Genomic DNA, 288358 nt, shown 5'->3' on the forward strand with positions numbered 1-288358 from the left:
TCCGGTTTGCGTTTAGTTGGACCATCATTTATTTTTCAACAGGACAATTACCCCAAACACACCTCCAGGCTGTGTAAGGGCTATTTGACCAAGAAGGAGAGTGATGGGGGGCTACGCCAGATGACCTGGCCTCCACAGTCACCAGACCTGAACCCAATCGAGATGGTTTGGGGTGAGCTGGACCACAGAGTGAAGGCAAAAGGGCCAAGAAGTGCTAAGCATCTCTGGGAACTACTTCAAGATTGTTGGAAGACCATTTCCGGTGACTACCTCTTGAAGCTCATCAAGAGAATGCCAAGAGTGTGCAAAGCCGTCATCAAAGCAAAAGGTGGCTACTTTCAAGAACCTAGAATATAAGACATATTTTCAGTTGTTTCACACTTTTTTGTTAAGTATATAATTCCACGTGTGTTAATTCATAGTTTTGATGCCTTCAGTGTGAATGTACAATTTTCATAGTCATGAAAATACAGAAAAATCTTTAAATGAGATGGTGTGTCCAAACTTTTGGTCTGTACTGTATATATATATATATATATATATATATATATATATATATATATATATATATTCAATTCTGTTGGAATTGGAGGTGTATATACCATACGCTCACTGTGAGTGCCCTAATAACCGGCCTAGTAGAGGAAGCAGCCGCGGCCTCGTCCATCACTCAACAGTCAATTGCGTAACTGCCCTGACAATTGGAGGCGGCAGAGTTGCGACTCCTGACAAACTAGTGGCAGTGGTGGGATCTGCGTGATCTCTCTGGTGTTCTCCTTGACACTTCTTTTTAGTGTTTGTATTACAATCTATGTTCGGAAAACATGAGGAAAAACATTAGATTTAAGCATTGATCATTCAGTTCGATTGGGCGGCACGGTGGCTCAGTGGTTAGCACTGCAGCCTTGCAGCGCTGGGGTCCTGGGTTCAAATCCCACCAAGGACAACATCTGCAAGGGGTTTGTATGTTCTCCCCATGTTTCGCGGGTTTCCTCCAGGTTCTCCAGTTTCCTCCCACACTCCAAAGACATACTGATAGGGAATCTAGAATGTGAGCCCTGATGGGGACAGTGACAATAATGTATGTAAAGCGCTGTGGAATATGTTAGCACTATATAAAGATTATTATTCTGAGATAGCTGATCATTGTTCCCATGCATCTAAAATATGAAAATTAAGCAAAAAGGTCTTCTTGTCATTTTATATATACAGCACTTATGAATACTTATGTGTCTCGCAGGCTAGTTACAAACCCTGTTTAGCCTGTCCCTGCAGACTGCTTCTCTCATAGAGGATTGTCTAGGCTGAATACAATTTTAACAAACCCTCAGCTGTGAGAAGTATTAGGTAAAGGTGGGTTTTCACCCTCTGGATGTAAACAGCTTAAAATGGTGAGAAGTAAAAAGTAAAATTATTAGAAAGTTGCAGAATTGTTATATGATTTCCGTTTTCCCTGCACAGTCTGCTTTTATTCCACTTTCCACAGATACAGTCTATGTTATTTATCCCCCTAATGTGTGCAATATACGGTACGTGTGTTCTGCCCTCCCTGAAGACTTGGATGCTTTGCCTTTCCCATGTGTGGTCTGCAGCATGGGTGATCTGCCCACCAGTGGCATAATTTTAAGCTTGAGGCCCTTAAGGCAAAATATCCAATCCCAACTATTACAGGTCTTTTTTTATCAAATAGGTCAAAGGGACCCTTTGGGTCCCCAGGCTTCAGGGCGATTATATCCATGACACCCACTATAGTTATGCCTCTGCTCCCCCTGAAGATGAGGAAGCTTTTCCCCTGACGTGCACTTTACAGTCTGTGCAATCTGCCCTCCCTAAAGATGTAGATGCTTTGTCCCTGCCATGTATGTGATGTCGTCATTTTTACTGAACAATGAACGCTGTAAAAAGGCAAAAAAAAACAAAAGAATGTCAGAATTGCATCTTTGTCTCTTTTTTTGCAATTTCCCCACATCTATGTCCTCATTTAACACCAGGGTTATGTCTGTTGGGGAATGTGTGCTCTCCGCTCCTCTCGGGTCACCGTTTTCCCATTTCATCCTTATGACTGTGCAGAACCCTACAGGGACTCTGTATCTTGCCGTTGGCCTGGTTTATGTGGATGTTGTGAGGATGCAGGGTCTTGTCTGAAGTAGATAATGGGTTACACATATAACGCTATAATATGTCAATTTATGCTGCGGATCTTCACTGCGGATTTAACCCTTTGAAAACACATGATAAAATCTACATAAAATCTAAAGCATTTCCATAACGAAATCTGCAACAACAAAAAAAATGCACAATTTAGTTTGCAAAAAATCCGGACGTACCGAACCGCCCTATCATAAATGACCCCAGAATCTAATCAATGGTCCAGCCCAGGGGCGCAGACAGAGGTATAGCACTGGCTCGAGGGAAAAACAGTATTGCACTGCCCCCTAGTGGTTGAGATAGAGTGTGACATACTATTACTTTTCCCCATCAGGAGTGGAAATAGAAAAAAAAAATAACCCATTGGTGATAAGATAGCTCAAAGATTATCAGATCAGCCCTGACAGCAAGCAGAGGTCTTGAAATGTGGAAGCTGCAGATGAACTTTGTTAATTGTAAAGTGGGAAGTTCTGGGACTTTGTAATGTACTTTATGTTTCCAAGATCTCTGCTTCCTGTCAGTGAACATATCCACAGGCCAAAACTGATGTAAAATTCCCAGCTGAGGGTTTGCTACAATTGTATGCAGTCCAGACAATCCTCTGTGAGCCAGAACTCCAGACTGATACATTTAAACTGTAACGATTGTTCCAGAACTTGCAGTAGAATGTTAGTGTCGCCCTCTGGCTCCTCCCATCTCCATAGAACATTATGAGCACCAACTGTCACCTCTTGTGTAAGTCATGTGGTCATCTGTATCCACTGAAGACTGAGAGTGAAAATCCACCCCGGAGGAGAAAGAAGCCACGTTCCCTGATAAGATATATTACAAGTTGCTTATTTTCATGTGCACTATAAATTAAATGACGGTGACATTTTAAGGCACGGTTCACATTTGCACCATAATTTCGTGCCAGATCCACCACATGTCAGAGTCTAAGGGTGCATGACAGACCCAGTTTTCGATAAAGGAGTACATGGGGTGCCCCCTGAGGTGTTTGGGCAAGAGCTGTGCTGCACAGGGGATGGTTGAGGCTGGAAACCATTGTAGCAAACCCTCAGCTGTGAGAAGAATTACATCTGGATGGCTTTTTAGTCTCCGCATTTCAGTTCATTGCCTGACATGGTAAAGGCTAGGCACAAAAAGTGAATAAAAAATGGCAGGACTTTTCATTATCCCAGTACAGGCCTGTTCATTGTAATTTAACCCCTTAATGGCGCAGTCAATTTTTATTTTGGTCCTTTTTTTTTTTGGAGGGGAGAAGTGTGGTGACAGAAAAATGGAAATTCTGGTGTTTTGATTTCTTTTTCTTGACGGTGTCAGTTAATTTATTTTATGAGAGATTGGACTTTTCCGGATATGACAATACCAAATACAGTCAATTATTCTTATATAATCCATGGATAATTATTATTTATTTATATTTTGTAAAATATTTTTTTACATTTTTTTTTACTATTTACATATTTTTTCTTACACCTTTTTGAGCCTGCGATCGCTTGTATTATATACCTAATGTTGTATTATATATAATTGTTACATATAAATGTATTATACTATACAGGACAAATCACTATGTCCTAAGACGCCTGTGGCCGGGCTTCGTAGGAGCCCCAAGATGGCGGCAACAGAGGTCCTTATGAGATCCTCTGTTAATCCATCGATTGCGCCACAGGTGGGGGCGATACGTGCCGATGCGGTCGCCTTCACCATATCAAATCATTGACAGCTGCACCTAAAGGGTTAAACAACACCAATCAGAGCCACTTAAAGGGGGCGACTCCATCCCAAAAGTCAGTTCCTGTTTACTTCTTTGCTGCGATGACATCACGTACGTCCATGTGACCTCTGCAGCCAATCCCTGGCCTCAGCTGTCACATGCTCGCATCACTGATGAGGCCACTGATTGGCTGCAAAGGTCACATGGATGTACATGACATCATCACTGTAGCAAACTAGACCAGAGTGGAGGAGCGGGGGACATAATGGGTAAAATTTTGTTTTTCTTTGCAATTTTATCTCATTTTCGGGCTGTTGCCCCCCCCCACAATTTAGATGACCCCTTTTATATATTAACCTGCGTTATATACATGCTATATCTTCAGTTCCAGATTTCCAACATTTTCCAAATCTCGGCTACCGCTCAGCGCCATCATTTCTATTAATCTTTCAAAATGGCCGCCACACATTGGTGACATTTTTTTTAAACCCACTGTAAATATGAGTTGCCCATAGCAACCAATCAGATTGCGGCTTTCATTTTCCAAATGCCAAACTGTGATATGAGAGGTGGAATCTGATTGGTTGCTATAGGGGCATCTACTCATCAGGTTTCATCTTTCATCCCGTGTAAACGAGAGTTTTCCATAGCAACCAATCAGGTTGAAGCTTTCAGTTTCAGTGATATGACAGAAGGAATCTAATTGGTTGCCAAGGGCATCACCTCATCAGATCTCTGTGAGAAGTTGCCCAGAGCAACCAATCAGATTGTAGCTTTCAAGTGCCTTCAGGTGAGAGGATGGATCTAATTGGCTGCTGGGAACATCCTCTTCTCGTCAGGTTTGTTTGCTTATTCCCCCCTCACCGTGACTGTATATAAGGTTTGGCCTGACACAGGGGAATACATATTCGCTATATACAGTCATCGGATGTATACAGAGGTATATACAGGCTATGCGCCCGCCGCCCACCGTTATGTCAATCACGGCTATCACTCACTTTTCGGCCCGGGATTGGCTAGTAGAGGCCCCGCCCCTCTGTCAGCCCCGCCCATCTGCTGATTCGGCCTCCGTCTCCTCAGCCCCGAAGTCTCCGGTGACCGCGCAGCCGCCCAGCTCCGGGCTTAGGGCCCGCACTAGCACCGCGCACCGCGCACCGGCCTCTCCGGCACACGGGGAGAGCGCGGCCCCCGCCAGCATCACGGACCCCAGCGCCAGGCGCCTCCAGCTGGACGTCATGTCTACCAAAGCCGAGCAGTGTGAGTGCGCTGTCCGCGGTGCTGAGGAGGCGGGGGAGGGGCGACGGCAATATGGGGGGCACACAGGTGATATGGGGGGCTGCATAGTGATATGGGGGGGGATATAGGTAATATGGTGGCAGCCTGGTAATATGGGGGGCTGAATGGTGATATGGGGGGGATATAGGTGATGTGGGGGCACACATGTAATATGGGGGGGGCACACGTAATATGGGGGCAGCCCGGTGATATGCGGGGGTATAGGTAATATGGGGGCAGCCTGGTGATATGGGGGCACACGGGTAATATGGGGGCACACAGGTAATATGGGGGCACACAGGTAATATGGGGGCAGCCTGGTGATATGGGGGGGGGGATATAGGTAATATGGGGGGCTGCATGCTGATATGGGGGCAGCCTGGTGATATGGGGGGGCTGCATAGTGATATGGGGGGATATAGGTAATATGGGGGCAGCCTGGTAATATGGGGGGCTGAATGGTAATATGGGGGGGATATGGGTGATGTGGGGTCACACAGGTAATATGGGGGCAGCCCGGTGATATGCGGGGGTTATAGGTAATATGGGGGGGTATAGGTAATATGGGGGCACACAGGTAATATGGGGGCAGCCTGGTGATATGGGGGGGCTGCATAGTAATATGGGGGCAGCCTGGTAATATGGGGGGCTGAATGGTGATATGGGGGGGGGATATGGGTGATATGGGAGGCACACAGGTAATATGGGGGCAGCCCGGTGATATGCGGGGGTTATAGGTAATATGGGGGGGTATAGGTAATATGGGGGCACACAGGTAATATGGGGGGGGGTATAGGTAATATGGGGGGCTGAATGGTGATATGGGGGCACACGGGTAATATGGGGGGCTGAATGGTGATATGGGGGCACACGGGTAATATGGGGGCACACAGGTAATATGGGGGCAGCCCGGTGATATGGGTGGGGGGGATATAGGTAATATGGGGGGCTGCATGGTGATATGGGGGCACACATGTAATATGGGGGCAGCCTGGTAATATGGGGGCAGCCTGGTGATATGGGGGGCACACAAGTAATATGGGGGCAGCCTGGTGTTATGGGGGGGCACACATGCAATATGGGGGCATACAGGTAATATGGGGGCACACAGTCAATTTAGTAAAATATATAATAAATTGGGTACAGTAGTTCAATGCAGTTTGTGGGAAATATTTTTTCATAAGAATTTGGGAAAGTTATGAAGTGTCCTATAAATGTCTGTCCTATTCCTGATCTAAGGGTCTGGACTTTTAGCGGAGATGAATCTGTGCTTCAGTAAATTTATCACTTACACATGAGCCGTGTATGAGGGAGTCGGAGTCGTGGAGTCGGTGTCATGGAAATTGAGGAGTCGGGGTCGGAGGTTTGGCTTACCGACTCCACAGCCCTCTTCACAACCGTACTATGGTGGCAGCTTGGCAATATGAGAAGCAGCCAGGTATTATGGGGCCATATAGTGATGAGGGTCATCATTATTGGGGTCACAAAGAATATAATAGGGATCAGCCAGGTAATTTGGGGGTGATTTAGAAAATGAATATAGCGATTGTAATCTGTAAGTTGCCAATGTTGCTGAGCCTCATTAATAATCATGTTCCTATTAGTACAGCATACTGCAGTGCACATTGCTCTGCTCTGCTCCGCAGGATGCTTTGAAGAACAAGGATTTAGCACAGAGACTTCTATTCTGTAACTGAAGGACAAATGCAAATCATAACATCAGATAATCCTGGGCATTGTTATACAAGCCTGAGTCTTAGTAATATACAACATTATTTTGGTTTGATACTGCATACTTTGGGAGAAAACCAGGTCTTTATCACTATGGTTTCTGTGCACCTATTTCTTTTCCCTCTTATTTATTGTAATTTATATTTAAAATAAATTGTTTATTCAAATCGCACGTGGATGTTTGCTAGTACAGATTTCCAGATCAGGGCTTCATGTAATGACGGGGTCATCCTTATAATATTAGGGATATATAGAATTTAAAGGGGATCAGCCAGGTAATATCCTTTTATGGGGGTCACACTGGTGATATGGAGTCACCTCTGTAACATGGAGGTCACCTCATTACTAGGGAGTCTCCCTGGTAATATGTTAGTCATATAGTAATGGAGGTCACCCCAGTAATATTGAGGTCATATAGAATATAATGAGGATCAACCCAGTGATATCGGCGGTTATATAGAGTATAATAGGTTCGAGCACAGTAATATCTGGGTCATATAGAATATAATGGGGTCACCATGGTAAAATCTGGGTCATATAGAATATAATGGGGGTCACCCCGGTAATATCTGGGTCATATAGAATATAATGGGGTCACCATGGTAAAATCTGGGTCATATAGAATATAATGGGGGGTCACCCCGTTAATATCTGGGTCATATAGAATATAATGGGGTCACCATCGTAAAATCTGGGTCATATAGAATATAATGGGGGTCAGCCCGGTAAAATCTGGGTCATATATAATGGGGGTCAGGCCGGTAAAATCTGGGTCATATAGAATATAATGGGATCACTCGGTAAAATCTGAGTCATATAGAATATAATGGGATCACTCGGTAATATCTGGGTCATATAGAATATAATGGGGATCAACCCAGTGATATCGGGGGTTATATAGAATATAATAGGTCTGAGCACAGTAATATCTGGGTCATATAGATTTTATTGGGGGTCACCCTGGTAATATCTGGGTCATGTACTATATAATCGGCTTATCCCGTCTGTCTGTCCGTCCAGGAAATCCCGCGTCGCTGATTGGTCCGGCCGCGGTCAATCAGCGACGTGGGATTTCAGAACAAGATGGCGGCCGTTAGCGGCTCATCTGCCACACGGAGGTCAGCGGCGATGCAGCCTGGAGATGACCGGCGCTAGCCGGTCATCTCGGGGCAGCTCGCAGCAGAAGTACCCCGACCGGCAGCCTAGGCTGCGCGCTCCCCGGTGCCCCCTTCACACTTGCCGTCGGGAGATCAGCGGCCCTAGCCGCTGATCTCCCGACGGTAGCCTCATGGAGGTCAGCGGCAGAAGTACCTGCACAGGCAGCGCTGCTCCCCGGTCCTCACTTACACGGTTCGCTGATTGGTCGCGGCCGCGACCAATCAGCAATATTGGTGCGAAATATAAAACACTGCAGTCCGGCCGCGAATTGGCGCCGGATTAGAAACACGCTTCACTGATTGGTCGCACCCTCCCGGCCACGACCAATCAGCGATATTGGTGCGAAATTTAAAACACCGCTTCTCTGATTGGTCGCGGCCAGCCGGCCGCGACCAATCAGCAACTGGCGCAGCCCATCCGAGAATTGGCGCTGGATTTGAAACACGCAGGCCACCGTCTGGAGATCAGCTGCGAAGCAGCCGGGAGATGACCGGTGCTAGCCGGTCATCTCCCGGCTGCTCGCAGAAGTACCCCGACCGGCGGCCTCGCTCCCCGGTACTCCTTTCACACTTGCCGCATGGTCAGCGATATTGTCGCAAGCAGTATTGACAACATGACGTATTTACAAAATTCATTAGGGGCCCTGGGGGGATACATTGGGGGGTTAATTTAAAGTAGTGCACAACCCATTTAAACACTGCTTCGCTGATTAGTTGCGCCCGGTCGGTCTTATACATATTCTAGAATACCCGATGCGTTAGAATTGGGCCATCATCTAGTATAGAATCTAATGGGGGTCACTCAGTAATATCTGGGTCATATAGAATATAACGGAGATCACCCCGTAATATTGAGGTCATATAGAATATAATGAGAATCAACCCAGTGATATCGGAGGTTATATAGAATATAGTGGGGGTCAGTTCTGTAATATCTGGGTCATATAGACTATAATGGGGGTCACTCGATAATATCTGGGTCATATAGAATATAGTGGGGGTCAGTTCTGTAATATCTGGGTCATATAGAATATAGTGGGGGTCAGTTCTGTAATATCTGGGTCATATAGAATATAGTGGGGGTCAGTTCTGTAATATCTGGGTCATATAGACTATAGTGGGGGTCAGTTCTGTAATATCTGGGTCATATAGAATATAATGGGGGTCAGTTCTGTAATATCTGGGTCATATAGACTATAGTGGGGGTCAGTTCTGTAATATCTGGGTCATATAGAATATAGTGGGGGTCAGTTCTGTAATATCTGGGTCATATAGAATATAGTGGGGGTCAGTTCTGTAATATCTGGGTCATATAGAATATAGTGGGGGTCAGTTCTGTAATATCTGGGTCATATAGAATATAGTGGGGGTCAGTTCTGTAATATCTGAGTCATATAGAATATAGTGGGGGTCAGTTCTGTAATATCTGGGTCATATAGAATATAACGGAGATCACCCCGTAATATTGAGGTCATATAGAATATAATGAGAATCAACCCAGTGATATCGGAGGTTATATAGAATATAATCGGTGCCAGCAAAGTAATATGTGGGTTATATAGAATATAGTGGGGGTCAGTTCTGTAATATCTGGGTCATATAGAATATAGTGGGGGTCAGTTCTGTAATATCTGGGTCATATAGACTATAGTGGGGGTCAGTTCTGTAATATCTGGGTCATATAGAATATAGTGGGGGTCAGTTCTGTAATATCTGGGTCATATAGAATATAGTGGGGGTCAGTTCTGTTATATCTGGGTCATATAGAATATAGTGGGGGTCAGTTCTGTAATATCTGGGTCATATAGAATATAGTGGGGGTCAGTTCTGTAATATCTGGGTCATATAGAATATAGTGGGGGTCAGTTCTGTAATATCTGGGTCATATAGACTATAGTGGGGGTCAGTTCTGTAATATCTGGGTCATATAGAATATAATGGGGGTCAGTTCTGTAATATCTGGGTCATATAGACTATAGTGGGGGTCAGTTCTGTAATATCTGGGTCATATAGAATATAGTGGGGGTCAGTTCTGTAATATCTGGGTCATATAGAATATAGTGGGGGTCAGTTCTGTAATATCTGGGTCATATAGAATATAGTGGGGGTCAGTTCTGTAATATCTGGGTCATATAGAATATAGTGGGGGTCAGTTCTGTAATATCTGGGTCATATAGAATATAGTGGGGGTCAGTTCTGTAATATCTGGGTCATATAGAATATAGTGGGGGTCAGTTCTGTAATATCTGGGTCATATAGACTATAATGGGGGTCACTCGATAATATCTGGGTCATATAGAATATAGTGGGGGTCAGTTCTGTAATATCTGGGTCATATAGAATATAGTGGGGGTCAGTTCTGTAATATCTGGGTCATATAGAATATAGTGGGGGTCAGTTCTGTAATATCTGGGTCATATAGAGTCTATATGACCCAGATATTACAGAACTGACCCCCACTATATTCTATATGACCCAGATATTACAGAACTGACCCCCACTATAGTCTATAGACTATAGTGGGGGTCAGTTCTGTAATATCTGGGTCATATAGAATATAGTGGGGGTCAGTTCTGTAATATCTGGGTCATATAGACTATAGTGGGGGTCAGTTCTGTAATATCTGGGTCATATAGAATATAATTGGGGTCAGTTCCGTAATATCTGGGTCATATAGACTATAGTGGGGGTCAGTTCTGTAATATCTGGGTCATATAGAATATAGCGGGGGTCAGTTCTGTAATATCTGGGTCATATAGAATATAGTGGGGGTCAGTTCTGTAATATCTGGGTCATATAGAATATAGTGGGGGTCAGTTCTGTAATATCTGGGTCATATAGAATATAATGGGGGTCAGTTCTGTAATATCTGGGTCATATAGAATATAGTGGGGTCAGTTCTATAATATCTGGGTCATATAGACTATAATGGGGGTCACTCGATAATATCTGGGTCATATAGAATATAGTGGGGGTCAGTTCTGTAATATCTGGGTCATATAGAATATAGTGGGGGTCAGTTCTGTAATATCTGGGTCATATAGAATATAGTGGGGGTCAGTTCTGTAATATCTGGGTCATATAGAATATAGTGGGGGTCAGCTCTGTAATATCTGGGTCATATAGAATATAGTGGGGGTCAGTTCTGTAATATCTGGGTCATATAGAATATAGTGGGGGTCAGCTCTGTAATATCTGGGTCATATAGAATATAGTGGGGGTCAGTTCTGTAATATCTGGGTCATATAGAATATAATGGGGGTCAGTTCTGTAATATCTGAGTCATATAGAATATAGTGGGGGTCAGTTCTGTAATATCTGGGTCATATAGAATATAACGGAGATCACCCCGTAATATTGAGGTCATATAGAATATAATGAGAATCAACCCAGTGATATCGGAGGTTATATAGAATATAATCGGTGCCAGCAAAGTAATATGTGGGTTATATAGAATATAGTGGGGGTCAGTTCTGTAATATCTGGGTCATATAGAATATAGTGGGGGTCAGTTCTGTAATATCTGGGTCATATAGAATATAGTGGGGGTCAGTTCTGTAATATCTGGGTCATATAGAATATAGTGGGGGTCAGTTCTGTAATATCTGGGTCATATAGAATATAGTGGGGGTCAGTTCTGTAATATCTGGGTCATATAGACTATAGTGGGGGTCAGTTCTGTAATATCTGGGTCATATAGAATATAGTGGGGGTCAGTTCTGTAATATCTGGGTCATATAGAATATAGTGGGGGTCAGTTCTGTAATATCTGGGTCATATAGAATATAGTGGGGGTCAGTTCTGTAATATCTGGGTCATATAGAATATAATGGGGGTCAGTTCTGTAATATCTGGGTCATATAGACTATAGTTGGGGTCAGTTCTGTAATATCTGGGTCATATAGAATATAGTGGGGGTCAGTTCTGTAATATCTGGGTCATATAGACTATAGTGGGGGTCAGTTCTGTAATATCTGGGTCATATAGACTATAGTGGGGGTTAGTTCTGTAATATCTGGGTCATATAGAATATAGTGGGGGTCAGTTCTGTAATATCTGGGTCATATAGACTATAGTGGGGGTCAGTTCTGTAATATCTGGGTCATATAGAATATAGTGGGGGTCAGTTCTGTAATATCTGGGTCATATAGACTATAGTGGGGGTCAGTTCTGTAATATCTGGGTCATATAGAATATAGTGGGGGTCAGTTCTGTAATATCTGGGTCATATAGAATATAGTGGGGGTCAGTTCTGTAATATCTGGGTCATATAGAATATAGTGGGGGTCAGTTCTGTAATATCTGGGTCATATAGAATATAGTGGGGGTCAGCTCTGTAATATCTGGGTCATATAGAATATAGTGGGGGTCAGTTCTGTAATATCTGAGTCATATAGAATATAATGGGGGTAAGCTCTGTAATATCTGGGTCATATAGAATATAATGGGGGTCAGCTCTGTAATATCTGGGTCATATAGAATATAGTGGGGGTCAGTTCTGTAATATCTGGGTCATATAGAATATAGTGGGGGTCAGTTCTGTAATATCTGGGTCATATAGAATATAGTGGGGGTCAGCTCTGTAATATCTGGGTCATATAGAATATAATGGGGGTCAGCTCTGTAATATCTGGGTCATATAGAATATAGTGGGGGTCAGTTCTGTAATATCTGGGTCATATAGAATATAGTGGGGGTCAGTTCTGTAATATCTGGGTCATATAGAATATAGTGGGGGTCAGTTCTGTAATATCTGGGTCATATAGAATATAGTGGGGGTCAGTTCTGTAATATCTGGGTCATATAGAATATAGTGGGGGTCAGTTCTGTAATATCTGGGTCATATAGAATATAATGGGGGTCAGCTCTGTAATATCTGGGTCATATAGAATATAGTGGGGGTCAGTTCTGTAATATCTGGGTCATTTAGAATATAGTGGGGGTCAGTTCTGTAATATCTGGGTCATATAGAATATAGTGGGGGTCAGTTCTGTAATATCTGGGTCATATAGAATATAGTGGGGGTCAGTTCTGTAATATCTGGGTCATATAGAATATAGTGGGGGTCAGCTCTGTAATATCTGGGTCATATAGAATATAATGGGGGTCAGCTCTGTAATATCTGGGTCATATAGAATATAGTGGGGGTCAGTTCTGTAATATCTGGGTCATATAGAATATAGTGGGGTCAGCTCTGTAATATCTGGGTCATATAGAATATAGTGGGGGTCAGTTCTGTAATATCTGGGTCATATAGAATATAGTGGGGGTCAGCTCTGTAATATCTGGGTCATATAGAATATAGTGGGGGTCAGTTCTGTAATATCTGGGTCATATAGAATATAGTGGGGGTCAGTTCTGTAATATCTGGGTCATATAGAATATAGTGGGGGTCAGTTCTGTAATATCTGAGTCATATAGAATATAATAGGGGTCAGCTCTGTAATATCTGAGTCATATAGAATATAATGGGGGTCAGCTCTGTAATATCTGAGTCATATAGACTATAATGGGGGTCAGTTCTGTAATATCTGGGTCATATAGAATATAGTGGGGGTCAGCTCTGTAATATCTGAGTCATATAGAATATAGTGGGGGTCAGCTCTGTAATATCTGGGTCATATAGAATATAGTGGGGGTCAGCTCTGTAATATCTGGGTCATATAGAATATAGTGGGGGTCAGTTCTGTAATATCTGGGTCATATAGAATATAGTGGGGGTCAGCTCTGTAATATCTGGGTCATATAGAATATAGTGGGGGTCAGTTCTGTAATATCTGAGTCATATAGAATATAATGGGGGTCAGCTCTGTAATATCTGGGTCATATAGAATATAATGGGGGTCAGCTCTGTAATATCTGGGTCATATAGAATATAGTGGGGGTCAGTTCTGTAATATCTGAGTCATATAGAATATAGTGGGGGTCAGTTCTGTAATATCTGAGTCATATAGAATATAGTGGGGGTCAGTTCTGTAATATCTGGGTCATATAGAATATAGTGGGGGTCAGCTCTGTAATATCTGGGTCATATAGAATATAGTGGGGGTCATTTCTGTAATATCTGGGTCATATAGAATATAGTGGGGGTCAGTTCTGTAATATCTGGGTCATATAGAATATAGTGGGGGTCAGCTCTGTAATATCTGGGTCATATAGAATATAGTGGGGGTCAGTTCTGTAATATCTGAGTCATATAGAATATAATGGGGGTCAGCTCTGTAATATCTGAGTCATATAGAATATAATGGGGGTCAGCTCTGTAATATCTGGGTCATATAGAATATAGTGGGGGTCAGTTCTGTAATATCTGGGTCATATAGAATATAGTGGGGGTCAGCTCTGTAATATCTGGGTCATATAGAATATAATGGGGGTCAGCTCTGTAATATCTGGGTCATATAGAATATAATGGGGGTCAGCTCTGTAATATCTGGGTCATATAGAATATAGTGGGGGTCAGTTCTGTAATATCTGGGTCATATAGAATATAGTGGGGGTCAGCTCTGTAATATCTGGGTCATATAGAATATAATGGGGGTCAGTTCTGTAATATCTGGGTCATATAGAATATAGTGGGGGTCAGCTCTGTAATATCTGGGTCATATAGAATATAATGGGGGTCAGCTCTGTAATATCTGGGTCATATAGAATATAGTGGGGGTCAGCTCTGTAATATCTGGGTCATATAGAATATAATGGGGGTCAGCTTTGTAATATCTGGGTCATATAGAATATAGTGGGGGTCAGCTCTGTAATATCTGGGTCATATAGAATATAATGGGGGTCAGTTCTGTAATATCTGGGTCATATAGAATATAGTGGGGGTCAGCTCTGTAATATCTGGGTCATATAGAATATAATGGGGGTCAGCTCTGTAATATCTGGGTCATATAGAATATAGTGGGGGTCAGTTCTGTAATATCTGGGTCATATAGAATATAATGGGGGTCAGCTCTGTAATATCTGGGTCATATAGAATATAGTGGGGGCAGTTCTGTAATATCTGAGTCATATAGAATATAGTGGGGGTCAGTTCTGTAATATCTGGGTCATATAGAATATAGTGGTGGTCAGTTCTGTAATATCTGGGTCATATAGAATATAGTGGGGGTCAGTTCTGTAATATCTGGGTCATATAGAATATAATGGGGGTCAGCTCTGTAATATCTGGGTCATATAGAATATAGTGGGGGTCAGTTCTGTAATATCTGAGTCATATAGAATATAGTGGGGGTCAGTTCTGTAATATCTGGGTCATATAGAATATAGTGGGGGTCAGTTCTGTAATATCTGAGTCATATAGAATATAGTGGGGGTCAGTTCTGTAATATCTGAGTCATATAGAATATAGTGGGGGTCAGTTCTGTAATATCTGAGTCATATAGAATATAATGGGGGTCAGTTCTGTAATATCTGAGTCATATAGAATATAGTGGGGGTCAGTTCTGTAATATCTGGGTCATATAAAATATAGTGGGGGTCAGCTTTGTAATATCTGGGTCATATAGAATATAGTGGGGGTCAGCTCTGTAATATCTGGGTCATATAGAATATAATGGGGGTCAGCTCTGTAATATCTGGGTCATATAGAATATAGTGGGGGTCAGTTCTGTAATATCTGGGTCATATAGAATATAATGGGGGTCAGTTCTGTAATATCTGGGTCATATAGAATATAGTGGGGGTCAGCTCTGTAATATCTGGGTCATATAGAATATAGTGGGGGCAGTTCTGTAATATCTGGGTCATATAGAATATAGTGGGGGCAGTTCTGTAATATCTGGGTCATATAGAATATAGTGGTGGTCAGTTCTGTAATATCTGGGTCATATAGAATATAGTGGGGGTCAGTTCTGTAATATCTGGGTCATATAGAATATAGTGGGGGCAGTTCTGTAATATCTGGGTCATATAGAATATAGTGGGGGTCAGCTCTGTAATATCTGGGTCATATAGAATATAGTGGGGGCAGTTCTGTAATATCTGGGTCATATAGAATATAGTGGGGGTCAGTTCTGTAATATCTGGGTCATATAGAATATAATGGGGGTCAGCTCTGTAATATCTGGGTCATATAGAATATAGTGGGGGGCAGTTCTGTAATATCTGGGTCATATAGAATATAGTGGTGGTCAGTTCTGTAATATCTGGGTCATATAGAATATAGTGGTGGTCAGTTCTGTAATATCTGGGTCATATAGAATATAGTGGGGGTCAGTTCTGTAATATCTGGGTCATATAGAATATAATGGGGGTCAGCTCTGTAATATCTGGGTCATATAGAATATAGTGGCGGGCAGTTCTGTAATATCTGAGTCATATAGAATATAATGGGGGTCAGTTCTGTAATATCTGGGTCATATAGAATATAGAGGGGGTCAGTTCTGTAATATCTGAGTCATATAGAATATAATGGGGGTCAGTTCTGTAATATCTGGGTCATATAGAATATAGAGGGGGTCAGCCCGGTGATATAGAATATGATAATGGGGATCAGCTTGATTATAATTGGCGTGATATAGAATATAATAAGGGTCCACCTGGTAATATTGAGGTCATATAGAGATGTGGAATATCCCAATAATATTGGGGGTCATGTAGAAGATAATTATGTGGATCAGCCTGGTAATATCTATAGGTGAACATTCGGTCATGTGATCAGGTCATATATGTACTGTTTCATGATGTATAACAGAGGGTGAAATGATTTTGCCTCTGACGCTCATCCATATGCAATGATTTGAAAATGATTTAATGCTTCCCTAATCCTCCACATTGCTGCTAATCCTCCACGTCTCCCATCGTCTCTCTTTGAGAAAGATAAAGTGCGATAGATTCACGTGCACCGCTCTGTGTCCTGCCGGATTTATATATTCACCTGATTGTTTCCTTTTCCTAGTTTGTACCAGCAATGCTCTCTGGATACACACTGCCGATCCAGGGGCAGCATGATTTCAGCCAGGTACGTTTGACTCTGAAACACTGCGGCGATTCAAAGAAAACTGTACTTTAGAAGCTGCCGGGGACCGAGCCGCACACTAGTTGGACAGGCAAGTCCATGGTGGCTTCTCCACGCTGACTATAAGTGCCTGACAGGTCTCTGCCTATACACACACGCAAGGAGAGACCTATTAGCCACTGGCAGCGGGCCAGGAGAAGCCACCAGGGACTCGTCTGTCCCACTAGTCTCATGTGGCTCGAACACCAGCAGCTTTTAATGTATGGTTTTCTCTAAATGCACATGGATGAAATCATGCAGCCCGGGGATCGGCAGTGTGTATCCGCTGATCGGCAGCGTGTATCCGCTGATAGGTCCCCTTTAACTTTGGAACTACTCCCTTGCTTATGCCGTATCTCCAGCATCCAGTCACACGTCAGACACAGAACCCCTAGCCAGGTCGATTATTTCATGTGTTTTATCTTCAGCACCTGATGTGCTAATAAAGCCCAGGATTATTACATCGGTGCTGGAGACAAATGTGCTCTTCTGTTCAGGGGGTAAATAATACTGAGATTTCAGTAGTTAGTAAAAGTGGTAATTTGTGCTGAAATGGAGAAACCACTTTGTTACATTATTGTGTTCCACTATTGACATTGGTTTATTGCAAACAGCAAATAGTTTGTAAACTTTGCTAAACTACCGAAATTCCCTGAAATTCATTGCAAGGCTCCATCCTGAGAGTTTATTACATTTTACCTGCACTGATACATTGCATTTGGACTTTAATTCAGGAAGCTTAGATCACAGAGGATTGTCTACACTGGATACAAAGGCCACATGCACACATTGGATATTTGGTGAATTTTTTAAATCAGTATTTGTAAGCCAAAATCAGGAGTGGAATAATCAGAGGAAAAGTAAAATAGAAACACATCACAACTTCTGTATTATCACCCACTCCTGGATATGACTTACAAATGCTGATGTAAAAGATTCACCAAATACTCAGCGGGTGCACATGGCCTTACAGACCCACAGATGTGCGATGTACGAGCTCATCACCCGCCTTCAGCCTCTTGTTTCAATTTACTAACAAGCAAAGATCTAGAAAATGATGACAGACAAACTATATTGGGAGGGAAACTGGACTTTAGATTGTATAAAAAGTGACATCTGTCCTACGGTCGCCTCTCCCCAGTAATAGCTGATAACAGGGAGTAATAGCTTGTACTCACCCATCATACAGTCTCCTCCCCCAGTAATGGCCGATAACAGGGAGTAATAGATTGTAGGTCTTTTTTATTGATAGAATAAGTACACTACATGACATAACAATAATACATTACAGGACACAAAACACAAGAACAAAACTGCAGAACAAGATGACAAAAACCCGACACAAATCGCAGAAAATAGAAGCAAAATAAATCAAACAGAAAAGGGAGAAGATTTGACCTACAGAGAAAAACAAAATAACCATCACCACAGGAATAAATAAATATTATAAAAACCTATAAAACCTCCGGCCCAGCTTCATTTATACTACTATATACAATCCCACACAACATTCACACTGTCCTATATACACATAAAACACCGTCCTATATACAATAAAACCAATATAAACACAAAACACTAAACCTAAATATAATTAAAACACAACGTATATAAAACCGGGAGCTAACACTAACCTACTGGTCCCACTGCCTGACCTTAGTCACACCCTTACTGCACCTCATTCACACCACAGCAAACCAAAAATAACAATATATACACACAATGGTGACATGGACAAATTTTTTTTTTTTTTATATTTTTTTGTAATTTTTAATACATAAATATATATATAACACACACCTGTACTAACTATCCCGCCACCCCTGATCCAGCTCTGGCCACAAAGTTCAGGATTACTCCGAGCTAGGATCAGGCCCCAAAGTTTTTCCCCAGGCGGGGCCTGGACCAGGCCAGATCAGTCCTCTTATCACCGCCGATGAAAACCCCCCAAATCCCCCACCCAGCCTAACTAAAACCCCTTATTATACATTATATACAATATATACAGAACACAACCTACATACTCACCATCCAAGGCTCAAGTTTGATGCCTGCAAACTTTCTATTCAGGAGACATAAATACAAAACAAAATTCTAGGGTGGAAAGACATCAGCCCACCACCAGGATATAGGAGTACTACCGGACTAAGGCACCCTGAAGGAAAAGCCCCTCCAGAGACGGGCCGCCCTCCGGGCACCCAGTCTTTCATACTCCAGAGAACGTACCTTCACCAGGTCACCTAGGATGTTCCTACAGACTTCATCTACATGAAGGATTATACTCTGCGTCGAGACTAAAACTCTTGCGTTCCACGTGAAATACCTGACCACTGCGCTGACTATGAATAAAGTGTCTCGGTCCCTTCTTCCAAGGTCTCCGAACGCTCCATAGGCCCACCCGGCATAGGACAGAGTAGCCAGCCGCGGCCAACCAATGGAAGCCCCCACCCTGTTGTACACCTCTGTATTAAAGGGACAATGAAGCAGGAAGTGCTCCATGCTTTCCAGCACGTTAGCACAAGCCTCATGGGGGCAATTCCTGTACTTCAAATTGTCCCTCACAGCTTACCATGGAAGCAGCGCCAAGTCAAGTCCCAGTACTTCTTCGGGATCCTGCTAGAATTTAAAAAACTCAACTCAACCTCCAGATCCTGACTTGGGCAGTCTTTGAGGACCAGTGGACTTTGAAAATGAGAAAGCAAGACCCTCATATCGAGGAGTTTCCTCGGGAGGGACCTCACCTCCCACATTCCCAGACCCCACCGGCGGATCATTTTCAGAACCGGGGTAACGTAAGCCGGGAGATGCCCGTGTGGTGTGCGAAGATCCTTTAATCTTCCCCCTGTCTCCCATTCCTGGAAGAAAGGCTGAAACCATCCCTTGCAGGAGAATACCCACGGAGGAGCCCTCTCTTTCCAGAGGTTTGCCACGTTCACTTTCAAGAAGGTGTTCACTAGGAACACCACGAGGTTCACCATATTCAAACCCCCTAGTCTCCCTGTGCGGTAAGTGACCTCCCGCTTGACTAGGTTGAGTCTGTTCCCCCATAACATCTGGAAGAACAGACTGTATACCCGTGTCCAGAGAGGCTCTGGCAAGACACAGACGCTGCCCAGGTAGATTAGCAAGGGGAGCAGGAAAGCTTTGCACAGGCCAACCCTTTCCCTCAGGGTCAAAGACCAACCCCTCCATTGGTCCACTCTTTGGGCGACACCTTTGATTCTGCCTTCCCAGTTTTTAGTGGGGTAATCACCCTGGCCGAATTCGATGCCCAGGACTTTGGCATGTTCTTGGGGTTCGGGGAGGGTATCCGGAAGATCAAACCCGGGATCTTCACCTCCCAGCCAGAGACACTCACACTTATCCTGGTTGACCTTGGACCCAGATGCCTCCGAGTAGCGCTCCACTTCTGACATCACCACCACTGCCTCATCTTGCAAAGAAACAAAGACAGTGACATCGTCCGCGTAGGCCACCACCCTCAAGATAGCCTCCGGCGCCGCCCCGCCCATCCGCACCCCCGCCAACGGTCCACAATCGATCCTTCTGAGGAAAGGATCGGTTGCAAACGAGTAAAGCAAAGGGCTAAGAGGACAGCCCTGATGGACACCAGATCCTACCCCGAAAAGTCGTCCGATCCACCCATTTACCAGAGGGAAAGTCTCAGCCCCTGCATACAAGGTGTAATGCACACGCCCGGGCTGAGTGGCGTGTGCGTGTATATGTAGTGATTCCACTGGACCGTGCCGGAGAGTGAATACCTGGAGGGGCTTAACTGAGTATCCACCCGATCCGACCAGGGTCGCACTACGGCATACGACGCCAGTGCTCCAAGGAGGAACCGAGCAGAGGGACCAGGTGCTACTCCAGGACAGACCCCGGACACGGCTGTTGACCCACACAGGGGAATACAGGAACTGGCAGGTTAGGCTGGCACACAGACTGCTGGGTATAGGCAGACACGGCTGGTATGCAGACTGGCGGATGCTGGTAAGCACGACTGGTATGCAGGCAGGGAGGTACTGGCAGGTACGACAGGTTGGAGCACCGAGTGGATAGGACCCAGTACAGACTGGGACTCAGGAACAGAACCGCAGATGCGGTGGACAAACAGCAGAGTGAGGCTGCCGGAGCAGTGAGCTAAGGGTCAGAGCAGAGTGAGACTGCCGGAGCAGCGAGCAAAGGGTCAGAGCAGAGCGAGACTGCCGGAGCAGCGAGTAAAGGGTCAGAGCAGAGCGAGACTGCCGGAGCAGCGAGTAAAGGGTCAGAGCAGAGTGAGACTGCCGGAGCAGCGAGCAAAGGGTCAGAGCAGAGCGAGACTGCCGGAGCAGCGAGCAAAGGGTCAGAGCAGAGCGAGACTGCCGGAGCAGCGAGCAAAGGGTCAGAGCAGAGCGAGACTGCCGGAGCAGCGAGCAAAGGGTCAGAGCAGAGCGAGACTGCCGGAGCAGCGAGTAAAGGGTCAGAGCAGAGCGAGACTGCCGGAGCAGCGAGTAAAGGGTCAGAGCAGAGCGAGACTGCCGGAGCAGCGAGCAAAGGGTCAGAGCAGGCAAGAACCGCCGGAGCGGTGAGCAAGGCAGAGCAGAGGGGACAGGGCTCTGTTCCCACGGAACAGACTGGAAGGGAAAGGCAGAACCAGGTACACACAGGATACTTGCAATGAAGTAGCGAGTGGACTCTAAACTCACAAACGGGAGTACAGGGACAACGAGTAGGTGTTAGGTACGGGATCAGATTCTGCAGGAAAAGGGAAGGTACGGACATAGAGAAAAACAGGTAACAGGCTAGGAGAGTATTCAGACAAGAACAGACACAGCAGCAAGATACAGGAGCGGGTCTAGGTATGCGGCCCCTAGAAGGCGGAACGAAAAGGCTAGGAGCGTGTTCAGACAGGAACAGGCAAGATACAGGAACGGGTCTAGGTATGCGGCCCCTAGAAGGCGGAAAGAACAGGCTAGGAGCGTGTTCACACTGGCCTGGAAATACAACCTCCAGGATAGGCAGAAGACAACAGGCTAGAAGATAGTTCAGACAGGACACAGTTCAGACACGGGAACTGATACCGCAAGGTAGGAAGCATAGACAGGACCTGGCACATCAGTGACAGGAAGCCAACTGACAGAACACAATGCTCAGGCATGGATTCCAGGGAGGAGCTGGGTTAAATACCAGGTGACAGACAGCAATAGGCTGAGGACGCACAAGGGGTGTGCCTGCAGCAGCTACAAGAAGCAGGAAGTGATCGGGCGCCGCCCTTAAGCAGCAGAAACAGAGGCAAGCAGACAGCATGGAGGGAAGCCAGGCTAGCAGACTGTACTGGAGATCAAGTGGGCGCTCTTGCACAGTGGGGGATGGACCACTATGCAAGGACGCCGCCAGGTATGTTACGCAAGGTCTTAAACCAGTCCACAAACCCCCCAGACAGACCATACCTCAAAAGAGTGGACCAGAGGTACTCGTGGTTAACCCGATCAAAGGCTTTTGCCTGATCCAGGGTCAGCAAGAACCCCTTCCAAAGGCCCGCCCTGCCTTGCTCCATGGCCACTCGGACACCTAGAACAGCACTAAAAGTGCTACGGCCAGGAACGCAACAGTGCTGAACCTCCGAAAGGAGCCGGGGTGCAAACTTCACCAGCCTGTTGAAAAGTATCTTAGCCAGAATCTTCCTGTCCACATTGAGAAGTGTTATGGGACGCCAGTTCTCAATGCGTGATGGATCCTTACCCTTTGACAAAATGATCAAAGCTGACCTCCTTAATGATCTCACTTCCTCTTCTTTGATCGCTTCTGCCAAACCGCCCAGCCAGATTCAGCCAGTGTAACATACCTGGCGGCGTCCTTGCATAGTGGTCCATCTCCCACTGTGCAAGAGCGCGCACTTGATCTCCTGTCCAGAATGTCTCTCTGGCTTCCCTCCATGCTGTCTGTTTGTGTCTGTTTCTGCTGCTTAAGGGCGGCGCCCGATCACTTCCTGCTTTTTGTACCTGCTGTGGGTCACACCCCTTGTGCGTCCTCAGCCTATTGCTGTCTGTCACCTGGTATATAGCTCAGCTGCTCCCATCTATCCCTGCCTGAGCATAGTGTTTCATTCAGTGTGTGCTTGCACTCTGAAGGTGCCAGGTCCCGTTCTGTGTTCTCTTGTCTGCCTATCCTGGAGGCTGTATTTCCAGGCCTGTCTGAACACGCTCCTAGCCTGTTCCTCCTGCCTTCTAGGGGCCGATTACCTAGACCCGTTCCTGTATCTTGTCTGACCTGTCTAACACGCACCTTGCCTGTTCGTCCTGCCTCTCTGGGGGCCGTATTCCCAGACCCGCTCCTGTATTCCGCTGCAGTGTCGGTCTCCTCCGTACACTCAGTTCCAGTCTGAACTCTCCCCTATCCTTTACCTGTTTTGCCTCTATGTCCGTTCCCTTCCTTTTTCTGCAGAGTCTGAACTCGTACCTAACTCCTGCTTGTTGTCTCTGTACTCCCGTTTGTGAGTTTGTGGTCCACTCGCTACTTCTCTGCTAGTACCCTGTGGGTGTCTGGCTCTGCCTTTCCCTTCCTGTCTGTTCCGTGTGAACAGAGCCCTGTCCCCCCTACTCAGCCTAGCCTGCTCTGTCTCCTTTGCTTACCGCTCCGGCGGTTCTAGCCTGCTCTGACTCCTTGCTCACTGCTCCGCAGCCTTGCTCCGCTCTGTCCCTTTTGCTCACTGCTCCGGCAGTCCTGTCCTGCCCTGCTTCTGCCCACTGCTCCGGCAGTCATGTCCTGCCCTGCTTCTGCCCGCTGCTCCGGCAGTCCTGTCCTGCCCTGCTTCTGCCCGCTGCTCCGGCAGTCCTGTCCTGCCCTGCTTCTGCCCGCTGCTCCGGCAGTCCTGTCCTGCCCTGCTTCTGCCCGCTGCTCCGGCAGTCCTGTCCTGCCCTGCTTCTGCCCGCTGCTCCGGCAGTCCTGTCCTGCCCTGCTTCTGCCCGCTGCTCCGGCAGTCCTGTCCTGCCCTGCTTCTGCCCGCTGCTCCGGCAGTCCTGTCCTGCCCTGCTTCTGCCCGCTGCTCCGGCAGTCCTGTCCTGCCCTCTTTCTGCCCGCTGCTCCGGCAGTCCTGTCCTGCCCTGCTTCTGCCCGCTGCTCCGGCAGTCCTGTCCTGCCCTGCTTCTGCCCGCTGCTCCGGCAGTCCTGTCCTGCCCTGCTTCTGCCCGCTGCTCCGGCAGTCCTGTCCTGCCCTGCTTGTGCTCGCTGCTCCTGCAGCCCCGTCCTGCTCTGTTCTTGCCCACCGCTTCGGGCATTCCCTCTCTGCTGTGGTTGTCTACCGCATCTGCGGTTCTGTGACCCAGTCTGTACTGGGTCTTAACCTTTCTGTGCTCCAGCCCGTCCTTTCGGCCAGTACCTCCCTGCCTGCATACTCGCCTGTATCCACCCATCTGCATACCTGCCGTGTTTGCTTATATCCACCAGTCTGTGCCAGCCTAACCTGCCTGTTCCTGAGTCCCAGTGTGTACTGGGTCCTATCCCGCCTGTGTTCCTACCTGCTAGTGCCTCCCTGTCTGCACTCTAGCTGTGCTTGCCTGTACCCCTCTACCTGTATTGTTCCTGAGTCCCAGTGTGTACTGGGTCCTATCCCGCCTGTGTTCCTACCTGCTAGTGCCTCCCTGTCTGCACTCTAGCTGCGCTTGCCTTTACCCGCCTGCCTGCATACCAGTCGTGCCTGCCTATACCCTCCAGTCTGTGCGCCAGCCTAACCAGCCTGATCCAGTAATCCCTGTGTGGGTCAACCCCCGTGTCCGGAGTTTGACCTGGAGTAGCACCTGGTCCCTCTGCCCGGTTTCTCCCTGGTGCACTGGCGTCGTATGCCGTCGTGCCATCTTGGTCGGATCGGCCAGATACTTAGTCACGCCCCTCCAGGCACTCTCCGGTTCATGGTCCAGTGGAATCACTACAATCACACGCACACGCCGCTCAGCCCGGGCGTGTGCATAACAGCCAGGAAAGCCGACATCCCGTCACGATCCAGCTCCCTCCTTCCGAAGAGGTGCGAGTAGTAGGAACTGACGACCTCCAAGATCCCTGATCTGGACCTTCTCAGGAACCCCATATTGTCCACCAGCCCCGTCACTATCTTACTATTCACTGACATCTTACAGTTTCTGTAAGGGTCGGGCGAGCAGTACTTCCCTCTCGAAAACCAAAGATGCGTGCCTATCGTACTGACACCTCTTCAGCAAGGACTTCACTCTGGAAATCTCCTCGCTGCTACCTCCAGTCGAGACAAGATGCTCGAGTTTCCGCCTCAGGCTCTGATACAGGCGATTCCTGTTCAGGCTTCTGAGGTTCGAGAGCTGCCGGAAGAATCTCGCCACCCGATGTTTGAACATCACCCACCACTCCGACTTAGTGTTACTTAGGCCCAGCAATGGTACCTGGCTCTGAAAGAATTCCTCAAAAGACCGTCTTACAGCTTCTTCCTTAAGGAGTGACGAATTCAGCTTCCAATAGCCTCTTCCCATCCGAGGAGTCTCTGTAACGTTCAGAGAAAACATAATCAAACAGTGATCGGAGAACTCCACCTCCACAACCGACAACGGTGAAGAGACGGCCTCCTCCTTCAAATAAAACCTGTCTAGCCTAGACCTGCACTGACTACCTCTAAAAAAGGTGAATCCCGTGTCGCCCGGGTTGTGCCGGATGTGGACATCCACCAGGCGAGCCTCACTTACTATACTGTTTAACGCGACGCAGTCATAAGCCAGCTGGTCTCCGGAACCTCCTCTATCACAGGATCTCGTGACATTGTTGAAATCCCCTCCAAAGACCACCTGCCGACTCGAAAATAAAAAAGGTTTGATCTTCAGGAAGAGACATTTGCGGTCCCACTTGGACTGGGGACCGTAGACGTTAATGAGCCGAAGCTCTTGTCCCCCCATGCAGACATCTAGGATCAAGCATCTCCCCATTTCTAATTCGATCACTCGTCTGCATTCAACCGCTGCGGTCTTAAAAAGGACCGCCACCCCGCTATACGGCTCGGCCGCAAGAAACAAGTAGGAGGGCCCATGCCTCCACTCCCGCTTTGCTTTATGCAAGGTTGATATATATTGGTCAACCTGGTCTCCTGCAAAAACAAAATGTCGGCGTCAAGTTGGCCGAGAAAATGAAAGGCCGTGTACCTTGCCGCATCTGACTTTATGCTGCAAACGTTAATAGTTGCCAGCGTCAACGGGGTGGGTGCCGCCATTATGATTGATTGAATTAGATAGCCTTTTTCTTCCCACCACTGACAGTCCCAACCTCTTCCTCCAATAACGACGGGTTTTTAGTGCGCTTAAGACAAACAGACTCGTCCATTCTCTGATTACATACATTCTTGCCCTCGTCTGGTGGTCCTGGGTTAGTCGTCCCCCCAGAGGGCTTTGTATTTGCCCCCCGAGCGGAAGACCCATCCATCCCCTGAGCCCCAACCACCTTGTCCGCAACCTCCGGCCCCGGGTCCCCACTTTCCCTTTCCAGAGGGAGGTCCTGGAGAGCACCGAACTGGTTGGAGAGATCCACCAGAGGGGGGGCGGCTGAACCCTCCAATGGCGCCTGGATCACGGTCAGAGAGTCAGAGGGGTCGCGCTCCAAAGAGGCAGCTCGAGACCTGGTCCCCCTCCTACCTCTGGCCGTTTTTCTGTTACCCTTTTTTCTTTTAATGTGACCACTCCCCCTCTCCTTCATCAAGACTGTCACCAGAAGAGGGTTCCTGGGAAGACGTGGCATCCTCTAGCTCTTCCCTTTCAAGTCTCTTGACTTCCTCGCTCAATTCGCTGTCTTTACTCTTTAGGATCCTCAGCTGCAAGTGAAGTACCTGGGTCAGAGTTTAGGGACATTACTCCCTGCCCCCTGTCCGCACGGCGCTGCTCCTGCCGCCTGATGTTGGATGGCGGCAGCTTGCTCCTCACCGAATCCCTGCCTCCCCCGCCTCTGCTGGTCCCTTCACTGGCAAGATTAGTCCCGGCTTTCGCCTGTCCCGCACTCGACGCTTTCAGGACAGCATTGGCGAAGGAACGCGGACAGCGACTGAACGGGTGACCGAGGTCACCACACAAGTTACACCTAATCCTGCGACAGGCAGCAGCAAGATGACCAAGGTCCCCACACAGTGCGCATTTATGGGTGGTACACTGCGCACTGAAGTGTGTGGGGCTACCGCACCTGTGACAGACCTTAGGCTGTCCCCGGTAGAAAATCAAGATCGTATCCCTCCCTAAAAAGGTTGAGGAGGGGATATGGGTAACAGTGTTTCCCGAAACCTTCAATTTCACCATGAAGGTCCAGGCCCCTGACCAGATATCATGGTCATCGAGATTCTTTTGGGGAATATCGGTGACCTCTCCATATCGACTCACCCAGGTCGTAATGTCCATACAGGAAAGAGACTCGTTACTAGTCAAAACGATCACTTTCCTGACTGAATTTTGGCGGGTTATTGCCAGGGGAAAGAGACCATGCCATTCGGGGCGACTCCGAGCCAGCTCATGGCGAGACCAGAAAAGCTCAAGGCCCTCTGGTCTCACGAAGCTGACATCGAAGTAGGAGGTCCCGTAGGAATGGATCAAGGCAAAGATGTCATATGCCGCAAAGCCCATCCCCAGCAGGAGCTCAACCACCTTCGACCTATCAGGACAGGCATCCTTGCTTACCCACTGGAGACGGGCCACGTTCCTACGGTTACTCCTCTGCCCCGTTGTCGGCAGAGACCAGACCGTCTCTGCCCCTCTATCTCGGAAGGCTGAAAGACCATGTTTCTCTATCCAGAAAGAGAGATCAACCTCCCTCCCCTCTACAGTGATGGAGCTCTCCCCTCTCCTCAGGGCATCCAGGAGCTGCTGTTGCAAGTCACCATCCCCAGGGCAACCAGACGAGGGAGCACTACTACCCCCAGCACTGACAGCTCCTGTATAACTTTAGGCTGAAGCCCCCGCCAATGCTGGGGGGGCAGCGGGACCAGCGCCTACTTCCCCCCAACCAACACCAGTGCTGCTCCCATCATTCACTCCACTACTACTCCCACCATTTGCTGCACCACTACTCCCATCATTCACACCACTACTACTCCCACCATTCACTCCACTACTACTCCCACCATTTGCTGCATCACTGCTCTCACCATTTGCTGCACCACTACTCCCATCATTCACTCCACCACTACTCCCATCATTCACTGCACCACTACTCCCATCACTCACTGCACCACTACTTTCATTCCCTTTACTTGTCACCCCATTACCACCATTTTCTCCGCTGTTCTCTGCACCTTCCACAGTCACATACATTCCTTCTTCCCTTGTGTCTGGGGTCTCTGCACTCACTCCTGCTGGGCTGGGGGAGGGGAGCACTTCCAGAGACTCCTTTCCCTGCAGCACCACACCCGTTTTCCCTTGGTTGCTGCTGGTTTTCTGCAGGTCGTCTCCTGGAGCGCCCCGCCCCCCTACTGCAGCATTTTGGTCCTTGTTCTGTGCAGACTGTTTCCTGGGCACCGCTGCCTGCCCTGCACCCACAGATTTTGGGGCCTTGGTGTCCTTTTTTGGCGCTGGGGCACACTGCCCCCCTGTCGCAGCAGTGTGCCCAGTGTTCCTCACAGGTGTTTTTTTCACATCCCTCCCGGCCTCCCCGACCCCGGTGATAACCGGCTTAGCCGCAGAGGGCAGGGAGGGAAACTCCACAGAACTTCCTATGTCCGGCGCCGTGAGTACCTCCACAGCCTCGCCCCCTGCACTGTTCCCCGCACGGATGGCAGCATCACCGGACGTCCTTCTCTCCCCACCTTGCCTCTGCCTCGAGCCCACTGCAGAGCCCGTGCCTTTAGGTTTGGTGGGGTTTACACAGGAGGTGGCAGGTGCAACATCAGACATTGGTACATACTTGTAACTCACCACCTCCTGTGCAGCTCCTCCGGTCTTGTTTTTCCTCCTCTTGGTCTCCTCCGCTGGTTCGTCCTCACCAAAAGAAAATTTAGTCAAGTCCACTGGAGACTCCAGCAGTCTGATCTCCTTCCTCCTCCTCTTCCTCCCCCGACACTCCAGCCTCTGCTGTGGGAGTCCTCTGCCCTGCAGGGAGACCACTTGAGCTCCGGCTCTGCCCCTCACTGGCTCCAGCACCTGGAACTCCAGTCACCTCTTCATCCTCCCCCTCCTCTTCACTAAGGACGCCAGCTGGCGGTTCTCCTGAGGTGTTTAACCCCTTCATTTCTGAGAACCGCCGATTGTTCTTAAACCTCTCCAGGAAGGGACCTGGGCTTTTCTCAATCCCCTCCCGGAGGAGCACTAACCTGACCACCTCGTCTGAGGGCTTTAAACCTTTGGGAGGTCACGGGTCTCTCCTTGTTGGACGCCTTGGTGTTCAGGACCCGGGCCTCCCGCAGCTCCTCTTTCAGCTGGGTTAGTGCTTTGCCGGCGTCCTCGTATTCTCGCAGCATGGCGACCACTCAGGAGGAGAAGGAACTTGTGGACTCTCTGGAGCTCATCTCCTCCCAGGATCTTGCTGGGCTCTTGTTCCTGGGGCCTGGGGTGCCCCGGTCTCCCTCTCTGGGCGGGCGATGAACCGTCTTGGGGTTGCAGTAGGTGGGTATGTTCTTCTTCACTCTTCCCGATCTCCTCACTCCCTTCTGGGCCGGTTGTTGTGGCTCCTTGTCCCCTGCCGGCATAGACCGGGGGATAGGAGGCTGGGAAGCCATGCCGGCCTCCCAGTAAGCCTGCCTCTCCCTGGGTAGAAGAGAGGCAGACTACGACCCTCCTCCTGTTCTGGAGCTCCTCTGGAGCTCACGAGGTACAGTAGGTGCTACTCTCCGCAGGGAGTTACTGATTGTAGTCTCCTTTCCTACAGTCACCTCCCCCAGTAATGGCTGATAACAGAGAGTAATAGATTGTACTCACCCATCCTACAGTCACCTCCCCCAGTGATGGCCGATAACAGCGAGTAATAGATTGTAGTCTCCTGTCCTACAGTCACCTCCCCCAGTAATGGCTGATAACAGGGAGTAATAGATTGTAGTCTCCTGTCCTACAGTCACCTCCCCCAGTAATGGCCAATAACAGGGAGTAATAGATTGTAGTCTCCTGTCCTACAGTCACCTCCCCCAGAAATGGCTGATAATGGAAAGTGTCAGGAAAACACACTTGGTCAGACCTTGCAGCCCTCTGGCGCCCCCTTATCCTGCTGGTCAAACACGGTATTGACCGAGGATAAGCAACAGGGCGCAGCTGCTCTAATTTATGTCGACTATTGTGGCACGTGATGTGACAGGACGTATAGGATTTAAGATGGAAAATCCAGGGTATACCAGTATGCTTGCGGACGTTTTATGGCGGTTGTAAAAATTCCTTGGTTGAGGGGGAGCAAGAGTAGTTCTATGTAGCCTCTTCCAAATGAGCAGGGGGTGGAGATTTAAGACATCTCTCATTTTTAACTAGGACAAAAATACATTTTGCCTGACACCTCCCCCTTTTTAGACTGCGCTATGGAGGTAGGACCTTCTGGTACTCCTCCAGGCTTGTCTCTGGAGGTTCCCCTCGCCGGGACAACCCATCGGCATTGCCATGCTCGCTGCCTTTGCGGTGTTGAACGTTAAAGTCGTACTGCTGGAGGGTGAGGCTCCAGCGTAACAACCTTCCGTTGGCACCGGACATAATGTGCAGCCAACTCAGGGGTTTGTGGTCAGTCACGAAAGTGAAGGGGCGCCCGTACAAGTAAGGCTGTAAACGGTTGAGGGCCCATACAATGGCCAGGCACTCCTTCTCTATGGTGGAATAGGCCACTTCCCTCGGCAGCAGTTTCCGACTTAGGTACAACACGGGGTGTACTTGGTTCCCCGAGTTGACCTGGCTGAGTACAGCACCGAGGCCAAACTCACTGGCGTCGGTCTGTACGAAGAGTGGCCGTGTGCCGTCGACCACCTTTAGCACAGGAGAGCTGCTTAGGGCAGTCTTCAAAGCCCGAAAGGCCACCTCGCATTCATCTGTCCATTTGACTGAATGGGGTAGGCTCCTCCTGGTGAGGTCTGTCAAGGGCTTCGCAAGGCTACTATAGTCTTGTACAAAACGTCTATAGTACCCTGCGGTGCCCAAGAAGGACTGCACCTGCTTCTTGGTCCTGGGGGTGGGCCAGGACACGATAGCATCCACCTTCCCAGGCTCTGGCTTCAGAGTACCCCCACCTACCCGGTGCCCCAAGTAGTGGACCTCGTTCATGCCCATCTGGCACTTTCCTGGCTTGATGGTCAAGCCCGCCTGGTGAATGCGCCCGAGCACCTGCTGCAGATGCTCGAGGTGATCCTCCCAGGTGGGACTGAAGATGGCAATGTCATGCAGATACGCCACTGCGTACCTCTCCAGTCCCTGGAGCAGGTGGTTGACCATTCGCTGGAAAGTGGCAGGGGTATTTTTCATGCCAAAAGGCATGACCGTGGATTCATACAATCCGAAGGGGGTGATAAAGGCGGACTTCTCCTGGGCCCCGGGGCTCAAGGGAATCTGCCAATATCCCCGACTCAGATCCATAATGGAGAGATAGCTCGTGCTGGCTAACCGCTCCAGCAGCTCTTCAATGCGTGGCATTGGTTGTGCGTCAGAGGCTGTGATAGCGTTGAGCCCCCTGTAGTCTACACAGAACCGGGTGGTCCTGTCCTTCTTTGGCACCAGGACTACAGGTGAGGCCCACGCGCTTTTGGACCGCTTAATCACCCCCAACTTCAGCATCTCCTCGACCTCCTGGTGCATGACATGCTGCACCTCGTCGGAGATTTGATAGGCTGTCCGCCGGAGTGGGGCATGATTCCCGGTGTCCACTTCATGGACCGCCACCTCAGTCCTGCCAGGCAGGTTGGTGAACACTGCTTGGAAGGGTTTCAGCACTGCTCGCATCTGAGACCTCTGGTCTGCGGATAGTAAGGTGCTTATCTCTACATCCTCTAGGGACCCGCTGGCCTTCGCTTGGGCCAGCATGTCCAAGAGGGGGTCGTCCTCCCCATCCTCCGGCAGGCTGCAGACCGGTAGGACGCAGGCTCCACGTCCTTGATGAGCCTTCATCATATTAACGTGAAAAGCCTTCCGCCTACCCCGCGCGTGGTCAAGAGTGATCACGTAGTTGACCGGGTTGAGCTGTTGGTGAATGACGTACGGGCCTTCCCAGGCCGCCTGAAGCTTGTCCTTTGGTACGGGGACCAGCACCCACACCTTCTGACCCACCTGGTAGGTCCGCTCTCGGGCGTTCTGGTCGTACCAATGCTTCTGGTCAGCCTGGGCTTGCGCCATGTTGTCATACACCAACTGCGTCAAGGTCTGCATCTTGTCACGGAAGCGCATGACATACTCCACGATGGACACTCCTGGGGAGCTCGGCTCTTCTTCCCAGAATTCCTTTATCAACCCAAGGGGTCCTCGGACACGCCTGCCATACAGGAGCTCAAAGGGGGAGAACCCCGTCGAGGCCTGTGGAACCTTTCTGTAAGCAAATAGCAGGTGTGGGAGGTAACGCTCCCAGTCGCGTCCCTGGGTCTCAACCAGCATTTTTAACATCTGTTTGAGGGTACCGTTGAATCGCTCACACAAACCATTGGTTTGGGGATGATACGCGCTCGATACCAGATGCTGCATCTGCATTTTCTTACATAGGGCCTCCATTAAGCGAGACATGAACTGGGTCCCCTGGTCGGTAAGCATCTCCCTGGGAAATCCTACTTGCGAAAAGATGGCCAAGAGGGCGTCCGCCACCTTATCCGCCCTAATTGAGGACAGGGCTACTGCCTCAGGATACCGGGTAGCATAGTCTACCACGGTAAGGATGAAACTTTTTCCAGAGCTGCTGGGTATGGCCAGTGGTCCCACAATGTCCACAGCAATCCTCTGTAAAGGCTCCTCTATCACTGGCAAAGAGATCAGGGGGGCTTTGGGAGCCGGCCCTGACTTTCCCACTCTTTGACACGTGGTACAGGAGCGACAGTAGTTCACCACATCCGTCCCCATTTTGGGCCAATAAAAGTGGTGAGACAGCCGGGCCTTGGTTTTGCTGACCCCCAAGTGTCCAGCGAGTGGAATCTCATGGGCGATCCGCAACAACTCATCCCTGAATTGGTAGTGGACGACCAGCTGTCTTTCCCTCAGCCACTCCTGTTGAGGTGTACAGGGAACTGTCTCCCAGTACAACCTCCCTTGGTCTCAGAATACCCTCTCCTTATCCGACTCGGAGGTGGGTTTCTCAGCGAGGCTCCTTAACGTCTCCAGGCTAGCATCTGAGTGCAGAGCTGCCTGAAACTCCTGGCTGGAGGAAGCCAGAAGTGAGGTTAAGGCCAAGTCCTCACTGGGACCCTCTGGGACCGGCTCTGGGTCCATACCTGATTCTGTTATTCCTCTGTCCAAGGAGGGTCCAGAAGGCAGGGCGTTACTTGCGTTCTTGGCACTCTGACTGCGGGTAACAGCGGCTATATAGGCCGTCTCCCCGGGGAATAACACTGTCCCATCAGCCTGCGCGGCTATGAGTACTACTTCCCCATCGAGGCTCAGAGGAAGAGCCACAAACATATCCCGAGCTTTGCCTCGCAGCCCTGCAGTTAAGTATCGAGCCCACTGGCCCTCAGGCAGCTTGTATTGTCTGCAAGTCTTTTCAAAACCCCTCAGAAAGGTGTCGAGGTCGCCGTCCTTTTCCATCACAGGAAAATGCTCTGGACGGGGCTTAAACAGGGTCACATTGTTGGTCTCACCGTTCCGTGAGGTGGATGCTGGGATCCCGAGTTGGGCCATCTGCAGTTCATGGGCCCTCTGAGCTTGGGCCTCCGCTCTCCGCTCGGCAGCCTCTCTCTCGGCCTCGGCTCGCTCGGCCTCCGCTCGGCAGCCTCCTGGTGCTGTTGAATTACTTTCAGCCATCCTTCATGATCCTCTGCAGGAAGTTGCTGTAGAGCCATCTGCAGATAGGGGTCCATGCTGCCCGGGTCGCTGATGCGGCGTGCGTCTACAGGTGGGACCCTTGCAGTAGTACTGTCCATATCTCGGCTGACCCCTGGCCCTGCTGAGGTCTGGAGAAGGGCTTGCTCTGCCTCCAGTTGCGCCAGTGCAGCAACCATTTGTTCTTTGTTTTTGCCGAGGGGGTCAATGCCTCTGGTTATACATATTCCAATAAGAGTGTCCTTTTTCTGCTGGCTGTACCAGAGCTCCCCAACGATGACCATGATCACCAAAATAAAAATAGAAAATAAAAAACGAAGAAGGGTAGGGGTAACTGCTACACATACAGTATTGTCTCAGATCTAATAAACACTGAGTTCGGTCTTCAAAACTTTTGTGCAGAGTCCAGGTAAGAGCCGTGCAAGTTTTTAGTGAGAGGAATGATTGCTCAAACCAGATCACTAATGTCTTATGATCCCACCGCTGCCACCAATTGTCAGGAAAACACACTTGGTCAGACCTTGCAGCCCTCTGGCGCCCCCTTATCCTGCTGGTCAAACACTGTATTGACCGAGGATAAGCAACAGGGCGCAGCTGCTCTAATTTATGTCGACTATTGTGGCACGTGATGTGACAGGACGTATATATACCACCAGTTCCTTCCAGGAACGTATATATACCTCCGTCCAGCCTCCCTCAAACCACAATATCACATAAATACTGGTATACTGCCACCACCGATCGCTTAACAGGTGGATCGGGTACCCGTTAGGTAACGTGAATTAGCGGGTGAGGAACGTGTTTGCTCGACATAGGACAAGAAGAACGAAGCTGGTAAATAATAATGATTTACTCCCGAAAGTGGGCAGTGTTTACAAAAGATATACAAGATATTATAAAAGAGACAATTTACATATATGCATAAAACAGTTATTAAAATAAAAGGGATAAGTGATAGCAAAACCTGCGCCACGAGGTGATGGTCTCAGATTCTGTGGGGGGGACGGCTCCCCGGAAATTAAATGTAATTCTTCCACGCAGCGAGGAGTGCATGCGTCTAACGTCCCGGGTAAGAATGAAGTAAAATGGCCGTTCTGGTTTTCAGTAAGGGGCCAAAACTCTAGGAGACACCCATGTTGTTTACCTCACATGGGGGCTCGGTTTTTTGAACCCACCCAGCTGCACAAGACATAAAAATCCTTCAGATTTCATATCTTGGTATGGGGGGGTCCCACATCCAAGATGGATACATCATGTTTGCCGTCACCAATATTCATGAAGATGGATATCAAATATGATATCTCTATGACGCTCAGAAGCTCAGAACCCATTTCCCAGGTTCCTGGTGGTCTCCCAGCCACGAAAACCACACCATCACAATTGGAAAAAGGTGAACATCTCAAAAATGTGGTCCCTGTGTTTGTGACAGTCATGGTCATTATTAAAATCGACATTAAAAGTTTGTACAATTAGACAATAGGATTTTGGAGGGAAAATCCAGGGTATACCAGTATGCTTGCGGACGTTTTATGGCGGTTGTAAAAATTCCTTGGTTGAGGGGGAGCAAGAGTAGTTGTATGTAGCCTCTTCCAAATGAGCAGGGGGTGGAGATTTAAGACATCTCTCATTTTTAAGTAGGACAAAAATACATTTTGCCTGACAGAAAGTAATAGATTTTACCCACCTATTTTAAAGTCGCCTCTCCCCAGTAATGGCCGATAGCAGAAAGTAATAGATGATAGCCACCTGTTTTACAGGCGCCTCTCCCCAGTAATGGCTGATAACAGAGAGAAATAGATTGTACTCACCTGCTCTACAGTCAGCCTATGCCCAATCTGAAATAGCTGATAACAGATAACAATAGCATGTTAGTCTACAAGTTTATTTCCTACCATTGAAGTGGCAGCAGGAGGAGATGAGATGTTCTGCAGGAGGCCAGTGGGTAAGTGCGATGACATGACGGCACGGGATGATGGACGAGCAGGTTGGTTCAGTGGGCAGTGGTCCCAAACTTGAGGATCACCTGCAATTGTAAAACTACAACTCTCAGCATACCTTAACAACTGGCTACATCTACTGTGACATGAAGCCTAAATGTTAAATCCCCCTTGTTGTATAAATCCTACCAGGAGTCTAGGAGAGCTGGGTGATGCCCCCTGGTAAAACCTGCTTTAGATGTCCATCTTTTTCTTGTTCGTGAAATAAGTGGACTAATTTTCATCAGTGTTTGGTTAGTGCGTCAATTTTTACCATCAGTGAAAAAAATTGCAAAGCTTCTCCTATCCACGAGGCATGGAAAAAACTACCTTCTCCCGGACAGCACCAGGACCAGCGTTATTCAATTGGGCTCTTAGATGACCGGTTTTTCATATGGACTGAATGTGAACCTAAATCGCTGCATGCCAATAGTCTCTTACGTATAGCGGATGACCCATTTTTCTATGGTTACATTTCAATTCCTAACATAGTAATCTGTTTTTGGTCTTGTAAATTTTATTCACTGTCATACGGATGAAGAATTGAAAATCATCAGTTTTTTTTTCTAGATGAAAGTTATACAGTCGTATGAGCCTAAGGCTGAGTTCACATAACCGTATAAAAAAATGGTGTTGATTTTCCTCTGTATTGTCAGCCCTACGGCATTCGTTTTTATGCATCAGCAGTGAATGAAAGTTACCAAAAACAGTTTCCTGTGTTAAGAATTGCATTGTATCCTTAACAGTCAGATGCTGAATGGATGATTTTTTTTTCCGCACCCAGAGACTTGAATAGGCGAGTCTCATCCAAAATATATAAGAGACTCGGTCATGCTGATCATTTTTTCACATGGACATTCAGTCCGCATGAAGAAATTGTCATCTGAAGAGGCCGAATACATAACATTGGTCAGCATGCACCCTATGTGATGTCAGCTTTTTCCACAGCGCTCGGACGGAAAATATGATCATGTGAATTTTTGCAAAAAACACGGAAGTGTAAGCACCATAGACTATAATGGAAAAAAAAAAAAAACAAATATATGAAAAACCGACGTCTAAATGGACTGTGATGACTGCCATAATATTGTTCCTATCAATGGTGTCTGACTCTTGGCCTCCGTCCCTGATGTCCACTCACACGGCTGATCTCTGATTTTTCACTTTTATTTACATGCAGTTGCTTCCAAGATCCGATACCTTCACGAGTACCACCACCGGGTCATCCACAACACGTACCCAGTGCCGACAGGGACGGACATTGCTAACACCCTGAAGTACTTCTCCCAGACGCTCTTAAGGTGAGATTTCAGCATTTCTAGTGTCAACCCAATGAATGGAATAAAAGCCCATAGATTCCTGCCTGGATTTCTGCTTTGTCAATGCTCCTTTAAGACAATCCTATTAATCACGCGGTCTCCACTGCCAGAAACCTAAACTGCATTTCTCCCCCAAAAGCTGAAAAAATAACTTATTAGAACGGGTGACCCACCATAACAAGCATCCTGTGGATGGATTATGCATTTTTTAAGTGTGTGACTGCTGGGATCCTCACCGATCCTAAGAATGAGACTGAAGTCCCCGTCTGACTGGAGCAAGGGTCATGTATGCACAATGCCTCTATCTTTGGGACTAAAGGCGTTCTCTAGGTACAGCACTTGGCTGTCAGATCTGTAGACAGTGAGTGGAGCCGCATTGCACATGTGTGACCATCTCTTAGCCTTAGCTGGTCAGGCTTTTGGGAAAAAAAAAAGTTGTTTTAGTGACTCTACCCCTGTTTCATAAGTGATGCCATATTGCTAAGACATGCTTCACTTGATGATTAGTGGGGTCTGATCTTTTAGACCAACATCGATCCTGAGAATGAAGGGGTTGTACTGCTGGTTTATTTCTGCACCCCTTTTAGTTTGTCCCCCCCCCCCCGGCCACAAGAGAACGGCGCCATGCTGCAGCTGCTTTACTTGGAGCATCATGGTGCCTAGGAAAACTGGAGCGGTTGTAGCACTAAATAACTATAGCTCCTTCATTCTCAGGATCAGGACACTTGGAAAGCAGAGGAGGCCATATTGGTTGTCACCCAGTTTTTCAGATTTTCTCACCTTAAGGGCTCATACTCATTTGAGAGAAAAATGGACGAGTGCAATCCGATAAGAAAAAATCAGATTGCAATCTGACCAATGTAAATCTATGAGTTACAGCTCACCTGCAATTGTTTTCTCAGCTGAAATCGGACTGAGAAAAAAATCGCAGCCTGCTGCGTATTGCCGCGCATGTCGGACGAACCTCGCCAATGGGTGCAAGAAAAAAAATGGACGGCATACAGACCACCCATATGCCATCCGATTTTTACGGATACATTATCATTCTGTAGCATAGAACACTGTAAATGGTCCTGTAAATGATTGAAGAATAATAGCTGCAGAGAAAAAAAACGCTTTGCATACGGATACTAGGTGTGAAAAATCACATTGTCCTCTCATTAAAATCGCATGACACTTGCATGACTCTCATCCGATTTTTCGGTCCAGATATCGGAACGTTTTTTTTCACACATATGGGTATGAGCCCTTACAGAAGAAGTTTATTCAGGAATTGATATTTTACGGGGAGTTCTGCTTTGAGGGGGAAGTGTTCGGTAATATATATATGCCCCAAGTACTGGCATTATATGGTCGTCATCCCCAGTAACATCTACCATTTGGAGAACACGTGGTTAATACTATTGCAACTCAATTCCCATTGCTCATACATCTAATCCATTAACGAATGGCTGTGTGTGCAGAGACGGGTGAGACTGGCGTGTGGGTGCTGAGAGCTGACAGAGACGGGTGAGGCTGGCGTGTGGGGGGTGAGAGCTGACAGAGACGCGTGAGGCTGGCGTGTGGGGGGTGACAGACGGGTGAGGCTGGCGTGTGGGGGGTGAGAGCTGACAGAGACGGGTGAGGCTGGCGTGTGGGGGGTGAGAGCTGACAGACGGGTGAGGCTGGCGTGTGGGGGGTGAGAGCTGACAGACGGGTGAGGCTGGCGTGTGGGGGGTGACAGACGGGTGAGGCTGGTGTGTGGGTGGTGACAGAGATGGGTGAGGCTGGCTTGTGGGTGGTGACAGACGGGTGAGGCTGGCGTGTGGGTGGTGACAGAGACGGGTGAGGCTGGCGTGTGGGTGGTGACAGAGACGGGTGAGGCTGGCGTGTGGGTGGTGAGAGCTGACAGCAGACATCACAGCGAAGAGTGCGAGTCAGTGACTGTAAGGCGAAACCCTCATCACGAGGATTTGGTGCGTTTTTACGCTGCTTATTTTCTCCAGGTGAAAACATACAGCGTATTACAGTTCCAGAAAGGTGGATACGATTTCTCTAAGCCTCCCGCCCACTGTACTTTTTGTTTTACTTTGCCGAAACGGATCTACGGAACGATTTTGAAATCCACATGTCAATTTCTGTTGTGGTAAAATATGCGATTTATTTGCAAATTTTCCCCACACACTTGGATGAGATGAGAAAAAACTGGAGGTAGTAAAAAACGCATGTGTAATTTTAGTGCGTTCCTGCAGCGGAAATGCTCTAAAATGCATTTAATCCGCACAAGAGTTTATCAATGAAGTTTCATGAAAGCAAAGTAACATGACGTATCAAAACAAAGCAGTTTTATTTAAAAGAAGACAATTAAAAGGAGACAATAAATGCAGCTGTGAAAAATGAGAAACGCAAGTAACAATATAGCTAATTTAATGCAGAAAATCTGCAACGTCAAGAACGCACCAAATACTCATCGTAGGAACATAGCCTAAAACTTCAACTTCTTACATATCCTGACAATGGCTAGCAAGTCTGAATGAGTGCAGCTCTGAAGTATAATACAGGATGTAATGTAATGTATGTACACAGTGACTGCACCAGCAGAATAGTGAGTGCAGCTCTGGAGTATAATACAGGAGGTAACTCAGGATCAGTAATGTAATGTATGTACACAGTGACTGCACCAGCAGAATAGTGAGTGCAGCTCTGGGGTATAATACAGGATGTAACTCAGGATCAGTAATGTAATGTATGTACACAGTGACTGCACCAGCAGAATAGTGAGTGCAGCTCTGGAGTATAATACAGGATGTAACTCAGGATCAGTAATGTAATATATGTACACAGTGACTGCACCAGCAGAATAGTGAGTGCAGCTCTGGAGTATAATACAGGATGTAACTCATGATCAGTAATGTAATGTGTGTACACAGTGACTGCACCAGCAGAATAGTGAGTGCAGCTCTGGAGTATAATACAGGATGTAACTCAGGATCAGTAATGTAATGTATGTACACAGTGACTGCACCAGCAGAATAGTGAGTGCAGCTCTGGAGTATAATACAGGATGTAACTCAGGATCAGTAATGTAATGTATGTACACAGTAACTGCACCAGCAGAATAGTGAGTGCAGCTCTGGAGTATAATACAGGATATAACTCAGGATCAGTGATGTAATGTATGTACACAGTGACTGCACCAGCAGAATAGTGAGCGCAGCTCTGGAGTATAATACAGGAGGTAACTCAGGATCAGTAATGTAATGTATGTACACAGTGACTGCACCAGCAGAATAGTGAGTGCAGCTCTGGAGTACAATACAGGAGGTAACTCAGGATCAGTAATGTAATGTATGTACACAGTGACTGCACCAGCAGAATAGTGAGTGCAGCTCTGGGGTATAATACAGGATGTAACTCAGGATCAGTAATGTAATGTATGTACACAGTGACTGCACCAGCAGAATAGTGAGTGCAGCTCTGGAGTATAATACAGGATGTAACTCAGGATCAGTAATGTAATATATGTACACAGTGACTGCACCAGCAGAATAGTGAGTGCAGCTCTGGAGTATAATACAGGATGTAACTCAGGATCAGTAATGTAATGTATGTACACAGTGACTGCACCAGCAGAATAGTGAGCGCAGCTCTGGAGTATAATACAGGAGGTAACTCAGGATCAGTAATGTAATGTATGTGCACAGTGACTGCACCAGCAGAATAGTGAGTGCAACTCTGGAGTATAATACAGGAGGTAACTCAGGATCAGTAATGTAATGTATGTACACAGTGACTGCACCAGCAGAATAGTGAGTGCAGCTCTGGAGTATAATACAGGATGTAACTCAGGATCAGTAATGTAATGTATGTACACAGTGACTGCACCAGCAGAATAGTGAGTGCAGCTCTGGAGTATAATACAGGATGTAACTCAGGATCAGTAATGTAATGTATGTACACAGTGACTGCACCAGCAGAATAGTGAGTGCAGCTCTGGAGTATAATACAGCATATAACTCAGGATCAGTAATGTATGTACACAGTGACTGCACCAGCAGAATAGTGAGTGCAGCTCTGGAGTATAATACAGGATGTAACTCAGGATCAGCACTGTAATGTATGTACACAGTGACTGCACCAGCAGAATAGTGAGTGCAGCTCTGGAGTATAATACAGGATGTAACTCAGGATCAGTAATGTAATGTATGTACACAGTGACTGCACCAGCAGAATAGTGAGTGCAGCTCTGGAGTATAATACAGGATGTAACTCAGGATCAGTAATGTATTAGTAATGTAATGTATGTACACAGTGACTGCACCAGCAGAATAGTGAGTGCAGCTCTGGAGTATAATACAGGATATAACTCAGGATCAGTAATGTAATGTATGTACACAGTGACTGCACCAGCAGAATAGTGAGTGCAGCTCTGGAGTATAATACAGGCTATAACTCAGGATCAGTAATGTAATGTATGTACAGAGTGACTGCACCAGCAGAATAGTGAGTGCAGCTCTGGAGTATAATACAGGATGTAACTCAGGATCAGTAATGTAATGTATGTACACAGTGACTGCACCAGCAGAATAGTGAGTACAGCTCAGGAGTATAATACAGGATGTAACTCAGGATCAGTAATGTAATATATGTGCACAGTGACTGCACCAGCAGAATAGTGAGTGCAGCTCTGGAGCATAATACAGCATATAACTCAGGATCAGTAATGTAATGTATGTACACAGTGACTGCACCAGCAGAGTAGTGAGTGCAGCTCTGGAGTATAATACAGGAGGTAACTCAGAATCAGTAATATAATGTATGTACACAGTGACTGCACCAGCAGAATAGTGAGTGCAGCTCTGGAGTATAATACAGGAGGTAACTCAGAATCAGTAATGTAATGTATGTACACAGTGACTGCACCAGCAGAGTAGTGAGTGCAGCTCTGGAGTATAATACAGGAGGTAACTCAGAATCAGTAATGTAATGTATGTACACAGTGACTGCACCAGCAGAGTAGTGAGTGCAGCTCTGGAGTATGATACAGGATGTAACTCAGGATCAGTAATGTAATGTACAGTCATGGCCAAAAGTTTTGAGAATGACGCCAAAATTATATTTTCACATGATCTGCTGGCCTCTGGTTTTTATTAGTGTTAGTCTGATGTTTATATCACATACAGAAATATAATTGCAATCATATTATGAGTACCAATAGGTTATATTGACAGTTAGAATGAGTTAATGCAGCAAGTCAATATTTGCAGTGTTGCCCCTTCTTCTTCAAGACCTCTGTAATTCTCCCTGGCATGCTCTCAATCAACTTTTGGACCAAATCCTGACTGATAGCAGTCCATTCTTGCATAATCAATGCTTGCATTTTGCCAGAATTTGTTGGTTTTTGTTTGTCCACCCGTCTCTTGATGATTGACCACAAGTTCTCAATGGGATTAAGATCTGGGGAGTTTCCAGGCCATGGACCCAAAATCTCTATGTTTTGTTCCATGAGCCATTTAGTTATCACCTTTGCTTTATGGCAAGGTGCTCCATCATGCTGGAAAAGGCATTGTTGGGCGCCAAACTGCTCTTGGACGGTTGGGAGAAGTTGCTCTTGGAGGACATTCTGGTACCATTCTTTATTCATGGCTGTGTTTTTAGGCAAGACTGTGAGTGAGCCGATTCCCTTGGCTGAGAAGCAACCCCACACATGAATGGTTTCAGTATGCTTTACAGTTGGCATGAGACAAGACTGGTGGTAGCGCTCACCTCTTCTCCGAATAAGCTGTTTTCCAGATGTCCCAAACAATCGAAAAGGGAATTCATCAGAGAAAATGACTTTGCCCCAGTTCTCAGCAGTCCACTCCCTGTACCTTTTGCAGAATATCAGTCGGTCCCTGATGTTTTTTCTGGAGAGAAGTGGCTTCTTTGCTGCCCTCCTTGAAACCAGCCCTTGCTCAAAGAGTCTCCGCCTCACAGTGCTTGCAGAAGCACTCACACCAGCCTGCTGCCATTCCTGAGCAAGCTCGGCACTGCTGGTAGTCCGATCCCGCAGCTGAAACAGATTTAAGATACGGTCCTGGCGCTTGCTGGTCTTTCTTGGGCGCCCTGGAGCCTTTTTGACAACAATGGAAGCTCTCTCCTTGAAGTTCTTGATGATGCGATAGATTGCTGACTGAGGTGCAATCTTTGTAGCTGCGATACTCTTCCCTGTTAGGCCATTTTTGTGCAGTGCAATGATGGCTGCACGTGTTTCTTTAGAGATAACCATGGTTAACTGAAGAGAAACAATGATACCAAGAACCAGCCTCCTTTTAAAGTGTCCAGTGATGTCATTCTTACTTAATCATGACTGATTGATCGCCAGCCCTGTCCTCATCAACACCCACACCTGTGTTAATGGATCAATCACTAAAACGATGTTAGCTGCTCCTTTTAAGGCAGGACTGCAATGATGTTGAAATGTGTTTTGGGGGTTAAAGTTCATTTTCTGGGCAAATATTGACTTTGCAAGTACAGTAATTGCTGTTAAGCTGATCACTCTTTGACATTCAGGAGTATATGCAAATTGCCATTACAAAAAATGAAGCAGTAAACTTTGGAAAAATTACTATTTGTCTCATTCTCAATACTTTTGGCCATGACTGTATGTACACAGTGACTGCACCAGCAGAATAGTGAGTGCAGCTCTGGAGTATAATACAGGATGTAACTCAGGATCAGTAATGTAATGTATGTACACAGTGACTGCACCAGCAGAATAGTGAGTGCAGCTCTGGAGTATAATACAGGATGTAACTCAGGATCAGTAATGTAATGTATGTACACAGTGATTGCACCAGCAGAATAGTGAGTGCAGCTCTGGAGTATAATACAGGATGTAACCCAGGATCAGTAATGTAATGTATGTACACAGTGATTGCACCAGCAGAATAGTGAGTGCAGCTCTGGAGTATAATACAGGATGTAACTCAGGATCAGTAATGTAATGTATGTACACAGTGACTGCACCAGCAGAATAGTGAGTGCAGCTCTGGAGTATAATACAGGATGTAACCCAGGATCAGTAATGTAATGTATGTACACAGTGACTGCACCAGCAGAATAGTGAGTGCAGCTCTGGAGTATAATACAGGCTCAGTAATGTAATATATGTACACAGTGATTGCACCAGCAGAATAGTGAGTGCAGCTCTGGAGTATAATACAGGATGTAACCCAGGATCAGTAATGTAATGTATGTACACAGTGACTGCACCAGCAGAATAGTGAGTGCAGCTCTGGAGTATAATACAGGATGTAACCCAGGATCAGTAATGTAATGTATGTACACAGTGACTGCACCAGCAGAATAGTGAGTGCAGCTCTGGAGTATAATACAGCATATAACTCAGGATCAGTAATGTAATGTATGTACACAGTGGCTGCACCAGCAGAATAGTGAGTGCAGCTCTGGAGTATAATACAAAATGTAATTCAGGATCAGTAATGTAATGTATGTACACAGTGACTGCACCAGCAGAATAGTGAGTGCAGCTCTGGAGTATAATACAGGATGTAACTCAGGATCAGGAATGTAATGTATGTACACAGTGACTGCACCAGCAGAATAGTGAGTGCAGCTCTGGAGCATAATACATGATGTAACTCAGGATCAGTGACGTAATGTATGTACACAGTGACTGCACCAGCAGAATAGTGAGCGCAGCTCTGGAGTATAATACAGGAGGTAACTCAGGATCAGTAATGTAATGTATGTGCACAGTGACTGCACCAGCAGAATAGTGAGTGCAACTCTGGAGTATAATACAGGAGGTAACTCAGGATCAGTAATGTAATGTATGTACACAGTGACTGCACCAGCAGAATAGTGAGTGCAGCTCTGGAGTATAATACAGGATGTAACTCAGGATCAGTAATGTAATGTATGTACACAGTGACTGCACCAGCAGAATAGTGAGTGCAGCTCTGGAGTATAATACAGGATGTAACTCAGGATCAGTAATGTAATGTATGTACACAGTGACTGCACCAGCAGAATAGTGAGTGCAGCTCTGGAGTATAATACAGCATATAACTCAGGATCAGTAATGTATGTACACAGTGACTGCACCAGCAGAATAGTGAGTGCAGCTCTGGAGTATAATACAGGATGTAACTCAGGATCAGCACTGTAATGTATGTACACAGTGACTGCACCAGCAGAATAGTGAGTGCAGCTCTGGAGTATAATACAGGATGTAACTCAGGATCAGTAATGTAATGTATGTACACAGTGACTGCACCAGCAGAATAGTGAGTGCAGCTCTGGAGTATAATACAGGATGTAACTCAGGATCAGTAATGTATTAGTAATGTAATGTATGTACACAGTGACTGCACCAGCAGAATAGTGAGTGCAGCTCTGGAGTATAATACAGGATATAACTCAGGATCAGTAATGTAATGTATGTACACAGTGACTGCACCAGCAGAATAGTGAGTGCAGCTCTGGAGTATAATACAGGCTATAACTCAGGATCAGTAATGTAATGTATGTACAGAGTGACTGCACCAGCAGAATAGTGAGTGCAGCTCTGGAGTATAATACAGGATGTAACTCAGGATCAGTAATGTAATGTATGTACACAGTGACTGCACCAGCAGAATAGTGAGTACAGCTCAGGAGTATAATACAGGATGTAACTCAGGATCAGTAATGTAATATATGTGCACAGTGACTGCACCAGCAGAATAGTGAGTGCAGCTCTGGAGCATAATGCAGCATATAACTCAGGATCAGTAATGTAATGTATGTACACAGTGACTGCACCAGCAGAGTAGTGAGTGCAGCTCTGGAGTATAATACAGGAGGTAACTCAGAATCAGTAATATAATGTATGTACACAGTGACTGCACCAGCAGAATAGTGAGTGCAGCTCTGGAGTATAATACAGGAGGTAACTCAGAATCAGTAATGTAATGTATGTACACAGTGACTGCACCAGCAGAGTAGTGAGTGCAGCTCTGGAGTATGATACAGGATGTAACTCAGGATCAGTAATGTAATGTATGTACACAGTGACTGCACCAGCAGAATAGTGAGTGCAGCTCTGGAGTATAATACAGGATGTAACTCAGGATCAGTAATGTAATGTATGTACACAGTGACTGCACCAGCAGAATAGTGAGTGCAGCTCTGGAGTATAATACAGGATGTAACTCAGGATCAGTAATGTAATGTATGTACACAGTGATTGCACCAGCAGAATAGTGAGTGCAGCTCTGGAGTATAATACAGGATGTAACCCAGGATCAGTAATGTAATGTATGTACACAGTGATTGCACCAGCAGAATAGTGAGTGCAGCTCTGGAGTATAATACAGGATGTAACTCAGGATCAGTAATGTAATGTATGTACACAGTGACTGCACCAGCAGAATAGTGAGTGCAGCTCTGGAGTATAATACAGGATGTAACCCAGGATCAGTAATGTAATGTATGTACACAGTGACTGCACCAGCAGAATAGTGAGTGCAGCTCTGGAGTATAATACAGGCTCAGTAATGTAATATATGTACACAGTGATTGCACCAGCAGAATAGTGAGTGCAGCTCTGGAGTATAATACAGGATGTAACCCAGGATCAGTAATGTAATGTATGTACACAGTGACTGCACCAGCAGAATAGTGAGTGCAGCTCTGGAGTATAATACAGGATGTAACCCAGGATCAGTAATGTAATGTATGTACACAGTGACTGCACCAGCAGAATAGTGAGTGCAGCTCTGGAGTATAATACAGCATATAACTCAGGATCAGTAATGTAATTTATGTACACAGTGACTGCACCAGCAGAATAGTGAGTGCAGCTCTGGAGTATAATACAGGATGTAACCCAGGATCAGTAATGTAATGTATGTACACAGTGATTGCACCAGCAGAATAGTGAGTGCAGCTCTGGAGTATAATACAGGATGTAACTCAGGATCAGTAATGTAATGTATGTACACAGTGACTGCACCAGCAGAATAGTGAGTGCAGCTCTGGAGTATAATACTGGATGTAACCCAGGATCAGTAATGTAATGTATGTACACAGTGACTGCACCAGCAGAATAGTGAGTGCAGCTCTGGAGTATAATACAGGCTCAGTAATGTAATATATGTACACAGTGACTGCACCAGCAGAATAGTGAGTGCAGCTCTGGAGTATAATACAGGATGTAACTCATGATCAGTAATGTAATGTATGTACACAGTGACTGCACCAGCAGAATAGTGAGTGCAGCTCTGGAGTATAATACAGGATTTAACTCAGGATCAGTAATGTAATGTATGTACATAGTCACTGCACCAGCAGATTAGCGAGTGCAGCTCTGGAGTATAATACAGGATATATTTAGCATTTAGTTTTCTTTCTCTTATAGTTAGACCTTAGTTATACTGTAGATGGTAGATTTCTATCATTGCTTTGCTATTAGATGGGTGGATGGATGGATGGATGGATGGATGGATGGATGGATGGTGGTGTTGTCTGCCCCTCACACTTCTTCCTTTATGACATGATCACGGTGGACTGTTCTGCTGTCACTGGGTTCACATACTTTTATTGACCCCAGTTTTATTATCAGCAGAAGGGTTACTATATTCATTGGGCATTGATTATCAGAAACCTCATTGATTCCCGAGATCTGACCCTTGTGCTGCGGCTCCGTGTCCTCCAGACTTTGGACTTTGCGGTCCGATCTATTTGAGTGGATCTGTTTTCAGCTCCCTGGTTAACTCTTCATAGTGTGTTGAGTAATTTTCTTATATGATGTCTTATACTCCAGTCACATCCAAAGCAGCAGTTTTCTGGAAACAATCAGTACATTTGCTGCCGTACAGAACATCTGCAGATCAGTTGTCGGTGTGGCTGCAGCTTTATCTGTGACTGGAGTATACAGAGTCATTAAAGCATTACTCCGCATCCTGTGCAGATTGGACCTGTTTAGTGAATTGTGTTGTGACATTGCGCAGCATCACAAGTGGACGGAGTTAGGGGTAATTTATCAAGTAGTGCATCTGCCGGAGGTTAGGTTGAATCAGTCCTGTCTGCCAAACTGTCCCATTATAATGGTATAACGACATCATATTTTCTGTGATACCATTAGGGCTCTTCAAGGGGAAGTCCATTTGTGGTTGGTGCTTTTTGCCTGATTCTTGTGCAGTTGTCAGTCACGACTGGTGGAGTATGGCGCCACCTATAGGCACTGTGTTATCGTCTCAGGTGTATATTTTTCTTGTCTTGTGCTGATCTTCAGTTACGTCACTTCTGCTGACTTCATTTTAGCTCTGACAGACTTCTCTGGCCTGTGCATAGCCTCAGTCAGAAAATAACCCTATAATTATTCAATATTAGACAATTTAAAACCATAAGAGAAAATCCAATAGGGCCGACCTTTCCAATATGGCTTATATTTTCTAGTTCAAGTGCCCATTCTGGATATGATCAGCTTAAGGCCTAAAGTAACTAAGGATCAGCAGCAGGCAGCACATTGTTCAGAGAAGATACTTACACTCCTCAACATTGCACCCCCGAGAAGGAAAAGTGCTGGAATTATGGAAATCATAGGATGGAGACGTTTGACTAATCTGCAGATGTTGGAAAAAATGGAAATAAAATTTTCAAAACATTTTGATTTATTTAGAATCAAGTATGGGCCACGTGCCGAAATCCCAGCATCTCCGGCCTCGTCTGCTATCACTGAGGTTATTAATGGTCTTCTGAGGAAGGTTCTGCCGCTGAATGTGCAAATCATGAGGATCCGCTGCCGGCAGCTCCTGTGTAATAACCGACCAGTGACGTCCCCGATGTGCTGGATGGAGACGCTGCAGCCACAGGAGACAAGTCCGGAGACGCTGCAGCCATGGGAGACAAGTCCGGAGACGCAGCAGCCATGGGAGACAAGTCCGGAGACGCAGCAGCCATGGGAGACAAGTCCGGAGACGCTGCAGCCATGGGAGACAAGTCGGGAGACGCAGCAGCCATGAGAGACAAGTCGGGAGACGCAGCAGCCATGGGAGACAAGTCCGGAGACGCAGCAGCCATGGGAGACAAGTCCGGAGACGCAGCAGCCATGGGAGACAAGTCCGGAGACGCAGCAGCCATGGGAGACAAGTCCGGAGACGCTGCAGCCATGGGAGACAAGTCCGGAGACGCTGCAGCCATGGGAGACAAGTCCGGAGACGCTGCAGCCATGGGAGACAAGTCCAGAGACGCTGCAGCCATGGGAGACAAGTCCAGAGACGCTGCAGCCATGGGAGACAAGTCCGGAGATGCTGCAGCAACGGGAGACAAGTCCGGAGATGCTGCAGCCATGGGAGACAAGTCCGGAGACGCTGCAGCCATGGGAGACAAGTCCGGAGACGCTGCAGCCATGGGAGACAAGTCCGGAGACGCTGCAGCCATGGGAGACAAGTCCGGAGACGCTGCAGCCATGGGAGACAAGTCCGGAGACGCTGCAGCCATGGGAGACAAGTCCGGAGACGCTGCAGCCATGGGAGACAAGTCCGGAGACGCTGCAGCCATGGGAGACAAGTCCGGAGACGCTGCAGCCATGGGAGACAAGTCCGGAGACGCTGCAGCCATGGGAGACAAGTCCGGAGACGCTGCAGCCATGGGAGACAAGTCCGGAGACGCTGCAGCCATGGGAGACGAGTCCGTAGACGCTGCAGCCATGGGAGACGAGTCCGGAGACGCTGCAGCCATGGGAGACGAGTCCGGAGACGCTGCAGCCATGGGAGACGAGTCCGGAGACGCTGCAGCCATGGGAGACGAGTCCGGAGACGCTGCAGCCATGGGAGACGAGTCCGGAGACGCTGCAGCCATGGGAGACGAGTCCGGAGACGCTGCAGCCATGGGAGACGAGTCCGGAGACGCTGCAGCCATGGGAGACGAGTCCGGAGACGCTGCAGCCATGGGAGACAAGTCCGGAGACGCTGCAGCCATGGGAGACAAGTCCGGAGACGCTGCAGCCATGGGAGACAAGTCCGAAGACGCTGCAGCCATGGGAGACAAGTCCGGAGACGCTGCAGCAACGGGAGACAAGTCCGGAGATGCTGCAGCAACGGGAGCAGGTTTAGACCACACAGTCGACTCACAGTAGTGCGAGGAACATGCGGTGCAAGGAAATGGCTCTTTGGACGCCTTCACATTCCATTGTGAAGGCCTATTCACGGCGTTGCCCAGATTTTGTCATGGAACCAGTGGTCCGGACATTTCTCTAGTGTCCCATTAGCCATGTTTCAGTACGGTAACCCCAGGCCACATGTTGCTGGTGCTACCGTGAGCTGCTGGCGAGGCCTAAACCTTCTCCCGTGGCTGCAGCGACTCCGGACTTGTCTCCATCCAGCACATCGGGGACGTCATTGCTCGGTGATCGCACAAGAGCTGCCGGCAGCGGATCCTGATGATTTGTACATTGAACGGCAGATCCTTCCTCAGACGACCATTAATAACCTCAGTGACAGCAGCCGAGGCCGGAGATGCCGGGATTTCTGCACGAGGCTCAAACTCCAGACTGAAGAAATCCAGTTATTCCTCAAAAAATGTTATTCCTTTTTATCACCATTTGCAGATCAGTCTCCATCCTGTGATTTCCATTATTCCAAGAGTTTTCCTTCTTAGTGTTGTAATTTTATTGTTGAGGAGTGTTGATTGTGCTCATGGATGGATTTAAAGGGCCCATGTCTAGTTTTATGTAAATGAATTGTTATCACTTTATGGCCACGGCCCCACTATCAGTATTTGGTCAGTATTCGGTCAGTATTTTTTCTCAGGAGCCAAAAATAGGTGAGGAACAATCAGAGAAAAGGTATAATAGAAACAAGTCACCAATTCTGCATTTATCACCCACTCCTGAGAAAAAATACTGACCAAATACTGATAGTGGGGCCGTGGCCTATAAAGAAAAGTTCTGCAACTTTCTAACAGACTTTGTATTTCAATACCTCACCATTTTCAAGATCTCTGCTTTCTGTTATTGAGTGGAAACGTTTCTGTTTCCGTGCAGTTGATGACCCAGCCCGCTCACACAGTTTCAGTTTCCTAAAATGTGTCCCATGTGTCCAATCCTCCGTAATCAGAACATGAGAGATTTTCTCTGCGGCTGTGGTTAGTTTACAGAGGATTGTCCAGACCAGTGAGCTTTTACCTGAGGCTCTCCAGCTGTTGTAAAACTACAACTCCCAGCAGGACCTGACAGTCATCATATCTTGCCAGTAGCATTTTTTGCAACTCAAATGTCAGATTTCAATTGTCTAGATCCTTCCTACCTCTAAAATAGTTGGAGAACCACAGGTTGAAGACAAAACAAGTCTAGGCTGATCCATTATAATGAGCTAAGCAGTTGTGTGAGCAACAGGACCAAGTCAGGAATACTTATAGTCACTGACAGCAAGCAGAGATCTAAAATAGATGAGGAATTATAGCACACGCTGTACTGGAAAGTAGTGGAGCTTTTATTATACAATATTTAAAGAGTAACCGTCGTATTCATTGTTTTTTTGTTTTCTAAGGCTGAGTTCACACGATGCGTATTTAATGCGTTTCCGCGGCGTTTTTGCAGTTGCGGAAACGCATTAAAAACGCATGGTAGAAGGGCAGCAATGTTCCCCAATTGAAATCCGCATGTGCTGTGCCCATGATGCGGATTTTTCCACAGCGTAAACGCTGCGCTCAAAAATCCGCAGCATGTCCATTAACTTTGCGGAAACGCGGCGTTTTCTCCGCCATTGACTTGCATTAGAACGCGCCAATTCCACAAGACTGCATCTGTACTTGCGTAATTGGCGCGTTCTAATATGCGGATGGTACCCGGGTGTGGAGGAGAGGAGACTCTCATTCACACCCAGGTACCATTAAAAAAGCTGTAAAAAAAGAATAAAATAAAAAATAAATGTATACTTACCTTCTGTTGGCCCGCGCAGCGCTCCTGCTTGGTTCCCGGCACTTGCAGTGAGTTGTAGGACCTGCGCTGACGTCAGAGTCATGTGACGGGTCACGTGACGCTGAAGTCGGCAGGTCTTTCAATTCAAAGTTGCCGGCGAGGGAGAATGGATTGAGCAGGACAGCGCGGGCCATCGGAGGTAAGTATATACACTCTCTCAGGTCACACTATATAAATCCATGTCGGCTGCATGGATTTATATAGTGTGACCTAGTTGTCAAGCACTTTCCAGGTGATGCTAAAATCGCCTGGAATGCGCTTGTCAATCCACATGCGGAAATGCATGTGAATCCGCAGGAAAAACGCATGCACAATCTGCATGTACAATCTGCATGCGTTTTTTCTGCCAGGGAGATGCAGAAATGATGCAGAAATTTTCTGCTTCATTTCTGCATCGTGTGCACATACCCTAAATCAATAATACACATGAAGCTAAGAAACTTTGTAATATATCTCATCAGAGAAATATGCTTTTTTCTCCTCCTGGACTGGTCATTCATTCTCAAAATTCTCAATTCTCGGTTAAAATCAGTATTCAGTGAAGAAATTTATATTACTGAGATAGCAGTGGACAGTTAGTGCTGATAAGATTCTATGGAGGACGGAGGAGCTCTGCCTCTAGCTCCTCCTAACCCCTCCCCTCTACATAGAATCTCATCAGTAGTAACTGTCGTCTCCTATCAGGGAGGGAGGAGCTCTGCATTTAGCTCCTCCCTCCTAACTCCTCCCCTCTGCATAAAATCTCATTAGTAGCAACTGTCATCTATCAGGGGGGAGGAGCTCTGCATTTAGCTCCTCCTCCTAACCACTCCCCTTTACATAGAATCTTATCTGTAGTAACTGTCCTCTCCTATCTCGGTAATGTAACAATCCATCTTCATCGATTACAGATTTTACCCCGGAATTGAGAATTTTGATAATTAATTATCAAGTCTGACAGAAAAAAAGCAGATTTGTCCGATAAGATATACTGTATTACAAAGTTTCTTGTCTTCACATGTACTACTGATTTGTAAAATAAATATTAAAATGAGTGTTACCCTTTAAGCATTATTGGTGTAAGACTGAATGACAGCCTTAAAGTGGCTGTGTCACCAGATCTCAGTATACAAACTTTGGACATTAAGAAATACATTTCATAGACCTGATGAGACTGGTATACTGACTGCATACTGCTGTATAGTCCTGATATTAAGATGGGAATTTTATAAGTTGAGGTATAGAGTGGGAAGTATATGAGTCCAAGTGTATTCACTCTCTGCCCAGCCTGAAAGCTATTCATTCTCCACTCATCCATCCTGACTGACAGCTGTTTAGTCTCCACCCACGCAGCCTGACGGACAGCTATTCAGTCTCCACCCACCCAGCCTAACCGACAGCTATTCAGTCTCCCCCCACCCAGCCTAACCGACAGCTATTCAGTCTCCTCCCACCTAGCCTAACCGACAGCTATTCAGTCTCCCCCCACCCAGCCTGACCGACAGCTATTCAGTCTCCTCCCACCCAGCCTAACCGACAGCTATTCAGTCTCCTCCCACCTAGCCTAACCGACAGCTATTCAGTCTCCCCCCACCCAGCCTGACCGACAGCTATTCAGTCTCCCCCCACCCAGCCTGACCGACAGCTATTCAGTCTCTACCCACCCAGCCTAACCGACAGTTATTCAGTCTCTACCCACCCAGCCTAATCGACAGCTATTCAGTCTCCCCCCACCCAGCCTGACCGACAGCTATTCAGTCTCTACCCACCCAGCCTAACCCACAGCTATTCAGTCTCCTCCCACCTAGCCTAACCGACAGCTATTCAGTCTCCACCCACCCAGCCTAACCAACAGCTATTCAGTCTCCTCCCACCCAGCCTGACTGACAGCTATTCAGTCTCCCCCCACCCAGCCTGACCGACAGCTATTCAGTCTCCTCCCACCCAGCCTGACTGACAGCCGTTTAGTCTCCACCCACCCAGTCTGACCGACAGCTATTCAGTCTCCACCCACCCAGCCTAACCAACAGCTATTCAGTCTCCTCCCACCCAGCCTGACTGACAGCTATTCAGTCTCCCCCCACCCAGCCTGACCGACAGCTATTCAGTCTCCTCCCACCCAGCCTGACTGACAGCCGTTTAGTCTCCACCCACCCAGTCTGACCGACAGCTATTCAGTCTCCACCCACCCAGCCTAACCAACAGCTATTCAGTCTCCTCCCACCTAGCCTAACCGACAGCTATTCAGTCTCCCCCCACCCAGCCTGACCGACAGCTATTCAGTCTCCTCCCACCCAGCCTGACTGACAGCCGTTTAGTCTCCACCCACCCAGTCTGACCGACAGCTATTCAGTCTCCACCCACCCAGCCTAACCAACAGCTATTCAGTCTCCTCCCACCCAGCCTGACTGACAGCTATTCAGTCTCCCCCCACCGAGCCTGACCGACAGCTATTCAGTCTCCTCCCACCCAGCCTGACTGACAGCCGTTTAGTCTCCACCCACCCAGTCTGACCGACAGCTATTCAGTCTCCACCCACCCAGCCTAACCAACAGCTATTCAGTCTCCTCCCACCTAGCCTAACCGACAGCTATTCAGTCTCCCCCCACCCAGCCTGACCGACAGCTATTCAGTCTCCTCCCACCCAGCCTGACTGACAGCCGTTTAGTCTCCACCCACCCAGTCTGACCGACAGCTATTCAGTCTCCACCCACCCAGCCTAACTAACAGCTATTCAGTCTCCTCCCACCCAGCCTGACTGACAGCCATCCAGTCTATCTCCACCCACCCAGCCTGACTGACAGCCATCCAGTCTATCTCCACCCACCCAGCCTGACTGACAGCTATTCATTCTCCACCCATCCATCCTGACTGACAGCTATTCATTCTCCACCCATCCATCCTGACCGACAGTTATTCAGTCTCTACCCACCCAGCCTAACCGACAGCTATTCAGTCTCCTCCCACCTAGCCTAACCGACAGCTATTCAGTCTCCCCCCACCCAGCCTGACCCACAGCTATTCAGTCTCCTCCCACCCAGCCTGACTGACAGCCGTTTAGTCTCCACCCTCCCAGTCTGACTGACAGCTATTCAGTCTCCACCCACCCAGCCTAACCAACAGCTATTCAGTCTCCCCCCACCCAGCCTGACCGACAGCTATTCAGTCTCCCCCCACCCAGCCTGACCGACAGCTATTCAGTCTCTACCCACCCAGCCTAACCGACAGCTATTCAGTCTCCTCCCACCCAGCCTGACTGACAGCCGTTTAGTCTCCACCCACCCAGTCTGACCGACAGCTATTCAGTCTCCACCCACCCAGCCTAACCAACAGCTATTCAGTCTCCTCCCACCTAGCCTAACCGACAGCTATTCAGTCTCCCCCCACCCAGCCTAACCGACAGCTATTCAGTCTCCTCCCACCCAGCCTGACTGACAGCCGTTTAGTCTCCACCCACCCAGTCTGACCGACAGCTATTCAGTCTCCACCCACCCAGCCTAACCAACAGCTATTCAGTCTCCTCCCACCCAGCTTGACTGACAGCCATCCAGTCTATCTCCACCCACCCAGCCTGACTGACAGCCATCCAGTCTATCTCCACCCACCCAGCCTGACTGACAGCTATTCATTCTCCACCCATCCATCCTGACCGACAGTTATTCAGTCTCTACCCACCCAGCCTAACCGACAGCTATTCAGTCTCCTCCCACCTAGCCTAACCGACAGCTATTCAGTCTCCCCCCACCCAGCCTGACCGACAGCTATTCAGTCTCCTCCCACCCAGCCTGACTGACAGCCGTTTAGTCTCCACCCTCCCAGCCTAACCAACAGCTATTCAGTCTCCTCCCACCCAGCCTGACTGACAGCTATTCAGTCTCCCCCCACCGAGCCTGACCGACAGCTATTCAGTCTCCTCCCACCCAGCCTGACTGACAGCCGTTTAGTCTCCACCCACCCAGTCTGACCGACAGCTATTCAGTCTCCACCCACCCAGCCTAACCAACAGCTATTCAGTCTCCTCCCACCTAGCCTAACCGACAGCTATTCAGTCTCCCCCCACCCAGCCTGACCGACAGCTATTCAGTCTCCTCCCACCCAGCCTGACTGACAGCCGTTTAGTCTCCACCCACCCAGTCTGACCGACAGCTATTCAGTCTCCACCCACCCAGCCTAACCAACAGCTATTCAGTCTCCTCCCACCCAGCCTGACTGACAGCCATCCAGTCTATCTCCACCCACCCAGCCTGACTGACAGCCATCCAGTCTATCTCCACCCACCCAGCCTGACTGACAGCTATTCATTCTCCACCCATCCATCCTGACTGACAGCTATTCATTCTCCACCCATCCATCCTGACCGACAGTTATTCAGTCTCTACCCACCCAGCCTAACCGACAGCTATTCAGTCTCCTCCCACCTAGCCTAACCGACAGCTATTCAGTCTCCCCCCACCCAGCCTGACCGACAGCTATTCAGTCTCCTCCCACCCAGCCTGACTGACAGCCGTTTAGTCTCCACCCTCCCAGTCTGACTGACAGCTATTCAGTCTCCACCCACCCAGCCTAACCAACAGCTATTCAGTCTCCCCCCACCCAGCCTGACCGACAGCTATTCAGTCTCCCCCCACCCAGCCTGACCGACAGCTATTCAGTCTCTACCCACCCAGCCTAACCGACAGCTATTCAGTCTCCTCCCACCCAGCCTGACTGACAGCCGTTTAGTCTCCACCCACCCAGTCTGACCGACAGCTATTCAGTCTCCACCCACCCAGCCTAACCAACAGCTATTCAGTCTCCTCCCACCTAGCCTAACCGACAGCTATTCAGTCTCCCCCCACCCAGCCTAACCGACAGCTATTCAGTCTCCTCCCACCCAGCCTGACTGACAGCCGTTTAGTCTCCACCCACCCAGTCTGACCGACAGCTATTCAGTCTCCACCCACCCAGCCTAACCAACAGCTATTCAGTCTCCTCCCACCCAGCTTGACTGACAGCCATCCAGTCTATCTCCACCCACCCAGCCTGACTGACAGCCATCCAGTCTATCTCCACCCACCCAGCCTGACTGACAGCTATTCATTCTCCACCCATCCATCCTGACCGACAGTTATTCAGTCTCTACCCACCCAGCCTAACCGACAGCTATTCAGTCTCCTCCCACCTAGCCTAACCGACAGCTATTCAGTCTCCCCCCACCCAGCCTGACCGACAGCTATTCAGTCTCCTCCCACCCAGCCTGACTGACAGATATTCAGTCTCCACCCACCCAGCCTAACCAACAGCTATTCAGTCTCCCCCCACCCAGCCTGACCGACAGCTATTCAGTCTCCCCCCACCCAGCCTGACCGACAGCTATTCAGTCTCCACCCACCCAGCCTAACCGACAGTTATTCAGTCTCTACCCACCCAGCCTAACCGACAGCTATTCAGTCTCCCCCCACCCAGCCTGACCGACAGTTATTCAGTCTCTACCCACCCAGCCTAACCGACAGCTATTCAGTCTCCTCCCACCCAGCCTGACTGACAGCCATCCAGTCTATCTCCACCCACCCAGCCTGACTGACAGCCATCCAGTCTATCTCCACCCACCCAGCCTGACTGACAGCTATTCATTCTCCACCCATCCATCCTGACCGACAGTTATTCAGTCTCTACCCACCCAGCCTAACCGACAGCTATTCAGTCTCCTCCCACCTAGCCTAACCGACAGCTATTCAGTCTCCCCCCACCCAGCCTGACCGACAGCTATTCAGTCTCCTCCCACCCAGCCTGACTGACAGCCGTTTAGTCTCCACCCACCCAGTCTGACCGACAGCTATTCAGTCTCCACCCACCCAGCCTAACCAACAGCTATTCAGTCTCCTCCCACCTAGCCTAACCGACAGCTATTCAGTCTCCCCCCACCCAGCCTGACCGACAGCTATTCAGTCTCCTCCCACCCAGCCTGACTGACAGCCGTTTAGTCTCCACCCACCCAGTCTGAACGACAGCTATTCAGTCTCCACCCACCCAGCCTAACCAACAGCTATTCAGTCTCCTCCCACCCAGCTTGACTGACAGCCATCCAGTCTATCTCCACCCACCCAGCCTGACTGACAGCCATCCAGTCTATCTCCACCCACCCAGCCTGACTGACAGCTATTCATTCTCCACCCATCCATCCTGACCGACAGTTATTCAGTCTCTACCCACCCAGCCTAACCGACAGCTATTCAGTCTCCTCCCACCTAGCCTAACCGACAGCTATTCAGTCTCCCCCCACCCAGCCTGACCGACAGCTATTCAGTCTCCTCCCACCCAGCCTGACTGACAGCCGTTTAGTCTCCACCCTCCCAGTCTGACCGACAGCTATTCAGTCTCCACCCACCCAGCCTAACCAACAGCTATTCAGTCTCCCCCCACCCAGCCTGACCGACAGCTATTCAGTCTCCCCCCACCCAGCCTGACCGACAGCTATTCAGTCTCCACCCACCCAGCCTAACCGACAGTTATTCAGTCTCTACCCACCCAGCCTAACCGACAGCTATTCAGTCTCCCCCCACCCAGCCTGACCGACAGTTATTCAGTCTCTACCCACCCAGCCTAACCGACAGCTATTCAGTCTCCTCCCACCTAGCCTAACCGACAGCTATTCAGTCTCCCCCCACCCAGCCTGACCGACAGCTATTCAGTCTCCTCCCACCCAGCCTGACTGACAGCCGTTTAGTCTCCACCCACCCAGTCTGACCGACAGCTATTCAGTCTCCACCCACCCAGCCTAACCAACAGCTATTCTGTCTCCTCCCACCCAGCCTGACTGACAGCCATCCAGTCTATCCCCACCCACCCAGCCTGACTGACAGCCATCCAGTCTATCTCCACCCACCCAGCCTGACTGACAGCTATTCATTCTCCACCCATCCATCCTGACCGACAGTTATTCAGTCTCTACCCACCCAGCCTAACCGACAGCTATTCAGTCTCCTCCCACCTAGCCTAACCGACAGCTATTCAGTCTCCCCCCACCCAGCCTGACCGACAGCTATTCAGTCTCCTCCCACCCAGCCTGACTGACAGCCGTTTAGTCTCCACCCTCCCAGCCTGACCGACAGCTATTCAGTCTCCCCCCACCCAGCCTGACCGACAGCTATTCAGTCTCTACCCACCCAGCCTAACCGACAGTTATTCAGTCTCTACCCACCCAGCCTAACCGACAGCTATTCAGTCTCCCCCCACCCAGCCTGACCGACAGTTATTCAGTCTCTACCCACCCAGCCTAACCGACAGCTATTCAGTCTCCTCCCACCTAGCCTAACCGACAGCTATTCAGTCTCCCCCCACCCAGCCTGACCGACAGCTATTCAGTCTCCTCCCACCCAGCCTGACTGACAGCCGTTTAGTCTCCACCCACCCAGTCTGACCGACAGCTATTCAGTCTCCACCCACCCAGCCTAACCAACAGCTATTCAGTCTCCTCCCACCCAGCCTGACTGACAGCCATCCAGTCTATCTCCACCCACCCAGCCTGACTGACAGCCATCCAGTCTATCTCCACCCACCCAGCCTGACTGACAGCTATTCATTCTCCACCCATCCATCCTGACTGACAGCTATTCATTCTCCACCCATCCATCCTGACCGACAGCTATTCTGTCTCCACCCATCCATCCTGACCGACAGCTATTCAGTCTCCTCCCACCCAGCCTGACCGACAGCTATTCAGTCTCCACCCATCCATCCTGACTGACAGCTATTCAGTCTCCTCCCACCCAGCCTGACCGACAGCTATTCAGTCTCCCCCCACCCAGCCTGACCGACAGCTTTTCAGTCTCCACCCTCCCAGCCTAACCGACAGCTATTCAGTCTCCCCCCTCCCAGCCTAACCGACAGCTGTTCAGTCTCCTCCCATCCTGCCTGACTGACAGCTGTTCAGTCTCCTCCCATCCTGCCTGACTGACAGCTGTTCAGTTTCCTCCCATCCAGCCTGACTGACAGCTATTTAAGCTACACCCACAATGTTAGCCTGACTGAGAGCTCCAGCTTGTGCTGAGGAGTGTGAGATCTCAGCAGCATCAGGAGGGACACTGAGGACTCGGAGTTATCACTTAGGCTAGAAAGGCCGACATCGAGTTGAACTTTCCGAAGTGATTATATCTAAGAGACATCTAATAGTATATGCAGTTTGTGTTGTGAAATCTGGTGACAGCTCCGCTGTAAAAGGAGAGGGTCGTGCTGATGACTTCACATTGTAATTTCTGCTCAGGAGAGGATTATTCTGGACAGTGATGTGGACTTCCCCTTTAAGATCAATGACTTATTAGGTTTTCCAAATAAAATGTTGCACATGTGAATTTCTGAATTTGGTTGGTTATTATTAACGGTTATAAAGTCCAGTAGATATTATAACAATGTGTTTATATAGAGCTATGGAATAAATGTAAATTGTAATGATATGTCCTATGCAGATTGAAGCCCTATAGTGTGTCCTGCGCTGAGGTGGAGGCTACAGACCTCTGTGGAGGAAAACTTCTCCGTGTGTGCCCCCATGACAACACTTCCTGCATGTATGCATCTTCAGCTTATTCTTACCATAACTATGCTTGATCTTATAGCAGCCAAGCAGATCATTTCTTTCCATGTTTTACCAATGACAGATGAATAAAATCCAAACTGTGCCTGGCTGCTATGAAGCCCATTGTGCCTATGGCAGCATGAAACTGCATATAGGGCAAGAGGTACAGACATAGGGGCACTGGCAGTGAAGCGATCCTCAACTACATCAATAACAGTCATTTAACAGCTAAAGGAACCTATGGGCCTTTAATACTGATAATTCAGGGGCTCTAATAAAAATCTGGTGGTCATAAAAAGAAAAAAATGATTTTTGTGAGTTGAATAAATGATTAAAAATGCTGGGTAATGTTATACAAGTGTCTTTAAAAGGATATTAATGCTATAGATAACTGTAAATCTCCCATATTCCTTATTATTAAGGATTTTGTACATGTTTTCGATATGTTAAAGCAGCAAATTTTACAGGTTATATAAAGAAATAATCTCTTTATACAGTAGAGTCACCGTGTACATAGATTATATTACTTATCTGTACTGATCCTGGGTTACAACAGTAAGAATAGTGAGTGCAGCTCTAGAGTATAATGCAGGATGTAACTCAGGATCAGTAATGTAATGTATGTATACAGTGACTGCACCAGCAGAATAGTGAGTGCAGCTCTGGGGTATAATACAGGATGTAACTCAGGATCAGTAATGTAATGTATGTACACAGTGACTGCACCAGCAGAATAGTGAGTGCAGCTCTGGAGTATAATACTGGATGTAACTCAGGATCAGTAATGTAATGTATGTATACAGTGACTGCACCAGCAGAATAGTGAGTGCAGCTCTGGAGTATAATACGGGATGTAACTCAGGATCAGTAATGTAATGTATGTACACAGTGACTGCACCAGCAGAATATTGAGTGCAGCTCTGGAGTATAATGCAGGATGTAACTCAGGATCAGTAATTTAATGTATGTACACAGTGACTGCACCAGCAGAATAGTGAGTGCAGCTCTGGAGTATAATACAGGAAGTAACTCAGGATCAGTAATGTAATATATGTACACAGTGACTGCACCAGCAGAATAGTGAGTGCAGCTCTGGAGTATAATACAGGATGTAACTCAGGATCAGTAATGTAATGTATGTACACAGTTACTGCACCGGCCGAATAGTGAGTGTAGCTCTGGAGTATAATACTGGATGGAACTCAGGATCAGTAATGTAATGTATGTACACAGTGACTGCACCAGCAGAATAGTGAGTGCAGCTCTGGAGTATAATACAGGATGTAACTCAGGATCAGTAATGTAATGTATGTACACAGTGCACCAGCAGAATAGTGAGTGTAGCTCTGGAGTATAATACAGGATATAACTCAGGATCAGTAATGTAATGTATGTACACAGTGACTGCACCAGCAGAATAGTGAGTGCAGCTCTGGAGTATAATACAGGATGTAACTCGGGATCAGTATTGTAATGTATGTACACAGTGCACCAGCAGAATAGTGAGTGCAGCTCTGGAGTATAATACAGGATGTAACTCCGGATCAGTAATGTAATGTATGTACACAGTGACTGCACCAGCAGAATAGTGAGTGCAGCTCTGGAGTATAATACAGGATGTAACTCAGGATCAGTAATGTAATGTATGTACACAGTGACTGCACCAGCAGAATAGTGAGTGCAGCTCTGGAGTATAATACAGGATGTAACTCAGGATCAGTAATGTAATGTATGTACACAGTGACTGCACCAGCAGAATAGTGAGTGCAGCTCTGGAGTATAATACAGGATGTAACTCAGGATCAGTAATTTAATGTATGTACACAGTGACTGCACCAGCAGAATAGTGAGTACAGCTCTGGAGTATAATACAGGATGTAACTCAGGATCAGTAATGTAATGTATGTACACCGTGACTGCACCAGCAGAATAGTGAGTGCAGCTCTGGTGTATAATACAGGATATAACTCCGGATCAGTAATGTAATGTATGTACACAGTGACTGCACCAGCAGAATAGTGAGTGCAGCTCTGGAGTATAATACAGGATGTAACTCAGGATCAGTAATGTAATGTATGTACACAGTGACTGCACCAGCAGAATAGTGACTGCAGCTCTGGAGTATAATACAGGGTGTAACTCAGGATCAGTAATGTAATGTATGTACACAGTGACTGCACCAGCAGAATAGTGAGTGCAGCTCTGGAGTATAATACAGGATGTAACTCAGGATCAGTAATGTAATGTATGTACACAGTGACTCTACCAGCAGCATACTGGGTGCAGCTCTGATCAGCTGCTAGTCAGTGTGGTGATTACGGGTGTGGTGGCTGCAGATCCTGCTGTGAGCTCCTGATCTCTCTGAGAACCAACACCTCTCCACCTGGGGACCTGATCTCTCTCTTTCCCAGGGAGGGAGCGGGTTTCTGGGATGAGTGAGGGAGCCAAGCCCCAGGCTTCTGCTTTCCGAACCAGGCCGGCGGGGGGCAGAAGAAACCAGCAACCGGCCTGCACATCAGAGGACTCGGGGGTGAGACGCTCCACCAGGAGTCGCAGCAATGTGGCTCCTACTCCCCCTGGGTTTGTGGAGACCCAGAGAAGCCGCAAGGCTTCCAGCATGGAGGAAAAGCCTGACAGCGGCGTGCATGATGGCGCTCCTTCCGGAGGAAAGCTGAGTGCTCACGGAGGTGAGGCCGACCTCACTGAGGGGGGTTGGGCGCTGCAGGGACCCCGGGAGTCTGTGTCCACCTATGCCTCCCGGGTCATGATCCACCTCCGTGAGTATGAAGATGCCAGTAAGCTCATCAGGAGGCTCCGGGAGGAGCTGCGCTGCACAAGCGCAAAAGCTGCAGGGGCCTCCAAACCAAGGAAGGCCAAGCTCCAGGCTGAAGTAAAGAGGCTGACCAGTGAGATTCACCTGCTGGAAATAAGGAAAGCCACCATCTTAGAGCAGAGTTTTCCTTTCAAAGAAAAACTCATAAATGAAGACCGCTTCAGAGAAATGGCTGATACCAGAGAGCAAAGGCAGATGGGGCTGCAGCCTGAGAGCCAGGTGGATGATGAGAGTGATGATGACCAGCAGGAAGCCCCACCTGGCAGCCTGCAAAGTCACCCGCAGGCCACGTGCAGCGAGCTCCCTGCAGGAAAGGCGATAGTGACATCCGGTCGCAGTTCTGCCGGCTTTGGGGAGGACAGTGACAGCAGCGGCCAGGGAGGGGCGCTAATGGCGGAGATTAAGCTCCTGGAGTCCCCAGTGTGCCTCCAAAACTTCCATCTTGGTGACGATCTACCAGAAGAAGCACCTGGGGGCCACAAAAAGGCTAAGAAGACCAGGCCAAAGCTGCAGGAAGCGGTAAGCTATGTCTATGCCCCCCTCCCTGTACCCCCTGAGTCGGCAGTAGGCTCAGCTCGCTGTATAAGCCCCGTTGCCCAGCCCAGCCCGGGTTCTGCTGTGGATCCGGTGCAAAGGCGCGGGGAGATTACAGAGCGCGGTAGGGAGGCGCAGAGCTCCGTCTCTGCTTGTAGTAGTAGGGACGCAGCAGGAGGTGTATCAGCCGAGAGGCTGGACAGTGAGGGCGGCCCGGCGGCGGGCGTTCCATCAGGCCACGATGCTGTGGTGCGCTCCTCAGTGGGAGGGGGGAGCGGCCCGGTGTCGGGGGCAGCTCCGGTAGCCTCGGCACCTCTGAATGCTGTTGCCGCTGATCACTTAGTTGAGAAGCGACGGCAGTGTGAGGGGGCTGTTGGGGCTGAGCGTTCCGGTCCTCCCACGAAAGTGCTATTTTGTGTTGGCGTCGCTGGTCCGGAAGATCCTGATGCTAAAGATCAGCGGCGCCTAACAGCAGCTAAAGATCAGCGGCACATTATACCAAATGCCAAACAGCGGAAATTACTGACCGATGATGTGGAGGGCACACATAAGACCGGGGGTGAGGTCGCCTCCAGTTCTATGGAGGTGACTGAGCCCCTTGTGCCTGATGCGGAGGTCAAAAGGTCATCCACCATTGTTACTGGTCCAGCAGGAATGAATGTGGTGGTGGGTGTGAATTAGGCCAATTCATTGTCTAGTGGTGTGGTTGCTGGTTTGGTGGAGGGTGAGATGGAGGTGGGTAATGGTGATACTGTTGGAGCTGATGTGGTCACTGGTCCGGTTGCCCCCCCGGGGGTGGCAACACCTGTCCAGAGTTATGCCAGTGTCACCTCCGGGGCAAATAGGGCATCCTCCTCATCTCCGGGCTTTGGGGACGGCATGTTGCAACGGCGCCTTCTGGAGGCTCTAAAGAAGGGGGAGAGATCACTATTGGTAGATGGTCGAGAGGTTGATCTATCCTTCTGGATAGAGAGGCATGGCCTCGGGGCCTTCCGAGAGCAAAAAGGGGGAGATACAGTGTGGTCCATCCCAACAGCCGGGCCAGGCAGTGTGCGTAGGAATGTGGTCCGTCTTCAGTGGAGGGGCAGTGATGCATGTCCTCCAAGGTCTAAGGTTGTGGAGCTCCTGCTGAGGGTGGGCTTCAAGGCGATTGACATCTACGCCTTGATACATCCCTATTCCACGCCTGAGTTTGATGTCAGCTTTGTTCGGCCGGAGGGGCTTGAGCTCTTCTGGGCGAATTATGAGTTGGCAAAAAATGAGCCTTGCTGGCGAGACTTTGCCATTCAGGCAGTGTCTCGCCAAAACCAGATCAAGAAAGTGACCGTGATGACTCGTAAGGAGTCGCTTTCTTGCTATGACATTATGACGTGGCTTGGTCGGTATGGAGAGGTGGTGGAGATGCCAAAGAAAAACCGCGACGAGTTTGGTATCTGGTCAGGGGCCTGGACGTTTATGGTAAAACTTAAGCGTTCAGGTGGTACGGTTGCCCACATTCCATCGTCTGCCTTCCTGGGTAGGGATCGTATCCTGGTCTTCTACCAGGGGCAACCGAAGCTCTGTCACAGGTGCGGCGACCCCACACACTTCAGCGCAAACTGCACCGTGCAGAAATGCGCATTGTGTGGGGGTGTCGGCCATCTTGCCGCCTCTTGTGTGGAGATTAGGTGCCACCTGTGTGGTGAGTTAGGTCACCCATTCAGCCGTTGTCCTCTCTCCTTTGCTAATGCAGTCGAGACCCCGGTGGGAGTAAGCCGTGAGGCCGATTCTGCTGGGGAGGGGACTAGCAGGGGTGGGGGAGCTGAGGGGCCAGGGAAGAAAAGCAATAAAAAGACGCCTGCCCAGCTGAGGCGTCTAGACAAGCGCAGACAGGAGAGGGAGCGGGGCGAGCCCCAGACTACCGGGGCAGCCCCTGTCCTGGATGCCAGTCTTGCTGCTGAGGCCCCGAGGGATGATGAGTTGGATGAGGAGGTCAGGAGGATCCACAGGGAGGAAACTGCCTCTGCTTCAGAATCCTCCCATTATGAAAGTATGGATGAGAATAATAAGCGGTGGCTAGAGCACAAGCGTAAGCTCGGCACCAAAAAGAAGAAAAAGAAGGGGGATAAAACATCTTCTCCCGCTCTGACCAAGGAAGGTAAAACCGACTCCCCTCTGGTTGGTCTTTCTAACCGATTCCAAGCCCTTGATAACATCTCTTCCTCTGAGGAGGAGGCTGAGGGTGAGGTTCCGGCTTCAGCGGAGCTTACGGGGGGCGCCGAGTCTCCTTTTCCTGGGGATGCAAGGTCCTTGAGGGGAGGGACTGGCCCAGAGTCCGGAGACGAGGACGAGAAAAGAAGGAAAAATGCTGGAATGGACACCTCTGTGTCATTAAAGAGGGGGAAGGATTCCTCCTCTGAGGCAGAGGATAAGGGGAGTGGGAAGAGGAAAGCCGTCTAACTTAATCACCAATGATGGCGGTACCCACTCCGTTGACGCTGGCGTCCATTAATGTTGCCAGCATTAAGTCAAATATGGCTAGATTTGCGGCCTTTGATTTTCTCAGCCGGGTTGAAGCTGACATTTTCTTTTTGCAAGAGACCAGGCTGCCAAATATGGCAGAGGTGTTTATAGCTAAGAGGGAGTGGAGACTCGGGCCCTCCTATTGGTCTCTTGCGACCGAGCCGTATAGCGGAGTGGCGGTCCTTTTTACCGCACCGGTAGAATGCCGACGGGTTATTGAGTTAGAAATGAGGAGGTGCCTGATATTAGATGTCCTCATGAAGGGACAGGAGCTTCGGGTCATTAACATCTATGGTCCCCAATCTAAGTGGGACCGGAAGTGTCTCTTTACGAGGGTCAAGCCCTACCTTTTTACGAGTCGGCAGGTCGTCTTTGGAGGGGACTTCAACACTGTCACGAGGCCCCGTGATAGAGGAGGTTCCAGAGACAAGCTGACTTATGATAGCGTCGCCCTTAATAGTATAGTTAGTGAGGCTCGCCTGGTGGATGTCCACATCCGGCACACCGCAGGCCACGAGGGGTTCACCTATCACAGAGGTAACTGTAGGTCCAGGATAGACAGGTTTTATTTAAAGGAGGAAGCCATCTCTTCAGCAGTATCTGTTGTTGAGGTGGAGTTCTCCGATCACTGTTTGATTTTGTTTTCCCTGAATGTTACAGAGACCCCCCCGGATGGGAAGAGGCTTTTGGAGGCTCAATTCGTCTCTCTTGGAAGAAGCGGAGATAAGACAGTCCTTTGAGGATTTTCTTCAGAGCCAGGTACCCTTACTGGATCTTTGTAGTAGTAAGTCAGAGTGGTGGGAGATGTTTAAGAAAAGGGTGCCGAGATTCTTCCGCCAGCTCTCGAGCCTCAGTAGCCTGGACAGGTATAGCCTGTATCAGGGCCTGAGGAGGAAACTCGAGCATCTTGTCTCAACTGGAGGTAGCCGCGAGGAGATCTCCAGAGTGAAATCTTTGCTAATGAGGTGTCAGTATGATAGACACGCATCTTTGGTTTTTGAGAGGGATTACGGGAAGTACCGCTCGCCCGACCCTTACAGAAGCTGCAAGATGTCAGTGAATAGTAAAGTTGTTATAGGACTGGTTGACACTGCGGGGTCCCTGAAAAGATCCAGATCAGGGATCCTGGAGGTCGTCAGATCCTTCTACTCGCACCTCTTGGGGAAGAGGGATCTGGATTGGGATGAGATGTCTGCTTTTCTGGCAGAAGCCGTCCCAGAACCATGGGTAGACCCCTCTCTTGGTGTTTTGACAGAGATGATCAGGGAAGAGGAAGTTAAGTTGGCGATTGAAGGGCTTGCCCTAAAGAAATCTCCCGGTCCAGATGGCTTAACATCTGAATTCTAGAAGACCTTTAAGGACGCCTTGGTTCCCCTCTTGACTGAGGTATTCAATGAGTGTCTTTCCTCGGGCACTCTGCCAAAGTCAATGAGGAGGTCTGCCCTGATCATCTTGTCAAAGGGTAAGGACCCATCTTGCATTGAGAACTGACGTCCCATAGCGCTTCTCAATGCAGACAGGAATGTTTTGGCAAAGGTGCTGTTTAATCGGCTGGTGAAATTTGCACCCCAGCTCCTTTCGGGGGCCCAGCATTGCTCTGTTCCGGGCCGCAGTACAATTAGTGCTGTACTCTGTGTCCGAGAGGCGGTGGAGCAGGGTAGGGCTGGTCACTGGAAGGGGTACATGCTGTCATTGGACCAGGCAAAAGCGTTTGATCGGGTTAATCATGAGTACCTCTGGTCTGTCCTTCTGAGGTATGGCCTGCCGGGGGGGTTTGTTGATTGGCTTAAGACCTTGTACGCTGGGGCAGAGAGTTTCCCGCTTGTGAACGGTTGGATTGGCAGCTCTTTTGAGGTTGGGTGTGGTGTTCGCCAGGGTAGTCCCTTGAGCCCGCTGCTGTACGTGTTTGCGATTCACCCACTTCTTAGGAGGGTGGAGCGTGGACCGTTGGCTGGGATCGGGATGGACCGGGCAGCACCGGAAGCCACTCTGAGAGTGGTGGCTTATGCCGATGACGTCACCGTTTTTGTTTCCTCTGATGGGGAGGCAGAATGGCTGATGTTAGAGGTAAATCGCTACTCGGAGGCATCCGGGTCTAAGATCAACCGGGATAAGTGTGAGAGTCTCTGGCTGGGAGGAGGAGATCCTGGTTTTGATCTCCCGGACACCCTTCCAGAACCCAAAGTCTCTGCAAAAGTTCTTGGCGTCGAATTTGGCCAGGGGGATTACCCCAAACAAAATTGGGACAGCAGGCTAGAGATCGCCACTCAGAAGGTGAACCAATGGAAGGGTTGGTCTTTGACCCTAAGGGAAAGGGTAAACCTGATCAAAACTTACCTGCTCCCTTTGCTGATCTATCTGGGCAGTGTGTGCATCTTGCCAGAGCCTCTCTGGACTCGGGTCTACAGTTTGTTCTTCCAACTGTTATGGGGGAATAGACTGAACCTGGTCAAGAGGGAGGTTACTTACCGTACGAGGAGACTAGGAGAGTTGGGTATGGTCAACCCTGTGGTATTCCTTGTGAATACCTTCATTAAGATCAGTATTGCAAACCTCTGGAAAGAGAGGGCTCCTCCGTGGGTATTCTCCTGTAAGGGATGGTTTGAGCCTTTCTTCCAGGAATGGGAGACAGGAGGGCAAGTGAAGGATCTCCGCACACCGCATGGACATCTCCCGGCTTACGCTACCGTGGTTCTGAAGGTAATTCGCCGGTGGGGTCTGGGAATGTGGGAGGTCAGGACTCTGCCAAGGAAGCTCCTTGACAAAAGGGTTCTGTTGACCCATTTTCAGAGGCCTCTGGCGCTCAGGGATTGCCCAAGTCGGGATCTTGGGGTGGGTCTGCATCTTTTGAATTCTATCAGGATCCCCTCGAAGGTTTGGGACTTGGCTTGGCGCTGCTTCCATGGGAAACTGTGTGTGAGGGTCAATCTGAAGTGTAGGAGCTCTGAGGACAGGAACTGTCCTCGGGAGCATTGTGGTACCATGCTTGAAAGCATGGACCACTTCCTGCTTCGTTGTCCCTTTAACACAGAGGTGTACAACAGGGTGGGCGCCTCCATTGGCTGGCCCCGGCTGGCCGGTCTCTCTTATGCGGAATGGGCCTATGGAGCATTCAGGGACCTGGGTGGTCGGGACCGCTGCACCTTATTTCTAGTTAGCGCAGTGGTTAGGTATCACACGTGGAACGCACGGTGCTTAGTATCGACGCAGCGGAAAATCCTCCCAGTGGACGATGTGTTTAGGACCATACTCGGAGACCTGGTGAAGGTGCGTTCTCTGGAGTATGAGTGACTGGGTACACGGAGGGCCGCTCTCCTCTGGAAGGGCTTTTCTTTTAGTGTGCCCTAGTCTGGTCATCTCCTCTCCTGGTGGTGGGCTGCTGCTGACACCATAGATTTTTGTTTTATTGATCAGTAGACAGTGATGTAGGGCTGCAGGCGCCGAACTTGGGCTTTGTCAGTTGTGGTTATTGTATTGTTTGTTATTGTATATTTGGGTTTGGGTGTAGGTGTTAGGTTGGGTGGAGGAAAAAGGGGGGAGGTGGGTTCATCTTGTGGGACACTGGTTATTTGGGTGAATAACTGGCACTGCCTGATCTGGCCTATGGACGTTGGACATGGACTGAGGCATGAGGCGCGGGACCAGCTCTCAGGTCAGTGCCGGGGAGGGACTGGTGGGCTCGAGTGTGGGGGGTTTTGTTTTGTCTTGTATATATTTGTATTTATTTTATTTAAAAAAAAAAAAAAAAAAAATGAATGTATATATTAGTTTGTATATAATTTGTCGGTTATTGTTTATTATATTGTTATTATTTGTTTGGTAACCGGACCAGATGTCATGGTGTAGGTAATTATTATTGTGTATATATGTATAATATGTGTGTGAGGAGAGAGGGAGCGGCTGGACCAGTTCATTACATTGTTTATTTTCTGGTTATTATTATTGTTATGTTTTTCATTTTTATAATAAAAGATCTACAGGATATAACTCAGGATCAGTAATGTAATGTATGTACACAGTGACTGCACCAGCAGAATAGTGAGTGCAGCTCTGGAGTATAATACAGGATGTAACTCAGGATCAGTATTGTAATGTATGTACACAGTGACTGCGCCAGCAGAATAGTGAGTGCAGCTCTGGAGTATAATACAGGATGTAACTCAGGATCAGTATTGTAATGTATGTACACAGTGCACCAGCAGAATAGTGAGTGCAGCTCTGGAGTATAATACAGGATGTAACTCAGGATCAGTATTGTAATGTATGTACACAGTGCACCAGCAGAATAGTGAGTGCAGCTCTGGAGTATAATACAGGATGTAACTCAGGATCAGTAATGTAATGTATGTACACAGTGACTGCACCAGCAGAATAGTGAGTGCAGCTCTGGGGTATAATACAGGATGTAACTCAGGATCAGTAATGTAATGTATGTACACAGTGACTGCACCAGCAGAATAGTGAGTGCAGCTCTGAAGTATAATACAGGATGTAACTCAGGATCAGTAATGTAATGTATGTACACAGTGACTGCACCAGCAGAATAGTGAGTGCAGCTCTGGAGTATAATACAGGATGTAACTCAGGATCAGTACAGGATCAGTAATGTAATGTATGTACACAGTGACTGCACCAGTAGAATAGTGAGTGCAGCTCTGGAGTATAATACAGGATGTAACTCAGGATCAGTAATGTAATGTATGTACACAGTGACTGCACCAGCAGAATAGTGAGTGCAGCTCTGGAGTATAATACTGGATGTAACACAGGATCAGTAATGTAATGTATGTACACAGTGACTGCACCAGCAGAATAGTGAGTGCAGCTCTGGAGTATAATACTGGATGTAACTCAGGATCAGTAATGTATGTACACAGTGACTGCACCAGCAGAATAGTGAGTGCAGCTTTGGAGTATAATACTGGATGTAACACAGGATCAGTAATGTATGTACACAGTGACTGCAGCAGCAGAATAGTGAGTGCAGCTCTGGAGTATAATACTGGATGTAACACAGGATCAGTAATGTAATGTATGTACACAGTGACTGCACCAGCAGAATAGTGAGTGCAGCTCTGGAGTATAATACTGGATGTAACACAGGATCAGTAATGTATGTACACAGTGACTGCAGCAGCAGAATAGTGAGTGCAGCTCTGGAGTATAATACTGGATGTAACACAGTATCAGTAATGTAATGTATGTACACAGTGACTGCACCAGCAGAATAGTGAGTGCAGCTCTGGAGTATAATACTGGATGTAACACAGGATCAGTAATGTTACTAATGTATGTACACAGTGACTGCACCAGCAGAATAGTGAGTGCAGCTCTGGAGTATAATACTGGATGTAACACAGGATCAGTAATGTTACTAATGTATGTACACAGTGACTCCTCTATGTAGATTACTTCCATCTATAACCTGTATAATTGAGCTTATACTTTAAAAATTGTGCTCCTTTTAAAGGGACACTGCAGGAACAATTCAGATCCACAATAATATTCGGTGACACCATTTAGCACAGATATGATATTGTGTGACTAGTCAGCCAAATATAAAGGTGTCGAGTTAACAAAATAGTGTTTGTATTGTTAAAATAATCTGTTTCCTCCCCAAACATGGACAATGTTAAATTATAAGCGCATAATCCGCCATTGCCATTAGCTCCACCTATGCTACAAATCATCAGTTATATCTTATTTTTCAAAGCTTCCTCCCAGTAGCTTAGTGAACATTTTTGGAAAGAAATATGATTTCTTAATCCATGTGCCTGTTGAAACCTCATTATGTCAGATGATACTGATGGAATGTCATGAAACAGTATCATAAAATACATACAGACATTATTTTGGTGCAATAAACATGTGTTTTTTAAGAAAAACTAAAAATTCTTAACAAACTCACATGTTTATTACTGGCTAAAACATGTTTCTGGAAGTGCCACACCTATATTTTACAGGGTTGGATTTATACTGTATCAAGACCTTGAAAGAAAAGCAAAACAAAAGTAAAAAAACAAAACAGTAACAAAAAGGATACAATGTAACAAGTGCACTGTTTCGGATCGGAGGACTGTGACACAATTGGATGCTCAAATTGGCCTTTTACCCATCGGGTTTTGGATCATCACAAAGCATGGGTGCCTGCAAAGCATGGGTGTGACACTGAAACATGCATCCTTATGGTTTTGCTCCTTATGAACCAGATAACACATGAGATGCAATGAGAATGTTGAGCAAAGACAAAAAAAAAAAAAATTAAAAAAGATAAAATGAAAATAAAATAGAGAAATATGATTTTTTTTTGCAATTTCCTCTTGTTAAGCGTGAAAGTGAAGCAATCTAGTCTAGAGCCTGGCACCAGATTGGTAGGCATTGCATCTAATGTGGCGCGTATCTGGTGTTTTATTCTTTGTTTTACAGTGTCATTTCAATGTAATGTGCTGTTTTTTTGTGTCTTTGTTGTCTCTTTTTTTTCTTTGTCCCCTCAACAGCATTTTGTCCCGGTCAGGCAAGAAGGAAAATCAAGATGCCTCCAATTTGACAGTGCCCATGACTATGTGTCTTTTTCCTGTGCCATTCCCACTCACTCCATCTCTAAGACCACAGGTCAGTTCCATCAACCCTACTGTTACTCGCTCCCTCCTTTACAGCGTCCTGCGAGATTCTCCATCAGAACGAGGCCAACAAAGTCGAGATGCTCAGTTATCAGAGTACCCTTCTTTGGACTATCAGGGGCTCTATGTGACTCTGGTGACCCTGTTGGATCTAGTCCCATTGCTTCAGCATGGACAACATGGTAAGAGATTATTTTTTTTTTTTATATGCAAGTCGTTTAGATGGGGCTGGGGGTGCACAATTTGGGGTCAGAATAAAGATAAGTAGTTTTGTGTTCTCCTATTTCCTTTTCAATGGGGTTTGTGGCCAGTTTGCAGGTTATTGATAACTTCCCAATCACTGGGGGTTTAACTGTTGAGACCCTCATCGATCATGAGATAGTATCTTTGAATGGATCAGGAGCCAATGATGCGCACCTGTGCTGCATTCATTTTTCATGGCAGTGCCGGATTAATAATAATAATAATAATAATAATAATAATAATAATGGGATTGCAGCACAGAGCACGGCTATCTGCAGTGGTTCCATTGTGAATGAATGAATCGAGTGCTTGGCTTCTTTTCCACTTAGATGGGACTCTTCAGAGCTACAATCTCCGGATTAGTAAGGGTCACTGCAGCCAAACTTTCAGTGATCCGGAAGTTACCCCCTATGGATAGGGCATAACATTTAATATTGGTACATACTTTTTAAAGAAGAACTTCCCTTATACTTTTAATGGCAAGCAAGTTTTTGGTTTGGAGCTTTTAGAGTTATCTCTTTTCCTTCGAAAACAGAATAGTTATTTGGGGTAGTCTGTCACCATCATCAGTGGAGGGGGCTTACTTTTATCTATCAGATTTTAAGGGAACCTGACAGGTGATATATGGTACCCAAACCATAGGCAGCATGTATCAGCAGCCACTGGGCCACTGGCTGTATGATCATAGCCATGTATGTTTGTCTTTGAAATACTTCAGCACTTTTAATAACTGCTGGGGACCGAGCAGCACGGGTGACTAGTCGTACAGGTGGGTCCCCCACGGATTCTCCCCTCCTGCTTACAGTGACTGGCAAGTCTCTGTCTATATGTGCACGTAGGCGGAGGCTTGCCAGTCACTGTCAGCGGATGGGAAGAAGCCACCAGAGAGCCACCTGTGTGACTAGCCATCCGTGCTGCTCGGTCCCCAGCAGCTATTAAAAGTATGTAGGGGACACCTGAGAGTGAGGACACTTCATTCTCCTCAGTAATAAGGGTCAGAAAGTACCTAGATTAATTTTTTATTGGTATTATATTCTGTATTGTTCTGCCAATAGAACATTGTAGAGTCATGGATGTCCTGCCCTGCGGGCACAGCAGAGAGAGCCCTGCTAGGGAGGAGACTCTGGCAGACGTGGGGAGGAGACTCCGGTAGACGCTGGGAGGAGACTCCAGCAGACGTGGGGAGGAGACTCCAGTAGACTCTGGGAGGAGACTCCGGCAGACGCGGGGAGGAGACTCCGGCAGACGCGGGGAGGAGACTCCGGCAGGCTCGGGGAGGAGACTCCGGCAGACATGGGGAGGAGACTCCGGTAGACGCTGGGAGGAGACTCCGGCAGACGCGGGGAGGAGACTCCGGCAGACGCGGGGAGGAGACTCCGGTAGACGCTGGGAGGAGACTCCGGCAGACGTGGGGAGGAGACTCCGGCAGACGTGGGGAGGAGACTCCGGCAGACGTGGGGAGGAGACTCCGGTAGACGCTGGGAGGAGACTCCGGCAGACGTGGGGAGGAGACTCCGGTAGACGTGGGGAGGAGACTCCGGCAGACGCGGGGAGGAGACTCCGGCAGACGTGGGGAGGAGACTCCGGTAGACGCTGGGAGGAGACTCCGGCAGACGCGGGGAGGAGACTCCGGCAGACGTGGGGAGGAGACTCCGGCAGACGTGGGGAGGAGACTCCGGTAGATGCTGGGAGGAGACTCCGGTAGATGCTGGGAGGAGACTCCGGTAGACGCGGGGAGGAGACTCCTGCAGACGCCAGGATGAGAGTCGGGCAGACGCAGAGTTGAGAGTCGGTCAGCCGCGGGGCTCTGAGTCGGTCAGCCGCGGGGCTGGGAGTTGGTCAGCCGCGGGGCTGGGAGTCGGTCAGCCGGGGGGCTGGGAGTCGGTCAGCCGCGGGGCTGGGAGTCGGTCAGCCGCGGGGCTGGGAGTCGGTCAGCCGCGGGGCTGGGAGTCGGTCAGCCGGGGGGCTGGGAGTCGGTCAGCCGGGGGGCTGGGAGTCGGTCAGCCGCGGGGCTGGGAGTCGGTCAGCCGGGGGGCTGGGAGTCGGTCAGCCGCGGGGCTGGGAGTCGGTCAGCCGCGGGGCTGGGAGTCGGTCAGCCGCGGGGCTGGGAGTCGGTCAGCCGCGGGGCTGGGAGTCGGTCAGCCGCGGGGCTGGGAGTCGGTCAGCCGCGGGGCTGGGAGTCGGTCAGCCGCGGGGCTGGGAGTCGGTCAGCCGCGGGGCTGGGAGTCGGTCAGCCGGGGGGCTGGGAGTCGGTCAGCCGGGGGGCTGGGAGTCGGTCAGCCGGGGGGCTGGGAGTCGGTCAGCCGGGGGGCTGGGAGTCGGTCAGCCGGGGGGCTGGGAGTCGGTCAGCCGCGGGGCTGGGAGTCGGTCAGCCGCGGGGCTGGGAGTCGGTCAGCCGCGGGACTGGGAGTCGGTCAGCCGCGGGGCTGGGAGTCGGTCAGCCGCGGGGCTGGGAGTCGGTCAGCCGGGGGGCTGGGAGTCGGTCAGCCGGGGGGCTGGGAGTCGGTCAGCCGGGGGGCTGGGAGTCGGTCAGCCGGGGGGCTGGGAGTCGGGCAGATGCGGGGCTGAGAGTCCTTCAAGTACTATTGTGAGAGTTCTGCCGGACTATCCATGAGCGTCCAGTAGACATTGCCATGAGAGTGCAGCAGGTCGAGCTTTGTAACTGTGATTCCAGTCACATGGACAGGACAGGAGTGTGAGTGACCGCTCATATTTCACATCTTACCCGGAATAATCTAAGTCACTACCAGAGCAGCATTGACTGTTCTGCTTTGACACAATGTGAAACACAATACCTTCAGAGCTGCATCCATAGTTCTGAAGTGAGAAGAACAAATAGTGCCACTCACCGGTCCTGTAAAATCCAACGTCTTTATTTAGCACAGCATTAAAACTGGCTGCAGAGAGGGAAAGGGCACAGGGAAAGGACCTGGATTTTACAGGAGTGCCACTATTTTTTCTTCTCGGTCCATAGCTATGACTTATTTGCCTGAGCACCCGTTACCACTAGGCTTGATTGTTCAAGTTCAATACTGGATCTAGGAACACACATGGCTGGAGCCGCTGGTTTTCCTTTTCCCATTACAAGCATCCATAGTTCGGCTGCCAGACGTGCCGGTCAGATAAGCGTTACCAAGCAGGGCTCAGCTGTCTGGACCCATGTGTTACGCCAATACATAGACCGTTTGCAGGCACCAAGCATCAGGAGAGTGTAAAACATGATAATAAAGTGCTGCACAGTCACTTATGTGGAGACCCCCGTGTCTGGCCCCCCAGTTCTTTGCTGCAGTATAACCTTGTAGCGTGTCCCCACACTGTATCAGGTTATCTTACATTTCTCTTCCTTCTCACTAACCTCATTTCCCGCTCCCGTTTCCAGATCTGGGACAGTCGATATTTTACACGACCGCTTGTCTGTTGCCCTTTCTGAGCGATGATATATTAAGCACTTTACCCTATACCATGATCTCTACCTTGGCCACTTTCCCTCCCTTCTTACACAAGGACATCACCGAGTATCTCAGTACTTCGTTCTTACCCATGGCGATATGTAAGTACTCTCCTATTTTCCTGCTTTCTTGTTACTTTGAGTTTCATTGAATTATTGCCAACAGGACACATTGAAAACAGGTTCGGCTCTAGGGGGGTACAGAGGTGGCAGATGGGGGGCCGATACCTACAAAGGGAAAAAAACGAGTGCGGCCACAGCAGAGTAGATGGAGCGTGATGCATCAAGAACCATGACTTTCTTAATCCCTATTATTTCTAAAAGAAGAGTCGTATCGTTTTGCGTTGGGTATTCAGAAGTTAAAGGGGTATTCCCATCTCCAAGATCCTATCCCTATTGCTGTTGCTTAGGTATCTATGGTTATGACAACTGTCAGTATATGACTGGTTATTTTTAATTTTGTTTTTAGCATTTATATGTCAATAAAATTACTTAGGTGTTAATGTGTCGCGCTGTCCTGAGCGTTCACACAAGCCCTAATCAGATTAAAAATAAGATCAATGGTAAACGATCGATCGTCATCTTCTTTCCTACTTGCTGATGGTTTCTGTACCGCAGCAGAAATGTTTTCCTCTAAACTGCACAAAGTCAAAGCATACTGAAAAGATTTACAAAAACAGCAAAAAGCGAACGAATCAATCATTAAGGGGATGGATTTTATCTTTCCTTTTGTAGGTTGAGCCTCACTTTTATAATTTGACATAAGCTGGGTTTGTCTCAGGGGCTGTAACGTTTCGACAAAAAAAAAAGGAAAAAATTATGGTAAAAATGTTGATCAACAAAAAACAAAACAAAAGGAAAAACATAAAAAAAATTGAATTTGCTGAAACACCAGATATTTAGAAGGACACTCGTCACAAGTTCAGTAGTACAAAGTAAAAAAGGAACGGTGGCCTCTTAAAATCGATATTTTTACCTGTTCTATTTGATGGATTTGCTTCTTTCATCGTTTCTGTGCCCGTCTTAACCTTCTTGCCTGTGAGTGGCGCTCATGTCATGGTCTCGCTCTTGTACCGTGGTTTCATACCTGGCTGGGATCCTGTGCGCCATTGCTATCTCGTCTTGGATGATGATGACTTCAAGGCTCCACTGAGGAGGAGAAAATCATCGGGACACCGGACAGAATGCTAAAATGTGTATAGTGATAGTATATAATATGTAAGGTATACAAATTGCAATAATTATTTATAATATAGAATTGTATATCATTACGGTGCTTTGAAAAAGTATTCATAGCCCGTGAACATTTCTGCATTTTTTTCACATTACGTCCACAAACTTATGTATTTTCTTTGGATTTTATGTGATACCAACACAAAGTACAAGTATTTGTGAAGTGTACAGGAAATTAAATAAGGTTTTCTAATTATTTTAAAAATATAAATCTGAACATTGTGAGGTGCATTTGTATACAGCCCCCTGTAGTCTGATCCCCCTAAATAAAATCCTGACTGACCAATCGCCTGCAGACATCACATAATTCATACATTGCGTCCATCTGGGTGTGATTCCTTCTCAGTATAACTACAGCTGTTCTGTGAAGACCTCAGAGGTTTGTGTGAGAACATTAGGGATCAAACCGCATCATGAAAACCAAGGAGCCCACCAGACAGGTCAGGGATAAAGCTGTGGAGAAGAGGAAAGCAGGGTTAGGTTATAAAAATAACCCAAGCGCTGAACATCTCACACAGCGCTTTTCAATCCATCATCCATAAATGGAAGGAGTATGGCACAACTACAAACCTACCAAGACATGGCCGTCTACCTAAGCTAACATCTTATCTTTAGCAAGGAGAGCACTAATGAGAGAAGACGCCAAGAGGCCCATGGTCATTGGAGGAGCTGCAGAGATCCACAGCTCAGGGGGAGAATCTGTCCACAGGGAAGAGAGGCAAGAAGAAAGACATTTTTGAAAGCCGTAAGAAGTCCCGTTTGCACAAAGCGATGTACGGGATAGAGCGAGCATCTGGGGAAAGATGAGACCAAAGGAGAATATTTTCAGGTAAATGGAAAATGCTATGTGTGGTGGAAAACTAACACTGCACATCACCATGAAAACACCATCCCCACCATCACACATGGTGGCGGCAGCATCCTGCTGTTGGGAAGCTTTTCTTGAGCAGGGGCAGGGAAGCTGGTCAGAGGTGATGGGAAGATGGATGGAGCTAAATACAGGGCAATCCTGGGAGAAAACCTGTTAGACGCTGCAGAAGACTTAAGACAGAGGCGTAGGTTCACCTTCCAGCAGGACAATGACCTTAACCATCCTGCCAGAGCCACAATGGAGGGTTTAGATCAGAGCACATTCCTGTGAGTGAACGGCGCAGTCACAGTCCAGACCCAAATCCCAGAGAGTCTGTGACAAGACGTGAAAATTACTGATCACAGACGTCTCCATCCAATCTCACCGAGCGAGAGCGAGTGAGCAAAGAAGAGGGGGCAAAATGTCACCTCTAGATGTGCAAAGCTGGAGAGACAGACCCCAAAACACTACAGCGAAAGGTAGGAGAGACAGACCCCAAAAGACTGCAGCGAAAGGTAGGAGAGACAGACCCCAAAAGACTGCAGCGAAAGGTGGAGAGGCCCCAAAAGACTTCAGCGAAAGGTGGAGAGACAGACCCCAAAAGACTGCCGCGAAAGGTGGCGAGACAGACCCCAAAAGACTGCCGCGAAAGGTGGAGAGAGACACCAACAGTAATTGCAGAAAAAGGTGGTCCCACAAAGTATTGACTAAGGGGGGCTGATTACAAATGCACGGAACATTTGTGAAACTTACACTTTTAAAATATTTAGAAATCCTGTATCATTTCCTTTACACATCACAAATATTTGTTACTTTGTTTTGGTATCAAATAAACTCCCAATAGAAAACATTAAGTTTGTGTGTGTGTAAGGTGAATAAATGTGGAAAAGTTCACAGGGTATGAAGACTTTCACGGCACTGTATGATAATTATAGTAATGTGTAATAGTAGATAATACTGTATAATAATTGTAATGTATAATATATAATAGTGTATAATATTGTATAATATATAATAATGGTATGGAATAAGGAATAATAATGATAATCTGATAATTGTAATAATAGAATATAATAATGTGTAGTTGTAATAATAATGTATGGTAATACATAATGTACAACCCCAATTCCCTAAAAGTTGTGACGCTGTGTAAATTGTAAAGAAAACCAAAATTCAATGATTTGAAATATCCATATTTTATCACATAGAATACAGGACGCAGATCAGAAGTTGAATGTTGGAAATTCTTCCAATTCATTCAAAATAAGTAACTATGGTAATTTAGAAATTGATGGCAGCGACACATCTCTGTCACGCAAGGTGAGGGAAAGACTAAGTGCAACACGAAGGGAAGAGGGGAAGGGAGCCCAAACACTAGGGAAAGGGGGAGTGGAGACCCCTAGGGAGATCTAATATCACCCTTCCTACCCTACCATCCCTATATAGGTTCCACACCTATCGCCGAGCAGGAACTTAAGTCCTGAATGTCCCCAGAGCTTGGCCCTAGATAGGGAGGGGACAGGGTGAGCACTAGTTAAGCCCACTGCAAGCTAAAGATAACAAGGTAGACAAACAAAGGGCATGCACTTAGCTTGAGCAGACACCAGAGAGATAACGACAACTGTCCTCCAAGGGCACCAAAGAAGAAACTAGCCGACTCCTAGTGCTCCAAGCCTGCACAGAGGTACATAGAACTATCACCGGCGACTCTCTGGAGAAACTGAGAGTAATTAACTACCAAGCAAGGGTGTGTCAATCTGCAGCAGAAGGTGGAGGTAGCTGCTGGGGTCCTAAAGGAAGAAGGATACAACAATATCAAAGAGATGAGAGGATCAAGAAGGCGTCTGCAATGCCAAGCGCTGTGACCTTCTGCAGCCGGCACAAGAGTGACTGTCTGTCACACCTGACACATCCGTGACAGTACTCCCCCTTCTACGAGTGGCCTCCGGACACTCAGGACCAGGTTTCTCAGGATAAGAGGTGTGGAACGAACGAACCAGCCTGGGGGCATTCATCTCTGATGCCGAAGCTCACATCCTCTCCTCCGGACCATAACCCTTCCAGTGCACCAAGTATTGTAGAGAACGACGCTGGAGGCGAGAATCTACAATCCTAGAAATCTCAAACTCCAAATTACCATCAGCCGTTATTGGGGGCGGCGGCAGGGGAGAGGACTCAAGAGGTTCTACATATTTCTTGGGCAGCGACCTGTGAAACACATTATGGATCTTACGGGCCTAAGGTAGCTCAAGACGAAACGCTGCTGAGTTAATGATGGCGGTTATTTTATAGGGACCAATAAACCGAGGTCCCAGCTTCCAGGAAGGAACCTTCAACTTGATATTCCTGGAAGACAACCACACTAAGTCATTCATACTTAGGTCCGGACCTGGTGAGCCTTTCCTGTCAGCCATACGTTTGTACCTGTCTCCCATGACCTTCGAATTACTCAGAACCCCCCCCCCCCCCCGTCACACCGAGGAGAGCGACGAAGCAAAATGTTCCCCCACAGGAACTCCCAGAGCCCCTCACCAACTGAAAGTACCAAACTGTGGATGGAAACCGTATGCACCAAAGAACGGTGACCTGCCCACCAAATATATGGAAAATATAATTTATGAAATGCTGGAACACCGCAGGCGCATTGGTCCGACCGAAAGGCAACGCTTTTTTCCATTCATCCCCATTCTCTGATTCTAACCAGGTTGTAGGCCCCCCTTAAATCCAACTTGGAGAATACCTTAGCTCCCACAAACTGGCTGAACAAATCTGGAATCAGAGGGAGAGGGTATGGATCTCGGGTGGTAATTTGATTCAATTCCCGGAAATCTAAACCGGGACGGAGAATGCCATCTTTTTCACGAAGAAGAAGCCTGCCGCCAGGGGCGAAAATAAGGGTCTGATATTATTTTTTTATATAGCGCCATTGATTCCATGGCGCTGTACATAAGAAGGGGTTACATACAAAATACAGATATCACTTACAGTAAACAAACTAACAATGATAGACTGGTAGTGAGGGAAGAGGACCCTGCCCTTGGGGGCTTACATTCTACAGGAACGGGGAAGGAGACAGTAAGTTGGGGGGATTGTAGTAGCTCCGGCGTTGTTGAGGTGGCTGCAAACAATGTCATGGCAGGCTGTAAGCTTGTTTGAAGAGATGGGTTTTCAGGTTCCGTCTGAAGGATCCTGATATGTCCCTTCTCCAGACTTTCTGCAATGAAATCCTTCATGGCTTGTCTCTCAGAGCCAGAAAGATTATATAGTCTGGACTTTGGTAGTTTAGCTCCAGGGGTCAGGTTAATAGATAAGCACAATGAGGAGGCTAAACCTGACACCCCTTCTCAGAAAAAAACATCCTCAAAACCAGACAAAAACGCAGGTAAGGTCTCTGTAGAGACCGCAGAAAGGAAAATGTTTAAACAGTTATCATGGCAGTAATCTCCCCATTCTCCCCATTCAATGATCTTTCTGGATTGCCAATCCACTATCGGATTATGTTTCACCAACCAGGGTAGACCCAGTACAATTGGAGTGGGAAGGCCCCCCCAGGACATAACAAGGAATTATCTCACAATGAACAGACCCCATCCTCAGTTTTACATTATGTACAATCTGAGTCAGACCTTTCTGTGCAAGTGGTGCTGAGTAGATGGCAAAAACAGGAATTGCTTAGCTAAAGTACTGCAAGCAAGCCCATGAGTTCTGACAAACTCAGCATCAACCATGCTGACTCCGGCTCCACTGTCTGGAAACACAGATATTCTGTCAGTCCTGCTCTCTAACACCACCTCTGCTGTCAGGACAAACCGAGAACTGCAGGTTGACAAAAAACACACCCCTTGATTTTCCAACTCCAGACTACCAAGGGGTAAAAAATAAAATTATTTAATAAAATAATTTAAAAAAAATATTTTATTTTTTATTTTATTTTAATTTTGCTTAGGAATCAAGGGACAAGCCCCAATAAAATTTCCCTTTTTTCCACATTCCTTTCTTTTTGCGGATCTCTGGGGAAACGTACGATGCAGAGGCACCCCCTAACTGCATGGGTTCTTCCACCTCCGCCAGTACTGGCTCAACGCCAGACCGCTCCCTCAGCAAAGGAGCATTACCCTGAAAAGAGGGCTCCGGAGAAGGTGGCCAACATTCAACTTCAGATCTGTGTTCTGTGGGAATAAAATACCTCAATAAGAGATTTCCAGAAAATAGTTTTTTTATTTCCTTTTTAAAAAAAAAAGATAAAAATTTCCCTTCTTTTTTAACCAGTTTGTTGTAGAGTGTTTTAAAAACTTTGCGTGGTGGAAACTGTCACCAAGCAGGTTTGTATTTTTTTTATGATTTAATTTTATTTACATTTCTGTAGTTTTTGTGAGTATCAATGACAGTTCATCCTATGAGTATTTGCTTATTGATATATCACCATCCTAATCTACAAGGTATGATGAGCTAATCAGGCACACTGCCCATTCACAACTGGACACTGTGATGGTTTCTAAATGCAAAATACAGACATACAGGACAACAAGAGCAAAGGGTCAGTCAACAGCCATTTGCTGACTGTTTCCAACTTAAGTGAAAAATAATCGGAGCAGAGACCATGAAGCGAAATCATTGGATCATCAAAGGTTCTTCTGTGTCTTAATAGACTTTTTGTTTACATTTTTCACAATTTTAAGACCTTTGCTTGCTGTGAATGAATGGAAACATTCTGGTTTAAACCCAGAAGTTGAAATCCTGCCTTCTGCTGCCCAAAGAGGCGCCCAGTTTATCTCTCTCATTGCAGTTGCGCTGCAAGGAGAGGTCTTAAAAAAAGGTTTCCTAAAGCACCCAGCATATTACTTGAGGCTTGTGATACGTGGGTTCATCCCGCCACATGGTGCACATTTCATATGATTGCAGTGTAATGTTACAGTGTATCAGTATCTTCCCTATGGAGCGGCGCAGGAGCACAATGCTGAGTGTCTTTTCTCGTTGCAGTGGGGTCTAGCAGGAGAGAGGGGGGCGTCCCCGCTCATGTCAACCTCTCCGCATCTTCAATGCTTATGATCGCAATGCAGTATACAACAAACCCTGGTGCGTATTCTCCATAGGACCGGATGAAGGTTCTACTTTCTTATCAGCAGCTTATAGGGGTTGTCCATGATTAGAAAAACACTGTTGCTTTCTTTCAGAAAAGTGCCACATCCATTTATAGGTCATGCGCGGTACCGCAGCTCCGTTCTGTTCACGTCAGTGGAGCTGATCTGTGTGACAAGGGTGGCCTGGAAGACAGCAGCCATGCTTTTCTAATCCTATATTATCCCTTTATCTATTGAAACGAACAGTGAGAAAATCTCCTCCACTCACCGCTCGGGTCACCTGCCGACATGGGAAGCAGGCTTTTGTCTGCACATGGCCGGAGGTGCAGCAACAGGGACCCGGGACGTGAGCGGCTACTAGCAGATCGTGGCACTGCGGCTAACACTACATTGTTACTAGTTAAGGGGGTCTGTCACACCCAAATGTAAACATTTCTAGATGTGTCTCTATAATAATCAGACCAGTAATTGACTGACATATCAGTGCTGTAGCTGCAGATATGTTCAGTTGTCATCCATATGCAGATGATGCTGCTTTGGTGCACCCTTGGTGTGGCCAGTGGCTCAGTGCATGTTACTCCCTCCAATTTATCATATCTCTGCTTTCTCACAGTAAGCGCTCACGAAACTGAAATTGCTTGTGCAACTGACACTGGAAGAGAGCAGCGGCGCTCAGTGTCAGGGGCTGCGAGCTCAGTGTCAGGGGCTGCGAGCTCAGGGTCAGAGGCTGTGCGCTCAGTGTCGGGCTGCGAGCTCAGCGTCAGGGGCTGCGCGCTCAGCGTCAGGGGCTGCGCGCTCAGCGTCAGGGGCTGCGCGCTCAGCGTCAGGGGCTGCGCTCTCAGCGTCAGGGGCTGCGCGCTCGGCGTCAGCGGCTGCCCGCTCGGCGTCAGGGGCTGCGCGCTCGGCGTCAGGGGCTGCGCGCTCGGCGTCAGCGGCTGCGCGCTCGGCGTCAGGGGCTGCGCGCTCGGCGTCAGGGGCTGCGCGCTCGGTGTCAGCTGCTGCGCGCTCAGCGTGAGTGGGGACAGGGAGAGCTCCCACAACCCAGCAGCCTCCGGTGGAACGCGGAAGAAGGACCCCCGGCCGCAGCCTGGACTTGTTGTGACATCAGCAGATGTCAGAGCCGGCTGCAGCCGGGGGTCACGTGTTGCTGTGAGCGGCCACCGATAGCGCCACTCACAGGCAGAGATAGCACCAGGAGGTAATTAGAAAGAAGCTTCTATTTATCATTAAAACACATTGGCATATTTTTAAAAGTACTGGACAACCCTTTTAATGATTCTGCTCCCGTTCGTGAGGGACAGAATGTTTTATATTTTAAGCGTTATTCTTTTTTTTATTAAAGATTTGTCAGCGAGTCAGATGCAGCCATCAAAAGAGCCACATCTGGCTGGCGAGACGTAGTTTCCTGACCCCTGGTCTAAACGCACACGAGAGTGTCTGTGGTGGCACTCTTATATTGACGACTTAGCCGTGGGAGATTGGTGGGGTCTGACTCTTAACGCCCTCACTGATCTGCTGCCTGAGCTCTGGCTGTGGCTGGATGTAAGCAATGTACAGAGCAGAACTCAAGCAGCTGCTGATTGTTTAGTGCCTGCTGCCAAGTATTGTGCTTCATATTCCATTCATCTGATCCTCATCCTGTGCTCAACAATGTACAGAGACTGTATGGCAGCAGTATGGAGATGGCTTCATCACTGCTCAGTGTTGTCACTTGCACACAGTTTGTGGAGGATCTCAGCTGGAGGTTGTTCCAGACATCTTGGAGAACTGACCCCAGATCATCTGTGGATGTCCGTCAGTTTTCCAAGATTTCTGGATCAACCTCCTGCCAAGTTCCATCATAAATTGTGTGCAAGTGAAAAGAAGAAGTGATGGAGGGACGGGCGCTCACCAGACACTGATAATGGAGGCGACGGGCGCTCACCAGATACTGATGATGGAGGCGACTGGCGGTCACCAGATACTGATGATGGAGGCGACGGGCGGTCACCAGATACTGAAGACGACGGGCTTTCACCAGACACTGATGATGGAGGCGACGGGCGCTCACCAGACACTGATAATGGAGGCGACGGGCGGTCACCAGACACTGATGATGAAGGCGACGGGCGCTCACCAGACACTGATAATGGAGGCGACGGGCGATCACCAGATACTGATGATGGAGGCGACGGGCGGTCACCAGATACTGATGATGGAGGCGACGGGCGCTCACCAGATACTGATGATGGAGGCGACGGGCGCTCACCAGATACTGATGATGGAGGCGACGGGCGCTCACCAGATACTGATGATGGAGGCGACGGGCGGTCACCAGATACTGAAGACGACGGGCTTTCACCAGACACTGATGATGGAGGCGACGGGCGATCACCAGATACTGATGATGGAGGCGACGGGCGCTCACCAGATACTGATGATGGAGGCGACGGGCGCTCACCAGATACTGATGATGGAGGCGACGGGCGCTCACCAGATACTGATGATGGAGGCGACGGGCGGTCACCAGATACTGAAGACGACGGGCTTTCACCAGACACTGATGATGGAGGCGACGGGCGCTCACCAGACACTGATAATGGAGGCGACGGGCGGTCACCAGACACTGATGATGAAGGCGACGGGCGCTCACCAGACACTGATAATGGAGGCGACGGGCGGTCAACAGATACTGATGATGGAGACGACGGGTGGTCACGAGATATTGATGATGGAGGCGACGGGCGGTCACGAGATATTGATGATGGAGGCGACGGGCGGTCACCAAATACTGATGATGAAGGTGACAGGTGGTCAACAGATATTGATGATGGAGGCGACGGGCGGTCACCAAAAACTGATGATGAAGGTGACAGGTGGTCACCAGATATTGATGATGAAGGTGACAGGAGGTCACCAGATACTGATGTTGGAGGCGATGGACGGTCACCAGATACTGATGATAGGGGCGATGGACAGTCACCAGGTACTGATGATAGGGGTGATGGACAGTCACCAGGTACTGATGATGGAGGTGATGGACGGTCACCAGATACAGATGGGATTTATATTCCTCTTTTGTTCATTCACTTTGCATTTTGTTCATTGCAAAATAATAACTTTTCTGTTTGTGAAAGCTTTTTACTGTGCAGCAACACCTGCCTAAAACTTTTGCACAGCACTGTATATGCCTCTTTTAGGCAATCTCCCTTATCCCCTTATCAAAATCACTTCTCCTATTTTCTATTAGACTCTGTGATTTAAGTTCTCTGTTTGCTGTTAGTGAATGGGAGCCTCAGTATTCACCTTTACATTAACACTTGTCTTTTTTCTGCCCATTCTCCCTCAGTGTACCACTGCCAGCTGCTGGAATGCCTCATGAAGTATAAGCAGGAGGTGTGGAAAGTAAGTAAGAAGCTGGAAAACATGGGGGACGTATGAGAGGACCACCCTGAGCGTAGATTGAGCGCGGACACCCTGAGCGTAGGTTGAGCGCGGACACCCTGAGCGTAGGTTGAGCGCGGACACCCTGAGCGTAGGTTGAGCGCGGACACCCTGAGCGTAGGTTGAGCGCGGACACCCTGAGCGTAGGTTGAGCGCGGACACCCTGAGCGTAGGTTGAGCGCGGACACCCTGAGCGTAGGTTCAGCGCGGACACTATAGGGCAGTGGTGATGAACCTATGGCACGCCCTCTATCCCCCTCATCACTAGCGCTGCCGCCACTTTCCTCGGTATGCGCTGTCCCATCAGGCCATGTGCGCGTGCTGAGGAGGATGAGGGTGGCGGCTTTAGTGCTGAGAGGATGGCGCGCATGCCCACAGGTAGGGCCATTTTTCTGTATGGAGGACTATGTGGGGCCCATTATTCTGTATGGAGGACTATGTGGGGCCCATTATACTGTATGGAGGACTATGTGGGGCCATTATACTGTATGGAGGACTATGTGGGGCCCATTATACTGTATGGAGGACTATGTGGGGCCCATTATACTGTATGGAAGACTATGTGGGGCCATTATTCTGTATGGAGGACTATGTAGGGCCATTATTCTGTATGGAGGACTATGTGGGGCCCATTATTATGTATGGAGTACTATGTGGGGCCCATTATACTGTATGGAGGACTATACCACACATACCAGGATTGGGGGTGAGGGTACCACGCATACCAGGATTGGGGGTGAGGGTACCACGCATACCAGGATTGGGCGATGAGGGGTACCACGCATACCAGGATTGGGGGATGAGGGGTACCACGCATATCAGGATTGGGGGATGAGGGGTACCATGCATTATTCTGTATGGAGGACTAGGTGGGGCCATTATTCTGTATGGAGGACTATGTGGGGCCATTATACTGTATGGAGGACTATGTGGGGCCCAGTACACTGTATGGCGGACTATGTAGGACCCATTATACTCTGTGGAGGGCTGTGTGGAGATTACAGATGGAGAATCATACTGTTATGGGGTCACCATTCTTTGTTGGGGGGATTGAGGGAGAGGGGTGCAGTAGGGTCATCATACTGTGCGTGTGGAGGAATTCATTGTGGGGGCATCATACTGTGTTTGGGGGCACTTTTGTTTCATCATACTTTATCTGTTTTATTCAAGGTTCTTTATCCTTCGTTATTACATATATAAATTAGGCCATTGGGCCGTGTGCTTTTTACTGCTCTTACATAACATATTATATTAATCCACTATAATTCCAAAAGTTAATTGTTTTATTTGATAAGGAAAAACTTCTTCAATTGTAGACATTTTTTTAAGAAACATCAAGGTTATCTTGCGACTTTGTCCAAGCTTTTAACTTTGGCCGGCTGAGTATTTCAGTTTGACATCGCTGGCTTAAATGGTTTTTCTCATAATGATAAAGGGTTACAATTGCAAATAGGTTGTAAAAACAAACAACTTTGCAATTTTACTTTTTATTAAAAATCCTCTCTATTCTCAAGAACAGACGTCCTCTGCAATCGGCAGCTGGTATCTGAGGCTTGGGGTGCAGCGCTCACAAGCTCTCTGCTATAGACTTTATAGCACTAATGTTGGAGTTGTTTTCTAAACTAAAACCTCAGTATTCAGGTTACATTGCCTTGTTGGCACTTTGTGATAAATAAGTGGGTTTTGGTTTGCAGTTTGGGCACTCGGTCTCTAAAAGGTTCATCATCACTGCTATAGGGTCTGATGGTTCTGCAGTACGAGGGTCTGACGGTTCTGCAGTACGAGGGTCTAACGGTTCTGCAGTACGAGGGTCTGACGGTTCTGCAGTACGAGGGTCTGACGGTTCTGCAGTACGAGGGTCTGACGGTTCTGCAGTACGAGGGTCTGACGGTTCTGCAGTACGAGGGTCTGACGGTTCTGCAGTACGATGGTCTGACGGTTCTGCAGTACGAGGGTCTGACGGTTCTGCAGTACGAGGGTCTGACGGTTCTGCAGTACGAGGGTCTGACGGTTCTGCAGTACGAGGGTCTGACGGTTCTGCAGTACGATGGTCTGACGGTTCTGCAGTACGATGGTCTGACGGTTCTGCAGTACGAGGGTCTGACGGTTCTGCAGTACGAGGGTCTGATCAGGCTGTATTCAGTTTCCGTCAGCAGAGTTACTGCATATTTCCTTTTGGACGCTACATCCTGGGTTCTTCTGATATACTTTTTTTTTCCATAGGATTTACTCTATGTAATCGCTTATGGACCCTCCCAAGTGAAGCCCCCAGCGGTACAAATGCTTTTTCATTACTGGCCTAATTTGAAACCTCCCGGGGCCATTAGCGAATACCGAGGATTACAGTATACAGGTAAAATAGAAATATATTCTGGTATCTTCACCCCCTGCACAGGCAGCGAAGACCGGAGGACAGTAATGGCTGCCAAGTAAAGCTGTGGAGCCATTACTATACTCCAGAGCTGCACTCACTGTGTACATACATTACATTACTTATCCTGTGCTGATGCTGAATTACATTCTGTACTATACTCCAGAGCTGTGCTCACTATACTGCAAAAAGTAGAATAGTGAGTGCAGCTCTGGAATATAATACAAGATGTAATGCAGGATCAGTAATGTAATGTATGTACACAGTGACTGCACCAGCAGAATAGTGAGCGCAGCTCTGGAGTATAATACAGGATGTAACTCAGGATCAGTAATGTAATGTATGTACACAGTGACTGCACCAGCAGAATAGTGAGTGCAGCTCTGGGGTATAATACAGGATGTAACTCAGGATCAGTAATGTAATGTATGTACACAGTGACTGCACCAGCAGAATAGTGAGTGCAGCTCTGGAGTATAATACAGGATGTAACTCAGGATCAGTAATGTAATGTATGTACACAGTGACTGCACCAGCAGAATAGTGAGTGCAGCTCTGGAGTATAATACAGGATGTAACTCAGGATCAGTAATGTAATGTATGTACACAGTGACTGCACCAGCAGAATAGTGAGTGCAGCTCTGGGGTATAATACAGGATGTAACTCAGGATCAGTAATGTAATGTATGTACACAGTGACTGCACCAGCAGAATAGTGAGTGCAGCTCTGGAGTATAATACAGGATGTAACTCAGGATCAGTAATGTAATGTATGTACACAGTGACTGCACCAGCAGAATAGTGAGTGCAGCTCTGGAGTATAATACAGGATGTAACTCAGGATCAGTAATGTAATGTATGTACACAGTGACTGCACCAGCAGAATAGTGAGTGCAGCTCTGGAGTATAATACAGGATGTAACTCAGGATCAGTAATGTAATGTATATACACAGTTACTGCACCAGCAGAATAGTGAGTGCTGCTCTGGAGTATAATACAGGATGTAACTCAGGATCAGTAATGTAATGTATGTACACAGTGACTGCACCAGCAGAATAGTGAGTGCAGCTCTGGAGTATAATACAGGATGTAACTCTGGATCAGTACAGGATCAATAATGTATGTACACAGTGACTGCACCAGCAGAATAGTGAGTGCAGCTCTGGGGTATAATACAGGATGTAACTCAGGATCAGTAATGTAATGTATGTACACAGTGACTGCACCAGCAGAATAGTGAGTGCAGCTCTGGAGTATAATGCAGGATGTACCTCTGGATCAGTACAGGATCAGTAATGTATGTACACAGTGACTGCACCAGCAGAATAGTGAGTGCAGCTCTGGGGTATAATACAGGATGTAACTCAGGATCAGTAATGTAATGTATGTACACAGTGACTGCACCAGCAGAATAGTGAGTGCAGCTCTGGAGTATAATACAGGAGGTAACTCAGGATCAGTAATGTAATGTATATACACAGTGACTGCACCAGCAGAATAGTGAGTGCAGCTCTGGAGTATAATACAGGAGGTAACTCAGGATCAGTAATGTAATGTATATACACAGTGACTGCACCAGCAGAATAGTGAGTGCAGCTCTGGAGTATAATGCAGGATGTAACTCAGGATCAGTAATGTAATGTATGTACACAGTGACTGCACCAGCAGAATAGTGAGCGCAGCTCTGGGGTATAATACAGGATGTAACTCAGGATCAGTAATGTAATGTATTTACACAGTGACTGCACCAGCAGAATAGTGAGTGCAGCTCTGGAGTATAATACAGGATGTAACTCAGGATCAGTAATGTAATGTATGTACACAGTGACTGCACCAGCAGAATAGCGAGTGCAGCTCTGGAGTATAATACAGGATGTAACTCAGGATCAGTAATGTAATGTATGTACACAGTGACTGCACCAGCAGAATAGTGAGTGCAGCTCTGGAGTATAATACAGGATGTAACTCAGGATCAGTAATGTAATGTATATACACAGTGACTGCACCAGCAGAATAGTGAGTGCAGCTCTGGAGTATAATGCAGGGTGTAACTCAGGATCAGTAATGTAATGTATGTACACAGTGACCGCACCAGCAGAATAGTGAGTGCAGCTCTGGAGTATAATGCAGGATGTAACTCAGGATCAGTAATGTAATGTATGTACACAGTGACTGCACCAGCAGAATAGTGAGTGCAGCTCTGGAGTATAATACAGGATGTAACTCAGGATCAGTAATGTAATGTATGTACACAGTGACTGCACCAGCAGAATAGTGAGTGCAGCTCTGGAGTATAATACAGGAGGTAACTCAGGATCAGTAATGTAATGTATGTACACAGTGACTGCACCAGCAGAATAGTGAGTGCAGCTCCGGAGTATAATACAGGATGTAACTCAGGATCAGTAATGTAATGTATGTACACAGTGACTGCACCAGCAGAATAGAGTGCAGCTCTGGAGTATAGTACAGGATGTAACTCAGGATCAGTAATGTAATGTATGTACACAGTGACTGCACCAGCAGAATAGTGAGTGCAGCTCCGGAGTATAATACAGGATGTAACTCAGGATCAGTAATGTAATGTATGTACACAGTGACTGCACCAGCAGAATAGTGAGCGCAGCTTGGAGTATAATACAGGATATAACTCAGGATCAGTAATGTAATGTATGTACACAGTGACTGCACCAACAGAATAGTGAGTGCAGCTCTGGAGTATAATACAGGATGTAACTCAGGATCAGTAATGTAATGTATGTACACAGTGACTGCACCAGCAGAATAGTGAGTGCAGCTCTGGAGTATAATGCAGGATGTAACTCAGGATCAGTAATGTAATGTATGTACACAGTGACTGCACCAGCAGAATAGTGAGTACAGCTCTGGAGTATAATACAGGATGTAACTCAGGATCAGTAATGTAATGTATGTACACAGTGACTCTACCAGCAGCATACTGGGTGCAGCTCTGATCAGCTGCTAGTCAGTGTGCTGATTGCGGGTGTGGTGTCTGCAGATCCTGCTGTGAGCTCCTGATCTCTGAGAACCAACACCTCTCCACCTGGGGACCTGCTCTCTCTCTTTCCCGGAGGGAGAGCTGGTTTCTGGGATGAGTGAAGGAGCCAAGTCCCAGGCTTCTGCTTCCCGAACCAGGCCGGCGGGGGGCAGAAGAAACCAGCAACCGGCCTGCACATCAGAGGACTCGGGGGTGAGATGCTGCACCAGGAGTCGCAGCAATGTGGCTCCTACTCCTCCCGGGATTGTGGAGACCCAGAGAAGCTGCAAGGCTTCCAGCATGGAGGAAAAGCCTGACAGCGGCGTGCATGATGGTGCTCCTTCCGGAGGAAAGCGGAGTGCTCACGGAGGTGAGGCCGACCTCCCTGAGGGGGGTTGGGCACTGCAGGGACCCCGGGAGTCTGTGTCCACCTATGCCTCCCGGGTCATGATCCGCCTCCGTGAGTATGAAGATGCCAGTAAGCTCATCAGGAGGCTCCGGGAGGAGCTGCGCTGCACAAGCGCCAAAGCTGCGGGGGCCTCCAAACAGAGCAAGGCTAAACTCCAGGCCGAGGTAAAGCGACTGACCAGCGAGATTCACCTGCTGGAACTGAGGAAAGCTGACATCAGGGAGCAGAGTGGTCATTTCAAAGAAAAACTAATAAATGAAGACCGCTTTAGAGAAATGGCTGATACCAGAGAGCAAAGGCAGATGGGGCTGCAGCCTGAGAGCCAGGTGGATGATGAGAGTGATGATGACCAGCAGGAAGCCCCACCTGGCAGCCTGCAAAGTCACCCGCAGGCCACGTGCAGCGAGCTCCCTGCAGGACAGGCGACAGTGACATCCGGTCGCAGTTCTTCCGGCTCTGGGGAGGACAGTGACAGCAGCGGCCAGGGAGGGGCGCTAATGGCGGAGATTAAGCTCCTGGAGTCCCCAGTGTGCCTCCAAAACTTCCATCTTGGTGACGATCTACCAAAAGAGGCACCTGGGGGCCACAAAAAGGCAAAGAAGACCAAGCCAAAGCTGCAGGAGGCGGTAAGATACGTATATGCCCCCCTCCATGTACCCCCTGAGTCGGCGGCAGGCTCAGCTCGCTGTATAAGCCCCGTTGCCCAGCCCAGCCCGGGTTCTGCTGTGGATCCGGTGCAAAGGCGCGGGGAGATTACAGAGCGCGGTAGGGAGGCGCAGAGCTCCGTCTCTGCTTGTAGTAGTAGGGACGCAGCAGGAGGTGCATCAGCCGAGAGGCTGGACAGTGAGGGCGGCCCGGCGGCGGGCGTTCCATCAGGCCACGATGCTGCGGTGCGCTCCTCAGTGGGAGGGGGGAGCAGCCTGGTGTCGGGGGCAGCTCCGGTAGCCTCGGCACCTCTGAATGCTGTTGCCGCTGATCACTTAGTTGAGAAGCGACGGCAGTGTGAGGGGGCTGTCGGGGCTGAGCGTTCCGGTCCTCCCACGAAAGTGCTATTTTGTGTTGGCGTCGCTGGTCCGGAAGATCCTGATGCTAAAGATCAGCGGCGCCTAACAGCAGCTAAAGATCAGCGGCACATTATTCCGAATGCCAAACAGCGGAAATTACCGACCAATGATGTGGAGGGCACACATAAGACCGGGGGTGAGGTCGCCTCCAGTTCTATGGAGGTGACTGAGCCCCTTGTGCCTGATGCAGAGGTCAAAATGTCATCCGCCATTGTTACTGGTCCAGCAGGAATGAATGTGATGGTGGGGGTGAATGAGGCTAATTCATTGTCTAGTGGTGTGGTTGCTGGTTTGGTGGAGGGTGAGATGGAGGTGGGTAATGGTGTTGCTGTTCGGGCTGATGTGGTCACTGGTCCGGTTGCCCCCCCGGGGGTGGCAACACCTGTCCAGAGTTATGCCAGTGTCACCTCCGGGGCAAATAGGGCATCCTCCTTGTCTCCGGGCTTTGGGGACGGCATGTTGCAACGGCGCCTTCTGGAGGCTCTAAAGAAGGGGGAGAGATCACTAATGGTAGAGGGTCGAGAGGTTGATCTATCCTTCCGGATAGAGAGGCATGGCCTCGTGGCCTTCCGAGAGCAAAAAGGGGGAGATACAGTGTGGTCCCTCCCAACAGCCGGGCCAGGCAGTGTGCGTAGGAATGTGGTCCATCTTTGGTGGAGGGGCAGTGATGCATGTCCGCCAAGGTCTAAAGTTGTGGAGCTCCTGCTGAGGATGGGCTTCAAGGTGATTGACATCTACGCCTTGATACATCCCTATTCCACGCCTGAGTTTGATATCAGCTTTGTTCGGCCGGAGGGGCTTGAGCTCTTCTGGGCGAATTATGAGCTGGCAAAAAATGAGCCCGGCTGGCGAGACTTTGCCGTTCAGGCTGTGTCTCGCCAAAACCAGATCAAGAAAGTGACCGTGATGACTCGTAACGAGTCGCTTTCTTGCTATGACATCATGACGTGGCTTGGTCGGTATGGAGAGGTGGTGGAGATGCCAAAGAAAAACCGCGACGAGTTTGGTATCTGGTCAGGGGCCTGGACGTTTATGGTAAAACTTAAGCGTTCAGGTGGTACGGTTGCCCACATTCCATCGTCTGCCTTCCTGGGTAGGGATCGTATCCTGGTCTTCTACCAGGGGCAACCGAAGCTCTGTCACAGGTGCGGCGACCCCACACACTTCAGTGCAAACTGCACCGTGCAGAAATGTGCGTTGTGTGGGGGTGTCGGCCATCTTGCCGCCTCTTGTGTGGAGATTAGGTGCCACCTGTGTGGTGAGTTAGGTCACCCATTCAGCCGTTGTCCTCGCTCCTTCGCTAATGCAGTCGAGACCCCGGTGGGAGTAAGTCGTGAGGCCGATTCTGCTGGGGAGGGGACTAGCAGGGGTGGGGGAGCCGAGGGGCCAGGGAAGAAAAGCAATAAAAAGACGCCTGCCCAGCTTAGGCGTCTAGACAAGCGCAGACAGGAGAGGGAGCGGGGTGAGCCCCGGGCTACCGGGGCAGCCCCTGTCCTGGATGCCAGTCTTGCTGCTGAGGCCCCGAGGGATGATGAGTTGGATGAGGAGGTCAGGAGGATCCACAGGGAGGAAACTGCCTCTGCTTCAGAATCCTCCCATTATGAAAGTATGGATGAGGATAATAAGCGGTGGCTAGAGAACAAGCGTAAGCTCGGCACCAAAAAGAAGAAAAAGAAGGGAGATAAAACATCTTCTCCCGCTCTGACCAAGGTACCTAAGGAAGGTAAAACTGACTCCCCTCTGGTTGGTCTTTCTAACCGGTTCCAAGCCCGTGATAACATCTCTTCCTCTGAGGAGGAGGCTGAGGGTGAGGTTCCGGCTTCAGCGGAGCTTACAGGGGGCGCCGAGTCTCCTTCTCCTGGGGATGCAGGGTCCTTGGGGGGAGGGACTGGCCCAGAGTCCGGAGACGAGGACGAGAAAAGAAGGAAAAATGTGGGAATGGACACCTCTGTGTCATTAAAGAGGGGGAAGGATTCCTCCTCTGAGGCAGAGGGTAAGGGGAGTGGGAAGAAGAAAGCCATCTAACTCAATCACCAATGATGGCGGTACCCACTCCGTTGACGCTGGCTTCCATTAATGTCGCCAGCATTAAGTCAAATATGGCTAGATTTGCGGCCTTTGATTTTCTCAGCCGGGTTGAAGCTGACATTTTCTTTTTGCAAGAGACCAGGCTGCCAAATATGGCAGAGGTGTTTATAGCTAAGAGGGAGTGGAGACTCGGGCCCTCCTATTGGTCTCTTGCGGCCGAGCCATATAGCGGAGTTGCGGTCCTTTTTACCGCACCAGTAGAATGCCGACGGGTTATTGATTAGAAATGGGGAGGTGCCTGATATTAGATGTCCTCATGAAGGGACAGGAGCTTCGGCTCATTAACATTTATGGTCCCCAATCTAAGTGGGACCGGAAGTGTCTCTTTACGAGGATCAAGCCCTACCTTTTTACGAGTCGGCAGGTCGTCTTTGGAGGGGACTTCAACACTGTCACGAGGCCCCGGGATAGAGGAGGTTCCAGAGATAAGCTGACTTATGATAGCGTCGCCCTTAATAGTATAGCTAGTGAGGCTCGCCTGGTGGATGTCCACATCCGGCACACCCCAGGCCACGAGGGGTTCACCTATCATAGAGGTAACTGTAGGTCCAGGATAGACAGGTTTTATTTAAAGGAGGAAGCCGTCTCTTCAGCAGTATCTGTTGTTGAGGTGGAGTTCTCCGATCACTGTATGATTTTTTTTTCCTGAATGTTACAGAGACCCCCCGGATGGGAAGAGGCTTTTGGAGGCTCAATTCGTCTCTCTTGGAAGAAGCGGAGATAAGACAGTCCTTTGAGGATTTTCTTCAGAGCCAGGTACCCTTTGTAGTAGTAAGTCAGAGTGGTGGGAGATGTTTAAGAAAAGGGTGGCGAGATTCTTCCGCCAGCTCTCGAGCCTCAGGAGCCTGGACAGGTACCGCCTGTATCAGGGCCTGAGGAGGAAACTCGAGCATCTTGTCTCAACTGGAGGTAGCTGCGAGGAGATCTCCAGAGTGAAATCTTTGCTAATGAGGTGTCAGTATGATAGACACGCATCTTTGGTTTTTGAGAGGGATTACGGGAAGTACCGCTCGCCCGACCCTTACAGAAACTGCAAGATGTCAGTGAATAGTAAAGTTGTTACAGGACTGGTTGACACTGCGGGGTCCCTGAAAAGATCCAGACACTGCGGGGTCCCTGAAAAGATCCAGATCGGGGATCCTGGAGGTCGTCACATCCTTCTACTCGCACCTCTTGGGGAAGAGGGATCTGGATTGGGATGAGATGTCGGCTTTTCTGGCTGAAGCCGTCCCCGAACCAGGGGTAGACCCCTCTCTTGGCGTTTTGACAGAGATGATCAGGGAAGAGGAAGTTAAGTTGGCGATTGAAGGGTTTGCCCTGAAGAAATCTCCCGGTCCGGATGGCTTAACATCTGAATTCTATAAGACCTTTAAGGACGCCTTGGTTCCCCTCTTGACTGAGGTATTCAATGAGTGTCTTTCCTCGGGCACTCTGCCAAAGTCAATGAGGAGGTCTGCCCTGATCATCTTGTCAAAGGGTAAGGACCCATCTTGCATTGAGAATTGGCGTCCCATAGCGCTTCTCAATGCAGACAGGAAGGTTTTGGCAAAGGTGCTGTTTAATCGGCTGGTGAAATTTGCACCCCAGCTCCTTTCGGGGGCCCAGCATTGTTCTGTTCCGGGCCGCAGTACAATTAGTGCTGTACTCTGTGTCCGAGAGGCGGTGGAGCAGGGTAGGGCTGGCCACTGGAAGGGGTACATGCTGTCATTGGACCAGGCAAAAGCGTTTGATCGGGTTAATCATGAGTACCTCTGGTCTGTCCTTCTGAGGTATGGCCTGCCGGGGGGGTTCGTTGATTGGCTTAAGACCTTGTACTCTGGGGCAGAGAGTTTCCCGCTTGTGAACGGTTGGATTGGCAGCTCTTTTGAGGTTGGGTGTGGTGTTCGCCAGGGTTGTCCCTTGAGCCCGCTACTGTACGTGTTTGCGATTGACCCACTTCTTAGGAGGGTGGAGCGTGGACCGTTGGCTGGGATCGGGATGGACCGGGCAGCACCGGAAGCCACTCTGAGAGTGGTGGCGTATGCCGATGACGTCACCGTTTTTGTTTCCTCTGATGGGGAGGCAGAATGGCTGATGTCAGAGGTAAATCGCTACTCGGAGGCATCCGGGTCTAAGATCAACCGGGATAAGTGTGAGAGTCTCTGGCTGGGTGGAGGAGATCCTGGTTTTGATCTCCCGGACACCCTTCCAGAACCCAAAGTCTCTGCAAAAGTTCTTGGCATCGAATTTGGCCAGGGGGATTACCCCAAACAAAATTGGGACAGCAGGCTAGAGATCGCCACTCAGAAGGTGAACCAATGGAAGTGTTGGTCTTTGACCCTAAGGGAAAGGGTAAACCTGATCAAAACTTACCTGCTCCCTTTGCTGATCTATCTGGGCAGTGTGTGCATCTTGCCAGAGCCTCTCTGGACTCGGGTCTACAGTTTGTTCTTTCAACTGTTATGGGGGAATAGACTGAACCTGGTCAAGAGGGAGGTTACTTACCGTACGAGGAGACTAGGAGGGTTGGGGATGGTCAACCCTGTGGTATTCCTTGTGAATACCTTCATTAAGATCAATATTGCAAACCTCTGGAAAGAGAGGGCTCCTCCGTGGGTATTCTCCTGTAAGGGATGGTTTGAGCCTTTCTTCCAGGAATGGGAGACAGGAGGGCAAGTGAAGGATCTCCGCACACCGCATGGACATCTCCCGGCTTACGCTACCGTGGTTCTGAAGGTAATTCGCCTGTGGGGTCTGGGAATGTGGGAGGTCAGGACTCTGCCAAGGAAGCTCCTTGACAAAAGGGTTCTGTTGACCCATTTTCAGAGGCCTCTGGCGCTCAGGGATTGCCCAAGTCGGGATCTTGGGGTGGGTCTGCATCTTTTGAATTCTATCAGGATCCCCTCGAAGGTTTGGGACTTCTCTTGGCGCTGCTTCCATGGGAAACTGTGTGTGAGGGACAATCTGAAGTGTAGGAGCTCTGAGGACAGGAACTGTCCTCGGGAGCATTGTGGTACCATGCTTGAAAGCATGGACCACTTCCTGCTTCGTTGTCCCTTTAACACAGAGGTGTACAACAGGGTGGGCGCCTCCATTGGCTGGCCCCGGCTGGCCGGTCTCTCTTATGCGGAATGGGCCTATGGAGCATTCGGGGACCTGGGTGGTCGGGACCGCTGCACCTTATTTCTAGTTAGCGCAGTGGTTAGGTATCACACGTGGAACGCACGGTGCTTAGTATCGACACAGCGGAAAATCCTCCCAGTGGACGATGTGTTTAGGACCATACTCGGTGACCTGGTGAAGGTGCGTTCTCTGGAGTATGAGAGACTGGGTATACGGAGGGCCACTCTCCTCTGGAGGGGCTTTTCTTTTAGTGTGCCCTAGTCTGGTCATCTCCTCTCCTGGTGGTGGGCTGCTGCTGACACCATAGATTTTTGTTTTTGATCAGTAGACAGTGATGTAGGGCTGCAGGCGCCGAACTTGGGCTTTGTCAGTTGTGGTTATTGTATTGTTTGTTTCTGTATATATTGTATATATGGGTTTGGGTGTAGGTGTTAGGTTGGGTGGAGGGAAAAGGGGGGAGGTGGGTTCATCTTGTGGGACACTGGTTATTTGGGTGAAAAACTGGCACTGCCTGATCTGGCCTATGGACGTTGGACATGGACTGAGGCATGAGGCGCGGGACCAGCTCTCAGGTCAGTGCCGGGGAGGGACTGGTGGGCTCGAGTGTGGGGGGTTTTGTTTTGTCTTGTATATATTTGTATAGTTAGCATTTATTTTATTTATTTAAAAAAAAAAAAAAAAAGAATGTATATATTAGTTTTTATATAATTTGTCGGTTATTGTTTATTATATTGTTATTTTTTGTTTGGTAACCAGACCAGATGTCATGGTGTAGGTAGTTATTATTGTGTATATATGTATAATATGTGTGTGAGGAGAGAGGGAGCGGCTGGACCAGTTCATTACATTGTTTATTTTCTGGTTATTAATTTTGTTATGTTTCTGTTATTATTATTGTTATGTTTTTCATTTTTATAATAAAAGATCTACAGGATGTAACTCAGGATCAGTAATGTAATGTATGTACACAGTGACTGCACCAGCAGAATAGTGAGTGCAGCTCTGGAGTATAATACAGGATGTAACTCAGGATCAGTATTGTAATGTATGTACACAGTGCACCAGCAGAATAGTGAGTGCAGCTCTGGAGTATAATACAGGAGGTAACTCAGGATCAGTAATGTAATGTATGTACACAGTGACTGCACCAGCAGAATAGTGAGTGCAGCTCTGGAGTATAATACAGGATGTAACTCAGGAGCAGTAATGTAATGTATGTACACAGTGACTGCACCAGCAGAATAGTGAGTGCAGCTCTGGAGTATAATACAGGATGTAACTCAGGATCAGTACAGGATCAGGAATGTAATGTATGTACACAGTGACTGCACCAGCAGAATAGTGAGTGTAGCTCTGGAGTATAATGCAGGATGTAACTCAGGATCAGTAATTTAATGTATGTACACAGTGACTGCACCAGCAGAATAGTGAGTGCAGCTCTGGAGTATAATACAGGAGGTAACTCAGGATCAGTAATGTAATGTATGTACACAGTGACTGCACCAGCAGAATAGTGAGTGCAGCTCTGGAGTATAATACAGGATGTAACTCAGGATCAGTACAGGATCAGGAATGTAATGTATGTACACAGTGACTGCACCAGCAGAATAGTGAGTGTAGCTCTGGAGTATAATGCAGGATGTAACTCAGGATCAGTAATTTAATGTATGTACACAGTGACTGCACCAGCAGAATAGTGAGTGCAGCTCTGGGGTATAATACAGGATGTAACTCAGGATCAGTAATGTAATGTATGTACACAGTGACTGCACCACCAGAATAGTGAGTGCAGCTCTGGAGTATAATACAGGATGTAACTCAGGATCAGTAATGTAATGTATGTACACAGTGACTGCACCAGCAGAATAGCGAGCGCAGCTCTGGAGGATAATACAGGAGGTAACTCAGGATCAGTAATGTAATGTATGTACACAGTGACTGCACCAGCAGAATAGTGAGTGCAGCTCTGGATGATAATACAGGATGTAACTCAGGATCAGTAATGTAATGTATGTACACAGTGACTGCACCAGCAGAATAGTGAGCGCAGCTCCGGAGTATAATACAGGATGTAACTCAGGATCAGTAATGTAATGTATGTACACAGTGACTGCACCAGCAGAATAGTGAGCGCAGCTCCGTAGTATAATACAGGATGTAACTCAGGATCAGTAATGTAATGTATGTACACAGTGACTGCACCAGCAGAATAGAGTGCAGCTCTGGAGTATAGTACAGGATGTAACTCAGGATCAGTAATGTAATGTATGTACACAGTGACTGCACCAGCAGAATAGTGAGTGCAGCTCTGGAGTATAATACAGGATGTAACTCAGGATCAGTAATGTAATGTATGTACACAGTGACTGCACCAGCAGAATAGTGAGTGCAGCTCTGGAGTATAATACAGGATGTAACTCAGGATCAGTAATGTAATGTATGTACACAGTGACTGCACCAGCAGAATAGTGAGTGCAGCTCTGGAGTATAATACAGGATGTAACTCAGGATCAGTAATGTAATGTATGTACACAGTGAGTGCATCAGCAGAATTGTGAGTGCAGCTCTGGAGTATAATACAGGATGTAACTCAGGATCAGTAATGTAATGTATGTACACAGTGAGTGCATCAGCAGAATAGTGAGCGCAGCTCTGTACTTACATGAGTGTTTTCTCTTCCCAGCCTGGAATCCCATTCATTGTCAGCACATTGAATGCCACAACGCCATCAATAAGCCAGCGGTGAAGGTACGTCATTTCCCCTATGTGTGATCTATGAATCGTTGTTCTCTCCCTCATCCTTTTGAGCTGCACTTGTGGCTTTGGTACGTGAAGCAATGATTGATCATTTACCCAGTCATACGATTTATGACACTTTTTGCAGAATCCACTTTGTTTGCACTTTGCTATGAAGAGAATCAGCTGCCGTTCAGGGGTCTAAAAAATAATAATGTAATATATAATAATAATCTTAATGAGAATACTCCAGGATTGCTGAAGCATTAGATAGATTAGTTCCCCAGGAAACAGCTCCTGATCTCTCAGCTTGCTGTATTTTGGGGCTTGTAGTCCACTGGTGTTACCACTAGATGTCTGTAGGCTGTAATACATGTTATTTGCCCTCTCTTTTTGTTGATACTACAGATGTGTATTGATGCCGGACTCTCTGTGGCTTTGGGGGACAAACCGCCCCCTCTGTACCTGTGTGAGGAGTGCAGCCAAAGAATCACAGGGTGAGTAACTGAAGGATGTCTGATATTGGTGGAAGGCATCGCCTGCAAAGTTTCCACCCCGCTCATTCTGTTGGTTCCTCCTTATCTTATGACTTCTTCATGCAAAAACCATTGTCTCATTATGTAGAATAGTAGAGGAGCCGCTGTTGTGTAGATCTCCATGTTGCATCTGATGTGCAGAGAGCCATAACATTTGTATTGCTCTTTGTCATATCCATACGAGAGCTTGTTTTTTGTGCAGGACAAGGTGTAGTTTTAATTGACGCATTCACTTTACCATATAATGCAGTAATATACTGATAGTACCGGGTGTCGGCTGTGACAATGTGCTAGGAGCGGTCTCGCACCGCTCCCTGCACATTAACCCCCGAAATGCTGCAATCTAAATTGATCGCAGCATTTCGGGAGCAATAGGAGAGGTAAGTGCCGATACCTCCTCTCCGGTGTCCCGCGCTGTCTCTGCCATGACGACATCCGGGTCACCAGACAGCAAGAATTTACTATGATCGCCTACAGCAAGAAACTACTTTGATCATGCGCAGTGCGTGATCAAAGTAGCTTCTCCCTGTGCAGCGCTGACAGGCTGTATAGCACAGGGATGGTGAAGCATCCCTGTGCTATACAGCCGATCAGACTGCAAAAAGTGAAAGTCCCATAGTGGGACAAAGTATAAAAGATCAAAAAGTGTCAGAAAGTGAAAAAAAAAATGTAACAAAAAAAAAAAATCCAAAAAAATAAATATATTGTACCCATAAATAAATATTATTATGAAAAAAAACAAAACAATAAAAGTGCACATGTGGTATCGCTGCGTCTGGAACGACCTAACCCCTTCACTAGTTACTCGCTTTAGTGAACACGGTAAAAAAAAAAGAAGCAAAAAAATTATGCTTTATCATCATTCTGCCATGCAAAAAAATGGATTAAAACGCGATCAAAAAGTCGAATGTAAATAAAAATGGTATAGCTGAAAACGTCATCTTGTCCCGCAAAAAACAAGCCACCATACCGCTCTATCAGCCGAAAAATAAAAGTTATAACTCACAGAATAAAGCGATGCTAAAAAAATATATTTTTTCTATAAAATACTTTTTTGTGTGTAAAAACGCCAAAACATAAAAAAACAATATAAATGTGGTACCGCTGTAAACGTACTGACCCGAAGAATAAAGCTGCATTATCAATTTTACCACACGTGGAACGGCATAAAAAAAAAAAAAAGCCAAAAAAATAATTCCTGAATTGTTGGTTTTTATTTATTCTGCCTCCCAAAAATTGTAATAGAAAGCGACCAAAAAATGTCATGTGCCTGAAAATGGTACCAATAAAAACATCAACTTGTCCCGCAAAAAACAAGCCGTCACATGACTCTGTAGGCCGAAATATGGAAAAATTATTGCTCTCAAAATATGGCAATGCAAAAACCAGTCTTTGCAAAAAAAAATGTTTTTTTGGTGTGTGACAGCTGTCAATCATAAAAACCCGATATGAATCTGGTATCGCTGTAATTGCACCGACCCGAAGAATAAAGTAATCTCATCACTTATACCGCACGAGGAACGGCGTAAAAAATAAACTCTAGGGTTAGGGTTGTGTTAGGGTGATGGTTGGGCTAGGGTTAGGGTTGGGCTAGGGTTAGGGTTGGGCTAGGGTTAGGGTTGGGCTAGGGTTAGGGTTGGGCTAGGGTTAGGGTTGGGCTAGGGTTAGGGTTGGGCTAGGGTTAGGGTTGGGCTAGGGTTAGGGTTGGGCTAGGGTTAGGGTTGGGCTAGGGTTAGGGTTGTGCTAGGGTTAGGGTTGGGCTAGGGTTAGGGTTGGGCTAGGGTTAGGGTTGTGCTAGGGTTAGGGTTGTGCTAGGGTTAGGGTTGGGCTAGGGTTGGGCTTGAGTTGGGCTAGGGTTGGGGCTGGGCTAGGGTTAGGGTTGGGCTGGGCTAGGGTTAGGGTTGGGCTGGGGTTAGGCTAGGGTTAGGGTTGGGCTAGGGTTAGGGTTGTGCTAGGGTTAGGGTTGGGCTAGGGTTAGGGCTGGGTTAGGGTTGGGCTGGGCTAGGGTTGGGCTGGGCTAGGGTTAGGGTTGGGCTGGGGTTGGGCTAGGGTTAGTGTTGGGCTAGGGTTAGGGTTGGGCTAGGGTTGGGCTTGAGTTGGGCTAGGGTTAGGGTTGGGCTGGGCTGGGGTTAGACTAGGGTTAGGGTTGGGCTATGGTTAGGGTTGTGTTAGGGTTAGGGTTGTGTTGGGGTTGGGATTTTTTCAAAAGTAAAGAAAAAAGATGACGATATGGCGACTAGTGTTGAGTGCAAGTGCTACTTGAGTTTGCATCGGGTGCTCGGGTATGCACCAAGTATCGCGGGTGCTCGAGTCTCTGCCTCATATGTTTTGCAGCTGTTATACAGCAAAAAAACCTCTCGGGAATTGCCTGCTATGCACGAGCGATCCCCGCATGTTTTTGGACTCGAGCTTGTCACTCGAGCATCCGCGATACTTGATGCATACCTGTGTACCTGATGCAAACTCAAGTAGCGAGCACTTGCGCTCAAGACTAATGACAACTTATTCAATATAATGACCTAATATTATCAAATTCTGTGTTCAAAATGTTCACTATACACCTTGATAAAACCCTTGAGGGGTGTAGTTTCCAAAATGGTGTCACTTGTGGGGGGTTTCCACTGTTTAAGCACATCAGGGGCTCTCCAAACGCGACATGGCGTCCGCTAATTATTCAAGCAAATTTTACATTCAAAAAGTCTAATGGCGCTCCTTCCCTTCTGAACCCTGCCGTGCGCCCAAACAGTGGTTTTTCCCCACATATGGGGTATCTGTGTGCTCAGCAGCAATTGCACAACAAATTTTGGGGTCCATTTTTTCCTGTTACCCCTGTGAAAATAAAAAAATTGGGTCTAAAGTAACTTTTGTGAAAAAGTTAAATGTTCATTTTTTTTCTTCCACATTCCAAAAATTCCTGTGAAGCACCTAAAGGGTTAATAGACTTCTTGAATGTGGTTTTGAGCACCTTGAGGGGTGCAGTTTTTAGAATGGTGACACTTTTGGGTATTTTCTGTCATAAAGGCCCCTCAAAGTGACTCCAAATGTGATGTGGTCCCTAAAAAAATGTTTTTGTAAATTTTGTTGGAAAAGTGAGAAATCGCTGGTCAACTTTTAACCCTTAACTTCCTTAAAAAAAAAATTTGGGTTTCAAAATTGTGCTGATGTAAAGTAGACATGTGGGAAATGTTATTTATTAACTCTTTTGTGAGACATATCTCTCTGATTTAAGGGCATGAAAATTAAAATTTTGAAAATTGCAAAATTTTTGACAAATTTCCAATTTTTTCACAAATAAACGCAAGTGATATTGAAGATATTCTATCACTATCATGAAGTACAATATGTCACGAAAAAACTGTCTCAGAATCAGGGGGATCCGTTAAAGCGTTCCAGTGGTTAGAATTGTAAAAATTGGCCCGGTCATTAACGTGCAAATCACCTTTGGGAGTAAAGGGGTTGAACATATATATATATATATATATATATATATATATATATATATATATATATATATATTTATTTATATTTATTTATATATTGTCCCTTGAATTGTATGATCACTTACACTATATACTGCAATACCACAGTATCATAGTGTAACTGATGTTTCATAGGAGGACTAAAATGGCAGGCCTAACCGCCATGATAGCCCATCACCTCCCCGCAATTGTGTTGTCATGGGAGCCTGTGTGATGAGCACCAGCATGCGGTCTTATTTAAATGCTGCTGTAAGTGACTGACAGCAGCGTTCAGATGGTTAAACAGCAGCAATTAGAGTTCAGCTCCAATTGCTGCTGTTGCGATCAGATGCCAGCCGTATAGTACAGCCAGTATCTTACCGGTGTAGCGCAGACTTAGCTACTCATGTCGCATTATATGATTTGAGCCATTGCATCACATCTCATATACAATGGAAGTACAACAGGTTGTGGCCCCCGGACGTCACCTTTAAGGGTCCCTTGAGCTTTCATACTGGCAGGTGGGGTATTGTATAGACATGCGTCGGTCTCCTGCTTACACATCTGTTTATTCATGCAGGGATCACAGTGCTTGGCTGATAGATGTTCTCCTGCCACAAGGTACGTGTAGTGCAATCGGTTACATGGCTCTTATCCATAGGGGGCAGTATAGAAACAATTAGTGTAGATGATGCCTTCCTTCTTGTCGGGGGGGACAATGTGCTCCTGATCGAGTGACCGTCATGGTTGCAGCTCTTCCCAAGACACTTTTGCTTAGGAAACCAGCCACCTTTGATAGTCTGTAGCGGTGGCCTGTAACCTAGACAACAAGTATTTAAACCATACGATTAGAAATCCCTCCATTCTTAAGACCTGAGAGTATTTTTAATAAGAGGTAAAGTCGCTGGTTTTCACAAGCACTATACAAATTTACCCATTAAGAACTTAAGCATAACCTTGTAACAAGGAGCCGGGCTCTGACAACCTCACATTATACAGTCAGTGGTTTGGCTTTCATCATCACATCTATGTGATATCCCCACATTGTGTGACAGCTGATGTTAGGTTTTTTTAGGGTATTATGCATCAGTCCTGCCACCGAAGATGAGCAGCCCCCGGAAATAGCAGTGACAGGCGTCACCAGATCACAGGGACACGCGCCTCCAGCAATCCCTCAATAAGTCCTTACCCTCTGCCGAGGGGATGAAAACATATAGAAAAACTAATTCATTAAAAAAAAAATAACATTACAGTTATAAGAAATGAAAAGAAGCCAGGAAAAAAAATTGTAATATAATAAAATCTGATAATAAATGGAAAAAAAAGTGATTTCTTAGAAATAACCTAAAATTAAATAAATCTGAAAAAAATAAAAAGACTAAAAATAGCATAATGATAACTGTAAAATAAATTAAGGATAGAATAATATAAGGACAACAAATAGTAGAAAATATGTGAACAGGTAATTCCTCTGCGTAGCCGGGAGGGATGGGAAAACTCCAATAGTTGCCACTAGATGGCGCACAGTGACTTTGAGTTTGTAGTGATCGCATTGAATAAAGTGCTGGGGCTCCGCTCCGATAATGTGAATTATGAGCATGTGAGACGCTGCAGGGATTGTGCTGTTTACTGAGCTTTATGTACGTGTCTCACACAGCTGAGATTTCAGCCATTTGTCAGAAGAAGGTAAGAACCGCTCAGCTTTACCGTCAGTCTTGCCGTCCATCTCCGCTGTAAAGTGTCTGTCTGTGGCCTGTGTCATTATCGCCAATCATAAGGGATGACCCAGACACTACGTCCAGCGTCCCGTGCCTTTATCTACAACCTCTGCTCCAACATAGCACAGGAAGATCTTACTTATTGGTGTCTTTTTGTGAGACTACAACTCCCAGCATGCCCATACAGCCTTCAAGACCTGCTTGGAGTTGCAGTTTACTGAGATTGCACACCACTGACCGAATTCATGGGAGTAGGCAGAGACTGACAGGGCATGCTGGGAGTTGTAGTGCTGCCCTTGCTCCATTTCATCATTTATCGGTTTTCTGGTTTCATGTACGTAAAGTTTGGTCGTATTGAAAAGTTCTGCAACTTCTCTTTGCCTCCATTCCCCGACAGTGAGCAGAGATCTTACATAAATCCAGAAAGCCCCTTTAATCACACCGCTTCATCGTACTTTTGCATGCGCAGAATCAATGTTTCCTGTGATTTTGGCCCCGTCATAAAACATTGTGTGAGTGTTCACCATCATCCTCACAGCACTTGCAGAGATGTCATTGGTGGGCATGCTGACACTTGTAGTTCTTCATCAGGACATATTTACCCCAGAGAATGTCTAAAGGTGGCGAGTGGCATAAAATAAGTTTCACGACACTGACCTATTGCCCATAGAAACTTTTTTTTTTGTTCTTTATGGGATCCCAGCACTACTTCCGACCCCTTTAATTGTATCCTGATACCCTTGCTGCCTTTTAGTCGGCCTCTTAAAGGGGCAGTACGTAGGCGGTCTTATTTAGCATGTAAGTTAGTAATGAATACCTCTGCTTATTTCCAGAACTGCAGCTCACATGTCCGGAGGGCGGTGGTGACGTGCTTCTCTGCCGGCTGCTGCGACCGCCATGGGAACCGGCCCGTGCGATACTGTAAGCGCTGCCACTCCTACCACCACAGCAGCGAGGCCGGGGGAGCGTCCTCATCCGAGACTCACTTATTCCAGACTTCGCCACCTCCCATCAACACGCGGGAGTGCGGGGCGGAGGAGCTGGTGTGCGCCGTGGAGGCGGTCATCAGGTATGGACCACCTGATACAGCAAGGGCCATATCCCCACACATTGGAGGCGTGGAGGGACATGGGTCACCATAGTTTGTATGCCGTCTATATAGTGAGCTTAGATGTGAAGGGCATTCTGGGTAATAGAAGGGGGTGTAGAACTGCTACGGAGAGCGTCTCTGGAGGGTCCGGCATGGTCAAACATCACACGAACAGCCCGGTAATATCGCCATGCAATACCTTCTTTCACCTGAGGCGGCACTGCAGGGAAAGCGGACACTTGCTGATTTCTGCTGATCTGCGGGTCTCAGATAGGAGACGCTCTGTGCTTGGCTTTACCCCGTTAATACGCTTTCTATGGCAGCTTGAATGACTTTCTTGGTGGATTTTGCAGTTTGCTGAAGGAAGCGGAGTATCATGCGGAGCAGCGAGAATACGAGATGAACCGCAGGAGGCAGATGGGTTTGGCCTCCTCACATCACTCGCTGGACAACACGGACTTCGACAACAAGGATGACGATAAACACGACCAGCGGCTTCTCAGCCAGTTTGGAATCTGGTTCTTGGTGAGAGTCATTTCATTACGTCACTGTGTGTACTCCAGTCACATCTAAAGCTGCATTTACAATTCAACCCGACCTCGTGTACCTCTGCATACAGAGATTGCACCTGGCGCTTACCCTTCTGTGTAATGCAGCTTTGGATGTGACTGGAGCATAGAATGAGAAGCGTAACAGTGCACGTGTCAGCGAGCGTTATGTGACCTTACGCTTTAACCTCTTCCTTTCTGAAGTCCCAATTAATCGCCATGTTGTCTTGCGGCACAGGTCAGCCTCTGCACACCCAGTGAAAACACCCCCACCGAAAGCCTGGCGCGCCTGGTCAGCATGGTCTTTCAGTGGTTTCACTCTACAGCGTACATGATGGATGACGAGGTCGGCAGCCTGGTGGAAAAACTCAAGCCGCAGTTCGTCACCAAGTGGCTGAAAATCGTTTGCGACATCCGTTTTGACGTGATGGTTATGTGCTTACTGCCCAAACCCATGGAATTTGCCCGGGTAATGATTAGAAGTGAGCGGTGTTGGGCAATGGGGGTGGGCTGCTTTATTATTTCTATGGAAATTTTTTTGGCGCCGCCCCTGTGGCAAATGATAGTACTACTGGTGACATATGGAACAATGAGTTGAAATAGTATTAAAAGAGTAGTGCATACAGCGCCACCACCAGGCGAACCTGGGAAAGTCCCGGGGGCCTTCAAGGAGCAGTCTAACCTCTTAGGTGTCACTTGTGGTAACAGCATTTAAAAGTTTGGAAACTGGCTGCCCATAGCGTTATCTTGGCAGCCAAGGACCTGCCGAAGTCCCCGCTGTCTACCATGTTTGTGGCTGTGCCTTTATAGGTGAATAGTAATTTATTGCCATCACAAGTTCAAGCTCCCAAAGGGACGAATAGAAAATCTAAAAATATTTCTATGTAGAAAAGAAGTTATAACACTTGGAAGGCGAAACAGAAAAATTCAGAGGTGTAAATGTGATTAACTGTGTGTGTGGTCAGGTCGGCGGATACTGGGACAAGTCGTGCAGTACGGTCACCCAGCTGAAGGAAGGTCTCAATAGGATTCTGTGCCTTATTCCATACAATGTCATCAACCAGCCTATCTGGGAATGCATCATGCCGGAGTGGCTGGAGGCCATCAGGACAGAAGTGCCAGACAATCAGCTCAAGGAATTTCGGGAGGTCCTCAGGTTGGTTATGATGAAATTTAATGCTATACTTTATTTTTTTGCAATTACAGAAGTGATTATTATTCCTTCGAGGTATGGTTTTCCATTTCCTGGAATGGATTGAATTTTGGGAATTTTAGAAACCTGATCAGAGCATCTCCTGCCTTCTTCCCCTCTGTCCTTTGATGGATATTACATTTATTTCCATTGTCTATTTTATCTTCGTAGTAAAATGTTCGACATTGAGCTTTGCCCGTTGCCTTTCTCTATGGAGGAGATGTTCGGATTCATCAGCTGCCGGTTCACCGGTTATCCATCTTCTGTTCAGGAACAAGCTTTGCTTTGGCTTCACGTAATCATATTTGACAGTTCTATATTTTCTCTACCAAAATTCAAGAAAATTAATACAGTTGTATAGGCTGTGGTGTACCGCAATGGGCTTAGTTTTAGGGACATCCATTGGCTTTGTTGTAGGAAACACCTTTTCTTAATGTGAGGACTGCCAAAGGCTTAGTTGTAGTTACCGCTATGGGCTTAATTGTAGGAACCTCCATGGACTTACTTGTGAGGACCACTATAGGCTTAGTTGCGGAGACCGCCATGGGCTTTGTTGTGTGAGCCAACATGGATTTAGTTATGAGGACTACTATAGGCTTAGTTGTGGAGACCAACATGGGCTTAGTTGTGGGGACCGCCATGGATTTAGTTATGAGGACTACTATAGGCTTAGTTGTGGAGAACAACATGGGCTTAGTTGTGGGGACTTCCATGGATTTAGTTATGAGGACTACTATAGGCTTAGTTGTGGAGACCAACATGGGCTTAGTTGTAGAGACCGCCATGGATTTAGTTATGAGGACCACTATAGGCTTAGTTGTGGAGACCAACATGGGCTTAGTTGTAGAGACCGCCATGGATTTAGTTATGAGGACCACTATAGGCTTAGTTGTGGAGACCAACATGGGCTTAGTTGTGGGGACTTTCATTGGTTTTAGTTATGAGGACTACTATAGGCTTAGTTGTGGAGAACAACATGGGCTTAGTTGTGGGGACCGCCATGGATTTAGTTGTGAGGACCACTATAGGCTTAGTTGTAGGGACTGCCATGGGCTTACTTGTAAGAACCACTATAAGTTTAGTTGTGGGGACCGCCATGGTCTTAGTTGTGTGGACCGCCATGAGTTTAGTTGTGAGGACTACTATAGGCTTAGTTGTCGGGACTGTCAAGGGTTTACTTGTGGGGATCACCATTCACTGATTTAAAGGGACCAACTTGGGTTTAATTGTAGGGACTGATATGAGCTTACCTTTGAGTACCACCACATGCAGCTTTGTTGTGGGGATTTCCATGGCTCAATCTTGGGTACCTGTGGGTTTAGAGATGGAGAACTAGATGGGCTTAGTTGTGGAGAAGGCTTCATTGTAATGAATTCCATGCACCTAGTTGTAAAGACCTCCATTGGTGCCTCTTGGGATTGCTACAGACTTAGTTGTGGGGGACTGCTGTCTGCTTAAATTTGAGGCTACTATGGGTTTTGGTTGCAGGGACCACCATAGCCATAGTCATGTGAAATGTCATGGGTTTAGTTATGGGGAGCAACATATGTTTAGTTGTAGAGAGCAACTTCAAGGGTTTAATTGTGGGACCGCCGTTTGCAACAGACTATGTCCATAATTCAATATTAGTTAACTTAATATGTGGTAACATTTGGAAAATGATCAGGAATTCCCCTGAATAGTGGAGGAGTGTAGCCGGAGTATATTAACAGGGCAAACAGCCGTCTATGTATTTTTCTCTTTACCATTGACTTTCTATCTTGCAGGTATTGTCAGAGCTCGATATCGTGGTCCCCCTACAGCTGTTGATCAGTATGTTTTCTGATGGGGTGAACTCTGTGAAGGAACTGGCCAACCAAAGGAAAGTCCGGATCACAGAACTTTCAGGAACTGTTCCAGGTCACAGGGTAAAACAAACACAGCTATTACCCAGTGGGGAGGCCATTGGCAGCCACAGAACCCATCCAATAAAGGCGTCTCTTTCTTGCAGGGCAGCATCGCCTCAGATCCAGGTCGCCGGGTGTTGCACAGTATGCTGAGCCCTTTTCCCAGCCCCTTTCACAGTCCTTTTCGGAGCCCAATGCGGAGTCCCTTCCGCAGTCCTTTTAAGAACTATGGACATCCTGCTGGAAGAACCATTGACTTTGACTGTGATGATGATGAGATGAATCTCAACTGTTTCATCCTCATGTTCGACCTCATATTGAAACAGGTAAGAAACAGGTGAGGAGGGGCTACATGGGCTCAGTTGAGGGGACTGCCATGGGCTCAGTTGAGGGGACTGCCATGGGCTCAGTTGAGGGGACTGCCATGGGCTTAGTTGAGGGGACTGCCATGGGCTTAGTTGAGGGGACTGCCATGGGCTTAGTTGAGGGGACTGCCATGGGCTTAATTATGAAGTCCACCATGCTCTTTGATGTACCTACTGCCATGTGCTCTGTTGTAGGGACCGCTATGGGCTTAGTTACAGGAACTGCCATTGTTTTAGATATAGGAGCTACCATGGACTGTGTTTGAGCTGACAAACATGCGCTTGTTTGCTCTTAGTAGTAGCAACTGCTATAGGCTTTGTTATGGGGAATTTCATTGGGTTAGTAATATGGGCTGCCAAGCACTATATGTAAGGACTGTCCTGGGCTTAACTGGTAGCACAATTGTCTTGTTTGCAGAGTCTGCTATGGGCTTAGTTATGCGGATTACTTAGCAGTTGATGGTGACTGCCATGAGTTTTGTATACCGACTACCATGGGTAAGTTTAGTTATGCTGACTCTCTGCTGTCAGCTTGGCTGACTGCTGTAATTTTAGTGAGGCACATTCAGTTGTAGGGAGCACCCTGGGTTTAGTTGTTGGGACCACCATGGGCTTACTTGAGGGGACCGCTATGGGCTAAATTGTGGAGGCTGCTATGGGCTTAGTTGTAGGTATCGTTGGGGACTAAATTACAGGGACTGCCATTAGGGGCCTGTTTTAGTTATAGGGGCTGCCATGGGTTATGTTTTTGCATATAACCATGTGCTTGTTTGTGCTTAGTTGTAGCAAATGCCATGGTTTACTTATGTTGAATTTCATTGGTTTAGTTGTAGGGGCTGCCAAGTTCTTACTTGTAGGGACTGTCCTGGTCTTATCCGTAAGGACCACAATTTTCTTGGTTGTAGAGACTTCTTTTGGCTTACGCGTTAAGATTACTAAACGCTTATTTGATGGGGACCGCCATGGGTTTAGTTGCAGCGGCTGCGATGAGTTTAGTTCTGCTGACTGCCATGGGTTTAGTCATGAGGCATGCCCTGGGTTCAGTTGTAGGAAGCGCCCTGTAGTTAGTTGTGGAGACCACCACGGGTTTAGTTGTTGGGACCACGATGGGCATCTGACCATGTATCAGTAATACAGATGAGCTAGTGAGGATAGCCGAGGGTTGATGCCACGAAGGGGGCAATACATGTTAGAAGTCACTGATTTGATCCTTAGCCATAAAACAGCCAAGTTCAGGATCAGAGAGAGACCCAACAAAAGGAGGTAAATGCAAATGGGCAGACAAGTGCGAGGCCAGGATATGGCAAAGGCTGCTAACAAGATGTGGACATGCGGGAAGCCGCCACTGGGGAGCAGGAGACTATTGCCGGACTGCGTAGAGGTGGGATACTGCACTTTGGGGGTCCAATAGTTAAAATGAAATCCTCACACGTGAGAATGTCAGCTGCAGATACCTAACAGAGAAACTAACATGGACTCTGATTAGTGCCGTCTCTCCACCAGCCCTGGCCGTCATATGTAGTCAGGTCATTAATATGGAAGCTTCTGGATATTTTCTCTTTTCCAGATGGAGCTGCAGGATGATGGCATCACTCTGGGGCTGGAGAACAGTCTGTCCAAGGACATCATTTCCATCATTAATAACGTGTTCCAGGCTCCTTGGGGCGGATCTCACACCTGCCAGAAGGATGAGAAGGCCGTGGAGTGCAGCCTGTGCCAGTCCAGCATCCTCTGCTACCAGATGGCCTGCGAGCTGCTCGAGCGACTGGCTCCGAAGGAGGAGATCCGGCTGGTGGTGAGGGTCCTGCTCGCTGACCCTTATTCTTTCACCACTGTCCACTTATCTAGGCACGAGGAGCTATTTCTCAGGCCCCTGTCCTCCGTCTATAGACTTCCTTTCTTTTCTGTAAAAAAAAAAAAAAAAAGCAATTTTCAATGTACTGACTTGGAATAATACATAGCAGCCAGTCTGAACAAGCGGGGCTGCAGTATAAAGCATGGTGAAGGGACAGAGCAGCAGCTTGAGCCTTTAACCCCTTAAGCCCCGCGGGTGGTTTGCACGTTAATGACCGGGCCAATTTTTACAATTCTGACCACTGTCACTTTATGAGGTAATTACTCTGGAACGCTTCAACGGATCCCCCTGATTTTGAGATTGTTTTTTCGTGACATATTGTACTTCATGATTGTGGAAAAATTTCTTCGATATCACTTGCGTTTATTTGTGAAAAAAACAGAAATTTGGCGAAAATTTTGAAAATTTTGCAATTTTCTAAATTTGAATTTTTAAGCCCTGAAATCAGAGCGATATGTCACACAAAATAGTTAATAAATAACATTTCCCACATGTCTAATTTACATCAGCACAATTTTGGAACCAAAATTTTTCGTTTGTTAGGAAGTTAAGGGTTAAAAGTTGACCAGCGATTTCTCATTTTTCCAACAAAATTTACAAAACCATTTTTTTAGGGACCACATCACATTTGAAGTCACTTGGAGAGGTCTTTTTGACAGAAAATACCCAAAAGTGACACCATTCTAAAAACTGCACCCCTCAAGGTGCTCAAAACCACATTCAAGAACTTTATTAACCCTTCAGGTGCTTCACAGGAATTTTTGGAATGGGGAAGAAAAAAATGAACATTTAACTTTTTTCACAAAAATGTTACTTTAGACCCAATTTTTTTTATTTTCACAGGGGTAACAAGAAAAAATGGACCCCAAAATTTGTTGTGCAATTTCCCCTGGGCACGCAGATACCCAATATTTGGGGAAAAAACACTGTTTGGGCGCACGGCAGGGCTCGGAAGGGAAAGAGGGCCATTTGACTTTTTGATTGTAAAATTTGCTTGAATAATTAGCGGACGCCATGTTGTGTTTGGAGAGTCCCTGTGTGCCCAAACATTGGAGCTCCCCCACAAGTGACCCCATTTTGGAAACTAGACCCCCCAAGGCACCTATCTAGATGCATAGTGAGCACTTGGAACCCCCAGGTGCTTCACAAATTGATTCGTAAAAATGAAAAAGTGAAAAAAAAAACACTTTTTCATTTTTATGAATCAATTTGTGAAACACCTGGGGTTCCAAGTGCTCACTATGCATCTAGATAGGTGCCTTGGGGGGTCTAGTTTCCAAAATGGGGTCACTTGTGGGGGAGCTCCAATGTTTGGGCACACAGGGACTCTCCAAATGCAACATGATATCCGCTAACAAATTGAGCCGACAATTTGTTAGCGGATATCATGTTGCATTTGGAGAGTCCCTGTGTGCTCAAACATTGGAGCTCCCCCACAAGTGACCCCATTTTGGAAACTAGACCCCCCAAGGCACCTATCTAGATTCATAGTGAGCACTTGGAACCCCAGGTGCTTCACAAATTGATTCATAAAAATGAAAAAGTGTTTTTTTTTTCACTTTTTCATTTTTACGAATCAATTTGTGAAGCACCTGGGGGTTCCAAGTGCTCACTATGCATCTAGATAGGTGCCTTGGGGGGTCTAGTTTCCAAAATGGGGTCACTTGTGGGGGAGCTCCAATGTTTGGGCACACAGGGGCTCTCCAAATGCAACATGGCGTCCGCTAACAATTTGAGCCGATTTTCCATTCAATTCGTTAGCAGACACCATGTCGCGTTTGGAGAGCCCGTGATGTGCCTAAACAGTGGAGCTCCCCCACAAGTGTCCCCATTTTGGAAACTATACCCCTCAAGGATTTTATTAAGGTGTATAGTGAACATTTTGACCCCAGAGGTACGGCACAGAATTTGTTTACATTAGGTCATCATATTGAATAAGTTGTCATTATGCTTGAGCGCAAGTGCTCGCTACTTGAGTTTGCATCGGGTACTCAGGTATGCACCATGTACAGCGTGTGCTCGAGTGACATGCTCGAGTCCCTGCTCCGCATGTTTCACGGTTATTAGACACCCAAAAAAAAACATGCGGGGATCGCTCGTGCATGGCAGGCAATCCCCGTAAAGTTTTTTGGCCGCGAAGCATATGGGGCAGAGACTCGAGCATGTCACTCAAATACCCACGATACTCAATGCATACTAGAGCACCCGATGCAAACTCAAGTAGCGAGCACTTGCTCTCAACACTAGTCGCCATATCGTCATCTTTTTTTCTTACTTTTGAAAAAAATCCCAACCCCAGCCCTAACCCTAGCACAACCCTAGCCCCAGCACAACCCTAGCCCCAGCACAACCCTAGCCCCAGCACAACCCTAGCCCCAAACCCAGCCCTAACCCTAGCCCAATCCTAACCCAAGAGTTTATTTTTGACGCCGTTCCTTGTGCTGTATAAGTGATTAGACGACTTTATTCTTCGGGTCGGTGTGATTACAGCAATGCCAGAATCATATGGGGTTTTTATGACTGACAGTTGTCACACACTAAAAGACGCATTTTTTGTAAAATCTAGTTTTTGCATCGCCATATTTTGAGAGCTATAATTTTTCCAGATTTTGGCAGACAGTCATGTGACGGCTCGTTTTTTGCGGTATGACTTGACGTTGTTATTGGTGCCATTTTCAGGCACGTGACATTTTTTGATCGCTTTCTATTCCGATTTTTGGGAGGCAGAATAAACAAAAACCAACAATTCAGGAATTGTTTTTTTTTTTTTTTTTTATTCTGTTCCGCGTGTGGTAAAACTGATGAGGTAGCTTTATTCTTCGGGTCAGTACATTTACAGCGGTACCACATTTGTATCATTTTTCTATGTTTTGGCGCTTATACACAATAAAAGCTATTTTATAGAAAAAAATATTTTTTAGCATAGCTTTATTCTGAGAGCTATAACTTTTTTATTTTTCGGCTGATGGAGCTGTATGGCGGCTTGTTTTTTGCGGGACGAGATGACGTTTTCAGCGGTATCATTTTTATTTATATGCGTCTTTTTGATCGCGTGTTATTCCACTTTTTGTTTGGCGGTATGGTGATAAAGCATTGTTTTTTGCTTCGTTTTTTTTTTTTTTTTTACCGTGTTCACTGAAGGGGTTAACTAGTGGGACAGTTTTATAGGTCAGGTTGTTCCGGACGCGGCGATACCAAATATGTGTACTTTTATTGTTTTTTTTTTTGTTTTTTTTTTATAATAATATTTATTGATGGGTACATTATATTTTTATTTTTGGTGTATTATTTTTTTTATTTTTTTATAATATTTTTGCACATTTTTTTTTTTTTTTCCACTTTCACACAGTTTATACACTTTATTACTTTGTCCCACTCTGGGACTTTCACTTTTTTTTTTCTGATCGCCTGCATGGCACAGGAATGAAGCACCATCCCTATGCCATGCAAGCTGTCAGAAGTGCACAGTGTGAAGATTGCTTGGAGATGCACTGCGCATGCCCAAGCAATCTTCCTGCTCTCTGGTGACCCGGATGTTGTCATGACGACATCGGGTCGTCATGGCAACACCCGGGAAGCCTTTGCAGACTGCGCTGGAAGCCGGAAGAGGAGGTGAGTATCGCCGATCACCTCCCCTTGCCCCCGCAATGCCGCGATCGACTTCGATCGCAGCATCGCAGGGGTTAATGTGCTGGGAGAGGTGCAGGACCGCTCCCTGCACATAGTACCGGGTGTCAGCTGTGACAATCAGCTGACACCCGGCGGCGATCGCGCCCGCACAGCCTGTGTGCGCGCGCGATCGCCATGACGTACTAATACGGGTCTGGCTCTTAAGTCCCAGGGCACAGACGCGTATTAGTACGTCAGATGTTATTAAGGGGTTAATAAGAACGGAGGTAGATTTTAGACGAGCAGCAGCAACCAATGGAAATACAGTAAGTGTTATGTATAGATCCCCTGTACAGAGGCCTCTGTCCTATGCTGAAGTGGAGCCCCTGAGTTTTTGGGCTACAGTGTTAGGCTGTGTGCCCACTATGCGTTTTTTAAGCGTTTCCGCAGCGGCAATTCCGCTGCAGAAACGCTTAAAAAACGCTTGGTAGAAGGCCTGCCATGTTCCCCAATGATAATCCGCATGTGCTGTGTACATGCTGCGGAAATTTCCGCTGCAGATTATCATTGCGGAAAAATCCGCAGCGCTACCAATTATTATGCGTAATCGCTGCGTTTTCGCTGCCATTGACTTGCATTGGAACGCATAACATCCTCATCACTGCATCTGCACATTCGGATATCATGCGGTTCAATGTGCGAATGGTACCCGGGTTTGGAGAAGAGAAGACTCTCCTCCGGACCCGGGTACCATAGTACCTGTAAAAAAAAAGAATAAAATAAAAAATATACATTATACTTACCTTCTGATGGCCCCTGGTGTTCTTATCCGATCCGTCCTGGCTTGCCGGCAGCTCGCGGTGGACTAAAAGGACCTGCGGTGACGTCATTTAGTCACGTGACGGGTCACACGACCGCTGACGTCGGCGGTAATAGGTGGTGGATTGCAATAGGGGAGGCATCTAAGATGTATTCACTGATCATAGTTGTGCCCTTATAGAGCAGAGAGGCAGTATAGAGCATAGGGGAGTGACAGAACAGAGGTCTAAACCTCTAAAGAGACAAGGCGTTAATTTCAGACTCCAGGAAAAAACTTTCAGACCATGAGCTGACCTCTGATGTAATAAGTAGGGATATAAAGTAGGATTTCGGGAGACAGGGATGATTTCCAGACCTGAGGTTAGCTCCCCGCAGCCCTCGCTCCTGTAATCTCTTTGTGCTCCTCGCTGTCACTTTGAGAAATGTGGAGCTGATGGTGTTCAGGGGATATTCTCGCTTACATGACAGCTCAGCAGGATCGGTAATGTGGCGCCTGTCCTAAGATGGACCTGATTGATGGGCTGAAGTTTTGGTTTCCACACCGGATCTCGTATCTGTGTTTTCAGCAAGTTTTATGATAAATGGCTCCATATTATCAGGGGATTGATGGACGTGTCAGAGACGAGGAGCAGGCAACTACATAGATCACTTCTCATATAGGAAGCAGCCATGAAGATCATCCCAGGCAGGGGATTCTGTCAGATTTATGAGCCACATCGAAGAAAACAAGTCTGTAAGAAATGCCGCATTATAAATGGTTTGTAAAGCTCTTAACAAGGGCTCGTATTTTTCTTAGGAGCCAACAGACAGTCTAGAAGAGAGTCTGCTGTTCTCAAGAGCCGAATTTATCATCGGGAACGAAGGGGAAGAAGAAGGGAATCCATCAAATAAACATGGAGATAATCCGGGGACACACGCGGAGACTGCAGACCCGTCCAACACAGGTGTGACACCCAATACACGGCGTGACTACAGCACACACACAGCACAGGTCTGCGGCGTACAGCTGCTCATAAATCACCATATTACTTACCATGGGATTAGCAATAATCAGTAATGGCAGACACAACTCCTGCACCCGTCCGCGATATCTGATGAGTGCACAGAGCCGCAGAACATTGAACGTGGTGAATAAATACAGTGACACCCGTGCAGCCCTGGAATACGCTGGTACATGACTGTCTATAATAACTCCACAATGGGGGGAGTAAAGGATAAATCACTTATTTGGTTGCTTCTGCTTCACCTTTTCTATAAAAATTTCCCCCATTTCTCTGCAGTGATAACTGTTCATCTGCTCTTCAGCAAGTTCTTCTTCCTTTTCAGCTGTCAAAAATGACACCGACCAAAAATTCTGTTACCAGCAACTTCCTGTTACCCTGAAATTGATCTACACCATCCTTCAGGTACAAGACCCCTCTGTAATCCCGAAGCATAGCGTTGTAATTACAGTATTATGTCTGGTTTGCAACTTTTTTAGATTTTTTTTCTTGCAACTTTTAGCTTTGTTTTTAATAGGAAATGGCAAAGTTTGAGGAGCCGGACATCCTTTTTAACATGCTGAACTGCCTGAAGATCCTGTGTCTCCACGGCGAGTGCCTCTATATTGCCAAGAAGGATCACTTGCCGTTCTTGGCGTACATTCAGGAACACATGCTAATCTCCAGGTAGATAACCAGAACAAAGGGTGTAATTGAGGATATTATGATGGCGCCTTGGCCATAGATTTGGAGAATTTACTTTTGGTATTTTCCAGTAATAGTATGCTGATTGTGAAAGGGCCATCCACCACAATATAGCTGTGGGATTGGTTTCCTTTTCATTCGTGTGTACTTTTGGGTTCTCATTTAACTTTGCAATAATTTGTCCTCCAGTCACATCTAGAGCTTCTTCCCCACACACAGGAACGCTCAGCTCGGCCGGGTGCGCCTGTATTTTATATGTAAGGGTCGATATATATCTATATCAGAAGGATAGGGCGATTGAAATCCAATCCCTTGATCTTTGGATGACTATAATCTAATATACATGGGGGGCCTTTAGCTCCGACGTACTTTCATCTGAGCTCCCAAAAATTCATCACGTTGTAGGAAGCCTGCAGGATTTTTGCAGCTTTGTTTGTGAGTGGAGTATATGACATAATGTAAACCTATAAGAAAAGTGTTTGCAGAGCTCGTAGAGGATTCATATCTGTAATTTTCTCTTAATCTATGTTTGCCTCCTTGACACTTGTTTTCTCCCGCAGCTTGTGGCGAGTTCTGAAGTCGGAGTTCTCGCAGTTGTCATCTTTGGGGGTCCCCCTGCTTCTGCACTCTCTATCCCTTCCCTATGGAGCAGATATTTTTTGGACAGTCATAAACTCCAACTTTAACAGCAAAGATTGGAAGATGAGGTTTGAAGCAGGTAAAAATCCATTTTTGTTTCTTCTTTCTGGGAAAGCTGGGTGACAATATGGCTGCTACAACACATTTCATAGGGGCTATAACCCAGCTTTCCAGTGCCGTAGGCATCCTGCATCATGCTTTACCCCCTCACGACCTGCATTAGACATAAGTCTGGTTGTCCTTTAAGGACTGACAATTCTTTTTATTATCAGTGCCTGTTGCTTATTGTTACAGTGGAGAAAGTTGCCATCTTGTGCCGATTTCTGGACATTCACTCAGTCACCAAAAACCATCTATTGAAGTATTCCCTGGCCCACGCTTTCTGCTGCTTCCTAACCGCGGTGGAGGACGTGAACCCAGCCGTGGCTACAAGAGCCGGACTTTTACTGGACACCATCAAGAGACCTGCTCTACAGGTGAGGCCGGGCAGCCGCTCTGGTCAGCGCCATTCCTCAGGGGTGAGGGACTTTTACAGCACTTTTCTTAAGGTGCCATACTAATTAGATGCAGGTCAGCTGAATCCACACATTAAACAGTCAGTTATCTAATGTGTAAAGGGGGTGTGCTGCCTGTACAAAGAAGAATCTGAGATACTACATTTAAAGTATATTTTTCATAGTGTGCTCCTCTTCTCTCTTTGCAGGGTCTTTGCCTTTGCCTGGATTTCCAGTTTGACACTGTGGTGAAGGATCGGCCGACAATCCTCAGCAAGCTGCTCCTACTTCATTTCCTGAAGCAAGACATCCCCGCTCTGAGCTGGGAGTTCTTTGTGAACAGATTTGACACATTGTCTCTGGAGGCTCAGCTACACCTCGACTGCAACAAGGAGTTCCCATTCCCTACAAGTAAGGCCTGGGCTGTGTATTACTCCATGTCCAAAAAGTTCCTAAAATTCTCTTCTGGTGGAGTCACTGACTGCATACATTTCATTACTGATCCTGAGTTACATCCTGTATTATACTCCAGAGCTGAACTCGCTATTCTGCTGGTGCAGTCACTGTGTACATACATTACATTACTGATCCTGAGTTACATCCTGTATTATACTCCAGAGCTGCACTCACTATTCTGCTGGTGCAGTCACTGTGTACATACATTACATCACTGATCCTGAGTTACATCCTGTATTATACTCCAGAGCTGCACTCACTATTCTGCTGGTGCAGTCACTGTGTACATACATTACATTACTGATCCTGAGTTACCTCCTGTATTATACTCCAGAGCTGCACTTACTATTCTGCTGGTGCAGTCACTGTGTATATACATTACATTACTGATCCTGAGTTACATCCTGTATTATACTCCAGAGCTGCACTCACTATTCTGCTGGTGCAGTCACTGTGTACATACATTACTGATCCTGAGTTACATCCTGTATTATACTCCAGAGCTGCACTCACTATTCTGCTGGTGCAGTCACTGTGTACATACATTACATTACTGATCCTGAGTTACATCCTGTATTATACCCCAGAGCTGCACTCACTATTCTGCTGGTGCAGTCACTGTGTACATACATTACATTACTGATCCTGAGTTACCTCCTGTATTATACTCCGGAGCTGCACTCACTATTCTGCTGGTGCAGTCACTGTGTACATACATTACATTACTGATCCTGAGTTACCTCCTGTATTACACTCCAGAGCTGCACTCACTATTCTGCTGGTGCAGTCACTGTGTACATACATTACATTACTGATCCTGAGTTACATCCTGTATTATACCCCAGAGCTGCACTCACTATTCTGCTGGTGCAGTCACTGTGTACATACATTACATTACTGATCCTGAGTGACCTCCTGTATTACACTCAAGAGCTGCGCTCACAGTTCTGCAGTCCTTGTTCTAATACTTGTCTTCTCTCTTGTTGCTTTCTGTGTTATTATGTAGCGATCACAGCAGTGAGGACAAATGTTGCTAATTTAAGTGACGCCGCCATGTGGAAGATCAAAAGAGCGCGCTTTGCACGCAACCGACAGAAGAGCGTCCGATCCCTACGAGACAGCGTGAAAGGAGCTGGAGAATCCAAGAGGGCGCTCTCCCTGCCAGAGACTCTCAGCACCAAAATCCGTTGAGTATTGAGTAACGCGCCCCTCGCCCCCATGTTGTGCCTTCATTTCTGCACTAATCATTATTTTTATTCCTTAAATTGGTACCTTCCCCGCTGTCCGCCTTCCCTCTCTGCGCTCTGCTTTTCACTTTATCTATTGCTCCCTGTTATCAGCCATTGCAGGTTGGGAAGAGGCTGCCTGTAGTGTTCTTTAACAGGATGAGCAGAGATCCTCTCTGCCCCCTTTGTGTTGCAGAATTTTGGGTTAGCGACCTATGAACTCTTGGTTGGCATTTCCGTGACTTGCCGTCGCTCGGCCTCATCTCAGACTTTATTTTCTCTCTCTAGCTGTCAGGTTGACAAGACACGAGCAGTCGGCACCGGCACTCGGCGGTGGCGGCACGGCCGAGCAAGCTCAGGGTGAATATCTCTCCTCCCGATGGTAGAAAACTGCTTCTCTAGTGCCCCCTATAGATCGTCATCCTGCATGTCCATGTGTGAACCTATAAGTGAGCTTCATCATTACATAACAGGCGCTTACCTGCTCACCCGAGCCCCTCCATTTCATGGATGGTTGGGGTCCCATCTGCTAGTTAAAGGGATTGTCCTCTTTGGTCTCCTGCTTTGGCCTTATTGCTCCCACCTTTCCCCACTGCACATGTGCCACCAGCTGAACATTTACCTTCATTTACAGGTCAAGAGTCTCCAGAAAACGACAACATGATCAAGGACCCTTTGCCGGAGGACGCGGGGATCGACCACCAAACGGTGCACCACCTCATCACCGTCCTAATGAAGTTCATGGCCAAGGACAAGAGCAGCGCCGAAGCCGACATCAGCAGCGCCAAAGCTTTTAACACTGTGAAACGCCATCTGTACGTGCTGCTGGGCTTCGATCAGCAGGAGGGGTGTTTCATGATCGCCCCTCAAAAAATGCGCACGTCAACTTGCTTCAATGCGTTCATTGCAGGAATAGCGCAGGTATGACGACCGGATCTGTAAGCCATAGGGCTGCCATTATGCCATCATACCTCCAGCTTTCCCAGACATATATCGCAGAGATACTTTTTATTTTTTTTTCTATAGTAGGATCCTACTGGCAACAAATGGCATTGAATGCACGCACGGTTGTATGCCACCGCTGCTGAAAAGCTCAGATGCAATTTGCAAAGAGCCTTAGGGTGCATTCAGGCCATATAGCTGCCATATATTACGGTCCTTGTTATGCCCTCAAGTCCTACCCCGATCGCATGACTGCTGACATGAACTAAAAGTCTCATTGGCACACAAGGGCTCCTAAGTATAGAGAAGCACGTAGAGGTATATAGGTGTATAGAGGCACCTAAGTATATAGAAGCACGTAGTATGCAGAGGCATATAGGTGTATAGAGGCATATAGGTATATAGGTATATAGAGGCACCTAAGTATAGAGAAGCACCTAGCACATAGAGGCATATAGGTATGTAGAGGCAGGTAGGTATATAGAAGCACGTAGCACATAGAGGCATATAGGTATGTAGAGGCATACATATAGGTATGTAGAGGCAGGTAGGTGTATAGAAGCACGTAGCACATAGAGGCATATAGGTATGTAGAGGCAGGTAGGTATATAGAAGCACGTAGCACATAGAGGCATATAGGTATGTAGAGGCAGGTAGGTATATAGAAGCACGTAGCACATAGAGGCATATAGATATGTAGAGGCAGGTAGGTATATAGAAGCACGTAGCACATAGAGGCATATAGGTGTATAGAGGCACCTAAGTATATAGAAGCACGTAGCACATAGAAGCATATAGGTGTATAGAGGCATACATGTAGGTATGTAGAAGTATGTAGGTATATAGAGGCAGGTAGGTATATAGAAGCACGTAGCACATAGAGGCATATAGGTATGTAGAGGCATACATATAGGTATGTAGAGGCATGTAGGTATATAGAAGCACGTAGCACATAGAGGCATATAGGTATGTAGAGGCATACATATAGGTATGTAGAGGCATGTAGGTATATAGAAGCATGTAGCACATAGAGGCATATAGGTATATAGAGGCACCTAAGTATATAGAAGCACGTAGCACATAGAGGCATATAGGTATGTAGAGGCAGGTAGGTGTATAGAAGCATGTAGCACATAGAGGCATATAGGTGTATAGAGGCATACATGTAGGTATGTAGAAGCATGTAGGTATATAGAGGCAGGTAGGTATATAGAAGCACGTAGCACATAGAGGCATATAGGTATGTAGAGGCAGGTAGGAATATAGAAGCACGTAGCACATAGAGGCATATAGGTATGTAGAGGCACCTAAGTATATAGAAGCACGTAGCACATAGAGGCATATAGGTATGTAGAAGCAGGTAGGTATATAGAAGCACGTAGCACATAGAGGCATATAGGTATGTAGAGGCAGGTAGGTATATAGAAGCACGTAGCACATAGAGGCATATAGGTATGTAGAGGCATACATATTGGTATGTAGAGGCATGTAGGTATATAGAAGCACGTAGCACATAGAGGCATATAGGTATGTAGAGGCATACATATAGGTATATAGAGGCAGGTAGGTATATAGAAGCACGTAGCACATAGAGGCATATAGGTATATAGAGGCAGGTAGGTATATAGAAGCACGTAGCACATAGAGGCATATAGGTATGTAGAGGCATACATATAGGTATGTAGAGGCAGGTAGGTGTATAGAAGCACGTAGCACATAGAGGCATATAGGTATGTAGAGGCATACAGTACAGACCAAAAGTTTGGACACACCTTCTCATTTAAAGATTTTTCTGTATTTTCATGACTTTGAAAATTGTACATTCACACTGAAGGCATCAAAACTATGAATTAACACATGTGGAATTATATACTTACCAAAAAAGTGTGAAACAACTGAAAATATGTCTTATATTTTAGGTTCTTCAAAGTAGCCACCTTTTGCTTTGATGACTGCTTTGCACACTCTTGGCATTCTCTTGATGAGCTTCAAGAGGTAGTCACCGGAAATGGTCTTCCAACAATCTTGAAGGAGTTCCCAGAGATGCTTAGCACTTGTTGGCCCTTTTGCCTTCACTCTTCGGTCCAGCTCACCCCAAACCATCTCAATTGGGTTCAGGTCTGTTGACTGTGGAGGCCAGGTCATCTGGCGTAGCACCCCATCACTCTCCTTCTTGGTCAAATAGCCCTTACACAGCCCGGAGGTGTGTTTGGGGTCATTGTCCTGTTGAAAAATAAATGATGGTCCAACTAAACGCAGCGGCATGCTATTCCATCTGCTTTGCAAGATGCTGTGGTAGCCATGCTGGTTCAGTATGCCTTCAATTTTGAATAAATCCCCAACAGTGTCACCAGCAAAGCCCCCCCACACCATCACAACTCCTCCTCCATGCTTCACGGTGGGAACCAGGCATGTAGAGTCCATCCGTTCACCTTTTCTGCGTCGCACAAAGACACGGTGGTTGGAACCAAAGATCATTAGACCAAAGCACAAATTTCCACTGGTCTAATGTCCATTCCTTGTGTTCTTTAGCCCAAACAAGTCTCTTTTCCTTGCTGCCTGTCCTTAGCAGTGGTTTCCTAGCAGCTATTTTACCATGAAGACTTGCTGCACAAAGTCGTCTCTTAACAGTTGTTGTAGAGATGTGTCTGCTGCTAGAACTCTGTGTGGCATTGTCCTGGTCTCTAATCTGAGCTGCTGTTAACCTGCGATTTCTGAGGCTGGTGACTCGGATAAACTTATCCTCAGAAGCAGAGATGACTCTTGGTCTTCCTTTTCTGGGGCGGTCCTCATGTGAGCCAGTTTCTTTGTAGCGCTTGATGGTTTTTGCAACTACACTTGGGGACACTTTCAAAGTTTTCCCAATTTTTCGCACTGACTGACCTTCATTTCTTAAAGTAATGATGGCCACTCGTTTTTCTTTACTTTGCTGCTTTTTTCTTGCCATAATACAAATTCTAACAGTCTATTCAGTAGGACTATCAGCTGTGTATCCACCTGACTACTGCACAACACAACTAATGGTCCCAACCCCATTTATAAGGCAAGAAATCCCACTTATTAAACCTGACAGGGCACACCTGTGAAGTGAAGACCATTTCCGGTGACTACCTCTTGAAGCTCATCAAGAGAATGCCAAGAGTGTGCAAAGCAGTCATCAAAGCAAAAGGTGGCTACTTTGAAGAACCTAGAATATAAGACATATTTTCAGCTGTTTCACACTTTTTTGTTAAGTATATAATTCCACATGTGTTAATTCATAGTTTTGATGCCTTCAGTGTGAATGTACAATTTTCAAAGTCATGAAAATACAGAAAAATCTTTAAATGGCAAGGTGTGTCCAAACTTTTGGTCTGTACTGTACATATAGGTATGTAGAGGCAGGTAGGTATATAGAAGCACGTAGCACATAGAGGCATATAGGTATGTAGAGGCATACATGTAGGTATGTAGAAGCATGTAGGTATATAGAGGCAGGTAGGTATATAGAAGCACGTAGCACATAGAGGCATGTAGGTATGTAGAGGTATACATGTAGGTATGTAGAAGCATGTAGGTATATAGAGGCAGGTAGGTATATAGAAGCACGTAGCACATAGAGGCATATAGGTATGTAGAGGCAGGTAGGTGTATAGAAGCACGTAGCACATAGAGGCATGTAGGTATGTAGAGGCAGGTAGGTATATAGAAGCATGTAGCACATAGAGGCATGTAGGTATATAGAGGCAGGTAGGTATATAGAAGCACGTAGCACATAGAGGCATATAGGTATGTAGAGGCAGGTAGGTATATAGAAGCATGTAGCACATAGAGGCATATAGGTATGTAGAGGCAGGTAGGTATATAGAAGCACGTAGCACATAGAGGCATATAGGTATGTAGAGGCAGGTAGGTATATAGAAGCATGTAGCACATAGAGGCATATAGGTATGTAGAGGCAGGTAGGTATATAGAAGCACGTAGCACATAGAGGCATATAGGTATGTAGAGGCAGGTAGGTATATAGAAGCATGTAGCACATAGAGGCATGTAGGTGTTAGAACCTTGCTGTTAGGTTTTTTTTCCTTTGCTGGTCACATGACCTTGTTGGCCTATTTAATCCTGCTCCGCCCTTCTGGCTTTGCTGGACTTCATTGTATATCTACTTTCTAGCTAGCCTGTGCTCTGTGTCTTGCTCTGTTAGTTTGCTTGGTTTACTGACCTCTATGTTCTTTATATTTTGTTTGTTCATCTGTCTGCTACTATTTCTGTTAGGAGGTGTCCCATATTCCTCCCAGTCCTTAGTACTTGTAGGGATTCCTCCCCCACATCTATAGGTCTTCGTACAGACTAGCTTAGGACTTTAGCAGGTCTGATCGCAGGATCAGGTTCCCTGTTACATCGTAGGGATTCAGCTGAGTCTTATAGTAGGGACAGATCTCCTCTCTTTCCTTAGCTCTGGTAGCAGAACATAACAGTAAGTCCAGCCAGCAAATTCTCTAAGGAAAGATTTTTCTGTTCCATCATGGTGTCGGTTCAGGATTTGGCTCATCGCCTGCAGGGACTCTCTCTGGAAGTGGCCGAGCTCCGTCAGCACGTGAGTAACTGTTCTGGAGCACATTTCTTGGAGCCTAAGGTATGTTTGCCGGATTTATTTTTTGGTGAACATCGAGAATTTTTTTCATTTAAAAATGCTTGCTTATTGTATTTTCGTTTGAGACCCAAGTCCTCTGGGGATGAATCCCAGCGCGTAGGGTTCATAATGTCACTTTTGCGCAAAGAGCCTCAGGAGTGGGCCTTTTCTTTGCAACCTAGTGATACATGCTTCAGATCAGTGGATAGTTTTTTTTCTGCTTTAGGACTATTATATGATGATCCTGACCGTGTCGCATCAGCTGAGACTGAGTTGAGACGTTTAAAACAAGGATCAGGTAATGTCGAAAAATATTGTACACATTTTCGTCGTTGGTCTACTCAAACAGGGTGGAACGATTCTGCTCTGAAAAGTCTATTTCTTGCTGGGCTCAGTGAAAGGGTTAAAGACCTGCTAATTGCTTATCCTACACCTGAGGATTTGCAACAGGCTATGCAATTAGCTATACGGGTGGACAGAAGACTGCGTGCTAGGGTTAATGAGAGCAAATCCTCTGCTATGTCAGTTTCTGGTTATGATAATGTGTGTACTAACAGTGGTGAACCGATGGAGATTGGATCGGTGGCACCTCGCTCTCAAGAAAAAGACCGTCGTTTTTCGAAAGGCTTGTGTTTCTATTGCGGAAAATCTGGTCATTTGATTAAAGGCTGTGAGCTTCGTATGAAGAAAGAAAAAAAAATGGTCAGTCACACCCGTATTGCCTGTTTAAATTCCAAGGGTGTATTTTTAGCTGCTTCCACGATTGCTCAGGAAAAATTAATGGAATTTCGGGTGTTTGTTGATTGCGGGTCTACACTGAATGTAATTGATGGGGGATTCGTGGAAAAACTCAATTTAAAACCTGAACCTTTATCATCCCCCATTGCTGTGGTTTCTGTGGATGGCTCCCCTTTGAAGAATATTACTCTCAAGGTCTGTGAATTTCCTCTCACTATTAATGGTGTTCACCATGAGAAATTGGATTTGGTAGTGTTGAATAACTTGCCTTCTCCAGTAATATTGGGATTGCCCTGGTTAAAATGTCACAATCCTGTACTGGATTGGTCTACCAGTGAAATTAAATCCTGGAGCCATAAATGTTATGACAAGTGTTGTAACGGGCGTATTGCAGCTTTGGATAGGGGAGAATTGCCTGTTCCTATTCAGGATTTTTGGAGAGTTTTTTCTGAGAAGGAATCGCAGGTTTTGCCTCCCCATAGAGACTATGATTGTTCTATTGAATTTGTCCCTGGAGCGACTCTTCCTAAGAGTCGTTTATTTAACCTTACTATTCCTGAGAGAAAGGCTTTGGAGGAATACATACAGACAAGCTTGGCCGCCGGTCACATTAGGCCCTCTAAGTCTCCTGTGGCGGTTGGATTTTTTTTTGTAAAAAAAAAGGACGGCGGTTTACGTCCTTGTCTGGATTTTCGTGAGATTAACAAAATTACTGTACGCAATCCTTACCCACTGCCATTGATTCCTGATCTGTTTAACCAGTTATTGGGGGCCAAGTGGTTCTCTAAAATTGACCTTAAGGGGGCATACAATCTGTTGCGCATGAAGGAGGGTGATGAATGGAAGACTGCTTTTAACACTCCTGTGGGTCATTTTGAGAATCTGGTGATGCCTTTTGGTCTTACTAATGCTCCTGCATTTTTTCAGAATCTGATTAATGACATCCTTAGACCTTTGATCGGTAAAAATGTGGTTGTGTATTTGGATGACATTTTGATTTATTCGCCAGATCTGGAGTCTCATTGGCGGAGCGTGCGTGAGGTATTACAGTTATTAATGGACAATTCGCTTTTTGCTAAGCTGGAGAAATGTGAGTTCGCTGTACAGAGAATTAGTTTTTTGGGCTACATTATCTCCAGCAAAGGTTTTGAGATGGATCCGGTTAAGGTTCAGGCTGTGCAGGAATGGCCTAGGCCTATTGGTTTGAAATCGATACAGAGGTTTTTGGGTTTCGCCAATTACTACAGAAAATTCATAAAAAATTTTTCTAGTATTGTCAAACCTCTGACTGATCTCACCAGGAAAGGTGCTGATGCGGTTCAGTGGTCTTCTGAGGCCATTGAAGCTTTTGTGTATCTCAAGGAGAGGTTCACCTCTGCTCCCATCCTTATGCAGCCTGATGTTACTAGGCCGTTTTTGGTTGAGGTTGATGCTTCCTCTGTGGGGGTTGGCGCAGTATTGTCTCAGGATAACGGGGATGGATTACATCCCTGTGCCTTTTTTTCAAAAAAATTTTCGGAGACTGAATTGAATTACGATATTGGTAATCGGGAATTATTGGCTATTAAACTCGCATTTGAACACTGGCGCCACTTCTTGGAAGGTGCGGAATTTCCCGTTCAGGTTCTTACGGATCATAAAAATCTGATATATCTTGATGCTGCCAAGCGCCTGAATGCCCGTCAGGCTAGGTGGGCACTGTTTTTCTCGCGGTTTAATTTCTCCGTTACTTACATCCCTGGTACTAAGAATGTTAAGGCGGATGCCTTGTCTCGCAGTTTTTCTCCCATAGTCGGTGCTGAGAAAGAGGAAAACATTTTACAAGAAGGTGTTGTGATAGCTGCTTTAGACTCCGTTTTGGAAGATGAGATTCTTAAAGCTCAGGAGAATGCCCCATCTAACACTCCTCATGGGAGGTTGTTTGTGCCTGGGACCTTTAGGAGAGATTTGTTTGTTGAGTGTCACGAATCTCGGTTGGCAGGTCATCCCGGAATCTCTGAGACCAAGAGACTGGTGGGTCGCAGTTTTTGGTGGCCTGGATGGCAGAAGGAAGTCATTAAGTGGGTACGCCAATGTACTGTATGTGCTAGATCTAAGTCCTCACATACTCCTGCTGCGGGGTTGCTTTGTCCTTTGGAGGTTCCCAGTGCTCCTTGGACACATTTGGCTATGGACTTTATAACTGACCTTCCCCCCTCTGAGGGTTTTACTGTCATCTGGGTGGTCGTGGACCGTTTTAGTAAGATGTGTCACTTGGTTCCCTTCGTCAAACTGCCTTGAGCTAAAACTCTCGCTAAGGCCTTTGTCAAGGAAATTGTCAGACTTCATGGCGTTCCTACTGACATTGTTTCTGATAGGGGTCCTCAGTTCGTGGCTCGTTTTTGGCGTGCCTTTTGTGACAGGTTGGGAATTCATTTGTCGTTTTCGTCCGGATATCATCCTGAATCTAATGGCCAGACAGAAAGGAAAAACCAGGATGTTGAGCAGTTCTTGCGTTGTTTTGTGGCAGACAATCAAGAGGGGTGGTCTGAGTTTCTGCCACTTGCCGAATTTGCTCTGAACAATCATACATCTTCTTCTGCTGGTTGTTCGCCTTTTTTTTGTTGTTCTGGGAGACATCCGTCGTTTGGGTCGTTCTCCAAGTTGGGATCTGCCGTGCCTGAGGAGGAGAATTTTTCCGGTGATTTGGAAAGAGTTTGGACGGATGTGCGTGGTAATCTTCAGGAGGCCAACAGAAAATCTAAAGACTACTTTGATAGGAAACGACAGGAGGTTTTGTTCGCTGTTGGTGAGATGGTTTGGTTGTCCTCTAGGAATCTGCGGTTGAGGATTCCTTCTAAGAAATTGGGTCCCAAGTTTGTAGGGCCCTTTAAGGTGCTTCAGGTTGTCAACCAATCTGCTGTTAGGTTGGAGATTCCTACCTCCTGGAGAATTAATCCGGTCTTTCATGTCTCTCTGTTAAAAAAAAGCTGTTGTGTCGGATGGTGACGCCTCTGCCTCTGTTCCTCCGGTGGTGGAGGACGGGGAATATGAAATTTCTCGCATCCTTGACTCTAGACGGTATAGAGGTAGTTTGCAGTATCTTGTGGCCTGGAAAGGTTTCGGACCCGAGGATAACTCTTGGGTGAGGTCAGATGATGTTTCCGCGTCCAGACTTATCAGAGCGTTTCACAGGAGATTTCCTGATAAGCCTGGTCCTAGGGGATCCGGAGGATCCTCTTAGAAGGGGGGGTACTGTTAGAACCTTGCTGTTAGGTTTTTTTTCCTTTGCTGGTCACATGACCTTGTTGGCCTATTTAATCCTGCTCCGCCCTTCTGGCTTTGCTGGACTTCATTGTATATCTACTTTCTAGCTAGCCTGTGCTCTGTGTCTTGCTCTGTTAGTTTGCTTGGTTTACTGACCTCTATGTTCTTTATATTTTGTTTGTTCGTCTGTCTGCTACTATTTCTGTTAGGAGGTGTCCCATATTCCTCCCAGTCCTTAGTACTTGTAGGGATTCCCTCCCCACATCTATAGGTCTCCGTACAGACTAGCTTAGGACTTTAGCAGGTCTGATCGCAGGATCAGGTTCCCTGTTACATCGTAGGGATTCAGCTGAGTTCTATCGTAGGGACAGATCTCCTCTCTTTCCTTAGCTCTGGTAGCAGAACATAACAGTAGGTATACAGAGGCAGGTAGGTATATAGAAGCACGTAGTATGCAGAGGCATATAGGTATGTAGAGGCAGGTAGGTATATAGAAGCACGTAGCTCATAGAGGCATGTAGGTATTTAGAGGCAGGTAGGTATATAGAAGCACGTAGCACATAGAGGCATATAGGTATGTAGAGGTATACATCTAGGTATGTAGAAGCATTTAGGTATGTAGAGGCAGGTAGGTATATAGAAGCACGTAGTATGCAGAGGCATATAGGTATGTAGAGGCAGGTAGGTATAGAGGCATATAGGTATGTAGAGGCAGGTAGTTATATAGAAGCACGTAGTACATAGAGGCATATAGGTATGTAGAGGCATACATATAGGTATGTAGAGGCAGGTAGGTATATAGAAGCACGTAGCACATAGAGGCATATAGGTGTATAGAGGCATACATGTAGGTATGTAGAAGCATGTAGGTATATAGAGGCAGGTAGGTATATAGAAGCACGTAGCACATAGAGGCATATAGGTATGTAGAGGCAGGTAGGTATATAGAAGCACGTAGCACATAGAGGCATATAGGTATGTAGAGGCACCTAAGTATATAGAAGCACGTAGCACATAGAGGCATATAGGTATGTAGAAGCAGGTAGGTATATAGAAGCACGTAGCACATAGAGGCATATAGGTATGTAGAGGCATACATATTGGTATGTAGAGGCATGTAGGTATATAGAAGCACGTAGCACATAGAGGCATATAGGTATGTAGAGGCATACATATAGGTATATAGAGGCAGGTAGGTATATAGAAGCACGTAGCACATAGAGGCATATAGGTATGTAGAGGCAGGTAGGTATATAGAAGCACGTAGCACATAGAGGCATATAGGTATGTAGAGGCAGGTAGGTGTATAGAAGCACGTAGCACATAGAGGCATATAGGTATATAGAGGCAGGTAGGTATATAGTAGCACATAGAGGCATATAGGTATGTAGAGGCATACACATAGGTATATAGAGGCAGGTAGGTATATAGAAGCACGTAGCACATAGAGGCATATAGGTATGTAGAGGCATACATATAGGTATATAGAGGCAGGTAGGTATATAGAAGCACGTACCACATAGAGGCATATAGGTATGTAGAGGCATACATATAGGTATGTAGGGGCAGGTAGGTGTATAGAAGCACATAGCACATAGAGGCATATAGGTGTATAGAGGCATACATGTAGGTATGTAGAAGCATGTAGGTATATAGAGGCAGGTAGGTATATAGAAGCACGTAGCACATAGAGGCATATAGGTATGTAGAGGCATACATATAGGTATATAGAGGCAGGTAGGTATATAGAAGCACGTAGCACATAGAGGCATATAGGTATGTAGAGGCAGGTAGGTATATAGAAGCACGTAGCACATAGAGGCATATAGGTATGTAGAGGCACCTAAGTATATAGAAGCACGTAGCACATAGAGGCATATAGGTATGTAGAGGCAGGTAGGTATATAGAAGCACATAGAGGCATATAGGTATGTAGAGGCAGGTAGGTATATAGAAGCACGTAGCACATAGAGGCATATAGGTTTGTAGAGGCAGGTAAGTATGTAGAGGCAGGTAGGTATATAGAAGCACGTAGCACGTAGAGGCATATAGGTATGTAGAGGCATACATATTGGTATGTAGAGGCATGTAGGTATATAGAAGCACGTAGCACATAGAGGCATATAGGTATATAGAGGCAGGTAGGTATGTAGAGGCAGGTAGGTATATAGAAGCACGTAGCACATAGAGGCATATAGGTATGTAGAGGCATACATATTGGTATGTAGAGGCATGTAGGTATATAGAAGCACGTAGCACATAGAGGCATATAGGTATGTAGAGGCATACATATAGGTATGTAGAAGCATGTAGGTATATAGAAGCACGTAGTATGCAGAGGCATATAGGTATGTAGAGGCAGGTAGGTATATAGAAGCACGTAGCACATAGAGGCATATAGGTATGTAGAGGCAGGTAGGTATATAGAAGCACGTAGCACATAGAGGCATATAGGTGTATAGAGGCATACATGTAGGTATGTAGAAGCATGTAGGTATATAGAGGCAGGTAGGTATATAGAAGCACGTAGCACATAGAGGCATATAGGTATGTAGAGGCAGGTAGGTATATAGAAGCACATAGCACATAGAGGCATATAGGTATGTAGAGGCAGGTAGGTATATAGAAGCACGTAGCACATAGAGGCATATAGGTATGTAGAGGCATACATATAGGTATGTAGAAGCATGTAGGTATATAGAGGCAGGTAGGTATATAGAAGCACGTAGTATGCAGAGGCATATAGGTATGTAGAGGCAGGTAGGTATATAGAAGCACGTAGCACATAGAGGCATATAGGTATGTAGAGGCAGGTAGGTATATAGAAGCACGTAGCACATAGAGGCATATAGGTATGTAGAGGCATACATATAGGTATGTAGAAGCACGTAGCACATAGAGGCATATAGGTGTATAGAGGCATACTTGTAGGTATGTAGAGGTATACATGTAGGTATGTAGAAGCATGTAGGTATATAGAGGCAGGTAGGTATATAGAAGCACGTAGCACATAGAGGCATATAGGTATGTAGAGGCATACATGTAGGTATGTAGAAGCATGTAGGTATATAGAGGCAGGTAGGTATATAGAAGCACGTAGCACATAGAGGCATATAGGTATGTAGAGGCAGGTAGGTATATAGAAGCACGTAGCACATAGAGGCATGTAGGTATGTAGAGGTATACATGTAGGTATGTAGAAGCATGTAGGTATATAGAGGCAGGTAGGTATATAGAAGCACGTAGCACATAGAGGCATATAGGTATGTAGAGGCAGGTAGGTGTATAGAAGCACGTAGCACATAGAGGTATGTAGAGGCAGGTAGGTATATAGAAGCACGTAGCACATAGAGGCATGTAGGTATATAGAGGCAGGTAGGTATATAGAAGCACGTAGCACATAGAGGCATATAGGTATGTAGAGGCAGGTAGGTATATAGAAGCATGTAGCACATAGAGGCATATAGGTATGTAGAGGCAGGTAGGTATATAGAAGCACGTAGCACATAGAGGCATATAGGTATGTAGAGGCAGGTAGGTATATAGAAGCATGTAGCACATAGAGGCATGTAGGTATACAGAGGCAGGTAGGTATATAGAAGCACGTAGTATGCAGAGGCATATAGGTATGTAGAGGCAGGTAGGTATATAGAAGCACGTAGCTCATAGAGGCATTTAGGTATTTAGAGGCAGGTAGGTATATAGAAGCACGTAGCACATAGAGGCATATAGGTATGTAGAGGTATACATCTAGGTATGTAGAAGCATTTAGGTATATAGAGGCAGGTAGGTATATAGAAGCACGTAGTATGCAGAGGCATATAGGTATGTAGAGGCAGGTAGGTATATAGAAGCACCTAGCACATAGAGGCATATAGGTATGTAGAGGCAGGTAGGTATATAGAAGCATGTAGCACATAGAGGCATATAGGTATATAGAGGCACCTAAGTATATAGAAGCACGTAGCACATAGAGGCATATAGGTATGTAGAGGCATACATGTAGGTATGTAGAAGCATGTAGGTATATAGAGGCAGGTAGGTATATAGAAGCACGTAGTATGCAGAGGCATATAGGTATGTAGAGGCAGGTAGGTATATAGAAGCACATAGCACATAGAGGCATATAGGTATGTAGAGGCAGGTAGGTATATAGAAGCACGTAGCACTTAGAGGCATATAGGTATGTAGAGGCAGGTAGGTATATAGAAGCACGTAGCACATAGAGGCATATAGGTATGTAGAGGCAGGTAGGTATATAGAAGCACGTAGCACATAGAGGCATATAGGTATGTAGAGGCAGGTAGGTATATAGAAGCACGTAGCACATAGAGGCATATAGGTATGTAGAGGCATACATATAGGTATGTAGAGGCAGGTAGGTATATAGAAGCACGTAGCACATAGAGGCATATAGGTATGTAGAGGCAGGTAGGTATATAGAAGCACGTAGCACATAGAGGCATATAGGTATGTAGAGGCATACATGTAGGTATGTAGAAGCATGTAGGTATATAGAGGCAGGTAGGTATATAGAAGCACGTAGCACATAGAGGCATATAGGTATGTAGAGGCAGGTAGGTATATAGAAGCACGTAGCACATAGAGGCATATAGGTATGTAGAGGCAGGTAGGTATATAGAAGCACGTAGCACATAGAGGCATATAGGTATGTAGAGGCAGGTAGGTATATAGAAGCATGTAGCACATAGAGGCATATAGGTATGTAGAGGCAGGTAGGTATATAGAAGCACGTAGCACATAGAGGCATATAGGTATGTAGAGGCAGGTAGGTATATAGAAGCACGTAGCACATAGAGGCATGTAGGTATACAGAGGCATACATGTAGGTATGTAGAAGCATGTAGGTATATAGAGGCAGGTAGGTATATAGAAGCACGTAGCACATAGAGGCATATAGGTATGTAGAGGCAGGTAGGTATATAGAAGCACGTAGCACATAGAGGCATGTAGGTATGTAGAGGTATACATGTAGGTATGTAGAAGCATGTAGGTATATAGAGGCAGGTAGGTATATAGAAGCACGTAGCACATAGAGGCATATAGGTATGTAGAGGCAGGTAGGTGTATAGAAGCACATAACACATAGAGGCATGTAGGTATGTAGAGGCAGGTAGGTATATAGAAGCACGTAGCACATAGAGGCATGTAGGTATGTAGAGGCAGGTAGGTATATAGAAGCAAGTAGTATGCAGAGGCATATAGGTATGTAGAGGCAGGTAGGTATATAGAAGCACGTAGCTCATAGAAGCATATAGGTATGTAGAGGTATACATCTAGGTATGTAGAAGCATGTAGGTATATAGAGGCAGGTAGGTATATAGAAGCACGTAGCACATAGAGGCATATAGGTATGTAGAGGTATACATCTAGGTATGTAGAAGCATGTAGGTATATAGAGGCAGGTAGGTATATAGAAGCACGTAGTATGCAGAGGCATATAGGTATGTAGAGGCAGGTAGGTATATAGAAGCACGTAACACATAGAGGCATATAGGTATGTAGAGGCAGGTAGGTATATAGAAGCACGTAGCACATAGAGGCATATAGGTATATAGAGGCAGGTAGGTATATAGAAGCACGTAGCACATAGAGGCATATAGGTATATAGAGGCAGGTAGGTATATAGAAGCACGTAGCACATAGAGGCATATAGGTATGTAGAGGTATACATCTAGGTATGTAGAAGCATGTAGGTATATAGAGGCAGGTAGGTATATAGAAGCACGTAGTATGCAGAGGCATATAGGTATGTAGAGGCAGGTAGGTATATAGAAGCACGTAGCACATAGAGGCATATAGGTATGTAGAGACAGGTAGGTATATAGAAGCACATAGAGGCATATAGGTATGTAGAGGCAGGTAGGTATATAGAAGCACGTAGCACATATAGGCATATAGGTATGTAGAGGCAGGTAGGTATATAGAAGCACGTAGCACATAGAGGCATATAGGTATGTAGAGGCAGGTAGGTATATAGAAGCACGTAGCACATAGAGGCATATAGGTATGTAGAGGCAGGTAGGTATATAGAAGCACGTAGCACATAGAGGCGTATAGGTATGTAGAGGCATACATATAGGTATGTAGAGGCAGGTAGGTATATAGAAGCACGTAGCACATAGAGGCATATAGGTATGTAGAGGCAGGTAGGTATATAGAAGCACGTAGCACATAGAGGCATATAGGTATGTAGAGGCATACATGTAGGTATGTAGAAGCATGTAGGTATATAGAGGCAGGTAGGTATATAGAAGCACGTAGCACATAGAGGCATATAGGTATGTAGAGGCAGGTAGGTATATAGAAGCACGTAGCACATAGAGGCATATAGGTATGTAGAGGCAGGTAGGTATATAGAAGCATGTAGCACATAGAGGCATATAGGTATGTAGAGGCATACATATAGGTATGTAGAGGCAGGTAGGTATATAGAAGCACGTAGCACATAGAGGCATATAGGTATGTAGAGGCATGTAGGTATATAGAGGCACGTAGTATGCAGAGGCATATAGGTATGTAGAGGCAGGTAGGTATATAGTAGCACATAGAGGCATATAGGTATATAGAGGCAGGTAGGTATATAGAAGCACGTAGCACATAGAGGCATATAGGTATATAGAGGCACCTAAGTATATAGAAGCACGTAGCACATAGAGGCATATAGGTATGTAGAGGCAGGTAGGTATATAGAAGCATGTAGCACATAGAGGCATATAGGTATGTAGAGACAGGTAGGTATATAGAAGCACGTAGCACATAGAGGCATATAGGTATGTAGAGGCAGGTAGGTATATAGAAGCACGTAGCACATAGAGGCATGTAGGTATGTAGAGGTATACATGTAGGTATGTAGAAGCATGTAGGTATATAGAGGCAGGTAGGTATATAGAAGCACGTAGCACATAGAGGCATATAGGTATGTAGAGGCATACATGTAGGTATGTAGAAGAATGTAGGTATATAGAGGCAGGTAGGTATATAGAAGCACGTAGCACATAGAGGCATATAGGTATGTAGAGGCAGGTAGGTATATAGAAGCACGTAGCACATAGAGGCATGTAGGTATGTAGAGGTATACATGTAGGTATGTAGAAGCATGTAGGTATATAGAGGCAGGTAGGTATATAGAAGCACGTAGCACATAGAGGCATATAGGTATGTAGAGGCAGGTAGGTGTATAGAAGCACGTAGCACATAGAGGCATGTAGGTATGTAGAGGCAGGTAGGTATATAGAAGCACGTAGCACATAGAGGCATGTAGGTATATAGAGGCAGGTAGGTATATAGAAGCACGTAGCACATAGAGGCATATAGGTATGTAGAGGCAGGTAGGTGTATAGAAGCATGTAGCACATAGAGGCATGTAGGTATGTAGAGGCAGGTAGGTATATAGAAGCATGTAGCACATAGAGGCATGTAGGTATGTAGAGGCAGGTAGGTATATAGAAGCACGTAGTATGCAGAGGCATATAGATATGTAGAGACAGGTAGGTGTATAGAAGCACGTAGCACATAGAGGCATATAGGTATGTAGAGGCAGGTAGGTATATAGAAGCACGTAGTATGCAGAGGCATATAGGCATGTAGAGGCAGGTAGGTATATAGAAGCACGTAGCTCATAGAGGCATGTAGGTTTATAGAGGCAGGTAGGTTTATAGAGGCAGGTAGGTATGTAGAGGCAGGTAGGTATATAGAAGCACGTAGCACATAGAGGCATGTAGGTATATAGAGGCAGGTAGGTATGTAGAGGCAGGTAGGTATATAGAAGCACGTAGCACATAGAGGCATGTAGGTATGTAGAGGCAGGTAGGTATATAGAAGCACGTAGTATGCAGAGGCAGGTAGGTATATAGAAGCACGTAGCTCATAGAGGCATATAGGTATGTAGAGGCAGGTAGGTATATAGAAGCACGTAGCACATAGAGGCATATAGGTATGTAGAGGCAGGTAGGTATATAGAAGCATGTAGCACATAGAGGCATATAGGTATATAGAGGCACCTAAGTATATAGAAGCACGTAGCACATAGAGGCATATAGGTATGTAGAGGCATACATGTAGGTATGTAGAAGCATGTAGGTATATAGAGGCAGGTAGGTATATAGAAGCACGTAGCACATAGAGGCATATAGGTATGTAGAGGCAGGTAGGTATATAGAAGCACGTAGCACATAGAGGCATATAGGTATGTAGAGGCAGGTAGGTATATAGAAGCACGTAGCACATAGAGGCATATAGGTATGTAGAGGCAGGTAGGTATATAGAAGCACGTAGCACATAGAGGCATATAGGTATGTAGAGGCATACATGTAGGTATGTAGAAGCATGTAGGTATATAGAGGCAGGTAGGTATATAGAAGCACGTAGCACATAGAGGCATATAGGTATGTAGAGGCAGGTAGGTATATAGAAGCATGTAGCACATAGAGGTATGTAGGTATGTAGAGGTATACATGTAGGTATGTAGAAGCATGTAGGTATATAGAGGCAGGTAGGTATATAGAAGCACGTAGTATGCAGAGGCATATAGGTATGTAGAGGCAGGTAGGTATATAGAAGCACATAGCACATAGAGGCATATAGGTATGTAGAGGCAGGTAGGTATATAGAAGCACATAGCACATAAAGGCATATAGGTATGTAGAGGCACCTAAGTATATAGAAGCACGTAGCACATAGAGGCATATAGGTTTGTAGAGGCAGGTAGGTATATAGAAGCACGTAGCACATAGAGGCATATAGGTATGTAGAGGCAGGTAGGTATATAGAAGCACGTAGCACATAGAGGCATATAGGTATGTAGAGGCATACATATAGGTATGTATAGGCATGTAGGTATATAGAAGCACGTAGCACATAGAGGCATATAGGTATGTAGAAGCAGGTAGGTATATAGAAGCACGTAGCACATAGAGGCATATAGGTATGTAGAGGCAGGTAGGTATATAGAAGCACGTAGCACATAGAGGCATATAGGTATGTAGAGGCAGGTAGGTATATAGAAGCACGTAGCACATAGAGGCATATAGGTATATAGAGGCACCTAAGTATATAGAAGCACGTAGCACATAGAGGCATATAGGTATGTAGAGGCAGGTAGGTATATAGAAGCATGTAGCACATAGAGGCATATAGGTATGTAGAGGCAGGTAGGTATATAGAAGCACGTAGCACATAGAGGCATGTAGGTATGTAGAGGTATAAATGTAGGTATATAGAGGCAGGTAGGTATATAGAAGCACGTAGCACATAGAGGCATATAGGTATGTAGAGGCAGGTAGGTGTTTAGAAGCACGTAGCACATAGAGGCATGTAGGTATGTAGAGGCAGGTAGGTATATAGAAGCACGTAGCACATAGAGGCATGTAGGTATGTAGAGGCAGGTAGGTATATAGAAGCATGTAGGTATATAGAAGCACGTAGCACATAGAGGCATATAGGTATGTAGAGGTATACACGTAGGTATGTAGAAGCATGTAGGTATATAGAGGCAGGAAGGTATATAGAAGCACGTAGTATGCAGAGGCATATAGGTATGTAGAGGCAGGTAGGTATATAGAAGCACGTAGCACATAGAGGCATATAGGTATGTAGAGGCAGGTAGGTATATAGAAGCACGTAGCACATAGAGGCATATAGGTATGTAGAGGCAGGTAGGTATATAGAAGCACGTAGCACATAGAGGCATGTAGGTATGTAGAGGTATACATGTAGGTATGTAGAAGCATGTAGGTATATAGAGGCATATAGGTGTATAGAAGCACGTAGCACATAGAGGCATGTAGGTATACAGAGGCATACATGTAGGTATGTAGAAGCATGTAGGTATATAGAGGCAGGTAGGTATATAGAAGCACGTAGCACATAGAGGCATATAGGTATGTAGAGGCAGGTAGGTATATAGAGGCATGTAGGTATGTAGAGGTATAAATGTAGGTATATAGAGGCAGGTAGGTACAATACAGACCAAAAGTTTGGACACACCTTCTTATTTAAAGATTTTTCTGTATTTTCTTGACTATGAAAATTGTACATTCACACTGAAGGCATCAAAACTATGAATTAACAGATGTGGAATTATATACTTAACAAAAAAGTGTGAAACAACTGAAAATATGTCTTATATTCTAGGTTCTTCAAAGTAGCCACCTTTTGCTTTGATGACTGCTTTGCACACTCTTGGCATTCTCTTGATGAGCTTCAAGAGGTAGTCACCGGAAATGGTTTTCACTTCACAGGTGTGCCCTGTCAGGTTTAATAAGTGGGATTTCTTGCCTTATAAATGGGGTTGGGACCATCAGTTGTGTTGTGCAGAAGTCAGGTGGATACACAGCTGATAGTCCTACTGAATAGACTGTTAGAATTTGTATTATGGCAAGAAAAAAGCAGCTAAGTAAAGAAAAACGAGTGGCCATCATTACTTTAAGAAATGAAGGTCAGTCAGTGCGAAAAATTGGGAAAACTTTGAAAGTGTCCCCAAGTGCAGTTGCAAAAACCATCAAGCGATACAAAGAAACTGGCTCACATGAGGACCGCCCCAGGAAAGGAAGACCAAGAGTCACCTCTGCTTCTGAGGATAAGTTTATCCGAGTCACCAGCCTCAGAAATCGCAGGTTAACAGCAGCTCAGATTAGAGACCAGGTCAATGCCGCACAGAGTTCTAGCAGCAGACACATCTCTACAACAACTGTTAAGAGGAGACTTTCTGCAGCAGACCTTCATGGTAAAATAGCTGCTAGGAAACCACTGCTAAGGACAGGCAACAAGCAGAAGAGACTTGTTTGGGCTAAAGAACACAAGGAATGGACATTAGACCAGTGGAAATCTGTGCTTTGGTCTGATGAGTCCAAATTTGAGATCTTTGGTTCCAACCACCGTGTCTTTGTGCGACGCAGAAAAGGTGAACGGATGGACTCTACATGCCTGGTTCCCACCGTGAAGCATGGAGGAGGAGGTGTGATGGTGTGGGGGGGCTTTGCTGGTGACACTGATGGGGATTTATTCAAAATTGAAGGCATACTGAACCAGCATGGCTACCACAGCATCTTGCAGCGGCATGCTATTCCATCCAGTTTGCGTTTAGTTGGACCATCATTTATTTTTCAACAGGACAATGACCCCAAACACATCTCCAGGCTGTGTAAGGGCTATTTGACCAAGAGGGAGAGTGATGGGGTGCTACGCCAGATGACCTGGCCTCCACAGTCACCAGACCTGAACCCAATCGAGATAGTTTGGGGTGAGCTGGACCGCAGAGTGAAGGCAAAAGGGCCAACAAGTGCTAAGCATCTCTGGGAACTCCTTCAAGATTGTTGGAAGACCATTTCCGGTGACTACCTCTTGAAGCTCATCAAGAGAATGCCAAGAGTGTACAAAGCAGTCATCAAAGCAAAAGGTGGCTACTTTGAAGAACCTAGAATATAAGACATATTTTCAGTTGTTTCACACTTTTTTGTTAAGTATATAATTCCACATGTGTTAATTCATAGTTTTGATGCCTTCAGTGTGAATGTACAATTTTCATAGTCATGAAAATACAGAAAAATCTTTAAATGAGAAGGTGTGTCCAAACTTTTGGTCTGTACTGTATATAGAAGCACGTAGCACATAGAGGCATATAGGTATGTAGAGGCAGGTAGGTGTTTAGAAGCACGTAGCACATAGAGTCATGTAGGTATGTAGAGGCAGGTAGGTATATAGAAGCACGTAGCACATAGAGGCATGTAGGTATGTAGAGGCAGGTAGGTATATAGAAGCATGTAGGTATATAGAAGCACGTAGCACATAGAGGCATATAGGTATGTAGAGGTATACACGTAGGTATGTAGAAGCATGTAGGTATATAGAGGCAGGAAGGTATATAGAAGCACGTAGTATGCAGAGGCATATAGGTATGTAGAGGCAGGTAGGTATATAGAAGCACGTAGCACATAGAGGCATATAGGTATGTAGAGGCAGGTAGGTATATAGAAGCACGTAGCACATAGAGGCATATAGGTATGTAGAGGCAGGTAGGTATATAGAAGCACGTAGCACATAGAGGCATGTAGGTATGTAGAGGTATACATGTAGGTATGTAGAAGCATGTAGGTATATAGAGGCATATAGGTATATAGAAGCACGTAGCACATAGAGGCATATAGGTATGTAGAGGCAGGTAGGTATATAGAAGCACGTAGCACATAGAGGCATATAGGTATGTAGAGATATACATGTAGGTATGTAGAAGCATGTAGGTATATAGAGGCAGGTAGGTATATAGAGGCAGGTAAGTATATAGAAGCACGTAGCACATAGAGGCATATAGGTATGTAGAGGCAGGTAGGTATATAGAAGCATGTAGCACATAGAGGCATATAGGTATGTAGAGGCAGGTAGGTATATAGAAGCACGTAGCACATAGAGGCATATAGGTATATAGAGGCAGGTAGGTATATAGAAGCACATAGCACATAGAGGCATATAGGTATGTAGAGGCAGGTAGGTATATAGAAGCACGTAGCACATAGAGGCATATAGGTATGTAGAGGCAGGTAGGTATATAGAGGCAGGTAGGTATATAGAGGCAGGTAGGTATATAGAGGCAGGTAAGTATATAGAAGCACGTAGCACATAGAGGCATATAGGTATGTAGAGGCAGGTAGGTATATAGAAGCACGTAGCACATAGAGGCATATAGGTATGTAGAGGCATACATGTAGGTATGTAGAAGCATGTAGGTATATAGAGGCATATAGGTATATAGAAGCACGTAGCACATAGAGGCATATAGGTATGTAGAGGCAGGTAGGTATATAGAAGCACGTAGCACATAGAGGCATATAGGTATGTAGAGGCAGGTAGGTATATAGAAGCACGTAGCACATAGAGGCATATAGGTATGTAGAGGTATACATGTAGGTATATAGAGGCAGGTAGGTATATAGAGGCAGGTAAGTATATAGAAGCACGTAGCACATAGAGGCATATAGGTATGTAGAGGCCGGTAGGTATATAGAAGCACGTAGCACATAGAGGCATATAGGCATATAGAGGCAGGTAGGTATATAGAAGCACGTAGCACATAGAGGCATATAGGTATATAGAGGCAGGTAGGTATATAGAAGCACGTAGCACATAGAGGCATATAGGCATGTAGAGGCAGGTAGGTATATAGAAGCACATAGCACATAGAGGCATATAGGTGTATAGAGGCACCTAAGTATATAGAAGCACGTAGCACATAGAGGCATATAGGTATGTAGAGGCAGGTAGGTATATAGAAGCACATAGCACATAGAGGCATATAGGTATGTAGAGGCAGGTAGGTATATAGAAGCACATAGCACATAGAGGCATATAGGTATGTAGAGGCAGGTAGGTATATAGAAGCACGTAGCACATAGAGGCATATAGGTATGTAGAGGCAGGTAGGTATATAGAAGCACGTAGCACATAGAGGCATATAGGTATATAGAGGCAGGTAGGTATATAGAAGCATGTAGCACATAGAGGCATATAGGTATGTAGAGGCAGGTAGGTATATAGAAGCACATAGCACATAGAGGCATATAGGTATGTAGAGGCAGGTAGGTATATAGAAGCACGTAGCACATAGAGGCATATAGGTATGTAGAGGCAGGTAGTTATATAGAAGCACGTAGCACATAGAGGCATATAGGTATGTAGAGGTATACATGTAGGTATGTAGAAGCAGGTAGGTATATAGAGGCAGGTAGGTATATAGAGGCAGGTAAGTATATAGAAGCACGTAGCACATAGAGGCATATAGGTATGTAGAGGCAGGTAGGTATATAGAAGCACGTAGCACATAGAGGCATATAGGTATATAGAGGCAGGTAGGTATATAGAAGCACGTAGCACATAGAGGCATATAGGTATGTAGAGGCAGGTAGGTATATAGAAGCTCGTAGCACATAGAGGCATATAGGCATGTAGAGGCATATAGGTATGTAGAGGCAGGTAGGTATATAGAAGCATGTAGCACATAGAGGCATATAGGTATGTAGAGGCATACATGTAGGTGTATAGAGGCACCTAAGTATATAGAAGCATGTAGCATGCAGAGGCATATAGTTATATAAAAGCATACATGTAGGTATGTAGAAGCACCTAAGTATATAGAAACATGTAGAGGCATATAGGTATACGGAGGCATGTAGGTATATACTGGCATGTACAGTAGGTAAATAGAGGCATTCATGTAGAAGCATATAGAGACATGTAGTTGTATAGAGGCATTCATGTAGAGCCATATAGAGGTATGTAGATATATAGAAGCATACATGTAGAAGCATATAGGTATATATATATACAGGGTGGTCCAAAAGTAGGTGGACAGAAAGTGTAATAAGGTTATGAAGGGGGAGATTTATCAAACACTAAATTGCAGCCCCCTGTCTGGATCATCCTCCAATAAACCATGAATTAGACGTGGAGGATCAGCTTTCCACCCAATAGATTTCAGGATTCGCTTGATAGAAGCTCGTGAAATCCCCTATTCCACAGAGGCTCTTCTTGTGACTTTTTTGGACTCTGAACAAATGTTTCAGCAACAAGTTGTTTCTTATCTTCTGTACAGACGGTTTTGGGTCGAGCAGTTTTTGGAGCATTAAGGATTGAGCCGGTGGCATTGAATTTGTCATGAATGCGGTAAATGGTTTGTCTCTTTGGGGCTCGAGCACCAAATGTTTCAACCCAATTTGCTGTAACGGTTTCAGCATTGTGAGATTTCCAATACTCCGTTAAAATCCATTTTCTTTGATCTTTATTTAAATTATTTGCCATTATGTGTTATCTGAATGATCTGAAAAGAGAACAGATTTGGGGGAGATCTATCTGTGAAAACTAGATCTGTGAAACTGGCTCAGTTGCCCTTAGCAACCAATCAGATTCCACCTTTCATTTTCCAAAGAGTCTGTGAGGAATGAAAAGTGGAATCTGATTGGTTGCTGAGGGCAACTGAGCCAGTTTCACTTTACACCATGTTTGATAAATCTCCCCCTTCATAAACTTATTACACTTTCTGTCCACCTACTTTTGGACCTCCCTGTGTATATAGGCATATAGAGGCATGTAGGCATATAGAGGCATGTAGGTATATAGAGGCATACATGTAGCCATGTAGAGGTATATAGGCTGTAGGTTCAGGTGTGGAGATTCGCAGTCCAGCCCGGGAATAGCGGCCATACTACAGATCCTATATAAACCTCAGCCACCACACGGTGGTGTGAATACAGCCTCACATTTCGTCTTTTCCACACACGCCGCTGCTTTATCGGTCGTTACTCAATTCCCACACTCCGCGGAGGTGAGGCCAAGTTTTGTTAATCTTAAATTTATACAAAGTTTTGGAATTTCTTTTCTCATGATAAGAATTATCGCATCATTTACCGTTTTTGGGAAATTGTTTTTGTCACGTGCCGTAAATGTGACTGAACTGAAGGAGAAGGCTAAAATAAAAAAATATATATATATTTAATGACATCCGGAGCTTCCCTGCGTAAACAGAGGAAATGAAGAGTTTATTCACTATCAGACCACATGGCCGGCTAATGAGCTCACTTTATTTTCCACGGGACCTCTAAGAGCCACCAATAAACTACTTCTGTAAAAGAAAAAACTGTAGACTGGTAAACCTCCTGGTTCATTAACGTAATGCCTGAGGTACAGTGAAGACTGACACACAGACAGCTGTAGTAATCAGGGTCTGGAGAAAGCTGGGTGACATCATGTAGCAGTGCAGCACATAACTCCTAGACATATATATGAGATATACGGATGCAGAGTGGTGCTGATAAATCGTATATGTGGACAGTGTGTATATTGCCAGTGTCTGATAACAGTGATGCTGCTTGTGTTGTAGGTGATGGATTATAACATCAACTTGGGGAAACATCTTCTGCCCCTCGTGGTTCAAGTCCTGAAATACTGCACTTGCCCCCAGCTCAGGCATTACTTCCAGCAACCGCCGCGCTGCTCTCTCTGGTCTCTGAGGCCGCACATCCGGCAGATGTGGCTGAAGGCTCTCCTCGTCATCCTCTATAAGGTACGGTGATCATTTGCACACGCTAACTTGCTGCGGAGCTTGTCCTTATACACGGCAGCTGATCCCCGAAGAAGCAGAGCTGTAGTGTAAAGTTTGGAGCCTCTGAGGAGGTGGACTTAAAGGGGTTGTCTAGCGCTTCTGCATTGGAGGTAAGCGGTGCCGATGATGTTACCACCATACATATCTGCCGAACCTTGTACATGATTGGCAGGGATTGTGCATGTACTACAGACCATTTGGACAGACTGAACATATGAATGAACTCTTTTTACATCAGATGTCTTTATTCTAAAAAAAAGTACGACAGTGATCATGGGAGATTGGGAATCTCTCTCCGGCAAAAGTAATGGGTCTAGAAGATTCTTATTTTCTCTCGCTAACAACTTTATCTTTCAAAAGGTAGAAGAGAGAACAAAAGGATCTGCCATCTTGGACCTAATTTTTACCATCAGGGAGGAAATGGTTGGGGAAGTAAAGGTGGCTGGGAAGTTAGGAGGCAGCGATCATGCTATCCTCGAATTTTGGATTACAATAGGAGGAAGACCTGCGAGGACTTAGACTTTAAAGGTTGGACTTAAGAAAGGCAGATTTTAATGGACTCCGAAAGAGGGTAGGAAATGTCCAATAGCTGGATGTTCTAAAGGACAGAAATGTCCAAGGAGGATGGGAGATTTTGCTAAATTAAATTCTCACTGCACAATAAGTAACAATCCCGAAAAGAAGGAAGAATTGGAATCATTTAAAGAGACCAGGACGGATGAACACAGAACTTAAACACTTGTTAAAAAGGAAAAAAGAAATGTATATCAAATGGAAAGAGGGGGCATAGCTAAAGAAGAATATAATGCTGTCTGCAGGGAATGCAGGGCAAGACTTAGAAGAGCTAAAGCCAGGATTGAAGTGAGGCTTGCAAGGGAGATCAAAAGCAATAAAAAAGGATTTTGGGGGTATGTCAAAAGCAAAAGAAAATGCAAAGATGCTATAGGATTTTTATAGGATGAAAAGGGTGAAGTGGTCAAAAATGAAGTTGAGACAGGCGAACATTTAAATTCCTATTCTGCATCTGTATTCTCTAAGAAAGGAAATGTAACATTAACTAATCTTCACTGTGCTATCCAAGGAATAAAATAATCCACACTATCTATTAACAGAGAGATGGTGCAGGAATACTGAGCTAATTTAAATGAATTTATATCTCATTGTCCAGATGAATTACATCCTAGGGTACTGAAAGAGACAGCAGAGGAAATTGCAGAACCACTAACTAGAATATTTGAAAATTCCTGGAGAACAGTAGAAGTCCCAGAAGATTGGAGAAGGGAAAATGTTGTCCCTTTCTTCAAAAAAGGAAAGAAGATGGAGCCAGGAAATTACAGGCCAGTGAGCCTTACTTGTATACCAGGGAATTACTGGCCAGTGAGCCTTACTTCTATACCAGGGAATTACTGGCCAGTGAGCCTTACTTCTATACCAGGGAATTACTGGCCAGTGAGCCTTACTTCTATACCAGGGAATTACTGGCCAGTGAGCCTTACTTCTATACCAGGGAATTACTGGCCAGTGAGCCTTACTTCTATACCAGGGAATTACTGCCTTACTTCTATACCACAAAATATCTTTGAATAAATTATTAAACAGCATGTATGTAAGTACTTGGATAAGAAAACAGTAACTAACCAGAGCCAGCATGAGTTTGTAGCAACAAGTCATGCCAGACTAATCTCATTTTCTTCTATGATGGAATCACTGACTGAGTGGATCAGGGAAATGCGGTACATATAGTATATCTCAACTTCAGCAAAGCATTTGATAAAGTATCTCATACTCTCCATATTGAAAAAAATGACCAAATATGTGATTAACACAGTGAGGTGGATTCATAACTGGCTCAGTGATCGTACTCAAAGAGTGGTAATAAATGGTTGCACATCCAGTTGGAAGAGTGTTTCCAGGGGGGCACTATGAGGCTCTGTCCTGGCCCCAGTGTTGTTTAACATTTTTATAAATGGTCTAGATAAGGGAACTGAAGATAAACTAATCAAATTTGCAGACGATGCAAAGCAGGGAGGGATAGCTTAGACTAAAAGAGAGAGAAAATATTCAGAAGGATCTAAATAAGCTTGAACAATGAGCTACGACTAATAGAAGAGTATTTAACAGGGAGAATGTAAGATTCTACATGTGGGCAAGAAAACCGAAAATTACATCTAGAGAATGGAAAGAGAACTAAGCTACAGCACTTGTGGAAAAGACTTGGGTATACTAATAGATCACAGACTGCACATGAGACAACAGAGTGATGCAGCAGAAAAAGAGGAATTTTTGGTACTCACCATAAAATCTCTTTCTTGGAGCCTTTATTGGGGGACACAGGACCATGGGTGTATGCTGCTGTCGCTAGGAGGTTGACACTATGCAAAAAAAGGAAAATGGCTCCTCCTCCGCAGTATACACCCACCTACAGGCACCAAGCTCACCAGTTAGTGGCTAGAGAAGTAGGAGAAGCATAAAATAACCAACTATGCAATGCCCAACGGGGCACAACCGTGAAAACTAAATGAGATGCCCAACAGGGCCAACTGGACATATGTCCAAACACAGGGAGGGTGCTGTGTCCCCCAATGAAGGCTCCAAGAAAGAGATTTTACGGTGAGTACCAAAAATCCCTCTTTCTCTATCGCTTCATTGGGGGACACAAGACCATGGGACGTCCCAAAGCAGTCCCCTGGGTGGGAGAACAGAAGATAGTCACAGACTAGGTCAGACTGCTGCAACCGCCGCCTGCAGGACCTTCCGTCCAAGACTGGCATCAGCCGAAGTGTGGACCTTGTAAAACCTTGAAAAGGTGTGAAGAGAAGACCTCGTTGCGGCCTTACAGATTTGAGAGGCCGAAGCCTGATGGTGGACCGCCCAAGAGGCCCCCACCGCCCTGGTGGAGTGAGCCCTTACTCCGGGAGGGGGAGGTTTGTCCGAGATGCAATGTGCCTCCAAGATGGTGGAACGTATCCAACGGGCGATGGTTGACTTGGAAGCAGGGAGACCCTTGCGATGCCCCTCAGGGATGACAAAAAGGGCATCCGAGCGCCGAAGGGAGGCCGTTCTGGAAAGGTACACACGTAGAGCTCTGACCAGGTCCAGTTTGTGCAGGGACTTCTCCCGTGGATGCACTGGAGCAGGGCAAAAGGAAGGCAAGACGATGTCCTCATTAATGTGAAAAGCGGAAACCACCTTTGGCAAAAAAGAAGGCACCGGCCTGAGCACTACTTTGTCTTGATGGAATACCAGAAAAGGCGACCGACAAGAGAGGGCTGCGAGTTCTGCGACCCTTCTAATAGAGGTAACAGCCACCAGAAAAGCCACCTTCCAGGAAAGGAGAGAGGCTGGAATGTCCTGAATGGGTTCAAACGGAGGCTGTTGTAGGACGCTTAGGACCATATTAAGGTCCCATGGTTCCACTGGAGGGCGATAGGGGGGCGCCAGGTGGGCCACCCCTTGTAGAAACGTCCTGACCTGAGGACGGCTAGCTAAGTTACGTTGGAATAGAATGGACAAGGCCGAAACTTGGCCCTTGAGAGTGCTGAGTGATAGTCCTGCCTCTAGGCCAGACTGAAGAAAGGCCAAAATGACTAGCAAAGAAAAAGACATAGGAGTCAGCTGATCCTGTTCGCAGTGACGAAAAAAGGCTCTCCAAGTTCTGTGGTATATGCGTGAGGTAGCGGGTTTTCTGGCATTAATTAGGGTCTGAATGACATTGTCAGTAAAGCCCGCCGTCTTCAACACCGCGGCCTCAACGGCCATACCATTAAATTCAGAGAACGAGAACTCTGATGAAGAATAGGACCCTGAGAGAGGAGGTCCGGACGGTCTGGTAGTCTCCAGGGGGAGTCGACAAGCAGATTTACCAGATCTGCGTACCAGACGCGTCTGGGCCAATCTGGGGCTACTAGGAGAACTGGTACTCCCTCTGTCTTGACCTTTTTGATGACTCGAGGGATCAAAGGTAGAGGTGGAAAGAGATAGGGCAGTTGGAACTGTGACCATGATATGACTAGCGCGTCCTGGGCGATTGCTAGCGGATCGCGGGACCGAGCTACAAAGGACGGAACTTTGTGGTTTAACCGGGACGCCATGAGATCGACGTCCGGCGTTCCCCACCGTAAGCAGATTTGGTGAAACACCTCGGGATGGAGAGACCATTCTCCTGAAGCGAGGCCTTGCCGACTGAGGAAGTCGGCCGCCCAATTGTCGACCCCTGGAATGTGGACTGCTGAGATTGCCGGGACCGTCTTCTCGGCCCAAAGTAGCACTCTTGCCACCTCTTTTAAAACGGGCTTGCTGCGCGTTCCTCCCTGATGGTTTATGTATGCCACGGCCGTGGCATTGTCCGATTGTACACGGGCTGGGAACCCTGCCAGGATCTTCTGCCAGTGACGCATTGCCAGGTAAATCGCCTTTATCTCCAGAATGTTGATGGGAAGGGAGACTTTTAGTGGGGATTCCACCGGCCCTGGACCGTGTGTTGTAGAAAAACTGCCCCCCAACCGATGAGACTGGCATCGGTCATGACCACCTGCCAGCGAAGTGGAAGGAATGATCTCCCAGGTCTGAAGGAAGAAGGGCGGGATCACCAGGTTAGCGACCGTCTTACTTGACGAGGCAACTTGATGCGTCGATCTAGAGATGACGGATTCTTGTCCCAAGCTGAGAGAAGGGCTAGTTGAAGAGACCGGGTATGGAACTGGGCAAATGGAACTGCCTCCATGGCTGCTACCATCTTTCCCAGGACACTCATGCATAGGCGAAGGGAGTGTGGACTTGGGTCGGAGAGGATGTGGATTCCTTGTCGTAGAGAGTTTATCTTTTCCCTCGGAAGGAGGACCCGGGCATGGGTCGTGTCGAACTGCATCCCTAGGAAGGTTAAGCGTTGGGATGGGACCAGGGAGGATTTGTCTGTGTTGATCAGCCAGCCTAGCTGGGAGAGTGTGTTCAAGGTGATCTGGAGACTGTGGAGACAGTCCCTGAACGTGGGGCCTTTGATTAACAGGTCGTCGAGGTAGGGGATGATTACAATTCCCCTTGTTCGAAGAATGGCCATAACTGTCGCCATCACCTTCGTGAAAACCCTCGGGGCTGTGGCAAGGCCGACGGGGAGGGCAGTGAACTGGTAATGCGCGTTCCTGAAGGAAAAGCGAAGGAATTTCTGATGTGACGCGCAGATTGGGATGTGAAGGTATGCATCCTGAATGTCCACTGAACTTAGATATTCCCCGGCCTCCATCGAGGCGATTACCGACCTGAGGGACTCCATCCTGAATTGTGGGATGCGTACATGTCGGTTTAGCTGTTTGAGGTCCAAAATCGGACGCAGTGAGATCCATCCAGAGATGGTTGTGGGGGGCGGGACCTGAGAAAACGTGGGGGTGGGCTGGAGTCGAACTCGATTTTGTAGCCGGAAGTCACAATTTCTTTGACCCAGGCATCTTCTATTGCCAGGAGCCAAGAATCTGTGAACAGAAGGAGACGGCCGCCCACCCTGGGAGAAGTCCCAGGTGGGAGTGACCCGTCATGCTGAGGAAAACCTGTTGGATCGAGATCGTGATCCAGAGGACTTGGAGGAGCGACTCTTTGGGCGCCAGTTAGGCGTGGGCCTAAAGGAGGGCTTACGACTGTCCCGCTGTGCTGGAGTACGGTCCTGTTTAGAGGAGGGGTTCGGTTGAGCGAACTGACGAAAGGACCGGAACTGAAGGGGGCGTCTCCTAGGAAAAGGGCGTTTGGGTCTGGGCTGGGGGAGAGAGGTGCTCTTACCCCCAGTAGCATCAGAGATGATCTGATCTAGCTTGGAGCCAAACAGCCTGGAACCTTGAAAAGGAAGATTAGTTAGAGATCTTTTGGAAGCCGGATCGTCCTTCCAGGCTTTAAGCCAAAGAATTCTGCGTAAGGCAACAAGATTACTGGAAACCCGGGCTGAGCATGCAGCGGAGTCGAGGGACGACGTAAGCAGATATTTCCGGGCGTGGCCGATTTGATCAGCTAAGTCGGCCAGATCGTCCGGGGAGGCCCCTGCTAGGATGCCCTGTCTGAGCTGTTTGGCCCATGCGGACACCGTCTTTGATACCCAAGTTGAGGCGAAGGAAGGGCAAAGGGAGGTGCCTGCAGCCTCAAATGCTGACTTAGAGAGGGCCTCAACCTGTCTATCCATGGTATCCTTAAGGGAGGAACCATCCGGAAGAGACAGTACAGTCTTGGCCAAAAGGCGAGAGACGGGAGCGTCCACAGATGGTGACTCCGTCCATTTGCTGACAAGGTCGTGGTTAAATGGGTATAGGACGTTTAACTGTTTCTTTCCTGTAAAGTGCTTTTCTGGATGCTCCCACTGCTTCTGAAAAACGCTGTCAAATTCTGCATGGTTAGAGAAAGTGCGTACAGGACGCTTAATCTTTTTGAAGGAAACTGAGTAGTCCCGGGACGGGCTCTCGTCTTCTGTAACATGCAGAGTCTGATTGACCGTTACAAGGCTGTCTATCATGTCCTGGATCCTGGAATACTGGTCAGAGTCAGAACCAGAGTCTGAATCTGAAGCAGAGTTAGATCCCGGGGCGACCTCTGGGGAAGAGGTGTGAGACGCAGGGAGCATCTTGGAGTCTGGAGAGCTGGAGGATGAGCTTGCGTGAGTCCGTTTCTGAGAACGTGCCGTCAGTCTGCCCCTGTGAGGAGGGGGCAGGGGTGCCTGCGAATCGTCTGTGGGGACGTTCGGAGCGCTGGTGGCCGTGGATAACATAGGCAAACGTTCTGGTTAGCGTTCTAAGACGTGCACCAGAGATTGAGAAACCTTGGTGAGGTCAGAGACAGACTGTGACATAGCAACAGCCCACTCCGGAGGGGAGGGGGTTACCACGTCCTGAGCGGCGGGGGGATCTTGGGGTGCCAGCATGGCGGAAGGTTTGCAGGTCGAGCAGAAGGCCATAGTGAGACCCGCGGGCCACTTAGTACCGCAAAGAGCACAGGCGTAGTATGTGACAATGTGAGAGGGATGGACTGAGGGCTCCCTGGGTTTGGGCATATGTGCCTGACCAGGGATACTGCAGAGGAGGACGCCTGTGGGCAGGGAAGGGTGGGGGTCGTGTCAGGACAGAGCCTACCCAATCCTGCAGAGAAGCGGTCCCGTGTCCCCCTGAAAGGCTCCGAAGGTGAGGTTGGAGCGGGTCACAGTAGGTGCCGACGGAGTAGGGAGCTGCGTGCGGCAGAGTGATGGCGTCGATGTAAGGGGAGGAGCAGAGGACGCTCGTTGATGACGGAGTGCGTTGAGGCTCCTATAGGCGGATGGGAAGGGGGGCGGGCTTAAAGGCCCCCCGTTGATAGGTCCGCGGAAGGCTCGAGGGCGTGACGGAAGCGTCACTATGCTGCTCAGCCCTGGTTGGTCAAATAGGAGGGGGCGTATAGCCGTTGGAGCGGGACCGCCCACCGGACATGCCCCCCAGATGGAGAAAAGCGCGGCAGATCTGCCGCGCATAAAGAAGAAGAAGGAGGAGGTGACCCAGGGAAGCGCTGTTAAGCACCATGTTTGGTGACAGGGGGAGGAAGGCAGGTAACGCCGGGGGACTGGGACCTACAGCTGAAAGACAGGCAAGTACCTGTCTTAGCGGGTCCGGGAATCGTCCTTTCCTTTCTCCTTCTGAGGATGGTCTCAGGATGCCTTCCTGGATAGGGGGGATCCTGGCTTTTCCTCCTTCCCGCACTGTCCGGTCCTGGACAGTGCAGGAGACTGTGTCAACCCCAGAGAACTGGGGGAAGGTCACCCGCAGGTACCACCGTCTCCCTCCCAGGCCACTCCGAGGAGGGGGCTGGGGTGGGGAACAGGCTTAGACTGTCCACCGAAATCACCCTGAGACACCCTAAGGTGACAGGGAATAAGTCCTGCCCAGCGGGTCCGAGAGTGGGCGATGTGGGGGTAGCCACATTGCTCTCTCGGTCGCTAGTGGGTTAACAGGGGACGCAGTGTTCCCTGTTAGCCTGAAGAGCTGTATCTGAAAGAGAAAAAACAAAGATTAATAAACACAACAGGTTGGATCTGTGAAGATCCAGGTCTACCTCCTACAGACACTAAGCTTAAACTGATGAGCTTGGTGCCTGTAGGTGGGTGCATACTGCGGAGGAGGAGCTATTTTCTTTTTTTTGCCTAGTGTCAAGCTCCTAGCGACAGCAGCATACACCCATGGTCCTGTGTCCTCCAATGAAGCGATAAAGAAAAGGCAAACACAGTTCTGGGATGTATTAAGAGAAGCATAGAGTCTAGATCACGTGAAGTCATTATCCTCCTCTACTCCTCCTTAGTCAGGCTCCATCTGGATACTGCGTCCAGTTCTGGGCGCCACATCTTAAAAAAGACATTTAAAAACAGGAGCAAGTTCAGAGAAGAGCGACCAAGATGATGAGCGGACTGCAAACTATGTCCTACGAGGAACGGTTAAAGGATCTGGGAATGTTTAGCTTGCAAAAAAGAAGGCAAAAAGAAGACTTAATAATTGTCTACATATCTGAAGGGATGTCGCAGTATACAGGGATCATCCTTTGACCACGGCCCCACTATCAGTATTTGGTCAGTATTCGGTCACTATTTTTCTCAGGAGTGGGAGCCAAAACCAGGTGAGGCACAATCAGAGAAAAGGTATAATAGAAACAAGTCACCAATTCTGCATTTATCACCCACTCCTGGTTTTGTCTCACACTCCTGAGAAAAAATACTGACCGAATACTGATAGTGGGGCCATGGCCTTATTCTCATTTGCACATGGAAACATGAAACGCAGTGGGATGAAACTAAAAAGGAGAAGATTCAGATTAGATATTGGAAAACACTTTTTGACAGTGAGGGTGATTAACAAGTGGAACATATAGCCACAAGACGTAGTGAGTTCTCCTTCAATTGAAGCCTTCAAACAAGGGCTGGACAGACATCTGTCTGAGATGGTTTAGTGAATCCTGCATTGAGCCCTGGGTTGGACACGAGGACCCTGGAGGTCCCCTCCAGCTCTTAACATTCTAGATTGTATGATTCTACACTCCTGCTCATCGTTATTAGACCAAGTAAGAAACCATTGCTGAAGAAAATGTATAAAAGGGAACAACTGATCTTTGGCCAAAGAGTATCTTGACAAACCACAATCCTTCTGGGAAAATGTTCTGTGGACAGATGAAACAAAAATAGAGCTTTTTGGCAATGCAAAACAAAAGTTTGTTTACAGACGTTGCAATGAAGCTTATAAGGAAAAATACTCCTTACCAACAGTTAAGCATGGTGGAGGATCCAGAATGCTGTGGGGTTGCTTTGCTGCATCCGGTACTGGAGGTCTTGACCGTATCACAGGAATCATGAAATCAGAGAATTATCAAGAGATTTTAAAGCGAAATGTCCTACCCAGTGTAAGAAAAATCATAGAATCATAGAATGGTAGAGTTGGAAGGGACCTCCTGGGTCATCTGGTCCAACCCCCTGCTCAAAGCAGGATTCACTAGATCATCTCAGACAGATGTCTGTCCAGCCTCTGTTTGAAGACGTCCATTGAAGGGGAACTCACCACCTCTCGTGGCCGCCTGTTCCACTCATTAATCACCCTAACTGTCAAAAAGTTTTTTCTAATATCTAATCTGTGTCTCCTCCCATTTAGTTTCATCCCATTGCTTCTAGTCTTTCCTTGTGCAAATGAGAATAAAGATGATCCTTCTACAATGTGACAGCCCTTGACATATTTGTAGACAGCTATTAAGTCTCCTCTCAGTCTTCTTTTTTGTAAGCTAAACATTCCCAAATCCTGCAACCGTTCCTCATAGGACATGGTTTGCAGACCAGTCACCATTCTGGTCGCTCTTCTCTGAACTTGCTCCAGTTTGTCTATGTCTTTTTTTAAAATGTGGTGACCAAAACTGTACACAGTATTCCAGATGAGGTCTGACCAAAGAGGAGTAAAGACCGATAATGACTTCACGTGATCTAGACTGTATGCTTCTGTTAATACATCCCAGAATTGTATTTGCCTTTTTTGCTGCTGCATCACACTGTTGACTCATGTTCAGTCTATGATCTATTAGTATACCTAAGTCTTTTTCACATGTACTGTTGCTTAGCTCTATTCCTCCCATTCTGTATATGCTTTTTTCATTTTTATTGCCCAGATGTAGTACTTTGCATTTTTCCCTGTTAAAAACCATTCTGTTGGTTGCTGCCCACTGCTCCAGTTTATTTAGGTCTTTTTGAATCCTCTCTCTCTCTTCTCTAGTATTAGCTATCCCTCCTAGCTTTGTGTCATCAGCAAATTTAATCAGTTTACCCTCAATTCCTTCATCTAAATCATTGATAAAGATGTTGAACAATACAGGTCCCAGGACGGAGCCCTGTGGTACCCCACTTGAGACATTCATCCAGCTGGATGTGAAGCCATTTACAACCACCCTTTGAGTCCGATCACTAAGCCAGTTATGAATCCACCTAACAGTTGCCTGGTCCATTGCATACTTGGTCATTTTTTCAATAAGGATGGTGTGAGATACTTTGTCAAATGCTTTGCTGAAGTCAAGATATACTATATCTACAGCATTTCCCTGATCCACCCAGTCAGTGATTCTGTCATAGAAGGAAATTAAGTTAGTCTGACATGACTTGTTAGTTACAAACCCATGCTGACTCTGGTTAATCACTTCATTCTTATCCATGTACTTACATACATGTTGTTTAATAATTTGTTCAAAGATCTTTCCTGGTATAGAAGTCAGACTCACCGGCCTATAGTTCCCTGGGTCCACCTTCTTCCCCTTTTTGAAGATAGGAACAACATTTGCTCTTCCCCAGTCTTCTGGGACTTCTCCTGTTCTACTTGGTGTGAGTCTAACATCATGGGTTCTACAGCAAGACCCAAAGCACACATCCAAAAGTACACAGGAATGGTTGAAAAAGAAAAAATGTACTGTTTTACAATGGCCAGCAATGAGTCCTGACCTCAATCCCATTGAAAATCTTTGGGGTGATCTGAAATCTGCCATTGGGAAAAAGAACCTGCAAACATTCAAGAGCTCGAACAAACTGCAAAGGATGATGGGGGGAAACTCCACCTGAGAAGAGCAAGAAGCTTATAGATGGCTACAAGAAACGTGTGGAGGCTGTCAGCAATGCCAAAGGGTGGGCAACCAAGTATTAATTAGGGGGGCAACCAGGTATTAATTAGGGGGGCCTTTATTGCTGCACATGCTGTTTCTTCTGTTACTTCTTTGAAATTGCAACATTTAAGTTTAAAAACAATGTTTTATTGTTGCATTACTTTGGAGCACTAATTAAAAAATCCTGAGGATATAACTTTTGTACATTTCCATTTATATCTGAAGATATTGTACAGTCTATGGAAAAAATGAAGAGGTGCGAATAATGGTGAGCAGCACTGTATGTGTCGTAATCTGATCAACAGGACTTGTGCAGGATACCTGCCAACCATGCACGTGTCTCGGCAGGTATTTGAGGTCATAACCTCATCAGACGTGAGCGGCACTGAACAACCCCTTTAATAATTCTACCTCAGACTCTAGCAGACAATAATTGCGCCGTAATAGAGCAGAGCAGCAGTGTAAAGTATTTACTAGATTTTAATTGTTTTAATCTGGGTCCCCAAACAGTTTGTTCTTACAAACTTGGACAGATTACTACATTGCTGCTGTATGGTCCCTGTGGTGTCAGTGGCAGACAGTGGGGTCTGTCAGCGGACCCCTGAGCTTGTCCCGGTTTATACTGGCAGCCCATTATCATGCAGACGCAGACTTCTCCTTCATACGGCGGCTGAATATGGTAATAACCAGACCTGGGTCACCATTATTCCATGTGTCTGTCATCTCTGGTGACACATAGTGCTCCGACCGTCCGTCAGCTGTCACAGAACCGTCAGCGCGTCGCCGGGTGAGACGGCTCGCCCCTGACCACGGTGAATACATTAATAAATCAACTAATGATGGGCAGATCCAGCCGGGAAGTCACTGCTGATGGGATGTATGGCATCCAGACATTGTGGAGGCATTCTGGCTCTTGTAGTTCCCCAGCAGAGGATGATGAGGTCGATGTGACAGTGAATGTTTTCTCTCCTGTTTCTCACTGTGACTAAATAATGTTTCATAAATTTCAACATCTCTGATTGCTGTCACTCAGGCGCCGGCCACTCCGGTGGTCTTCGGGACAGGAAGCCATGACATCCTGTTTGGTCACCTGATTGCAGAGGCCTGTGATTGGCTGCAGCGGTCAGGTAACTGTAACGAAATGTCTCGGGAGATGCTCAGGAGTAAGCGTACGAGCAGACGGTGTGACAGTGCAGGGAAAGCCTTTACCCCCATACGGCCGGCCGCACCGTGTGGCTCTACCCTAGGTCTGACAAGTCACAGAGGACTGTCTATCCTTGTACATGGTAACAAAGGCATCAGCTGTGTGAGCACCGCATGGTTAGAATCCAGTCACTGACAGTAAGCAGAGATATTGAAAGCACTATCGCAGAATATTAGAGATTGCAGAATGATTTCTCTTCTGTTTTGGAGCAGTATCCGTACCGGGAAGCCGATCTGGGGAAGATTGTGTTACATCTCATCCACATCACGGTGAACACGCTGAACGCTCAGTATCACAGCTGCAAACCACATGCGACGGCCGGCCCGCTGTACAGCGACAACAGCAACATCAGCCGCTACAGCGAGAAGGAGAAAGGTGAGTGCTGACGGGAGTGGGCCCATCATTACCCCCCACAGGAGCTGCCGCTCATCATAGTCTAACATCCCCTCTATCACTCTGTAACGCCACACATTTGCTGACCGGGGCCCTGGGAAAGCTGGGTGGTGATCGATATGGAAGCAGCAGTGGTGTCCGTGTTGCTTGTCACCCAGCTCTCCCAGCTTAGACTTGTATTTTTTCACATCCCCAGCAGAGGAAGACAGCGTCTTTGATGAATCTGACATCCACGAAACGCCCACAGGAGCCTGCAACAAGGAGTCCCAGACTTTCTTCGCTCGTCTGAAGAGGATCGGAGGGAGCAAGATGGTGAAATATCAACCAGTGGACATGAGCGGGCAGAGAAGTACGAGCAATAGGAACATCTTTCTATTCATTTCATGTCTCCTAGTGGTTGGTGCAACTCACAAATCCTGAGCACAATCTGCCATATACAGGAAATGTCTGTTTTTTATTGATATCCTTGACCTTCATGGGTCTGAATTGGGGCAGCAGTCCTGTAGAAATCTGGGTACTTGAGGGTTTCCTACATTTTACCTACCACAGGGACAGATAAGCTAGGAGTAATGGAGCGGGGGTTGCACCAGGATGGGGGGGGTATCATGATAATGATTTGGGATTCACTTTCTGACCCTAATGAGAGGTTAAAATAAAAAAAAATGTATCTGGTCATTAAGGCTCAAACTGGCATTAAGGGTTTTATAGGCTGCAGCGTTGTAAGGTATTTTCTACTTATTTATGGCCTTTTTCTAGGTGAAATAGAACTGGCTGAATACAGAGAATCCGGAGACAGTATCCTTCGCTGCGTAAGAGAAGACACCATTCAGAAGAAGCGGCTGCGCTCCCTTAAGCAGAAGTCCTTGGACATCGGCAACACGGACTCCTTGCTGTTCACCTTGGACGAGCACCGGCGGAAGTCCTGCATAGACCGGTGCGACCTCAGTCACAGCCAGAAGATGAACGACTACGCGCAGTCCCGTCAGAACTCCTCCAACAAGGCTGATAATGGAGACTCCAACGAGAACCCTATGGAGCGAGACAGTGAAGTCCGGAGACCCATTATTCCAGAGGTGAGGTTGAGTTGCATGGAGACCTTTGAGGTGAAGGTAGATTCTCCGGTGAAGCCGCCTTCTCCGAAAGAAGACCTGGACCTGATAGATTTATCTTCAGACTCCACCTCAGGTCCCGAGAAACAGTCCATATTATCCACCTCTGACAGCGACTCTTTGGTGTTCGAGCCTCTGCCGCCCTTGAGAATTGTGGAGAGTGATGATGAAGAGTTCCAGCTCATCAACAGCGGAAGCATTATGGTGTCGACTACTTCAACGCCCATCAGTTCATCCGTGCTTAGCCTCAGCATGACGCCGCTGGTCCAAGTGAGCATCGAGGATTGCTCGAAAACCTTCACTTCTGATGATTTCTGCTACAGTCCGGACTTACAAATAGAAGAAATCCCTTCCCAAGGTGCAGAACATCAAAAAGCCTTTGCCAAACCAGAAGATCTCCTAGAGGTGTCCACTGGGAGCCCGCTCACCCTGAAGCAGAAGAGGGACCAGCTACGCAAGTCCTGCGCTCTCACCGACACGTCTCTGGATGACAATGAGGAGGACGCCGTGGAGGAAAATAAGTCCCCCATCAAAAGTGTCCAACTCAACGTTCCCGAGGATGGCGAAAACCAGACGGACAGCGAGAAACCCGATGCTGGCACCGAGTCTGACCCGGAGCAAAGTGCAGAACAGAAGGAAGAGACGGAAGAGTTTAAGATACAGATAGTCCCCAGACAACGGAAGCAAAGAAAGATAGCGGTCAGTGCGATCCAGAGGGAATACCTGGACATCACCTTCAACATCCTGGACAAGCTGGGAGAGCAGAAAGACACAGGTACAGTCCTCATAGAAAGCTGCCAAACCATTCCCATGAGATAGGAATCGGATCGCCATCTGTCCCATCTCCCGCTACACACGAACGCTCGGCGCGTCTGAGTGCTCATGTGTTAGCAACTTATCCCCTCTGAAAACAAAAAGGGTCGGGCATTTAATTTTTATTAAATGCCTGTGGAAATGGGTGGAAAGTTGGAAAGCCCCCATACACATCACATGCTCGTCTGGTCCCACCGAAGTCGGCGAGTTCGGCCCACATTCATCTAATGTGTATGGACCTATAAGATGTAGTCTATTAGGCCCAGGTCTTCGGAGTCAGGACAAAACAGGTCAATGTAGCAGAAGTTTTGCGTATTATTGTATTATGGAACTAGAAAAAAAAATTGTTAAACATTTAAAAAGAAAAAACAAAAAAACAGAATTGCTATTACCAATGCAATAAAATGAATACGCTGTTTATTTGGCACAATGAGTGAACACCATAAAACTAAAGAATGCACATCATGATTTACCCCCAAAAATGGAATAAAAGCTGATCATAAAGTCAGAAGTATTGCTAAAAGGTTCAAGTCTTAAAGAAATATAATAATCATAAAAAAAGGGCAATAATAAATACAACTTATCCTGCCAAAAACAAACCCTCATACGACTACGACAAAACAAAACTCCATGATAAGTCGCATCGTTCTGGGGTTATAGACAGGTTGTTTTGCAATGTTCCTTAGTAACCAGACTGTCAGACACAGCTCAGGACTGACATTTCCCTTATCTGTCATCTTTCCAGAGACCGATCCTAAAGCGCTGTCAATATTGCCTCGGGAATCGTCTTCTGCGCCCACCTTGGAGGCCGGTGTTCCTGAACCCAGTAGTCGCTCATCTCTCGCAAGTAGGTCGTGTACATGTATGTAGTGATATAAGGAAGAGTCCACGTGATTCACTGTCTAAGAATTCGTGCAGAAGCTCATGGAAGCAGGAGTGCGAGATATAAAAGCACCACACGCCGCTCTCAGGAGTCATCTGGGTGGAGCCGCAGCAGGGACTAGTCACGGTGACTTCGCTGATAGCATGCCCACTGTCTGCCATGATTGGCACCCTGTCCGGCACAGATAGTGCTGGCTTTACTGTGAGAAGTATTAGGGCTCGCTCACACTGGCATATAATACGGAAGAGTGCAATGCGAGAAAACATCACATTGCTCTCTGACCAATTTTAGTAAATGAGTCAATGCTCATTTGAGAGTTTTTCTCTGCTCAGATCGGACTGAGAAAAAAATTGCAGCATGCTGCAATTGTCTGCGAGAATCGATCACACTCGCCAATGCAAGTCAATGGGTGCGAGAAAAAAATCGCACACCACACAAACCATGTGTATGGTGTCCGATTTTTACACACACATCTCCAAGGAAACCCAACATTTCATCAGCCAAGTACAGTAAATTAACAGCCCGAACCTTTAGAATAGAATAGATAAAATAGCGATACAGAATATATAGATATATAGATAGAATAGATAGATGTCATGTAGAAATAAAAAGGTCACAAGCCCCCTATATATAATAAACTAGCACCCTTTAGTGCCTTTCATGTGGCGCTAAAGGGTTTTTAGCCTTATTTAACCTATTAAATAAATACATCATTTATAAAAAATGGTTTGGGTTCCCCTCTTTTTTTAATAACCAGCTAAGGGAAAGCAGACAGCTGTGAACTGGTCGTATTTTGTTGGGAAGGGGACAATATCCATGGACCTTCCCAGCCTATTATTATCAGCCCCCAGCTGTCTTCTTAGCCTTTGCTGGTTATTAAAAATAGTGGGGACCACACGTCATTTTTTTTAGGGTCCTTCCTTTTTAATAGCCAGTGAAGGCAAAATAGACAACCGTGAATCAATTAATAGGCTAGGAAGCTCCATGGTTATTGGGCCCTTCCCAGCATAATAAGACCAACTCACAGCTGTCTGCTTTCCCTTAGCTGGGGATTAGGGGGACCCAACATAATTTTTTTCATTTATTTATTTATGTATTTATTTCGCTCACTGGATGTAAATAAGAGTGTTCCCTTTCCCGAAAGCAAGCAGAAATCTTGAAAATAATAAAAAGATGGAAGAATAAAGTGTATGATTATAAAGCTTTCTGTAAATATAGCTGGAGAACCCGCTACGTGCAAACACCTGTCCACAAAGCCATACATATACGTGTCTGTATCTGGTTTTTGTGCAGCAGTACAACTTATGACGCCCCCTCAAAAAAAGGGTCGGAGCTAAGAAGTGCAGGGGGTGTGATCTATTTTTCCGACAGACATATATGAGGATATTAGTAGCAGGAAGCAGGGAGTCCGTGCAGGAGGGAGACGCAATTGTGGAGCTTCTGTAATTCCGGAACAGCGGCTTCTTCCTAATATATCGTAATATATTTATGTCCACAAAGCGCAATATAGGCAAATGAAAAGGGGCTCTGTTGGTGCGCTTACTATGGCCCAGCTCATGAAGAGGCAGCTCGATCACCAATCCTCTGCACCCCACAACATCAGTACCTGGGACCCGGGTAGGTGAAGACCAAGTCACCTCGTTCATGACCACCCATCACACATCCGTCCGAAACACGGGATACCTTGTGTGCAGTGCAAAAAGGGCACAATCCGCCAGCCAGGACGGCATGCGCTACAAAAAGGGGGGAACTAGGGATAAAAACCTGCTTTATAATTACAGCACCATTTCCATATGTCGCCCTGTGCTGTGAATGTGTTATAGAAATGGTATCTAAAGTGTGAATCCGGCTCAATAATTTACATTGCTGAACCTGTATTATACTCCAGAGCTGCACTCACTATTCTGCTGGTGCAGTCACTGTGTACATACATTACATTACTGATCCTGAGTTACATCCTGTATTATACTCCAGAGCTGCACTCACTATTCTGCTGGTGCAGTCACTGTGTACATACATTACATTACTGATCCTGAGTTACATCCTGTATTATACTCCAGAGCTGCCCTCACTATTCTGCTGGTGCAGTCACTGTGTACATACATTACATTACTGATCCTGAGTTACACCCTGTATTATACTCCAGAGCAGCACTCACTATTCTGCTGGTGCAGTCACTGTGTACATACATTACATTACTGATCCTGAGTTACATCCTGTATTATACTCCAGAGCTGCACTCACTATTCTGCTGGTGCAGTTACTGTACATACATTACATTACTGATCCTGAGTTACATCCTGTATTATACTCCAGAGCTGCACTCACTATTCTGCTGGTGGAGTCACTGTGTACATACATTACATTACTGATCCTGAGTTACATCCTGTATTATACCCCAGAGCTGCACTCACTATTCTGCTGGTGCAGTCACTGTGTACATACATTACATTACTGATCCTGAGTTACATCCTCTATTATACTCCAGAGCTGCACTCACTGTTCTGCAGGTGCATTCACTGCATACATACATTACATTACTGATCCTGAGTTACATCCTGTATTATACTCCAGAGCTGCACTCACTATTCTGCTGGTGCAGTCACTGTGTACATACATTACATTACTGATCCTGCACTAATCTGAGTTACATCCTGTATTATACTCCAGAGCTGCACTCACTATTCTGCTGGTGCAGTCACTGTGTACATACATTACATTACTGATCCTGAGTTACATCCTCTATTATACTCCAGAGCTGCACTCACTGTTCTGCAGGTGCATTCACTGCATACATACATTACATTACTGATCCTGAGTTACATCCTGTATTATACTCCAGAGCTGCACTCACTATTCTGCTGGTGCAGTCACTGCGTACATACATTACATTACTGATCCTGCACTAATCTGAGTTACATCCTGTATTATACTCCAGAGCTGCGCTCACTATTCTGCTGGTGCAGTCACTGTGTACATACATTACATTACTGATCCTGAGTTACATCCTCTATTATACTCCAGAGCTGCACTCACTGTTCTGCAGGTGCATTCACTGCATACATACATTACATTACTGATCCTGAGTTACATCCTGTATTATACTCCAGAGCTGTACTCACTATTCTGCTGGTGGAGTCACTGTGTACATACATTACATTACTGATCCTGAGTTACATCCTGTATTATACCCCAGAGCTGCACTCACTATTCTGCTGGTGCAGTCACTGTGTACATACATTACATTACTGATCCTGAGTTACATCCTCTATTATACTCCAGAGCTGCACTCACTGTTCTGCAGGTGCATTCACTGCATACATACATTACATTACTGATCCGGAGTTACATCCTGTATTATACTCCAGAGCTGCACTCACTATTCTGCTGGTGCAGTCACTGTGTACATACATTACATTACTGATCCTGCACTAATCTGAGTTACATCCTGTATTATACTCCAGAGCTGCACTCACTATTCTGCTGGTGCAGTCACTGTATACATACATTACATTACTGATCCTGAGTTACATCCTCTATTATACTCCAGAGCTGCACTCACTGTTCTGCAGGTGCATTCACTGCATACATACATTACATTACTGATCCTGAGTTACATCCTGTATTATACTCCAGAGCTGCACTCACTATTCTGCTGGTGCAGTCACTGTGTACATACATTACATTACTGATCCTGCACTAATCTGAGTTACATCCTGTATTATACTCCAGAGCTGCACTCACTATTCTGCTGGTGCAGTCACTGCGTACATACATTACATTACTGATCCTGAGTTACATCCTGTATTATACTCCAGAGCTGCACTCACTATTCTGCTGGTGCAGTCACTGCGTACATACATTACATTACTGATCCTGCACTAATCTGAGTTACATACACTAATAGATAAATCTGTACCCATATAGCAGAAACTCCAAAAGCAGAATAGTGAGTGCAGCTCTGGAGTATAATACAGGATGTAACTCAGGATAATTACAAGATCAGTAATGTAATATATGTACACAGTGACTGCACCAGCAGAATAGTGAGTGCAGCTCTGGAGTATAATACAGGATGTAACTCAGGATCAGTAATGTAATGTATGTACACAGTGACTGCACCAGCAGAATAGTGAGTGCAGCTCTGGAGTATAATACAGGAGGGAACTCAGGATCAGTATTGTAATGTATGTACACAGTGACTGCACCAGCAGAATAGTGAGTGCAGCTCTGGAGTATAATACAGGATGTAACTCAGTATCAGTAATGTAATGTATGTACACAGTGACTGCACCAGCAGAATAGTGAGTGCAGCTCTGGAGTATAATACAGGAGGGAACTCAGGATCAGTACAGGATCAGTAATGTATGTACATAGTGACTGCACCAGTAGAATAGTGAGTGCAGCTCTGGAGTATAATGCAGGATGTAACTCAGGATCAGTAATGTAATGTATGTACACAGTGACTGCACCAGCAGAATAGTGAGTGCAGCTCTGGGGTATAATACAGGATGTAACTCAGGATCAGTAATGTAATGTATGTACACAGTGACTGTACCAGCAGAATAGTGAGTGCAGCTCTGGAGTATAATGCAGGGTGTAATAAGATATTGGCAGAACTCGGCTGCCTTTTTATTATAGGAAACAATCACTAATGTGTGTAAGGAGCATAGAAAGCCAGAAGCAGTTTTTCGTCTCACATTCTGTATAAAACTAACAGATTAACCATTTCAGACAAGACTGGTATAAATGTCTTATTAATCATGACAGTTTCCATTTTTAGGAGTAATTTTTTGTTTTTCTTGTGTGTAGAATTATCAAAAATATTTCATTAATCTGTGATTCCTTTTTGTTCTTTAGATGATCCTAAAGCAGGACATGAAGTGCTGGGAAGCATCTCAGAAGTGTCGATGGGAAGGACTAGCATTCCTTATATTCAGATAGGTGAGTGATAAGTAATGAACAAAGACGGGGTCTGTGGCATTTGGACTGGCCATGGGGTCCGCCAACAGGCCCCATTTACCTGCTGTACTGTATACTCTCCTCTAGAGGACACAGGTCTACATTACCCAGCATTGGGGATTGTCATATTCATGATATATTTATCTCCAAATTTCCTTTTTCTATGCAGTAGCATAATATATATATTTTTTATACCATCTCTTTTACTTCTAGGGGCAACCAAGTCCAGCCTCCTGTCCGCTCCCAGCATTGTCAGCATGTTTGTCCCAGCACCCGAAGACTTTTCTGATGAGCAGCCTACGGTAATGTCTGACAAGTAAGTGCCTACCTGTAAACAGGGCCGATATGACCGACCTGCGGCCCCCAGGTATCATCAAAGAGGTGTATTGTTGCAGGTGTCATGACTGTGGGGCCATCCTGGAGGAATATGATGAAGAGACCCTAGGCCTGGCGATCGTGGTTCTCCTGACATTCATACACTTGAGCCCAGATTTGGCTGCGCCCCTGCTGCTTGATATCATGCAGTCTGTCGGGAGGTCAGTGCCTTCTAATCCACCACTGAGGGGCGTAGAAGGTTTATGTGGCTTCATTAACGGCCCAGTGTCTTCTCTCCTAGGTTGGCGTGCAGCACCAGCTTCTCTAACCAGGCAGAGAGGTAAAATTATCCGGCGTCTTTTTCAGTTTATATTTTTAAAAAGGTTTTCTTGGACTTTTTGATTGATGGAGGTCCAAAAAAAAGGAGAAAAATTGAAAATCAAACAATTAAAAATAAATAAATACAAATATTTGGTATCGCTGCATTCAGTCCGATCTATCAAAATATAAAAACAATCCGATTGGTAAACGGTGCAACGAGAAAAAGAATCAAAACACCAGAATTACGTTTTTTTGGCCGCTGAAACATTGCAATAAAATGCAATACGATGCGATCAAAACATTTTATCTACCCCAAAATGGTATCAATAAAAGCACCAGCACAGGGAGCAAAAAATAAGCCCTCATCCAGATCCCAAAACATGGAAACGCTATTGGTTGGAAAATAGCGACATAAGTGAAAATTTTGTTTCTTACAAATTTCTTAATTTTTTTCACCACTTAAAAAAAAAAACTATACGTTTGTTAACTGCAAACTCGAACTGACCTGGGGAATCATATTGCCAGGTGAGGTTTACCATATAGTGAACATGGTAAATGAAAAACCTAAAAAAAAACAATTGTGGAATTGCACTTTTTTTGCAATTTCACCGCACTAGGAATATTTATCCCATTTTCCAGTGGTAAAATCAATGGTTCAACTCAAATGAACAACTCGTCTTGCAAAAAACAAGCTCTCATACAGCTATATAGATGGAAAAATAAAAAAGTTAATGACTCTTGGAATAAGGGGAAGAAAAAACGAAAGAGCGAAACATAAGATCATAAGGTAATGAAGGGGTTAATGATTGGGCAGAGCATTTATCAGTCGCTCTGCCCAATTATACAGAGAAATGTTCAGACCTACAGATACCGCTGAACACTCAAACAGTCTGGAGGGGTCAGAACCACTAAAATCCAGCTATGCGGCATTAACCCCTGCACTAGAAATATTACAATTAACCATTTGTCTGCGCTAAACCTTATGAAATCCTTACATCACACCCTTCACTGTCCTGGACCACCGGGAATCCCTACACTAACTTCATTCACTGCCGCAAAACACAAAACTGGAATTAACCCTCTTGCCTGTTTTAGCTCCACCCCCACTGTCTGACATGTGACCTGTTTTAGCTCCCCCCCTGCTGTCTGACATGTGACCTGTTTTAGCTCCACCCCTGCTGTCTGACATGTGACCTGTTTTAGCTCCACCCCCACTGTCTGACATGTGACCTGTTTTAGCTCCCCCCCTGCTGTCTGACATGTGACCTGTTTTAGCGCCACCCCCACTGTCTGACATGTGACCTGTTTTAGCTCCACCCCTGCTGTCTAATATGTGACCTGTTTTAGCTCCACCCCTGCTGTCTAATATGTGACCTGTTTTAGCTCCACCCCTGCTGTCTGACATGTGACCTGTTTTAGCTCCACCCCTGCTGTCTAATATGTGACCTGTTTTAGCACCACCCCTGCTGTCTGACATGTGACCTGTTTTAGCTCCCCCCCCCACTGTCTGACATGTGACCTGTTTTAGCTCCCCCCTGCTGTCTGACATGTGACCTGTTTTAGCTCCACCCCTGCTGTCTGACATGTGACCTGTTTTAGCTCCACCCCTGCTGTCTGACATGTGACCTGTTTTAGCTCCACCCCTGCTGTCTGACATGTGACCTGTTTTAGCTCCACCCCTGCTGTCTAATATGTGACCTGTTTTAGCACCACCCCTGCTGTCTGACATGTGACCTGTTTTAGCTCCACCCCTGCTGTCTGACATGTGACCTGTTTTAGCTCCACCCCCACTGTCTGACATGTGACCTGTTTTAGCTCCCCCCTGCTGTCTGACATGTGACCTGTTTTAGCTCCACCCCCACTGTCTGACATGTGACCTGTTTTAGCTCCATCCCTGCTGTCTGACATGTGATCTGTTTTAGCTCCACCCCTGCTGCCAGACATGTGACCTGTTTTAGCTCCACCCCTGCTGCCAGACATGTGACCTGTTTTAGCTCCACCCCTGCTCTCTAACTTGTGACCTGTTTTAGCTCCACCCCTGCTGTCTGACATGTGACCTGTTTTAGCTCCCCCTCTGCTGTCTGACATGTGACCTGTTTTAGCTCCCCCCCGCTGTCTGACATGTGATCTGTTTTAGCTCCACCCCCACTGTCTGACATGTGACCTGTTTTAGCTCCATCCCTGCTGTCTGACATGTGACCTGTTTTAGCTCCATCCCTGCTGTCTGACATGTGACCTGTTTTAGCTCCCTCCCTGCTGTCTGACATGTGACCTGTTTCAGCTCCCTCCCTGCTGTCTGACATGTGACCTGTTTTAGCTCCACCCCCACTGTCTGACATGTGATCTGTTTTAGCTCCCCCCCTGCTGTCTGACATGTGACCTGTTTTAGCTCCACCCCCACTGTCTGACATGTGATCTGTTTTAGCTCCCCCCCTGCTGTCTGACATGTGACCTGTTTTAGCTCCCTCCCTGCTGTCTGACATGTGACCTGTTTTAGCTCCACCCCCACTGTCTGACATGTGACCTGTTTTAGCTCCACCCCCACTGTCTGACATGTGACCTGTTTTAGCTCCACCCCCACTGTCTGACATGTGACCTGTTTTAGCTCCCCCCCTGCTGTCTGACATGTGACCTGTTTTAGCTCCCTCCCTGCTGTCTGACATGTGACCTGTTTTAGCTCCACCCCCACTGTCTGACGTGTGACCTGTTTTAGCTCCCTCCCTGCTGTCTGACATGTGACCTGTTTTAGCTCCACCCCCACTGTCTGACATGTGACCTGTTTTAGCTCCACCCCCACTGTCTGACATGTGACCTGTTTTAGCTCCACCCCCCGCTGTCTGACATGTGACCTGTTTTAGCTCCCCCCCCTGCTGTCTGACATGTGACCTGTTTTAGCTCCCCCCCCGCTGTCTGACATGTGACCTGTTTTAGCTCCCCCCCTGCTGTCTGACATGTGACCTGTTTTAGCTCCACCCCTGCTGTCTGACATGTGACCTGAGTTCTAACTGTAGAACTGTCTTCTTATCTCCCACAATGCATTGCTGGCTTGTAAAATTAGCTTGGGATGTGAGTAGAGGCGAAATCATCCTTATTGTTGAGGTTAAGTTCTGGTTACTGGAGTTTGCCCAGGGTGCTGGGGTCTGCATCGAGTATCGCGGGTGATCGAATGACATGTTCCAGTCCCCGGGCAATCCTCACATGTTTTGTGGCTGTCTAACATGCAAAACATGCAGCCGCGGGGACACGAACATGTCACTCGATCACCCGCGATACTCGGTGCAGACACCAGCACCCTGGGCAAACTCCAGCACCTGCGCTCATCACTAATCATCATGTAACTCAATAGCGTAGAAGTAAAGCAAAGCTTCTATCACGTTCCTTTAATAAAGCTTCTGTCACCGCGCAGCGATCTGCCGGGGACATCACATGACACAACAATAATTAATGGCACCCGGTAGAGTTTCACACTAATGAGAAGAATGATTTCATCCCTTTAATTAAGTCACAGGGAAAGATTTATAGATGTGAATGTCGCTGGCGGCAGAGACAACAAAGCGACCTCTAACCCGGGTGACGAAAGGCGACGAAAACGCGGCAATAATTCACCTCCATGATTACGTCAGAGACAGGAGAGGAGACTTGTGCTCGTCTCCTAATGATCTGAAATTAATTACTGTTATCTTATATCAAAGGATCGAACGAAGGCTTCTTAAAGGGGAAACGCACATTGTCTTCTCACACGCTGCAGACATGGCGGTGCAGTGCACAATTGGTGGATCTCCCCTAACTGGTAGGGACGTGCCTGACTGCCAGAACGGGGGTCTCCATTAGAGTGAACTAATGGTTGCACATGTGCGGAGCTTCACAAGTGCCATAAACGCATTCAACCATTGCTCCATCCAAAGTCAAGACACGAGACCCCCGTCACGTAGGGAGGAGCTCGGAAATTCACTGCATGCAGTATGCAACAGGCTCCTAAAGGAGTTGCTTCCTTTGGGAGACAATTTTTTTGTCTTAAATATATGCATTTAGGGCTAGAAATCATTTCTACAGTCGGGTTTCAATAAAAAATTTTCACCATTTTTGCTTTTCCAGTCTCCTTGTTTCCCTGCACATTAAACTTGTGCTCCTAAATCAGCCGAGAAAGGCTCAGAAAATGACAGATGAAAGAGTTACAAATTCTGTCAGCACGAATTCACTGATGGATTCTCAGTTATCTCATTCTGCAGCCAGGAATATTTAGGGCAACACAGAGGCTACAGAAGGCAAATGTGCATGATTTTCAATGGAAACCAAATACAAGCATTTGAGGGGGGAAAAAATTCTCCCTTAAAGATTTAAGCTCCCCAGTGGTGCAGACTTAAAACCTTCAATTCATTGGTCTAGTCTACATATAAACTTGATAGCGATCTCATTATCCTTCTCTGCTTCCTCCGCAGTATGATGATCCCGGGGAACGTGGCGGGGGTGGCCAAGCAGTTCCTGCGCTGTGTTTTCCATCAGTTGGCTCCCAACGGTATCTTCTCACAGCTGTTCCAGAGCAATATCAAAGGTGAGGTATCGGGGTGCGCCCATCCTGCATGGCGATCATCGCCACACTCACCAGTCACTCTCCGATTCTCTGTTCTACAGACGGCAGCTTCTTACGCACTTTAGCGGCTTCTCTGATGGACTTCAGTGAGCTCAGCTCTTTTGCTGCCTTGAGCCAACTACTGGAGGTAAGTGACGGTCGGAGAGCTCCAGCCCGGAAATTCAGTCAAATGCTAAATCAGCAATTGCAGATTGTTGTCAGCGATCTAGTGACACTTTGAGTCCAGTGAGTGACATAGAAGCGAAACCGCACCAGTCCAGAAGGTGAGTGCAGGATTTTATTTTTTTTTCTTACTCCCCCCATGGGCATCTTGGCAAAATATTATAATGTAGAGGTATACCATTTCATATTCACCAGTGCAAAAATTAATAAAAAAATTACTAATGAAAGTGAAAACCACAGATCTTTAGGTGACTGATCATTATTACATTCAAGCTTAAATGAAAAGAAATAAATCCAAACCCGAAAAAAAAGTTAAAATTTGAAATAAATACAGAATTAAGGAAAACAATGAAGAATATACAAATTCTACATTAATCACAACAATTAAGTCACTTGGACAAAGCCATAAAAATAAAGTTTGAGTTAAAATGAAAAGAATAAAGTGGAAAGAATTACCAAGTATAATTTCTTAAAAATGAAGCCGCTGAGGTCTTATTAAAAAGAGTAAAACGAATAGTAATAAAATTAATATAAAAATAAGAGAAATTATAGAATAAAAAAAAGCAAAAGGCGTTGCTGGAAATTTGCAACGTCCCCCAAGAAATACACAAAGCTCAAATAATAGATTTCAGTATTAGTTGGTTTATCCCAAAAATGTGAAAATTTGCTTCCCCTTGTTATGGACAACGACAGAATGATTATCACTATCGGAGTTGTATTACTTTTCAGGGGATGAATAACAAGAAGAATTTACCGGCCGGTGGTACGATGTTGAGGTGCTTGGAAAATATTGCCACGTTCATGGAAGCCTTGCCCATGGATTCCCCCAGTAATCTGTGGACCACCATCTGCAACCAGTTCCAAACCTTTTTCACAAAATTGCCTTCTGTCCTTCCACTAAAGGTAAAGACATTTTCTTTCCTCTACGGTTTATACAGCAGTACCGCCTACGGCCACCAGATGGCCCGTATCAGAATGTGTGGACGGCTCTGCGGTCGGATTCTTAGATTTTGGGTAAATCCTTCACATCTCGTTCTGCTCTGTGGCCGGATTCTTAGATTTTGGGTGAATTCTTCACATCTCTTTCTGCTCTGCGGTCGGTTTCTTAGATTTTGGGTGAATTCTTCACATCACGTTCTGCTCTGTGGCCGGATTCTTAGATTTTGGGTGAATTCTTAACATCTCGTTCTGCTCTGTGGTCGGATTCTTAGATTTTGGGTGAATTCTTCACATCTCGTTCTGCTCTGTGGCCGGATTCTTAGATTTTGGGTGAATCCTTCACATCTCGTTCTGCTCTGTGGTCGGATTCTTAGATTTTGGTTGAATCCTTCACATCTCGTTCTGCTCTGTGGCCGGATTCTTAGATTTTGGGTGAATCCTTCACATCTCATTCTGCTCTGCGGTCGGATTCTTGGATTTTGGGTGAATCCTTCACATCTCGTTCTGCTCTGTGGTCGGATTCTTAGATTTTGGGTGAATTCTTCACATCTCGTTCTGCTCTGTGGTCGGATTCTTAGATTTTGGGTAAATCCTTCACATCTCGTTCTGCTCTGTGGTCGGATTCTTAGATTTTGGGTGATTTCTTCACATCACGTTCTGCTCTGGGGTCGGATTCTTAGATTTTGGGTGAATTCTTCACATCTCGTTCTGCTCTGTGGCCGGATTCTTAGATTTTGGGTAAATCCTTCACATCTCGTTCTGCTCTGTGGCCGGATTCTTAGATTTTGGGTAAATTCTTCACATCACGTTCTGTTTTGGGGTCGGATTCTTAGATTTTGGGTAAATCCTTCACATCACGTTCTGCTCTGGGGTCGGATTCTTAGATTTTGGGTGAATTCTTCACATCTCGTTCTGCTCTGTGGCCGGATTCTTAGATTTTGGGTGAATCCTTCACATCTCGTTCTGCTCTGCGGTCGGATTCTTAGATTTTGGGTGAATTCTTCACATCTCGTTCTGCTCTGTGGCCGGATTCTTAGATTTTGGGTGAATCCTTCACATCTCGTTCTGCTCTGTGGTCGGATTCTTAGATTTTGGTTGAATCCTTCACATCTCGTTCTGCTCTGCGGTCGGATTCTTAGATTTTGGGTAAATCCTTCACATCTCGTTCTGCTCTGTGGCCGGATTCTTAGATTTTGGGTGAATTCTTCACATCTCTTTCTGCTCTGCGGTCGGTTTCTTAGATTTTGGGTGAATTCTTCACATCACGTTCTGCTCTGTGGCCGGATTCTTAGATTTTGGGTGAATTCTTAACATCTCGTTCTGCTCTGTGGTCGGATTCTTAGATTTTGGGTGAATTCTTCACATCTCGTTCTGCTCTGTGGCCGGATTCTTAGATTTTGGGTGAATCCTTCACATCTCGTTCTGCTCTGTGGCCGGATTCTTAGATTTTGGGTGAATCCTTCACATCACGTTCTGCTCTGTGGCCGGATTCTTAGATTTTGGGTAAATCCTTCACATCTCGTTCTGCGCTGTGGCCGGATTCTTAGATTTTGGGTAAATCCTTCACATCTCGTTCTGCTCTGTGGTCGGATTCTTAGATTTTGGGTAAATCCTTCACATCACGTTCTGCTCTGTGGTCGGATTCTTAGATTTTGGGTGAATTCTTCACATCATGTTCTGCTCTGTGGTCGGATTCTTAGATTTTGGGTGAATCCTTCACATCACGTTCTGCTCTGTGGTCGGATTCTTAGATTTTGGGTGAATTCTTCACATCTCGTTCTGCTCTGTGGTCGGATTCTTAGATTTTGGGTGAATTCTTCACATCACGTTCTGCTCTGCGGTCGGATTCTTAGATTTTGGGTGAATTCTTCACATCTCGTTCTGCTCTGTGGCCGGATTCTTAGATTTTGGGTGAATTCTTCACATCTCTTTCTGCTCTGTGGTCTGATTCTTAGATTTTGGGTGAATCCTTCACATCTCCTTCTGCTCTGTGGTCGGATTCTTAGATTTTGGGTGAATCCTTCACATCTCCTTCTGCTCTGTGGTCGGATTCTTAGATTTTGGGTGAATCCTTCACATCTTGTTCTGCTCTGTGGTCGGATTCTTAGATTTTGGGTAAATCCTTCACATCTCGTTCTACTCTGTGGTCGGATTCTTAGATTTTGGGTGAATCCTTCACATCTCGTTCTGCTCTGCGGTCGGATTCTTAGATTTTGGGTAAATCCTTCACATCTCGTTCTGCTCTGTGGCCGGATTCTTAGATTTTGGGTGAATTCTTCACATCTTGTTCTGCTCTGTGGCCAGATTCTTAGATTTTGGGTGAATTCTTCACATCTCGTTCTGCTCTGTGGTCGGATTCTTAGATTTTGGGTGAATCCTTCACATCTCATTCTGCTCTGCGGTCGGATTCTTGGATTTTGGGTGAATCCTTCACATCTCGTTCTGCTCTGGGGTCGGATTCTTGGATTTTGGGTGAATCCTTCACATCTCGTTCTGCTCTGTGGTCGGATTCTTAGATTTTGGGTGAATTCTTCACATCTCGTTCTGCTCTGCGGTCGGATTCTTAGATTTTGGGTAAATCCTTCACATCTCGTTCTGCTCTGTGGTCGGATTCTTAGATTTTGGGTAAATCCTTCACATCTCGTTCTGCTCTGTGGTCGGATTCTTAGATTTTGGGTGATTTCTTCACATCACGTTCTGCTCTGGGGTCGGATTCTTAGATTTTGGGTGAATTCTTCACATCTCGTTCTGCTCTGTGGCCGGATTCTTAGATTTTGGGTAAATCCTTCACATCTCGTTCTGCTCTGTGGCCGGATTCTTAGATTTTGGGTAAATTCTTCACATCACGTTCTGCTCTGGGGTCGGATTCTTAGATTTTGGGTAAATCCTTCACATCACGTTCTGCTCTGGGGTCGGATTCTTAGATTTTGGGTGAATTCTTCACATCTCGTTCTGCTCTGTGGCCGGATTCTTAGATTTTGGGTGAATCCTTCACATCTCGTTCTGCTCTGCGGTCGGATTCTTAGATTTTGGGTGAATTCTTCACATCTCGTTCTGCTCTGTGGCCGGATTCTTAGATTTTGGGTGAATCCTTCACATCTCGTTCTGCTCTGTGGTCGGATTCTTAGATTTTGGTTGAATCCTTCACATCTCGTTCTGCTCTGCGGTCGGATTCTTAGATTTTGGGTAAATCCTTCACATCTCGTTCTGCTCTGTGGCCGGATTCTTAGATTTTGGGTGAATTCTTCACATCTCTTTCTGCTCTGCGGTCGGTTTCTTAGATTTTGGGTGAATTCTTCACATCACGTTCTGCTCTGTGGCCGGATTCTTAGATTTTGGGTGAATTCTTAACATCTCGTTCTGCTCTGTGGTCGGATTCTTAGATTTTGGGTGAATTCTTCACATCTCGTTCTGCTCTGTGGCCGGATTCTTAGATTTTGGGTGAATCCTTCACATCTCGTTCTGCTCTGTGGTCGGATTCTTAGATTTTGGTTGAATCCTTCACATCTCGTTCTGCTCTGTGGCCGGATTCTTAGATTTTGGGTGAATCCTTCACATCTCATTCTGCTCTGCGGTCGGATTCTTGGATTTTGGGTGAATCCTTCACATCTCGTTCTGCTCTGGGGTCGGATTCTTGGATTTTGGGTGAATCCTTCACATCTCGTTCTGCTCTGTGGTCGGATTCTTAGATTTTGGGTGAATTCTTCACATCTCGTTCTGCTCTGCGGTCGGATTCTTAGATTTTGGGTAAATCCTTCACATCTCGTTCTGCTCTGTGGTCGGATTCTTAGATTTTGGGTAAATCCTTCACATCTCGTTCTGCTCTGTGGTCGGATTCTTAGATTTTGGGTGATTTCTTCACATCACGTTCTGCTCTGGGGTCGGATTCTTAGATTTTGGGTGAATTCTTCACATCTCGTTCTGCTCTGTGGCCGGATTCTTAGATTTTGGGTAAATCCTTCACATCTCGTTCTGCTCTGTGGCCGGATTCTTAGATTTTGGGTAAATTCTTCACATCACGTTCTGCTCTGGGGTCGGATTCTTAGATTTTGGGTAAATCCTTCACATCACGTTCTGCTCTGGGGTCGGATTCTTAGATTTTGGGTGAATTCTTCACATCTCGTTCTGCTCTGTGGCCGGATTCTTAGATTTTGGGTGAATCCTTCACATCTCGTTCTGCTCTGCGGTCGGATTCTTAGATTTTGGGTGAATTCTTCACATCTCGTTCTGCTCTGTGGCCGGATTCTTAGATTTTGGGTGAATCCTTCACATCTCGTTCTGCTCTGTGGTCGGATTCTTAGATTTTGGTTGAATCCTTCACATCTCGTTCTGCTCTGCGGTCGGATTCTTAGATTTTGGGTAAATCCTTCACATCTCGTTCTGCTCTGTGGCCGGATTCTTAGATTTTGGGTGAATTCTTCACATCTCTTTCTGCTCTGCGGTCGGTTTCTTAGATTTTGGGTGAATTCTTCACATCACGTTCTGCTCTGTGGCCGGATTCTTAGATTTTGGGTGAATTCTTAACATCTCGTTCTGCTCTGTGGTCGGATTCTTAGATTTTGGGTGAATTCTTCACATCTCGTTCTGCTCTGTGGCCGGATTCTTAGATTTTGGGTGAATCCTTCACATCTCGTTCTGCTCTGTGGTCGGATTCTTAGATTTTGGTTGAATCCTTCACATCTCGTTCTGCTCTGTGGCCGGATTCTTAGATTTTGGGTAAATCCTTCACATCTTGTTCTGCTCTGTGGTCGGATTCTTAGATTTTGGGTGAATCCTTCACATCACGTTCTGCTCTGTGGCCGGATTCTTAGATTTTGGGTAAATCCTTCACATCTCGTTCTGCTCTGGGGTCGGATTCTTAGATTTTGGGTGAATTCTTCACATCTCTTTCTGCTCTGTGGCCGGATTCTTAGATTTTGGGTAAATCCTTCACATCTCGTTCTGCTCTGCGGTCGATTCTTAGATTTTGGGTAAATCCTTCACATCTCGTTCTGCTCTGTGGTCGGATTCTTAGATTTTGGGTAAATCCTTCACATCTCGTTTTGCTCTGCGGTCGGATTCTTAGAGTTTGGGTGAATCCTTCACATCTCGTTCTGCTCTGCGGTCGGATTCTTAGATTTTGGGTAAATCCTTCACATCTCGTTTTGCTCTGCGGTCGGATTCTTAGATTTTGGGTGAATCCTTCACATCTCGTTCTGCTCTGTGGTCGGATTCTTAGATTTTGGGTGAATTCTTCACATCTCGTTCTGCTCTGTGGCCGGATTCTTAGATTTTGGGTAAATCCTTCACATCTTGTTCTGCTCTGCGGTCGGATTCTTAGATTTTGGGTAAATCCTTCACATCTCGTTCTGCTCTGTGGTCGGATTCTTAGATTTTGGGTAAATCCTTCACATCACGTTCTGCTCTGGGGTCGGATTCTTAGATTTTGGGTAAATCCTTCACATCTCGTTCTGCTCTGTGGTCGGATTCTTAGATTTTGGGTGAATTCTTCACATCTCGTTCTGCTCTGTGGTCGGATTCTTAGATTTTGGGTAAATCCTTCACATCTCGTTCTGCTCTGTGGCCGGATTCTTAGATTTTGGGTAAATCCTTCACATCTCGTTCTGCTCTGTGGTCGGATTCTTAGATTTTGGGTGAATTCTTCACATCTCGTTCTGCTCTGTGGCCGGATTCTTAGATTTTGGGTGAATCCTTCACATCTCGTTCTGCTCTGCGGTCGGATTCTTAGATTTTGGGTAAATCCTTCACATCTTGTTCTGCTCTGTGGTCGGATTATTAGATTTTTGGTAAATCCTTCACATCTCGTTCTGCTCTGTGGTCGGATTCTTAGATTTTGGGTAAATCCTTCACATCTCGTTCTGCTCTGTGGCCGGATTCTTAGATTTTGGGTGAATCCTTCACATCTCGTTCTGCTCTGCGGTCGGATTCTTAGATTTTGGGTAAATCCTTCACATCTTGTTCTGCTCTGTGGTCGGATTATTAGATTTTGGGTAAATCCTTCACATCTCGTTCTGCTCTGTGGTCGGATTCTTAGATTTTGGGTGAATCCTTCACATCTCGTTCTGCTCTGTGGTCGGATTATTAGATTTTGGGTAAATCCTTCACATCTCGTTCTGCTCTGTGGTCGGATTCTTAGATTTTGGGTGAATCCTTCACATCTCGTTCTGCTCTGCGGTCGGATTCTTAGATTTTGGGTAAATTCTTCACATCTCGTTCTGCTCTGTGGCCGGATTCTTAGATTTTGGGTAAATTCTTCACATCTCGTTCTGCTCTGTGGCCGGATTCTTAGATTTTGGGTAAATCCTTCACATCTTGTTCTGCTCTGTGGCCGGATTCTTAGATTTTGGGTAAATCCTTCACATCTCGTTCTGCTCTGTGGCCGATTCTTAGATTTTTGGTGAATTCTTCACATCTCGTTCTGCTCTGTGGCCGGATTCTTAGATTTTGGGTAAATCCTTCACATCACGTTCTGCTCTGTGGTCGGATTCTTAGATTTTGGATAAATCCTTCACATCTCGTTCTGCTCTGTGGTCGGATTCTTAGATTTTGGGTGAATTCTTCACATCTCGTTCTGCTCTGTGGTCGGATTCTTAGATTTTGGGTGAATCCTTCACATCACGTTCTGCTCTGTGGTCGGATTCTTAGATTTTGGGTAAATCCTTCACTTCTCGTTCTGCTCTGTGGCCGGATTCTTAGATTTTGAGTGAATCCTTCACATCTCGTTCTGCTCTGGAGTCGGATTCTTAGATTTTAGGTGAATTCTTCACATCTCGTTCTGCTCTGTGGCCGGATTCTTAGATTTTGGGTGAATCCTTCACATCTCGTTCTGCTCTGTGGTCGGATTCTTAGATTTTGGGTGAATCCTTCACATCACGTTCTGCTCTGTGGTCGGACTCTTAGATTTTGGGTAAATTCTTCACATCTCGTTCTGCTCTGTGGTCGGATTCTTAGATTTTGGGTAAATTGTTCACATCTCGTTCTGCTCTGTGCTCGGATTCTTAGATTTTGGGTAAATTCTTCACATCTCGTTCTGCTCTGGGGTCGGATTCTTAGATTTTAGGTAAATCCTTCACATCTCGTTCTGCTCTGTGGCCGGATTCTTAGATTTTGGGTGAATTCTTCACATCTCGTTCTGCTCTGTGGTCGGATTCTTAGATTTTGGGTGAATCCTTCACATCACGTTCTCCTCTGTGGTCGGATTCTTAGATTTTGGGTAAATTCTTCACATCTCGTTCTGCTCTGTGGTCGGATTCTTAGATTTTGGGTGAATCCTTCACATCTTGTTCTGCTCTCTGGTCGGATTCTTAGATTTTGGGTAAATTCTTCACATCTCGTTCTGCTCTGTGGTCGGATTCTTAGATTTTGGGTGAATCCTTCACATCTCGTTCTGCTCTGTGGTCGGATTCTTAGATTTTGGGTGAATCCTTCACATCTCGTTCTGCTCTGTGGTCGGATTCTTAGATTTTGGGTGAATTCTTCACATCACGTTCTGCTCTGCGGTCGGATTCTTAGATTTTGGGTAAATCCTTCACATCTCGTTCTGCTCTGTGGCCGGATTCTTAGATTTTGGGTGAATTCTTCACATCTCGTTCTGCTCTGTGGTCGGATTCTTAGATTTTGGGTGAATTCTTCACATCACGTTCTGCTCTGCGGTCGGATTCTTAGATTTTGGGTAAATCCTTCACATCTCGTTCTGCTCTGCGGTTGGATTCTTAGATTTTGGGTGAATTCTTCACATCTCGTTCTGCTCTGTGGTCGAATTCTTAGATTTTGGGTGAATCCTTCACATCACGTTCTGCTCTGTGGCCGGATTCTTAGATTTTGGGTGAATTCTTCACATCTCGTTCTGCTCTGTGGTCGGATTCTTAGATTTTGGGTGAATCCTTCACATCTCGTTCTGCTCTGGGGTCGGATTCTTAGATTTTGGGTGAATTCTTCACATCTCGTTCTGCTCTGTGGTCGGATTCTTAGATTTTGGGTGAATCCTTCACATCACGTTCTGCTCTGTGGCCGGATTCTTAGATTTTGGGTGAATTCTTCACATCTCGTTCTGCTCTGTGGTCGGATTCTTAGATTTTGGGTGAATTCTTCACATCTCGTTTTGCTCTGTGGTCGGATTCTTAGATTTTGGGTGAATCCTTCACATCTCGTTCTGCTCTGTGGTCGGATTCTTAGATTTTGGGTGAATTCTTCACATCTCGTTCTGCTCTGCGGTCGGATTCTTAGATTTTGGGTGAATTCTTCACATCTCCTTCTGCTCTGTGGTCGGATTCTTAGATTTTGGGTAAATCCTTCACATCTCGTTCTGCTCTGGGGTCGGATTCTTAGATTTTGGGTGAATTCTTCACATCTCGTTCTGCTCTGCGGTCGGATTCTTAGATTTTGGGTGAATTCTTCACATCTCGTTCTGCTCTGTGGTCGGATTCTTAGATTTTGGGTAAATCCTTCACATCTCGTTCTGCTCTGTGGTCGGATTCTTAGATTTTGGGTGAATTCTTCACATCTCGTTCTGCTCTGTGGCCGGATTCTTAGATTTTGGGTGAATCCTTCACATCACGTTCTGCTCTGCGCTCGGTTTCTTAGATTTTGGGTGAATTCTTCACATCTTGTTCTGCTCTGGGGTCGGATTCTTAGATTTTGGGTGAATTCTTCACATCACGTTCTGCTCTGTGGCCGGATTCTTTGATTTTGGGTAAATCCTTCACATCTCGTTCTGCTCTGTGGTCGGATTCTTAGATTTTTTTGTAAATCCTTCACATCACGTTCTGCTCTGGGGTCGGATTCTTAGATTTTGGGTGAATCCTTCACATCTCGTTCTGCTCTGCGGTCGGATTCTTAGATTTTGGGTAAATTCTTCACATCTCGTTTTGCTCTGCGGTCGGATTCTTAGATTTTGGGTAAATTCTTCACATCTCGTTCTGCTCTGTGGCCGGATTCTTAGATTTTGGGTAAATCCTTCACATCTCGTTCTGCTCTGTGGCCGGATTCTTAGATTTTGGGTAAATCCTTCACATCTCGTTCTGCTCTGTGGCCGGATTCTTAGATTTTGGGTAAATCCTTCACATCTCGTTCTGCTCTGTGGCCGGATTCTTAGATTTTGGGTAAATCCTTCACATCTCGTTCTGCTCTGTGGTCGGATTATTAGATTTTGGGTAAATCCTTCACATCTCGTTCTGCTCTGTGGTCGGATTATTAGATTTTGGGTGAATCCTTCACATCTCGTTCTGCTCTGTGGTCGGATTCTTAGATTTTGGGTGAATTCTTCACATCTCGTTCTGCTCTGTGGCCGGATTCTTAGATTTTGGGTGAATCCTTCACATATCGTTCTGCTCTGCGGTCGGATTCTTAGATTTTGGGTGAATCCTTAACATCTCGTTCTCCTCTTCGGTCGGATTCTTAGATTTTGGGTGAATCCTTCACATCTCGTTCTGCTCTGGGGTCGGATTCTTAGATTTTGGTTGAATTCTTCACATCACGTTCTGCTCTGTGGCCGGATTCTTAGATTTCGGGTAAATCCTTCACATCTCGTTCTGCTCTGTGGCCGGATTCTTAGATTTTGGGTGAATTCTTCACATCTCGTTCTGCTCTGCGGTCGGTTTCTTAGATTTATGGTGAATTCTTCACATCACGTTCTGCTCTGTGGCCGGATTCTTAGATTTTGGGTGAATCCTTCACATCTCGTTCTGCTCTGTGGTCGGATTCTTAGATTTTGGGTGAATCCTTCACATCTCGTTCTGCTCTGCGGTCGGATTCTTAGATTTTGGGTGAATTCTTCACATCTCGTTCTGCTCTGTGGCCGGATTCTTAGATTTTGGGTAAATCCTTCACATCTCGTTCTGCTCTGCGGTCGGATTCTTAGATTTTGGGTAAATCCTTCACATCTTGTTCTGCTCTGTGGTCGGATTCTTAGATTTTGGGTGAATCCTTCACATCACGTTCTGCTCTGTGGTCGGATTCTTAGATTTTGGGTGAATTCTTCACATCTCTTTCTGCTCTGTGGCCGGATTCTTAGATTTTGGGTAAATCCTTCACATCTCGTTCTGCTCTGCGGTCGGATTCTTAGATTTTGGGTAAATCCTTCACTTCTCGTTCTGCTCTGTGGCCGGATTCTTAGATTTTGGGTGAATCCTTCACATCTCGTTCTGCTCTGGGGTCGGATTCTTAGATTTTAGGTGAATTCTTCACATCTCTTTCTGCTCTGTGGCCGGATTCTTAGATTTTGGGTAAATCCTTCACATCTCGTTCTGCTCTGGGGTCGGATTATTAGATTTTGGGTGAATTCTTCACATCTCGTTCTGCTCTGTGGTCGGATTCTTAGATATTGGGTAAATTCTTCACATCACGTTCTGCTCTGTGGTCGGATTCTTAGATTTTGTTTAAATTCTTCACATCTCGTTCTGCTCTGGGGTCGGATTATTAGATTTTGGGTGAATCCTTCACATCTCGTTCTGCTCTGTGGCCGGATTATTAGATTTTGGGTGAATTCTTCACATCACGTTCTGCTCTGTGGCCGGATTCTTAGATTTTGGGTAAATCCTTTACATCTCGTTCTGCTCTGTGGCCGGATTCTTAGATTTTGGGTGAATCCTTCACATCTCGTTCTGGTCTGTGGTCGGATTCTTAGATTTTGGGTAAATTCTTCACATCTCGTTCTGCTCTGGGGTCGGATTCTTAGATTTTGGGTAAATTCTTCACATCTCGTTCTGCTCTGGGGTCGGATTATTAGATTTTGGGTGAATCCTTCACATCTCGTTCTGCTCTGTGGCCGGATTATTAGATTTTGGGTGAATTCTTCACATCACGTTCTGCTCTGTGGCCGGATTCTTAGATTTTGGGTAAATCCTTTACATCTCGTTCTGCTCTGTGGTCGGATTCTTAGATTTTGGGTGAATCCTTCACATCACGTTCTGCTCTGTGGTCGGATTCTTAGATTTTGGGTAAATTCTTCACATCTCGTTCTGCTCTGTGGTCGGATTCTTAGATTTTGGGTAAATTCTTCACATCTCGTTCTGCTCTGTGGTCGGATTCTTAGATTTTGGGTAAATTCTTCACATCTCGTTCTGCTCTGAGGTCGGATTCTTAGATTTTGGGTAAATCCTTCACATCTCGTTCTGCTCTGGGGTCGGATTCTTAGATTTTAGGTGAATTCTTCACATCTCGTTCTGCTCTGTGGCCGGATTCTTAGATTTTGGGTAAATCCTTCACTTCTCGTTCTGCTCTGTGGCCGGATTCTTAGATTTTGGGTGAATCCTTCACATCTCGTTCTCCTATGCGGTCGGATTCTTAGATTTTGGGTGAATTCTTCACATCTCGTTCTGCTCTGCGGTCGGATTCTTAGATTTTGGGTGAATTCTTCACATCTCGTTCTGCTCTGCGGTCGGATTCTTAGATTTTGGGTGAATTCTTCACATCTCGTTCTGCTCTGTGGTCGGATTCTTAGATTTTGGGTGAATCCTTCACATCTCGTTCTGCTCTCTGGTCGGATTCTTAGATTTTGGGTAAATTCTTCACATCTCGTTCTGCTCTGAGGTCGGATTCTTAGATTTTGGGTAAATCCTTCACATCTCGTTCTGCTCTGGGGTCGGATTCTTAGATTTTAGGTGAATTCTTCACATCTCGTTCTGCTCTGTGGCCGGATTCTTAGATTTTGGGTAAATCCTTCACTTCTCGTTCTGCTCTGTGGCCGGATTCTTAGATTTTGGGTGAATCCTTCACATCTCGTTCTCCTATGCGGTCGGATTCTTAGATTTTGGGTGAATTCTTCACATCTCGTTCTGCTCTGCGGTCGGATTCTTAGATTTTGGGTGAATTCTTCACATCTCGTTCTGCTCTGCGGTCGGATTCTTAGATTTTGGGTGAATTCTTCACATCTCGTTCTGCTCTGTGGTCGGATTCTTAGATTTTGGGTAAATCCTTCACATCTCGTTCTGCTCTCTGGTCGGATTCTTAGATTTTGGGTGAATTCTTCACATCTTGTTCTGCTCTGTGGTCGGATTCTTAGATTTTGGGTAAATCCTTCACATCTCGTTCTGCTCTGGGGTCGGATTCTTAGATTTTGGGTGAATTCTTCACATCACGTTCTGCTCTGGGGTCGGATTCTTAGATTTTGGGTAAATCCTTCACATCTCGTTCTGCTCTGTGGTCGGATTATTAGATTTTGGGTGAATCCTTCACATCTCGTTCTGCTCTGTGGTCGGATTCTTAGATTTTGGGTGAATTCTTCACATCTCGTTCTGCTCTGTGGCCGGATTCTTAGATTTTGGGTGAATCCTTCACATATCGTTCTGCTCTGCGGTCGGATTCTTAGATTTTGGGTGAATCCTTAACATCTCGTTCTGCTCTTCGGTCGGATTCTTAGATTTTGGGTGAATCCTTCACATCTCGTTCTGCTCTGGGGTCGGATTCTTAGATTTTGGTTGAATTCTTCACATCACGTTCTGCTCTGTGGCCGGATTCTTAGATTTCGGGTAAATCCTTCACATCTCGTTCTGCTCTGTGGCCGGATTCTTAGATTTTGGGTGAATTCTTCACATCTCGTTCTGCTCTGCGGTCGGTTTCTTAGATTTATGGTGAATTCTTCACATCACGTTCTGCTCTGTGGCCGGATTCTTAGATTTTGGGTGAATCCTTCACATCTCGTTCTGCTCTGTGGTCGGATTCTTAGATTTTGGGTGAATCCTTCACATCTCGTTCTGCTCTGCGGTCGGATTCTTAGATTTTGGGTGAATTCTTCACATCTCGTTCTGCTCTGTGGCCGGATTCTTAGATTTTGGGTAAATCCTTCACATCTCGTTCTGCTCTGCGGTCGGATTCTTAGATTTTGGGTAAATCCTTCACATCTTGTTCTGCTCTGTGGTCGGATTCTTAGATTTTGGGTGAATCCTTCACATCACGTTCTGCTCTGTGGTCGGATTCTTAGATTTTGGGTGAATTCTTCACATCTCTTTCTGCTCTGTGGCCGGATTCTTAGATTTTGGGTAAATCCTTCACATCTCGTTCTGCTCTGCGGTCGGATTCTTAGATTTTGGGTAAATCCTTCACTTCTCGTTCTGCTCTGTGGCCGGATTCTTAGATTTTGGGTGAATCCTTCACATCTCGTTCTGCTCTGGGGTCGGATTCTTAGATTTTAGGTGAATTCTTCACATCTCTTTCTGCTCTGTGGCCGGATTCTTAGATTTTGGGTAAATCCTTCACATCTCGTTCTGCTCTGGGGTCGGATTATTAGATTTTGGGTGAATTCTTCACATCTCGTTCTGCTCTGTGGTCGGATTCTTAGATATTGGGTAAATTCTTCACATCACGTTCTGCTCTGTGGTCGGATTCTTAGATTTTGTTTAAATTCTTCACATCTCGTTCTGCTCTGGGGTCGGATTATTAGATTTTGGGTGAATCCTTCACATCTCGTTCTGCTCTGTGGCCGGATTATTAGATTTTGGGTGAATTCTTCACATCACGTTCTGCTCTGTGGCCGGATTCTTAGATTTTGGGTAAATCCTTTACATCTCGTTCTGCTCTGTGGCCGGATTCTTAGATTTTGGGTGAATCCTTCACATCTCGTTCTGGTCTGTGGTCGGATTCTTAGATTTTGGGTAAATTCTTCACATCTCGTTCTGCTCTGGGGTCGGATTCTTAGATTTTGGGTAAATTCTTCACATCTCGTTCTGCTCTGGGGTCGGATTATTAGATTTTGGGTGAATCCTTCACATCTCGTTCTGCTCTGTGGCCGGATTATTAGATTTTGGGTGAATTCTTCACATCACGTTCTGCTCTGTGGCCGGATTCTTAGATTTTGGGTAAATCCTTTACATCTCGTTCTGCTCTGTGGTCGGATTCTTAGATTTTGGGTGAATCCTTCACATCACGTTCTGCTCTGTGGTCGGATTCTTAGATTTTGGGTAAATTCTTCACATCTCGTTCTGCTCTGTGGTCGGATTCTTAGATTTTGGGTAAATTCTTCACATCTCGTTCTGCTCTGTGGTCGGATTCTTAGATTTTGGGTAAATTCTTCACATCTCGTTCTGCTCTGAGGTCGGATTCTTAGATTTTGGGTAAATCCTTCACATCTCGTTCTGCTCTGGGGTCGGATTCTTAGATTTTAGGTGAATTCTTCACATCTCGTTCTGCTCTGTGGCCGGATTCTTAGATTTTGGGTAAATCCTTCACTTCTCGTTCTGCTCTGTGGCCGGATTCTTAGATTTTGGGTGAATCCTTCACATCTCGTTCTCCTATGCGGTCGGATTCTTAGATTTTGGGTGAATTCTTCACATCTCGTTCTGCTCTGCGGTCGGATTCTTAGATTTTGGGTGAATTCTTCACATCTCGTTCTGCTCTGCGGTCGGATTCTTAGATTTTGGGTGAATTCTTCACATCTCGTTCTGCTCTGTGGTCGGATTCTTAGATTTTGGGTGAATCCTTCACATCTCGTTCTGCTCTCTGGTCGGATTCTTAGATTTTGGGTAAATTCTTCACATCTCGTTCTGCTCTGAGGTCGGATTCTTAGATTTTGGGTAAATCCTTCACATCTCGTTCTGCTCTGGGGTCGGATTCTTAGATTTTAGGTGAATTCTTCACATCTCGTTCTGCTCTGTGGCCGGATTCTTAGATTTTGGGTAAATCCTTCACTTCTCGTTCTGCTCTGTGGCCGGATTCTTAGATTTTGGGTGAATCCTTCACATCTCGTTCTCCTATGCGGTCGGATTCTTAGATTTTGGGTGAATTCTTCACATCTCGTTCTGCTCTGCGGTCGGATTCTTAGATTTTGGGTGAATTCTTCACATCTCGTTCTGCTCTGCGGTCGGATTCTTAGATTTTGGGTGAATTCTTCACATCTCGTTCTGCTCTGTGGTCGGATTCTTAGATTTTGGGTAAATCCTTCACATCTCGTTCTGCTCTCTGGTCGGATTCTTAGATTTTGGGTGAATTCTTCACATCTTGTTCTGCTCTGTGGTCGGATTCTTAGATTTTGGGTAAATCCTTCACATCTCGTTCTGCTCTGGGGTCGGATTCTTAGATTTTGGGTGAATTCTTCACATCACGTTCTGCTCTGGGGTCGGATTCTTAGATTTTGGGTAAATCCTTCACATCTCGTTCTGCTCTGTGGTCGGATTCTTAGATTTTGGGTGAATCCTTCACATCTCGTTCTGCTCTGCGGTCGGATTCTTAGATTTTGGGTAAATCCTTCACATCTCGTTCTGCTCTGTGGTCGGATTCTTAGATTTTGGGTAAATCCTTCACATCTTGTTCTGCTCTGGGGTCGGATTCTTAGATTTTGGGTGAATTCTTCACATCTTGTTCTGCTCTGGGGTCGGATTCTTAGATTTTGGGTGAATCCTTCACATCTCGTTCTGCTCTGTGGTCGGATTCTTTGATTTTGGGTGAATCCTTCACATCTCGTTCTGCTCTGTGGTCGGATTCTTAGATTTTGGGTAAATCCTTCACATCTTGTTCTGCTCTGGGGTCGGATTCTTAGATTTTGGGTGAATTCTTCACATCTTGTTCTGCTCTGGGGTCGGATTCTTAGATTTTGGGTGAATGCTTCACATCTCGTTCTGCTCTGTGGCCGGATTCTTAGATTTTGGGTGAATCCTTCACATCACGTTCTGCTCTGGGGTCGGATTCTTAGATTTTGGGTAAATCCTTCACATCTCGTTCTGCTCTGTGGTCGGATTCTTAGATTTTGGATGAATTCTTCACATCTCGTTCTGCTCTGTGGCCGGATTCTTAGATTTTGGGTAAATCCTTCACATCTCGTTCTGCTCTGTGGTCGGATTCTTAGATTTTGGGTAAATCCTTCACATCTCGTTCTACTCTGCGGTCGGATTCTTAGATTTTGGGTGAATTCTTCACATCTCGTTCTGCTCTGTGGTCGGATTCTTAGATTTTGGGTAAATCCTTCACATCTCGTTTTGCTCTGCGGTCGGATTCTTAGATTTTGGGTGAATCCTTCACATCACGTTTTGCTCTGTGGTCGGATTCTTAGATTTTGGGTGAATCCTTCACATCTCGTTCTGCTCTGCGGTCGGATTCTTAGATTTTGGGTAAATCCTTCACATCTCGTTCTGCTCTGTGGCCGGATTCTTAGATTTTGGGTGAATTCTTCACATCTCTTTCTGCTCTGTGGTCGGATTCTTAGATTTTGGGTGAATTCTTCACATCACGTTCTGCTCTGTGGCCGGATTCTTAGATTTTGGGTGAATTCTTCACATCACGTTCTGCTCTGTGGTCGGATTCTTAGATTTTGGGTGAATTCTTCACATCTCGTTCTGCTCTGTGGTCGGATTCTTAGATTTTGGGTGAATCCTTCACATCTCGTTCTGCTCTGGGGTCGGATTCTTAGATTTTGGGTAAATCCTTCACATCTCGTTCTGCTCTGGGGTCGGATTCTTAGATTTTGGGTAAATCCTTCACATCTCGTTCTGCTCTGTGGTCGGATTCTTAGATTTTGGGTAAATCCTTCACATCTTGTTCTGCTCTGGGGTCGGATTCTTAGATTTTGGGTAAATCCTTCACATCTCGTTCTGCTCTGTGGTCGGATTCTTAGATTTTGGATGAATTCTTCACATCTCGTTCTGCTCTGTGGCCGGATGTCACACTGTCACAGAATACTGGAGGTAGGGGGCCTAAGCTGACCCTAAGCTGGGGCCCTGACTAATCCCTCATCCTGGAGGTACTGTTAAAGGTACAGAGGTCCAGGCCGCCAGCGTAACCCCTACCTCCTGAGGATCCCTGCACCACAGTAATCTAGTCCTGAGAAGGACCCCGATCACAACAATTGGGAACCAGCAATAATATGCCCACACACAGTATTTAGACGAACGAGACAGTACAAGGGAAAAACCAAAACCACCTTGCATACAACTTCAACACAACTACAACAGAGGGAACACCAACGGGAAAGGAGATAAATGATAAAGCGAGGAAAGGGAAATAACACTTCCAAATACACTTATCTCAGCAACTCCAAACACCACGATCCGCTCTGTAAGTCTGAATGAAAAGCTTTCACCGACACCTCACAAACAGACCTGCAGGAATATAAAGGAGTCTCACTAACGAAGCATTGATTGCAGCTGGGCGAGGCTGGACCTCAGCTAGCCCAGAGAGAGAGAGAATTAACTCCTTCACTGCCGAGAAAACACAAAGCACCAACAAGTCAGCTGCGAGAAGTCAGGCTGTGTACTCGTGACGATCTTCGTGGCAACACACCCGTGACAGTACCCCCCCTTCTACGAGGGGCCTCCGGACCCTCAGGGCCAGGTTTATCCGGGTGAGTCGTGTGGAAGGCCCGAACTAATCGGTCTGCGTTAATATCCGACGCAGGAACCCACATCCTCTCCTCAGGACCATACCCCTTCCAATGAACCAAGTACTGAAGGGACCGGCGATTAAAGCGTGAATCAATGACCCTCGATACCTGGAACTCCAAGTTACCATTGACAACCACAGGAGGGGGAGGTGAAGGTGACGGTACCACCGGCACCACATACCTCTTAAGCAATGATCTGTGAAACACGTTGTGAATTTTAAACGTAGGGGGGAGGTCAAGACGGAATGCCACCGGATTAATAACAGAACTGATTCTGTACGGCCCGATGAACCTGGGACCCAGTTTCCAGGAGGGAACCTTAAGTTTAATATTCCTGGTAGACAACCATACCTGATCGTTCACACTTAGGTCCGGACCAGACACTCTCCTCCTATCAGCCATACGTTTGTATCGGTTCCCCATAGTATTCAGATTCTTCAGCACCCCTCTCCATACTGAAGCGAGAGATGAGGAAAATCGTTCCTCCTCCGGAACCCCCGAAGAGCCCCCCCTACTGAAAGTACAAAACTGGGGGTGAAAACCATATGCCCCAAAAAACGGGGACTTACCAGTGGACTCGCTCCGCCTATTATTGAGAGCAAACTCTGCCAGAGGTAGGAAAGAAGCCCAGTCCTCCTGGTTCTCTGACACAAAACACCGAAGATATGTCTCCAAGCTCTGGTTCATACGTTCCGTCTGACCATTGGTCTGAGGATGAAAAGCCGACGAAAATGACAAATGCATCCCCCGCCGTGCACAAAACGCCTTCCAGAACTTGGACACAAACTGAGACCCCCGATCAGACACCACCTCGGAGGGTACCCCGTGAAGCCTCACAATCTCCCCAATGAACACCTGCGCAAGAGTTTTAGCATTAGGGAGAGCCGGAAGAGCGATAAAATGTGCCATCTTGCTGAACCTGTCCACTACAACGAGTATGACCGTTTTACCCGAAGACGGAGGGAGGTCCGTAATAAAGTCCATAGACAGATGAGTCCAAGGACGCTCCGGGATCTTCAAAGGTAAGAGGGCCCCAGACGGACGGGTATGTGAGGTCTTAGAGCGCGCACAAACCCCACAGGACGCGACAAAAGTTACCACCTCTTTATGTAAGTTAGGCCACCAAAACCGACGCGAGAGGAGATCCACAGTTGCTTTACTCCCCGGGTGTCCTGCAAAAACTGAGTTATGGTGTGCCTCGATCACCTTTTGTCGCAACTGATCTGGAACGAACAGTCTCCCCGGAGGTCCAACAGGGGCGTCCCCCTGAGCCTCCAATATCTCCTCCTCCAGCTCAGAGCATACTGCCGAAACCACCACCCCCTCCTGAAGAATAGGAATCGGGTCGTCCGTATTCCCGGCCCCAGGGAAACTACGAGATAAGGCATCCGCCTTTACATTTTTAGACCCAGGACGATATGTAACGACGAAATTAAACCTGGTAAAAAACAATGACCACCTAGCTTGTCTGGGATTCAGACGTTTAGCGGACTCCAGATATAGCAGGTTCTTGTGATCGGTGATGACGGTGACCGGATGAACTGCCCCCTCCAAAAATTGGCGCCACTCCTCAAAAGCTAACTTAATGGCCAGGAGTTCCCTATTGCCGACATCGTAATTCCTCTCAGCGGACGACAATTTTTTAGAGAAAAAGGCGCACGGATGCCACTTACCAGGGGACGAACCCTGTGACAATACTGCTCCCACCCCTACCTCGGAAGCGTCTACCTCTACAAAGAATGGCTGAGACGCATCAGGTTGAATGAGTATGGGTGCCGAGGCAAAACATTTTTTCAAGGAGGAGAATGCTTGACAAGCCTTGTCAGACCACCTAGAAAAATCCGTCCCCTTTTTAGTCATGTCTGTGAGAGGCTTAACCATGGACGAGAAATTACGAATGAACTTCCGGTAATAGTTAGCAAACCCCAGGAATCGTTGTAGTGCCTTAAGATTCTCCGGCCGATCCCACTCAAGAACTGCCCGCACTTTCCCAGGGTCCATACGAAAACCGGACGCTGAAACCAGGAAGCCTAAAAACTGGAGTTCCTGTACGGCGAACACACACTTTTCCCACTTGGCATACAGTTTATTATCCCGCAAGATCTGTAACACCTGTCTAACGTGCTCCTGATGAGACACCAGATCCGGCGAGTAAATTAAGATATCATCCAGATATATGACAACAAACTGTCCCACCAGGTGGCGAAAAATATCATTAACAAAGTGTTGAAACACCGCCGGGGCATTAGTCAGACCGAATGGCATGACAAGGTTCTCATAATGCCCCTCCGGAGTGTTAAAAGCCGTCTTCCACTCATCCCCCTCCTTCATCCTAATCAGATTGTACGCCCCCCTGAGATCCAACTTAGAGAACCATTTGGCGCCCACGATCTGATTAAAGAGATCGGGAATAAGTGGGAGCGGATACGGATCTCGGACCGTAATCCGATTAAGTTCACGGAAATCCAGGCAAGGGCGTAGGCCTCCATCTTTCTTCTTAACAAAGAAGAACCCCGCGGCCACCGGTGAAGATGAAGGTCTAATATGCCCCTTAGCCAGACTTTCAGAAATATAATCCTTCATGGCCTGCCTCTCAGGACCAGAAAGGTTATACAACCTAGCTTTAGGTAACTTGGCCTCAGGGAGCAGTTTTACAGAACAGTCATACTCGCGATGAGGAGGTAGTTCCTGACACCCATTCTCCGAGAATACATCCTCAAAGTCTGCCAGAAATGGAGGTAAGACCCAAGGAGTAACCGCACCGATGACCGTGTTCATGCAGTTTTTATTACAGAATTTACTCCATTGGCTTATCTCTCTGGTTTGCCAATTAATAACCGGGTTATGCTTAGCTAACCAAGGAAGGCCCAACACTATAGGAGTGGGAAGACCCTCCAACACGTAGCAAGACAACAGTTCTTTATGTATTGCCCCCACTTGAAGTTTTACGCCATGCACAGCTTGCAAAAAACTTCCCTGACCGAGAGGCCTGGCATCGATCGAGAATATGGGGATGGGTTTAGCCAACTCACTCAATCGCATACCTTGAACCCGGGCAAACCGAGCATCAACCAGATTAGCCCCGGCCCCACTATCCAGCAGAACAGATATCCTCTCAGTTCTCGTACCCACCACCACCTCCGCCGGTACGAGAAACTGAGACGAACCTAGGGACGAAATACCTACTCCCAGATTGCCGTCCACCACACAACCTGGGATCAACAGTTTTTTCGACGACTCTTTACTCTGCAAGGGGCGGGATGGACACCCCCCAATAAAATGTCCCTTTTTCCCGCAGAGGAAACACCTTCCTGTCTTATGGCGCACCACCGGTCCCCTTCCCCGAAATGATGTCCCTCCTAATTGCATAGGCTCCTCCGGACTGACCAGGGGAACCACCATATGAGGGGACCTTGTAAGAGGTGGAGACATTACTGGGGGTAGAGTTATCCCGCACCTCTCCCGAAGCCGTCTGTCAACGCGAATAGCAAGGGCCATAGCGGCTTCCAGTGACGCGGGAGAGTCATACTGTGCCAACACATCCTGTAATTTGTCGGATAAACCATGACAAAACTGGCTCCTAAGAGCCGGGTCATTCCACTGGGTGTCCGTGGCCCACCTACGGAACTCCGAACAGAATTCCTCCGCCGGACGATCTCCCTGCTGAATCCTACGTAACTTAGACTCAGCAAGGGAGATCCGATCTGGGTCATCATATACGAGTCCCAAAGCAGCGAAAAACCTATCCACTGACTGGAGAACCGGGGAGCTTGGGGGAAGAGAGAACACCCAAGATTGTGGGTCCCCTTGTAGGAGCGAGATGACAATTCCCACCCTTTGTTCTTCACTGCCCGATGACCGAGGCCGCAGCCGAAAGTACAATTTGCATGCCTCCCGGAAAACAAAAAACTTGTCCCGCCCCCCAGTGAACCTGTCAGGGAGAGCTACTTTAGGTTCTGGTCCGGCTTGCTCCAGAGGATGCAAAACCTTGGACCTAACGTCCGCCAGCCCCATGGACAAACTCTGCAACTGCCGAGCTAGACCGGCTACTGGATCCATGGTAGCTGGAGAAAAACTAAGTTGGTCGGTGAAAATGTCACACTGTCACAGAATACTGGAGGTAGGGGGCCTAAGCTGACCCTAAGCTGGGGCCCTGACTAATCCCTCATCCTGGAGGTACTGTTAAAGGTACAGAGGTCCAGGCCGCCAGCGTAACCCCTACCTCCTGAGGATCCCTGCACCACAGTAATCTAGTCCTGAGAAGGACCCCGATCACAACAATTGGGAACCAGCAATAATATGCCCACACACAGTATTTAGACGAACGAGACAGTACAAGGGAAAAACCAAAACCACCTTGCATACAACTTCAACACAACTACAACAGAGGGAACACCAACGGGAAAGGAGATAAATGATAAAGCGAGGAAAGGGAAATAACACTTCCAAATACACTTATCTCAGCAACTCCAAACACCACGATCCGCTCTGTAAGTCTGAATGAAAAGCTTTCACCGACACCTCACAAACAGACCTGCAGGAATATAAAGGAGTCTCACTAACGAAGCATTGATTGCAGCTGGGCGAGGCTGGACCTCAGCTAGCCCAGAGAGAGAGAGAATTAACTCCTTCACTGCCGAGAAAACACAAAGCACCAACAAGTCAGCTGCGAGAAGTCAGGCTGTGTACTCGTGACGATCTTCGTGGCAACACACCCGTGACACCGGATTCTTAGATTTTGGGTAAATCCTTCACATCTCGTTCTGCTCTGTGGCCGGATTCTTAGATTTTGGATGAATTCTTCACATCTCGTTCTGCTCTGTGGCCGGATTCTTAGATTTTGGGTAAATCCTTCACATCTCGTTCTGCTCTGCGGTCGGATTCTTAGATTTTGGGTAAATCCTTCACATCTCGTTCTGCTCTGTGGTCGGATTCTTAGATTTTGGGTAAATCCTTCACATCTCGTTCTGCTCTGTGGCCGGATTCTTAGATTTTGGGTAAATCCTTCACATCTCGTTCTGCTCTGTGGCCGGATTCTTAGATTTTGGGTAAATCCTTCACATCTCGTTCTGCTCTGCGGTCGGATTCTTAGATTTTGGATGAATTCTTCACATCTCGTTCTGCTCTGCGGTCGGATTCTTAGATTTTGGGTAAATCCTTCACATCTCGTTCTGCTCTGCGGTCGGATTCTTAGATTTTGGGTGAATTCTTCACATCTCGTTCTGCTCTGCGGTCGGATTCTTAGATTTTGGGTGAATCCTTCACATCTCGTTCTGCTCTGTGGTCGGATTCTTAGATTTTGGGTGAATCCTTCACATCTCGTTCTGCTCTGCGGTCGGATTCTTAGATTTTGGGTAAATCCTTCACATCTCGTTCTGCTCTGTGGCCGGATTCTTAGATTTTCATGTTGACCTCTCAGATTCTGACTAATCTTATGATTTTTCTTTTCTTCTAGTGTTCCTTAGATTCCAGTCTGCGGATAATGATTTGTCTTCTGAAGATCCCGACATCTAACGCCACCAGAGTAAGTGCAGTCCGGCTGCTCGTCTCATATCTATATGGAGGCATTGATTGGGTTCCTTATGAAATCCTCATTGTTTTCCCGATTACAGAGTCTGCTAGAGCCGTTCTCCAAGCTGCTGAGTTTCGTCATTCAGAACGGGCTGTTCACCCTGGCGTACCTCGTTGAGCTCTGTGGGCTTTGTTACCGAGCGTTCACCAAGGTGGGTGGTAGTGATCAATATCATTTGTATATAACTTTACTGCTGGTTGTTATTGGAAACCGTCAGCAAGCCTGTGGCTGGAGGAGGTCAGACCCATGTGGTGTAATCTCTCTGCTGTGCTCAGGGAGGCGCTGTTTTCTCTCCTGCCACACTATTACAACTAATCACATGTAGACAGGAGAGGTGATAAGTGTCTGATCACTGGAGATCGGCGGTCGTGCATTGAGTCTCCATTGCTGCGATCTCAGCGAGTCTTCTAGGCAATGAAAAAATCAACAGCACACTTTCAAGACTCCATTTAAACATGGAGGATAATTCCCCCCATCTGACCGCTCTTGGGAGTAGCAGTAGCCACCACCTATTCTGTGCCTTTCCTTACTACAATATCCCTTTAAGACAGTCTTTCCCCGTCCATCTTCCATTCTGCAAGGATCCATCTTCAGGATTTGTGCTTGTGTGCAAAAATGGCAGCGAGCCGACAATTACGAGATATATCAAATAAGAAAAAGTGAGATCAATGAGCGACCTGCGGGGGTCAGCGACTTTACAGCCGGCTTAACTAATTGGAAATTATGTTAATGGTGCAGCTGATCGATGGTATTGATCGGAGCCGGGCAGACGGGGGGCTTCATCTCAAAGACTCAGGGCCTTGTGTGGGATTGTGCAGGACAGTATGGCCGGTCTCTGAGGTTATGTAAGCCTGTGCTGCTGTGAGGGGCACCAGATGTAGTTGCCTTTGCTGTCCCTGCCAGTGATGGAGGCGGACGACGTCTCCGTGCCACCTACAAATTAATGATGCCCCCTTTGTGCCCTCTAGACCCTGGTCCAGAGGCCATGTTTGTATTATGTGCAAACCTCCTATCTATAAGACCTGAGCTCATGGTAAGCGGGCACAGGCACTTTACATTTTTACGTTACCATCTTGTATTACAGGAACGGGACAAGTACTACCTGACCCGCAGCGTGATCCTGGACCTGCTGCAAGCCTTGAAATTAAAGTCTCCGCTGCCAGACACCAACCTCCTTCTGCTGGTGCAGGTATGAAACGCTTCCCCCGGCTGGAGGTATGAGGGGAGGATGGTAATTACAGTGAGAATTAAATGGGCCATTTCATCAGCGGCTCTCCCCAGCGGACGCTCTTTTATGTGCTGAGCCCTTTCATTAAATTAAAGGGCCGGCATTAAGGATCTGTGTTTGCATCTGAGCTCAGGGGACCGTTTCTAAGCAAATATGACCTACTTAAAAGAAGTAGGAGAATTAAAGCGCACCTGCCACCGTCACACCAGCCGAAAGCTGCGGGCACAGACCAGGCATCAGGTGTCCTCTGCTTTGTGCTTTTTGCTATTTTTGCCGGTACTTTGGCCACTAGGTGGCTCTGTTCTCATGCCGTATATATCTAGAATAACCCTCCCAATCTTTTTTTTTTTTCCTCTTGATATTGACTCTTGTTGTGTTGTCAGTTCATCTGCGCAGACGTTGGAACGAAGTTGTCAGAGTCGACGATCATTCACAAGCAGATGATCGCGTCGTTGCCCTCGGTGAGTGATGATCTGCAATAAGTAGATAATGTAAGAAAAGTAAGATGTTCTGCATCAGCTCGGTCCTGCTCTCCGTCCACATGGGGCGCTGTGATGGAGATAAATAGATATTAGAAAGTTAGATAGGATGGAACGAAAATATATAGATAGGGAAAAAAAGATTTGCGATATAAAGATGGATGGACAGATGATCGCCACCCTCCGTGCCCCCAGCGCTGTCAGTCTGGCAGGACGGGTCGGCACCGCTGTCCGTCTCTTCAGTCCCGTGTTTGTGCTGCTGTCAGACATCAATCTGTGAGACACAATGAGGATCTGCCGCATTATCATATCGCATGGTGGGACTTCATATACATTTAACCTCTTCATTGCTGGGCTGGCTCCTGCCTGGAGATAAGCTGCATTAACCCCTCCTCTGCTGCATCACTGCTTTTCTACGTGAAATATCTCTGTGGCTTTCATATGAAAGATAATCAATATCTATTAATTATGGTACATCGCTGCAGACTGCACTAATCTTATTATAAAAAGTCAATGTTGAGATTCCTGCTTGCCTCTCTCTTGCTAATAAAAAAAAAATTACCCAAGACTTTCATAATGTCAGGATATAAAACGGCAATTTCTAAAGGGATGATTTCACTGTAAAATGTCAAAAAGCAATTTTTCGGTGTGTATGTTCGGGTGATAGATTTGTCTATGTAATGGGTTCTTCACTTGTGCAGTTTTTTTCCGGTATCTTCCCTGATCATGTGGAGAGGACGATTGGACTTTTTGTGCCTCTTCTTCTCCCTCCACCTTGAAAATTTAACATATTTCATCTCCATTAAATAAATAAAAAAATAAGTGTCTGCCGGGGAGACTCGCTGGTGCCGTCTGTGAGGCTGGCGCTGCTTGTCCGAGGCCATGGTAATGCTACAGATTTATGAGATGGGGGGCGCTCACGCCTCCGACTCTCTCACTGGGAGGTCTCATTATCTCTCCGACATCAAGGGGAACTCAGACCGGAGAATGTAGGTTTTATAGTGGTGCTGCTTTTTTTTTTTTTTAGCAAAAACGAAACAGCCTTCATACATTACATATTTCAAGGGTTATACAAGTAGAACGTCACTCAGTGAAATGTAGATAAATCATACAGAAAAACGACTTAAAGATGAACTAGACTGACTTGACTCAGGATCTAGTTTCAGAATTTAATTTGTATTAAACTTTATTATTGTTATAACCTTAACCCACCATTGCAACCTGGTCTCGACCGTTAGCCATAAGGGCTTGAGGAGTCCCTCCTGTGTGCGGAGATCTAACTTGTATCCCCCAACGGCTTTTCTGGGTATTTCCTATTTTTATTTATAAAGTGTTGATATGAAATCACCGTATTCCTTTTTTATCCACAAGGAACGATTTGGAGCTTGTCCGTCTATCCAGTCATCGCATCTCTATTGTTTTCCTAGCTAGGAATAAAGACTTTCTGAGAAATATATGAGAACGATGGGGCTTCATTTCCTCGTCCAAGATACCAAACAAACACAACAAAAGGTTCTATGGAAATATTATTATATAGATTTACAGATAAAAATTCTAGTATTTCTTCCCAAAAGGATGTAAATACTTTTATGCCCAAAAATGACAAAAGTATTCTCGGAGTGATACCTTTATTGGCTAACCAGAAAATATATATATGCAAGCTTTTTATACCTGAAAAGGACCTAATAATTGGGCACTGCCATAGCCAATGCCAAAAATCCACACTTTGGCACATGGCATCCCTAGAATTACCCGTCTTCCTCAACCTCACCCGAAGGAGATAACAGTCCCAATTAGAGGGAAAGAAGAAAAAAAACGTATTTCTACCAGAAAACTGGAAATGAAATGCGTGTCGTATCTGTAGATATTTGGAATCTGGAGTGTAATTGTGCAAAGGAGCAAAAGACATTATCTTGATGTCATTAATTGTTATTATACCCCTGTTCCCTCACAATTCTGGAGTATTACAGGGTGTTAATTACGGGGTTTCTAATGGGATATCCCTGTAATTATATACTTTTTTAGCTTCCATCCAAACTCTTCTGGCCAGTTTGTGAATGGGAAATAGCTTGGACAGTTTTGATCCCCTAATATAGGCCATAAGAGACTAGAATCCAGAAAGCCCCCCCAAGTAGCGTCCAGGACCTTTAATCGTATCGGCCGCCTGACTCCAAGGCTCTAAGCATCTAAGCGGACTTGATGAATAATATGAGAAGATGGGGAGTGCCATTCCAGAATATGTTTGAGTCTTTGTAATTTTGCCAGTTGTAACTTATATCTAGAAGAGATGATCATGGAGTCGAGAGTTTGAAAAAAGGATTTTGATATCCATAAATATATGTTGTAAAATATATAAGCAGTTCAGTTGGACAATCATTTTAATCAGATTAATTCTGCCCGCTACAGAGAGAGGGAAGGCACCCCATAACTTTATCCTTAAATAAGGGAATCACACAGGGGGAACCATTAACAGCAATCTTCTCCGAGGGTTCGGTAGATGTAACAGTACATAGGTGTTTGAATTGATTGACCACACTTAATCTTAATACCACAGAATTTAGTCAACTGGATCTATGATATAGCAGGAATGACTTCTTCCACTTTAAGAGACCAGAATATCTCCCATATTGATCAATTAGGTCCATGGCCCTTGTGATTAATTCATCTGGTGATGATACAAATATTAATACAAGTGCTTCTCACTAAATTAGAATATCATCAAAAAGTTAATTTATTTCAGTTCTTCAATACAAAAAGTGAAACTCCTATATTATATAGAGTCATTACACACAGAGGGATCTATTATATAGAGTCATTACACACAGAGGGATCTATTATATAGAGTCATTACACACAGAGGGATCTATTATATAGAGTCATTACACGCAGAGGGATCTATTATATAGAGTCATTACACACAGAGGGATCTATTATATAGAGTCATTACACACAGAGGGATCTATTATATAGAGTCATTACACACAGAGCGATCTGTTATATAGAGTCATTACACACAGAGGGATCTATTATATAGAGCCATTACACACAGAGGGATCTATTATATAGAGCCATTACACACAGAGGGATCTATTATATAGAGTCATTACACACAGAGGGATCTATTATATAGAGTCATTACACACAGAGGGATCTATTATATAGAGTCATTACACGCAGAGGGATCTATTATATAGAGTCATTACACACAGAGGGATCTATTATATAGTCATTACACACAGAGGGATCTATTATATAGAGTCATTACACACAGAGGGATCTATTATATAGAGTCATTACACACAGAGGGATCTATTATATAGAGTCATTACACACAGAGGGATCTATTATATAGAGTCATTACACACAGAGGGATCTATTATATAGAGCCATTACACACAGAGGGATCTATTATATAGAGTCATTACACACAGAGGGATCTATTATATAGAGTCATTACACACAGAGGGATCAATTATATAGAGTCATTACACGCAGAGGGATCTATTATATAGAGTCATTACACGCAGAGGGATCTATTATATAGAGTCATTACACACAGAGGGATCTATTATATAGAGTCATTACACACAGAGCGATCTATTATATAGAGTCATTACACACAGAGGGATCTATTATTTAGAGTCATTACACACAGAGGGATCTATTATATAGAGTCGTTACACACAGTGATCTATTATATAGAGTCATTACACACAGAGGGATCTATTATATAGAGTCATTACACACAGCGGGATCTATTATATAGAGTCATTACACACAGAGGGATCTATTATATAGAGTCATTACACACAGAGGGATCTATTATATAGAGTCATTACACACAGAGGGATCTATTATATAGAGTCATTACACACAGGGATCTATTATATAGAGTCATTACACGCAGAGTGATCTATTATATAGAGTCATTACACGCAGAGTGATCTATTATATAGAGTCATTACACACAGAGGGATCTATTATATAGAGTCATTACACACAGAGGGATCTATTATATAGAGTCATTACACACAGGGATCTATTATATAGAGTCATTACACGCAGAGTGATCTATTATATAGAGTCATTACACACAGAGGGATCTATTATATAGAGTCGTTACACACAGGGATCTATTATATAGAGTCATTACACACAGAGGGATCTATTATATAGAGTCATTACACACAGCGGGATCTATTATATAGAGTCATTACACACAGAGGGATCTATTATATAGAGTCATTACACACAGAGGGATTTATTATATAGTCATTACACACAGAGTCATCTATTATATAGAGTCATTACACACAGAGGGATCTATTATATAGAGTCATTACACACAGAGGGATCTATTATATAGAGTCATTACACACAGGGATCTATTATATAGAGTCATTACACACAGGGATCTATTATATAGTGTAATTACACACAGAGGGATCTATTATATAGAGTCATTACACACAGAGGGATCTATTATATAGCGTCATTACACACAGAGTGATCTATTATATAGAGTCATTACACACAGAGGGATCTATTATATAGAGTCATTACACGCAGAGGGATCTATTATATAGAGTCATTACATGCAGAGGGATCTATTATATAGAGTCATTACACACAGAGGGATCTATTATATAGAGTCATTACACACAGAGGGATCTATTATATAGAGTCATTAAACACAGAGGGATCTATTATATAGCGTCATTACACACAGGGATCTATTATATAGAGTCATTACACGCAGAGGGATCTATTATATAGAGTCATTACACACAGAGGGATCTATTATATAGAGTCATTACATGCAGAGGGATCTATTATATAGAGTCATTACACACAGAGGGATCTATTATATAGAGTCATTACACACAGAGGGATCTATTATATAGAGTCATTACACACAGAGGGATCTATTATATAGAGTCATTACACGCAGAGGGATCTATTATATAGAGTCATTACATGCAGAGGGATCTATTATATAGAGTCATTACACACAGAGGGATCTATTATATAGAGTCATTACACACAGAGGGATCTATTATATAGAGTCATTACACACAGAGGGATCTATTATATAGCGTCATTACACAGGGATCTATTATATAGAGTCATTACACGCAGAGGGATCTATTATATAGAGTCATTACACACAGAGGGATCTATTATATAGAGTCATTACACACAGAGGGATCTATTATATAGAGTCATTACACGCAGAGGGAACTATTATATAGAGTCATTACACGCAGAGGGATCTATTATATAGAGTCATTACACACAGAGGGATCTATTATATAGAGTCATTACACACAGAGGGATCTATTATATAGAGTCATTACACGCAGAGGGATCTATTATATAGAGTCATTACACACAGAGGGATCTATTATATAGAGTCGTTATACGCAGAGGGATCTATTATATAGAGTCATTACACACAGAGGGATCTATTATATAGAGTCATTACACACAGAGACCCCCGCTGCCGGGAGGAAATTAACTTTATTTGCCCCGGCAGTGTTCCGGTTTTAGTCGCGGGGGCAGCGCTGTCGCTTGTTCAGTCACCACTCAGGGTATAGAGAGCGGCGTCTGTATCCGCGCTTCCGGCCCTGACTGACAGCAGCCCTAATGATGAGCTGCTGTCAGTCAGGGCCGTGGTTACTGCTGCTGCTCTCTATACCCTGAGCGGTGACTGAAACTGGAGCGCTGCGGGGGGGAATAAAGATAATTTCCTCCCAGCAGCGGGGGTCTCAGTGCCAGCGCCGGGCAGGTTCCCAACGCTATTAACTGCAGATTAACCCCATATATGCAGGTTAATAGTATTTTTTCAGGTGACGGGTTCCTTTTAATAAACAAGCTGTAGATTTGAAAGATACTTAAAGTGTAACCATCATTCTAATTTCATAAATCAACAGTCCTCATGAAAATCAGTAACTTAGTAATATATCTGTATCAGAGAAATCTGCTTCTTTTACCTCCTGGACTGATATTTCACGCTCACTTTATGGGTAAAATCTGCAGTCAGTGAAGATAAATGTAAACATCATTGAGATAAGAGATAACAGTTGGTGCTTATAACATTCTATGGAGAGGGGAAGAGGCAGAGGAAACACAGACATTCTGCAGCAAGTTTCTCATGAAATTACAGTTCTCCATAGAACTTTATGGGCACCAACCGTCATCTCTTATCTCAGTAATGGGATTATCTATATTCACTGAAGACACATTTTACTTGTGAATTGAGAATGAAACATCAGTCCTGGAGGAGAAAGAAGCAGATTTCTCTGATAAGATATATTACAAAGTTTCTTAATTTCATGTGTACTATTGATTTATGGGGGGGGGGGATGAAAAAACTGTTATTTTACAGAGAATCTAACAACTAGTAACACTGGAATCAGGGGCTCTGCCCCTACATCATGCTGCTCTCAGATGGGGGGGAGGGGAGCAAAAAGCTGGGGACAGATTCCCTGTAATTGCCCCTTCACCCTCTCAGATGTCCAGAGATCCCCATGCTTTAACCAAAGGGTCTTCAAGAAGAACGACTCTCTGGACCACCAGAGAACTTTAAGGTGAAAATGTACGGAACCTAGTATTTGCACAAGCAATAAAAATGTCCACGTGAAAAGATCACAAGGCCTTAGTCATTTCTGAGCTCAGTAAGTAGGGGGTCGAGTGCCCGGAGGAGCTACAGAGGGTTCCAAGTTGAAAACCAGAAGTCAGAGATAAAAGCCTTTATAATGTCCAGGTGAGCTGCAAGGAGCCTGGAAGAAGCTTTACACCCAAGGGTCACAGCTCTGCAGAGGGCTTGTAGACTGTGTGCCCACTATGCGTTTTTCAAGCGTTTTTTATGCGGAATTTCCGCAGCGGAAACGCTTTAAAAACGCTTGGTAATACGTGCCCCATGGTCCCCAAAGAAAATCCGCAGCATGTCCATTATTTGTGCGTTTCCACATGCGGATTTGAGTTCACAATGCGTTTTAAAAACGCAAGTCCAATCCGCATGTAAAAACGCTGCGAAAATGCTTAAAAAAACATGTTAAATTCGCATGCGTTTTTACTAGCAAGGACATGCAGAAACGCTGCGGAAATTGTCTGCTTCAATTCTACATCTGGGGCACATAGCTGCCGTAAGATGGCCTGTGGTCTGTGTCCTGTCTCTTGAGGGTCCTGTCGCTGTTTCCCGTCTGACGCCATGGCCTGTGCTCTCCTTTGCAGTGCGGCACAGCAGCCATGGAGTGCACCAGACAGTACATTGCGGAGATCTTGGATTTCATTGCAGATATGCACACACTGACCAAGCTGAAGGTAAGTCCTAAACCCTGGAAGGACCCCACGGGGCGCTCATGTCTGGCATAGCTCGTGATGAGCCTTCCTCCTCGCTCCCATAGAGCCACATGAAGACCTGCTCACAGCCGTTACACGAGGACACGTTCGGTGGACATCTCAAGGTCGGTCTCGCCCAGATTGCTGCTATGGAAATAACACGCGGAAACCACCGGGACAATAAAGCAGTGATACGATACCTGCCCTGGTTATACCATCCGCCATCAGCCATGCAGCAGGGGTGAGGACAAGAACACAGCGTCCTGGGAAATGTGTACATTAATCTACATGATACAAGTCCATTACTGTCTTTTGTCTCTTTTCCCCCTTAGTCCTAAAGAGTTCATCGAATGTGTCACTCACATCCGACTTCTGTCATGGCTTCTCTTGGGGTCTCTCACCCATGGCGTGGTCTGTGTGAATTCACCCTCGCCCTGTATGCCAATCCCATTAGATGCCGGCTCTCACGTGGCCGATCATCTGATCGTCATTCTCATCGGGTTTCCTGAGCAATCAAAGGTAACGCAGCAGCAAAGCAGTAACTTTATGTATGGACATAGGAACATATGGGACCAGAGGAAGTGCGATCATTATATAAAGGGCAGGGGAAAGTGTGTTATGGCTGAAGTTATCATTTAAAGGGGTTGTCCAATTAGATCGTCTGCTTTTTTTTTTTTGGAGAGTTCCTTGTTGATAACCTGGTCACTGGGTCCTTGAGAAGCGGCACGTGGCCACGTTTCCGGCAGGGCCAATGAAGCATTATACAGTTTCCTTTATACTAAAGGCACTGTCTGTGTAATGCCTGGCCATGCTGGGTCCTCTAGAGGAAGAGACACTCTCCGTAGCCCGACTTTCTGGCTGACAGGAGAGGGACTTAACCCCTGCTACTGACTAATGGGATTTGTAATCCGGACGGCCTCTATAACGCGCATTTCACCTCTGCAGACCTCCGTGCTCCACATGTGCTCGCTCTTCCACGCCTTCATCTTTGCCCAGCTGTGGACCGTGTACTGCGAGCAGGCGGCCATCGCTCCGAGCGTTCAGAACCAGAACGAGTTCAGCTTCACGGCCATCCTGACGGCTCTGGAGTTCTGGAGCAGAGTCACCCCCAGCATCCTGCAGCTGATGGCGCACAATACTGTGGTGAGTACGGGCCCTGGACTCCTCTGCACGGTCCTGTCAATCACGGGTAATTGGCGTTCCTGTACAGTCCGAGTAATTACATCTCCACGCTGCAAATCTGATTATGCAGATAATATCACCGGCTGCTTTCTGTCCAGCCCTGAGTGGCATTTACAGAATGCAGGAGGGAGGCTGAGAGACCCAAATTTAGTGCTTCGGGGAGGGTCATTTTCTTTGCAGATCCCCCTATTTTTACCTATCTCGATTGCCGATATTTTGCAGACTTGGGGACTTTGATTGGGGGGCACTGATATTGCTGGACGGCAGGTGGGGGCTCTTTTTGTTTGCCCTAAAGCCCTTCCTCCTTAATTTACATGAGACATGCAACAGTGGAGACCATGCTGAAAGCAAAAGTTATGGCACCTTCTGCTACAGGACTGCTGCTCCTGACCGCTGTAATGTTTCCTGTTCTTGCAGATGGTGGAGATGGTCTGTCTACATTTAATCAGCTTGATGGAAGCGCTGCAGGAGTGCAACTCCACGGTTTTTGTAAAGGTAAGATGCCCCTACCTGCTGTGTGTCAGATTGGATTGTCATGGTCGCCTACGGGGCATTTTACATAGGGCGGCCATGATGCAAGGTGCATCATAAATACTCCTAAAGCTAAGGCGCCTGCTCTCCTATTCCTGGCAGACCGCTCTCCTAATAACCAGATATGAGGATGTAGAGGTATGACACAGGAACCACAAGTCCCAGCACCACCGCTCCCCCCCAGCATTTAAATGTTTATTCATGTAAACCCGAAAGCTGTAGTCTGAGGCCGGGAGTATGATGTAACAATGCACAAAATCTAATTTCCCTGAAAGCTTTTTGTGTTGTGTGACATGATATATAGGAGGCCGCGCCGCTCTCCAGCGGAGCACGAGGTGACTCATCACAGATCCAGTCAATACCAATTATCCCTGGCCTCCAGATTTAGAGGTGTAATTGCAGATCTTGATAATGTTAAAAGGACGTAATTGCATTCATATTCTGGATTCGAAACGCAGCGGCCAAGGTCTAATTAAGCAATAGACGTTCATTCGCCCCGCATGGTGCCTCAGCAGAATCCAAATGAAGAGGACAGGGCAGATAACAGAGGGAAATAACCAGGCGCGTAAGACTGAACAGAAAAGAAGACCCCCCTGTGCCGCTGGATCATGTGTATTAGGCATCAGCCACACCAGTATCCCGTGCCTCCGTACCCCGATCCCATTTCACACTCTTGTCTTCACGTTACTTCTGGTGCCGCGAGGTTTATATCCCGCTGCTCGGATCTATTCTTTTTACAGCTCTTGTACTTTTTAGTTTAGTACCTTTTTGCATCTTTTTCTGCAGTTGATACCAATGTGGTTACCGATGATCCAGTCCAATATAAAGGTGAGTGACTTCCCTGTCACTGTTCACATACATACACGTTTAATATCAGGTTGCAGAGCGGCCGGTCGTCACCAAGAGCAACTTTAGATTCTACCCACTTTCCCCAATGGCTGTTATGCAATAGATAAGGTATATTGGGGACTGCAGATAATGCCCTGGTGTACCCCCAATCCAGAGCTGCACCCATATCCGAGAGAAGTGGCTACAAGAAGGGAGACCCTTTCAGGGTTCATTCTCCCTAGTATACACAGGTCGGCCCTGTATAAGCACAAAGCAAAGAAACTTGCCGAAAGACTGGACACTGCCAAAATCAGCTGCAATATACCAACTGCAGAAGCAGAATCAAACAAAGAGGAATAGAGGAGCTAAAGGGTAGAAAACAGTGAATCATTTTATTATATCAAAAAGTTTAACATCACATCATAAATAATTGGATTATAGATGAACAGAGGTGCATGATGTCAGAAACACACAGCACCCATTGGCCCGCAAAACCATACCCACTGCATGGAGATGTAACCAGTGGGATTAGGAAACCTGAGTAAGGTGAACAGAGTAAATGAATACAGGCTATGGGCAATAATAGTATGCATTTATAAGCCGCAGTCTGCGGCAACATTAGAATGTGCCCATAGTCAAATAAGATACCAGAAACCTTACCAGGAATTAAATTGCAAGGGCCAAAGGGTGCTGGAAGACAGAGATCTGTGGTAGAAAAGCCTCAACGCATGTTTCGCCTGAGGATTGTTGGCTTTCTCAAGAGGCTGGTCTAATCATGCATAGAAGGACCTTTAAATACGCCCCCGGTGTGGTCATGTGACACAGCACATGCCCACAGGTAAAGTATAGCAGCTAAAAGCATGAATGTAGCCCTATAAGTGGCGCATGCGCCGTCGGTGCTCAGTTACTGGCACGCGCGTCCGGGCTGTCACGCCGCATGCGCGTTGCGCGCAGAGCGGGAGGCAGAGGATAGCCAGGCGCGCGGCAAGCGAGGGAGACTACCGGAACACATGCGCACAGCGCCAGGAGAAGAGGTAGTGGCCAAAACAGGAATAAGTAGAATGCTCACAGAAAATATATATCATCACAGCCAGCATTAATCTAAATCTGTACATATTACATATATTAAAAGCAAAACAGAGAATGACAACCATATAAGTCTGATATGTAGTCCACATCACAATGGTAGATATTGATTTTCCGGGTGTTTATAAGGAAATTCATCCCAAGGTATCATAGTAGAATAGTGAAGGTAGGTAAGATTCCAAATAGAGGTCCATGTAAGAGTGTACATCAATTCCTCAATAGTGTATGCTAAATGGAAAGATATTCAGAAGAAGATATATATTAAAAAAATGTATTCTGTAAGAGGAAAAAAAAATGTTAAAAAAAAATAAAATAACAATGCCACAGAAATGTAACAGCAGGAGAACTAAACGTACAAATAATAAAAACGAGGAAAAGCTCAAAGCCTCATTCAGGCCCCGCGGGCTCACCGTGTCCAAGTTGACCATCCATCTGGCCTCCTTTTGGGCCAGGACCTGTTCGATATTACCTCCCCGGGAGCCAAGGTGCATCTCATCTATACCACGTACTTGTAAAGTTTTTGGGTCACAATAATGTGACGCCTTAAAGTGACGTGGTAAAGTCTTGAGCTCTGGGGGCTCAGTCGCTGTCCTGGCCGCGCCAATGTCCCGCACGTGTTCACGTACCCTTACACACAACTCCCTTGATGTCAAACGTATATAAATCAAATTACATCCGCAGGTGGCATAGTATATCACATTGCTCGGACTGCTGGAAATGTAATGAGAAATTTTGAATTTGCGTAAGCCATCGGAGGACGTGAAGGACGCACTTTGCAGAACATTGGCGCAGGCAAGGCAGCGACCGCAGGGAAAACATCCCACGGTGGGTCCACGGGACCGGAACGGATTGGACATGGGGGGGAACGTAATGGCTGGACACCAATAAATCGCCCAGATTTTTTGCACTGCGGGCTGTCATCAGTGGAAAATTGCCAAGGTGACCCCGTAGTGAAGGCTCCGTATCGAGGACTGCCTCGTACCGAGGACTGTGTGTTTCTGACATCATGCACCTCTGTTCATCTATGATCCAATTATTTATGATGTGATGTTAAACTTTTTGATATAATAAAATTATTCACTGTTTTCTACCATTTAGCTCCTCTATTCCTCTTTGTTTGATTATGGTTCATTCTCCTGCAGGGCATAAAAAAGAAGGGGCAATGCCCCATTGAGGCAGACAGGATTGATGGAGTTTTAAAGCCCCTTTTTCCTATTGATGGAGTTTTAAAGCCCCTTTTTCCTATTGATGGAGTTTTAAAGCCCCTTTTTCCTATGCCCTGTAGCCAAGTAGTGGTCTGCTTCTCTGTACGGCAGAGGTCCTCAACCGGTGCTCCTCCTTCAGCTGCTAATTACAGTTCCCCCGTAAGCAAGGCATGCTGAAAGTTGTAGTTCTCCAGCAGTTGTAATGGCACACATTGGAAGTTGAGGTGAAAATCTGTACAGAGAAGGCCTTCTCACAGCCATTTCGATCCAGTGTAGACCATGTTCTGGGAGCTTCCATTTCTTGACAGCAAGCAGAGATTAGTATCTCAGAAAGCTGCAGATACTTTTAGTCTAGGATTGGACGAGCTTCTGGTTCTCTGTGGATATATATATATATACGCTAATGTGCGTTTCTTCTATACAGCATTTATCAGCCGGGCTGCAGCTGCGCCTGCAGGCGATACAGAACAATGCCAACCAGCAGAACCTGCGGATGTTACAAGGATCTGCCCAGTTCAGCCACAACTCGGGGGTCCTGAAGAAATGGCTGCAATGCACACAGTTCAAAATGGCGCAGGTGGAGATTCAGTCGTCGGAAGCTGCATCACAGTTCTATCCCCTGTAATGTGCAGACACCCGAAGTCGGGGCAGCCGGTTCGGGGGGGGTCACAAGTTCAGGGGTCAAGTAGCCAGGAGATGCTCCTGTTGCCATAAAGCAGAGTGGGATGGTATGAATAGATGTTGGGACAGGTGAGGGGGACGTGCTGGGCCCTCAGTAGGGGTTACACACTTATTAGGTGGCAGAGGAGATGTGGGCCCCTCCTCTCTGTAGACTTGGGGGGCACAGCCATGGAGAGGGGCAGCTCTCTGCAGTCTCATGATACATACCAAAGACGCACAGAGTCATCTCATCTGTAAAGGTCGCAGTGGAGCGGAGGGAGTCACAGCCGTGTGTGCTTCGCCCCATCCATGACCATTGTGGTGCCGGGGTCATTACCAGGAAGGTTAATGACTGCTGACAGAATGATCCCGATAGTCTGTATGTGTATTATCTGCAGCATTATCAACCTGAGCACAAGAGGCTGCTGATATCCCAGCATGTGACTGTAAGTAAGTGTGGAAAAGGACTCACACCCCCCATTATTGACCACCATGTTCAGTATAGTCACATGACGCTATACATCTTGTGTCAGCATTGATTTACATCCATGTTGTACTCCAGAGCTGCACTCTCTATTCTTCTGGTGGATTCCACCAGTAGAATAATGAGTGCAGCTCTGAGGTGTAGTACAGGTTGTAAAACCGGATCAGTAATGTAATGTATGTACACATTGACAACACCAGCAGAATAGTGAGTGCAGCTCTGGAGTATAATGCAGGATGTAACTCAGGATCAGTAATGTAATGTATGTACACAATGACTGCACCAGCAGAATAGTGAATGCGGCTCTGGAGTATAATACAGGATGTAACTCAGGATCAGTAATGTAATGTATGTAGACGGTGACTGCACCAGCAGAATAGTGAGTGCAGCTCTTGAGTATAATACTGGATATGTAATGTAATATATGTAGACGGTGACTCCACCAGCAGAATAGTGAGTGCAGCTCTGGAGTATAATACTGGATCAGTAATGTAATGTATGTAGACAGCGACCACCAGCAGAATAGTGAGTGCAGCTCTGGAGTATAACACTGGATATGTAATGTAATATATGTAGATGGTGACTCCACCAGCAGAATAGCGAGTGCAGCTCTGGAGTATAATACTGGATATGTAATGTAATATATGTAGACAGCGACCACCAGCAGAATAGCGAGTGCAGCTCTGGAGTATAATACTGGATATGTAATGTATGCACGCAGTGCTGGTATGTTGGGTAGTTTTCCATGGAACATGGTGCTCAGTAATGGACACATTCCCTTTATTTCTGCACTGATACATTGCGGCTTTGGCTGTCACCGGAGCGGTCATACTGATAGTTTCCTGTCACTCTCTGACCTGTGCATCTTTTATCAATCCTAATTGATGTCCTGTGGATAAATCTAGAACATGGAGTACGGAGGAGGAGGTGACGGATCAGAGAGCTGATACTGGGTGACTCCGGCTATAAATCATGGCTGTAAAATGTGCTCAGAATAAGGATTAGCGTCGGGTCGTAACCATTGCAGATCTGAGACCCGACCGAGAAGAAATCACAGATAGAAAGTGATCTGATCCTGGTTCACCGCGATGTTCTGGATACTTTGTGTCTGCGGCCGCCATTACAGATGACAGCGCTGGTGTCTCGCCTCCATCTTTTCCCATAAACAGATATAGAAAGTCGTTATTAATAGGACTTGGCGCCATAATGTGTCCTTTGTACCTGCAGCTGTATATACGGAGCACTGCGCAGCGTATACATACCTGTATCTTATACACTATTTCTATGCCGAGACCTAATTTTCTATTGATGGAAATGTAAATGATCCTGGGATTTCCCCCAAGCTTATTTTTCAAATATTTTAATTTTTTGGGGGGGCAAAATTGAGATAAAAACCATTGAGATTCTAATCCAACAATCCATTATTATTGAGGCTCTTAAATCACACTGCAAAGGTAAAGCTGAGACAAGCAATCAGTGGACTGCTAATGATTATTTCCGGTTTTTTTTTCATCGTCGTGTGAGATTTTTCCGGGGGCCGTTCTCTTACCTGTGACGTATGCAGGCAGATTGGACCTCTCCTGATTTAGGGGTAACCCTTAAAGCGACAGGCGTAATGGTGAAAATGCCCCCTAATGTGAGATATTTTATATTGTAGAGATTGTAACAAGCCTATAATGACAGATGATTTATAGTCTATTATATGTCTGTCGCAGGATTATTGATGATATTTCCTGACTAGGCAGACTTACATTGCACAATTCCCAGTCCTATCTTGTGACAAGGTAAGTTTTAGTTTAGGAAGTGAAGTTTTAAGATGTGAAAAATAAAGATATATTTAATAAAAATCAATTTTCCCTATACACATTAAAACATAAAAGCCAAACTCTGCCATGTAGGGGCCACAGTGGCCCCCAGCGGACATTATAGTCACCCTAATATATACTCGTAGTACCCCAGATTCAGATAGGAAATGGTCACTTTCCTCTTGAGCCGGCCGTGAAATCGGCGCCGTTAAAGTGCACTTAGAATTCCTGTAGAAGAACTGTGATCACAGTATTATTTTGTTGTTTTTGTGTTTTTTGTTTTTTTTTATTTGGTGCTTGAAGGACCCAATAAAAGAAAAATAACTTGTAGTCGCCCCAGGGGCTGTGTTTTGTCTGATCCCGATGTTGGCGCGTTGCACAAGGCTCATTTTGTGTTGTTTTTTCTATACACAAGGCACTAAAGGCTGCTCCAATCCCGAACCAAGGGCTGAACTGCACCTTCTAAGGACAGGGGTGGGTCAGTGCTGTTACTCTATGGTGACAGATGCCCCCCAGGGGGGATCTCTGCCCACTTATACCCTTCATGTCTGTTATTTTTGTTTTTATGCCAGCAAAACAGAAAAAAAAATAAAGGTCCTAACAAATTGTTTCCTTTTTTTTTTTATACATTTTATTTTATGTCATTGACTGTAATAAAGAAAAGTTATTATATGTGATTTACTGATGAAAATGTAAAAATGTGTTAAAATGAAATAAATCCAGATTATTTATTACAGAGAAAGGTCCTGTGTGTATTATAGACGCCAGTGCTCAAATCCTGCATGGAAAGGGGTCATAGATGCCAACGTGCCCAGACATTACCTGTCAACATATGGGACTATAGTGACCCCACAAATATCACCAGTCTAAGAATGTCCCGAAAAACAGTGACATCCACATAGTGCCCACAGAGTGTCCCCATAATCAGTGCCATACAGGTATTGATGGCACAATGAGTGCCACCAGTATCATCCAGAGAGTATACTCATAATCCGTGTCATACTATAATCAGTAGCATCTACTCAGTGGTCTCATAATCAGTGCCATCAAGAGTGTCCCCATAATTAGTGCCACGTAGAGAGCATTCCCATAATCAGTACCATTGGGCAAGTGTTCCTATATTGGTGTCATCTACATAATGTTCTCATTTTCATTCTTATCAAAATAATGTTCTCACATTCAGCCTTATCCAGATAGTGGTCTCTTAAATCAGTGCCATCCAAGTAGTGTCCCCATAATCAGTCTCAGGCAGAGAGTGTCCCCATAATTAGTGCTATAGAGAGAGTGTCCCTATAATTAGTGCTATAGAGAGTGTGTCCCCTTAATTAGTGCTATAGATAGTGTCCTATAATGAGTGCTATAGAGAGAGTGTCCCCATAATCAGTCTCAGACAGAGAGTGTCTCCATAATTAGTGCTATAGAGAGTGTCCCCATAATTAGTGCTATAGAGAGTGTCCCCATAATCAGTCTCAGACAGAGTATCTCCATAATCAGTGCTATAGAGTGTCCCCATAATTAGTGCTATAGGGAGTGTCCTCATAATTAGTGCTATAGAGAGAGTGTCCCAATAATCAGTCTCAGACAGAGTGTCCCCATAATTAGTGCTATAGAGAGTGTCCCCATAATTAGTGTTATAGAGAGAGTGTCCCCATAATCAGTCTCAGACAGTGTCCCCATAATTAGTGCTATAGAGAGTGTCCCCATAATTAGTACTATAGAGTGTCCCAATAATTAGTGCTATAGAGAGTGTGTCCCCTTAATTAGTGCTATAGATAGTGTCCTATAATGAGTGCTATAGAGAGAGTGTCCCCATAATCAGTCTCAGACAGAGAGTGTCTCCATAATTAGTGCTATAGAGTGTCCCCATAATTAGTGCTATAGAGAGAGTGTCCCCATAATCAGTCTCAGACAGAGAGTGTCTCCATAATTAGTGCTATAGAGAGTGTCCCCATAATTAGTGCTATAGAGAGAGTGTCCCCATAATCAGTCTCAGACAGAGAGTATCTCCATAATCAGTGCTATAGAGTGTCCCCATAATTAGTGCTATAGGGAGTGTCCTCATAATTAGTGCTATAGAGAGAGTGTCCCAATAATCAGTCTCAGACAGAGTGTCCCCATAATTAGTGCTATAGAGAGTGTCCCCATAATTAGTGTTATAGAGAGAGTGTCCCCATAATCAGTCTCAGACAGTGTCCCCATAATTAGTGCTATAGAGAGTGTCCCCATAATTAGTACTATAGAGTGTCCCAATAATTAGTGCTATAGAGAGTGTGTCCCCTTAATTAGTGCTATAGAGAGTGTCCTATAATGAGTGCTATAGAGAGTGTCCTATAATGAGTGCTATAGAGAGAGTGTCCCCATAATCAGTCTCAGACAGAGAGTGTCTCCATAATTAGTGCTATAGAGTGTCCCCATAATTAGTGCTATAGAGAGAGTGTCCCCATAATCAGTCTCAGACAGAGAGTGTCTCCATAATTAGTGCTATAGAGAGTGTCCCCATAATTAGTGCTATAGAGAGAGTGTCCCCATAATCAGTCTCAGACAGAGAGTATCTCCATAATCAGTGCTATAGAGTGTCCCCATAATTAGTGCTATAGGGAGTGTCCTCATAATTAGTGCTATAGAGAGAGTGTCCCAATAATCAGTCTCAGACAGAGTGTCCCCATAATTAGTGCTATAGAGAGTGTCCCCATAATTAGTGTTATAGAGAGAGTGTCCCCATAATCAGTCTCAGACAGTGTCCCCATAATTAGTGCTATAGAGAGTGTCCCCATAATTAGTACTATAGAGTGTCCCAATAATTAGTGCTATAGAGAGTGTCCCCATAATTAGTGCTATAGAGAGAGTGTCCCCATAATCAGTCTCAGACAGTGTCCTTATAATTAGTGCTATAGAGAGTGTCCCCATAATCAGTCTGTGTCCCCATAATTAGTGCTATAGAGAGAGTGTCCCTATAATTAGTGCTATAGAGAGTGTCCCCATAATTAGTGCTATAGAGAGAGTGTCCCTATAATTAGTGCTATAGAGAGAGTGTCCCTATAATTAGTGCTATAGAGAGTGTGTCCCCTTAATTAGTGCTATAGATAGTGTCCTATAATGAGTGCTATACAGAGAGTGTCCCCATAATCAGTCTCAGACAGAGAGTGTCTCCATAATTAGTGCTATAGAGAGTGTCCCCATAATTAGTGCTATAGAGTGTCCCCATAATTAGTGCTATAGAGAGAGTGTCCCCATAATCAGTCTCAGACAGAGAGTATCTCCATGATCAGTGCTATAGAGTGTCCCCATAATTAGTGCTATAGAGAGTCCCCATAATTAGTGCTATAGAGAGTGTCCTCATAATTAGTGCTATAGAGAGAGTGTCCCCATAATCAGTCTCAGACAGAGTGTCCCCATAATTAGTGCTATAGAGAGTGTCCCCATAATCAGTCTCAGACAGAGTGTCCCCATAATTAGTGCTATAGAGAGAGTGTCCCCATAATTAGTGCTATAGAGAGAGTGTCCCCATAATCAGTCTCAGACAGAGTGTCCCTATAATTAGTGCTAAAGAGAGTGTCCCCATAATTAGTGCTATAGAGAGTGTCCCCATAATGTCTCAGACAGAGTGTCCCCATAATTAGTGCTATAGAGAGAGTGTCCCCATAATTAGTGCTATAGAGTGTCCCCATAATCAGTCTCAGAGTGTCCCCATAATTAGTGCTATAGAGAGAGTGTCCCCATAATCAGTCTCAGACAGAGTGTCCCCATAATTAGTGCTATAGAGAGTGTCCCAATAATTAGTGCTATAGTGTCCCCATAATCAGTCTCAGACAGAGTGTCCCCATAATTAGTGCTATAGAGAGTGTCCCAATAATTAGTGCTATAGTGTACCCATAATCAGTCTCAGACAGTGTCCCCATAATTAGTGTTATAGAGAGAGTGTCCCCATAATTAGTGCTATAGAGTGTCCCTATAATTAGTGTTATAGAGAGAGTGTCCCCATAATTAGTGTTATAGAGAGAGTGTCCCTATAATTAGTGCTATAGAGAGAGTGTCCCCATAATTAGTGTTATAGAGAGAGTATCCCCATAATTAGTGCTATAGAGAGTGTCCCCATAATTAGTGCTATAGAGAGAGTGTCCCCATAATTAGTGCTATAGAGAGAGTGTCCCTATAATTAGTGTTATAGAGAGAGTGTCCCTATAATTAGTGCTATAGAGAGAGTGTCCCCATAATTAGTGTTATAGAGAGAGTATCCCCATAATTAGTGCTATAGAGAGAGTGTCCCCATAATTAGTGCTATAGAGAGAGTGTCCCCATAATTAGTGCTATAGAGAGAGTGTCCCCATAATTAGTGCTATAGAGAGAGTATCCCCATAATTAGTGTTATAGAGAGAGTATCCCCATAATTAGTGCTATAGAGAGAGTGTCCCTATAATTAGTGTTATAGAGAGTGTGTCCCCTTAATTAGTGCTATAGATAGTGTCCTATAATGAGTGCTATAGAGAGTATCCCCATAATTAGTGCTATAGAGAGAGTGTCCCCATAATTAGTGCTATAGAGAGAGTATCCCCATAATTAGTGCTATAGAGAGAGTATCCCCATAATTAGTGTTATAGAGAGAGTATCCCCATAATTAGTGCTATAGAGAGAGTGTCCCCATAATTAGTGCTATAGAGAGAGTGTCCCCATAATTAGTGCTATAGAGAGAGTGTCCCTATAATTAGTGCTATAGAGAGAGTGTCCCTATAATTAGTGCTATAGAGAGAGTGTCCCTATAATTAGTGTTATAGAGAGAGTGTCCCTATAATTAGTGCTATAGAGAGAGTGTCCCCATAATTAGTGCCATATCAGGGGCTTTCACATAATCTGTGTCATCCAGGTAGTGACTTCATAATAGGTGCTATCCACAAGTGTTTCCATAATCATTGCCAGACAGTGTCCCCATAATAAGCAGAGAGTGTTCCCTTAATTAGTGCCATACAGAGAGTGTCCCCATAATCAGTAGCATACAGTAAGCTTTCCCATAATCAGTTGCTTGCAGGTAATGACCTCATAATAAGTGCCATCCACATAGTTTTCCCAACATCAGCGCCACACACTGAGACTTGCCTTACCTGTGCCATGCAGATTGTGTTCCCATAATTTGTGCTTTCCAGATGGTATCCCCATAATCAGTGCCAGAAAAGACTGTACTCATTCGCAAAGCCAGCTAGGTCCCCCATCATCATTGCCTTAGTGAAAGTTTTGATATATTATCAGTTCCCATAATCTGTATCAGCCAAATAGTGCCCAGAGACAAAATCAGTAAGAATACCCCAGTGCAAATAATATTGGACAAAATCCCTTAGCAAACAGTGCTGCAGAGTGTGCCCCCATAAACAGTGTCAGACAGAATGCCCCCATAATTATCATCATACAGAGACCCCCATAAACTGTTTCTCTGTCTCCATAAACAGTGTCTATAGAATCATTGCCAGACAGAAATTGCCCTTATAATTAGTGTCACCCAGACAGTGAGCCACACGATCTCTATAAACAGTGCCAGTGTCTTTATATAGACAGCCAGAGGGAGCCCCTATAATCTCAGCCATACAGAGTGCCCATATAAACCTTGAGAAGAGAGCCTCTATATGCAGTTCCATCCAGCGTCCTGATAAATATTGGAAGCCAGAGATAGTCCCCATATTTAGTGCTATCCAGAGAGTAGCCCCCATAAACAGTGTCAGAGTGTCAGAGCCACCTCTATTTAAATACAGTAAACCCTCATGGCTTTGTAGGGACTTATCTTTCTGGGTGGAGTTTGGCAGATTTATTTCGGGACACTCCAGGGCAATCATGGAGAGTTCTCCACCTCCACCCCTGCGTCCAGGCATCGATGTCTCCTCCAAAGTGGCTGCAGATTGTCAGACTCCACAATGATGGCTGTTACCATGAAGCTCTTTCCTTCATCTGTTGAGCCTCCATCCCCCGCGATTGTTCCAACTTGTCACATTTACATAAATCTACATTATTTACAATCTGCGAGACGTTGAGAAAATCTAGCTGACCACACGCCGTTTCTCAGAATGAGGCGCAGAGGAACCGTAAAATTTACTGTCCTGGAAAAAGTGCTAACAGAACAACTCCTGGATTTTATGGCCTGAACGCTTGGTTCTACTGAGCCATAAATCTGCTAGATGAACATTTTATGGCCCGAGGACGTATTTTATTGGAGCCGTAAACAAGTGCATAAAAGAACAGAGTAGCAAAGCAGATGATTGGGTTAATATATTTATTGTGTACTGAAGGAGGCCAGCATGGAGACAATGCAAGACTGATGGCTGAAAATACACATGGAACACCCCTCGCTTGGTGTCTGATACATGGAGGCTGAGCTGAATCTCCAGTCCATGGATCCTTCATATAGGTAGAAGTCAAAGATGGACTCATGGATGATGAGTCTTCTTCTCTTGGGTCCCCATATTTGGCCTACAAGATCTTTGGCCCTATTCATCAGAGCATTTGTGGTCCTATCACCCATGAGGTTTAGAATTTGAGGCTGCAAGGGCCAACGATTAGCGCTACTGATCAGTCAAGTTATGGGATCACCTTGCTACTTTGGTGTGATGGTGGTCACCTAAGAGGCCAACTCTCATCTTTCGGCCTTGTTCACCATCCATAACCATGGTCATTCTTTGTGTGTTGCATCAAAAGAAATATGGAACCATTAATGGACTGTCAGTGGGCCTGTTTCTAATGTCCACCTAACCTCATCACGTAGTAGGGAACCAATGGTGACAGAAGAAGACCGGGACAATACCTCACTATGTCAAGGCCGGCTCCTCAAACATGGTAGCCCTGTCCTTTATTTAGTAATGGAGGTCAGGTCAATGTGACCTTGTCCCTCTACTTGAGGTACTCAAACCAGCTTTATGGACAGCTTCCTGACATTGGTATGGAGCGACTTGACTCAATAACCCAGAGCCACTTTCTAGAGCTCTGCTCTGAGCCCAACTCTTGTATTGTTTTAGATGGATCTCAAGGTCATCGTCTTGGATCTTCCGTCTCTGTAAAGTTTCCATTGAGTCGATTGCTGCACACACGTGAACAGACGCTTGGGATACAAGACGCGGAAACTCCCGGGAGGTGACAAGAACATTGTATCTGATGACAAACATGGATTAATCAATTAGCGTCAGACAAAAATTGATTGAAGCTCCAGAAAGATTCTTCTCAATGAGCGAAGAGCCATCATTTATTCATAGAATAGCCCCAGGGGGTTATAGGACAAATTTACACTTACACTGCCAAAGACCTGTAGGAAGACACATCGACTGGACTCCCGTTAGTCAAAAGACCATTGTACTAGATCCTACAATTAGGTCCAGAAGTATTTAGACAGTGGCCTAATCTTTGTGATTTCAGCTCTGCAGGCCACTATTTCACTATTTTGGATTTAAAATAAAACAATTGAGATGCAATTGAAGTGGAGACTTTCAGGTGTAATTAAAGGGTTTGAAGATATCCTATGAAACATTTAGAAGTTGCAACCATTTTTCTATGCATATTTAATTTCCCAGAGGCATGCCTTATAAGTCTCCTCACTGTGACATGCCAGGCCTGGCTTGTCACAAGGAGAAACGTTACCCCTTAGATCCGAGTCTTAAGCCTCTCTCCTAACCAAATCTGATCTTATACTTTGCACTGATGAGGGGCAATAACCTGAAACACCATGTCTGCAAATTGAGACTCTGGTTTGTCTTTTATCCTAAGTCATATGACAAGGCTCCTTAAAGGTTCGATATTGACTTTTAGGATTGCTACTTCCTATAGGTGGCGCTAGAATTCAAGTACTCTTCCTCTCTGAAGAGGCCATTTGCATATTTATTTTTCAAGAGCTGCATGCCTGGCGTATAAGTCTCCTCACTCTGACATGCCATGCCTGGCTTGTCACTCTCCACAAGGAGAAATATTACACCTTAGAAACCATTTTTCTACAAAGCCTCCTCATTTCAGGGGCTCAAAAGTAATTGGACAGATTGAATTTCCTATAAATAAAATGTTCATTTTTAATAATTTGTACAGAATCCTTTACAGACAATGACGGCCTAAAGTCTGGAAGCGATGGACGTCACCAAACGCTGGGTGTCCTCCTTTGTGAGGCTTTGTCTGCCCTTTACTGTAGCAGACTTCGAAATTCAAGAAAAAACAAAGTGAGCATATACCCTATAGTAAGTAAATAGTAATAGTACATGTAAACAACATAGGGTACTTAATTAACACTATTTTGATCAAAAAAGCGTAAAAGCCATCCCACCACGACAAGGTGTACCCAATCGGTCCTATCCTCTCTCTATTATTAAAACCTTACTGTCACGGATAACAGCCGGTGGTAGGGGGATCGCACAAATCCCACCGCTGTCACCAGTTTGGCAGGGGACTCAACTCCGCTGCCTCCAATTGTCAGGGCAATTACACAGTTGACTGACGAGTGATGGACGAGGCTGTGGCTGCTTCCACTACATATACGGTTATTGGGAAACTCCCAGTGAGCGTATGGCATATACACCTCCGATTCCAACGCATGGAATATATGTATATACCCCCCATAGGGTCACTGCCAGCTCAAGAATAACAAAAAGAAGTGCAAGCTGTCACCGCCAATCATTTATACAGGCCGATTGGACACCCTTTACAGGTACGTGGGGTCTCACGAGGCTTCAGAGGTGTGGTTTACAGAGTAAGAGGAACAGAGCCATTAAATATGATATATATTTCTTATAAACACGGCCTAGCTTTCTGGATTAAATATAAGATGATACAAAATGGGAACAAAACAATATGGTATATACATACAATTATAAAGAAATAGAAATAACTAAACAAAATTACTAAACCTGATGTTGCAGGAATTGCTCTTATGTTTCTGGAGGGTAGTACTCCGATTAGGAAAGTGGAACACTCTCACAGCTAACTATGTTTTCCAGAATGAACAAAGACAGACACCCAAACTCTCATTTTTATTACATCAAGGTTACACCAACATACCTCCCCTTGGTGAGATCATATGGTTGTGGGATGTGCTAGGTCTGTTAGAATTTTATGATATCCCTAACTTTCAGGATGTCTTCGCCCCTGGAGGTCCCAGTTGGTAGATATTGTTATGTTTCTTATTGCGATTTTCAAGAATTCACCGTTGATCATTATGTACCATTATGCAGGTGTAGAAGTAAAATATAAGTTTTAATAATTAATAAAATACAACAGACAAACCACCCAAGTGGAAAACCATATAGATAAAAAAGGAACTATATGTCCCTATTAACCACTCAAACTCGCCCCTGCCTAACAGCGGAGGTTGGCACTCTTATTCCTACGCCAGTGGCACCCCCGTTCCTCGGCGGCTGTCCCTGCTAGCTCTGTTGCTAGATAGAAAAAAGTCAATATCACATATGCCAAGTGCAGTTGGAGAGAATGCTTATAGGTGCAAGAGATGCTTGGGATGTGGGTGCAATCCCTAGTAGATATATATACAAGTGTCTGCTTGCACTAAGATGATGGTATCTTCGTTATCTGCAAGTTGGTGGTAAATGAGTAGCAGACCAAATGATTAGGTGTCACTCTGTCACAGCAAAATGTGGTTAATTTGCCTTCATATATGGATATGGGTACACCTTAATGTTGTGGGATAATGTGCCTTACATAGCCCTTACACTGCCCCTGCCTGCCAGTGGAGGTTGGCACCCTTATCCTGCGCAGTGGCACCCTTATACTGCGCAGTGGCGCCCCCACTCATCGGCGGCTATCCCTGCAGGCCCTACCTGACCCTATCCAGGGTAATGGTGGATAGGTAAACTGGGGCTGTGATGGAAAAAAGTATTACAAATAGACAATGCAAGGCAGATGATTTCTTTCATATAAGAATAGAAGGGACTATGTTATATGCAGTACTACCCAATGTACCTAGTCAGACAGCATAATACAATAGACAATGAATCACAGATGCCAATACTAGGCAAAAAATAAAAAACGTGCACAAATAGCAAAAGATTCAGTCAAAAATGCTAGGGTGTCAAACACCTCCAATCCAGTTGGCATATCAAAGCCACATAACCTGGTATATAACTCAACGCGTTTCTCCTCTCTATGGGGTTCATCAGGAGTAGATGTAACAGGTAAATATTAGAAAAAACAGAGATAAATCACTTACCTAGGCAGAGGCCTTCACATATGGCCTCACGTGTAGCAGAGAGCATTGTCTCACACTTTTGTCTTCAGTCATATCATCAATAACCACCAGTGACCCGGTGCCACTGGAAACCATGCATGCCCGCGCCATCACACCGCCTCCGCCATGTGCTACACAGGATGTGCTCCACGCCTACTCCAGAATTTCTTCTTCCCATCATTCTGGTACAGGTTGATCTTAGTTTTGCTTTTCCAGACCTGGGCGGCTTCTTTAGATATTTTTTGGCAAAGTCTAATCCGGCCTTTCTATTTTCCGGCTCATTAATGGTTTGCACCTTGTGGTGACCCCTGTGTATTTGCTCTCATGACGCTCTTTATGCTGGACTTAGACACTGAGACACCAACTTCCTGGAGAGTGTTTTCACTTGAGGGGATGTTGTGAAAGGGTTTTTCTTCACCATGGAAAGGATTCTGTGATCATCCACCACTGGTGTCTTCTGTGGACGTTCAGGCCTTTTTGAGTTCCCGAGCTCATCAGTGCTCTCTTTTTTTGCAGAATGTACCAAACTGTTGATTTGGCCACTACTAACATTTCTGCTATATCTCTGATGAATTTCTTATTTTTTTCAGCCTAATGATGGTTTGTTTCTCTTCCATTGAGAGCTTCATTGACCGCATATTGTGGGTTCACAGCAACAGTTTCCAAATACAAATGCCACACCTGGAATCAGCTCCAGACCTTTTACCTGCTTCATTGATGACAACTGAAGTAATTGTTACTTTTGGTCCCTTTAAAAAGAGGCAGCTGCATATTAAAGAGCTGTAGTTCCTTAATCCTTTCTCCAATTAGGATGTGAATACCCTCAAATTAAAGCTGAGTCGGCACTTTAAGTCCAGATTGATTATAGAACTGGATCTGGATTATGTTTTGCAAACAGCTAAAATGCCAAAACTTGTGTCACTGGCCAAATATTTATGGCCTTAACTCTATGTATCGATATCATATCTATGTATCTATAAGAGAAATCGGACCAGCACCTCCTAAGAGAATCAAGCTAATGTGAACAGGTTCAGGCTGCTGTGGCTGCAATATATACAAACCATAGTGCAGAAAACACGGTGTGCACCAAGATGTATGCAAGCATTAAATGTGTAATGTAAACTGTATTACTACCTTACAGAATAGACTCATAAAATTGAGGTACATTTTGTGTGTGCACACCAGCCATGACAAGGTGCACCTTTTCTTTTGATGGATCACTGCCTCTCCTGGGCTAAAATATACTGGAAAGATCCTGCACTAATTGAAAATAGTATATACTGATATAAGGAGTGTGCAGCCGAGTATAGAGGCAGTCACTACCCCATAATATATGCCACAAGGGAACTCCTCCTAACAGAAGGAAGCAAATGTGAACAAGTGCAAGCTGCCGTGACTGCAGTATATATACATACAAAAGAATATAGAAGCACACAGTGTTCTCGGATGTATGCAGACATTGCATGTAGGTAATGTGAACTGCATTACTACCAGGTACTTAGAGAGCAAATTGGCCTAGTTGTGAAAGCCCACCAGCCATGCCAAGGTGACTTTTCAAGGAATACATCCTACGCTGATCAGACTTATGTCTCCTGTCGTGGCTGGTGAGCGCACACAAATTAGCAAATTTTGGGCATACACCAATTAGTCAACTGTATCTTAATTTTCTAAGCCTCGTCTGTATGGCAGTAATGAATCTATTAAACGTTTGCACATAATATTTTGACTTACACTGTGTTCCCATCCATCCTTCTCATACTCTGGACCGGTTTCCCTGACACTACTTTCCAGGTGATTTTTAGATTTTCGGGTTCTCACTCATTTGTGCTGGGACCAGATATTTTTCAAGAAGCTGTCATTTTTCGGATTATTTTTCCCTGTGTGCCGGCAGATTAATCATCTTTCCGTCCTATTGTACGGCACATTTTGATGTGCACTCGGAGGCGCTGCACTCGGCGTGTAGTATGCTTAATGTATTAATAGTCTGGAGGAGCACAGAGAAGATTGTGAATATTTTACATCCTGGCAGTGATGATGATGAGCACTCCTGACCCCGAAATCTAGATGTCTCAGAGGCAAGAAGAATCTAAGAAGAGGTCACATCAAAGGCAGGTCACATAACAGAGCAGCGCTCATCAGCCGTGCCGCTCATCTCTGTGACACAAATAGACAGATGCCCAGGAATCTGATCTTACTCCTATCTGAATGCTGGACGTGTGATTACTGCAGATCACGCACAGGGCAGAATGGCCGAACACTTTGTCTGTATCCCTGGACACTACACAGCTACAGTACAGACCAAAAGTTTGGACACACCTCATTTAAAGATTTTTCTGTATTTTCATGACTATGAAAATTGTACATTCACACTGAAGGCATCAAAACTATGAATAACCACATGTGGAATTATATACTTACCAAAAAAGTGTGAAACTACTGAAAATATGTCTTATATTCTAGCTTCTTCAAAGTAGCCCCTTTTGCTTTGATGACTGCTTTGCACACTCTTGGCATTCTCTTGATGAGCTTCAAGAGGTAGTCACCGGAAATTGTTTTCACTTCACAGGTGTGCCCTGTCAGGTTTAATAAGTGGGATTTCTTGCCTTATAAATGGGGTTGGGACCATCAGTTGTGTTGCGCAGAAGTCTGGTGGATACACAGCTGATAGTCCTACTGAATAGACTGTTAGAATTTGTATTATGGCAAGAAAAAAGCAGCTAAGTAAAGAAAAATGAGTGGCCATCATTACTTTAAGAAATGAAGGTCAGTCAGTCCGAAAAATTGGGAAAACTTTGAAAGTGTCCCCAAGTGCAGTTGCAAAAACCATCAAGCGCTACAAAGAAACTGGCTCACATGAGGACCGCCCCAGGAAAGGAAGACCAAGAGTCACCTCTGCTTCTGAGGATAAGTTTATCCGAGTCAATAGCCTCAGAAATCGCAGGTTAACAGCTCAGATTAGAGACCAGGTCAATGCCACACAGAGTTCTAGCAGCAGACATATCTCTACAACAACTGTTAAGAGGAGACTTTGTGCAGCAGGCCTTCATGGTAAAATAGCTGCTAGGACACCACTGCTAAGGACAGGCAACAAGCAGAAGAGACTTGTTTGGGCTAAAGAACACAAGGAATGGACATTAGACCAGTGGAAATCTGTGCTTTGGTCTGATGAGTCCAAATTTGAGATCTTTGGTTCCAACCACCGTGTCTTTGTGCGACGCAGAAAAGGTGAATGGATGGACTCTACATGCCTGGTTCCCACCGTGAAGCATGGAGGAGGAGGTGTGATGGTGTGGGGGGGCTTTGCTGGTGACACTGTGGCGGATTTATTCAAAATTGAAGGCATACTGAACCAGCATGGCTACCACAGCATCTTGCAGCGGCATGCTATTCCATCTGGTTTGCGTTTAGTTGGACCATCATTTATTTTTCAACAGGACAATGACCCCAAACACACCTCCAGGCTGTGTAAGGGCTATTTGACCAAGAAGGAGAGTGATGGGGGGCTACGCCAGATGACCTGGCCTCCACAGTCACCAGACCTGAACCCAATCGAGATGGTTTGGGGTGAGCTGGACCGCAGAGTGAAGGCAAAAGGGCCAACAAGTGCTAAGCATCTCTGGGAACTCCTTCAAGATTGTTGGAAGACCATTTCCGGTGACTACCTCTTGAAGCTCATCAAGAGAATGCCAAGAGTGTGCAAAGCAGTGATCAAAGCAAAAGGTGGCTACTTTGAAGAACCTAGAATATAAGACATATTTTCAGTTGTTTCTCACTTTTTTGTTAAGTATATAATTCCACATGTGATAATTCATAGTTTTGATGCCTTCAGTGTGAATGTACAATTTTCATAGTCATGAAAATACAGAAAAATCTTTAAATGAGAAGGTGTGTCCAAACTTTTGGTCTGTACTGTATGTACACAGTAACTGCACCAGCAGAATAGTGAGTGCAGCTGTGAAGTATACTACAGGATGTCACTCGGGATCAGTGCAGGATCAGTAATGTAATGTATGTACACAGTGACTGCACCAGCAGAATAGAGAGTGCAGCTCTGGAGGATAATACAGCATGTAACTCGGGATCAGTTATGTAATGTATGTACACAGTGACTCACCAGAATAGTGAGTGCAGCTCTGGAGTATAATACAGGAGGTTACATAGTTACATAGTTACATAGTTTATAAGGCTGAAAAAAGACAAGCGTCCATCCAGTTCAGCCTATTTCTTGTGCACTGCAGCGTTGATCCAGGGGAAGGCAACAAAAAACCATGCGGTATAGGTAACTCAGGATCAGTAATGTAATGTATGTACACAGTGACTGCACCAGCAGAATAGTGAGTGCAGCTCTGGAGGATAATACAGGATGTAACTCAGGATCAGTAATGTAATGTATGTACACTGTGACTGCACCAGCAGAATAGTGAGTGCAGCTCTGGAGTATAATACAGGATGTAACTCAGGATCAGTAATGTAATGTATGTACACAGTGACTGCACCAGCAGAATAGTGAGTGCAGCTCTGGAGTATAATACAGGATGTAACTCAGGATCAGTAATGTAATGTATGTACACAGTGACTGCACCAGCAGAATAGTGAGTGCAGCTCTGGAGAGTAATACAGGATCAGTAATGTATGTACACAGTGACTGCACCAGCAGAATAGTGAGTGCAGCTCTGGAGTATAATACAGGATGTAACTCAGGATCAGTAATGTAATGTATGTACACTGTGACTGCACCAGCAGAATAGTGAGTGCAGCTCTGGAGTATAATACAGGATGTAACTCAGGATCAGTAATGTAATGTATGTACACAGTGACTGCACCAGCAGAATAGTGAGTGCAGCTCTGGAGTATAATACAGGATGTAACTCAGGATCAGTAATGTAATGTATGTACACAGTGACTGCACCAGCAGAATAGTGAGTGCAGCTCCGGGGTATAATACAGGATGTAACTCAGGATCAGTAAGGTAATGTATGTACACCGTGACTGCACACGCAGAATAGTGAGTGCAGCTCAGGGGTATAATACAGGATGTAACTCAGGATCAGTAATGTAATGTATGTACACAGTGACTGCACCAGCAGAATAGTGAGTGCAGCTCTGGAGTATAATACAGGATGTAACTCAGGATCAGTAATGTAATGTATGTACACAGTGACTGCACCAGCAGAATAGTGAGTGCAGCTCTGGAGTATAATACAGGATGTAACTCAGGATCAGTAATGTAATGTATGTACACAGTGACTGCACCAGCAGAATAGTGAGTGCAGCTCCGGGGTATAATACAGGATGTAACTCAGGATCAGTAAGGTAATGTATGTACACCGTGACTGCACACGCAGAATAGTGAGTGCAGCTCAGGGGTATAATACAGGATGTAACTCAGGATCAGTAATGTAATGTATGTACACAGTGACTGCTCCAGCAGAATAGTGAGTGCAGCTCTGGAGTATAATACAGGATGTAACTCAGGATCAGTAATGTAATGTATGTACACAGTGACTGCACCAGCAGAATAGTGAGTGCAGCTCTGGAGTATAATACAGGAGGTAACTCAGGATCAGTAATGTAACATATGTACACAGTGACTGCACCAGCAGAATAGTGAGTGCAGCTCTGGAGTATAATACAGGGTGTAACTCAGGATCAGTAATGTAATATATGTACACAGTGACTGCACCAGCAGAATAGTGAGTGCAGCTCTGGAGTATAATACAGGATGTAACTCAGGATCAGTAATGTAATGTAATGTATGTACACAGTGACTGCACCAGCAGAATAGTGAGTGCAGCTCTGGGGTATAATACAGGATGTAACTCAGGATCAGTAATGTAATATATGTACACAGTGACTGCACCAGCAGAATAGTGAGTGCAGCTCTGGAGTATAATACAGGATGTAACTCAGGATCAGTAATGTAATGTATGTACACAGTGACTGCACCAGCAGAATAGTGAGTGCAGCTCTGGGGTATAATACAGGATGTAACTCAGGATCAGTAATGTAATGTATGTACACAGTGACTGCACCAGCAGAATAGTGAGTGCAGCTCTGGAGTATAATACAGGAGGTAACTCAGGATCAGTAATGTAATGTATGTGCACAGTGACTGCACCAGCAGAATAGTGAGTGCAGCTCTGGGGTATAATACAGGATGTAACTCAGGATCAGTAATGTAATGTGTGTACACAGTGACTGCACCAGCAGAATAGTGAGTGCTGCTCTGGAGTATAATACAGGATATAACTAAGGATCAGTAATGTAATGTATGTACACAGTGACTGCACCAGCAGAATAGTGAGTGCAGCTCTGGAGTATAATACAGGATGTAACTCAGGATCAGTAATGTAATGTATGTACACAGTGACTGCACCAGCAGAATAGTGAGTGCAGCTCTGAAGTATAATACAGGATGTAACTGAGGATCAGTAATGTAATGCATGTACACAGTGACTGCACCAGCAGAATAGTGAGTGCAGCTCTGAAGTATAATACAGGATGTAACTGAGGATCAGTAATGTAATGCATGTACACAGTGACTGCACCAGCAGAATAGTGAGTGCAGCTCTGGAGAGTAATACAGGATCAGTAATGTATGTACACAGTGACTGCACCAGCAGAATAGTGAGTGCAGCTCTGGAGTATAATACAGGAGGTAACTCAGGATCAGTAATGTAATGTATGTAAACAGTGACTGCACCAGCAGAATAGTGAGTGCAGCTCTAGAGTATAATACAGGATGTAACTCTGGATCAGTACAGGATCAGTAATGTAATGTATGTACACAGTGACTGCACCAGCAGAATAGTGAGTGCAGCTCTGGAGTATAATACAGGAGGTAACTCAGGATCAGTAATGTAATGTATGTAAACAGTGACTGCACCAGCAGAATAGTGAGTGCAGCTCTGGAGTATAATACAGGATGTAACTCTGGATCAGTACAGGATCAGTAATGTAATGTATGTACACAGTGACTGCACCAGCAGAATAGTGAGTGCAGCTCTGGAGTATAGTACAGGATGTAACTCAGGATCAGTAATGTAATGTATGTACACAGTGACTGCACCAGCAGAATAGTGAGTGCAGCTCTGGAGTATAATACAGGATGTAACTCAGCATCAGTAATGTAATGTATGTACACAGTGACTGCACCAGCAGAATAGTGAGTGCAGCTCTGGAGTATAATACAGGATGTAACTCAGGATCAGTAATGTAATGTATGTACACAGTGACTGCACCAGCAGAATAGTGAGCGCAGCTCTGGAGTATAATATAGGATATAACTCAGGATCAGTAATGTAATGTATGTACACAGTGACTGCACCAGCAGAATAGTGAGTGCAGCTCTGGAGTATAATACAGGATGTAACTCAGGATCAGTAATGTAATGTATGTACACAGTGACTGCACCAGCAGAATAGTGAGTGCAGCTCTGGAGTATAATACAGGAGGTAACTCAGGATTAGTAATGTAATGTATGTGCACAGTGACTGCACCAGCAGAATAGTGAGTGCAGCTCTGGGGTATAATACAGGATGTAACTCAGAATCAGTAATGTAATGTGTGTACACAGTGACTGCACCAGCAGAATAGTGAGTGCTGCTCTGGAGTATAATACAGGATGTAACTAAGGATCAGTGCAGGATCAGTAATGTAATGTATGTACACAGTGACTGCACCAGCAGAATAGTGAGTCCAGCTCTGGAGTATAATACAGGATGTAACTCGGGATCAGTGCAGGATCAGTAATGTAATGTATGTACACAGTGACTGCACCAGCAGAATAGTGAGTGCAGCTCTGGAGTATAATACAGGATGTAACTGAGGATCAGTAATGTAATGCATGTACACAGTGACTGCACCAGCAGAATAGTGAGTGCAGCTCTATAGTATAATACAGGAGGTAACTCAGGATCAGTACAGGATCAGTAATGTAATGTATGTACACAGTGACTGCACCAGCAGAATAGTGAGTGCAGCTCTGGAGTATAATACAGGATGTAACTCAGGATCAGTAATGTATGTACACAGTGACTGCACCAGCAGAATAGTGAGTGCAGCTCTGGAGTATAATACAGGATGTAACTCAGGATCAGTAATGTAATGTATGTACACAGTGACTGCACCAGCAGAATAGTGAGTGCAGCTCTGGAGTATAATACAGGATGTAACTCAGGATCAGTAATGTATGTACACAGTGACTGCACCAGCAGAATAGTGAGTGCAGCTCTGGAGTATAATACAGGATGTAACTCAGGATCAGTAATGTAATGTATGTACACAGTGACTGCACCAGCAGAATAGTGAGTGCAGCTCTGGAGTATAATACAGGATGTAACTCAGGATCAGTAATGTAATGTATGTACACAGTGACTGCACCAGCAGAATAGTGAGTGCAGCTCTGGAGTATAATACAGGATGTAACTCAGGATCAGTAATGTAATGTATGTACACAGTGACTGCACCAGCAGAATAGTGAGTGCAGCTCTGGAGTATAATACAGGATGTAACTCAGGATCAGTAATGTAATGTATGTACACAGTGACTGCACCAGCAGAATAGTGAGTGCAGCTCTGGAGTATAATACAGGATGTAACTCAGGATCAGTAATGTAATGTATGTACACAGTGACTGCACCAGCAGAATAGTGAGTGCAGCTCTGGAGTATAATACAGGATGTAACTCAGGATCAGTAATGTAATGTATGTACACAGTGACTGCACCAGCAGAATAGTGAGTGCAGCTCTGGAGTATAATACAGGATGTAACTCAGGATCAGTAATGTAATGTATGTACACAGTGACTGCACCAGCAGAATAGTGAGTGCAGCTCTGGAGTATAATACAGGATGTAACTCAGGATCAGTAATGTAATGTATGTACACAGTGACTGCACCAGCAGAATAGTGAGTGCAGCTCTGGAGGATAATACAGGATGTAACTCAGGATCAGTAATGTAATGTATGTACACAGTGACTGCACCAGCAGAATAGTGAGTGCAGCTCTGGAGAGTAATACAGGATCAGTAATGTATGTACACAGTGACTGCACCAGCAGAATAGTGAGTGCAGCTCTGGAGTATAATACAGGATGTAACTCAGGATCAGTAATGTAATGTATGTACACAGTGACTGCACCAGCAGAATAGTGAGTGCAGCTCTGGAGGATAATACAGGATGTAACTCAGGATCAGTAATGTAATGTATGTACACAGTGACTGCACCAGCAGAATAGTGAGTGCAGCTCTGGAGTATAATACAGGATGTAACTCAGGATCAGTAATGTAATGTATGTACACAGTGACTGCACCAGCAGAATAGTGAGTGCAGCTCTGGAGAGTAATACAGGATCAGTAATGTATGTACACAGTGACTGCACCAGCAGAATAGTGAGTGCAGCTCTGGAGTATAATACAGGATGTAACTCAGGATCAGTAATGTAATGTATGTACACAGTGACTGCACCAGCAGAATAGTGAGTGCAGCTCTGGAGTATAATACAGGATGTAACTCAGGATCAGTAATGTAATGTATGTACACAGTGACTGCACCAGCAGAATAGTGAGTGCAGCTCTGGAGAGTAATACAGGATCAGTAATGTATGTACACAGTGACTGCACCAGCAGAATAGTGAGTGCAGCTCTGGAGTATAATACAGGATGTAACTCAGGATCAGTAATGTAATGTATGTACACTGTGACTGCACCAGCAGAATAGTGAGTGCAGCTCTGGAGTATAATACAGGATGTAACTCAGGATCAGTAATGTAATGTATGTACACAGTGACTGCACCAGCAGAATAGTGAGTGCAGCTCTGGAGTATAATACAGGATGTAACTCAGGATCAGTAATGTAATGTATGTACACAGTGACTGCACCAGCAGAATAGTGAGTGCAGCTCCGGGGTATAATACAGGATGTAACTCAGGATCAGTAAGGTAATGTATGTACACCGTGACTGCACACGCAGAATAGTGAGTGCAGCTCAGGGGTATAATACAGGATGTAACTCAGGATCAGTAATGTAATGTATGTACACAGTGACTGCACCAGCAGAATAGTGAGTGCAGCTCTGGAGTATAATACAGGATGTAACTCAGGATCAGTAATGTAATGTATGTACACAGTGACTGCACCAGCAGAATAGTGAGTGCAGCTCTGGAGTATAATACAGGATGTAACTCAGGATCAGTAATGTAATGTATGTACACAGTGACTGCACCAGCAGAATAGTGAGTGCAGCTCCGGGGTATAATACAGGATGTAACTCAGGATCAGTAAGGTAATGTATGTACACCGTGACTGCACACGCAGAATAGTGAGTGCAGCTCAGGGGTATAATACAGGATGTAACTCAGGATCAGTAATGTAATGTATGTACACAGTGACTGCTCCAGCAGAATAGTGAGTGCAGCTCTGGAGTATAATACAGGATGTAACTCAGGATCAGTAATGTAATGTATGTACACAGTGACTGCACCAGCAGAATAGTGAGTGCAGCTCTGGAGTATAATACAGGAGGTAACTCAGGATCAGTAATGTAATATATATACACAGTGACTGCACCAGCAGAATAGTGAGTGCAGCTCTGGAGTATAATACAGGGTGTAACTCAGGATCAGTAATGTAATATATGTACACAGTGACTGCACCAGCAGAATAGTGAGTGCAGCTCTGGAGTATAATACAGGATGTAACTCAGGATCAGTAATGTAATGTAATGTATGTACACAGTGACTGCACCAGCAGAATAGTGAGTGCAGCTCTGGGGTATAATACAGGATGTAACTCAGGATCAGTAATGTAATATATGTACACAGTGACTGCACCAGCAGAATAGTGAGTGCAGCTCTGGAGTATAATACAGGATGTAACTCAGGATCAGTAATGTAATGTATGTACACAGTGACTGCACCAGCAGAATAGTGAGTGCAGCTCTGGGGTATAATACAGGATGTAACTCAGGATCAGTAATGTAATGTATGTACACAGTGACTGCACCAGCAGAATAGTGAGTGCAGCTCTGGAGTATAATACAGGAGGTAACTCAGGATCAGTAATGTAATGTATGTGCACAGTGACTGCACCAGCAGAATAGTGAGTGCAGCTCTGGGGTATAATACAGGATGTAACTCAGGATCAGTAATGTAATGTGTGTACACAGTGACTGCACCAGCAGAATAGTGAGTGCTGCTCTGGAGTATAATACAGGATATAACTAAGGATCAGTAATGTAATGTATGTACACAGTGACTGCACCAGCAGAATAGTGAGTGCAGCTCTGGAGTATAATACAGGATGTAACTCAGGATCAGTAATGTAATGTATGTACACAGTGACTGCACCAGCAGAATAGTGAGTGCAGCTCTGAAGTATAATACAGGATGTAACTGAGGATCAGTAATGTAATGCATGTACACAGTGACTGCACCAGCAGAATAGTGAGTGCAGCTCTGAAGTATAATACAGGATGTAACTGAGGATCAGTAATGTAATGCATGTACACAGTGACTGCACCAGCAGAATAGTGAGTGCAGCTCTGGAGAGTAATACAGGATCAGTAATGTATGTACACAGTGACTGCACCAGCAGAATAATGAGTGCAGCTCTAGAGTATAATACAGGATGTAACTCTGGATCAGTACAGGATCAGTAATGTAATGTATGTACACAGTGACTGCACCAGCAGAATAGTGAGTGCAGCTCTGGAGTATAATACAGGAGGTAACTCAGGATCAGTAATGTAATGTATGTACACAGTGACTGCACCAGCAGAATAGTGAGTGCAGCTCTGGAGTATAATACAGGATGTAACTCTGGATCAGTACAGGATCAGTAATGTAATGTATGTACACAGTGACTGCACCAGCAGAATAGTGAGTGCAGCTCTGGAGTATAGTACAGGATGTAACTCAGGATCAGTAATGTAATGTATGTACACAGTGACTGCACCAGCAGAATAGTGAGTGCAGCTCTGGAGTATAATACAGGATGTAACTCAGGATCAGTAATGTAATATATGTACACAGTGACTGCACCAGCAGAATAGTGAGTGCAGCTCTGGAGTATAATACAGGATGTAACTCAGGATCAGTAATGTAATGTATGTACACAGTGACTGCACCAGCAGAATAGTGAGTGCAGCTCTGGGGTATAATACAGGATGTAACTCAGGATCAGTAATGTAATGTATGTACACAGTGACTGCACCAGCAGAATAGTGAGTGCAGCTCTGGAGTATAATACAGGAGGTAACTCAGGATCAGTAATGTAATGTATGTGCACAGTGACTGCACCAGCAGAATAGTGAGTGCAGCTCTGGGGTATAATACAGGATGTAACTCAGGATCAGTAATGTAATGTGTGTACACAGTGACTGCACCAGCAGAATAGTGAGTGCTGCTCTGGAGTATAATACAGGATATAACTAAGGATCAGTAATGTAATGTATGTACACAGTGACTGCACCAGCAGAATAGTGAGTGCAGCTCTGGAGTATAATACAGGATGTAACTCAGGATCAGTAATGTAATGTATGTACACAGTGACTGCACCAGCAGAATAGTGAGTGCAGCTCTGAAGTATAATACAGGATGTAACTGAGGATCAGTAATGTAATGCATGTACACAGTGACTGCACCAGCAGAATAGTGAGTGCAGCTCTGAAGTATAATACAGGATGTAACTGAGGATCAGTAATGTAATGCATGTACACAGTGACTGCACCAGCAGAATAGTGAGTGCAGCTCTGGAGAGTAATACAGGATCAGTAATGTATGTACACAGTGACTGCACCAGCAGAATAGTGAGTGCAGCTCTGGAGTATAATACAGGAGGTAACTCAGGATCAGTAATGTAATGTATGTAAACAGTGACTGCACCAGCAGAATAGTGAGTGCAGCTCTAGAGTATAATACAGGATGTAACTCTGGATCAGTACAGGATCAGTAATGTAATGTATGTACACAGTGACTGCACCAGCAGAATAGTGAGTGCAGCTCTGGAGTATAATACAGGAGGTAACTCAGGATCAGTAATGTAATGTATGTAAACAGTGACTGCACCAGCAGAATAGTGAGTGCAGCTCTGGAGTATAATACAGGATGTAACTCTGGATCAGTACAGGATCAGTAATGTAATGTATGTACACAGTGACTGCACCAGCAGAATAGTGAGTGCAGCTCTGGAGTATAGTACAGGATGTAACTCAGGATCAGTAATGTAATGTATGTACACAGTGACTGCACCAGCAGAATAGTGAGTGCAGCTCTGGAGTATAATACAGGATGTAACTCAGCATCAGTAATGTAATGTATGTACACAGTGACTGCACCAGCAGAATAGTGAGTGCAGCTCTGGAGTATAATACAGGATGTAACTCAGGATCAGTAATGTAATGTATGTACACAGTGACTGCACCAGCAGAATAGTGAGCGCAGCTCTGGAGTATAATATAGGATATAACTCAGGATCAGTAATGTAATGTATGTACACAGTGACTGCACCAGCAGAATAGTGAGTGCAGCTCTGGAGTATAATACAGGATGTAACTCAGGATCAGTAATGTAATGTATGTACACAGTGACTGCACCAGCAGAATAGTGAGTGCAGCTCTGGAGTATAATACAGGAGGTAACTCAGGATTAGTAATGTAATGTATGTGCACAGTGACTGCACCAGCAGAATAGTGAGTGCAGCTCTGGGGTATAATACAGGATGTAACTCAGAATCAGTAATGTAATGTGTGTACACAGTGACTGCACCAGCAGAATAGTGAGTGCTGCTCTGGAGTATAATACAGGATGTAACTAAGGATCAGTGCAGGATCAGTAATGTAATGTATGTACACAGTGACTGCACCAGCAGAATAGTGAGTCCAGCTCTGGAGTATAATACAGGATGTAACTCGGGATCAGTGCAGGATCAGTAATGTAATGTATGTACACAGTGACTGCACCAGCAGAATAGTGAGTGCAGCTCTGGAGTATAATACAGGATGTAACTGAGGATCAGTAATGTAATGCATGTACACAGTGACTGCACCAGCAGAATAGTGAGTGCAGCTCTATAGTATAATACAGGAGGTAACTCAGGATCAGTACAGGATCAGTAATGTAATGTATGTACACAGTGACTGCACCAGCAGAATAGTGAGTGCAGCTCTGGAGTATAATACAGGATGTAACTCAGGATCAGTAATGTATGTACACAGTGACTGCACCAGCAGAATAGTGAGTGCAGCTCTGGAGTATAATACAGGATGTAACTCAGGATCAGTAATGTAATGTATGTACACAGTGACTGCACCAGCAGAATAGTGAGTGCAGCTCTGGAGTATAATACAGGATGTAACTCAGGATCAGTAATGTATGTACACAGTGACTGCACCAGCAGAATAGTGAGTGCAGCTCTGGAGTATAATACAGGATGTAACTCAGGATCAGTAATGTAATGTATGTACACAGTGACTGCACCAGCAGAATAGTGAGTGCAGCTCTGGAGTATAATACAGGATGTAACTCAGGATCAGTAATGTAATGTATGTACACAGTGACTGCACCAGCAGAATAGTGAGTGCAGCTCTGGAGTATAATACAGGATGTAACTCAGGATCAGTAATGTAATGTATGTACACAGTGACTGCACCAGCAGAATAGTGAGTGCAGCTCTGGAGTATAATACAGGATGTAACTCAGGATCAGTAATGTAATGTATGTACACAGTGACTGCACCAGCAGAATAGTGAGTGCAGCTCTGGAGTATAATACAGGATGTAACTCAGGATCAGTAATGTAATGTATGTACACAGTGACTGCACCAGCAGAATAGTGAGTGCAGCTCTGGAGTATAATACAGGATGTAACTCAGGATCAGTAATGTAATGTATGTACACAGTGACTGCACCAGCAGAATAGTGAGTGCAGCTCTGGAGTATAATACAGGATGTAACTCAGGATCAGTAATGTAATGTATGTACACAGTGACTGCACCAGCAGAATAGTGAGTGCAGCTCTGGAGTATAATACAGGATGTAACTCAGGATCAGTAATGTAATGTATGTACACAGTGACTGCACCAGCAGAATAGTGAGTTCAGCTCTGGAGGATAATACAGGATGTAACTCAGGATCAGTAATGTAATGTATGTACACAGTGACTGCACCAGCAGAATAGTGAGTGCAGCTCTGGAGAGTAATACAGGATCAGTAATGTATGTACACAGTGACTGCACCAGCAGAATAGTGAGTGCAGCTCTGGAGTATAATACAGGATGTAACTCAGGATCAGTAATGTAATGTATGTACACAGTGACTGCACCAGCAGAATAGTGAGTGCAGCTCTGGAGGATAATACAGGATGTAACTCAGGATCAGTAATGTAATGTATGTACACAGTGACTGCACCAGCAGAATAGTGAGTGCAGCTCTGGAGTATAATACAGGATGTAACTCAGGATCAGTAATGTAATGTATGTACACAGTGACTGCACCAGCAGAATAGTGAGTGCAGCTCTGGAGAGTAATACAGGATCAGTAATGTATGTACACAGTGACTGCACCAGCAGAATAGTGAGTGCAGCTCTGGAGTATAATACAGGATGTAACTCAGGATCAGTAATGTAATGTATGTACACAGTGACTGCACCAGCAGAATAGTGAGTGCAGCTCTGGAGTATAATACAGGATGTAACTCAGGATCAGTAATGTAATGTATGTACACAGTGACTGCACCAGCAGAATAGTGAGTGCAGCTCTGGAGAGTAATACAGGATCAGTAATGTATGTACACAGTGACTGCACCAGCAGAATAGTGAGTGCAGCTCTGGAGTATAATACAGGATGTAACTCAGGATCAGTAATGTAATGTATGTACACTGTGACTGCACCAGCAGAATAGTGAGTGCAGCTCTGGAGTATAATACAGGATGTAACTCAGGATCAGTAATGTAATGTATGTACACAGTGACTGCACCAGCAGAATAGTGAGTGCAGCTCTGGAGTATAATACAGGATGTAACTCAGGATCAGTAATGTAATGTATGTACACAGTGACTGCACCAGCAGAATAGTGAGTGCAGCTCCGGGGTATAATACAGGATGTAACTCAGGATCAGTAAGGTAATGTATGTACACCGTGACTGCACACGCAGAATAGTGAGTGCAGCTCAGGGGTATAATACAGGATGTAACTCAGGATCAGTAATGTAATGTATGTACACAGTGACTGCACCAGCAGAATAGTGAGTGCAGCTCTGGAGTATAATACAGGATGTAACTCAGGATCAGTAATGTAATGTATGTACACAGTGACTGCACCAGCAGAATAGTGAGTGCAGCTCTGGAGTATAATACAGGATGTAACTCAGGATCAGTAATGTAATGTATGTACACAGTGACTGCACCAGCAGAATAGTGAGTGCAGCTCCGGGGTATAATACAGGATGTAACTCAGGATCAGTAAGGTAATGTATGTACACCGTGACTGCACACGCAGAATAGTGAGTGCAGCTCAGGGGTATAATACAGGATGTAACTCAGGATCAGTAATGTAATGTATGTACACAGTGACTGCTCCAGCAGAATAGTGAGTGCAGCTCTGGAGTATAATACAGGATGTAACTCAGGATCAGTAATGTAATGTATGTACACAGTGACTGCACCAGCAGAATAGTGAGTGCAGCTCTGGAGTATAATACAGGAGGTAACTCAGGATCAGTAATGTAATATATATACACAGTGACTGCACCAGCAGAATAGTGAGTGCAGCTCTGGAGTATAATACAGGGTGTAACTCAGGATCAGTAATGTAATATATGTACACAGTGACTGCACCAGCAGAATAGTGAGTGCAGCTCTGGAGTATAATACAGGATGTAACTCAGGATCAGTAATGTAATGTAATGTATGTACACAGTGACTGCACCAGCAGAATAGTGAGTGCAGCTCTGGGGTATAATACAGGATGTAACTCAGGATCAGTAATGTAATATATGTACACAGTGACTGCACCAGCAGAATAGTGAGTGCAGCTCTGGAGTATAATACAGGATGTAACTCAGGATCAGTAATGTAATGTATGTACACAGTGACTGCACCAGCAGAATAGTGAGTGCAGCTCTGGGGTATAATACAGGATGTAACTCAGGATCAGTAATGTAATGTATGTACACAGTGACTGCACCAGCAGAATAGTGAGTGCAGCTCTGGAGTATAATACAGGAGGTAACTCAGGATCAGTAATGTAATGTATGTGCACAGTGACTGCACCAGCAGAATAGTGAGTGCAGCTCTGGGGTATAATACAGGATGTAACTCAGGATCAGTAATGTAATGTGTGTACACAGTGACTGCACCAGCAGAATAGTGAGTGCTGCTCTGGAGTATAATACAGGATATAACTAAGGATCAGTAATGTAATGTATGTACACAGTGACTGCACCAGCAGAATAGTGAGTGCAGCTCTGGAGTATAATACAGGATGTAACTCAGGATCAGTAATGTAATGTATGTACACAGTGACTGCACCAGCAGAATAGTGAGTGCAGCTCTGAAGTATAATACAGGATGTAACTGAGGATCAGTAATGTAATGCATGTACACAGTGACTGCACCAGCAGAATAGTGAGTGCAGCTCTGAAGTATAATACAGGATGTAACTGAGGATCAGTAATGTAATGCATGTACACAGTGACTGCACCAGCAGAATAGTGAGTGCAGCTCTGGAGAGTAATACAGGATCAGTAATGTATGTACACAGTGACTGCACCAGCAGAATAATGAGTGCAGCTCTAGAGTATAATACAGGATGTAACTCTGGATCAGTACAGGATCAGTAATGTAATGTATGTACACAGTGACTGCACCAGCAGAATAGTGAGTGCAGCTCTGGAGTATAATACAGGAGGTAACTCAGGATCAGTAATGTAATGTATGTACACAGTGACTGCACCAGCAGAATAGTGAGTGCAGCTCTGGAGTATAATACAGGATGTAACTCTGGATCAGTACAGGATCAGTAATGTAATGTATGTACACAGTGACTGCACCAGCAGAATAGTGAGTGCAGCTCTGGAGTATAGTACAGGATGTAACTCAGGATCAGTAATGTAATGTATGTACACAGTGACTGCACCAGCAGAATAGTGAGTGCAGCTCTGGAGTATAATACAGGATGTAACTCAGCATCAGTAATGTAATGTATGTACACAGTGACTGCACCAGCAGAATAGTGAGTGCAGCTCTGGAGTATAATACAGGATGTAACTCAGGATCAGTAATGTAATGTATGTACACAGTGACTGCACCAGCAGAATAGTGAGCGCAGCTCTGGAGTATAATATACGATATAACTCAGGATCAGTAATGTAATGTATGTACACAGTGACTGCACCAGCAGAATAGTGAGTGCAGCTCTGGAGTATAATACAGGATGTAACTCAGGATCAGTAATGTAATGTATGTACACAGTGACTGCACCAGCAGAATAGTGAGTGCAGCTCTGGAGTATAATACAGGATGTAACTCAGGATCAGTAATGTATGTACACAGTGACTGCACCAGCAGAATAGTGAGTGCAGCTCTGGAGTATAATACAGGATGTAACTCAGGATCAGTAATGTAATGTATGTACACAGTGACTGCACCAGCAGAATAGTGAGTGCAGCTCTGGAGTATAATACAGGATGTAACTCAGGATCAGTAATGTAATGTATGTACACAGTGACTGCACCAGCAGAATAGTGAGTGCAGCTCTGGAGTATAATACAGGATGTAACTCAGGATCAGTAATGTAATGTATGTACACAGTGACTGCACCAGCAGAATAGTGAGTGCAGCTCTGGAGTATAATACAGGATGTAACTCAGGATCAGTAATGTAATGTATGTACACAGTGACTGCACCAGCAGAATAGTGAGTGCAGCTCTGGAGTATAATACAGGATGTAACTCAGGATCAGTAATGTAATGTATGTACACAGTGACTGCACCAGCAGAATAGTGAGTGCAGCTCTGGAGGATAATACAGGATGTAACTCAGGATCAGTAATGTAATGTATGTACACAGTGACTGCACCAGCAGAATAGTGAGTGCAGCTCTGGAGAGTAATACAGGATCAGTAATGTATGTACACAGTGACTGCACCAGCAGAATAGTGAGTGCAGCTCTGGAGTATAATACAGGATGTAACTCAGGATCAGTAATGTAATGTATGTACACAGTGACTGCACCAGCAGAATAGTGAGTGCAGCTCTGGAGGATAATACAGGATGTAACTCAGGATCAGTAATGTAATGTATGTACACAGTGACTGCACCAGCAGAATAGTGAGTGCAGCTCTGGAGTATAATACAGGATGTAACTCAGGATCAGTAATGTAATGTATGTACACAGTGACTGCACCAGCAGAATAGTGAGTGCAGCTCTGGAGAGTAATACAGGATCAGTAATGTATGTACACAGTGACTGCACCAGCAGAATAGTGAGTGCAGCTCTGGAGTATAATACAGGATGTAACTCAGGATCAGTAATGTAATGTATGTACACAGTGACTGCACCAGCAGAATAGTGAGTGCAGCTCTGGAGTATAATACAGGATGTAACTCAGGATCAGTAATGTAATGTATGTACACAGTGACTGCACCAGCAGAATAGTGAGTGCAGCTCTGGAGAGTAATACAGGATCAGTAATGTATGTACACAGTGACTGCACCAGCAGAATAGTGAGTGCAGCTCTGGAGTATAATACAGGATGTAACTCAGGATCAGTAATGTAATGTATGTACACTGTGACTGCACCAGCAGAATAGTGAGTGCAGCTCTGGAGTATAATACAGGATGTAACTCAGGATCAGTAATGTAATGTATGTACACAGTGACTGCACCAGCAGAATAGTGAGTGCAGCTCTGGAGTATAATACAGGATGTAACTCAGGATCAGTAATGTAATGTATGTACACAGTGACTGCACCAGCAGAATAGTGAGTGCAGCTCCGGGGTATAATACAGGATGTAACTCAGGATCAGTAAGGTAATGTATGTACACCGTGACTGCACACGCAGAATAGTGAGTGCAGCTCAGGGGTATAATACAGGATGTAACTCAGGATCAGTAATGTAATGTATGTACACAGTGACTGCACCAGCAGAATAGTGAGTGCAGCTCTGGAGTATAATACAGGATGTAACTCAGGATCAGTAATGTAATGTATGTACACAGTGACTGCACCAGCAGAATAGTGAGTGCAGCTCTGGAGTATAATACAGGATGTAACTCAGGATCAGTAATGTAATGTATGTACACAGTGACTGCACCAGCAGAATAGTGAGTGCAGCTCCGGGGTATAATACAGGATGTAACTCAGGATCAGTAAGGTAATGTATGTACACCGTGACTGCACACGCAGAATAGTGAGTGCAGCTCAGGGGTATAATACAGGATGTAACTCAGGATCAGTAATGTAATGTATGTACACAGTGACTGCTCCAGCAGAATAGTGAGTGCAGCTCTGGAGTATAATACAGGATGTAACTCAGGATCAGTAATGTAATGTATGTACACAGTGACTGCACCAGCAGAATAGTGAGTGCAGCTCTGGAGTATAATACAGGAGGTAACTCAGGATCAGTAATGTAATATATGTACACAGTGACTGCACCAGCAGAATAGTGAGTGCAGCTCTGGAGTATAATACAGGGTGTAACTCAGGATCAGTAATGTAATATATGTACACAGTGACTGCACCAGCAGAATAGTGAGTGCAGCTCTGGAGTATAATACAGGATGTAACTCAGGATCAGTAATGTAATGTAATGTATGTACACAGTGACTGCACCAGCAGAATAGTGAGTGCAGCTCTGGGGTATAATACAGGATGTAACTCAGGATCAGTAATGTAATATATGTACACAGTGACTGCACCAGCAGAATAGTGAGTGCAGCTCTGGAGTATAATACAGGATGTAACTCAGGATCAGTAATGTAATGTATGTACACAGTGACTGCACCAGCAGAATAGTGAGTGCAGCTCTGGGGTATAATACAGGATGTAACTCAGGATCAGTAATGTAATGTATGTACACAGTGACTGCACCAGCAGAATAGTGAGTGCAGCTCTGGAGTATAATACAGGAGGTAACTCAGGATCAGTAATGTAATGTATGTGCATGTAGCGCTGGCGTCCCTGCCCTCTGCTAGGCAGGGACGCTGCTCCCCTCACCGCTCTGCTGTCAGCGCGCGCTCCGTCCCGGCGTCCTCCTCCTGCTCTGCTCTCAGCGCGCGCTCCTTCCCGGCCCCTGTGCTTAGGGCGCGCGCGCGCGCGCTCCCCTCCTCTTAAAGGGGCCGCGCGCGCCGCCCTAAAGAGTCCCCGGCCAATGGCCGGAGGACTTCATCATATATAAGGCACCTCCTCCAAAATGGAGGTGCCCGAGCAATGTTGTTTGCACCTGTGTCTCACCTGTGCTTCAGCCCTCAGGTCCCGTTGCCAGTTACCTGCCAGTTACCTGCCTGATTCCTGCCAGTTACCTGCCTGATTCCTGCCTGAATACTTGTTACCTGTCTGCCAGTCTGAGGTCCGACGGTCTGCCTTACTACTCCTGTCAGTCTGTCTAAGGACCAGCCTGCCCGCTCACCTGGGAGCGCATATCAGCTACCTGCCTGCTTGCCTGAGGTCCGACGGTCTGCCTTACTACTCTGGTCAGTCTGTCTATGGACCAGCTTGCCCGCTCACCTGGGAGCGCTTCTCCGTTACCTGCCTGCTTGCCAGCCCGGAGGCTCCGTTGTCACGTGCTGTGACCACCAGCTATCTCAGAGACTCTTGCCCGCTCACCTGGGAGCGCATCTCCGTTACCTGCCTGCTTGCCAGCCCGGAGGTCCCGTTGTCACGTGCGGTGACCACCAGCTATTCCAGAGACTCTTGCCCGCTCACCTGGGAGCGCTTCTCCGTTACCTGCCTGCCTGCCAGCCCGGAGGCTCCGCCGTCACGTGCCGTGACCACCTGCTATTCCAGAGACTCTCGCTTGCTCACCTGGGAGCACCCATCTACCATCTGCCTGCTAGCCTACCCGGAGGCTCTGCCAACACAGGTCGTACCTACCCCTTACCCAGAGACTGCCCTGATCACTTGCCGTATCTCCCTGTCCGTTCACCCAGAGACTGCCCTGATCACTTGCCGTATCTCCCTGTCCATTCATCCAGAGACTGCCACCCGCTCCCTTACAAGGGCCGCCCCCTTGTATAGTAGCTCAGAGGTTCCGCCTCCCGGACCCGTTACAGTTTGCTCGGGCCATGGAACCCGGTGGCACCCAAGCTCCCTCGCTCTCGGACCTCTGTCTTGAACTGTCCCGTCAGAGGTCCCAACAGGAGACCATCCTGGGTCACCTGCGGAATGTTAATACTCGCCTGAACACTCTGTCTGATCCACCAACAACCTCCGCCAGTACCATGGTATCCTTTTCCGGACCCCGGCTCTCTGCACCTCCTCGCTTCGGAGGCGACTCCGTCCTGGCTCGGGGCTTCATTAATCAGTGCACCCTGCATTTTGAACTATTATCCCACCAGTTTAACTCCGACCGAGCCAAAATTGCCTTTATCATGTCCCATCTCACCGGGGAGGCCCTGGCCTGGCTAAATCCTCTATGGGAGAGAGGAGATCCCCTGGTGTCCGACTTGCCTGCCTTTCTCATGGCTTTCCGGAAAGCCTTCGACGAACCCGGACGGAGGACCTCATCCGCATCTTCTCTGCTTCGCCTCCGTCAGGGAAGCCTCACCGTGGGCCAATATGCCATACGGTTCCGTACCCTTGCCTCGGAGCTGGCCTGGGATAACGAAGCCCTGGTATCCGTCTTCTGGGAGGGTCTGTCCGGCCGTATTAAAGATGAACTTGCTGGTCGGGACATTCCTACCACTCTCGATGATCTAATAACCCTTGCCACCCGGATTGACCTACGGTTCCAGGAGCGTGCCAAAGAGGTCACCCGTGAGAGAAGGATTCCACGTCTAGCTCCTACTTTCCAGGAACCCGTCATTCCTTCCGTTTCTCCCCAGGTACACTCTCCTGAGCCTATGCAGGTCGACCAGACCAAGATGGTCAAATCCCGTCAGGATTTCCGCCGTGCCGAGGGGAGCTGCTTCTACTGTGGCAGTAAGGAGCATCTGATCCGTGCCTGCCCGGAGAGGTCGGGAGAACGCCTGTATCTAGGTTCACTCAGAGGGGTCGATCTAGACAAAAATAAATCCTCTCCATCCCTGCTGTTGTCAGTCTCAATCATCTGCGGGGAGAATCGTTATTCCGAACTAGCCCAACTTGACTCTGGAGCAGCCGGAAATCTTATTTCACAGTCCCTGGTGGAGAAATTCCGCATCCCCACCAAACCTCTGGCTGTACCCTTGTCTGTTGTTGCCGTGGATGGGGGCCTCTTACCTCGCCCCATCCAATTCATCACCGAATCCATTACTCTGCAGGTGGGAATGCTGCATTCAGAGAGTATCTCCTTTCACGTTCTGCCTGGTCTCCCTCACGCCCTCTTGCTAGGTCTGCCTTGGCTCCAGAGACATGCACCCGTGCTTGACTGGCAAACCGGAGAAGTCCTTCACTGGGGACAGGCCTGTCATAAAACCTGCCTGGTTCCCGTCCATTCCGTCCGTCCCTCTCCTATCCCAGCTAATCTACCTGGACTTCCGATTCCTTTTTGGTCTAGTGCTGATGTCTTTGTTAAGGAGGAGGCAGAGACATCACCACCTCATAGACCATGTGACTGCCCCATCGATCCCGCCAGAGTAATGCAGGTGGCTCCCGTGAGTCTAAATTGTCTCCCTCCTGGTAAGACGTTCGTATCGGTACCTGATCGGGAGAGAATCCTACACTGGGGTCATTCGTCTAAACTAGCTAACCACGCCGGTCGGAAAAAGACCCTCCAGCTTATTACCCGACACTACTGGTGGCCTAACCTGCACAAGGATGTTATGGACTTTGTTTCTGCCTGTGTGTCCTGCGCCCGCAACAAAGTTCCGAGACACCTGTCGGCCGGCCGCCTTCTTCCTCTGCCAGTACCTGCTGCCCCCTGGCAGCATTTAGCGATGGACCCTCCTCAATTCCGTCCTGGGGATAAAGTCTGGCTCTCGTCCAAATATGTCCGACTCAAGATCCCTTCCTATAAGTTAGGGTCTCGGTTCATCGGCCCACTGGTGGTCATCGGTCAGATCAACCCGGTAGCCTATAAATTGAAACTCCCAGCCAACTTACGGATCCCTAACTCCTTCCATGTATCTCTCCTCAAACCTGTGGTACTTAACTCTTTTTCTAAGTCTACAGGTACGCCTCCTGCTCTGGTTTCTGCTGAGGACAAGTTTGAGGTAGAGAACATTCTTGCCAGCAAAAGGGTAAGAGGAAAGACCTTTTTTCTGGTAGATTGGAGGGGGTTTGGTCCTGAGGAGAGAACGTGGGAGCCCCGGGAGAACATCCATGCCCCTCTCATCCTAGCTAAATTTCTGTCTGGCCTAAAAAAGGGGGGGCCTAAAGGGGGGGGTACTGTAGCGCTGGCGTCCCTGCCCTCTGCTAGGCAGGGACGCTGCTCCCCTCACCGCTCTGCTGTCAGCGCGCGCTCCGTCCCGGCGTCCTCCTCCTGCTCTGCTCTCAGCGCGCGCTCCTTCCCGGCCCCTGTGCTTAGGGCGCGCGCGCGCGCGCTCCCCTCCTCTTAAAGGGGCCGCGCGCGCCGCCCTAAAGAGTCCCCGGCCAATGGCCGGAGGACTTCATCATATATAAGGCACCTCCTCCAAAATGGAGGTGCCCGAGCAATGTTGTTTGCACCTGTGTCTCACCTGTGCTTCAGCCCTCAGGTCCCGTTGCCAGTTACCTGCCAGTTACCTGCCTGATTCCTGCCAGTTACCTGCCTGATTCCTGCCTGAATACTTGTTACCTGTCTGCCAGTCTGAGGTCCGACGGTCTGCCTTACTACTCCTGTCAGTCTGTCTAAGGACCAGCCTGCCCGCTCACCTGGGAGCGCATATCAGCTACCTGCCTGCTTGCCTGAGGTCCGACGGTCTGCCTTACTACTCTGGTCAGTCTGTCTATGGACCAGCTTGCCCGCTCACCTGGGAGCGCTTCTCCGTTACCTGCCTGCTTGCCAGCCCGGAGGCTCCGTTGTCACGTGCTGTGACCACCAGCTATCTCAGAGACTCTTGCCCGCTCACCTGGGAGCGCATCTCCGTTACCTGCCTGCTTGCCAGCCCGGAGGTCCCGTTGTCACGTGCGGTGACCACCAGCTATTCCAGAGACTCTTGCCCGCTCACCTGGGAGCGCTTCTCCGTTACCTGCCTGCCTGCCAGCCCGGAGGCTCCGCCGTCACGTGCCGTGACCACCTGCTATTCCAGAGACTCTCGCTTGCTCACCTGGGAGCACCCATCTACCATCTGCCTGCTAGCCTACCCGGAGGCTCTGCCATCACAGGTCGTACCTACCCCTTACCCAGAGACTGCCCTGATCACTTGCCGTATCTCCCTGTCCATTCATCCAGAGACTGCCACCCGCTCCCTTACAAGGGCCGCCCCCTTGTATAGTAGCTCAGAGGTTCCGCCTCCCGGACCCGTTACAGTGCACAGTGACTGCACCAGCAGAATAGTGAGTGCAGCTCTGGGGTATAATACAGGATGTAACTCAGGATCAGTAATGTAATGTGTGTACACAGTGACTGCACCAGCAGAATAGTGAGTGCTGCTCTGGAGTATAATACAGGATATAACTAAGGATCAGTAATGTAATGTATGTACACAGTGACTGCACCAGCAGAATAGTGAGTGCAGCTCTGGAGTATAATACAGGATGTAACTCAGGATCAGTAATGTAATGTATGTACACAGTGACTGCACCAGCAGAATAGTGAGTGCAGCTCTGAAGTATAATACAGGATGTAACTGAGGATCAGTAATGTAATGCATGTACACAGTGACTGCACCAGCAGAATAGTGAGTGCAGCTCTGAAGTATAATACAGGATGTAACTGAGGATCAGTAATGTAATGCATGTACACAGTGACTGCACCAGCAGAATAGTGAGTGCAGCTCTGGAGAGTAATACAGGATCAGTAATGTATGTACACAGTGACTGCACCAGCAGAATAATGAGTGCAGCTCTAGAGTATAATACAGGATGTAACTCTGGATCAGTACAGGATCAGTAATGTAATGTATGTACACAGTGACTGCACCAGCAGAATAGTGAGTGCAGCTCTGTAGTATAATACAGGAGGTAACTCAGGATCAGTAATGTAATGTATGTACACAGTGACTGCACCAGCAGAATAGTGAGTGCAGCTCTGGAGTATAATACAGGATATAACTCTGGATCAGTACAGGATCAGTAATGTAATGTATGTACACAGTGACTGCACCAGCAGAATAGTGAGTGCAGCTCTGGAGTATAGTACAGGATGTAACTCAGGATCAGTAATGTAATGTATGTACACAGTGACTGCACCAGCAGAATAGTGAGTGCAGCTCTGGAGTATAATACAGGATGTAACTCAGCATCAGTAATGTAATGTATGTACACAGTGACTGCACCAGCAGAATAGTGAGTGCAGCTCTGGAGTATAATACAGGATGTAACTCAGGATCAGTAATGTAATGTATGTACACAGTGACTGCACCAGCAGAATAGTGAGCGCAGCTCTGGAGTATAATATAGGATATAACTCAGGATCAGTAATGTAATGTATGTACACAGTGACTGCACCAGCAGAATAGTGAGTGCAGCTCTGGAGTATAATACAGGATGTAACTCAGGATCAGTAATGTAATGTATGTACACAGTGACTGCACCAGCAGAATAGTGAGTGCAGCTCTGGAGTATAATACAGGAGGTAACTCAGAATCAGTAATGTAATGTGTGTACACAGTGACTGCACCAGCAGAATAGTGAGTGCTGCTCTGGAGTATAATACAGGATGTAACTAAGGATCAGTGCAGGATCAGTAATGTAATGTATGTACACAGTGACTGCACCAGCAGAATAGTGAGTCCAGCTCTGGAGTATAATACAGGATGTAACTCGGGATCAGTGCAGGATCAGTAATGTAATGTATGTACACAGTGACTGCACCAGCAGAATAGTGAGTGCAGCTCTGGAGTATAATACAGGATGTAACTGAGGATCAGTAATGTAATGCATGTACACAGTGACTGCACCAGCAGAATAGTGAGTGCAGCTCTGGAGAGTAATACAGGATCAGTAATGTATGTACACAGTGACTGCACCAGCAGAATAGTGAGTGCAGCTCTATAGTATAATACAGGAGGTAACTCAGGATCAGTAATGTATGTACACAGTGACTGCACCAGCAGAATAGTGAGTGCAGCTCTGGAGTATAATACAGGATGTAATTCAGGATCAGTAATGTATGTACACAGTGACTGCACCAGCAGAATAGTGAGTGCAGCTCTGGAGTATAATACAGGATGTAACTCAGGATCAGTAATGTAATGTATGTACACAGTGACTGCACCAGCAGAATAGTGAGTGCAGCTCTGGAGTATAATACAGGATGTAACTCAGGATCAGTAATGTATGTACACAGTGACTGCACCAGCAGAATAGTGAGTGCAGCTCTGGAGTATAATACAGGATGTAACTCAGGATCAGTAATGTAATGTATGTACACAGTGACTGCACCAGCAGAATAGTGAGTGCAGCTCTGGAGTATAATACAGGATGTAACTCAGGATCAGTAATGTAATGTATGTACACAGTGACTGCACCAGCAGAATAGTGAGTGCAGCTCTGGAGTATAATACAGGATGTAACTCAGGATCAGTAATGTAATGTATGTACACAGTGACTGCACCAGCAGAATAGTGAGTGCAGCTCTGGAGTATAATACAGGATGTAACTCAGGATCAGTAATGTAATGTATGTACACAGTGACTGCACCAGCAGAATAGTGAGTGCAGCTCTGGAGTATAATACAGGATGTAACTCAGGATCAGTAATGTAATGTATGTACACAGTGACTGCACCAGCAGAATAGTGAGTGCAGCTCTGGAGTATAATACAGGATGTAACTCAGGATCAGTAATGTAATGTATGTACACAGTGACTGCACCAGCAGAATAGTGAGTGCAGCTCTGGAGGATAATACAGGATGTAACTCAGGATCAGTAATGTAATGTATGTACACAGTGACTGCACCAGCAGAATAGTGAGTGCAGCTCTGGAGAGTAATACAGGATCAGTAATGTATGTACACAGTGACTGCACCAGCAGAATAGTGAGTGCAGCTCTGGAGTATAATACAGGATGTAACTCAGGATCAGTAATGTAATGTATGTACACAGTGACTGCACCAGCAGAATAGTGAGTGCAGCTCTGGAGGATAATACAGGATGTAACTCAGGATCAGTAATGTAATGTATGTACACAGTGACTGCACCAGCAGAATAGTGAGTGCAGCTCTGGAGTATAATACAGTATGTAACTCAGGATCAGTAATGTAATGTATGTACACAGTGACTGCACCAGCGGAATAGTGAGTGCAGCTCTGGGGTATAATACAGGATGTAACTCAGGATCAGTAATGTAATGTATGTACACAGTGACTGCACCAGCAGAATAGTGAGTGCAGCTCTGGAGTATAATACAGGTTGTAACTCAGGATCAGTAATGTAATGTATGTACACAGTGACTGCACCAGCAGAATAGTGAGTGCAGCTCTGGAGTATAATACAGGATCAGTAATGTATGTACACATTTGTTATATTATTTCTTTATGTAAATTGGAAGCACAGTGTCAGGTGCAGTTTCACAATTGTCCCCCAGGTGTCAGTGTTGCAGCACTTCTTGATCTGCCCCTCTGTAGGGTGATGGATTGATTGCGCAGAGTCTGAGCCTTCTCTAATTATTTGTCATTGACAATAAAAATGGCCGATACCACTATTACCAAGATCAGCCTCAGAGTACAGAAAGGCCAAGAGTTTGCACCACTTGACCTCCTTGCGGCCTTCGGTGATCTTATCCAGCTGGTAGCAGGTGGACTTCCCATAGACTTCAGTGGTCAGTTCTCTTATGTATGGGGATAAGGTGGGGTCCCTGTCCCAGAGGTTGGATGCGGCTTTCACCTTTGTGGATCCTGAACATGTCCATAAATGTATCAGTGTTGTTACAATGTGTCAGTCGGATGTCTCACAGAGGATTTGTCTACGAGGTGCAGCAGCGACAAATCCTCAGCACTTGGGAAGATTTTGGTCTTTACAGGCTTTGGATATTAACAAGAACATTCCTATATACCGGCAGCAAGCAGAGATCTTATAGATGGCGAGGAATTGAAATACAAACATATTGGAAACTTATTTCTTCTTGTACCTGAGTTGTCGGATCGGACGACTTTGACCTTGAGCGGTTACATTGTTACAGGGCTGAGAACGTCGCACAGCGCCATGTGCCGGCCTGACAGCGCAGAGACGCCCCGTGGGGCGCTCAACATCCAGCAAGGACTGGAACCCGTGTATATGAATGTCCCTGCCAGGGGCCGCAATGTAATCCTGGAGCCTTTGCTGATATTTTAATGTAAATGATATTACAGGGAATTGAATTTTGTGTCCGGAGTCCTCCACAGGGCGATTATCTGGGGAGACGCGGCCCCCGCTGTGACATGGTCCTGGCTCGTTAATCCATTGTTTCTACCGCTAATTAGGTTTCCCTCTTTTAAATTCAGTTTAGTGCTGATGTGTTTTAAGGGGTATTGAAGGAGACAGAGCAGCAAGGTCAGAAGGGCGGAGGACAAGAGGAGGGAAACACCGCAGTCTGCGCAGGCTTCCTATCCTCCGCCATGAGTGACACCGACCCACACAAACACCTGTCACCTTACAATTCATAAGGGCTGGAAGCCAAAGGAGACAATAAACTGGTCCGGACTTATATATTGCAGACCCATCATTAGAACAAATCAGTAACAGATTAGCAGGTCCAGCATAAAACATATATAAATCCAGGACACCACAGCGCCCCCTCCTTCTCAGCCGTATACTGCACACAGGTGAGGACAGCGCCCCCTCCTTCTCAGCTGTATACAGCACACAGGTGAGGACAGCGCCCCCTCCTCCTCGGCTGTACACTGCACACAGGTGAGGACAGCGCCCCCTCCTCCTCGGCTGTATATTGCACACAGGTGAGGACAGCGCCCCCTCCTCCTCGGCCGTATACTGCACACAGGTGAGGACAGCGCCCCCTCCTCCTCGGCTGTATACTGCACACAGGTGAGGACAGCGCCCCCTCCTCCTTGGCCGTATACTGCATACAGGTGAGGACAGCGCCCCCTCCTCCTCGGCCGTATACTGCACACAGGTGAGGACAGCACCCCCTCCTCCTTGGCCGTATACTGCACACAGGTGAGGACAGCGCCCCCTCCTCCTCGGCCGTATGCTGCACACAGGTGAGGACAGCGCCCCCTCCTCCTCAGCTGTATACTGCACACAGATGAGGACATCGCCCCCTCCTCCTCGGCTGTATACTGCACACAGATGAGGACAGCGCCCCCTCCTCCTCAGCTGTATACTGCACACAGGTGAGGACATCGCCCCCTCCTCCTCAGCTGTATACTGCACACAGGTGAGGACAGTGCCCCCTCCTCCTCAGCTGTATACTGCACACAGGTGAGGACAGCGCCCCCTCCTTCTCGGCTGTATACTGCACACATGTGAGGACAGCGCCCCCTCCTCCTCAGCCGTATACTGCACACAGGTGAGGACAGCGCCCCCTCCTCCTCGGCTGTATACTGCACACAGGTGAGGACAGCGCCCCCTACTCCTCAGCCGTGTACTGCACACAGGTGAGGACAGCGCCCCCTCCTCCTCGGCCGTATACTGCACACAGGTGAGGACAGCGCCCCCTCCTCCTCGGCCGTATACTGCACACAGGTGAGGACAGCGCCCCCTCCTCCTTGGCCGTATACTGCACACAGGTGAGGACAGCGCCTCCTCCTCGGCCGTATACTGCACACAGGTGAGGACAGCGCCCCCTCCTCCTTGGCCGTATACTGCACACAGGTGAGGACAGCGCCTCCTCCTCGGCCGTATACTGCACACAGGTGAGGACAGCGCCCCCTCCTCCTTGGCCGTATACTGCACACAGGTGAGGACAGCGCCCCCTCCTCCTCGGCCGTATACTGCACACAGGTGAGGAAAGCACCCCCTCCTCAGCTGTATACTGCACACAGATGAGGACAGCGCCCCCTCCTCCTCAGCTGTATACTGCACACAGGTGAGGACATCGCCCCCTCCTCCTCGGCTGTATACTGCACACAGATGAGGACAGCGCCCCCTCCTCCTCAGCTGTATACTGCACACAGGTGAGGACATCGCCCTCTCCTCCTCGGCTGTATACTGCACACAGGTGAGGACAGCGCCCCTCCTCCTCAGCTGTATACTGCACACAGGTGAGGACATCGCCCCCTCCTCCTCGGCTGTATACTGCACACAGGTGAGGACAGCGCCCCCTCCTCCTTGGCCGTATACTGCATACAGGTGAGGACAGCGCCCCCTCCTCCTCGGCCGTATACTGCACACATTTGAGGACAGCGTCCCCCTCCTCCTCGGCTGTATACTGCACACAGGTGAGGACAGCGCCCCCTCCTCCTCGGCCGTATACTGCACACAGCTGAGGACAGCGCCCCCTCCTCCTTGGCCGTATACTGCACACAGGTGAGGACAGCGCCCCCTCCTCCTCGGCCGTATACTGCACACAGGTGAGGACAGCGCCCCCTCCTCCTCAGCCCTATACTGCACACAGGTGAGGACAGCGCCCCCTCCTCCTTGGCCGTATACTGCACACATGTGAGGACAGCGCCCCCTCCTCCTTGGCCGTATACTGCACACATGTGAGGACAGCGTCCCCCTCCTCCTCGGCTGTATACTGCACACATGTGAGGACAGCGCCCCCTCCTCCTCGGCCGTATACTGCACACAGGTGAGGACAGCGCCCCCTCCTCCTCGGCCGTATACTGCACACAGGTGAGGACAGCGCCCCCTCCTCCTCGGCCGTATACTGCACACAGGTGAGGACAGCGCCCCCTCCTCCTCGGCTGTATACTGCACACAGGTGAGGACAGCGCCCCCTCCTCCTCGGCCGTATACTGCACCCAGGTGAGGACAGCGCCCCCTCCTCCTTGGCCGTATACTGCACACAGGTGAGGACAGCGCCCCCTGCTCCTCGGCCGTATACTGCACACAGGTGAGGACAGCGCCCCCTCCTCCTTGGCCGTATACTGCACACAGGTGAGGACAGCGCCCCCTCCTCCTTGGCCGTATACTGCACACAGGTGAGGACAGCGCCCCCTCCTCCTTGGCCGTATACTGCACACAGGTGAGGACAGCGCCCCCTCCTCCTCGGCCGTATACTGCACCAGGTGAGGACAGCGCCCCCTCCTCCTTGGCCGTATACTGCACACAGGTGAGGACAGCGCCCCCTGCTCCTCGGCCGTATACTGCACCCAGGTGAGGACAGCGCCCCCTGCTCCTCGGCCGTATACTGCACCCAGGTGAGGACAGCGCCCCCTGCTCCTTGGCCGTATACTGCACACAGGTGAGGACAGCGCCCCCTGCTCCTCGGCCGTATACTGCACACAGATGAGGACAGCACCCCGTACTCCTCGGCCGTATACTGCACACAGGTGAGGACAGCGCCCCCTGCTCCTTGGCCGTATACTGCACACAGGTGAGGACAGCGCCCCCTGCTCCTCGGCCGTATACTGCATACAGGTGAGGACAGCGCCCCCCGCTCCTCGGCCGTATACTGCAGACAGGTGAGGACAGCCCCCCTCCTCCTTGGCCGTTTACTGCACACAGGTGAGAACAGCGCCCCCTCCTCCTTGGCTGTATACTGCACACAGGTGAGGACAGCGCCCCCTCCTCCTTGGCCGTATACTGCACACAGGTGAGGACAGCGCCCCCTCCTCCTCGGCTGTATACTGCACACAAGTGAGGACAGCGCCCCCTCCTCCTCGGCCGTATACTGCATACAGGTGAGGACAGCGCCCCCTGCTCCTCGGCCGTATACTGCACACAGGTGAGGACAGCGCCCCCTCCTCCTCGGCCGTATACAGCGCCCCCTCCTCCTCAGCTGTATACTGCACACTGGTGAGGACAGCGCCCCCTCCTCCTTGGCCGTGTACTGCACACAGGTGAGGACAGCGCACCCTCCTCCTCGGCAGTATACTGCACACAGGTGAAGACAGCGCCCCCTCCTCCTCGGCCGTATACTGCATACAGGTGAGGACAGCCCCCCTGCTCCTCGGCCGTATACTGCACACAGGTGAGGACAGCCACCCCTCCTCCTTGGCCGTATACTGCACACAGGTGAGGACAGCGCCCCCTGCTCCTCGGCCGTACACTGTACACAGGTGAGGACAGCGCCCCCTCCTCCTTGGCCGTATACTGCACACAGGTGAGGACAACCCCGCTCCTCCTTGGCCGTTTACTGCACACAGGTGAGGACAGCGCCCCTCCTCCTTGGCTGTATACTGCACATAGGTGAGGACAGCGCCCCCTCCTCCCTGACCGTATACTGCACACAGGTGAGGACAGTGCCCCCTCCTCCTCGGCCGTATACTGCACACAGGTGAGGACAGCGCACCCTCCTGCTTGGCCGTATACTGCATACAGGTGAGGACAGCGCCCCCTGCTCCTCGGCCGTATACTGCACACAGGTGAGGACAGCCCCCCTCCTCCTTGGCCGTTTACTGCACACAGGTGAGGACAGCGCCCCCTCCTCCTTGGCTGCATACTGCACACAGGTGAGGACAGCGCCCCCTCCTCCTTGGCCGTATACTGCACACAGGTGAGGACAGCGCCCCCTCCTCCTCGGCCGTATACTGCACACAGGTGAGGACAGCGCCCCCTCCTCCTCGGCCATATACTGCATACAGGTGAGGACAGCGCCCCCTCCTCCTCGGCCGTATACTGCATAGAGGTGAGGACAGCGCCCCCTGCTCCTCGGCCGTATACTGCACACAGGTGAGGACAGCGCCCCCTCCTCCTCGGCCGTATACCGCACACAGGTGAGGACAGCGCCCCCTCCTCCTCGGCCGTATACTGCACACAGGTGAGGACAGCACCCTCTCCTCCTTGGCCGTATACTGCACACAGGTGAGGACAGCCCCCCTCCTCCTTGGCCGTGTACTGCACACAGGTGAGGACAGCGCCCCCTCCTCCTTGGCTGTATACTGCACACAGGTGAGGACAGCGCCCCCTCCTCCTTGGCCGTGTACTGCACACAGGTGAGGACAGCGCCCCCTCCTCCTCGGCCGTATACTGCACACAGATGAGGACAGCGCCCCCTCCTCCTCGGCCGTATACTGCATACAGGTGAGGACAGCCCCCCTGCTCCTCGGCCGTATACTGCACACAGGTGAGGACAGCGCCCCGTACTCCTCGGCTGTATACTGCACACATGTGAGGACGGCGCCCTCTCCTTCTCAGCCATATACTGCACACAGGTGAGGACAGCGCCCCCTCCTCCTCGGCTGTATACTGCACACAGGTGAGGACAGCGCCCCCTCCTCCTCGGCTGTACACTGCACACAGGTGAGGACAGCGCCCCCTCCTCCTCGGCTGTATATTGCACACAGGTGAGGACAGCGCCCCCTCCTCCTCGGCCGTATACTGCACACAGGTGAGGACAGCGCCCCCTCCTCCTCGGCTGTATACTGCACACAGGTGAGGACAGCGCCCCCTCCTCCTTGGCCGTATACTGCATACAGGTGAGGACAGCGCCCCCTCCTCCTCGGCCGTATACTGCACACAGGTGAGGACAGCGCCCCCTCCTCCTTGGCCGTATACTGCACACAGGTGAGGACAGCGCCCCCTCCTCCTCGGCCGTATGCTGCACACAGGTGAGGACAGCGCCCCCTCCTCCTCAGCTGTATACTGCACACAGATGAGGACATCGCCCCCTCCTCCTCGGCCGTATACTGCACACAGATGAGGACAGCGCCCCCTCCTCCTCAGCTGTATACTGCACACAGGTGAGGACATCGCCCCCTCCTCCTCAGCTGTATACTGCACACAGGTGAGGACAGTGCCCCCTCTTCCTCAGCTGTATACTGCACACAGGTGAGGACAGCGCCCCCTCCTTCTCGGCTGTATACTGCACACATGTGAGGACAGCGCCCCCTCCTCCTCAGCCGTATACTGCACACAGGTGAGGACAGCGCCCCCTCCTCCTCGGCTGTATACTGCACACAGGTGAGGACAGCGCCCCCTACTCCTCAGCCGTGTACTGCACACAGGTGAGGACGGCACCCCCTGCTCCTCAGCCGTATACTGCACACAGGTAAGGACAGCACCCCCTCCTCCTTGGCCGTATACTGCACACAGGTGAGGACAGCGCCCCCTCCTCCTCGGCCGTATACTGCACACAGGTGAGGACAGCGCCCCCTCCTCCTTGGCCGTATACTGCACACAGGTGAGGACAGCGCCTCCTCCTCGGCCGTATACTGCACACAGGTGAGGACAGCGCCCCCTCCTCCTTGGCCGTATACTGCACACAGGTGAGGACAGCGCCTCCTCCTCGGCCGTATACTGCACACAGGTGAGGACAGCGCCCCCTCCTCCTTGGCCGTATACTGCACACAGGTGAGGACAGCGCCCCCTCCTCCTCGGCCGTATACTGCACACAGGTGAGGACAGCACCCCCTCCTCAGCTGTATACTGCACACAGATGAGGACAGCGCCCCCTCCTCCTCAGCTGTATACTGCACACAGGTGAGGACATCACCCCCTCCTCCTCGGCTGTATACTGCACACAGATGAGGACAGCGCCCCCTCCTCCTCAGCTGTATACTGCACACAGGTGAGGACATCGCCCTCTCCTCCTCGGCTGTATACTGCACACAGGTGAGGACAGCGCCCCTCCTCCTCAGCTGTATACTGCACACAGGTGAGGACATCGCCCCCTCCTCCTCGGCTGTATACTGCACACAGGTGAGGACAGCGCCCCCTCCTCCTTGGCCGTATACTGCATACAGGTGAGGACAGCGCCCCCTCCTCCTCGGCCGTATACTGCACACATTTGAGGACAGCGTCCCCATCCTCCTCGGCTGTATACTGCACACAGGTGAGGACAGCGCCCCCTCCTCCTTGGCCGTATACTGCACACATGTGAGGACAGCGTCCCCCTCCTCCTCGGCTGTATACTGCACACAGGTGAGGACAGCGCCCCCTCCTCCTCGGCCGTATACTGCACACAGGTGAGGACAGCGCCCCCTCCTCCTCGGCCGTATACTGCACACAGGTGAGGACAGCGCCCCCTCCTCCTCGGCCGTATACTGCACACAGGTGAGGACAGCGCCCCCTCCTCCTCGGCTGTATACTGCACACAGGTGAGGACAGCGCCCCCTCCTCCTCGGCCGTATACTGCACCCAGGTGAGGACAGCGCCCCCTCCTCCTTGGCCGTATACTGCACACAGGTGAGGACAGCGCCCCCTGCTCCTCGGCCGTATACTGCACACAGGTGAGGACAGCGCCCCCTCCTCCTTGGCCGTATACTGCACACAGGTGAGGACAGCCCCCCTCCTCCTTGGCCGTGTACTGCACACAGGTGAGGACAGCGCCCCCTCCTCCTTGGCTGTATACTGCACACAGGTGAGGACAGCGCCCCCTCCTCCTTGGCCGTGTACTGCACACAGGTGAGGACAGCGCCCCCTCCTCCTCGGCCGTATACTGCACACAGATGAGGACAGCGCCCCCTCCTCCTCGGCCGTATACTGCATACAGGTGAGGACAGCCCCCCTGCTCCTCGGCCGTATACTGCACACAGGTGAGGACAGCGCCCCGTACTCCTCGGCTGTATACTGCACACATGTGAGGACGGCGCCCTCTCCTTCTCAGCCATATACTGCACACAGGTGAGGACAGCGCCCCCTCCTCCTCGGCTGTATACTGCACACAGGTGAGGACAGCGCCCCCTCCTCCTCGGCTGTACACTGCACACAGGTGAGGACAGCGCCCCCTCCTCCTCGGCTGTATATTGCACACAGGTGAGGACAGCGCCCCCTCCTCCTCGGCCGTATACTGCACACAGGTGAGGACAGCGCCCCCTCCTCCTCGGCTGTATACTGCACACAGGTGAGGACAGCGCCCCCTCCTCCTTGGCCGTATACTGCATACAGGTGAGGACAGCGCCCCCTCCTCCTCGGCCGTATACTGCACACAGGTGAGGACAGCGCCCCCTCCTCCTTGGCCGTATACTGCACACAGGTGAGGACAGCGCCCCCTCCTCCTCGGCCGTATGCTGCACACAGGTGAGGACAGCGCCCCCTCCTCCTCAGCTGTATACTGCACACAGATGAGGACATCGCCCCCTCCTCCTCGGCCGTATACTGCACACAGATGAGGACAGCGCCCCCTCCTCCTCAGCTGTATACTGCACACAGGTGAGGACATCGCCCCCTCCTCCTCAGCTGTATACTGCACACAGGTGAGGACAGTGCCCCCTCCTCCTCAGCTGTATACTGCACACAGGTGAGGACAGCGCCCCCTCCTTCTCGGCTGTATACTGCACACATGTGAGGACAGCGCCCCCTCCTCCTCAGCCGTATACTGCACACAGGTGAGGACAGCGCCCCCTCCTCCTCGGCTGTATACTGCACACAGGTGAGGACAGCGCCCCCTACTCCTCAGCCGTGTACTGCACACAGGTGAGGACGGCGCCCCCTGCTCCTCAGCCGTATACTGCACACAGGTAAGGACAGCACCCCCTCCTCCTTGGCCGTATACTGCACACAGGTGAGGACAGCGCCCCCTCCTCCTCGGCCGTATACTGCACACAGGTGAGGACAGCGCCCCCTCCTCCTTGGCCGTATACTGCACACAGGTGAGGACAGCGCCTCCTCCTCGGCCGTATACTGCACACAGGTGAGGACAGCGCCCCCTCCTCCTTGGCCGTATACTGCACACAGGTGAGGACAGCGCCTCCTCCTCGGCCGTATACTGCACACAGGTGAGGACAGCGCCCCCTCCTCCTTGGCCGTATACTGCACACAGGTGAGGACAGCGCCCCCTCCTCCTCGGCCGTATACTGCACACAGGTGAGGACAGCACCCCCTCCTCAGCTGTATACTGCACACAGATGAGGACAGCGCCCCCTCCTCCTCAGCTGTATACTGCACACAGGTGAGGACATCACCCCCTCCTCCTCGGCTGTATACTGCACACAGATGAGGACAGCGCCCCCTCCTCCTCAGCTGTATACTGCACACAGGTGAGGACATCGCCCTCTCCTCCTCGGCTGTATACTGCACACAGGTGAGGACAGCGCCCCTCCTCCTCAGCTGTATACTGCACACAGGTGAGGACATCGCCCCCTCCTCCTCGGCTGTATACTGCACACAGGTGAGGACAGCGCCCCCTCCTCCTTGGCCGTATACTGCATACAGGTGAGGACAGCGCCCCCTCCTCCTCGGCCGTATACTGCACACATTTGAGGACAGCGTCCCCATCCTCCTCGGCTGTATACTGCACACAGGTGAGGACAGCGCCCCCTCCTCCTCGGCCGTATACTGCACACAGCTGAGGACAGCGCCCCCTCCTCCTTGGCCGTATACTGCACACAGGTGAGGACAGCGCCCCCTCCTCCTCGGCCGTATACTGCACACAGGTGAGGACAGCGCCCCCTCCTCCTCAGCCCTATACTGCACACAGGTGAGGACAGCGCCCCCTCCTCCTTGGCCGTATACTGCACACATGTGAGGACAGCGCCCCCTCCTCCTTGGCCGTATACTGCACACATGTGAGGACAGCGTCCCCCTCCTCCTCGGCTGTATACTGCACACAGGTGAGGACAGCGCCCCCTCCTCCTCGGCCGTATACTGCACACAGGTGAGGACAGCGCCCCCTCCTCCTCGGCCGTATACTGCACACAGGTGAGGACAGCGCCCCCTCCTCCTCGGCCGTATACTGCACACAGGTGAGGACAGCGCCCCCTCCTCCTCGGCTGTATACTGCACACAGGTGAGGACAGCGCCCCCTCCTCCTCGGCCGTATACTGCACCCAGGTGAGGACAGCGCCCCCTCCTCCTTGGCCGTATACTGCACACAGGTGAGGACAGCGCCCCCTGCTCCTCGGCCGTATACTGCACACAGGTGAGGACAGCGCCCCCTCCTCCTTGGCCGTATACTGCACACAGGTGAGGACAGCGCCCCCTCCTCCTTGGCCGTATACTGCACACAGGTGAGGACAGCGCCCCCTCCTCCTTGGCCGTATACTGCACACAGGTGAGGACAGCGCCCCCTCCTCCTCGGCCGTATACTGCACACAGGTGAGGACAGCGCCCCCTCCTCCTTGGCCGTATACTGCACACAGGTGAGGACAGCGCCCCCTCCTCCTTGGCCGTATACTGCACACAGGTGAGGACAGCGCCCCCTCCTCCTTGGCCGTATACTGCACACAGGTGAGGACAGCGCCCCCTCCTCCTCGGCCGTATACTGCACCAGGTGAGGACAGCGCCCCCTCCTCCTTGGCCGTATACTGCACACAGGTGAGGACAGCGCCCCCTGCTCCTCGGCCGTATACTGCACCCAGGTGAGGACAGCGCCCCCTGCTCCTTGGCCGTATACTGCACACAGGTGAGGACAGCGCCCCCTGCTCCTCGGCCGTATACTGCACACAGGTGAGGACAGCACCCCGTACTCCTCGGCCGTATACTGCACACAGGTGAGGACAGCGCCCCCTGCTCCTTGGCCGTATACTGCACACAGGTGAGGACAGCGCCCCCTGCTCCTCGGCCGTATACTGCACACAGGTGAGGACAGCGCCCCCTGCTCCTCGGCCGTATACTGCACACAGGTGAGGACAGCGCCCCCTGCTCCTCGGCCGTATACTGCACACAGGTGAGGACAGCGCCCTCTCCTCCTTCTCCACTTTAATCTACTTTTGACATTCACAGCTCCACAGTTTTGTACGTGAACAGTCCGTGTGGAGACGCGACACTAAACGTTCCTCAGTGCACAGCTCATTTATGCTTTAAGTAATTACTATTGATTAGGTCAAATTAATTAATCACAGCTGATTTCCTCTGGGAATTTTTATCAATAAATTGTGTTTGTACTTTTTCTTTCCCCTGAGGTCAGTGATATATACACTGCTCTGAGGTGTGTGCGGCTGCGCTATGTGACCGGATCAGTGCTGGAGATAATGCTGATTTCTATCTATCTCATATCTGGGCTGGATATCATATAAATATTACACAAATGGATAATAGATGTAATGCCAAGGCCCCACTATCAGTATTTGGTCAGTATTCGGTCAGTATTTTTTCTCAGGAGTGAGAAAAGATACTGACCAAATACTGATAGTGGGTCCGTACTGTGCAAAAGTTTTAGGCAGGTGTAGAAGAAAGGCTGCAGTAAGAAGCTTTCACAAATAGAAATGTTAATAGTTTGCCATTTTGTCCATTGATAAAAATAAAGTAAATGAGCTAAAGAGAAATGTAAATCCCATCAGTATCTGGTGATCGCCCGTCACCTCCATCATCAGTATCTGGTGATCGCCCGTCACCTCCATCATCAGTATCTGGTGATCGCCCGTCACCTCCATCATCAGTATCTGGTGATCGCCCGTCACCTCCATCATCAGTATCTGGTGATCGCCCGTCATCTCCATCATCAGTATCTGCTGATCACCCATCATCTCCGTCATCAGTATCTGGTGATCGCCCGTCATCTCCGTCATCAGTATCTGGTGATCGCCCGTCATCTCCGTCATCAGTATCTGGTAACCGTCCATCGCCTCCATCATCAGTATCTGGTGACTGCCTGTGGCCTCCATCATCAGTATCTGGTGACCGCCCGTCGCCTCTATCATCAGTATCTTGTGACTGTCCATCATCTCTATCATCAGTATCTGGTGACCGCCCGTCGCCTGCGTCAACAGTATCTGGTGACCGCCCTTCGCTTGTGTCATCAGTATCTGGTGACCGCCCGTCGCCTCCGTCATCAGTATCTGGTGACCGCCCGTCGCCTGCGTCATCAGTATCTGGTGACTGTCCGTCATCTCTATCATCAGTATCTGGTGACCGCCCGTCGCTTGTGTCATCAATATCTGGTGACCGCCCGTCGCCTGCGTCATCAGTATCTAGTGACCGCCTGTCGCCTCCATCATCAGTGTCTGGTGACTACCCATCACCTGCATCCTCAGTATCTGGTGACTGCCTGTCACCTCCATCATCAGTATCTGGCGACCGCCCATCACCTCCATTATCAGTATCCGGTGACTGCCTGTCACCTCCATCATCCAGTTCCTGGTGACCGTCTGTCATCTCCGTCATCAGTATCTGGTGATCGCCCGTCATCTCCGTCATCAGTATCTGGTAACCGTCCATCGCCTCCATCATCAGTATCTGGTGACTGCCTGTGGCCTCCATCATCAGTATCTGGTGACCGCCCGTCGCCTCTATCATCAGTATCTTGTGACTGTCCATCATCTCTATCATCAGTATCTGGTGACCGCCCGTCGCCTGCGTCAACAGTATCTGGTGACCGCCCGTCGCTTGTGTCATCAGTATCTGGTGACCGCCTGTCGCCTCCGTCATCAGTATCTGGTGACCGCCCGTCGCCTACGTCATCAGTATCTGGTGACTGTCCGTCATCTCTATCATCAGTATCTGGTGACCGCCCGTCGCTTGTGTCATCAATATCTGGTGACCGCCCGTCGCCTGCGTCATCAGTATCTAGTGACCGCCTGTCGCCTCCATCATCAGTGTCTGGTGACTACCCATCACCTGCATCCTCAGTATCTGGTGACTGCCTGTCACCTCCATCATCAGTATCTGGCGACCGCCCATCACCTCCATTATCAGTATCCGGTGACTGCCTGTCACCTCCATCATCCAGTTCCTGGTGACCGTCTGTCATCTCCGTCATCAGTATCTGGTGATCGCCCGTCATCTCCGTCATCAGTATCTGGTGATCGCCCGTCATCTCCGTCATCAGTATCTAGTGACCACCTGTCGCCTCCATCATCAGTGTCTGGTGACCGCCCGTCGCCTGCGTCATCAGTATCTAGTGACCGCCCGTCGCCTCTATCATCAGTATCTGGTGACTGCCCGTCGCCTCTGTCATCAGTATCTGGTGACCGCCCGTCGCCTCTGTCATCAGTATCTTGTGACCGCCCGTCGCCTACATCATCAGTATCTGGTGACCGCCCGTCGCCTACATCATCAGTATCTGGTGACCGCCCGTCTCCTCCACCATCAGTATCTGGTGACCGCCCGTCTCCTTCATCATCAGTATCTGGTGACCGCCCGTCGCCTCTATGATCAGTATCTGGTGACCGCCCGTCGCCTACATCATCAGTATCTGGTGACCGCCCGTCGCCTACATCATCAGTATCTGGTGACCGCCCGTCTCCTCCACCATCAGTATCTGGTGACCGCCCGTCTCCTTCATCATCAGTATCTGGTGACCGCCCGTCGCCTCTATGATCAGTATCTGGTGACCGCCCGTCGCCTCTGTCATCAGTATCTGGTGACTGCCCGTCGCCTCCGTCATCAGTATCTGGTGACTGCCCATCGCCTCCATTATCAGTTTCTATTGACCGCCCAATCACTTCTTCTCATAACTTGTACACAGGTTATGGAGGATCTCAGCAGGAGGTTGTGCCAAACATCTTGGAAACCTGACCCCAGATCTTCTGTGTATGAGGCTTGTGCGGATACTTCTGTCTCTTCATGTGATCCCAGATAGACGGGATGATGTGAGATCAGGGATCTGTGGGGCCGGATCATCACCTCCAGGACTCCTCGTTCGTAATGACATTGGCTGAATGTTTGGGGTCATTGTCTGGATGCAGAATAAATTTGGGGCCCATTAGTCGCCTCCTGATGATATTATATGATGAGTAAGTATCTGCCTGGATTTCTCAGCATTGAGGACCACAGACGTAGTGGTCGGGCCAGGAAACTTTTTGCAGCAGATGAGACATATCGTTACTTTCCTTCTACCCTGTCTCTTTCCTTTCTCCATTCACCCTCTTCCCGATCCCTCTCCTCTTCCCGATCGCTCTCCTCTTCCCGATCGCTCTCCTCTTCCCGATCGTTCTCCTCTTTCCGATCGCTCTCCTCTTCCCGATCGCTCTCCTCTTCCCGATCGCTCTCCTCTTCCCGATCGTTCTCCTCTTTCCGATTGCTCTCCTCTTCCCGATCGTTCTCCTCTTCCCGATCGCTCTCCTCTTCCCGATCGCTCTCCTCTTCCCGATCGCTCTCCTCTTCCCGATCCCTCTCCTCTTCCCGATCGCTCTCCTCTTCCCGATCGCTCTCCTCTTCCCGATCCCTCTCCTCTTCCCGATCGCTCTCCTCTTCTCGATCCCTCTCCTCTTCCCGATCGCTCTCCTCTTCCCGATCCCTCTCCTCTTCCCGATCGCTCTCCTCTTCCCGATCGCTCTCCTCTTCCCGATCGCTCTCCTCTTCCCGATCGCTCTCCTCTTCCCGATCCCTCTCCTCTTCCCGATCGCTCTCCTCTTCTCGATCCCTCTCCTCTTCCCGATCGCTCTCCTCTTCCCGATCGCTCTCCTCTTCCCGATCGCTCTCCTCTTCTCAATCCCTCTCCTCTTCCCGATCGCTCTCCTCTTCCCGATCGCTCTCCTCTTCCCGATCGCTCTCCTCTTCCCGATCGCTTTCCTCTTCCCGATCGCTCTCCTCTTCCCGATCGCTCTCCTCTTCCCGATCGCTCTCCTCTTCCCGATCGCTCTCCTCTTCCCGATCGCTCTCCTCTTCTCGATCCCTCTCCTCTTCCCGATCGCTTTCCTCTTCCCGATCGCTCTCCTCTTCCCGATCGCTCTCCTCTTCCCGATCGCTCTCCTCTTCCCGATCACTCTCCTCTTCCCGATCGCTCTCCTCTTCCCGATCCCTCTCCTCTTCCCGATCGCTCTCCTCTTCCCGATCGCTCTCCTCTTCCCGATCGCTTTCCTCTTCCCGATCGCTCTCCTCTTCCGGATCCCTCTCCTCTTCCCGATCGCTCTCCTCTTCCCGATCGCTCTCCTCTTCCCGATCGCTCTCCTCTTCCCGATCGCTCTCCTCTTCCGGATCCCTCTCCTCTTTCTATCCTTTTTCTGTACGCTCTTGCTTTCTCTTTTTTTCTCTCACCTCTCCTCTCCGCTTCAGTTCCTCAGTATATTCCTGATTTCTGCTCTCAGTGAATGGAGACAACCTTGTTTACAACCTGCAGAGACCTGATACTTCTGACACCTGAAGGATTTGTTACAATGGTGTCTACTTTGGCCAATCTTGCCGGCTGCACAGGTCCTTCTCAGGTCTTTTTCCCACTGGTGTTATACTTGTGCAGTGATCACCTGAAATATACCCATTATCATCTAACATTATCATCAATGGGCTGTGTATTCTTAAAATCTTGCAAGCTCTCGTGGACGAGGCCACATTCAGTTGTCACTACAAAGTAAAGCAACAAAGCATCAAAAGTTTTTAATCTTGGTCCGACCGCTGATACCTGCGGATTCTTTGAAGTGTCGATCAGATTGAGCGCCACTTGAGCGCTGTGTGACCGTTCCGTGGGATGGGTGGAGTGCACGTCCTGCTTCACTCCACTCCAATCAGCCGCACACGTGGAATAATCGTGCTCGCCCCAGCAGGTTGATTAGATGCATCGGATAAGACAGCTGGAAAGTATCCTGTGACAGGAAAGATTATGAGGGCGATGCCAGCAGCGGGTGACACAAAGCTCGTAGCCTGGAGCTGAGAATATGTGCCGGGTGGTGAACAAATCAAATGAGACCCGGGCAGGCGGCGGGCGCGGTGTTACTCCAATGTCATCTCGTTATAGGCGCCAGCAGACATTGAACCTGACATTTTTACGTATCGCTGGATCCCAGACCTGTCACAACTAAAAACTGGCTGACACCTTAGAGAAAGCAGTGATAGCGAGACCTGACAGCTCCCAGTAACTCAAACGATCAGGAGATGGAGGCGAATCTGCAATCACTTTGGAGGTGTGAATAGTTTTACATCGGGGTTTACAGTAGGTTAAATCCAACCGGATCAACATCTGTGTGTGAGAAATGGGAATATTCATCTGACAGTTGAGGGTTTGTTACAATTGTATCTAGTGTAGATAATCCTGAGAACAAAACAAATTAGTGTAATAACTTAGAAGTTCTAATTATGCTCCAATGTATCGGTGCAGGTAAAGTGTATCAATCTGCAGTTCTGACTGTTAAGCTCTAAACTGGATACAACTGCGAGAATCCTTCTGTTGTAAAACATTAAGATTTCATCCTTGAGAAATAAACGTTTCCCTTCACTGACAGCGAGAAGAGGTTTTAAAAATGAATGGGAATTAAAACCCAAAGAGCGCGATTCATCAAGACTAGTAGATTCATGCTCCTCGAAATGTTACGTCTCTCAGGGACGGGGGGATATTCCTGCTGTTATTTATCATTCATAAACCTTAGTAGTATGCATTAGCTTGATTTAGTCAGGAATACTTCATCATCACGCCCTACCCCAGCTCTGCCCACTTTTCAAAAGCGCAGGAGTACACTTAGGAATATCCACATAAAATAGGGAATATATCATAGAGACACATAGGTCAATATGAACAACCCAGCAGTAATTGATAGATTGTATATACTGTGTGGACCAAAATAAATGGTAGACCATTCGGTTAAGAACACAGGAGAAAGGAGACCCACCGAATGTCCAGTCCAATATACAAGAGACACAAACCAAAGTATATATAAAAGACCTTTATTGGAAAAATGGTCAAAGTGGTGCTAGAAACACGTGAGAACCCACCATATAAAAAATGTAATTGCAACCTAATAAAAAGAACATGACACAATAGATGTAACAGCTGCAATGAACAAGATATATTACATTACAAACCCACAAAAAATACGTAATTGAATAAGTGGACCATAGCGTCCTTCGTCAGGGGGTCGACCGCGACGAAGGACGCTACGGTCCGAAACGCGCGTCGGGGTATTCCCGTGATCCCTCCATTACATTCCACAATCAGGTATCTCAGTTCTCTGCTTAGTACTGTATGCATTCATTGTTCAATCACATACCTTACAAAAATAATTTGGCACCTGGTACTTATTTATTTCAGCAGCAGTAATTTCATTTCTTATACAGCCCCATAGCCCTTTGTGCGGCAGTGTATACTTCACCCCAAAAATAGTTCTACAGACTATTGTGCTGAAGTATATACTATTTTTTCTGGCTATGACATACTTGTTTATTCCACTTATTCAATTACGTATTTTTTGTGGGTTTGTAATGTAATATATCTTGTTCATTGCAGCTGTTACATCTATTGTGTCATGTTCTTTTTATTAGGTTGCAATTACATTTTTTATATGGTGGGTTCTCACGTGTTTCTAGCACCACTTTGACCATTTTCCAATAAAGGTCTTTTATATATACTTTGGTTTGTGTCTCTTGTATATTGGACTGGACATTCGGTGGTTCTCCTTTCTCCACTTTTCAAAAGCCTGAGCCGGCATGAAGTGGCATAAAAGCACAGGGTGTTTTACTCCAGAATTGTCACCGCTGATCTCTCGTGATGGATAGGTGTCATTCTCAGTGATGTCACCGCTGATCTCTGGTGATGGATAGGCGGCATTCTCAGTGATGTCACCGCTGATCTCTGGTGATGAATAGGCGGCATTCTCAGTGATGTCACCGCTGATCTCTGGTGATGGATAGGTGTCATTCTCAGTGATGTCACCGCTGATCTCTAGTGATGGATAGGCGGCATTCTCAGTGATGTCACCGCTGATCTCTAGTGATGGATAGGCGGGATTCTCAGCGATGTCACCGCTGATCTCTAGTGATGGATAGGCGGCATTCTCAGTGATGTCACTGCTGATCTCTGGTGATGGATAGGCGGCATTCTCAGTGATGTCACCGCTGATCTCTGGTGATGGATAGGTGTCATTCTCAGTGATGTCACTGCTGATCTCTGGTGATGGATAGGCGGCATTCTCAGTGATGTCACCGCTGATCTCTGGTGATGGATAGGCGGCATTCTCAGTGATGCCACCGCTGATCTCTGGTGATGGATAGGCGGCATTCTCAGTGATGTCACCGCTGATCTCTGGTGATGGATAGGGGGCATTCTCAGTGATGTCACCTCTGATCTCTGGTGATGGATAGGTGGCATTCTCAGTGATGTCACCGCTGATCTGTGGTGATGGATAGGAGGCATTCTCAGTGATGTCACCGCTGATCTCTGGTGATGGATAGGCGGCATTCTCAGTGATGTCACCGCTGATCTCTAGTGATGGATAGGAGGCATTCTCAGTGATGTCACCGCTGATCTCTGGTGATGGATAGGCGGCATTCTCAGTGATGGCACCGCTGATCTCTGGTGATGGATAGGAGGCATTCTCAGTGATGTCACCGCTGATCTCTGGTGATGGATAGGCGGCATTCTCAGTGATGTCACCGCTGATCTCTGGTGATGGATAGGCGGCATTCTCAGTGATGTCACCGCTGATCTCTGGTGATGGATAGGCGGCATTCTCAGTGATGTCACCGCTGATCTCTGGTGATGGATAGGGGGCATTCTCAGTGATGTCACCTCTGATCTCTGGTGATGGATAGGCGGCATTCTCAGTGATGTCACTGCTGATCTCTGGTGATGGATAGGCGGCATTCTCAGTGATGTCACCTCTGATCTCTGGTGATGGATAGGAGGCATTCTCAGTGATGTCACCGCTGATCTCTGGTGATGGATAGGCGGCATTCTCAGTGATGTCACCTCTGATCTCTGGTGATGGATAGGCGGCATTCTCAGTGATGTCACCTCTGATCTCTGGTGATGGATAGGAGGCATTCTCAGTGATGTCACCCCTGATCTCTGGTGATGGATAGGCGGCATTCTCAGTGATGTCACCGCTGATCTCTAGTGATGAATAGGTGTCATTCTCAGTGATGTCACCGCTGATCTCTGGTGATGGATAGGAGTCATTCTCAGTGATGTCACCGCTGATCTCTGGTGATGGATAGGCGGCATTCTCAGTGATGTCACCTCTGATCTATGGTGATGGATAGGAGGCATTTTCAGTGATGTCACCGCTGATCTCTGGTGATGGATAGGCGGCATTCTCAGTGATGTCACCGCTGATCTCTGGTGATGGATAGGTGTCATTCTCAGTGATGTCACCGCTGATCTCTAGTGATGGATAGGTGTCATTCTCAGTGATGTCACCGCTGATCTCTCGTGATGGATAGGCGGCATTCTCAGTGATGTCACCGCTGATCTCTGGTGATGGATAGGCGGCATTCTCAGTGATGTCACCGCTGATCTCTGGTGATGGATAGGCGGCATTCTCAGTGATGTCACCGCTGATCTCTGGTGATGAATAGGCGGCATTCTCAGTGATGTCACCGCTGATCTCTAGTGATGGATAGGCGGCATTCTCAGTGATGTCACCGCTGATCTCTGGTGATGGATAGTAGGCATTCTCAGTGATGTCACCGCTGATCTCTGGTGATGGATAGGAGGCATTCTCAGTGATGTCACCGCTGATCTCTGGTGATGGATAGGAGGCATTCTCAGTGATGTCACCGCTGATCTCTGGTGATAGATAGGTGGCATTCTCAGTGATGTCACCGCTGATCTCTGGTGATGGATAGGCGGCATTCTCAGTGATGTCACCGCTGATCTCTAGTGATGGATAGGAGGCATTCTCAGTGATGGCACCGCTGATCTCTGGTGATGGATAGGAGGCATTCTCAGTGATGTCACCGCTGATCTCTGGTGATGGATAGGCGGCATTCTCAGTGATGTCACCGCTGATCTCTGGTGATGGATAGGCGGCATTCTCAGTGATGTCACCGCTGATCTCTGGTGATGGATAGGCGGCATTCTCAGTGATGTCACCGCTGATCTCTGGTGATGGATAGGCGGCATTCTCAGTGATGTCACCGCTGATCTCTGGTGATGGATAGGCGGCATTCTCAGTGATGTCACCGCTGATCTCTGGTGACGGATAGGCGGCATTCTCAGTGATGTCACCGCTGATCTCTGGTGATGGATAGGCGGCATTCTCAGTTATGTCACCGCTGATCTCTGGTGATGGATAGGCAGCATTCTCAGTGATGTCACCGCTGATCTCTGGTGACGGATAGGCGGCATTCTCAGTGATGTCACCGCTGATCTCTGGTGATGGATAGGCGGCATTCTCAGTTATGTCACCGCTGATCTCTGGTGATGGATAGGCAGCATTCTCAGTGATGTCACCGCTGATCTCTGATAACGGATAGGTGGCATTCTCAGTGATGTCACTGCTGATCTCTAGTGACGGATAGGCGGCATTCTCAGTGATGTCACCGCTGATCTCTGGTGACGGATAGGTGGCATTGTCAGTGATGTCACTGCTGATCTCTGGTGACGGATAGGTGGCATTCTCAGTGATGTCACTGCTGATCTCTGGTGACGGATAGGCGGCATTCTCAGTGATGTCACCGCTGATCTCTGGTGATGGATAGGAGGCATTCTCAGTGATGTCACTGCTGATCTCTGGTGACGGATAGGTGTCATTCTCAGTGATGTCACCGCTGATCTCTGGTGATGGATAGGTGTCATTCTCAGTGATGTCACCACTGATCTCTAGTGATGGATAGGTGGCATTCTCAGTGATGTCACTGCTGATCTCTGGTGATGGATAGGGGGCATTCTCAGTGATGTCACCGCTGATCTCTAGTGATGGATAGGTGGCATTCTCAGTGATGTCACTGCTGATCTCTGGTGATGGATAGGCGGCATTCTCAGTGATGTCACCGCTGATCTCTGGTGATGGATAGGCGGCATTCTCAGTGATGTCACTGCTGATCTCTGGTGACGGATAGGTGTCATTCTCAGTGATGTCACTGCTGATCTCTGGTGATGGATAGGTGTCATTCTCAGTGATGTCACCGCTGATCTCTGGTGATGGATAGGTGTCATTCTCAGTGATGTCACCGCTGATCTCTAGTGATGGATAGGTGGCATTCTCAGTGATGTCACCGCTGATCTCTGGTGATGGATAGGCGGCATTCTCAGTGATGTCACTGCTGATCTCTGGTGATGGATAGGAGGCATTCTCAGTGATGTCACCGCTGATCTCTCGTGATGGATAGGTGTCATTCTCAGTGATGTCACTGCTGATCTCTGGTGATGGATAGGAGGCATTCTCAGTGATGTCACTGCTGATCTCTAGTGATGGATAGGAGGCATTCTCAGTGATGTCACTGCTGATCTCTAGTGATGGATAGGAGGCATTCTCAGTGATGTCACTGCTGATCTCTAGTGATGGATAGGAGGCATTCTCAGTGATGTCACCGCTGATCTCTGGTGATGGATAGGCGGCATTCTCAGTGATGTCACCGCTGATCTCTGGTGATGGATAGGAGGCATTCTCAGTGATGTCACTGCTGATCTCTAGTGATGGATAGGAGGCATTCTCAGTGATGTCACCGCTGATCTCTAGTGATGGATAGGCGGCATTCTCAGTGATGTCACTGCTGATCTCTAGTGATGGATAGGAGGCATTCTCAGTGATGTCACCGCTGATCTCTGGTGATGGATAGGCGGCATTCTCAGTGATGTCACCGCTGATCTCTAGTGATGGATAGGCGGCATTCTCAGTGATGTCACCGCTGATCTCTGGTGATGGATAGGCGGCATTCTCAGTGATGTCACTGCTGATCTCTAGTGATGGATAGGCGGCATTCTCAGTGATGTCACCGCTGATCTCTGGTGATGGATAGGCGGCATTCTCAGTGATGTCACCGCTGATCTCTGGTGATGGATAGGCGGCATTCTCAGTGATGTCACTGCTGATCTCTGGTGATGGATAGGTGGCATTCTCAGTGATGTCACTGCTGATCTCTGGTGATGGATAGGCGGCATTCTCAGTGATGTCACCGCTGATCTCTGGTGATGGATAGGAGGCATTCTCAGTGATGTCACTGCTGATCTCTGGTGACGGATAGGTGTCATTCTCAGTGATGTCACCGCTGATCTCTGGTGACGGATAGGTGTCATTCTCAGTGATGTCACCGCTGATCTCTAGTGATGGATAGGTGGCATTCTCAGTGATGTCACCGCTGATCTCTGGTGATGGATAGGCGGCATTCTCAGTGATGTCACTGCTGATCTCTGGTGATGGATAGGAGGCATTCTCAGTGATGTCACCGCTGATCTCTCGTGATGGATAGGTGTCATTCTCAGTGATGTCACCGCTGATCTCTGGTGATGGATAGGTGTCATTCTCAGTGATGTCACTGCTGATCTCTGGTGATGGATAGGAGGCGTTCTCAGTGATGTCACTGCTGATCTCTAGTGATGGATAGGAGGCATTCTCAGTGATGTCACCGCTGATCTCTGGTGATGGATAGGCGGCATTCTCAGTGATGTCACCGCTGATCTCTAGTGATGGATAGGCGGCATTCTCAGTGATGTCACCGCTGATCTCTGGTGATGGATAGGCGGCATTCTCAAGTGATGTCACCGCTGATCTCTGGTGATGGATAGGTGTCATTCTCAGTGATGTCACTGCTGATCTCTGGTGATGGATAGGTGTCATTCTCAGTGATGTCACCGCTGATCTCTGGTGATGGATAGGTGTCATTCTCAGTGATGTCACCGCTGATCTCTGGTGATGGATAGGTGTCATTCTCAGTGATGTCACCGCTGATCTCTGGTGATGGATAGGTGTCATTCTCAGTGATGTCACCGCTGATCTCTGGTGATGGATAGGCGGCATTCTCAGTGATGTCACCGCTGATCTCTGGTGATAGATAGGCGGCATTCTCAGTGATGTCATCGCTGATCTCTAGTGATGGATAGGCGGCATTCTCAGTGATGTCACCGCTGATCTCTAGTGATGGATAGGCGGCATTCTCAGTGATGTCACCGCTGATCTCTGGTGATGGATAGGCGGCATTCTCAGTGATGTCACCGCTGATCTCTAGTGATGGATAGGTGGCATTCTCAGTGATGTCACCGCTGATCTCTAGTGACGGATAGGCGGCATTCTCAGTGATGTCACCGCTGATCTCTAGTGATGGATAGGCGGCATTCTCAGTGATGTCACCGCTGATCTCTAGTGATGGATAGGTGGCATTCTCAGTGATGTCACCGCTGATCTCTGGTGATGGATAGGCGGCATTCTCAGTGATGTCACCGCTGATCTCTGGTGATGGATAGGCGGCATTCTCAGTGATGTCACCGCTGATCTCTGGTGATGGATAGGCGGCATTCTCAGTGATGTCACCGCTGATCTCTAGTGATGGATAGGCGGCATTCTCAGTGATGTCACCGCTGATCTCTGGTGATGGATAGGAGGCATTCTCAGTGATGTCACCGCTGATCTCTAGTGATGGATAGGCGGCATTCTCAGTGATGTCACCGCTGATCTCTGGTGATGGATAGCAGGCATTCTCAGTGATGTCACCGCTGATCTCTGGTGATGGATAGGCGGCATTCTCAGTGATGTCACCTCTGATCTCTGGTGATGGATAGGCGGCATTCTCAGTGATGTCACCGCTGATCTCTAGTGATGGATAGGCGGCATTCTCAGTGATGTCACCGCTGATCTCTGGTGATGGATAGGAGGCATTCTCAGTGATGTCACCGCTGATCTCTAGTGATGGATAGGCGGCATTCTCAGTGATGTCACCGCTGATCTCTGGTGATGGATAGCAGGCATTCTCAGTGATGTCACCGCTGATCTCTGGTGATGGATAGGCGGCATTCTCAGTGATGTCACCTCTGATCTCTGGTGATGGATAGGCGGCATTCTCAGTGATGTCACCGCTGATCTCTGGTGATGGATAGGCGGCATTCTCAGTGATGTCACCGCTGATCTCTGGTGATGGATAGGCGGCATTCTCAGTGATGTCACCGCTGATCTCTAGTGATGGATAGGCGGCATTCTCAGTGATGTCACCGCTGATCTCTGGTGATGGATAGGAGGCATTCTCAGTGATGTCAGCGCTGATCTCTAGTGATGGATAGGCGGCATTCTCAGTGATGTCACCGCTGATCTCTGGTGATGGATAGCAGGCATTCTCAGTGATGTCACCGCTGATCTCTGGTGATGGATAGGCGGCATTCTCAGTGATGTCACCGCTGATCTCTGGTGATGGATAGGCGGCATTCTCAGTGATGTCCCCGCTGATCTCTGGTGATGGATAGGCGGCATTCTCAGTGATGTCACCGCTGATCTCTAGTGATGGATAGGCGGCATTCTCAGTGATGTCACCGCTTAAAAAGCAGGTAGATAAACTGGAGTCCGTGATCATATATAATGCAGCCTATCTTTTGTATAAAGCATGGAGACAGGACAGAGTACCATCCTGGCTCCAGACAGCTCATCTTGGTTATGCTGGGACTTATGGTGTCTTCAACATTTCAGTAAGGGTTTCACATTGCGTTTAGGCACCCGTTCAGTGACCCCATTTGGGCCTACGTCTGAACCACCCGCAAAAGGCAATTTGGATGTATGCACATTAGACTATAATGGTGCCAACAAAGCGAACGTGCACTCTGTCGTCCATCATCTTCAGACGTGTATGCCTACTATAGGAGGACACTGAGACGTAGTAGACTGTGTCTGGGTTTCTGCCTCCAGTAGGCTTATACTCCCGAAAATGATGCACTGCAGAGCCGCACGCTCAGTCTGTCGGCACCATACGCTTGCCTGAATGCAATGTGAACGCACCCTAAGACTGTGCTGTGCACGCCATGCTTGACCCGGTGGGAACCAAAGCACCAAATATCATGTATGATCACTAGAGACAGAATAAGAAACACTCACCCCCTCTCATTTCTAGAGGTCATGTTCCCTCTTTATAGCAGATAACTGCGATGTAACAATCAGCAGTCAATACTTTCACACATAAGTAGAGAACATATAAAGGGGACTCCACCCTAAATCTAATTTGTGAGGCCCCCTCCACCCTGCACAGTCACCAGTTACTCTCTGATAATATTGACATGGATGTACAGTATTAGTCAAAAGTTTGGACACCCCCAGTAACAAATGTTTTTTCTTGTTCTTATTGCATATTGTAAATTTAGACTGAAGGCAGCAAAACCACAAAGGAACACATATAGAAACAAACAGTAAAAAAACACAAGAACCAAAAGAGTATGTGTTACCCCTCAGATTCCTCACGGTCCCCTCTTTACGCTGATGATCAGTTTTCACCATGAATAGCTTCCAATGAACAGGTCGTCTTGTGTCACGGGTGTGTCAGAGGTGACAGACAGTCGCCCTGCAGTGGGTTGCAGGAGATCTCCACGTTTGGCATTGCAGACAGCTGCTTAGATAGGAGGCTGTCTTTAGGCCCGAGCGGCTACCTCTCTCTTGCCAATTAGCTCATTGGCCTGGGTGTATATATACCTGGTTTGTCTGAGAGGGTGTTGCCGGTTATATTCCCTCGAGGAGCAACGGGTTGGTATTGTGATCTCTCTACTGCAGGGCGATCCTCAGTCATGGGCGTTTCTGTTACCGCAGTACTCAGTTTGTCTCTAGTCTGTGGAGGGGTTTTTCGGGGCTCTGGCCCTCCTCTATAATGACCCTGACCGAGTCGCCTTGGTTGAGTCTAAGCTACATCGCCTTCAGCAGCGGAATCGGTCAGTGGAGACGTACAGTTCGGAATTCAGTAAATGGACAACGGATTCCAAATGGAATGACTCAGCCCTTAGAAGTCAATTTAGTGAGGGGCTTACTGAAAGGTTGAAAGATGCCTTGGCAGTATATCATACCCCTCAGTCTTGGAGGCTGCCATGTCGTTGGCCATACGTCTGGATAGGCGCCATCAGGATAGACGGGTGCGATCACCTTCTCCTGGGCCTTCTTGCCGGGGTTGTGTACTTTTGCCCAGGGAGCGGTCTGGGGTTGAACCAGTACTGGGGGAGGTGGAGGAACCCATGCAGTTAGGGGGTGTCTCTACATCATACATCTCCCCGGAGATTAGCAAGAAAAAAGGCGTATGTTTTTTTTTGTGGGACAAAGGGACACTTTGTTGGGACCTGTCCTTCAATTCCTAAACAAAAGGAGACTCTATTAACTCTTGTAGTCTGGAGTAGGATAAACAAGGGGTGCATTTGTGGCCAAACTGCAGTTCCCGCTTTGGCCTAACAGCAGAGGTGGTGCTAGAGAGCAAAATAAAAAAAAATATCTGTGTTTGTTGACAGTGGAGCCGGAGTCAGCATGGTTGATGCTGAGTTTGTGAAGATTCATGGTCTTGCTTGCTGTGCTTTAGCTGAACCTATTCCATCTTTACCATTGACTCGGCGCCACTTGCACAGAAAGCATTTGCTCAGATTGTACATAATGTGAAACTGAGGATGGGGTCAGTTCATTGTGAAATAATCCCTTGCTATGTTGTGGACAATCTTCCCACCCCGATTGTCTTGGGTATACCTTGGCTTGTTAAACATAAACCTTTGGTGAATTGGCAAACCGGGGAGATTGAATGGGGATATTACTGCCATGAGAACTGTCTGGATGTTTCCATTGCTGCTGTCTCTGCGGAGATACTGTCTGCTTTTCTGTCTGGTTTTGAGGACGTTTTTTCTGAGAGGGGATGTCAGGATTTGCCTCCTCATCGTGCTTATGACTGTCCTATAAACCTGACCCCCGGAGCTAAACTACCGAAGTCCAGACTGTATAATCTTTCTGTCCCTGAGAGACAAGCCATGAAGGGTTTCATTGCGGAAAGTCTGGAGAAGGGACATATCAGACCCTCATCTTCCCCCGTGGCGGCAGGGTTCTTCTTTGTGAAGAAAAAAGATGGCGGTCTACGTCCCTGTTGAGATTTCCTGGAATTAAATCAAATTGCCATCCGTGATCCATACCTCTCCCTCTGATTCCTGATTTGTTCAGCCAGGTTGTGGGAGCTAAGGTGTTCTCCAAGTTGGATTTAAGAGGAGCCTATAACCTGGTTAGAATCAGAGAAGGGGGTGAATGGAAAAAGCTTTCAATACCCCGGAAGGACATTTCGAGAGTCTGGTTATGCCTTTTGGTTTGACCAATGCACCTGCGGTAATCCAGCATTTCATAAATTATATTTTCCATCATCTGGTGGGGAGGTTTGTGGTGGTCTATCTGGAAGATATTTTGGTTTATTCACCTGATTGTGAGACTCATCGGGGGCATGTTAAGCAGGTGCTCCAGATTTTAAGGGATAACAAAGTTTATGCCAAACTGGAAAAATGTGTTTTCGCTGTTCAGGAGGTGCAGTTTTTGGGGTACTTGTTGTCATCTTCAGGTTTTCGGATGGATCCGGAGAAGATCCATGCAGTCCTTGACTGGGAACGTCCTGAGAACCTGAAGGCCCTACAACGTTTTCTGGGCTTTACTATTTTTTACAGGATATTCATCCAAAATTACTCAGTTATAGTGAAACCCCTTACTGACATGACTAAGAAGGGGTCTGATTTTTCCAAATGGTCGAATGCCTCCCTCCAGGCTTTTTCTTCCTTAAAGAATCATTTTGCCACTGCACCTATACTCAGTCAGCCCAGTGTTTCTCAAGCCTTTACTGTGGAGGTCCATGCTTCGGATGTTGGGGTTGGGCCTGTGTTGTCGTCCCCTGGTAAATGGCGTCCATGCACCTTCTTTTCTAAAAAATTGTCTTCGGCTGAGAGAAATTATGACGTGGGTAATAGGGAACTTTGGCGATCAAACTGGCGTTTGAGGAATGGCGACATTGGTTGGAGGGGGCTGTCCATCCTATTACTGTTATTACTGACCATAACAACCTGTCATATCTCCAGTCAGCTAAACGTCTCAACCCTAGGCAAGCCAGATGGTCTCTGTTTTTTACTAGGTTCAATTCTGTTTTCACTTTTCGTCCAGGGGTCAAAAATGTCAAGGCTGATGCTTTGTCCCGGAGCTTCCCTGGTGGTGGTGACCATGAGAACCCTGCCACGATATTACAGAAAGGGGTAGTCATTTCGGCATTGTATCCTGAACTGGAGGGTTCAGGTGTTGGAGGCTCAGGGGGGCGCCCCTGCCTCCTGCCCATCAGGAAAGTTATTTGTACCATCTGATGTGCGTCGCAAAGTAATCAAGGAACATCATAACTCTGTGCTTGCTGGTCATCCAGGTGGTAAGGCAACCGCGGACCTCCTCTCTCGTCGTTTTTGGTGGCCGGGGTTGCATCGGGATGTAATTGAACACGTAGCTGCTTGTAGTATTTGCGCGCGTTCTAAGGTTTCGCGCACCCACCCATCTGGTACTCTTCTTCTGCTACCTATCCCTAGCAGGCCATGGACACACTCGTCCATGGATTTTATTACTGACCTACCGGTTTCTGCAGGCAAAACGGTGGTTTTGGTGGTTGTAGATAGGTTCAGTAAAATGGTTCACTTTGTCGCATTACTTGCACTTCCGAATGCCAAGACACTTGCTCAGGTGCTCATAAATGAGATTGTGAAGCTTCACTGGGTTCCCTCCGATGTGGTGTCTGATCGGGGGACCCAGTTTGTTTCCAAGTTCTGGAAGGCATTCTGTTCTCGACTGGGGGTGCAGCTGTCCTTTTGCTCTGCCTTCCACCCTCAGTCGAATGGTCAGACTGAGCGTGTCAATCAGAACTTGAAGACATACCTCAGGGTGTTTCGTCTCTGAAAATCAGGAGGATTTTTACCTTTGGCAGAATTTGCCATTAATAATCATCGTCAAGAATCCACTGGCAGGTCACCGTTCTTCGGTGCATACGGTTAGCATCCACAGTTTGGTACCTTTAGTGGGGAAGGAGCTTCAGAAGTTTCTGAGGAGGAACGGTTTGCTTCATCGCTCTCCTCGGTATGGCGGGGGGGGGGGGTCTGAATAATTTAAAGACCATGGGAGACAGGTATAAACGTATGGCTGACAGAAAATGCTTGCCAGGTCCGGACCTGAATGTCAATGACTTTGTGCTACCAGGAATATAAGATTGAAAGTTCCTTCTTGGAACCTGGGACTTAGGTTTATTGGTCCCTATAAAATAACCACGATCATTAACCCAGCAGCATTTCTTCTTGAACTTCCTCATGCCCTTAAGGTCCACAATGTGTTCCCCAGGTCCTTACTCAAAAGGTATGTGGAACCTCTTGAGCCCTCAACTCTACCACCGCCCCCAGTAATGGTTGATGATAATCTGGAGTTCCAGATTTCGAGGATTGTAGATTCTTGTCTCCAACGTCGTTCTCTACAATACTTGGTGCACTGAAAGGCCATGGTCCGGAGGAGAGGACGTGGGTTTCAGCATCAGAGGTGAACACTCCCAGATTGGTTTGCTCATTCCACACCTCTTTTCCTGGGAAACCCGGTCCTGAGTGTCCAGAGGCCACTCGTAGAGGGGGGGGGGAGGAGGGTACAGTCACGCGTGTGTCAGAGGTGACAGACAGTCGCCCTGCAGTGGGTTGCAGGAGATCTCCACATCTGGCATTGCAGACAGCTGCTTAGATAGGAGGCTGTCTTTAGGACCGAGCGACTACCTCTCTAATTTGCTCTCTGACCTGGGTGTATATACATCTGGTGTGTCTGAGAGGCCGTCGCAGGTTATATTTATTTCTACTTGTGAAGCTTTGCAGGAGCAGTACCTCGTCCTCTCTGGAGCTTGAGGCCGTGTGCACATTTGGAGTTCATCTAAAGCTAAGCCATTTTCCCCTGTTTTGTCCACCCTTGTTGTCTTTAGAATTTTAGTGGAGGCTGACTAGTGCTCATCTCCTTCCATAACTAGCCGTAGCCTTATGCCAGGGAAAGTAGGGCGAGGCACGTGATCGGCGATAGCTGAGGAGGCTATATAGGGACGTTAGTTGAGACAGGGTGACACTAGACCAGACCAGGAGGTTTCCACTTCCCCCTTTCCCTAGTGTCTGGGCTCCCTCTCCCTTTTCCCTCTGTGTTGCACTTACACCTGGCGTGACATATGGGTACCACATTTAAATAATATATAAATACACACTTACCGCTGCTCGTCCCCCCACTGCAACGCGTCTCATCAGCTAGACTGCCTGACCCAGCATGGTACGATGAAGTGATGTCAGACGCAGAGGGGGAATGATGGGAGACGGAGGGGGGGTCCCGATGTGGGTGCTGACATCGGGCCCCCCCGGCTCATGGGCCTCATAGCAGTCGCATGGCCTGCTGCCATTGCCGGTATGCCACTGCTTACCAGTAGAAAAGCCAAACTTTAGTTGCCAGAAGTGCAAGCTGGAGTCCCTGTTGGAGGAAAAGTTGCAAAGTTTAGAAGAGAGAATAGCTACATTGAAAATTATTAAGGAAGGTGATGAACTCTTAGACAGAGCAAAAGTATCTCTTCTGAATACAGAAAAAGAATAAATTTGTAGTGCACCTTAAGAAACAGAGGAATGGAAGCATGTGACCCAGAGAAGCAGGAGGATCGAGAGGCAGTCAGCGCCCATACTGCTCAGGAACCAGTACCAGGCTCTCACACAGGAGAACCATGATCAAATGCATCAAGATAAGACTTTGCCCACAAAGAACAACCTTGTAAGCACTGAGAGTGCTGGATGGAGAAAGAAAAATGTTGTAAAGAAGAAACGAAGAGTAGTGGTCATGACGGGATTCCCTGGTCAGAGGAACAGAGGCCGCTATCTGCAGACCGGATATAACCTCAAGAGAAATGTGCTGTCTTCCAGGAGCAAAAATCAAAGATGTGTCTGACAGGATATCAGGACTCTTCAGACCTACAGATGACTACCCATTCCTGCTAATACATGTGGGGACAAATGACACCGCAAGAAAGGACCTGGAAACCATCTGCAGTGACTTTGAAGACTTAGTCAAGAAAGTGAAAGAATTGGGAGCGCAGGTGGTCTTCTCATCCATCCTCCCAGTGGATGGCCATGGAACAATGAGGTGGAATAAGATTCTACAGGTGAACAACTGGCTACGTCGATGGTGCCGTCAACAAGGATTTGGATTTCTGGATCATGGAGTGAATTACCTATATGATGGACTACTTGCTATAGATGGGGTGCATCTTTCCAAGACTTTAAACACATATTAGGAAGTTGCCTTGCTACACTCATCAGGAGAGCTTTACACTAGAACAATGTGGGAAGGGAAGCAAAAGGCCAGAAAAAGATATACAGCGAACAAATACTATTGAGATCTCTGCTATTAGAAGTGGAAAGGAAGAACAAAGACAAAACAGTCAGAATAATAAAAGTATGGGAGGAAGAGAAACCAATCACAAACTAAGATGTTTCTATACAAATGCACAAAGCATGGGCAACAAACAAGGAGAATTGGAACTACTAATGCAGGAAAAGGAATATGATGTCATTGGAATCACTGAAACTTGGTGGGACGATACACATGATTGGAATAAAAGGCTAAAAGGATACAACTTATTTGCAAGAAACAGACTTGATAAATGAGGAGGAGGTGTCGCATTGTATGTTAGAAAAGCGTATATCTGCACAGAGATTGAAGCTTCAGAGACTGAGAGTTCTGTGGAAACTGTTTGGGTAAGAATACAAGGAGAGAACAACGGAAAGGACACCATTGTAGGCATTTACTACAGGCCACCTGGGCAAGCTGAAGATATGGATGAACTCTCTATGTATCAAATGACCAAGTTCTCCAAAAAATATGACGTAGTGGTCATGGGAGATTTCAACTATCCAGACATTTGTTGGGAATCTCTCTCAAGTAAAACTAACAGGTCAAGCAAATTCTTATCCTCTCTTGCTGACAACTTTATCTTCCAAAAGGTAGAAAAGAGAACAAGGGGATCTGCTACCTTGGATCTAATCCTTATAAACAGGGAGGAAATGGTTGAGGAGGTAAAGGTGGCTGGGACCCTAGGAGGCAGCGATCATGCTATTATAGAATTTTGGATAACTAGAGGAGGAAGATCTGTGAAGAGTCAAACTTCAAGGTTGGACTTCAGAAAGGCAGATTTTAAGGGACTCAGAAAGAAGATAGGAGGGATCCAATGGCTGCATGTCCTTAAAGGACAGAAATGTCCAGGAAGGATGGGAAATTTTGAAAAATGAGATTCTGAAAGCACAATCATTAACAATCCCTAAAAGAGGGAAGAATAGGAAGCATTTAAGGAAACCAGGATGGATTGCACATAGACCTTAAACACATGCTGAAAAGAAAGAAAGAAATGTTTATCAAATGGAAAGAGGGAGGTATATCTAAAGAAGATTATAATGCTGTCTGCAGAACCTGCAGGGCACGCATCAGATTAGCTAAAGTTGATAATGAATTAAGACTTGCAAGAGATGTCAAAAGCAATAAGGAAGAATTTTAGGGGTATGTCAAAAGTAAAAGAAAAGTCAAAGATGCTATAGGATTTTTACAGGATGAAAATTGTAAAAAATAATGCTGAGACGATCGAACTTTTAAATTCCTATTTTGCTTCTGTATTCTCTAAGAAAGTAAATGTAAGATCAACTGATCTTCACTGTACTATTGAAGGAATAGAAGAATCCAGACTATCTATAAACAAAGGGATAGTGAGGGAATACTTAGCTAATATAAATGAATTAAATTCTTCAGATCCAAGATGAATTACTGACTGGGTGGATCACGGAAATGCAGTAGATATAGTATATCTTGACTTCAGCAAAGCATTTGAGAAACTATCTCATACCATTCTTATTGAAAAAATGACCAAGGCAACTGATAGGTGGATTCATAACTGGCTTATTGATCGGACCCAAAGAGTGGTAATAAATGGTTGCACATCCAGCTGGAAGAATGTCTCTAGTACCACAATGGTCTGTCCTGGGCCCTGTGTTGTTCAACATCTTTATCAATTATTTAGATGAAGGAATTGAGGGTAAACTGATTAAATTTGCTGATGACACAAAGCTAGGAGGGATAGCTAATACTGGAGAGGATTCAGAAGGATCTAAACAAACTGGAACTGTGGGCAGCAACTAACAGAATCTATCTATATAATTGTCTTATCCCGTCTGTCTGTCTGTCTGTCTGTCCTGGAAATCCCGGGTCACTGATTGGTCCGGCCGCGGCCAATCAGCGACGCGGCATTTCAGAAAAACATGGCGGCCATTAGCGGCTCATGTGTGGCACGGAGGTCAGCGGCGATGCAGCCGGGAGATGCAGCCGGCTGCTCGCAGCATAAGTCCCCCGACCGCAGGCGCCGCTGACCTACATGCGGCTATCATCAGAAGATCAGCGGCTACAGACGCTTATCTCCCGAGGACAAGTGTGACGCCCCTCCCCTCCA

General features: G+C 46.8%; 1 protein-coding gene across 8 annotated transcripts; it reads left to right on the forward strand.

Moving 5' to 3' along the window:
* The first annotated feature begins 4892 nt into the window (after positions 1 to 4892).
* On the forward strand, positions 4893 to 216697 carry UNC79 (unc-79 homolog, NALCN channel complex subunit). 8 transcript variants are annotated; one of them, XM_073638291.1, is made up of 52 exons: positions 4893 to 5125; positions 37069 to 37189; positions 73051 to 73355; positions 76796 to 76966; positions 83928 to 84023; positions 87357 to 87412; positions 89675 to 89804; positions 102168 to 102232; positions 102629 to 102717; positions 106795 to 106835; positions 107872 to 107900; positions 108766 to 109001; positions 109376 to 109547; positions 109809 to 110039; positions 110536 to 110726; positions 110934 to 111057; positions 112529 to 112669; positions 112753 to 112974; positions 114581 to 114808; positions 120093 to 120240; positions 120623 to 120702; positions 120815 to 120963; positions 121542 to 121699; positions 121915 to 122096; positions 122324 to 122525; positions 123577 to 123756; positions 124085 to 124156; positions 124431 to 124717; positions 149224 to 149406; positions 161971 to 162133; positions 162348 to 162500; positions 162908 to 164035; positions 164819 to 164920; positions 166457 to 166573; positions 169817 to 169900; positions 170132 to 170234; positions 170314 to 170454; positions 170535 to 170573; positions 174994 to 175106; positions 175187 to 175272; positions 176037 to 176210; positions 199007 to 199075; positions 199164 to 199274; positions 200208 to 200312; positions 200735 to 200812; positions 208067 to 208156; positions 208240 to 208415; positions 208507 to 208693; positions 209120 to 209317; positions 209774 to 209851; positions 210674 to 210715; positions 213431 to 216697. In XM_073638291.1, exons 1-52 carry the CDS (start codon positions 5104 to 5106, stop codon positions 213629 to 213631), a joined length of 8049 nt encoding a protein of 2682 aa, XP_073494392.1. In that variant the 5' UTR covers positions 4893 to 5103; the 3' UTR covers positions 213632 to 216697. The 8 variants fall into 8 exon arrangements, with proteins under 8 accessions (XP_073494392.1, XP_073494393.1, XP_073494399.1 ...); XM_073638292.1 differs by having other exon boundaries at positions 162351 to 162500; XM_073638298.1 differs by having other exon boundaries at positions 73210 to 73355.
* Positions 216698 to 288358: the final 71661 nt, after the last annotated feature.

Source organism: Phyllobates terribilis, unplaced genomic scaffold (genome assembly GCF_046119375.1).
Source record: "Phyllobates terribilis strain yellow unplaced genomic scaffold, ASM4611937v1 Scaffold_7__3_contigs__length_470593459, whole genome shotgun sequence".
Taxonomy (NCBI): domain Eukaryota; kingdom Metazoa; phylum Chordata; class Amphibia; order Anura; family Dendrobatidae; genus Phyllobates; species Phyllobates terribilis.

What these genes read in the sequence shown, in the direction of transcription:
- UNC79 (XM_073638291.1), top strand. Translation starts at nt 5,104, where the DNA reads ATGTCTACCAAAGCCGAGCAGT. An exon ending in GTTACCGAGCGTTCACCAAG is followed by an intron (nt 199,275 to 200,207) that starts GTGGGTGGTAGT and finishes CTTGTATTACAG; the next exon opens with GAACGGGACAAGTACTACCT. An exon ending in TGATCGCGTCGTTGCCCTCG is followed by an intron (nt 200,813 to 208,066) that starts GTGAGTGATGAT and finishes TCTCCTTTGCAG; the next exon opens with TGCGGCACAGCAGCCATGGA.